The 243,793-nt window shown below is 46.0% G+C and overlaps 15 protein-coding genes and 1 long non-coding RNA gene across 24 annotated transcripts; 7 read left to right on the top strand and 9 right to left on the bottom strand.

Annotated features, from left to right (window-relative positions):
* Window positions 1-579: 579 nt before the first annotated feature.
* On the top strand, window positions 580-3,762 carry LOC135399767 (uncharacterized). The gene is made up of 3 exons (XM_064631501.1): window positions 580-794; window positions 1,422-1,823; window positions 3,530-3,762. Exons 1-3 carry the CDS (start codon window positions 755-757, stop codon window positions 3,739-3,741), a joined length of 654 nt encoding a protein of 217 aa, XP_064487571.1. The 5' UTR covers window positions 580-754; the 3' UTR covers window positions 3,742-3,762.
* Window positions 3,763-5,665: 1,903 nt separating this feature from the next.
* Window positions 5,666-8,609, bottom strand: LOC135399766 (uncharacterized). Its single transcript, XM_064631500.1, has 3 exons — window positions 8,502-8,609; window positions 7,026-7,409; window positions 5,666-5,908 (listed from the first exon to the last, which is right to left on the bottom strand). Exons 1-3 carry the CDS (start codon window positions 8,539-8,541, stop codon window positions 5,691-5,693), a joined length of 642 nt encoding a protein of 213 aa, XP_064487570.1. The 5' UTR covers window positions 8,542-8,609; the 3' UTR covers window positions 5,666-5,690.
* Window positions 8,610-14,619: 6,010 nt separating this feature from the next.
* Window positions 14,620-18,579, bottom strand: LOC135399765 (uncharacterized). The gene is made up of 3 exons (XM_064631499.1): window positions 18,470-18,579; window positions 16,468-16,848; window positions 14,620-14,871 (listed from the first exon to the last, which is right to left on the bottom strand). The coding sequence occupies exons 1-3, from the start codon at window positions 18,504-18,506 to the stop codon at window positions 14,654-14,656; spliced, it is 636 nt and encodes a 211-aa protein (XP_064487569.1). The 5' UTR covers window positions 18,507-18,579; the 3' UTR covers window positions 14,620-14,653.
* A 989-nt stretch (window positions 18,580-19,568) lies between these two features.
* On the bottom strand, window positions 19,569-23,631 carry LOC135399764 (uncharacterized). The gene is made up of 3 exons (XM_064631498.1): window positions 23,512-23,631; window positions 20,467-20,868; window positions 19,569-19,886 (listed from the first exon to the last, which is right to left on the bottom strand). The coding sequence occupies exons 1-3, from the start codon at window positions 23,558-23,560 to the stop codon at window positions 19,678-19,680; spliced, it is 660 nt and encodes a 219-aa protein (XP_064487568.1). The 5' UTR covers window positions 23,561-23,631; the 3' UTR covers window positions 19,569-19,677.
* Window positions 23,632-25,477: 1,846 nt separating this feature from the next.
* On the top strand, window positions 25,478-38,659 carry LOC135400760 (uncharacterized). Of its 2 annotated transcripts, none has more exons than XM_064632658.1 (6): window positions 25,478-25,631; window positions 32,579-32,816; window positions 32,923-33,177; window positions 35,692-35,780; window positions 37,942-38,161; window positions 38,513-38,659. In XM_064632658.1, the coding sequence occupies exons 2-6, from the start codon at window positions 32,678-32,680 to the stop codon at window positions 38,653-38,655; spliced, it is 846 nt and encodes a 281-aa protein (XP_064488728.1). In that variant the 5' UTR covers window positions 25,478-25,631; window positions 32,579-32,677; the 3' UTR covers window positions 38,656-38,659. The 2 variants fall into 2 exon arrangements, with proteins under 2 accessions (XP_064488728.1, XP_064488727.1); XM_064632657.1 differs by lacking the exon at window positions 25,478-25,631 and adding an exon at window positions 31,439-32,332.
* A 3,642-nt stretch (window positions 38,660-42,301) lies between these two features.
* Window positions 42,302-46,188, bottom strand: LOC135400757 (small ribosomal subunit protein eS4). The gene is made up of 6 exons (XM_064632654.1): window positions 46,166-46,188; window positions 45,757-45,834; window positions 45,516-45,696; window positions 44,141-44,410; window positions 43,073-43,202; window positions 42,302-42,466 (listed from the first exon to the last, which is right to left on the bottom strand). Exons 1-6 carry the CDS (start codon window positions 46,166-46,168, stop codon window positions 42,340-42,342), a joined length of 789 nt encoding a protein of 262 aa, XP_064488724.1. The 5' UTR covers window positions 46,169-46,188; the 3' UTR covers window positions 42,302-42,339.
* Window positions 46,189-46,437: 249 nt separating this feature from the next.
* Window positions 46,438-47,151, top strand: LOC135400758 (large ribosomal subunit protein uL23-like). The gene has a single exon (XM_064632655.1). It carries the CDS (start codon window positions 46,505-46,507, stop codon window positions 47,105-47,107), a length of 603 nt encoding a protein of 200 aa, XP_064488725.1. The 5' UTR covers window positions 46,438-46,504; the 3' UTR covers window positions 47,108-47,151.
* A 3,469-nt stretch (window positions 47,152-50,620) lies between these two features.
* LOC135400756 (alpha-taxilin-like) lies at window positions 50,621-61,190 on the bottom strand. Of its 2 annotated transcripts, none has more exons than XM_064632653.1 (11): window positions 60,759-61,190; window positions 59,916-60,239; window positions 58,406-58,657; window positions 57,847-57,961; window positions 56,629-56,879; window positions 54,548-54,742; window positions 54,348-54,467; window positions 52,885-53,052; window positions 52,671-52,766; window positions 51,447-51,597; window positions 50,621-51,106 (listed from the first exon to the last, which is right to left on the bottom strand). In XM_064632653.1, the coding sequence occupies exons 1-11, from the start codon at window positions 60,837-60,839 to the stop codon at window positions 51,066-51,068; spliced, it is 1,794 nt and encodes a 597-aa protein (XP_064488723.1). In that variant the 5' UTR covers window positions 60,840-61,190; the 3' UTR covers window positions 50,621-51,065. The 2 variants fall into 2 exon arrangements, with proteins under 2 accessions (XP_064488723.1, XP_064488722.1); XM_064632652.1 differs by having other exon boundaries at window positions 57,847-57,964; window positions 60,759-61,189.
* A 371-nt stretch (window positions 61,191-61,561) lies between these two features.
* Window positions 61,562-66,469, top strand: LOC135400759 (histone deacetylase complex subunit SAP18-like). The gene is made up of 3 exons (XM_064632656.1): window positions 61,562-61,664; window positions 61,798-61,904; window positions 66,089-66,469. Exons 1-3 carry the CDS (start codon window positions 61,608-61,610, stop codon window positions 66,378-66,380), a joined length of 456 nt encoding a protein of 151 aa, XP_064488726.1. The 5' UTR covers window positions 61,562-61,607; the 3' UTR covers window positions 66,381-66,469.
* A 5,011-nt stretch (window positions 66,470-71,480) lies between these two features.
* On the bottom strand, window positions 71,481-88,765 carry LOC135400754 (uncharacterized). The gene is made up of 4 exons (XM_064632650.1): window positions 88,733-88,765; window positions 78,340-78,447; window positions 73,411-73,695; window positions 71,481-72,941 (listed from the first exon to the last, which is right to left on the bottom strand). Exons 2-4 carry the CDS (start codon window positions 78,392-78,394, stop codon window positions 72,790-72,792), a joined length of 492 nt encoding a protein of 163 aa, XP_064488720.1. The 5' UTR covers window positions 78,395-78,447; window positions 88,733-88,765; the 3' UTR covers window positions 71,481-72,789.
* Window positions 73,286-92,344, top strand: LOC135400752 (uncharacterized). The gene is made up of 3 exons (XM_064632647.1): window positions 73,286-73,669; window positions 89,123-89,761; window positions 90,077-92,344. The coding sequence occupies exons 2-3, from the start codon at window positions 89,128-89,130 to the stop codon at window positions 92,146-92,148; spliced, it is 2,706 nt and encodes a 901-aa protein (XP_064488717.1). The 5' UTR covers window positions 73,286-73,669; window positions 89,123-89,127; the 3' UTR covers window positions 92,149-92,344.
* Window positions 92,345-94,707: 2,363 nt separating this feature from the next.
* LOC135399762 (sodium- and chloride-dependent glycine transporter 2-like) lies at window positions 94,708-96,825 on the top strand. Its single transcript, XM_064631495.1, has one exon. It carries the CDS (start codon window positions 94,844-94,846, stop codon window positions 96,776-96,778), a length of 1,935 nt encoding a protein of 644 aa, XP_064487565.1. The 5' UTR covers window positions 94,708-94,843; the 3' UTR covers window positions 96,779-96,825.
* A 3,643-nt stretch (window positions 96,826-100,468) lies between these two features.
* LOC135400753 (guided entry of tail-anchored proteins factor 1-like) lies at window positions 100,469-104,631 on the bottom strand. 2 transcript variants are annotated; one of them, XM_064632649.1, is made up of 5 exons: window positions 104,350-104,631; window positions 103,242-103,407; window positions 103,112-103,179; window positions 101,282-101,396; window positions 100,469-100,654 (listed from the first exon to the last, which is right to left on the bottom strand). In XM_064632649.1, the coding sequence occupies exons 1-5, from the start codon at window positions 104,446-104,448 to the stop codon at window positions 100,584-100,586; spliced, it is 519 nt and encodes a 172-aa protein (XP_064488719.1). In that variant the 5' UTR covers window positions 104,449-104,631; the 3' UTR covers window positions 100,469-100,583. The 2 variants fall into 2 exon arrangements, with proteins under 2 accessions (XP_064488719.1, XP_064488718.1); XM_064632648.1 differs by lacking the exon at window positions 104,350-104,631 and adding an exon at window positions 103,880-104,241.
* Window positions 104,632-104,763: 132 nt separating this feature from the next.
* On the top strand, window positions 104,764-169,859 carry LOC135400751 (brefeldin A-inhibited guanine nucleotide-exchange protein 3-like). Of its 5 annotated transcripts, XM_064632644.1 has the most exons (38): window positions 104,764-104,902; window positions 104,959-105,018; window positions 105,073-105,190; window positions 105,266-105,317; window positions 105,562-105,643; window positions 107,675-107,809; window positions 108,484-108,678; window positions 109,479-109,515; window positions 112,250-112,331; window positions 112,416-112,523; window positions 113,058-113,219; window positions 113,935-114,067; window positions 115,562-115,659; window positions 115,738-115,922; window positions 116,717-117,135; window positions 119,313-119,574; window positions 119,728-119,903; window positions 121,201-121,363; window positions 123,226-123,378; window positions 123,573-123,791; window positions 124,726-124,975; window positions 125,040-125,207; window positions 125,274-125,438; window positions 129,831-130,071; window positions 131,426-131,605; window positions 131,689-131,962; window positions 132,976-133,138; window positions 133,300-133,444; window positions 133,686-133,890; window positions 136,088-136,258; window positions 136,339-136,462; window positions 156,208-156,436; window positions 157,049-157,191; window positions 162,759-162,925; window positions 163,721-164,005; window positions 164,684-165,089; window positions 165,654-165,993; window positions 166,603-169,859. In XM_064632644.1, the coding sequence occupies exons 3-38, from the start codon at window positions 105,106-105,108 to the stop codon at window positions 166,855-166,857; spliced, it is 6,657 nt and encodes a 2,218-aa protein (XP_064488714.1). In that variant the 5' UTR covers window positions 104,764-104,902; window positions 104,959-105,018; window positions 105,073-105,105; the 3' UTR covers window positions 166,858-169,859. The 5 variants fall into 5 exon arrangements, with proteins under 5 accessions (XP_064488714.1, XP_064488712.1, XP_064488715.1 ...); XM_064632642.1 differs by having other exon boundaries at window positions 104,983-105,190; XM_064632645.1 differs by having other exon boundaries at window positions 104,959-105,190; window positions 109,482-109,515.
* LOC135400755 (uncharacterized) lies at window positions 153,187-155,604 on the bottom strand. The gene is made up of 2 exons (XR_010424641.1): window positions 155,358-155,604; window positions 153,187-154,376 (listed from the first exon to the last, which is right to left on the bottom strand). It is a non-coding gene; the product is annotated as an uncharacterized LOC135400755 (long non-coding RNA).
* Window positions 169,860-179,799: 9,940 nt separating the features above from the next.
* LOC135399761 (runt-related transcription factor 1-like) lies at window positions 179,800-197,789 on the bottom strand. 2 transcript variants are annotated; one of them, XM_064631493.1, is made up of 5 exons: window positions 197,383-197,789; window positions 186,815-186,928; window positions 186,023-186,184; window positions 181,712-181,894; window positions 179,800-180,605 (listed from the first exon to the last, which is right to left on the bottom strand). In XM_064631493.1, exons 1-5 carry the CDS (start codon window positions 197,771-197,773, stop codon window positions 179,884-179,886), a joined length of 1,572 nt encoding a protein of 523 aa, XP_064487563.1. In that variant the 5' UTR covers window positions 197,774-197,789; the 3' UTR covers window positions 179,800-179,883. The 2 variants fall into 2 exon arrangements, with proteins under 2 accessions (XP_064487563.1, XP_064487564.1); XM_064631494.1 differs by having other exon boundaries at window positions 179,802-180,605; window positions 186,824-186,928.
* Window positions 197,790-243,793: the final 46,004 nt, after the last annotated feature.

The raw sequence follows: 243,793 nt of genomic DNA, 5'->3' as shown, positions 1-243,793 counted from the left end.
GTTGGACTGCCGCGTACACCGTTTTTGTGTTGTATACAAAGCAAAAAGGGCAAAGGTGCAATAGGGTAGAGTTTCGCCTCTGGCGATGAAGCTCCCCAGTCATCTTCTCGCAATAAATTTGTTGTTCTTGTTGGGGCAGAGATGTGAATACAAGAACACTTAGCGCGACAACGAAACAGCACAGCTAGAAGAAGTGCGCCGAACATGTGTACTTGTGGCTCGCCTAGCACTCTACGCTACTAAACAATCCAACCCATTATGTCACGAAGAACGTCCCGAAGCCGGCACTAACACAATCTGCCAAGAGCGCAGCCCGAGCGGCTCCTTGAAAATAGTCCTAGATAATATTCGTTGGTTATCACTTTTGACATCGAGAGCAAACGTGACTGGTTCTCCTTTGTGTAGCACCGATGTGTAATCAAAATCTCTCTTTAACAACGAACTCCGCAACTAGGACATGAGTCATAAGCGCAGTGTATACGCTTTGTAAGAATATAGCCTATAAACATGTCATGTCGGTTTCCCGCACTACTCGTCTGCTGTCGCTCTTGCACAAGGAAAGGCAAGTGCTGCGTCAGCGTCTAGGCCAGTGTTTCACTCGCATTGCGTTTTTCTTATCCTTTTGATGTTAGCTGCAAAATCACGTATCGTCTGACAAAGCAGCTCTATATTTACGGATAGCGCGCTATCGCTTTGAAGAGCGTATACAGACCCCTCGGACCGACTTCTCTGCAGTGCCTCAAGGAGAATAGCCATGGCGATATTCTATGTCCTTCTAGGCTTCCTCGCAACAGGTGAGTGCCGTCACGAGTGAATTTTCCTACCTATAAATTGGAGTGCGTTTCTGATGTCGGTTGTCGTTTGTCTCCCCTACACAAAATTATATTCCGCAAGATATGGATAATCCTAGAAAATTAGTGAAATTCGGCACTGAAAGGAGTTTACAGGTAATACGAGCCTGAACTGCGAAACATACTCGTGCCAAATGTTCCTACGAAAACGTTCACACCGTTTAGAACACGCAGAATGGTAAACAGATCGGGGAATATATGTTTTGTCTCTGCATTGTCGGTCTTGTTGAGCAGGAGAGAGAAAGCGTCAGTTGCTGTTTTCTTTTCTCGTTTATTTTCTTTTTCTATCGATCATAAATCACAAACCACGCAACCGATGAATCCCTTTTCCTTTTGTGCTGAGGTCAAGGTAACGGTGCCTTTCAAAACAAGCAGGATCAAACGTACGTGTATCTCTTCATCTTGGCGCACACGTGTTTCCATGTTCAGCATGACGCAGTTCCTGAAATATTGTTGAAGCGTGACTCACCTTATTTTTAAAACTTGTCCTGTTTTATTGTGTAAGCCGTCAGTTAACCTCTTCAACCAATTTTCTTCGTGCTCAGTAGAAATGAATCTATCCAACCGCAGGCGTCCTGGCTGGCAGCAAATATGAGTCCAACAGCTACTTTGACACCGTCCTGCGCAACTACCTGCCCCACAACATCCGAGCGAGAAGACTGGACCCCCTAACCGTGAGGGACATGGACGTCACAGTACCAGGAAGCCTGCTTAGGCATGACTTCAAGGCGAAGTTCACGAACGGCAGCATGTTCGGTCTCTCGACCGTTGTCAGACGTCTCGGCGATTGCAGTGCACCAGGCTGGATGGCAGGGAATATCACTGTCGGTTGTTACATGAGCGTGAATGGACTCAATGTCCATTATAACGTCTCTTCTAAGGGGGACACGATCAGTAACGAAAAGAAGAAGTATACAGCGGACATCACGACGAAGAACACAACGGTCTTCGTCGAGGTCACACAGAGAAAACGTATGTGGAGTTACCGGTCGTTGTTTTGTAATCATACCGTTACCGTTAGAGTGCCACTCCAGACTCGAAAAACAGCGTTTATTTAGTCCATGAAACGAAGGTGCCTCAGGGATTCTATACGCGAAATTTCAATCATTCTTTGTTCACGAACGCTGTGCATTTCTGTCAATTTTTGAAGATTTGCTGAGCCTCCACAAGTTTCGATGACGCGAGGAGCGGGTGACGTAATCATAAGCCCACAAATTGCAATGATGTCATGTCCTGGAGGGGCCACTCGTCTCCTAGCAACGACGCCGGCATCCGGGGAGCGTCACGTGATGGACAAGCCACGTGACGCTGATGAGAAAGAGGGGAAGTGGGAGAGATGTTTTCTCCCTCCTTGTGTTTTCTCGAAGGTCGGAGCCGTCGGAGGATATGGCACGTGGGGCTCCGCTAACGGAGTGCAAAATGTGAGCCCCCCGGAGGACGCGAAGGGCAACAACGTTGTCAGATGAGAGTCGGGTGGTTTGTCGGAACCTAACATGACGTCACAGTTTTCAAAAATAATAATTAATTTTCTCTAGCTTTTGGGTCACGTAGAGCCAAAATATTTTGCATTGCAGGAATGTAAAGTGAGACAATAAGATTTCAGTAACATAACTGTGGTAGGATTTGGTAGGCACTTCAAAGGGTGTGGAAGACACCTCGGACATATATTTATTTTTTACTGTGTGAACGTGAACATACTTCCTTCAGGAACTTTCGCGCGAAGCATTTCATTCAAGAAGCGCGCCTTTCTTGAGCGCGAATTAGTTTGCAATTGCACGCACCTGCGGCGATCTCTCCCAGCTCCTTCCAGCGTGTTATGACGTCAGATCATCCGAGCACTTTTATTGGTTGCCGAGAGCAAGGCAACCAGTTGACCCCTCTGTGTCAGACGCGGGACGCGCGGCACCAAAGACGGGTGCAACCGCAAAGAGAAAGAAGGAAAAAGAAGGAACGACCTCATTATTAATAATAATTCCTGACTCTACGTCGTGGGACAACGGTAAGCGTGTGCGACGCCACAGTTTGCGGATCCACATTCTGTGGATTATGCCCACCTGGAGTTTTTTAACGTGCGCCAAAATCTCAACACACGGCACACCGTATTTAACGTCCATCGCGGAAGACGGCGTGTCAAAGCAACTTGTACCCTGCCACCAAGTTGTTGACGTCCTCGGCCGGGTTCGAACACGCAACCTTGAAATCAGTAGGCGAACATGCTACCAACTGCAACCGAAGGCTGGTACCTCACATGATGTTGCGGAGTGCCAGGCAGCTTATCCGGCTCGCCAGATTGTAAGCTGTCTTGCACTACCCGCTGCACTCGCCTTCTTCGTCTTCTTTTTTTCTTTCTTTTCCTAGTATTTATCGCAGGGCTTGTAATCCTAATCCTGAAGGGAGATCAAAATAGAAAAAAAGGAACTGCGCGGAGACGGGTGCCCTATGTGAGCTATGTCTTAGCACTGGCTTAGTACACGAGGGAAAGATTTATAGGAGAACCAGAACAAGCTAGTATAAAACTTACCAAGCTTTGGCCGCACTGCAGGTAAAAACGTACTGAAAGTAAACTGCATGCGCGCGGGGTGCCTAATGAGGAATCCTTTGTCTGCTTTACTGTCCTTTATCTGCTCTACTGCCTTACTGTGTGACTTGACTCACTGGCATGTACTACTCTTCCACAGCGAGAGCTGCGTCCCTGAAGACCTTCAGCGTGAGAAAGATGGCGCTTGATGTTGCTCTTTCAAAACGGCTGGATCTGAATCACAACAGGATGCAGGACTTTGTGACCACAATCAACAGGACCGTGCAGAGAACTGTCAGCGATGTCCTGTACGACTCTTTGAAGAATGCCCTGGATGTATCGGTCAGAGCTCTCCATCTTCCTGAACCGTAAATAAATGTACTCAACAACGTATAGTATATGTGTTTGTTGCTTGTTTGTTACGAAAAGTAAAATGTAGTCGATGTGATCATTGGCAACAGTTTCGCAGAGCGAAGAGCAGATGACGATATTTCGTTCGCAAGTATGCAGCAGGTGAGACTGTGGAAGAGTTATAATACTGTTGTCCAACTAGCTCTTCGAATATGCAGAGTGTGGATTGTCTTCGCCAAAAAGACAGACTCTCTCGATCCATGACTTTCGAATGGAGATCGGTCAGAATCGGGTTAAAGCCGGCTCTTCCCCTAATTACCCGTTGGCTTTACAACTCTGGCGAATAAAAAAAGCACAAACCGAACATCACACACGATATCCACAAAAATGTACGCTAATTGCATGTTGGCACGATGGTATTTACGAGAGAGCGCGTCCTCATGGAAAATGGCAGGCAACGAGTACATGAGCGTCTTGTTCGACATCGCAGAAAGTTATCGCGCCATGATCCAACCCCGTACAAGTTCTGCAGGGTTTCCTGAGTTCCTGTCCCGCACTGGTCTACTGGATTAGCTCTAACGGGATACTCCTAGTCATCCTCACTCATCCTTTCCACAAAAGCCATGGGGCAGTGAACCGCCATTGCGGCGGTGAATGTCCAATTACGGTGAATTACCTCATCACCCTTCGTGTATGTGAGAGGGAAACACCACTGTGGAACGTTTCTCGTCTGGTTGATTTATGATTTTGTGATCTCTGTCTCTGAACTGATGTGGTCTTCTTTCGACACGGTTGTCTGGAATCGCCTGTCAGTAGTTGTGCAACACGTATTTCCTTGGTTGTCATCGGAAATGTTGTTCCAACATTGTATCTATAGGAAGACCATATGCTGTTCGTGTTTATTACTCAATATAAATGGTCTTGCAACACGCGGAGATTTGAGATCGGATAAACCACAGGGTGCTGATTTCAGACAAGCGTCTCGCAAGCAGTACATGGGGAGACACATCTACTACATATCTAGACGCCATCATCGACATCCTGATGAGGCGGCTCTCATATCCCGACCCTGTTCCTATACGTGCAGGGACATTCCGCCCTTTTGTGCCCTTTGGTTTTTAATTCAATGTTTATTTTTATGGTGTCTGTAAACAACCATAGTCTGAATAACGGTGCATCGTGCATAAACGGAACGGAACGTTTAGACGTAAGAAGACGACCAAAAATACCAAACACGTGTGCCTCTATCATATAACTCGGCTGGCTTATAACCCTCGTCATCCAGGTGTCCAAGTGCACGTACCTGATTAACCACACCATGTGATATCTTGTATACTTGAGAAAAAGAAAACGGAAAAGCGTGTCTCCTGTTCCGAGACCTAAACACAGGCGTAAAAGTTACAAAGACCCTGTCTCTATCAGATAGAATAGACCTCTACCCGAGAAATGTCATCATGACGTTGGTAGACAGGCTGAAACCGAAACAAATCGAAGTGGAGAGCTGGGTTCCACGAATGGGCACTTGTTCGATATGTATTGATGCCTCGTTGCCTTGTTGCCTCGTATTGATAGAAAAGTAGGACCGAAGGTCGCGTCCCTTTCAGGGACCATCGTAATCCCCTCAAGACCGTGGCTTTCGACCTTGGTGACCTTGTTTTCGACCTTGAGTTTCGGCGTGGCGAACTTGTTGCCCCCTAGCTTCGAGCGTAGTTCAACTCTACCAAATTGGTGGCGACGTTGAACATTATGGCGTCATATGTTTACAAAGAGGGAGAGGTCCATTGAACATTGAGACCCAGACACACAACCCACAAGCAAATATTATCCCACCATCTAACATAGAGGAGCGATAGCAAGAGGCTTCTATTTTGCTTTAACCCGACGCTAACAATAAAACAATTTCCTATAGTTCCCTATAGCGCGAGAAAGCAGAAGAGATGTGATGCACGTTAGCAGTGACGTTTATTTGTTCAACGTAACGAAGGGAGTGGTATCGGCAATGTCTTGACTGACTCTTCCAGCGCCGTTCTAAAGGGACCAGTTAGCAAGTCGGTGATCCTTCCCTCTACACTGAAGTCCACTGCATTTATGAACCACTTCAGCTTATCCTTGTCCAGCTTCGGTTCGTGGGAGAGGTGCACGGTGAGGTCCAGGTGATGCATGTGCACTTTTACGAACACTGGTCTCGCTACCGAAAGAAAAGAAACGTAAGTGTTACTTAACCAGATTCACACCGGGGTACAATGTTGGGGGAACTCGTTCCAAGTAGCTCGTTGCCGTAACGAAGCTACTTTTCTCGGTAACTTTTAACTGGACTCGATGCTTTTGAGTTCCAGTAGCTTCTGGAGGAACTCGTTCATTTTTAGGTAACTTTGTCAAAGTAACTTAGCGAAAGTTCTAAGTTTATTTTGTTCGATTCTCGTCTACAAACATCACGACCTGCGTCCTCCATCCTCCTGCGCCTGCACACCGACGATACGTGCACGGGGGGAATCCGTTGTTTTTACGCGGTGAACATTACAAATTCTGTTGTTGTTTTTTTTTCGTACATTAGGAGGCTCGGGTGTTGCTCATCTTAGCGACAAGTAGTGTATTTATAATGACAGAGGGCATTGTTTAGTAGGGTTAAAACTTGGGGAAGTTCTTCGATATGTGCGTAGAGGACAACTCATAGAACATAAAGTTGCTTTGTGCTCCTTTCAAGAACCTTCATACGAGATCACAGTCATCAAATTCGTCCCTAAAGCGTGTCACATAAATGTAGGCTTCTTTCGTCTTATCAGATGTTGCCATTTTTACATATCAAAACTATTTTGAAACTTCTTGCACGGCGCCCGTTGTGTGATCAAGGTCTGAATTAACTATAGAAAGGTCAAGAAATAAAAAGTATATATTGGGTAGCAAATAACTTGGTAGTTGGTTACTTTTCTAAAGTAGCTTAGGAACTTCCAGTTCATTTTCATTACCTGTAGCTTCGTGAGTAACATTTCTTGCACAGTAATGTAACTGGTAACGAATTCCTTTGTCGAGTAACTTCCCCATCCGTGCCCGGGTATCACCACTGATGTGCATAGGAAGGAGATCTGCGCCATTTCGTGATTTCCTTTTCGAACTAGTTCTGCCGCCTACTGCAGGTATCAAGCCACAACAGGTATCAAGCCACATGCAAGTAACCATATCAGACGCCATATATTCCCGCCATTTTGCTGCACAACTCGAAATAACATTCCTGGTGGTATAACGTGAAACGATAAACAGTCTGTGTATACCTCCTAGGTTGGTCCCCCCTGAGAAATTGCACGTACGTTTCCTTTGGGTGAGTAGCACCCACATTTTGGTGTTTTCCGCCAGAAGGTCAGCCGTGAAATTCCTCTTGTCCTCATCCCTTTCGGAAGACACGTCGTAGTGAGCCCTAAGGTCGTCAATGCCTAGGTAGCAGCCGAAGGTTACGTTTGCTCTGAACCACTTTGGGGGCACACAGTCCCCACTACGCCGTAGCCCTTGCATGAGGCCAAAAAGGATGCCTTTGTGGAATGCGATAGGCTGCTTGTCGTCTTCGTGCAACATAACGTCGAATGGAGGCAGCACGGGGTATTGCAAGTGATCACGCTTCATAATTTCGGGCAGGTAGTTACTCAACACATTGTCCATGTACCTGTCCGCATCGCCATCGTCACTTGCGAAAGCGCCTGCAACAAACACACAAACAGCATTTCCTAATCAAACAGACCACCACAAAGCACAACCACAAGATGTATAGGAACGGGAAACGGGCAGTATCGGGAAACGGGCGGGTAACGGGATGTATAGGAACGGGCAGTTTCGCGTTTGGTATAGTCACGTATCGACTTTTGAAATAAAAGTACCGCGTATAACACGCACAAGCTCAGCTCTGTAGTCTATGCTTGTGCTCAGGAAACTATGAGCGACGACATAGTTTTATCCAGCGCCCGAAATCTCACCACAGGGAACACCGTCCGCATTCCCATTCGAAGCATAAGTATAGCTTCGTGGAAGACTTGCGTGTCTAACCAACTTGTGCGTACCTTGTCCACAAGTTACCGGCGTCTTCGCGTTGCGTTGTTATCTGGTATGTAAGATAGAGTTTCCGTCGGTGTAAATCTCGCAATACGAGAAAGTAAGAAAGAAACGAAGGAACAAAAGAGACAATATCAGCCAGGCTGATGCCGGCTTGCTGTTCTACAAAAAAAAAAAAGAAGAAGAAGAAAGAAACTCAAAATAAACATTGAAAATAAAGAAAAAAGATTGGAAAAGAAAGAGAGAGAGACGGTCAGTACAGCACCGGCACGACATGGCGTGAGAAAGACCGGTCAGAGGGCAGGGCATTATTAGCAGCAGTAGCAGCAAGGACCGAGTCTTGCAGGAAGCGGAGCAGGGCTGTGGTGACGGCCCACAGGCCGAGGGACTGGACCAAGGAGGCTGGCCATGGACATCGTGCTGCATCGGGCTGTTGCAGCAAAGTGTGCGCAGCTCCATTTCGGGCCCAAGCCGTCACCAATGCAACAATAGCTAGTTTCATTAGCAGGTTTCGCATGGTGTTTCAACCGGTATTGCGCCAAGGAAAGCTACGAAACCTGGTGGAAATCCACAGAAAAAGCGGAACATCTTGCCAAGCGCGAACAAGTGCGCCAAGTGCGACCTGTTTCTGCCCGCAGAAACAGGCCTATATGTGACGGAAATTACGGTATTGTCGTTCATTGAGTTAAACAGACACAATTCACACAAGATGGGAAGTACACCGAAAACATTTGCTGTCTCACCCGTTGCTAGGACACAGAGCAGAAGATACTGGAGCATCATGTTCCCGTTCTGCTGCAGCTTCGCTGAAGAGCCTCGTTTACTGCAGCCGGCAAAAGTGTCTGAGATTACCTTAGAAGAGCAGGTATTTTTATATCGTACCCTTTGTCCAGGAAAGCGATAAACTGTCAGATATATGACGTAATTGGAAAAACTGCCGAGTTGTGATGCCTCAAGCGTGAGTGAATTATTACGCGTGGGGGCATGCCGTTCCTCATAAAATTCTGCGAAGTATACACGTATCGTTGTGTGGTGAATCAGGCCAATATTTCAAATACGATATACCCAAGAAATGCTGAAAATTCGTTAATATCTGTTAAGGAAATGATCTCACTGTTGCAACTGCTGTTATTCAAGATACGCGTTTCAAACTGCTGAATCTGCACCCGAAATTACCTACACACTTTTGCCTGCAGGAACGTATGAATGCGGTAGCCAGTCCACGGAGCTGCGACAAACCTCTCCACGTATATCTATGCGTGGTGAAGTTGGTCACAGCCACGTGGACTGGCTACTCCGCATTCGTGCGCTCCTGTAAGTAAGGATGTGCGAAGCCTAATTGTGAAGAAAGTACTGTTGGGGACACGGTTAGCTAAAATCGCCTGTCAGTACTTCGCTGTCCCATATTACATCGGTTGCGCTTGAAAGTGTTGTGCCAATATTGTATTTGAAAGTGGACCATGTGCTGCACATGTGTATTACTTGCAAGAAATATTCGCAATGCGATGAAAAGACGCGGGGCGACGCGTGGTGGGAAACAACCGCCGATTCGTCGAGCAACAGTGTTACATGTTCCCAACCATCTATCGGCTAAGTCTTAGGCTAAGTAGCCGGATTCTTGGACTTTAAGGTTTATTCAAACGAGATAGTTCCTGACATATATTATCTCAAAATGCAAAAAACGTTGTTACATAGTCGAAATTAGTAACAGAACTGTCAGCGGAGTCACGATGAGAGTCACCTATACGCAGAAATGCACCACATCCGGTAGTAAGCTGGGGTGGTGCTGGTAGCGCTCCACAGATGTCGCTGTACGCTCCCATTGTTATTCGGATGTTTACGTTCGCCGCCCTACGTGGCATGAACTGCTGAGTTTGTGTCGGGTCTTAGACATAGGGTCACCCGGAATATTAAATTTGAATTTTCTAAAAAAAATTAGGTTAAATTCTATTAGGTTGATTTGAACGAAATTTGTGGCGTTTCTATACTGAGCACCGAGGCTGTCAAATGAGCCACCAGTATATAATTGTATGCCACCTGTTTTACAGTAGCTTTAATACGTTGCAAATTTTCCGTATTGTGCTTAAGCACATACAAAACACTGCAACGTTACAAGGGGGCGTCGGAAGGTGGACGTAAAGGGGCAGCTGCACCCACTGAAATAGGCGTGCGGAAGCCTGTCCTTCTTTTCTTTTTCTTTCTTGCGTTCTTTTTATTTTTATTTTTATTTTTCATCGAGATTGGGCAAGATGTCTTGCGTTCTTGTACCCAGGGTTTTGCCGAACTCACATGTACATGTATGAGGTAAAATTTGTTAGACCGAGGAACGGGCTAAGTAGCTACTCCACTCGAAAAGCGTTTCGAGTCATGATCGACTTATGAAGCAGAAAATCGACCTCCAGGAGCAGCTCGAGTCGCCTTACGAGACGAGGCTCGTACATGAATTCGGCTGTTAGTGTGCTCCGTACTTCACCTCCCCCGCTGACGATGAACTTCCGTCGCTCCTGACTGTTACCGTTATCGCGTTCTGTCAATCAAGGCTCGGGGGTAGATACAGAGATCGGTTTGCCTCTGGTGCACACAGGACAGAGCTTCAGAGGGCGACTCTGAATGGTCCGGATTAGAGCCCTGCATGGGTCCGGGCCCCCGACCCGGCCCGCGGGCCGGGCCGGGCTTGTTATTGGCTGCGTGCTCCGGGCCGAGCCCGGGCCGACAAAATACGCCAACCACCGCGGGCCGGGCCGGGCCCGGGCCGACTCGGCCGGGCCACGCAGCTAATTCCACACAATGGAGATGCATTAGTTCATATCATCATGCGCTTGCGTCATTCCTGTGCATATTTTGCAAAGACAAGCAAAGGATACTGCATTATGCATATGATTCGACCCTCTAGAACATTCTCAGAGCAACTTTACATTGCTCCTCACTCCTCACATATTTCTCAATCACTTTGGCAAAGCTTGGTGAGAGGGGTAGGGACTGGGAGAAGCAGTTTGTCGACAGCATGCTCTACCTCCGCAAAATCTTGACAGTGTAACGATAACGCCCATGCCCGCGTGCGTTCTGGATTTAATTTGGTCTCGTGCGGTTACGGTGTTAAACTGCCATCACTTGAATGTTTGTCTTCCCTCCTTATCAATTTACATATAAATTTGTTTGATCATCGCCGGAAACGCGTACGTCGCGGCTGGAAATACTAGGCCGGGATCTACTCGCCGGGTCACCGGGCCGGGCCGGGCCGGGCTCTAGTCACTGGGTCACCGGGCCGGGCCGCATAAAAATATGAAGGTCCGGGCCCGGGTCGGGCCATTTTTCGATGCGCCCGGGCCGGGTCGGGCCCGGAAAAGTCGGCCCGCGCAGGGCTCCAGTCCGGATAGTATTTCCCGGATGTTATCTCCCACACCATAAAGTCGGAGCTCCAACGCATAGCACGCTCCTACACTGTTAAACCAGAACTTCACCGCATAGCACGCTCCTAGCCAACTATCATTCCGAAAGATATCATTCTGTGCAATGATTTGTTGAAAATGAGAGGAGGCGCCTATCTGGGACAGATTATCTTGTCCCGGATAGGCGCCTCCCCCCTGTTTTGAACAAATCATGACACAGAATGATATCATTCAGTATGATGGTTGGTTAGGAGCGTGCTATGCGGTGAAGTTCTGTTTTAACCGTGTAGCTTGCTATCATCCTGAACGATAACGTTATCTCCCTGTATTCCCTGAAAGCGGGGGGCGTGCGCCATTTTTGTGGCATTGTGCACTCTAAAAACTGAACTTCACCGCACAGCACGCTCTGCGCCAACCATAGCCATGAATGATAGGGTTATCGCTTCTGATTCGAACAGAGATGGAGGCGTACGCCCTTTTGTGTCAATTAACATGTATCCAAACTGACACAAAAGAGCGTACGCCTCCATCTCTCTTCGAATCAGAAGCGATAACTCTATCATTCGTGGCTATAGTTGGCGCAGAGCGTGCTGTGCGGTGAAGTTGAGTTTTTAGAGTGTGCAGTTCACAATTGCCACAAAAATGGCATACGCCTCGCGTTTTCAGGAAATCAAGGGATAGAACGCTGTCATCCGGGATGCTGGTTGGCTAGGAGCGCGCTATGCGGTGAAGCTCTGTCAACTCCCCTTTCTCCCACCTTCGTTTCCTTTTTTTTTTGGCTATAGTCGTGACGATGCCCACTTGAGTGCGGCCAACAACGGCAAGCTACCTCGACACCCCCCCCCCCCCCCTCTGTCTTTAGAGTGCACCTGTCTCCTCAACTCTCTTTGCAACATTTCCCTCCTTTTTGTGTCAAAGGAGCAATGACGTGACACTTAACATAGCTCGAAACCCTGTCTCATTCGGCGAGCTGTCCGTAAGGAGTCACCACACAAAATACTTTCACTGTGCGAGGCATCGGCACTGCGCAATAACAATCGGAGAAAGCAGCCTCGGACGGCCAGTACAAGTGACTCTAGCCGGCATGATCCTCGTGTGACGCCGGCAGGTCCCCGTGCTTCTTTTCTTTTTTTCTTCTTTTTTCTCAGCTCACTGCGCCAATCTACGTCACGAGTCACGTGTCAGAGGAATAGGCTACGTCACGTCGTACCCTGCTCCTTCCCTCATTCTCCGATACGGTCTTTCCAAGAGGGGAGGTTATGTGCGACACCTATAGTTCCAAGGGCGAACAGGAGCGTCATCTTGTTTCCTCACCACACAGCGCCATCGCCAGTTGAGGATCAAAGACAGCCAACGTAATGCTCCCCGTGGGATAGGGAAGCGTGTGTGACTGTTGTGCGATAATCCACGTAGTGTGCACGAGAGCGTCCCGAGGATGTCAAGGTATCTACCTTGATGATCTGCTCGCAACAAAAACGGCAACATTTATGTTTAGGCTTGCATACTCCCCTTTTGAGTCAGGGTATCTCGCTCCTTTGCAGGTATCTCAGGATACCACAGGCTGGGTCCGGACCACGGTCCAGACAGGAGTCAAGGTTGCCTCTGTAGTGTTTCGGGGCTCTCCAGAGTTCGGGATCGGGGATCGTCTAGCCGTGTAGGAGGCTTGCTGCCTTGGGTTCTTTATATTCGATCGATTCGATTGCTGCTCTCGCAGGGCGCTCCTTGTCTGCTTTACCCAGTTGGCTAGATGGCGCTTCCATCTTTCGGCAGTCTTGGCGATGTCACTGGCTGTGCCTGCGTTCGGTAGGGTAGGACCTTTAGTCCAGGTGCTGTCGGCGTATCTATAGGCCTAGGCGGGTTTATAGTGTAGCTGGGCGTCTTTGCATTACATGTTCGCCATCCTTGCACTCTTCCTCACATAGGAACATGTGTCTTCGTTGAGGTCAAATAATTTCGATAGACGTGAGCGGGATAAGAGAGCGCCATTTCGAACCTGAAACAGTAGGCCACTTTGATGATCGTCTCTCTACTGTCTATATGCGGTTTGTTCTTCCTTCTACCTGCTGTATAGGTCCATACTTTTCTTCTTCTGGGTTTGTCGTTTCCAGCGTTCTCGTTTTGTTTTCCACGCTTCTTCGTTTACTTGTCTAAGCCATGTCCTGATGGTATTGGATTCGGAACGCGCTCGACAGATGGCATCGTGACGCTAGCGTGGCGCGGAAACAAGAGTGCTCTTCTGCTCGCCCCTGTAAGTTGTAAGTGTAAGTGAAGCTTATCTAGTGACAGTATGTGAAATGCGTGTGGAAATCGACCTATTGGGGGTACTGAGCTACCAAGGAGTACGCTTATGGGAACAGAGCCTTGCGCGTGCTCTGTAGGGCACGTGCGTTCATCGTTCTTTCGCAGGGGTTCATTTTATTTGTTGCAGAGGGCGTCGCAGTAAAAAACAAGAATTATTTTGGGGGTCACTTCCATGCTCCTAGCCGGCTTTCTAGATGCTTTCTAGCCTGCGCAGTGCAAATCTGTGCTTCCAGAAGAGCACGTGGTCGGCTCGAAACAGAATAGTGTTTGTGAGCCACACAGGAATGTGCCTTCCCGCTTGGCGAGCTGCGAGCCACTGCGCAAAAGTAGGTACCCGGGTTCGAATCCCGGTGCCACGTCTGTCGTGTCTGTGGTTTGTCCTGGGTTTTCCTCAGACGCTTTCAGATATATGTCGACACAGTTCCCTTAGAAGTCGGCCCAGGACGCACATTCCCCCAGGGCGTCTGTCGTGATGTTGCCCACCTCTGTGAGACCGACAACAGCGAGTCCTTTCACAACCACCACCACCACGTGGAATTCGCTGCCATCTTGTCCACGGCCGTGACCACGCGCTCCCCATAGAATAGGCGCCCGGCACACCAGTCATTCTAACCCGCCATAAGTCACCTGTGCCCTTCGTTCTTTCGCAGGAGCTCAAGAATGGGATGTGATATTCGGTATCCCTGACTAAAAAAACTCTGTTTGTCCCATCCTACAGTAGGCAATACGAAAAAAACTCTGAAAACTCTAAAAAAAAAACTGATGCCGCTCCGATGCCAATACATAAAAGAACTCTGAGATGTGGGCCGTAGCGTATGATCAGAGCGAGCCTTTCTTCTCCTCCGTAGCTAAGCGTAGCTCCGTAGCGTAGTTCTTTCCGTCCTCGGTAGCTCAGTCGGTAACGTGCTGGCTTGCTGAGCTCACGATTGCGGGTTCGGTCTTGGCCAAGAGCGGTAGCTATGTGGGGAGGTAAACATTGCTTCCAGCACCGCGTGTCGGAGATTTCCGGCGCACGTCAAAAGAACTCCTGGTGGTCCAAATTATCCGCAGTCCTACCTTGCTTCACGTGCAACATGTCGCAATACTGCGCAGACAAACCGTACGTGTAACATAACGGTACCATTGAGCCTTTCATCATATGTTACCCACAAGAGCAAGAAAGCAGCAGATATGTGATTGTACGTTATCAGTAAAGTTTATTTTTTTCAGCGTAATGAAGGGAGTGGTATCGGCAAAGTCTCGACTGACTGTTCCAGCGCCGTCCTAAAGGGACCGGTTAGCACGTCGGTGATCCTTTGCTTTACAGCGCTCTTCACAGTATTTATGAACCACTTCAACTTTTCCTCGTCCAGGTCCGGCTTCTTGGAGAGGTGGAGGGTGACTCCAAGACGGTGCACGTCCACGTTCACGTGCACTGGTTTCGCTACAGGAAGAACAGAAACATGGTGACACGAAAGACACGTACGCCACACCATTTTATGTTAGATGGTGTGAAAATGGAAAGGTGCCCGGCAAATGTATCCTGCACTCTTAAAAATGAACTTCACCACATAGCACGCTCCTAGCCACCATCATCCCGGGTGATACCGTTCCCGTTCTTGATTTGTTGAAACCGGGAGGCGTACGCCTTTTTGTGACACTTATGCAGAAATGTTAATTGTCACAAAAAGGCGTACGCCTCCCGTTTTCCACAAATCATGTAAGAGAAGGATGTCACTCGGGATGATGCTTGGCTTGGGGCGTGCTATGTGGTGAAGTTCATTTCTAAGAGTGTGTGTGCCAACGGGATAGTCACGGCAGGATAAAAAAAGCCTCGTCCACGGTGACTGTAAGGAAGGCTATGAGAGAGAAAGAAATGTGCAAGAGCAAGGGATCTGTAAGGAGGCGATGCCGCCTCCCAACGTCCAAGACCTGGAGCCGCCATGACACCTACAGCCACGGTCTTTCAAAGTATGAACACGACTCCGCCTCAAAATTTCGGGTACCCAATCTAATACAAATAATGGTTTTCCGCTGGGCTAAATGTGTGAGGCGCGTTTGTCTTGGGTCTCCTGCCAACATGTGTGCTTGGATGGCTGCCTATTGCGCAATAAACTTTCTACTGCGACATGTGAGAACGGCGGATGGAGCTTCTACGAGATAGTTCAATAACGTCCGTAACACGTTAAGGCAGCCGTATCTATCACGGTGGCTGAGTTGTAGAGATGCCACACTTTGCCGCCTTGGCTTAGGTATTATGTGAGTCACTAATACAGGACGTTGCCGCATAGCACGATCCCAGCCAACCGTCATCCCCAATGACACAAGTGACATAAGTATCACAAAAAGACGTATACACCCCGTACTTTCCATAAAGGCGGAGTATCATTCTGTGCCATGATTGGCCTTCAGCGTGCTATGTGATGAAGCGAGTGCTCATTGAACTCTTCATCTGATAGGGGTTTCGAACAACCTCTACAGAATTCCAATATATCCCTGAAAAAAAAGCTGGGACACGTGACTAATATTGGTGTTTTTAGAACAGATTTCGATGTAAGAGCCTTGTACAAGAAAACCATGTCGCAGTTTACAGCCGTACAAAACACTGCAGTGCCACCTCTACCGCACAGCTCGTAATCGACATGCATGCCACTACACACTCTTAAAAATGAGCTTCACCGCATGTACGTATATCATTTGGTCCCCTAATTTGTTGAAAAGGGGAGGCGAACGCCTTTTTTGTGGCAGTTATGAATGACATGATTGTCACAAAAAAGGTTTACGCCTCCCAATATGTTGTCTGGTTTTTCCAGAGACTGTATTCCGACCCTCAATACCCGTCGTCTCCTCGGAGTCACGTATCCCGTCGAATAGCAGTCAAACTATGGCACTATTTCGCGTGTTTTTCTTTTTTTTTTTTTCTACCGTGGTCAGTCATCCAGAAGGAATAAAATGACACTATACAGTTTCTAAAACGACTGGAACGGATACGACCGTGCCTTTAACGCAGCTTGCCCCCCCTTGGAGAAGCTGCACGTACGTTTCCTTTGGGTGACCACGACCCATATGGTGGTGTTCTCCGTCAGCAAGTCAGCCGAGAAAAGTTTCTTGTCCTCCTCCTTTTCAGAAGACACGTCGTAGTGAGCACGGAGGTCATCAGTGGCCAGGTAGCAGCCGAAGGTCACATTCGCTAAGTACCACTGTGAAGGGCTACAGTTCCCGTCGCGCTGCAATCGCCCCATGAGGTCAAAAAGGAGGCCTTTGCCGAATACGAAAGGCTCCGCGTCTTCCCCCATCCTGACGTTGAATGGGGGCAACCGGGCGTATTCCAGCTGATTGCGTTTCATATTTTCGGGCAGGTAGTTCTTCAATACATTATCCATGTACCTGGTTGTATCATCGTCGTCACCTGCGAAAGCGGCTGCAACATACGGAAACAAACATCATTTCTTGATTAAATAGACTTTAAACGGCAACAGAGAGTTTCAGTATATTGTACGCTATCGCCTTTGCGTGCGTAAGCGATAGTGTCGGTGGTTATGCGCATGCGCTGAGCATAAAGAGAACTTTGCGCATTAGGCTGAACCACCACGCTATCCCTTATACCTGCGCACAGGCGATAGTGTACGTTATATTAAAACTCGGCAATAAAAGAAAATGCGGACTAGCAAAGCGGCGGTACGTATCCGCTATGCGTAGAATACGTCTGTTCCGTTTGTGTGCGCCGACGTTGACGCCGCGCGCTGTATATAGCTTTGCAACACTTTCTTCGGCACCGCTCAACGCCTCCATATTGTGAACGGCATTTTGTGTTGTTTCTTCTAGCACCCGTGAGTTTTGTATCGTTTTACGTGCTTTCTTTACAAGCGATGCGATGTTTCGACGTTAGGTCGATATCGTATGTCGAAATTCTCGCCGCTTTTCCCAATTTTGCACTGTGTTACTTTTATCAGTTTACCGTTTTTACACTTCATGGTTGTAGAGCTCGTTATTGTGAATCGTTCGAGCGGTCAAAGACGAGCGTAGCCCCTACGATTTCTGAGCTATGACTTGGCACAGAAGCGCGCCTCCGTCTCAAAGTCAAGGTCCCGATAAGTCACCCTAATGGCATCTTGAACTGGCTGCCACCGATCGCTCTAGAGCGCTCAGACAACACCTTCGGCAGTTGTTTCTTACTTCCACCATCCCGAAGCGCTCTGGCTTAGAGCATTGGTACCAGTGGTACCAGTCGGAGATACCATAAAAGTATCACGCGTACGTCGTTGATCTATCACGTGATGCTGTTGTCGCGTGCATCAAGCTATTCTACCCCTGTAACAGTAAGCGCGTTAGAGATCATTCTACTTCGTTACGTTCGATTTCCCAGAACGCCCTCCCTCCCCCCCCTCCCCCACCTATCTACTACCTACGAACAAAGACATCAAAAGTAAGCGCGCGAAGTGGATACTGTCATTCGTGCACGGAAACCCGTACGCTCTAAGAAAAAAAGGAGTAAAACTGGGAGTAATTGCAGCTTCTACTCCCCTAGTCTGCAATTACTCCCCATTTTAGTCCCCTAATCCGACATTTGGTCCCGACATTTACTCCCCAGGACTGCAAATTGTCACTAAACTTCGCGAATGGTCTCCTGAATGCAACAGTCTACGTAAATATGTGCCATTGGTCAATTTGAACGACATAAGGCTGTATAACTCAGACAACGTAGCAATTTTCCTCCCACACAGAGTAAGAAACAATTAGCGCATCTTTCTTCGCAAATTGTGCCCTAGTATGGCGCAAGATTTTATATCACTCGATATATCACGGTTGACGGTTTGCTTCGAAGTATTTTCATGCATGCACACCAATTATGTACCTGGGACTCCTACAACAGCGCGTGAAATGCAGTCTCCACTTTGTGACATTCATTTACTCCCGTGCATTTACTCCTGAAATGGACTATTTTTTGTGGCAATGCATTTAGTCCCCAAAAGGAGTAAAAGTACTCCTTTTTTTCTTAGAGTGTAGGGTTCATACGGGGAAATGAACTGCTCCTGGCTTACCTGTTGCTAGGACGCTAAGCAGAAGATACTGGAACATCACGCTGTCGTTCCTTTTGCAGCTTGGCTGAAGAGCTTGGCAGCGGCCGCGAGAGTATCTCAGACTCTTTCAGAAAGACGCCTGTTTTTATACCGTTCCTTCCGTTCAGAAAATGGCTGACTGTCAGACAGAGTTATTATTAAAAAATGCCGAGCTATCATGCTGACGGCGTCAAGTGCGAGTGAATTATTACGCGCGAGAGCAGCAGTTCATCTCGGAACTCTGCAAAGCACATACTATATCTCTGTGTGGTGAATCATGCAAGTATTTCTAACGCGATACAGTTTCACTTTGGAATAAAGCAACTCACGACCAATAAATGCTGAAACTGCTTTTGCGAATGCAAGCTCTATGCAGAACCTCAGTGCTGCAACTGCTGCTGTATTTAAAATGTGTGCTTAAAACTGTTGAATCTGCAGCAGGAATGACCTCTACGCAGCAACACGCGAATGCGATTCGTACCCCTTTACATATATGTTAAAGGGAGGCTATATCTTCCACTTTCCCGCTTGCTGTCGTTGATTGATTGACAAAGCAGCGCCAGACTGATTAACGAAGTACGATTTTTGATCGCTGATGAACTGATGACAAAGAAATGTGCAACTGGTTGATTAAATTATTTCTTTTGTCTTCAGTCTGAGTCTTTCAATAAAGAATATCAATGCAAGGGACGCACGTTGCAAAAGTGAAAAGGTGCGTTCGTGACTGGTTCGTGCATGATGCATGCTGAGCACCATCATCTGTTTTCATCATTCATCACCTCAGCAAAATGCATGCTTAAATGCAAACATCAGAAACGTCAGTGGTTAACATGTTAGCAGCAATGTCGGGTTCCTGTTTTGTGCACCTTGTGTACTTGTAAATTGTGTTATAGTGCGAAGTATCGGATAGAGTATTGAAAAACATGAACTCTTTCGGCAGGAGTCATAAGGAGACACGAGGGCCCGATATTCTGCCGTTGGTCAATTCTGTAAGCGCGGCTTACAGAATCGGCACCGGCGGCTGCCTTTTCAGTTAGCCGTATACTTCTAGATACGTGTGTTCAAACATCCAATCTACGTGTTTTCATACTTTGCAAATTTTCTTTATTGTATTTAAACACTCACGGGACACCGCAACATTACCGTTCAGTATATCCCGTTTCAACTAAGATTCGGACCGTAAATGCACATTAGTTGTTCAGCGGTACAGACTGAGCGGAGAGCTGGAGGGCCACTCTGAACGATCCGGATAGCAATTCCCGGATGTTGTTTTGCACCTGTTGCTTCGCCTTTGCGTGGTACATTTCCGTCCTTCCCTGGTTAAGCTGCAGAACCTTGGAAGTAACGAAACTCAGCTCCATGCTTTGGATTTCGAAGGTCCTCACGTATGCAGGTTTGTCTAAAAATAATAATACATCAACAAACAGAAATCAAAACAGCTCCAGTGTACCGTTTAGACAGTTTAATCACAGGCTTCTTATTCACTTTTTAATATAGACTTTTTAACCACATTGCCATCCGTCGTTTAGCATACGGTGTGCACGTGCACGCAACTGTGGAATCCCGATATCCCATTACAGAAAATATTTGTGCAATCATTGTTGTATATCAGCCTTATCTCCCCAAGGTGCACCTTATATCCCGGTGGTTCCGTAAGTGGATTTGTTATGTTTGTTGAAAGCCGGTGCGGTTCAAACTAGTAAAGATGTCTACTCCCGGCAATTGGACTATATTCAGGTTCCGTAAGCCGCGCCATTAGCAAGTCATGTGCATGTATGTTTACTTCCCGCCAATGGTTCAAAGAATCGATTATGGGAAATTGGGAAATAAACATACATGCATGTGGCTTGTGGGCATTGCTTCTATTCATATGTAATTTGGTTTCTTTCTAAGTTCTAACTGACTAAAAAAGCACGTGCTTATGGAACCACCTGAATCAAGGTGTACCTGTGACTTGTATGTAGCTCTACAACTCTTACTTGAGTGTTTCGTAATTTCCAGCGACACCTTGATCTTGGTTACCTCCAGGACGGCCGTGTACTCCTTTGTTGAGCCAAAAAGTTCATCCCCTTTAGAAGTGACCTGGTACTCAGCCTTGATACCACCCAAGAGAATGTGACATCCGACTGTGACATTGTCACTCTTCCAGCTGCTACAATCGCCGTCACGGGAGACCACGTTCGACAATCCGTTCAAGGTTCCCTCCCTAAGCTTGGCATGGAACTCTCTGCTGTACGGAAAGGAGGTTCCCTCGATTTTAACGTCGAAGTCGTCCAACTTGTGAGGGTCCAGGCTCATGGATTTGACGCTGCTAGGAAGGAAGTCGTGAGCGACTCTGTCCATGTACGAGTTGGCGTCGTCTTTATTATCAGCCATGCATCCTGCAACGGTGAGCATATGGCCAATGATGTGACCATCTCGATTGCAACACGCATTTCGGTGTCACTTGTCTCATTGCATAATTACAATTCAGGTTTGTACCGCACTTCGGGCTATTATTGCGCGGCACGATCTTGCGCGGTTTGAATCCAGATGCTATTGCACTTTAATCAGCAGTCCTCTTGATATACCGGGTGTTTCACGCAGGCTGAATAATTCGTAAACAGGTGGCGCCATTGAAGAACTTTCTTTTCAGTAAAGATCCTTGGGAGATCAGCCATGACCTGAGTAGTCAGCGGCTCATTTGCATACGCGCGCTGATTAAATAAACATCCTACCTTTTAAATTTTACTTCGCACGCTTACGGAGCCTCTTTTCGACGTATTGGGACCTTCAGCAAAAAATACTCAAAGGAAAAAAAAAAACGCGCCGACAGTGACTTTTTCGAGTAATTAATCGGCGTCTGTTTATATATTTCTTGTGTGAAGCAGTGCAGCAATGCGCTCTTTGGATAAGCTATCCGGCTTTCAATTTCGTGTTCATCCGCCTTGTTTACGGACGGGTCCGACGGAAGATTAGGAACAAGATTAAGAAGGGCGCCGAGAAGGGGCCCTGTCGAGATGGCGGCTGGTGAAGGGTCATCCAGAAGGGCGGGCTTGACACGTTAATGGGGACGACTTCCAGACGGCCAGGGAGTTTGAGAGAGATCGTCTTGTTTTGGCGGGAGGGGACTGGAAAGGGACCGTCGTAGGGAGGTTAGAGGGGCCGTCGAGTGGCGTCATGCCGAAGGATGACATAGGAGGCGGTTCATGCACCCGGCTCTGCGTGCATCAACAGACGTCGGGAGGAATGGCGCGGGGGGGGGGGGGGGGGGGGTCTGAGCTTGGCGCAGCAAACCTGGAGGCGCGTTGCGAATTGTAGAGGGTCAGACGCAGGTGGTGCAACGAGCTAAGGGTCGAGGAATTGTCCGGGCAGGCGCAAGGGCACGAGAGTCTGGTCGCGCGGATGGAGAGACGGAGAGGTCTGCTGTTGTGGCCGTACGAACGCCAAGAAGAAGAGCAGTAAACGCTCCACCCAATGCGTGGGATCCACGGTGACGCGTCAGGCGGTCTTCAGCGTGCGATGGAGGCGTTGTACGATTCCATTGGCGCTGGAATGGTACGCGGTGGTCAGATGATGACGAACACCAAAGAAACCGTAAAGGAATTGCAAAGAGGCGGGATGTGAATTGCCGCACGCGGTCGGTGGTGATGATAGCCGGTGCACAGAAGCGCGGCGCCCACGTTGAGAGGAAATCGGTGACGACGGTTTCGGCTGTTATATCATTTACCCTTCATTCTTCTTGGCGTTCGTGCAGCCCCAGAGTATACCTATCCGTGTCACCATCTGACCTGACTCGACCTTTCTTCGACTTTTCGTCCGTTGCACCGCCTGCGCCAGACGCTCTACAATTCGCAAGGCGCCTCCAGGCTTACTGCGCCGAGCTCAGGCCATGACGTGCACTCGCTGACCCCTTCAACCTCCCTACTATATGGTCTTTTTCCGGTTCACTCCTGCCAGAACAGGACGATAACTCTTAAACTCCCTGGCCGTCTGGAGGTCGTCTTCATCGACCGTGTCAATCCCACCTTCATGGAAGACCCTTCACCAGCCACCATCTTGACAGGGCCCTCTTCTCGGAGCCCTCCTTCACATGCGGTCGTACCAGCTCGCACCGTTCGTTGGGCCCTTGGTCCTCCGGCCATTCGACTCCTTCCACCAACTCAGCCATCCCTGCTCTACAGCCCTCTTCACTCGCCTCAGTGGCATCCGTGTTGGCCAACTGCGGTCTAGGCAGGGGCACTTGTATGGGCAGCGACTTGTGGACGCGCAGACTCATTCCTAATTGCGCCCACGAAAAGTAAGGGCCTCTTATCTACCATCTAGCACTTGTTGTCTTTAATCCGCTACCCCCCGCGACAATCTAATACCATTTAAAGCACCCGGTGACGTCAGAAATTAGGGACATCAGGACATCCGAACCCCCACTAGATGCCCACTAGATTCTCGTAATATGATACGCTGCATAACTTGAAAATCCACAGTAACTCATGGTGACCAATACCTTGCTGAGCCAGATATGACCCCAATAATACCGTGCGAATTACCAGGATGGGGGGGGGGGGTATGTTTATTAAGAAAAAAAAAGAAAGAAAAAGTCAGCCAGACAGAGGTCGGCTTGCTATTCCACGAAGCTAAGCTGATATGCTGCAACCAGTACGAAAAAGTCCACGGATACAAACGCGACTACGGTTGCCACGACTCTGCGACTGCGGTTGCCACGCTCACAGAATGAGTTGCTAAGCATGAGCGTTCCCAGAATTTTTCTCAAGGGGGAGGCAAAAAGTGCTCCCAAGGGGCAGAGGGCAACCCCCTCACCTCTTCTCCTGGAGATGAATGCTGCCGACTGTGCAAACTGGGTAGTCAGAGGTTCATATGGATGTGACCTAATAATAAGTCACCCAGACATAAATGACGACCGGTGAATAAAGAATGCGCATTTTTCATAAGTGGCCTTAGGTCGGCAGGAAGGGATGGGCACGTCCCCCTTGCCCACCTGTCGCTACGCCCTTGTAGATAAGAAGAAAAAAAAAAACGCGTCTTACCCACTACCAGGAGGCTGCAGAGAAGAGCGGTCTTGCCCATGAGCATCATGATGGCTCTCTGGAGGTGGTGACAGTCACTGGAAAGACGGGGCCTCCGTGTGAAAATGTTCAGCTCAGAAGCTGCTTATAAGGTTTTTTCCTTTGTTATGAACGCGTGAAGTTAGCGTACGTAAAAAAATGCGCGCGTAGGCAAACAGTCCCACTGCCGGAACTTTAACGCACATACAACCGAACGTCACCGGACTCTATTAGCGTCACTGCAGGAAATGTGCAAGTCTAAACATAACGAAGCCCAACACGTATGCAGGCTCAGCGAGAGCAACTTCGGGTCTGTTGCGAAACCATGCATTCGGAATGATATCACACGGCTACAAAGAGGAATGTTTTAACCATACATGGGCATTGGCAGCCTGCTCCAGGCACGTTCATTTCCAGAGCACGGAACGATTGTGTCAGCGTATTCAAATATTCAGCTTTGATTAAAGGCTAGTAAACGTAGACTTATGTGTGTACATGAGCTCCTCACATCTTCTTCCACTGGAGACCCCTCCCCCCCCCCCCCTCACGCTCATTTTCCGCACCTCCGCATAATGCGTAGTGTTCTATGGTTAATGGTAGATGCGTGGTGGCGAAATGCTACGTGACAACCGATTAGAGAAAAACCCAAGACAACAAGAACTACAGATCGAGAGCCATCGTCTATATTTCGTCATTGGTTATTCTTAAAGGAACTATAAAGTGAAATTTGACCCCGCTGTTTCTGTGTACGAGCTGGTAGTGTTTGCCTGTGTGATGCTGCGCACAGAGCCTAAGCACTCAAAGCGCGTTAATTATTATTACAACATAGATTAGAAAAAATAAGCTATGATTGGAGTACTCACGTCACGTGATACCTAAGCAATACACGATGAACTAATGACCGGCTACTAATTACCAATAAACCCTACTTTAAGAATCACAAGAATTACTGGGACAATTCTTCAAAATATCGAAGAAACAGTATCCCAAAAATACCTGTCAGAGCCCTCTGTTTGCTCTCTCCCCAACCATATCGTACGGCGTGAATTGCGTCTGGCGAGGTTTGTGTATGCAAAAAGTTCATTTTCTGCCGAAATTGAACAGAACTTCACATGACAGCGATGCCATATATCTATACTGTAATGTTCGGGGATACACCAAGTGTGCTCTTTCGACAAGGGACGTTGTGTACCACAAGATTCCAAAGGGTAATGCGCGGAAACGAAAGTGGTTGCAAGCGCTTGCTCAAGACATTTATGATCCACGCCGTATTTGCTCAACCCATTTCTCTGACGAGTCGTAAGAAGTGGTAGCAGTGGACGGTCGAAAGCATCTCAAACGTACCGCAGTCCCGACACCCTTTTCTTTTGTGGTCCCTGCTTTTGTACTGTTCGCTAAATTCTGTACCCACGTTAAGCATTTTTAAACGCCGGCATTGCGGAGGCAGTACGGAGCCGTGTAGTATATGCTCAACGCTACGGGATGTTCCGCAGCGCGGTTAGCCTCGTGTTCTGCTCTAGCGTTTTGCGCAGGGTGGGGTACCGCGAGTACGTACGCTATGTACGTGGTTGTGGTCGTGTAGTAGGTCCCTGTCGCCAGAGCGTTTTACGGTGGCCAATGGTGACGGAAGCTGATTAGCTACCACCAACGAGCAGATGCCTTTACCCGCTCGCCCATGCCGCTGGCGCCGGATTTAATTATTGTGATGTTACTGGAGCACCCAGAAACGTCCTGATTTTTCAGTCAAAGGCATGCCGATAAACACAGCCAACGCCTATCACGATGAATCACACCCGTGATTATGTGAGCGCGACCTCTTCGCAGGTTTGCAGCTTGCGCTTCTTTGATACCTCAAGATAAGGGGAAGTCATGGCCAGAGACAAGGTTAACCACATTATCTTATCTGATATTGCTTCACGTTTGGTTTACATCTCGCTCAGCATTTTCAGGTTGATTCTTGACAGAGTCTGATGTACAACTGTTGTGACGACACTGGCGCATGTGTGTGTGTCCGATACGTGAGCAAGCGAGCCCTCGTCGGACGTGTCTGCAGCCGGTGGTGAACAGCACGCCCTGCGTAGACCTGTTCGCATAGCTGGCGGGTAAGAGCAGCAATCTTCGTTTTCACACTATTTTGAAATGCGATGTGGGTAAGCATTGCGTCTTGTCCCATCCTACAGTTAGCAATATAAATACAAAATGCACAGGAATCCTCCTTCGGGTGGAGTTGTTGTCCAGAACACACGCTAGAGTGATAATGATACCTATGAATTGGTCTAACCTCCATAGGTAGGTTCCCTACTTGATGATAATATGCACTATGGGCTGGCCACTGTTGAGCACACTGCTTCGTTGGGTTTAATACCGCAACCTGACACATTGCCTTTTTGCGTCTTGTCTCAAACTACAGTTGGCAATTTAAACTGGTCTGGAATGGCGCATGAAGGTCCTAGAGTTAAGCACAGGAGCAGGTATCCGCCTGCTTCGTGGTTTTTCCCAGGATTTTCATCTTGGGAGGGGGAGGGGGGGGAGGGCCATGTTTGGCCTTTTTGGCCTTTCTGGCAAGTTTTCTTTTCCTTTTTTTTTTTTTTTTTTGAAGGGGGAGGGCGTTGGGAGGCTTTTGGTGTGCATTAGTGGGTGTAGGGATGCCGAAAACATACCTGTTCTTCACTGCTATCGCGATTGTGGAAGCTGCGCGATTCAGGGATTTCCCTGCACTCCCCAGTTTCTTTTTTTTTTTTTTTTGAGCCCATGTTCCTGTTGGAAAATCCCATAAGACTCCATGTCGGATTATGGTACCGGATCTTGTATGATATCGAATACCATAGGATAATAGCATCTTATATGACCCCATATGAAAATGGAACCTCATATGATATAGGTAAATGGGACCTGTTCAGAATATCTCACCCGTGCACATGGTCACGGGGCATGTGTTTCATCGCTTGTAGTGGCGGGTGCATTCACAGGTATGTGGGAGCTACCACAAGTGTATTTATACACCATATATACGTACAATCAGAAACAAAAACGAGCAAGACAAAAAGACCTTAGTGCTTCTTTTTATTTCAACCATGTATTTGGCACACGTGTTTTTTTAATTGGCTGGTCCTTCCCTGCATCTTCGCTTTTCTTTTTTCTGCGTCAGGCAGCCTTTCTCCACGCTATATTCCACATGTTTGTGGAAGGCATCTGAAATGACGCAAGATATTGCAGATTTATTCTAGTGATTTGAATCACATGCTTTGTACGGCATATACAGGGTGTTTCACCTAAAGTGATAAAAAATCCTAACTGGCGCCGTGCTCGCCGGAGGATTGTTGGACTCTCGGCAATTACCTTCTGGAAACATTTGCCACCATTGAAGGAGGCTATGGAGAGTTTTTAATTGCGGGAAATTTATTTTTTCAATTGAACTTTGAAAATTGCCAAGTGAACCTTACGTTTGTTTACAGAAATATGAAGTCCTTCACAGATAACCGCAGACCCGACAAAAACTATGCACAGTGTCGCAATAGACATAGTCGGAAAATGCTTTACGCTTTAAAAAATACACTTTAGTCCCGCCTGCTTGATTTTCGCAAAGAAGCGTGCGCGAAATGCCCGTCAAGAGGAGGAAGTGTCCCCGCCTTCATTTGTTTTGCCTTCTTTGTGATAAGACGGTTGTCACCAGGATCAAAGTCACAGCGGGGGAAAGCAACGTAAGACAGGAGGCGGGAACACTTCCTCCTCTCCCCGCACCTTCCGTGCGCTTTTCTTTGCCGCAATCAAGCAGGCGGGGCTAAAGCGGAATTTTTACAAATTTTTTAGACTATTTCTGTTGCGATACTATGCATAGTTTTTGTTGGGCCTGGGGTTATCCGTGGAGGACTTCATATTTCTGTAAAAAAAAGTAAGGTTCGCTTGGCAATTTTCGAAGTTCAATTGAAAAAAAAATTTCCATCAATTAAAAATTGTCCAAAGCCTTGCACTTTTGACTAACAAGAAGAAGAGCAGCTGCGGCGCGTGTACATAGCTTGGTGACTTCGTCATGCGTCCACGGGCCTCCACAAAATCATCGTCGGCGAGTCAGAAGACCATCATGGGATATCCCATGGTATATACACTTCTGTGCTTTTGTGGTGCCAGGAACAACAACCATTTGTCTACCTTGTGGATGCTTCCCTTTTTGAAAGAAGGCATGGAAAGGTGAGCTATCTTGTGTGAGCGCCAAGCTGTATTTCCGTCCTATCGTTATTGTCATCATTATGCAGCGGCGCCATCCACAATGTTTAACCACGCACCCCTGGGTTTTTTTTACCCGATTGTTCTGTCTTAGCTTACTCGGCCTCCTTTAACCCCTAAGCGTTAGGCAATAATCACTTGTAAATAACATCGTTTCATTGTAACCAAGCCTCCTGTTGCTCTTCCTAAGCCGCCTACAAAGGAGCGAGCTTTACGTCGTTTTCCTTTCAATAAGTACGCGGCAAACAAACAGAAACGGTAACATGTTTAACAGGTTTGAGAGTGACGAAGAAGACTTCCCGCCGGATTCTCGCTTCGCCCCCGAAGGGGCCCTTCCGTCCATACTTCGTGAATGGACGGTAGGGTCCCCGCGCGTGCGCTTTACACTCAGGGCAGAGCGACAATCCGGCAGTTCATCTTCATTACTGGAGCATTATGTCCTGGCCTAACGTGCACAGAGACATGCAGGTGTGTGCAGACACACGGGTTATTGCATTGGTTCAGAATATTGTTTTAGCATATTCAGGAGAGGTACTATAGAAACTCCTTCGTAGAGAGCTTCTTTACGACCGCGGCGACGACAGGTATTGACCGCTGCGTGTGATGTCTAATCACAGTGCAACGCAGTGAGCTGCTACTAGGCTTTCATTGTTAACCTGCAGTACTCATATGTTAGTTGGTGATGGTGATGCTGCTGCTGCTCACAGGACCTCCACGTTGAAGAATGAACTGCGATAACAGTTCAGAGGGCACTCCGGGCAAACTTCCAGTCGCGAGGCAACTTTTCTTGCGGTCTTGAGTCGCTGATGAATCCAGGTCCGCTTCGACGTTGGTGGTCTTGGTTCTTCAGGTTCGGGTCTTGAGTTGTTGATTCCCGCTTCTCCAGCACATGATGCTTGATGTTCAACAAGAAAAAGCAAAGAATGAAAAAAACATGAGATGGCACTCGCATGCCCGCTAACGAGGCCTGGTATACGATCACATGGAGTGTAACAGTGGAGTGTAAGTTGGTCAAAACCAGAAAATGCTATGTCCGCAACTCGCGAGACACGGTGCGATGACAGGGCGTGTTACGCTGACTCGCAGAAGCAAAACAAAGCGCGGATCGTCGGAATAGTTACGAGAGGAATTGTTTTGTCCTGGTAGAGCGACTGATTTCTCCGAGAGACGTCATTGGTAAAGTATTCCACCGTAACTGCGTACAACTAATGTGGAAATGAAATAGAACGTCACGCTAACACTATTCTAGTGATCGAACCCATGAAATGACGTAAATGCTAAACGTTCAACTCGGAAGAATCGTTAATCAGCCACAGAGAGCGCTCTGCAGCGACGAAGAAAAAGTACAAGATAAGGAACGTTGCTCTCCTCCAAGAGGTTACAGCTTCAAAGACAATTTCGAAAAAGTCCTATCATGCTCCGAAAAGTGGCAGTGATGATGCTGCTGCTCACAGGAGACATGGTTGAATGGTGTGGGGGAAAGAAACCGGAGACACCGAAAACGACCCGTCAGCTGAGTATACCAATTTCGTTTTAATCTCAAACCGAAAGAAGAAACGGAACGAGCGCCTCGCATAAGGCCCGCTTCTTGGCCTCAAGGTACCTCCTTGCGCAGAATACGTTCTCACACGTAGGGGAATCGTGCATGAAAAGACAATGCCTTACTCTCCAGCACGGAACGGCATAGCCGAACGCACAAACCGCCCGCCCGGGTCGAAACTGCCCGCGTGCTACTCGCAGAGGCAGAATTGCATGAGGTCTTCTGGGCTGAAGCGGTAAATACAGCAGCTTACATCAGGAACAGGTGCAGCAAAAGGATATTGCAAGGACGTACTCCAGAGGAGATTTATACCAATCGCAAACAAACGGTTGCCTACCTGAACGTTTTTGGGTGTCTTGCATATACATGGATTCCAACACATCGCAGGTCCAAACTTGAAGACAGGAGCATACACAGCATTTTGGGGGGGGGGGGGGGATATTGCGATGACCGCAAGGGATATGGGTTGTTTAACCCTCAACGTAAACAAGTCTTCGTCAGGCGGGACGTTCGCTGCCTAGAACAGCGCAGTGGTTCGGAGCTTCTGCACGGTTCCAACCAACACAAAACCGAGCAGATACTCAATGTTCCTTTCTACGAGCCCACCATCGTCTCTCTTCACGATGACTCCACATCAAATACCACAACGTCGCACACGCGTCGTGACACGCAAACGTCAGACAACTCTGCCATGCGGAACAGTTCTTCTATAGATACTTCCGACGATTCCACCGAAGACGATGGTCTTGGATTACGTCGCTCTACTAGACTTTCGCATACTCCTCAGAGATTACCGGTGGACACGAAGAAGTGTTATACTGGTTATACTGATCATGAGATTATACAGGAAGTAAAAGAACGACCGGCCGAAGCCGTTGAACCACGCGAGCCCTCCCGTTTTCAACAAATCAGGCCAGATAACGAAATCATTCGACAGGATGGTTGGCTAGGAGCGTGCTATGCGGTGAAGTTCATTTCTAAGAGTGCAGAGCGTCCCGAGGATGTCAGTCAGCTCAAAGCCGTCAACCTTGATGACATGTCGATAAGATGACCTTGATGAGCTGCTTGCTTGAGCTTCCCGCGAAGCCGATCGAAACACGGAACGCGCGCGGGCTATCCGCGCGCCGTGGCTGCGCCAGCGGCGGCGTCAGCGCGCAGAGAAAAGGCGGCGGCGCACAGGTCTACTTTATGGCCAGTTCTCACTTGGCGACGCCCGGCGCGGCGTCGTGAGCGGGCGGCGGAAGTAGAGGCGCATTTCCTCCGCCCCGTCAGCGCGCACAATTTTCATGTTCCCACCACAGTGGCCTTCCGTCGTCCAAAGCAGACGAAAAATCAGGGGGCGTGGCCTTTCTGTGTCACCTAGTTGGTCGCCGACGTCGTGAAAGAAGTTCAACATGGCAGTTTCTTTTGGCTCGACGTCTCTCCTCTCCCGACTCCGGAAATGCGCGTCTATTTCCGCCGCCCGCTCACGACGCCGCGCCGTGCGTCGCCAAGTGAGAACTGGCCCTTAGTGCTTCATCAGTGGCTCGAGCGGGTCATGTGGTGATCAGGCTTTATTATTGCAATTAGAATATGCTCAGTAACGTCAAAAATTAATAAGCTGATAGTATCTAATTGATTGATAGTAATTGAAAGTATATCTATTAGTCACTTGATTGTTTGAATACGGTTTTTTGGTAGCAGCCCAGTCGAGTAATCCAATGACAAAAGTAAGAATGTCCTAAGACAACTCCCCTTTTTATGAATACTTGTTGCAGATAGAAATAAACACCCTGTATATTGCAGGTTGCCCACCGACGAGGCGATCAGAACTACGTCGTCAGTTAATGCAAGCGCTGTCATTTTTGTTTCGACTTCCTGTCTGCTAGACTGCATAAGATTGTATTTACCCGGATGATAGACTGTTTCACATTTTTCATACAGTTTTTTCGACATTGATATTTCGTCCTGCCGTAATCCCGATCTTCCTAACTTGTCAGATATGATTTTACAGTCGACTGCATTGTGCCATTTCGGGATCGACGAAGGCGAGAAGCAATTTCTCGTTTCGTTATCTTAATTGTTAGTTGTACGAGTTACATCAAAATAAAAATGTTGTCACTGGCTCCTCTACTTCTCCTGAGGCCGTTTGGTACTTCGCTGAATATATCGCGATGTTTTCAGCAGCTCTGGAATCAGGTATCTAGGATTGAGGGGAAAAGTTTGCAAAGAGTCCCATTAGGGGGCACCACGCCCTATCCATTCATCCCTATAATCCAAATCCAATACAATCCAAATACATCCATCCATCCATCCGTATCCGTTTGTCCTTAGCTGACGCGCCGTTCAAATCGCAGTGCTACGTTGTTAGAAATCATGCCTAGTTCTCTGCCGAAAAAGCGTAGGAAAATTTATTTGGAGCCAGGTACGCCGTTTATCGTCCCGAGGTCCACTCGTCTACGAAGGGAGCGAGCGCTCAGAGAGACAAGCGAGCAGGGCCGAAGGCAAACCGATCGTGGTGCACAAGAAACCAAAGAAACTGGATCTGTGGTGTGCACTACATCCTCCGCCGCAGAGGCAATACGTGACTCACGTGCAAGGCCGACAACAGGAATAGCTCACAATCCTCAAACTCCTGCTGTGCAAGGAAATTCTTCGCAAGATAATGTGAATGAGACTACTGTGCCTGGCCAACGAGTTGACCCAAGCGTGGAAGATGGCGGCTATGTAGACGACGTGCTTTTGTCCAGAGCGGAGGATAATGATCCTGATATATCCCGTGGTTGGACTGCGGTATTTTCCGAAGCGGAAATTTTGCAGCTTGCGGGCAACCTGGAGGAGTTTCAGCGTACGACATTACCGTCGTCTTCGACCACGGTAGCTGAGGCAGTGACAAGGATTTTGACATTCGTTAAGTCACATGGTCTTTCCTGGACTGCCTTTAACGATCTTCTTCGGTTGCTGAACTCTTTCTATGGGGGGTCAAGAAATCTGCTGCCATCAAGCAAGTACATCTTCACGAAGCTCTGGACAAATAATGACAAGAAACCTTTCGCAAATGTATGTTTATTCACAATCCTGGAACAAAATGTGTCTCATATGATATACTTGCATCTTACATGCTCAATTAGTCGAGTGTGAGTGCCTAGTAATTCTCTGGAAATGCAGCTAAACATACTTAACACATCAAGTGCGGTGTATAGGTATTTGGTTATTAGTTCAATACTTGTGTTTTTCCACAACGTTACCATGGTTATTTGTAAATAGTGCCAGTGAGGTGGTGTGCTCACTTATGGAACTGTGCAGTTGCAGACAGCTGCTGACCCCAAGACGGAGAACACTGCTAAAAGGGAGCTATTTAAAAGTACTGCCTCTGTCAAGACATCACCTGGCTCAGAAAATGATATGGTACCAAAAAAACTTTTGAAAGAGCAGCAATCAAATGTAAAAAAGGTACAGAAAGAGTGTGAGGAAATCGAACGACAGCTGCTGGAAGAAAGAGTTCGTTGCCGAAGACTTCAAGATGCGCTGCTGAACAAGATTGGTGAGCACAATTTTATGCATTCATTTTAGTTTTGCACTCCGTTATGCTAGAAATTTGTAATAAAGTTGTTGGCAGCTGCTAATATTTTTTTGTATAAACATTACAGAAGCGCTCGCAAGCCAATCACCTGGTATACCACTCCCCGACAAAGAAAATGCAGATAGCTCTGCCGCATTGCCAGCCACACTTCCGGATGTTTCAACGGTGTCCAAAAAAGCGGGATTCCCAAGGAACACAGTGAGCTCTGCACCTGCAGCTGCTACAGCTAGTCAGCAGACTGCAGAAGACAGCAGTAAAGCGGCACTTGTGTCCATTCAAGCTGCCTTGTGCATCAGTAGGAACCTACCAGCACCTCCTGATGGTATTTGAATGTAGCATTAAGCATTTAGGCATCCCAAACTTAAAACTATTCTACCTTGTGTCTGGAGATACACGCATAGTTAGAATGGTAAACTCCCAATTTAGCATTGCTAAAGTACCGTAATTTTCAATGTATGACACGTGTGTTATGCACGAAAAAAGTTGAAAAAATAGCCAGTGCGTGTTACCTATAAGTGCATGCTATACATCGATACATTTCCGCACAAGATTATATAACATGCAGGACGACATCGGCGCTCCCGATGCCATGCAACTGTCCTTAACGGGACTATCGGGTCTATCCCGGTTGATTCCAAAACTATAGAGGCGTTTTACTCGACATTCATCACTGATTATAACGCCGAAAATTCAATGCGAATTGGTGGCGTTGTTCCTGTGCAGCTTGATGTAACACAGCAGACGACGCATATTGAGAGCATTCCGAGATTCCCTCTCTGAAAACGTCACCTGGACAAGGCCAATCAGGGAGCGGCTGGAAGGATCTTGGTAGCCTTGGCAACCGACCAACAGGCGGACGGGGGACAGCATCTGCTGGTCGCGAAGAGTCTGTGATTGGTTTGCGGAATGTCGTGTCTGGTTTGTGTCAGACATGTTAGAGAAACCAGGAGCGTAGCACCATGTTCCACACATGTGGAACGTCACGTCACGTCATAACCGGCAAAGGGCAGATCCCATAACACGCTACAAGCGGCAAATTCGATGGCGGCGCCACCACTCGAGCGACACGGAAGCTCTGTCGCAGCTACAAAATCTCGCATCTACTCCCCATAGATATTTATGGCTTGTTGGCAGAGTCCATTGCCCAGCACGTGCCCAAATCTGCTAGATTTGTCAGCGTCTAAGTGGAGCGAATTATAAAGCATAGAGAAGTGGGTGCAATGACGCAGCGTGGGTGGCAAGTCGACTTTATTCCAATGAAATTTCGAGCTTGTAGGTGGAAAGTAGCCACTTGAATCGATGGTTATCGCGTGTGACCAAAATCTATTGCACATTGTGTGGAAGCAGGTAGAAATGCAGTGCCACCACAGACAAATGTATTGTAACAAACTTTCTGTAGTGTAAATTGCTCTCTTAAATTGAAATCTGATGGCGCCCGAACGTGTTCTTCACGCTCCAACTCGTGACAGCATTCCAGTTCTGCAGTTCATACACTGTTCATGGGATAATAGTTGTGTCCAGAAAGAGCACAACACACGCAGAATCACTTTGTCGCACGAATAAACGCGTCAGCATATTGGTACAAACTATACTGTCGATTGACACCAGCAGAACATGGAACACAGGAGTACGCCACGCTATTTCGAAACTATGCTGAAACCGCTGATACGGCCAGGGCACATGGCACAGGGTATCCACATATGCGGATACAAAATGCGATTTCAAAACTTTGTTGACCAATCAGAGTGTCTGGGCGCAGTGGTGCATATTCTACAGCCGGAAGGACGGGTAGCTGAGGAGGATTGGCCTCGCTTTCATGCCTGCTTTCACTGGTGCACAAAGACGTCCAGCATCGCGACGAGGGAAACCAGGGGGATTGCGACGAGGTCGTCTATAATTTTATGGGCCATGCTCCCATTTACGTGCCTGGCTTACATCATGGTGTTAGCTGTAGAGGGAGCGCGAATCTTTGAAACTCGTTTATTTATTATGTGAGCTGTTCCTGGAACAGAAACTTTCCCAAGTTGACTGTAGTGCAGTGACGAACACTACCCTATAGGTCTCGTACATGGAAGATGTTTCATTCTAAAGTTGATTATCATCATCATTCCACGCGTTTTCATAGAAGCTATTGCCGTCTGTTACGGTAGTCATGTGCACACTTCTGCGCGTTCAAAATTCAAATTTCCATTGTCCAATCATGATGTAGGTCTCGTGGGCCAATGAGTTGCGCCCCTAGCGGATCGTGCGGACTAGCTCCTCATTGGGGTTGCCAAGTATGACATGGTCGTTATAATCTAGTAGGTCATGGTCCAAATAAGCTTCATAGTTGTCTTGGCTTGTGATACTGGGCGTCGTCCAAAATACAGTGATTTTGTGAAATAATCTAATGTTTCGCTAGTTTCGAGAAAAGAAATGAAAACACATCGAATGTACCTGTATGCAGCTTCATATGTTCGTTCTTGCTGTCCTAATCATCGACAGTGACATTCGTTTCCTTCATGTAGTTCGATGCAATGCAAGCAAATTACATTCGCACCGAATGTCATTCACTGGGAATGCCATTCAGTTTGCCATGTGACAGGGGTATTATGTACACCGAAACATTTTCCTCGAAGACGAAAATCAACGGGTGGGCGTCATACACCAATAATTATGGTATGTGCCCGTGCTCGTATGACTTTGCACACAATATATATTTAAAGGTAATTTTAAAAGTATAAGTTAAGTTGTTGCATGTATTTGGCATTGCATGGCATTTGGTACGTCAGATGAAGTAAAGGTGTGCACGTGTTTATTTCTTTAATCTTACCGTGCCCTGTTGTTCATTGTGCAGGGGTGCTGCCCCACACAAGTGGTTCTACAGAGGTTCAGGAAGGTATGATGATCACAGATGCTTCCCTTTTTGAAACACAGAATGGAAAGGTGAGTGATCCCATGACCTTGTGAGACACGGATAGAATGGCTGAAAAGCAAATGAACTGGTGACCACAATAAATGGCAAAACTCCTAAGGCTAGACAACAGGCGCACACAAATAAAGCCGCAACCACTGGCAACAGTGTATTACGCAACAAACACCTTTAATGAGCCCACAAGCCCCCAGATCACCTTTAAGTTTTTGTCCTACGCAACAGGAACCACATGCGAACGGCATCTCACGCACAGGGCCAGAAGTTTTCGAGTTTAACCTGATTACTTCCCGAATTTACCCTCTGAATGCACCTTTGGCCACTCTGAGTTAGACTCTTTATCTACCCCCTGAACGACGTCGTAAGCTTTCAGGAAGGAAATTTCGAATTTGACCTGCAAGACGAAACTGGTGATGATCGGTCATGCACCACATGCAGTTGGATGGGGGCCACAGACCACAATACTGTATCTCACATTCAAGTTGAACAAAGTAGAGTTGATTGCACCTAATCCCTTTTAATGCATGGCAGAGTCAATCTGCACCGCATGGGGGCTACAGACAGGGTTGAAAAAAATCTGGATGTTTTTAAAAAGATCCCCTCCAGTGAGCTTATGTTGGATAAAACCTGGATATTTTTGGAGAATATAGACAAGCCTAGAAATGTGACACAGAGTAAAACCAAATGTGTTTTGCTGTTCTTCTTGATTTCAGGTGACCTGTCATAGTTCCGGTTTATGGAGCATTAAATGAGTTTTCATTGTTTTCCGAAAGGTGGAGTCCCATCGCGTGGGTAGAACGTTGTAGACACTACACGCCTGGGTTAGCTATCGTACTTCAGTTACAATGCCTCCAGGAAGCAGAACAATGCCTCTCCCTGAATGGGCAGTAGAAGAAAATGGAAAAAAAAGTTAAATCTGAAAAGTTAGAAGAGTCCAGTTAAAAAGTTACAAAGTTAAAAAGACTTAGAAGCTAGGTAATGTTGCACGTACTTGGGCTTTTGTAAATGGCCAACACTACAATAAAACAAAGCGGGAGTTTTCCTTGTGACATTGGATTAAGATTGCCTTTCACATCGCATCTGGACAAAATCTCTAAACAATCTGGATTAAATTGTGCGGATAAAATTTTTTAAAAAATCCACTGGATAAAATCCATGTGGATTAAATCCAAACAACCCTGGCCACAGACCTCCATTCTGGCCATACCGCGTCTTGCACTCGGGCCACGCCAACCCAATCAGCATTTTGTGTTCTGAAAGTTGTGGAGACCGCGCACTGCACACATTTTTTCAAACGCAGTTAGACGCAAGAAAATGGCGGACAGCTGGACTAAGGAATTTCCCGACCTGCAGGTGCTTCGAAGGAGATGTGTTGTTGTGTGCGCGATCGGGTGGATGCTGCCAGTGGATCAGAATGGAGCTTAGTGTGCCAATACTGCTGTATTGCACATTCACCCGACCTTGCAAAGAAAGCATATGATTGCATCAAGAAACACATGTCATCTCAGCGCCATGCCAAAATGAAAGCTATCAGTGAAAAAGCAGCGATCGAAAAAGCGAGTCAACGAACAATCTGTCACATTACTATGCATCAGAGGGAAAAGAAGGAGGTAGCGGAAGGTGCACTACGTGACTTCGTATGTTTTTCGGGCATTAGTTTGGAACATGTGAACCGGGAACCCGCCTGCGTCATGAAAATGTACCGCCCCGCTACAAAGATGATGCCGTCGGCAGGGCAGCTGAAGTGAAAACATCTATCGGATCACTATTGCGCAGTCCCTGTGTATGCTCTCATGAGATACCTGTAGCTTATAAATATTTTTGTGAAATTCTGAAGCCCTGGTCATAAGCTGTGTTCTACATCCCGGTGCCTGACTAATGTTTCCTCTCTATATTTTTTTCAATGAACATGTCCCCCCCTCCCATAGAAAAATATGATGGCTGATTCTTATAAGGTCCTTCAAAAATCCCTGAATTTTTGTTCCAAAATCAAAATTTGCATAAAATGTTCAGCCATGTTTGGGACTTTGTCTGTGCGTGCCAGTTGTCGTAGCCTTCCTAGATTTTGGGTTTTTGTCATGTACTTTCTGGTATCTGCCGTAACTATAAGTGAAGCTGTTTTAGAAGTGTATGTGCTTTTGGAGCCATTCTCCATTACTTTCTTTGTGTCTGTAGGTGAACTTTGGTGCTGGGCTCTTCATCGATGAAGCAGAGTTCCTTCGCATACGCAAGGCCCGGACAGACTCTATTTTCTGCAGGGAGCTCATTCGGGCCTTTTGGAAGCCCAGTGAACTCTTTGGAAGGAGTGCCACTGGGCAACCGCCCAGAAGATTCGCGAAAGAAGGTAGGCCAGCGAAGCCCTGCCTTACACCGCAAAAGCTGGAGGCCGTAAAAAGTAAGTGAATTGCTGTTAATAGAGCTACAGGGTCTGCGATACCAATACTGTACACGTACATAAAGTAATCATTCATTATCTCGATATATTACAGATGCAATATTCTGTGTAGTAAGCAAATGGTTTTACGAGATACACGAAGCATACAATAAATCTGTGATGACATATCATTAATTTAAAAATGCAAACAGTGCTGTTATCTGTTGCAGGGAGAATGTTATTGCAGTACGGAGCTGGTGATTTACAGCACCAGAATGCAACAACCTTATTTGAATGATGATGAGTGGGGAGTTTCATCACAAGGGGCGATACAGCGCTAGAATAAATGCGCAACATCTTGCTTCATTCCAGATGCATTCCACAAGTATGTTGAAGATACCACGGAGAAAGGGCTGCCTGATGCAGAAAAAAAAGCAAAGGTGCAGAGAAGGACTAGCCAATTCAGAAAGCATTTGTGCTACATGCTCAATGATTTAAATAAAAAGAAGCAGTAATATCGTTTTGTCTTACTCTTTTTTGTTTCCACTTGTACACATATATGACACGTAATACATGTATGGTAGCTCCCACATACATGTGAGTGCACCCACTACTGCAAGCAATGAAACACATGCCCCATGAGCATGTGCACAGGTCAGATATCCTAACCAGATCCCATTTAGCTATATCACATGAGATATTATTTACATATGGGGGTCCTATTCATATAACATCGTATTATCTTATGGGATCCAATACCATACAAGATCCAGTACTATAATCCTATACGGATTCTTATGGGATTTTCCAACAGGGCCATCAGCTGAAATTTCTGAGATTGCTCAATAATATCTGCTACCAATGCATACATACATACATTACATTATGTATGTATTACCGATTACAATTATATATACCCGATTGTATCACCCAGGCCATAGTGATTGCCCGTTTGTCTTGTAGGCAGATGCTAACAATAAGCCTCGATGCAGATCTGTTGCATTGCAAGGGAACCAAGGTGAACTCTGGCAGTATGGTGTAAATGCAGGCCTGCTGCTGGACAAACTCCACAGTGCAAAAGCCTCAGTCTAGGCACAAACAGAAGGACAACACAAACACAAGGCTTGTTAACTCTGGCCTATGCTTTTTGCAAGTCACACACTCAAGTCTCCAGAATGGAGTTGCTGTTATCTTGGCCTGGGTGGTACAGGTGCGTTGGTCCCAGAACCCAATGGGGGAGTGGGGCCACTGGCCTACATGTAACAACGCATCAATATCATACATATTGTCATTTTCATTTGTTTTTACAGTATTTTATTTCATATTCACGAAAAAGGGAATTGGACGCAAACGCATTAGCCTGACAATTCGCCTTGACTAGTGGGGGGTTGTTCACGATTAATTCATTCACAATGAACGAATCATGAGTGAACCGGTTCTTTGTGCACGCAAATGGTCGTTCATGGTTCCCTTCGTAGTCTACGGGAAAACGCAAGACTCATTGAGACCTGTTAGTAAGAATCCAAAACTGGCCAGCGATGATCCAGCAGATAACCAAAAATATCCATTTTTGTGGTTCCCGCTGTAGTTTCCACCGTTCCCTTGGCCCCTGCGACTGAGTGAATCAACACTAAGACTCAACTATTTGGGTGCAGGTGCCATCTGTCGACATTACTCCCAAGCTTGAATGCGACATAGGACCTCTCTCCACGGGCTGACCCATTTGTGATTTGTCAAGCCCCACGATTCAATATGAATCGGAGAGCTAAACCAACTGAGTCGGTTGAAGAGCCAGAGATTGAAGAACCATAGAGAACCCTTTTTCACATACTGAACTGAAGGTGTCTGAGAACAGCTCACTCACCGAGTGAATCGAAAAGCAGCAGAACCGTTTGCTCCCAAACGGCTCACTGGTGCATGGGTTCTTTGGTTCTCAGCAACGCCCAGCGTAGAATCGCATTGTTCTCGTTTGGAATCTTAGCATTCGTTTACCTTGGTGCGTTGATGTCAAGCTTTGTGGCGCACATCGTATGGGTGGAAGTCTTCGGAATCGGGAATGCGTTTCCTGAGTATTGGTTTACATTTATTTATATTTATATCGCTGGCAGTACTCTGCACTGGATAATTACAAGTTGCTTGTTAGGTGTACCGGAAAAGCGATTTTGTTGGCTAATATGTGGGCTGGCGGACGTGTTTCCCAGGTATTCCATTATAATACTCCGCAGCCTGCAGCTTAGAAATTTGTTTTTGAATCTCTAATGCTGCCATCTTCTGGTGACATTATGTTTTTCCTGCACTTACCGCGTATACATGCTGTACACACATGTACAGCATGTATAGCCGATATATTCATACGGGTCAAAATATGCTGTACATGTGTGCAGTCGTGCCTCGTTAATATGGACCCCGTAAGTATGGACAACTCGAATTGTGGACGATTTTTGTGGGAACCGAAAATTCATAATGAATTTTTGTCTCGTTACTATGGAAGCTCGCTATTTGGACAGTGGACAGTAAAACAAGCTATAAAGCCGAAGTTTTTTTGTCTCATTATTATGGACATTATCAGCATGGAGGTCAAGTCACTCCCCACATTCCCCACGGGCGCTTCCAAATTCCCAGAGCTCACAGCGCTATCTTGTACAAAGGGAAGCTGACCCTCTTCTCTGCCACTTTTTTTTTTTTTCTTGGGGGGGGGGGGGGGGGGGGATACCATGGCCATACAAACACTGAGGGAACCAGATCACTAACTGTATGTTAAAAGTGCCACCTAGGATGACAATAACACTGCAATGTAATTTGAAATTGCACTAACTATTGTTATAGTGACTCGTGCTTATCGGCGTCAGATTAAAAAGGTGCTGAACACAAACATCGTGGAAACAATCACACGTGATGAGCACAGCCATACAACATAGTCGAGGATAAGGTTTTACTGCGCTAACGAATGAGGCCGTTCCAAACTATGCATTACTGTCAGGAATAATGGTCTCACGCGTTTCTCGCCTACACGACAAATGTGGAAGGCATTCTCAGTGCAACAAGAGAGCATTTGCCACCTTCATCTTCCTTCTGATATGTGCTCATCACTAAACCATCCCACATTCTGAACGTCTCATTGCCATTCCACTTCCATTCTGTACGTTCCTCCAACACTTACAATGCCAACATGAGTGCTCACTGTTCATGAAAGATTTTTGAAGTGAAGTTGTTTTTACGGTTTTCAGCTTGCCTCATGAGAACAGCACGTTTCATCGTAAAAATAATTTTACTGTACAGTTGCATATAGGCATGTATGCCCTACGCTAAGTCAAATACATTAATACATATTCCTTATGAGCACTTCGGGCATTCTTCTAAGGACCAGCAGGACACAGCTCTGACCCTACTTGTTTTGGGGTCTTAATCCTTTATCCCGTGATGTGATATTCAAAGGATAATTTTGCAAATATTCGTATTCAAAAATTTCAATATTTCCACACACCTACGACCACTGAAAACACAGTTGTGATTCACTCATGACTACATCACACTGTTTAAAGTGCCACTACTCTTGTTTCACTTCACATTCCTGAAAAATATTGTGGCTCTACGTGACAGAAGGGCTAGAACAAAAAATGATTTTTACTCTTGAGAACTGCGAGGTCATGTTAGGCACAGACGGAGCACCCAGCTCTCATCTGGCAACACTGTTGCCCTTCGCGTCTTCCCGGGGGCTCACTTTTTGCACTGCATCAGCAGAGTCCCACATGACATATCCTCCGACCTTCGAGAAAACACAAAGGAGGGAGAAGACATCTCTCCCATTTCCCCCTCTTTCGGTCAGCGTCACGTGACTTCACCACATTACCCTCCCCGGACGCCGGCAGCGTTGCTAGGAGAAAAGTGCCCTCTTCAGAACATGGCATCATTGCAATTTGTGGGCTTATGATTACGTCGTCCCCTCCTGGCGTCATCGAAACAGCATTGAAATTTCGCATATCCTTGAGGCACCTTCTTTTCATGGACTAAATAGAATAAACTCTCGGAGAGTGGAGTGGCACTTTAAGCAACCAGGCTCATCAGGAGGCGTTGGCACCACAAGGCCCACTGCATTCCAGTACTGAGTAAATGGGTACCAGTACACAGAAAAGAGCAAATGTGAAAAAATATGCAAGCATAAAAGTTTATGCTCCAGAACAGCCCGTTTATTAGCCACTTCAGTGCTGCGCCTTAATCTGCAGCCGACGATCCCTTTCTTCTGCAACGGAGAGCTTCACTCCTTTGCCACGTGGCAGAGAAATGTATGGCTTAGTACCCTTGCCGATGATGAAGATATAGCTCAACCTGAAAACAAACCACAACGTGATCATCAGTCCGCTGTCGCTCTATGCAAAAACAATTGGAACCATAAGTTGGTCGCAAAAGAATGGCTACTCAGAAAGACTAATCGTTTGCACATGGCAGTTCACTGGTGCATTTAGTTCATCATGCCATCCCCCATTGGCGTGCTCCAAAGCTCCTGTAAAGCACTATAAACAGGGTCTGACCTTCTCGGGTTAAATGCCTTTCCTAGGTCGGTACCAGGGAGTCTGATAATGCTTTTACATATGCAGTTTGGGGTTAAATTTGGTGCCATTGATTCAATTGAGTATTCATTTCTTTTTTTCCCCCTCTCTATCCAGCAAGTAGCCTGCAGTTATTGTAGCACATATATTTGGTCAACATTCATTACTTGCAAGATATAGTTATAAGCAGTACATGTTTTAACACGAAATGTGCTTTGTACAGTTCACTGTTGGAGTCAGAGTACACACAACTCGCACATTACACAGAGCCCAGAGAAAACTGGTTACTGGAGCTCAGAAAAAAAAAAAAATCTGGCTTAACCCGAAAAGGTCACACCCCAATTATAAACCACGTTATTCAATGCACACTCAAACAACAAATTACCTGGTAGCAAAGGTGTGTCCCTGGGAATCCTTGACATGGACAATATCGAAGGATCCTGGATGTCTCTCTCGAGACATGATAGTGCCGACACGACCCAAGTTGTGACCACCGGTCACCATGCATACATTTCCTGCGTGTATAAGTAGAAAAGTATGAGAATATGTTTCCCCAAATAGGCACGTACCTGCCAAGACAGGGAAGAAAAAATACATGTATATATGTATCTGTCTTTTGGTAATGCCCCAACCACAATGTCACAATGGAAGTGGCGACCGTTAAGAAGATCGATAATGTTGGCCACATTATGACCGTGGGCCTAAAAAGTCCAGGCTCCATGGCTTCGATAGTGACCGGAGAATCGTGACTGAGGAACGGGACTCGATAGAGACTAAATTAAACGCAAGAAGTCAGACTAAAAAAAAAAACAGATTTTGCTCAGAACTTTCACAGTAAATTTTCTTACCAGAATGAACAGACCTGCACCACAACATATAGTATTGTGGTCATTCCCAAATCGAACATAAGCCTCGACTTCACTTTTCAATGCAGTACAGCTGAGGTTTGCTCAATATTTGACCCAACATATCAATTGTCAGACAAACAAAAAAAGAAAAAAAAAAGAGAAGGTATTCCCTGATTACAAACGTGCTGTCAACACGTCACACACTCCATTCCAAGCAAAACGTACCACAGGGAGTGTGGGATATGTGATGTTCTCAATCAAAGCTATTTTTGCTAAATCAATTACTCTTAGCGACTACTACAGTGACTTTGACAGTGTGTAGCATAACACTGGAGTTAGACATTTACAGTTAGCTTTGTCTCATGTTCACATACTGCAAAGATGACTCTTGTCAATAGCTATTTGGAGCCACTGATTATTTTGGGAAAAAGCATTATAGAAACAAATTGAAGGGATGGCTACACAATTGTAACACACGATCTCTGGCAGCTCTGCCCTTAACAGCTGATGCTGTAAAAGTTGTACTTTTGCTATTTCGATGTCCCATGAAAAAGTAAGGCTCTCTCGAAGGCTATTTTTCTTTGCGAGACAAAATAAAAGCTTACCAGAGTCGAACTTAATGTAGTCGTCAATCTTGCCAGTAGCCAGATCAACCTTGACGGTGTCGTTGACCTTGATGAGGGGGTCGGGGTAACGGATGGTGCGTGCATCGTGGGTGACCAAGAAAGGAACCCCCTTGGGGCCCACTTGCACCCTCTTCACCCTGCACAGCTTGTATTTGGCCTCTTCCGGGGTGATGCGGTGCAGAACAAAGCGGCCCTTCACGTCATACAACAAGCGGAAGAACTCCCCAGTCTTTTCTATCGTGATGACGTCTGAAAAAAAAGAAAAAGATGCTGTTAGGTGTGCCCATTTCATACAGAAACCAGGAAAACCTTTTGTCTACGAGGTAGCTAATAATTCCAGCCTGAAGTTTTAGGGTTTAACCCGACACTTCTCCGAACTGAAGGTTGCCTCTTTAGGGTGAAACTTGATTTTTACCCAGCAAATTGCCCTCACTGAGACGTATGTAGGACGTCTTGTTTGGCAGTAAACACAATTACATCACCATATGTGCCGAACCAGTTCAGTTAGTTTGAATAACTGAGCCCGATTTCTCCTCGAATTTAGCATACTGGAAGTTTTTCCACCCAAATTTGGATGAATTTAGAGCGCATGTTTGTTTACCCAATTTTTACTCGCCAAATTTAAGAAAAATATTCAATAAAACTTCAGGCTCTACTTATAATTAGTGTAACCGGACATCCCGGCTTGGCTGGGACTATCACGTTCTAGCACGTAGACCCTGCAATGGAGTCTCTTCTGGCTCAATGAAACAATAGCTCCCGTTTCTGCAGGATACAATTTCTTTCAAAATCGAAACATGAAACCACTTTATCACACACACATGCCACAGCACCTTCGTTTAGGATTGTACTGTGGTTTTATAACATAATTCACTACTTATTGTTTGCAGAGTATTGTCTCTATCGCCCCCAACTCTTATGCGCAGTTTTTTACCTTCATAAGTATGGCTGTCCTACTTAATAGCGACGAATGTGCTAGAAAGCCTTATCGGCTACAGCTATCTTTGTCTCCCTACTAGAACCCCTGGGAAAATCAATAAGACTGCCACTAGAGATAGATCATGCCAGAAACTACACACAAGTCTATCCAGCTACATAAATTTCAAGACAAACTCAACATGCAATGTTTAACAGTGGGCCCAAATTCACAGGCATCAACTGGAAACGTTCAAAACCGACCCAATCGACAACATTTTCTATAGACATTGTCACCAGCAACTCCCAAAACAGCCCCAGAGAAGCACTGTCGACTGAAGTTGTGGAAGTAATTTCACCCCCATCTGAACCTGGCTTCACTATTCTATGTAGCCAGGACTTTCGCAAGGGGGCTGCCATAATGTTCGCGAATGCTTACCCATGAAACCAGCAGGGTAGTTTGTGTCGGTGCGCACTTTGTGGTCTACCTTGATAAGGCGTTGCTTTACGATCTTCTTTACTTCAGCCCCCGTCAAAGCATACTTCAGACGGTTACGCAGCATGATGATCAGAGGAAGTGACTCCCTCAACTTGTGAGGCCCGGTGCTCGGCCGTGGAGCCTACGAGAAAGTTAATGTTCTTAGCACAAATACCAAACTGATAGAGCATATTGTACTTACAAATACTCCACCGAGCTTGTCGAGCATCCATGATTTCGGAGCGTGCAATCGCTTCAAATGTTTCTTTGGTCCTCTGGCCTGTGGACACAACAAACCGTGTTACCACAGTGACACCTAACAACAACCAAGTGACGAAGGCAGGTGCTGTGTTGTCCGATTCTATTTTATGTGATCTTGGTGCTTAAATAATGAGCATCTAACCGTTGTGCACAGACAGCGTTAATTTGGCAATCATGCCAGTAACTTTGTGAAAACAAATAGCACTAATGCAGTTGTAATGCATCGAAAATCGTTATTCTCATCATTCAAATTTGTTCCATTGCTTATCATACATTTTTACTTGATACGAATTCACAGAAAATGCAACTAATTATTACCGATTAATCAAGATTTAAACGTCGATACCTACCATGTCAGAAGGATGCCATGAAAAGGGTACTTCCCAGCATGCAACGCAAAGTCAAATCCGACAGACTGTAGTCTTGTTACATGATTGGCTGAAATAATAAAACATCTATGATTGACGAGTTGACAACCAACTTGAAATGATAACTAAATAGTGTTTTTGTTTGACTTATATAATAGACATTTAAACCGCTTAAAGTCTGAGAAGAAAATATTATGTGTCACAAAGTTGCGAGCCTGTTGCGTTCCGCCCGCCACCTATCTTTCGTTTTCGACAGGCTTAGCCTTTTTCGTACTTTACACGTGTGGAGCAAGATCGCTACCTCCACGTGTCTAACAAATTATGCCTGCAAAGGGAAAGAAACCCCCACCATCGACCGGAAAGGCTGAGAAAGCCGAGAAGAAAGATAAGCCCGCGGCTTCAGCTCTATTTGAGAAGAAGGAGCAATCCCCCGGTGCATCCAAAGCAGCAGACAAGAAGCAGTCAGTAAAGAAGGGTAAGGATGCTCCGGCTCAAGCTAAAGCTCGAGCAAAGGCACTCGCCACACGCAAGAAGGTTGTTAAGGGAACCCACGGCACCCGTGTGAAGAAGATTCATACTTCGGTTCAGTTCCGTCGTCCCAAGACCCTGTCTCTGCCTCGTACCCCGAAGTACCCAAGAAAGAGTGTGCCTAGGAGAACACGCTTGGACCAGTTCTCCATCATAAAGCATCCGCTTACGACCGAGTCGGCGATGAAGAAGATTGAAGACAACAACACTTTAGTCTTCGTCGTGCACCTTAGGTCAAACAAGAACCAGATCAAGACTGCAGTGAAGAAGCTGTACGACATCGACGTTGCAAAGGTGAACACGCTGGTGAGGCCCGACGGGCAGAAGAAAGCTTATGTCCGGCTTGCATCAGACTATGACGCTTTGGATGTGGCCAACAAGATCGGCATCATCTAAACTTGTCATCTGTCATGGGTAATAAATGCTCTTTCACAAATGTTGCCATTACTGTTTGACGTTTATGACACTGCTTTGCATGTAGGCATATATTCCTCTTATAAGTTATTGGTGGATTCCGTACCTTAGAGAGAATGGAAGATCTAAGGTGTTTCATTGCATGTTAGGGGAGGGTGCGCGCAAGGATAACCCACATTTCACAAACAAGCCGAAACGTGGTTTGGCAGATGTTTGGCACATTGAAACTGGCATAACTTAATTATGTATCACATGTGTTCTTCAATTCCCTGAAAACACAAAGTAGTGGTTATATTTTGGAAGGCATAGAAATATGCTTTGGTGTACGTCAAACACCTATGGTGCGAGTCCAACGTGCTAAACGTGGTTTTGCATACAGGTGTCATTAGGTCACGGATAAATTGCTTCAAACTGGGAATGGCACCATGACTGCAGCAGGGACGGTTTGCAATAGTGTTTCTTGCCAAGTCTCGCCACCTCTGAAGTGTGTAACATGAATGAAATATGCTCAAAAGTTCCCTTCCATGCATAATTCTTCAGGAGTCAAGGCATACAAAGGACATGTGATCACAAAAGCAAGGTTCACCATGTCTGCTAATTTACTTCAGGGAGCAACTAAAAAAAAACCAGAGGCTGGGGGACAAAAACTGGCACCACAGACGAGGTGTCTTGTCAAGACCTTGGTCTCTGGTTTTTAAGTTATGGATCTATACCAGCAGCTCGCTTGCTACCTCTCTATCCTCTCGTGAACATGATGTATTTGCGAGACAAAACGTAGAACAGGTCAGAAATAAGCGAGATACCTTTTATTGGCCAAAACACAATGCATGAAAGGTGCGCACTTGGTCCTTTGGTGGCTGCTTTGCTGAAAGGTGGAAGATCCAGTGATTCGGTGAAGGCATTTAATGCAAAAGTCTTGGCATGAAGTCTTACGGAAAGTAGGTCGAAGCAAAAGCAGATATTCAAGCGCAGAAGAGCCTCTGTTAGAAATATCAGCAACTCCCAGCCCAAAGCTCTTCCTTCAACCTGCTTTCCCCAAGCCATTTGTGCCAAGGCTGAATCATGCATGTGAACCAAGAAGGATGGCTCATAATTGGTACTCTGATGTACTTCACGAGAAGTTTACTTTATAGTTTTAAAGTGGGATTTGGCCACAAAATCACCAGAAAGGTTATGGTGTATCCGTAACCTATGGGATGTCAGGCACATGTACGAAATATCTCGTTCCAAAGCTGCACAGATTTTATTCAAACAAATTTCTTAATAAGCGAAAGCTTGGCGTGATGTGAAGCGAGAGGGCACTGAAAGCAACAACACTCTACTGACATCATCTGGCAGCTTCATTTGCTCGTGTTTTGGAAGGACTGAGAGATGGATAGAATAGCCAGTCACCAGGGTTTTCGCTCCAGCCATTGGATACAGATTTTGTTATCGGACTCCACTGTAGTTTACTCCGGTATTTTAATGTGTCCTCACTTCCTCGCTATTCTTATGACCTGTGCACTTTAACAATGGTGCTGTTAGTCTGCCAGGGTATTTTATTAAACAAGTACAAACGGACTATGGTAGCCTCTCCATGTTTCGTAACTCCTCAAACTACAGATGCTACCATAGTAGCAGTTACACTAGCTAGCTTACATGCAGTTACTATTATGTTGTAGTGGATGAGTGACAAACACAACAAAAGCCTCACAATGCCCAGTTGCATACTTCAGTTGAATGATGGCACGTGAAGAAAGGACTCCAGCAGTGGGATTCCAACCCACACCCTCTGACTGCCGGTGAGAGATGCCGGTCAAAATGTAACTGACGGAGTCTCTGACCGGCAATCAGATGGGGTGGGTTCGAGTCCCACTTCTGGTGCCTTTTCTTCAACTGCCATCACCCAATGTTACGCCTGGTGATATTCTGTTATCACATGACAAACATATCACATCCCCTCATGATTCAGCTAAAGGTCTCATGTGAAGGCCGTTCACAGCATTTACTTACAATCTCGACCCACCAGAGTAAGCTGATACGAAAGCATGCGGTTGTTATGTAGCAAAATAACTACATCATGTGTTAGGCGCAAGCATGCTTATTACGCACAAATTGGGTATATATTTAGACCCTGAAGTTTTAGTGTTTTACCCGATTCTTCCCCAAATTTGCACCCTGAATAGAAGGTTACCTCTTCAGGGCGAAACCCGGTTTTTACCCGACAAATTGCTCCCACTGAGACGTCTGTAGGAATGCACACTGACTTGTTTGTGAGTTACATCACCGTTTGTACCGAACCAGTACAGTTAATTTGAGTAACTGAGCCAGATTTCTTCCCAAGTTTACCATACTGGATGTTTTTAGCGTGAATTTAGAGTACAATGTTTATTTACCCGATTTTTACCCTCCAAATTTAGAAAAAATATTTCCTGAAAACTTGAGGCTCTACTCATGATTCAACTAAAGGTCCCATGTGAAGGCCAATCACAGTGCTTACTTACAATCCCGACCCACTGGGATTGCCTTGACATGCAGTGACAAGCTGATAAGATGGCATACAGTACTATGCAGAAAAGTCACTATTGTTAGGCAGAAACAGGATGGGCTGACAGTGCAGTTTAATGGTTTCAGGACATGGAGAGCATGAGCTCGCGAGCGAAGGTGATCCAGCAGCTCAACCTGATGACGATGATGCAGATGTCCAATTATCTTGTGTATGTCTCGCACGATATCATGTTACGCAAAAGCATGTTTATTACGCACAAATTGGGCTTATATTTAGAGACCCTTGCGTTCTTGTTTTAGTCTTTTTTTTTTCTTTTTTTTTCAAGACCAGTGTGCGTGCATGCAGGAAGGAGGTGGTGAGGTATTTCCAGAATGTGAGGTATCCCTGAGTAAAATCAGATGATATTGTAAGCCGAGTGTGATGTCTTTGCCATCCCCCAGTGCCCATATGGCCATCCAAACCAGTGTTTCGTCCAAAACGACACCGTTGCAAACTGCAGGGTTAAAATGTTTGAGGCTCTAATTGAATTGGGGACATAATAACAAGGGCCTAACTTTTTTCGGGTTATATTTTCCAGCAAAATCGGGAGGTAAATATCGGGCTATATTTTGCTTCAATAATTCAGGTGTAATCAGGTTGAATTGAACCTGATTCAACCTAATTCTGGTTGAATCTGGTTGGATCAGGCGTAAATCTTTGGTTTACTCGGATATATAACATACGTGACACACCAGTAGACACAGAGTATCAATATTTAGTCCATGCATCTAAGAGGCAGCAAGGTCTTTGTTTTGACAGTTTGTATTAACATATTTATGCAGTTACAACACAGTTTTCAAAGTTGTGTGTTAGTTGTGATGACTTCAGATTCCCCTGGTCCAGCAGTTTTCGTGGAAATACCGGTTTAAACCCCGTTTTTCCTGATTTGAGTCGGAAGGCAAATATCGGGCATAACCGGGTATAACCCTAAAAAGTCAGGCCCTAATAATAACTTGCGTCCACAGCACTTTCGATGTTAAAATCTTTTATTTGCATCTTATTTATAAATACGACACATCAACAAACAGCTGTAAAGTATGGTACACCTGGCATATACACCAGCCAAACTACAATAGATATGCACTAGAATGTACTTCATTATCATATATCTATGACTACATTGGTAAGTGTAAAGCGCAGGCAACACAAGAAAACTACTCCCCAAGGTCAGAACCCAAAAGCTGGGGCACCAAACAATACAAGCTGTGGTTCCTGGGGGGGGGGGGGTTGTGTATTGAGGCTTTGTACTGAGATGCGTCGTATCCCTTTCTCTTTTATTCCCTAAGGTTGGCAGTTCTCACAACAGAAAACACTAACCGCAGCTAAAACACACGCCCTGCACTGAGGAGCACGAACTGAAAACACACGCAAAAAAAGCCTGAAGTGCATGCACTACAGATTGTTATTTTGCCTTCAACTTGCTTCACTCTCCACGACATTTGTACCTGAAATACCTGAAATAAAAAATTTTACAACCTCGTAAAATGGCTACAGGCTGAGACGCATGAACTGCTACAACAATTTTACACATTCCCAGAGCAAAACTTTGACCCTGCTCTGCCAATGGAATTTGCTATTAAGTTGTTCTTCGCAGCTTCAAAAGTGCATATTACTAAAACCCCCGAGACTAGCGACTACAAAAACAGACACACACTAGGTACTAGGTAATCCCTAGTCTCAGAGGTTTTAGTTTGAATTCGAATTACCAGCTCGCCTGTTCTTTAGCAATTATTTAAAAGCTCAGTTCGCTTGACAAAAAAATGACAGGTGTGAATCAACACCCCTTGTACCTACCCCTGACTTCACCTATACCTTGCAGGGTGGTAGCTGTGTCTCCTAGCTTCTTGTTGAGCTCATTCCTCTCTAGCTGCAGAGCACGGCAGAGCTTTTCCAAGGTGATCACCCTCTGCTGGGCAGCCACCAGCTCCTGGTCACGCTTATCTTTCTGCAGAAACAGTTGCGTGACTATGCTTCATCTCAGTGCGATACAAAGTAAATTTAAGATCTCGTAAAAGTAAAATTGGCTGTATCTCTGCCAAAGGTGCTTATATGCAGCTAACAACAACATCGGTCTCTTAAAGGGTCGGTCGCACTCGGAAACCCCATCGATGAAACAGACACCGCTATGTTCGGCATCGGCCGACAATGTACGTGACTAATTTTTTTCATCCGAAAAGTGCTTAGATATTAAATAAACAAATATTAAATAAATAAATAAATAAACATAAATAAATATTACATAAAAATTCAAGGGGTCGATGCTGCTTCCGCAGCTGCGGAGGCTCTGGCGGCGTGACGTCACTCTCTAAGCGGGGGAGCGAGCGGGTGGTGCTCAGAGCAGAGAGGCACCGCCCAGACGCCCCGTGACCCTGCGAGACGCCCGCACAGCCGCACCATTCCTTTTCTCAAGGTCACACCCTCATTGGTTCTTAGGGAATGACGTTTTCTCGCTTTTCCCGATAGAGGGAATTCCGGCATACTCTCAACATCTGGCGTCTGCTCTTGCCATGTATCCCGTCGAATAACAGTCAAACTACGCCACTATTTCGTGCGGGATTTTTCGATACCGTGGTCAGTGGTCCACGAGGAATAAATTGACACTATAGTGTCGATATCGATTGTAATGGATGCGACAGTCCCTTTAAGTGAGCAATGAAGAGGCACTCTCTTAACGTGGCTCGAAACCCTGTTTCATTCGTCAAGTTTTCCAAAATAGGGTTCCCATGCGGAATGTCACCAGTGGAATATGAGATTTACAAAAACACACGGAGGAAGCAGCCGTGGACAGCCAAACGCGATCCTCTCACATGACGTCGTCAAATCCCTGTGCCCTAGAGTATAGCCCCATAGTAGTTTCGATATCGATTGGAACAGACGCAACCGTCCCTTAAAACTAAACCTTACCTTAAAAGTTAAACTATGCAACGCAATTGCAAATTAAATTATGTTCTTGGTGCGGACAGATAAGCTAGTTCTTTCAAGTTCCCTGTGTTGACTGATACAATGTGCTGTACGTACATCTGCAGCCATCTCGGCCAAGGCTTTATTGCTGCTCTCCCAACGATTCTTCCACTGCAAAGTCTCCTTTTCTAACTTCTTGATCTTCTTCGACATCTGGGGATCACAAAAAACATTGCAAAGTCAGTACTGTGTGTTAATACGTAGAGGGTACTTATGACTGGCACGTATGAATGACAGCATTTGATATTTTGTAAACCCGTCTCTGTTATACCTGTTCCATATCTGCCTTGAAGGTACGGAAGACATGGTTGCTTTGTGACAGGGCACCTTGGAACTCTTGATACTTGCTGGTGTAGAGGGCCAGCTCGGCGCGTAGTTGAGCTTCGTTTGCTGCCAGTTGCTCTGTGTGCCTTTGTGTGTCTGACACTCGCTGCAAAACCTAACACGAGAAAGTGAAACGCAAATTCAGGAGGGCAACGTCACCGAGTAAAGCTCAACGCTTGTGATTTTCGCAATCAGGAAAATCTAATTTTAGTTCTCATAATTTCCGAGTTTTGTTGGGATTTACTCCAACCAACAAAGATGCAGATGTGATGATTGGGGGGAGGAACAGTTTTCGCCTGGTTTAACTAGACCAGGGGTCGGGAACCTTTACAATCCCAAAGGCCATATTTCACCCCACCCTCGTTGAGTTTTTGCCAGGGGCCGCAGAATAAGTCAAAATTAGCCTGGCAAAACTATTAATCGCTGCTGAATAACAAGCTGAACGTTTCTGGGGGTTAACATTTGGGGGGGTTCATTTTTGGGGGTGTTCAGCCTTTACCCTAAATGATGGTGATGCAAACTGGGGGAGGTAAAAATGAGCTTTACCCCAAGGCATGTGGCTCCATGTATACCGTTCCCATGTTACACTTACAAAAAGAAGTTACATACTGTTCAAGAAAAGACAAACAGCATGCATGTTGGGACAGCTCATACACACTGCATTGATGCTATGCAGGCATTAACACTTGCTGCAAATGCCATAATTGCTCATATGTATATGTAATATATAAATGCCGCAATTGCTAATAGTATTTTTTTTTTAATAAGACAGCAGTCTTTCTTTCAGAATACGAGACAAGAAGGTTGTATAACCCTGTGCAATTGTGAAACAGGACTGTCTCCAGCAACCTTGTACATATACAGGCCTCAACCACACTTTCCCCAGCTCAATTTTTGCCACTCATATGCTATCATGCACTGCTGCAAGTGCAAGGCTAACTCCAGCCGTCTTGCCTGTCACACTTACCACCACTGCATGTTTACTGTGTATTATGTAGTGTAGGTGCCGGTGTTACATAAACAATGAGGATGGGAAGATGAGAAGAGAAAGAGAGAAAAAGGACAAAATATACTATTCTTCACTTTTGGAGCATTGGAGTGGCAGGATTCACAACTAAATTAATCTTCCGATAACTATTACCTGCATTTGTTCAACGAATGAGGAACCTACGACACTCAATTCCATTCTGACAAGGGATCTGACCAGATCTTTCCATAACCCTATGTAGCAAAGAGGTCAAGAACGGCAACAACATTTTCATTCAACTTCATTCAACTCTAACTCTGCTTCTGGCTGCACAAAGCTTTTGAGTCAAGACCCTTTGCAGCTCTTAAATGCAAGTATAAAGAGGTTTAAAAGATTATCGACACTACTGACCAACCAACAACGAGAAAAGCCTATATACGCACTTGTTGCTTCTCTTGTAGAAAGGCCTGCCTCTCCTGATGCAGCTGTGCTTCAGTGCGCACTTGTTTCGCACGTGCCACTTGAGCTTGCAATTCCTTCTGTTCCAGCATTGTTCCCATGTGCTGCACAAGGAAGTGAATGCACGTGAAGAATGCACGTTCCTTATGTACAGCGATGCATCGCCGATAAGAATGTACTTCACCTTTTCCCACATCTCGTAATGATCAACCAGCGTTTTGAGCTTCTGCACAAGTTCCGTATTTTCTTTCCTAAGCTGCATACTACGAGCCTGGTTGTCCTGCAGCAGGGCTGTTATATCCTGCAGGGCTACCTGAAACTTCCCTGCCACTTCCTTGCGCTTCTCTTCTTCTTCGCGAATCCTCAAGGCACTCTCTTCCTAACAATGCAGGATAGAAAACAAAAAGAGAACATTCGCATTATGATTTCAACTTAAGGCAACTGTCAAGATCATAACTAACAAAACCAAGCATCAAATGTAGTCTGAGAACCGTAAGTCTATTTCTGAAATGCAGAAACCACTTTTCTTTTCATTGTTTGTTTGTTTCTTTCCACATAGTATGACAACAACAACTTCATTTGGTGACAGTGCTGCCACTTCCCACGGTTCTAAATTTTGAAAAGGACATAGAAGAACCAGTGAAGGAGGGAAAACGAATCAGACTATACTGGTTTCAATGATATTGAATGGTTCCAGGCTTGCTATGTTATTATGATACGTAAAAAGTAGGGGTGTGCGAATCTGAATATTTGAAGTCGAACCAAATATCGAAACAAATGGGAGAAAATATGCCAAATACCGAATGAAATATTTGTGCAAATTTTACAATATGTGCCTTTTCCTATAAAAGTTTGCAAATTGTAGCTCATGGCATTAGTGTAATTGTTTATCAACATCAACAGGTCACTTGTGAGACTTGTGAGAGATGGTGTCCTGCCTTTGCCATGAACGTCCTTTAAGCTTTTTTGCTGGTGTGTGTACGTCTCGGAAGGTGCGTTGCTGAAATTTTAAACGTAAGGGACGTCTTTTAGACATACTTTTTGTTCCTGGGCTGTAGGAATTGTTTAAGAGTCTTCACTTACTTGAAGACCACCTCCCAGACACCAAATCAAAATCCCCAGCCAGCACCGCTGAAGTACACGTGGGAGGGACACCAGCCTTTCCTCAGGCGAAGTACACACAATTAGCTAGGGATAACACTGTCTTAAGCTAAACAACAACAGCCTTTTTTTTCGTGTCCCTCGTCTCAGGGTTCTTCAGTATGGAACAACGGTCTGCCTGCGTTGATCTGCACAGGCAATTTTGTAAAGCAGGCTTCACCTCATGCAGGGAGTCATCACGTGAAGCTCACTTTCGGGGGGTGGTGTCGTTCATATTCAGGAAATAGTCGAATATGCGGAAAACCGAATATACGATATTCGGTTCGCGAATCGAATACTTCGAGTGATTGGTATTTGATTCCATTTCCAGAACTCCAACATTCACACACCCCTAGTAAAAAGGTTTCATGTTTCTTCCTAATTTCATGCTCATGACACTCCGACGTGCTCCTCCAAGCTTGTGATCTTAGTTTGAGTTGCTGCAGGGTCATTCAAAGTTGAGCTCAAAGATAGACATCTCTCTAACCACAACTTGGACCTGCTGACGTGCGTGAGCGAAAAGAAGCGCTCGCATGCACATGTGCAGCCTAACATCAAGACCATTACACTGCTCAAGCATTAAAAAATTGCACGTAAAATCTGGTTTCCTCGCTAATCCCTCATTGACATCCTTCTTCTGTTCAGTGGTCAAAGGCACTCAGGCCGCAGAATATCTGATTACAGTCCGCATTCCCAGGCATACTGTATGAATAGAGCCTGAAGTTTTCGGGAAATATTTTTTTCTAAATTCGGGGGGTAAAAATCGGGTAAATAAACATGTGCTATAAATTCATGTGAATTCCGGTGGAAAAACGTCCAGTATGCCAAATACGGTGAGAAATCGGGCTCAGTTACTCAAACTAACTGTACTGGCTTGGGTCAAACAGTGATGTAACTGCATTTGCTGCCAAACCAGTATGTTAGTGCATTCCTACAGACATCCCAGTGAGGGGAATTTGCCGGGTAAAAATCGGGTTTCACCCTAAAGAGTGAACCTTCAATTCGGGGTGCAAATTTGGGGAAGAATCGGGTAAAACCCAAAAAACTTCAGGCTCTACGTATGAACTGTATGGCGCAAATGACGCGCTGCACGCACCAAGGGTTGCATATATGCATGCTGCCTACCTTAATAACTCTACCCTGTCTTTGTAACTCCCTGCAGAGCCCTTCAAGGCGGCTTCTAGCCAGAAGAGCTCGGTTGCACTCCCCCTGCAGCTGCTCCTTCTCTCGTACCGCCTGCGCCGCTGTCCGATCGGCCTGCTGCACTCGTAGCTGCAGGAGACGCATGGCTTCTAGCGCACCTAAGTGCTGCTGACACAGAGCCTCTAACTTGGCCTCTGGAGTCATATGGGCCGCCAAACCACGCATTATGCTTTCTGTCGGAAAGAAGTAACACGTGGCCTTATGAACTGTTTTAAATTTCAGACGCGCTTTTACACCAATGATTTATTACACCAAGTATTTTGTATTTATGCAATTTTCGTTTGAGCGTTATGTACAAGTACACGTGAAAGAGGTCATTTGAAATAGGTCAGGCGAATGGAAAGAGCCTCCCCCCCCATCAAATGAGTTAGTTGAAGAAATACGCTCTTATTTTGTATGTGTGTTAATTCGATCCTGCTACGACAACGGAATTACCTCAAGTTACGGGAAAAAGAAAAAAGGAATGGCAGGATAAATCGTTCAGCTCGGAGTTGCTTTTATTTTATTTTATTTTGCCAATGTAGTATATACAGTCGATGCTGTCAGATGCCATTAAAAATCATACTCAAGAGGGGTTTTGTTTAATTGCAGCTGTGAGTAAAACACATCCTTCCCTGATCCCTTTGTTATGGATACTTATTTTTTCACACAGCCACCTAAGCCACCTGGCACGCTGCACTATCGTATTCCTTCGTACCTGCATTGTCCTTGAGTGGAACTTCACTCGCCCTGTCAAACATGGACGTAAACATGACGAGATGTAGATGCAGATTAACCTTTTTAGAATGAGAATGGTTCGACCATAAAAATATGCTTTCTGTGATATGCGAAGACATATCAGCTTCTTCTTTCTTTTTCTTTTCTGCGTTGCTGCTGCGATATGCATATAAAGAGCTTGTAATCATACTGATCTGGTGCTCAAAACGCATTTAAGATTACGGTTAAATAACGGGTCATTTGGCAGTTGAATGCATAATACAAGGTAATTCTGACAGCTGCTAGAGTAAAACAAGCTGTGACGTAACTGTTCGGGTCACGAGCCACATGTTCCCTGTGTACATGCTTAAAGGCACATGTTGTGCCCAAATGAAACACCACAAAAACTGTACCAGAATTTCAGCATTCAAGCTTATAACATACCTACAGTTTTCTCTCCCTTGCGTTTGCTAGTGGCAGAGGTGTGCTTGGCCGGCATCTTCCTCAATGGCGATTCTCTCCTTTCACAAGGAGGAACGGAAGTTGCCTTTGGTTGTGCCTGCTAAAAAAATGTAAATGTTGCGGGGCTGAGCATGCATCTTTCTAGTATTCCATGGCATATTAGAACAGATGGAACTAAAAACGTAAAAATGTATATATCTGCACTCGTCACACGTGGCTAAAAGTTAATTTGCATAAACAAAGTGGTTACATTGGTGAACAATCCACTTTTCAACATTTCCTTGAGTCTGGGTAGACACAAAAAGGCAGACAATGCTCCATCCACTTTTGCATTTTCTTTTTTTGCCTTCCAGTGTCTGTTCAAACTCAAGGGAATGTTGCCCTTGTCACAGGGCAATCCTACTTAGCTAACACGCCAGGTACCAGGGTTTGTTTCTATAAGACTAACGAATACAGCAGATATGTATGCAAAATTGCAAACAAATAAGTTACATCCACTGCTCCCTATAATGTATTCTCCGAAAAATTGATTTCCACTCACCGGACCTTTCACAGCAGCTTCTTCGTGCGGTCCCTGGGGCTTCTCCGCTGCACAGCACTCAGCTACGGATGTGGACTTCTCCTTATGACCCTTCTCTGCTGACGCTGATGTTCGCTGAGGCGTGCTGCACTTCGGAGACGGTTCTCGTGCCGCTCTGTCCACAGCAGCGGCCGAGAGATTATCCGAATTATCACCACTGCTCGGGTGCTTTGGATGGGATGAAGTGTCCTCGCCGACATTCTTCTGGATCACCTATTGAATCATCAATCAGCTGGGAGTGTGAGTGTGTGTGAGTACACTTCCAAGTAAAGCTGTATTAACTTCAGTCAACATTTGCACATTGTCGCTTTCAAAAGGATTTGAGATGTACCGAAATTGCTACCATAATACAGATTTTAAAAAATTAGCAGATAATATATTTCATTTCCACGTAGAGACTATTCACCAGTCACTTCCATTTTGAACTTCCATGTGTTTTTTATTTAATTTTCTGAGAACAATCTGTGCAAAATTGTGCAAGATACCCGAATGTATGTAAAATGTGTGATAGATGAGGAAACATGACATGGTTTTTTGCCTTGAGGAACCCCCTTCACAAGAATCTCATTCAATACATGCCTAAAAGAAACTATGCTGTCTCAATTGTGGCACAAGAGCGTATAACTGGCAAGTAACAGCTATTGTGTAACAGGTCTGACTACTATAAAGTTTATAAGAACCACGAAGCTGCACCTAACACTTGATAAAAACCTGAAGAACCTGAAGAAGTGCAGCCTACTGCACGAAAGTCTTTTTTTTAATGTATATAGTAAACAGTTGATGCTCTTCACCATCTTTGTTATTTTTATGACTTTTATTTTGAGTTTATTAAGTAAGCTCAACTATACATCACTTTGCGCCTCACAGTTTTCTTGTAACTCCTGAGGCACCATGTACAGCTTGAAGCAGAGTTAACCGGAACGTGTTTCCGACCTGCGTAGTCCGTAGACAGCCACCCTAGAGGCGCTGAGGAGAAATGAAGGGAAAGAGTGTTTCGACTGTCCCACTTGTGCTGTGGGGGGGCGTCCGCCTTACCATGCGACGATTATGTAAACGTGTATGCTCGCAGATATCGCATGGATGCGATGCCGTTATCTCAATGATAATACATGCGAAGGTGGTCGTGATCGCTGAGTTCATCCTCATTTGTTTAATCACAATGCCGAAAATGCCCCACTCAGTAAACGCGACCACCTTCGCGCGTACCACTGAGATAACGGCATCGCATCCGTGCGATCTCGGCCAGCATACACCTTCACGCCTCACCTCTCTTTCCTGCCTCCGCAGGTCTGAGACGCGTTCAAGTTAACTCTGCTCCTAGCTGTACAACAGTGCAACAACGCTTCATCATCCCCTCGGTTCCCTTACACAAGGGATCAGCTACGCATTGACTAAATGTGACCGCGAGTACTCGCAGACAAGTATGGAAACACTGCGTGCTTTGCTTCATGAATATCCTTGGAAACCTCACTTGTCTTAGATGCACCAGCCGCTTGATAAGGTCTTCTTCGGGTGATTCCTCTTGTGCAGCTGCTTCACCCATTTCTAGGCGAGCCTTGAGCACTTCGTGAATGGTGTGCTTCATCTGCTGGGCAGCGCTGTTGCATTCGGATATAATTCGTTCGAGGGAGCCATCTTGCGGGATGCCTGATGCAAGCTTTTCCAGCTGTTTTTCAGCAATTGCACCTTGAGTCATAATGGCAGCCACATTTTCTATCTTTTCTTCCTTACAGTGGTCAGCAGCAACACAGACCTCCAAGGGACCTGCTAAACCCTCTGAGTTCTCGTTGATCTCCTGCAATGCAATGGCAATAGATAAACACACAGACACACACACACACAAACAAAACATAGTAAATACAGAAAATTATAGAAGTAGCGTCCCAATCATTAGCATCACCGAGTTATCTCTTCTAAAAGCTTTGTGTGTCAAAGAAACTTAGTTAATTTGTGTAAAACTTGCTGCGCAAAAAACAGAATTTTACAAGTTATAAAATGGTGAAGCTGCATGGGGTTCAGTGCACACAAGCTTTGGTATAAGGACTCCAAGCTTCCTGCAAATAATGGCGCTCAAAAGAAGTCGAAACGAATACTGAGTTTCTGGATAGAAATACACCTGAATTGAAGAACATGCACTCTATTGCAGACCACAAAATTTAGTCGTTTGCCACCTCACAAACTGCTCACGAATGTACTGCATATTGGTGGTATTTCTGACAATGAAGTACAGCAAAACTATTCAGCGGCTTCAGGTATTTTTCCTGAGTATCAATCGTCGCTTTTCTGGCACTCACACGCAAGGAAACTAACTTACCGCATTTTCCATTCCGGAAATTTCGCCGTTGTGCTGCTCAGAGAGGAGATTCTCTAAGCCGTTTTGTATTTGACTTTCCATACCTTCAGTAGAGTATTTCTGCACGATCGGCAAGTTCAAAAGCAGTGCGCACGTGTTTTGAACTCTCAAGATGGTAATACCTCGTTGTGGTGCTTCACTTCGACCAGTCGCGAAACGATATGCAGTTAAAAATCAATACAACTTCCCGGAAACATGAAGGGTTTCGCAAATAGACTACCCGTTGGGCACTGTGCGACTATATAAATATTTGAGCAACTTAGCAACTGTGCTAAGTAATACAGAAAAGTCTCAGGTAACTATTATTTTTCTTGCAGCAACCGGCTGCGACAAAGGTAGGTTGCCCAAAAGGCCCAAAATAGCTACAGCGCCATGCCTTTGAAAGCACATGAACTACTGGTGTTGTTGCCAGCAAAATTTCCGATTTCTGCAACTTTTTTGTAAAGTTGAGATCGCGGCAAAACCTCGTGTTTTGTGGCTCGCTTCCTGTGTATGCGAGGCAAAGAACGACTAGAAAATTGGAATGCCTGGAGCCTTGGCTTTTTACGACATGCAGGATAAGAAAAGATCTACTGTCTACAGGTCGAACGTCAAGTGGATAACACGAGCACAGCTCGCAAAGGCGATTAAACTGAAAACAACGCAAAGGCCACCCGTTTTTGAACATAGGTTTCGTCGTTTCGTCCTTAGGTTCGTCAGGTCCAGCTAGTTCCAATATAGTTCCATCATGGATGGCATATACCCTCCTGCGCCGGGCAGCAACACTGGTAAGTCATCATGATCATCATCATCATTATTATCGTTTAAAACATGGAGTCGGTCGTGGAAGAGAAGAACGAGGTCGAAAAACCAATCGACAGAGAAAAGGTATACCAAATGCTTTCTGAATTGTTTTAATGCAGCTCGTTTACGTTATGTGACATGATATCAAGAACGATGTCAACAGTGCTTCTGAGAGGTCCGCTCCGCTAGCTCTGTACACTTCACTTGTTCATTGCAGACATGTCCATTACTGCTGCGAGTGTTCCTCAACAACTCCAGACATCATTCACTAAGTGAATATTCAAGAGGAAGCGTGCCGTCAAATGAACTTCAAATTTACACGTGGTAAGTATTGCTCTTCAGCAGTGTGCGCAGTTATCACTGCCCAGTCCCGTATCTTGGAACGTTTACACGCGGAGTTTGCTACAGCGCACAGACTTCCGCCGCGTCAGAGTAAATAATTTATGCCACAGAAACCTAGGAAAAAAATAGTGGTTACCAAGCACTCTAACAAAATATATACGACCACGCAAACTTCCATCTTCATGCACTATGCGCTATATATGCAGGGTCTTACCCTATCAAAGTCTACCCGTGCCGGCATGCCGTGCCCACCAATTACTCAATGCAGGTGGCACATTGTGCTGCCTACGTATAAAACTCATAAGGACATTCAATCATGGTAAATATCGAGGTGATTGAGCACCGCAACGCAAAGTTATAGCGCAAAATGTGCGATTCCCATGGTCAAAACAGCCAAGATTGCGGTGTTGCGAAGCGCAGTTGTGACGCAGCTCCCCAGACGGCGACGTATCGCTTTGGCAGGCAGAGACGTCTCCGCGTAATGCTATTTCACTGCCTTTCAGTATAAGCCGACGATGACCCTTTTAGTTGTCGTCTGCAATTTCGTTCCTCGCGTTGCTCACTTCGGGAGCAAAATACGACAGTTACACGAAAGCGAAATGAAAACCGCAGTTCCACGCGACTGGCAGGATATGCGACACGTCGCCGCCTGGGGAGCAGCATGTCAACGCAGCTCATTGAGATACGGAACAGAAATAAAGAGACAACACTCCTTGCATTCCTCGACCTCGAGAAAGCGTATGACGCTGTGGACCACATGATTATGTCTGCGAAACTGACTGAAACAGGCCTTTCGAAAGACGAAATATTACTGCTCGAGAAACTATATGACGATACAGAAACAATATACCAGCTGGGCAAACACAAATGAAATTCAGTACCAGTCAAGGTGGGGCTAAGGCAGGGTTGCCCCCTTTCCCCAACCTTGTTCAACATGTATATAAACAACCTACTGCTGCGCTTGCAAAGCGAGTCAAAGGGGATCACCGTGAGAACTTTGACAACAACTGGACAACCAATAGATACAGCGCTGGCCTTCGCAGATGATATCGTTCTAGTTGCGCCATCGGAAGAAAGCCTGCAACATATGCTGAACATATGCACCGAAGAAGCTGAGAATGATGGGCTAAAGTTCAACGTATTAAAAACACAATGGATGGCTTTCAATAGCGAGGACCCAAGCAATTTGCATTTCACACTCCAAGATCGTCCTATAACCCGCACCCAAGAATACAAGTACCTGGGAATCACTTTCACTAGTGACGAACACTACCTGAGTAAGCACGAACAGAACGTAGTCAAAAAGTCTAACCAATTGAAAGGGCATATCTGGAACTCTGCAAGACATTCCTATAACCGATATACCCTAGGAAGGCTACTTTGGAAATCTACAGCGGTCCCTGCCCTTACTTTCGACCTTGCCCGACAACCGCATCGCCAATGATGCGGTTGTCTTCTCGCCAGCTACAATCAGGACCCTGGATCAACATCAGAGGCACGAGGCGCCACAAAGCCCGCAACGAGAGAGAGTGGTCAAAAATCACGGCCGAAGAAATCAAAACGACGTAGACTGAAGAATGGAAAAACAGTGTAAAGAAAAAGCAAAGCCTCGAATGGTACGGTAACCACAAGTTGAAACCCGAAGTTTGCACCCAATATACAGGAGACAGAGCCAGCGCGCTGCTTTTCCAAGCACGTACGGGGTGTCTGCTAACAAATGTCAGGAGGAGTGAACTTTTTGAAGAAGTGGATCCCACTTGTCAGCTATGCGGCAAAGGGATGGAGAGTCTATATCATATATTGACAGAATGTGACGCGCTTCAACCAGAGAGCCACGAAACAACAGAAAACCACCAAGACCTCGTCGCCTGCCTATTCTGGGAAACCGAAACCACATCGACAGAACGGCTCAACCATGCGCAGCGCCGCCTTGTGAAGTGGGAGCAACTAAAAAAACAAAAATCGACAACATCTGGACAGACATAAGTGACAATGTGTATTTTTTTGTGTGTGTGCACGTTTTTATCTAATTAGTTTTATCTTTGTCTACTTTTTTGCAACTGTGAACCTATTTTTGGGATCTGCCCTGTATCAAAAGGGATTAGGTGCACGGTACTCTACTCTAACTGCTCTTCACAACACCACTATCTCGATTGTTTTGACTATGGGAATTGCACGTTTTCCGTTATAACTTCGCGCTGTGGTGCTCAATCACTTCGAGATTTACCATGATTGAATGTCCTTATGAGCTTTATATCTAGAACACACAATGTGCCCCCTGCATTGAGTAATTGCTGAGCACGGCATGCCAGCGCAGGTAGATTTTTAGAGGGTAAGACCCTGTATATACAGGGTGGGTGCAGATGAAGTAGCCCCACATTTATGCACGTATGGTGTTCACTGCTTACTGCATGAATTTCCGGTGGCACCGGATGACGCATTTATACGATGAAAACTAACAAAAAAATCGTGGCAATGAAACTCTATGCAATAACAAAGTTATCCACGAAAACTTGGCTCTCTGAGCATCCCAAATTGCCTGCACCAATGTCAATATGGCAGTCTTTCTGAGGTTGTGCCCATCCACTGCTAGGGGTGCCACCAGTGTCCTTGGAGAAATCGGCGGTGGCTAAACGCAACTGTGCTGAGACCGCCATGCCACATTGGAAATGTATGGAGAACAAAGGACTATCCTTGTGTTTGCTGACCAAGAGCGAGGGAGGCTCCGCCTCCTCGATGCCGGCCAATAGGAGGACGTGGAGGCCAGGCACTTCCCAAGCCTCTGCTCTCGCCTAAGAGATGGCGTAACGTTACCGTTGTTTTACGTACCGCAAGGCTTCTGCCACGACCATGCAGACCAGGACCGTGCTTCTGCCATGGCACACCAATCTAACCGACGGCTTCGCCGTCTGTTACCCAGCGTACGCGCGACTCCCGCTTGGCCTCGTTCCCATGTTGACGGATGGTTAGATTGGTGCGCCATGGCAGAAGCCTTGCGGCGGGCGAAATAACGGTAGCTACACTCCTGTCTAAGCCTCGTTCAGCAGTTGGTTAGATTGGTGCACCATGGCAGAAGCCTTGCGACACGCGAAACAACAGTAACGCTGAGACATCTCTTAGGCGAGAGCAGAGGCTTGGGAAGTGCCTGCCCTCCACGCCCTCCTATTGGCCGTCATCCAGGAGGCGGAGTCTCCCTCGCTCTTGGTCAGCAAACGGTAGAATAGTCCGTGAATGCACCATTGTGCGCCGCCGGAAGTTCGTATGGTATGCAGGGAATGCGCTATGTGCGAAAATGTGGGGCTACGTTATCTGCACCCATCCCGTATGTCCCATGCGCTATACCGATGTAAACACGGTGGTCTGCCAATGGTGGTTCAGGTTCAGGTATGCCTAGACCCTTTCACATTAGGGCGGGCTCCACAAATGGTGCCTCAGGCGAGCAAAAACAATATTAGAGAAATATGAATGCGCTTTTGCTATACGTTGTGACGTGTTCTGGTTCGAGGGATGAAGTGGAGACTCGCGCAGATTATGCCCTTTGAATGTCATTGTTTTGTGGTAAAGACAGTTGCTCGACGTAAACGTATTCCATATTTAGATATCATAAGCCACGTTTTTTCGTGGGCCCTAATAATTGGAGAACGTTCGTCGACCTGTTTAGTGCCCCTTTAATCAGTCGTGAGCAGAGCGTCGAACCGACACCGGAATTTTTAGTTGGAACTGAACCGTAATTAATAGCGCCATCTTGGCAATGAACCGACCTAAAAACTTCGGTTACAGGTTCGGGTTGGTGTGTGGTGGGGGGTGATTTGGGGAATGGGGCAGTCTGCCTGCATACATTGGTGCCACGTTGCTCGGGGAGGGGGGTCCTGTTGGTCGAAAAACAGAAATAAATGTGTAAAAAACTTAACCAAGCGAGCTTGTATCATTTTTAGTGACTACCTATAATTTTGTAGCATATTAGAACCTCAAACTGGTTCCGAACCGGTTTACAGCCTCTGAAGCAGTTCATCGTACCGATATATGTGAACTCCGGAGCTGAACCGAACCTTGATGGCTGAACCTGAAACAAACTGAAAAACGTTTCGGTTTGACGCTCTGGTCGTGAGCCTCCGTGTGCGGTCTCATGTTTACGTGTCACTAATACCTGACACCCTGTTCTTCAGGATGGATGCTACTTTGAAGGAATTAACTAGCCTCGTAAAAGAAGTAAACCGGGATGCACGTCGAAAAGGCACCTACTTTGACTTTGCCCTTGTGTTCCCTGATGTCCGGGGGCCGGGCTACCGAATGCGGGATATTGGAACGACATGCTCAGGGCAGAAGGGGGCAGACGACAACAAAACCCTGAATGCCGCCAGATTTCAGATCGGGGATTACCTTGACATTGCCATCTCCTCCCCACCTCTTCGTGGTGGTCCCGTTGCATCCAGAAGAGGAAGGCAATCTGGATTCTAATGTACACACAAGTCGCACATTCCCACAGTTGTCATTTCATCGCCTAACTTGTAAAGCTGTCATTTAATAAAAATGAATGATACATCCCACTACTTGGTGTTATTTTCACATGCTGCCTGACAATAGGTATCCAGTGCTGTACCGTCATGTTCAGCCCAAGAACAGCACTTTTGGTGGTTCCATATTCCATTTCGGTAATGCTTCTCAGGTGTGTGTCATGAGCAAATGCTACTGACCACATATCATTCAGCATAAATCCTTGTAAAACCCCGGCAAACCTGCTTGTAGCTACAACTATAGATATCTACAAACTTTAACTTAATAATACCATATAACTTCTAAAGAACCAGTACACTTTCAGCCACATAGGAACACAGGCTTCAAGGGATGGTACTGATTACTTCTGTTGTTTTGTTTGTCTTTTCAAAAGCCACTGCGTTTTGTTGTGCCTGTTTTCTAATGTTTTATGTAGACATACTATAGGCTTGAACACAGGTGGAATTCATAACTAGAAGGCCAAAGAACAGAAAAACAAGTATATATGGACATGTTCAGCACACGTTCTCACACAGATATTCAATAACAAAGTACGTTAGTTTACCTTCTAATTGACTGACCTGTAAAAAGTTATGCTAATTAAAGAGGGAATGCTGCCACATATGCAGGATATATGCTGCTGAAAAACTGAGATTAGGTCAGGGTGTCGGACAGTATCAGAACCGTTATTTTTGTAGGAACCGAGCCCGAACCGAAATCTACATGACACTGTTGAACCTGAACCGGAGCAGAACCGGAAAAAATAATAGCGGACTCCCGCGGTAACCGCTAATAGCGGTAACCGATAATAGCGGTAACCGATTCGCAACAAAACGGTTCGGACATAAGAGTTCAAGTGCCTCTCAATCCCTGGACGAGGACACATTGGTCTCGATATCATGAATTTCGCACATTTTCACGTAGCAGTCAAACGAAGACGTACAGTAGGTCTTTCAGCGTCTTTTTTAAGGCGTTGACGTGCAGTTTTCCTCGTGAGCGCCGCGACTAGCGCATGACGCACGCGCTGTGGCGTCTGTTCTTCAAAGAGGAGGCGCCACGCGGACGAATGAAGCAGGAATGGAGCAGGTTGCGTAGGAGCGTTGTGTAGCTCTATAGGATAAATATGTGAACTAAACAAGCGCCCAACATTTCTCTTTACACGTGAGCAGTAAAAAATAAACAAGTCAGAAACATCAGAAGTGGCGAAGGAGCGTACGCAGAACGGTGCCTGTTTGATTGGTCGTGGTTCGAAAAGTAAATGTAGTTCTGCTTACTGGTAGGGCAGTCGTGTCGTGACACATTGCCTTTGTGTTGTGAATTAACTGGTACACTGCTGGTGAGCTGGGACAATGCAAGGCTGGCAGACACGCTGGCAGACACGACATGCTTCAGTACGGTTTCAGATCGATTCGCCCTGCGAATGCATGTGCCGGCAAGTACCGTAACCGTCGTCTATGTAAAATGCTGTCCATCTTATTAGGTTTCCTTTGAGTGTATCTTGCTGGCACTGTGCATGTGAAAATAGAGATTTTGGGAGCAGAAAGTAGCAGGACTACACCGTTTCATCAGCGTGGACGCTATTTGCAATTGTTCGTCCATTTCTCCTTTCTCTCGCTAAAGGTAGTACCTTGCCACTGAAAACGTCAATGCAGACGGCTATAACAGCAGTAAGCTATTACCCACGCATTTCCTGATAAAAGCAGTATTGTGGGAGAAAAAAATAAAAGCGTTGAACCGGTTCGATTTTTGGCGTGGCCGAACCGAAACTGAACCGGAATGAAATCAACCCGTACCCGAACCCGTGTTTTTTGCGGTTCGACACCCTGGATTAGGTGTTTCCGTGTTCTGGGGTAGAAGTAGAACACTCCCTGTAGCTCTAAGGGGCTAAATGCGCCGGGAAGAGGCGGGAAAGAGATGCCATCCGCGAATATGCCGTTAGGAGATGGACACACGCACACAGACGTCCGCAAAGAGTACCGTAATTTCACGCGTATAAGCCGCACCGCAGATAAGCCGCAGGACGCGCTTTTTGGGACGTTTTGAAAATTTTCTGGCAGATAAGCCGCACCCGCAGATAAGCCGCGGGCAATACGAGACGACTGATTTGTGCGACAAAGGAGACCATAGAGAAGGCCATAAACCCTGTGGTCCATACTCCGGGATCGGCACAGTGTACAACAGAGGAGGTCAGTTCTGGAGTTCTACCAAGATCGGATTGTGCCCTTGTGGGGGGGTTTTCGTGGACTGATGGGTCAGTGATCTTCCAGAAGACGTGAATCACTGTCACCACTTTCCTTAAAGCTGCTTGCGGGAATGCACTAGGAAGATCAACTTACTCGAATGTGGACCCGTCCCTGTTACGCACTGTTCGTGCATCTGCAGGGCAGTGCTGTTCCAGAGGCACTGCCGGCCCTTTCGTTAAAATCGGCGTATGGGGAAAATACCAGGAAAAAATAGTCATCAGATAAGCCGCACCGGTGGATAAGCCGCAGGGCGCCCGTGAGAAAAAAAAATCGCGCATAAGCCGCGGCTAATACGCGTGAAAATACGGTAACTTCTTTCAAGTCTAACTTTCAAGTTCACGGAAAAGGGAAGGAACAGGGTATGACACCAACACGAGGTATAATCCGACACCATGCGTTGGAGCGGCACAGAAATAGGAAGGCAGCGACAGTTTCATTAACGGGTGCGTGTCCCACGTGACAAACGGCCCGTAAGCATATCTACATAGACAAAAAAGTAACGTTAGGAATGTGTACCAGGCACGTTAGAATAACAGAAGAAGAAAACGAAAGTGTTTTTTCTCGAACACCCCCTTTTTGTGGGGCTTCTGGAATTAGTTGTCACATTTTTCATATTTAGTCTTCCATGACTGTATTCTCAATGACGGGTAGCAAGAACACGCATCTTCTATTGCGCTACGACCTTGTGGTACAATCCATAACATACGAGGGTGGTTCCATAAGTTTCCGGCCCGGCCAACTTTTAATAGTCATAAAGATGAAACAAGTGTATCACTTTTCGACATAGTCACCCTTAACTTCGATGCACTTTTGACGCCTTTCAACCTGCATTCTTATACCCTTGAAAAAATAGTCCGAAGTTTTGTCCGCAGAATGCTGGAAAACTGCCTCTTGAACCTCACTATCGTTTTGAAATCTCCGTCCTCTGAGATCCCTCTTCAAGTTTGAGAACAGGAAGTAGTCACTCCGTGCGGTGGGTGGTGGATTTCTTCGAAGTCGCACTCCTTCAGTGCAGCCTTGGCAACAGAAGCCGTGTGGACAGGGGCATTGTGCTGGAGCAACCGGACACCTCGACTCAACCTGCCGCGCCTCTTTTCCTTGATGGCGTCTCGCAGTCGGTGCAGGAGTGAAGCATAATAAGTCGCATTCACTGTGGTGTTCCTCTCTTTGAAGTCGATGAGGAGGACCCCGTGACCATCCCAAAATATTGTTCCCATGATCTTCTTTGTGGATTGTGTGACCTTGGCTTTTCTTGGGGGTGCTTCTCCTGGTTTGCGCCATTCCATCGACTCCTTTTTCGAAAGGGGATCAGAGCAGAGCACCATAGTCTCATCCCCTGTGACAATTGACTTCAATATTTCGTTCTCTTGACAGAGCTCCAAAAACTCTTTGGCACAGACGACGCGCTGTTGCTTTTGAACTGACGAGAGAAGTCGTGGCACCCATCTCGCACTGACCTTTTTCATGTGAAGGCCCTCGCCGATGATGCGAAAAACGGCTGTTTTGGAAAGCCCCAGCCTTTCTGAGATTTCCTTCACCTTCAGACGCCTGTCGCTCAGCACTTCCTCCTCGACAAGAGACAAATTTTCTTGTGTCACCACTTCCACTGGACGACCATCGCGTGGATCATCTTCAATGGACTCTCGCCCCAGTCGAAACTGCTTAGCCCAGTCTTTTACCGTTGTGTACGACGGAGAGGCTTTCCTGTACACGTTGTCCAGTCGCGCTTTAATTTCTTTACACGAAAGTCCCTCTTTTGTCAAGAATTTTATCACAGCGCGGTACTCGATTTTTTTCCGTCTCAAATGAATAGTGCACCCTGGCTGTTTGAAATGCCGCTCTCCAACCGACAAAAGCATGGAGAGGGTTGACGGTGGTGCTCCGGCCCTCCAACAGATGGCGCCACGCGTCCTTAATCGCATTTTCAAATTCGCGCGCATTTTCTACCTCGGGCCGGAAACTTATTTAACCACCCTCGTATATATCGCACGGAATATTTTCACCGAGGTCAGGCATCTCAATGACCATAATTTATCCCTATGAAGCACCTTGAAAAGTACTGACCAGGCAGAAGGGCCTCTACATTCCATCTACGGGCCCCCACCACTGCAAATCCGGCACTGGCGTCGGCATACCGAAAGTTACCGGCGGCGCACACTTCAACTCCTGCGTGGATGCGGTGGAGCGATGAACGCCCCCGAAACGTACGCGAGGTGCCTGCAGTGCCGTTCGGAAGTCCCGGTTCTGTTTCGGTTGCGCTCACATGTCGTTATACGTTGGTAATTTGTTTACGCTCTAATTTTAGCCGCCTGAGGTAAACACGAGGTAAACATCGGCGTTTTTCGTTGACAGGGTACTTTTCTATAGCTGCACCAGATTCTAAAATAAAAGATTTGTTTTTCTTCTCTCCAAAACAATATACAACTACCACACGATTAAATACGAAGAACTCATTAGTTAGATCCGTAATCGGGGCGTTCGGTAAAATTGTGGGTACTGCGTCTGGCTTAAGCGTGAGCTTTCCTCGTCGTAGTCGACCTTCCTCTCCGTTGATGAGATGCATGTATCCCACACGACAAAGTGTGGCTCAAAATGCAGTTCGCAAACTGCACAATCTTCGGTTTGTCCGCTCTGCGAAAATTTCGCTCCCAGACGCTCCGTCGTGGGGGGGGTCTTGAACAGTGACTGCTGTTTCTTGTCCTTATTTCGGTCGTACACACCATGGAGCCTAACAATGGTTTGATCGTTGCCTGTCCATCGCTCGTACCTAGCTGTACATCCCATATCCGGTTAGTGGGGTCGAGTAAAGAGGCGTACCATGGACTTTCAATGGAACAGTGTTTGTTTATTTCGTTTAAGCACTGCGAAGCAAACGTGGCTATAAGCGGTGTACAGAAGTGAACAAGATGAGAAAGGACTGCAGGCAGGGGTGACGGGGTTAGTATACGTGGCTTACATCATGGGGGAACTGTGCCGACACTCGTCTGGAATTATCTGCCAGAAAACCTGGGAGCACAGCAGGTGAGACACGGTTTCGAACCCATTACCTTCCAGTCCTCAGCGTGACCTTGGAGCAGGGGCGGATCCACGACTTTTCTGGAAGGGGGCGATAGTCCGGTCCAGGACAGTGTGCTACATACAGTAAAATCAGTCGAGGGGCACTCACACGGCGCCGGGATATATCTGAAATGACATGATGACATGCTGCCTGCATAGCAGACGACATTATCGGCACTGTCGTCTGCTACGTGCGCAAGGCATTCTCTGCTGTTCCGCTGGAGTATCCTAGGGGATTCTGCTCTTGTGAACTTGAACACACGGGTACCCTTGTGTAACGTGAATTTCAGATGAAGCTGAATGAACAATTAAGACGACACGGCGTTTATACCTCACCCCGCTGCTGAATATCCAACGATGCTCTATGCACTGTAGTGCCACGCCGCTGGTGATATACTGAACAGCATGGTTAATAATACGGATCGAGGGCGTGCTGCTGCAGTACATGTTTAAAAAATGGTTCGTGCTTGAAGCTTTAATTCAACTCAAAAACACATCCCTCTGAAGAAAAAATGATAAAATCCAAATCGTTCTGTACAAGAACTCCTTCAATCCTCCTCCGTCGTCCTCAGCTTCCTCTTGCTGTCCCCTCTACATCTGTCCACGACTGTACGCCGCTCATAGCCATGGTTGCTTCGCTAACACGAAGAAGAAAAAACAAAATATTCCGCTGAAGAAATCAATCAAAATAAATCCTACCCACTAGTTACCTATCAACTCGTTTAAACTCAAAACTACAATACTGAACGCTACATCTCAACACCTTACATCTCAACATCTATGTTCATCTATCCATTACCATTACATTACATTCAACATCCTAAAACTCTGTCAACTTTCATTTTGTCGCAAAAGTAGTATGCAGTCCTCATCACACACTTATTGATCCTGTGCGTAAAGGAAACCAACCTACGAAGTATCATGCAGTATAATGCAATATATCAACAGCAGTAACACGTACTGCGAACTCAGCATTATCTCTGTCATAGAAGCTAGGCTGTGTAAAATCATATGCATATATAAATTATTGCGTATCAAATCATATCATAAAGAGTAGCGTTGCCGCAATGAGTTTAACGACACGTATCGTTGCTATTGACCATCACGTTGCCTTCCATCGGTGCTATGGGCTTCGTCGACGTAAATGAAAGTCTCATGTAAACTTCAGTCTCTGAATGCTGGGGTATCCCAATCGACGTCTCCGTGGTCTTCACCTCCAGAGTACCTGCGGTAATCGAATACAAAGAGGACTGTTCTGTAACCACAATGCTGAATCGCTACTATCTTTCCTACGTTCGCCGCAAGCGAGAATGGCGAACAATGGCTCCGATCTTGGAAGGCATACTATACATCCACTGTGCAAGATCGATTAAAGCACAAGCTGAAATTGAAAGCAGAAATCAGGGGTGTTAAGAATATCCAGAGCCCCAACTTCACGCCTACGTGATGTCAGTGACGTCACGTTTGGTCACATGACTCGATAAAACGATAAAACCCGGTCATACCAGGAGGGCATGCCGTTAGTTGTCGCGGTGTCCCAGCGATAACAGGGGGATATTGTAAGAACACGCTGTTATCTCATTCGGCCTTCGGTATCGGCTATCGGCCTGTGACACATCCCCATTTTTTCCCGAGTCACGTGGCTGCACGTGACGTCATGTGCACGAGCCTGTAGCCTTGAGATGGGTGCTTACATTTGACATGTGCTCCGTCACTGCTGGATGGCGCTCGCCGTAGAAAATTGAGTTCTTTTATCAACGTTAAAAGAGGACAGAACGTTCCCCCGCCGTTATCATAGCATTGGTGGTTTTCTCTGGCATTGCTGAAGCCACCGTCCCCTCTGTAATGAAGGAACAGAGCCGCTCCAACGAGGGCGGCCAAAATGAGGCAAACAGCGAAGGCGGCGTGATGTACTTGGTTGAGAGACCACCGTGCTTCCACTTCTTCTCGAAGGTAATTGTGGATCCACTGGTTTTCACCTGCATCGAAGAACATGACGTAAAGCTTGTTGACTTGGATTATTTTTAGGACTCGGGATCTAACACGTTTTTCCGATTTTCGTTTAGAACATTTCCGTTTAAACGTTTTATACGCCGTTTAGATTAATGTATTAGTCTGGAAAACGTTTCCTTATGAAACGTTTAAACGTTTTGTTAATGCGAAACGTTTTGTTAATGCGAAACGTTTAAAGGTGTCGTTAATGTGAAACGTTTAAGCGTTTTGTTAAAATGAAGCGGTTGAACGTTATGTCGAAGTCGTTTAAACATCTTGTTAATACGAAACGGATAGCTATTTAAGCAACTTCTTATCTTTATTAATGGGAAACATGGACGCCCCAGATATTACGGGGACAGAGACAGAAGTTGTCCCCGTTTTGCCTGGCGCGCCCATGGTTCCCATCAGTAATTACCAACTACGCCAGTTTCTCACTGTCTTATAAGTAGCTTATTACTTCAGTTCATATTTTGCTTTTAAGCAACCCCCTATATGTGTTCATTTCCGTCGTACATTTCATTATGAACCGACGTGTCGAGCTCGTAATGGCGGTGATGACGTTTGAATCTTTTGGGTAGTTTATACTAAAAATTCCGTATTTATCTTCTTTACGCGAATAGTATTTCGGTAAAAAGACCAACGCGGAAGACTGTCACCTTGGGCGACTACTTGCTCGGGGATAAAGCTCCGTTTTTGGAGTGTCAGCGGTCCCAATGCCATGAGTGCACGCGGAGCGGAGTTCGGTGTACGCTGCGAACGGGGTCGTGGCAACGAAATTAACCACCACGAAACGGAATAAAATGCGTCCTGCGCTGTGACTGTTCTTTATTAAAGGTACTGTAAAGCAGTAGACAAGCATGATATGCCGGAGATGTGACTAGAGACTTTGTTGCTTCTAAATACCGTATGCGGAACCATACGACCGACAAAGCGCTATAAATATTTTTAATTTGCCATGAAAGATGCGGCGTAGTGGAGCGGTGCGACGCCTGGTGTCAAACAACCCCCTGTACAGCGGGCAACACTGTAAATTGGTATTACACACTATCACATCGGAACTCCGTTATTTTAGTAACCATATTATTCGTTTTCCTGTTTACCTATGCATTTTGAAAGCCCTGTTAACAGTGTTTTTTGCGAAGGAACCCACCGCTGTTCGATGGAGGCTCTCTCTACTTCTACTCTGCGACGCCTGCACGCTCCTTCTGTTCGCGGCCTCTTTCAAACGAACAAACTCTGTCTGTGAACAATGAAGTCCCAACGCTGTCCGGCTTCTTTAACGTCTGACACATTTTTTTCAACAGCTCAGCTTTTCATTTCAGTTCGCTTACGTATCCGTTTATCCTCAGATGTGGATCGTTGTGTGGATTGCAGGGGCGGATTCTATGGTGGATTGTTATGTTGGGCCCAGTGTTATACGCATGCAATGTGGTTGCAGCCGTGTGTGTCAGGGGTACGGATTCATTTCGAATACCTAGTACAGTGTTGCCCGTAATCTTTAATTGTAATTTTCTAATTAATTGTACCGTCGATTGGAATGAAACTTGGGCAGTTTTTGTCCTGGTGGCTTGGATTATCGAATAGCCACACTAAATGACATTTGATCGGTGCTGCCTTACGGTACCTTTAAACATAAGACGGTCACAAATGAGCGGGACAAAGTAACATGCCACTTTAACGATACCCTGCACTGTCCTTCAAAGAAAGTGAGCTGTAGTGTGTAGAGGAGGAAAGAAAACGATTATGTAAAAGAAAACGATTAAACGTCTCATAGGAAAACGTTTAAACGTCTCATAGGAAAACGTTTATATACGTATACGTGCCGCTGTACGTTTATGCAAACGAAAACGTTTAAACGTATCCTGGGAAAACGTTTAAGTACGTATACGTGCTGTTGAACGTATATCTAACAGAACACGTTTAATCTGAAACGTGTTACAAAACGCGTTTCTTAAGAAAACGTTTTGACGTTTAAAGGTTTAACATAGAGCTCTAATTATTTGTAGTGTGATTTTTATAACAACCGACGTGAAGGTACTGGAAGTAATCGACCTGACATCACATGACATGGGCGCGTACCCAGGATTCCCCCCCCCCCCAGCGGATGGCAGAAAAGCTTCCAGGGTGGGGGTGGGCGGCACACCCATCAATACACTGCGCAAGTTATTAGGTCAGCTGTTTGCGCAGCTCCCCTGTGTCCCTCTCTCCCATGTTATCCTTGGAGCAACCTCATTGGTCCCTCTCGCAAATAAGGTGGTAACATTTCTACGGTGGTGCGCATGTCGCGTGATTTCCTCTGTGGGCACACGCATATGGCTGTCTATCCCCTTTACCCCCTTGCTGCCTTATGAGTGTTTTACAATAGCGTTTGTTGGAAATGCAAAACGTGAGCGTTATATCAACACAAAGGGCCTGTTCGCACACGGTGCTTGTAGAACAGCGTTTCCGTGGCGCAAGGTTGCTCACTTGCGTCCTTCGCCTGCAGCGCCGTTACGGCTAGAAATGGAGACTTAAAAAAAAAAAAAAGAATAGATAAGCAAAAACACAGAGGAATCACTTTTTCTGCATGCTTTCTTCTTCATAACAAAAAATATGCTATCGCAAGACATTGTTTTCTTGTGAATTACTTTGTGACATTTAACAGACGACAGAATGCTCACGCATTTTCTCGTCGGCCGCGAGAGCAAAGCCGAGCCGCAAAACCAGCTTTGCGTGGCCCCGCAATTTCCAATAAACAGCGAGCTCGCGGAAAACACCAAAGCTTAGTTTATGCTCTGAGCATGCGCAGTTGTGATAACGCTATTTCTCGCGCACGCAAAGCTCCCGAGTCCACTATTCTAAAACTCCCTGTTTTGTCAACGGGGTTTCGCCAAACATGACCCTCTTCCTTGATACACAGCACGCAGGGGGCGTATCCAGACCTTCACTTTGGAAGGGGTGGTTTCTTCACGAAGGAGGAGTAGGGGAAACCTAAAGTTTAACCCGATGATTTGGAAGGGCGATCGCAAACTCTCTCCCCCTCCCTTGGATGCGCCACTGACTCGATAGAATAACGACAGTCGAAGCATCTGTTACGACATCTGAGTTTGTTTTCATGACGACTTGCCAGTAAAGAGGGGGCAATGTCCACAAGTGGCCTTTAGAGCTCCAGGAGGGGGACCGGGACAGAGCACCACCTTGCCCTCTTACGCATCACACCGTGCCGTGTACACAACCCACACGGAAAGCATAATTGCCCTTGCTTCTTCTAACTTATTCAGAACGAAAAGCACAATGAAAATCATGTGTAAACACGTCATAGCGTTAACAACAGACGAAGAAAATGATAGTTATTTTATTTCGTGCTGTAAATGAAGTTCGCTCAAGGACCCATATATGTCTGCCATCAGCAAACATTACGCGATTCCGCGAAATTCCGAAGGAAGCCGCACAACTTCATAGTTTCGGATTCTCCAAGAGCGTCCGGCGACGTCACCTACTCTTGAGCAATCCGAAACTATGAAGCTTTTCGCGTTCGTTCGATGATTCGTGAAAGCAGCATTTCATACCACTTTAAAATCGATGTCAAGGTGTCAATTGCACTTGCCGATGTCGGATATCGAAATTCCTCGGTACCACGGCCCCTTTCATTTTGTTTTCTTCATAAGGTTTGCGGAATTACACATTGGGTGGAGTCACCCTTTGTAGAAGCGAATACCGCGAAGCCGCCATGTTGACTCTCACGCTTCCCCTGCATGAATGTTATGTACAGATTTCACCCACTTTTTTAAACCTCCTCTGCTATGTATTTACTCAACTCCAAAATGTAGTGTGTCGTTAAGCGTATAGCTATACTTTTGCGAGCGGATCGCGAGCTGCGCGTAGGCGTCAAGATGGCGGAAATTCGTAGCAGACGGCGCGGTTGTCTTCATCCTATATGCAGCTATTACACGCGAAACATTCCACCATTTGGTTACTCTCGCCTCTTTTCGCATTCCAACGGTCTTTGGAACGGAAGTGCTGTGGGAACCCCACCCCCACTATGAACGGAAGTATGACTGGATACGACACAGATATACGAAGCTCAACTTACCCGTGTGAACTAACAGAGCACACAGAATCTCTTTATGTGTTGTGTTCTCACACCAAACTGCTTTGTGTGGACGCATGACAGGCATGTACTTTTATTTGGGTATAGGTATAGGGCCTTGATGCGCGCTTGGTATTCGAAATCACACACACAAAAAAAACTTGAAACGACAAAAAAAAAGACCTTCACTGTACACAATAAGAAGATAAGATTAATTTTAGTTCGTTTCGGGACAATAAATGTATTGTTACAATCATTAGCGAGGAACACGATGTGTTGCATATTGTTACGTCAGTATCCTATTTAAGGATAATGGCAAATCACATCATCATTAAATATACACAGTACCTCAATGGTTTCTTCTTTTTTTTTTTTTTAGGATCGCAAACACAGGGACGGAGATTGCAAAAGATTGGGAAGGGGTCATAACAGCTTAACGCATCATTACCGGCATGAATCTGTCGCGAAACATTTGGGGGGTGATCGGCGGTACACGGGGGGGGGGGGGGGTCTGGATAAGTCACTGCAGTACCCGTACACAGTTCCCAATGCGACTTACCAACATCACGCCAGCCCGCTTCAAAGCCTTCCCGTTTCGTGTCGCCCGTCGACATTCTTGCTTGATTGTGCTCACCAGCTGCGTGAACGTCTGCTTGTGTTTCTGCTGCTGTGCTGACGGATGTAAAGAGTTGCTCGTAAAAGTAAAAGCAGATTGGCGCGCCGCGGTCCAATCCGTGCGCAGCTTTCTATCGCGATTGCTCCAAGCAGCTGGCCGGTATATGACTCAGTGTGGTGCGGGCACTGCTTCACGATCATCAGGCCTTCGCAGTTGGCGGGCTCTTCGGTGGCTTTAATGGCGGATAGGTCATTGTATACTTGATTGCCGCATGGCAAGGCAACGAATTCAGAGTCCTAATTTTTCCTCCCCTTCCACATGGACACAAAAAATGACATTAATTGCTTTCATTCATTTACGTCATTCGTGCGGTGCCACAGGGTGAGATTTTATGACATTTGTTTCAATGGCAGTTTCTGCGTAATGGGATTTCTGCGTAACGCGACAACTCATTCGCCGGTGAGATGCCCACTGTCGCTCCCTCCCATGGTCTGCGCAAAGTACCCTAACAGTTTTATAATTGCACAAAAACCACTTTGTACCTGTGCAGCAGAACTGTGGAGTAACGCATTACAAAGTAGTGCATTGCAGGTGTGCGCATTACATATGGGGAGGAGTAATGAGTAACGTAACGTCATTACATTTTTACCAAGTACAACGCCTTGTGGCAGTACGCATCACTCCGGATTCGGGAAAAACATTCCTTGACTGTCTATACACCAAATAATTGTGAGAATTGTGCCGTGTAGAAGCTAGGAGAATCCCCCCTTTTTTTTTTCTTTCTTTATCACATCACATCACCATCAGAATTTTGATGGTGAACACTGTCATCTGCTCCACGGCAGTGCAAGCCTGTACTGCTGTGCCCCTAGATGTAAGAAAAAAAAAGGTGAATGATTTTAATAAGCAATCTGCAGGGAAGTTGAACTTATTTTATTGTACTAATTTTGTATAATTTTTGTACATTGCATGTGCACGCATGTATCACCACAGCCAAATTCCGTGCCGTGTTCCCATACGCGCACTCTACAGGTAATATAGGAGATACACGTCCTACATCTCCTATAATTCCTATATTGCCCCTATAAAACCTATAGCTCCTGTAATACCTATATCACTTATAGTTCCTATATCCAATCATATAATCCCATCCATATGTATAGGACCTGTATATCCCATCATACCATCCCATACCATATATCCCATCACATGTGTAGGACCTATACATATAGTATTTTTTTCAATAGGGAGTCCCGCAATTTTTTTATTCATCTTCAGCAACGACAAGAAGGCCACACTTGAGATGCCACGTATAGTTTTTCCATCACCTTTTTCTTTTTTCATTCTTTCTTTCTTTCTTTTTTTTCTTCTGGCACTTTTGGGTCGAAGGAGGGCGAAAGTAACAGAAAATAGCCTCTTGAACTTGCACTGTGTAAAAGATAAAAGGTAACCGACAAGAATACCAGTGAAGAATACGAGAGACTTGCGCCGCCACAGTCCCACATGGATCACGTGTCCGATGAGGAGTCCTCAGATGATGCCTTCTTCAAAGTGAAGAGGCGGCGTCTCATCCCTTCTGACGAGATGGAACGTTGGAAATCCGAAGCATGAACCCCTAGGCAGGCATCGGAACCGTAATTTTTTTCGGTTCGGGTTGGGGTTCAGGCATATTCTACCACACAAAAGTAATGAGTAACGTAACGCTTTTCCTCTTGAAAAAGTTATGAGTAACGGTACTGCATTACAAACTAAAAGTAACTTCCCCACCTCTGCTGTGCAGCACGAGGTCATTTCATAATTTGAGGGTACACGAGTATTCTTTGACGAGTATGCTGACGATATAGGCTCTATGCAACAGATACCATATTGGTTGATTTGAATTGGGTGTCAGTTGGCAAATAGCTTTTACGTGACCACGTTAGTACGACATCTTATACAGACTATCCGCTATTGTTAAATTTCAGAACATTACATGCACTTGCGACTTATTTCATAAATTTAGTTGACTATTGAGCGGGCAACCTCGACATCGTAGGGTTTAATGTTCAAACTGACGTGCAGCACGACCTTCGTGGATAATGCCATTTAGGACTCGAATGGCATTAGGTCACAATGTCATTTGTTCTGCCCGTGTGTCATAGGTCCCGCAGAGTGCTTAAAAAAGAAACAGATGGTGCAATTTGTTATATATACCAGCAATAATGTCTGGTGCCGTGTCAGTGAAAATGATTTGATGTTCATTGTTACACTAATCATGAATGTAGACTACAAGTGATGTTCGCGGTTGTTCTACCACATTTTCACCAACTGTATATACCAAGCGTGAAATAGCGGAAGTTAGAAGGCTCTGCACTGATTGGCTGCTCTTGCTTCCGAGCTTTTATTTACTGCCGTTTATTTAGCGCAGCCGGTTCACGGTAATATATCACTTTTGGTGCCAATAATGCAAGGCGTGGTACTGGAGTAAAAACCAGAAGTTTTATACAAGGCTTCTATAGCCACTTTGTGTTAGAACCCAGCGATTTGTGTTTTGACGCGCGGGTTTCAGTATATGAGTCCGGCACCGACTAAAGTATACTCTTAAAAATGAACTTCACCACATAGCACGCTCCTAGCCAACCATCATCCCGAATGACAACGTTCTCGCCCCTGATTTGTTGAAAACGGGAGGCGGAGCCTATTCTGTGCCGTGCATAATGCACAAAATAGGCTCCGCCTCCCGTTTTCAACAAATCAAGGGCGAGAACGTTGTCATTCGGGATGATGGTTGGCTAGGAGCGTGCTGTGTGGTGAAGTTCATTTTTAAGAGTGTATTCTAAGGAATTTTAAGCACTGCTTACCTTTACATGAAAGCTTAAATTCCTTCATACCTCTGGTGCAAAATACTTTTAACATACGTTTCAAAATTGCGTACTTGAGAGGACAAAATTAACATTATAGGGTAATTGGAGTAGATTTACACATAACGAATATTATACACTGTTAAAACAGAACTTCACCACATAGCACGCTCCTAGCCAACCGTCATTCCGAATGATATCATTCTGTGTCGTTATTTGCTGAAAATGGGAGGAGGCGCCTATCTGGGACACATTATGCTTGCCCCAGATAGGCTCCTCCCCCTGTTTTGAACGAATCATGACACAGAATGATATCATTCGGTATGGTGGTTGGCTAGGAGCGTGCTATGTGGTGAAGTTCTGCTTTAACAGTGTAGGGTGTACGTGGTGGTGGTGCACAGTCCTAGAAGTGAATTTCACCGCATAGCGCGCTCCTAGCCAACCATCATCTCGAATGATATACAGGGTGTCCACGCTAAGTGTGAACAGGTTTTTTAAAAATATATAACACTTTTTCCAAGATGAAATCAATTGCAATATAGTATATGCTGAAGGGCACTCCCTAGCAGGGCATTAGCAAAGTCCAATGGCAATGTCTTAATTAACTTTCATTAATTTTTTAATTATAAAAGCTACAAAGTTGTCCCAATGAGAACATCTGTTCCTTTCGGTCACCTGATATCGTAGCCGTTTTCAGAACAAAAATCCGTTCGATAGATCGCCCGCAAAAAAATTCGTGAAGGAACGCCATTTTTTTCTTTATTTTGTTCATTGTGCTTCTTAGAAGACGCGTATTTCCTTCATCCCCAACGGGAGAGGGGGAAGGAGCACAGTGCCGCCTCATGCGTCGAAGATGAGCTTTAACTTGCGAAAACAAAAGAAAAGCAAATGTATCGGGTGACTCTATCGGAACTGGCCTTATCTTGGGTTGCATTTTCTGTTTCCTTTTAATCTTTTTCCAGGACGCGAGAGGCGATAGTGTGCTCTTTCTCCCTCTCACATTGGGGGTACATGTCAGCTTTTACACTACGCAGCCTTTTCTCTTCACGGCTGCGCAGTAACCTTCTCAAGTACTTACTTCTTTGCTTTCGCAAGAGACGTTACATACAGTGTGCTGTGCGTTGAGATTTCAACGCGCCCTCAGGTGCGCAAGAGTTCCACGTACCAATCACTGTGTGATCATAGTTGTCTCGAAACGTAAAACTAAACTACGAATTACTATTACTTACTTCTTTGTAATACAATGTAATACAGCTGAGCCTCCAGAAAGCCAGTCCAGCGGTATGCGTCATAACGGGAAAGGGTAACTAATATCCGTCCCCTATAGAAAACAGCGGAACCGGCGCTATCCTGGGGTCGAGTCGAGCATGACGGATAATGCTCGTTTCGGGGGAGGTAGGGGAGGTGCGCGGCTATGCGAAGTGTCTCACATGGCTGATAAGGTAGTTGTCCTGATACCTACGGACACTAAATTTCATTACATTGTGTTGCCTGGGTGTAACAGCTCCCCGACAGAAGACCTTTATCGATGCTGCGGTCTGAGTCACCTCATTTGATGTACGCCGTGTCAACGCCACCTATACTCTAAAAGCAGAAGTTCACCACATAGCACGGTTGCACGGTGAAGGCCAACGCACTGCACAGAATGATACATTTATCACTCTCGATTTGTGGAAAGCGTGGGGTGCATGCCTTCATTATTATTTTTTTTTGTACGGACATAAGTGTTCCAAAAAGGCGTACGCCTCCCGTTTTTAACCAATGAGGGGGCAGATCGATGTCATTCGGGATGGTAATTGGTTAAGAGCGTGATATGTGATGTGACGTTCGCACTCACGCACCGTCTGCGCATCTCCACCCTTCATCCTCCATCCGTCTTTTTTCTTTTTCTTTTTGCTATAGTCGTGACGACGCCCACTTCTGTGTGGCCAATAAATCCCCGCCATCCAGCCATACCCCCCCCCACACACACACACACACATCGCATGACTTAGTGGTTAGCGTGCTGGCCATGCCACGTCGAGACTGGGGTGTACCCGGATTCGAATCCCGGTGCCGGCTGTGCTGTCTGGTGTTTTCATGGGTTTCCCTCAGACGCTGTCAGACATATGTCGACACAGTACCATTAGAAGTCGGCCCAGGACGCACATTCCCCCAGAGCGTTAGCCGCGACGTTGTCCACGTCTGTGAGGCCGCCAACGGCGGAGCTCTTTTCGCACTGCCACGACCGCCACCATCTCTGGCGAGCTCTTTGAGCAGTACCACCACTACCATCTGTTTTTAGAGTGTAGCTAAGGGAAGCCTGCTGAATGCCCCTTCTTCCTCCATGGCTACGGTGGTGGTGGTGTATGGAACTGCTTGCTGTAAACGGCCACGCTCGGGCGAGCAACGTCACGACTATCGCAAGGGGGAGGGGGGATCGTGCGTCCTGGGTCGACATCACAGGGGACTATACCGACATTTGTCTTAAAGCGTCTGAGGAAAACCCAGGGAAAACACCCAGACAACACTGCCGGCTATGTGGACATAGAGTCGGGATACAGCCAATCGCAGCGGACGATTTCAAACACAGGCTTACTGTGGCTACAAGTGGCTTCCCATGCGGCTCGTGGCGGCTCGTCTCCATAGCCGTAAGCACGGTCGTGATTGCTAGACTCTTAATTGTTATGCCACGTCGTTAGAGCGATGGGCTTTGTTCCTAGGTACCAGCTCCCAGGTACCAGGCTATACGATGATTGCATTCCACGCCGAGACTGGGAGGTGACCCGGGTTCAAATCCGGGTCCGACTGTGCTGTCTGAGTGTTTTCCCTGGGTTTTCCTCAGACGCTTTAAGACAAATGTTGGCACAGTTCCCTATGAAGTCGGCCCATGACGCACGGTCCCCCTTACCCATTGCCCGCCTAAGCGTACTGGCCAACTACGTCCTGCAGTTTCACCACCACCACCACCCTTCCTAGGTGATGTTGGCCGTGTCAACGCCATCTAGAGACATAACCTGATCGCCTGAGAAACTTAGCAATTCAGAGTCCGTCGATCACGGCATTGCTTTCTGCAGCCATCAGCCGCACGGGAAGTCTCGCGTTGCATAGCGAAAAAGGCAGTTTTAGGTAACATCACCTTGGAAGATGAAAGCCACTGAAAAGGTTAGCCAGCTGTAGGGATCGAACCCACATCTTCTGGATTACCGGTCCAGGGCTCTACCAATTGAGCTAAGCTAACACGCCTCTCCAACGACTTTCGGGGTGCATCATCTGAAGGGACGACAAACCAGCCACTCACTCTCACTCACCCTCCTTTCACTCTTACACTTTTTGCTCACTCATAAACACATTCATACGACGCAAATTGACGCAAGCGGCACCTGTTGAATAAGAGAGAAACTGATGTTCTGAGGCTGGAACAACATAGAAGGGACAGATAGGTGTGTTAGCTTAGCTCAATTGATAGAGCCCTGGACCGGTAATCCAGAAGATGTGAGTTCGATCCCTACAGCTGGCTAACCTTTTCAGTGACTTTCGTCTTTCATCGTTGATTTCTTAGACAATTTGAGGCTTTGTTTGTATCTGTCCCTTCTACGTTGTTCCAGCCTCAGAACCTCAGTTTCTCTCTTGATCACCTTGGAGTTATGGTGCCCACTGGAACCAACTCCAGCGGGCGTGCCTCAGAATCTTGTTCACTGATTGGGTAAGGCATAGACTCGGCACTTCGAAGGCCGCGTTATCAACGGTCTACTACTCTCTCTAGCGATAAGAGTCCCACTCCTGACCGCAGAGCGATATAGCGACGGTACAACCCAGTGCATGATATGCTATTGCCTTTACGTACGTAAGGAATAACGTTCTCGAATCTCTTTGTGTTTTGCGCGTGCGCAGAACCGTCAACGCTATCCTAGCAGCTATCCCTTACGTAGGCAAAGCCGATAGCGTACGCTGCACTAAAACTAACTATTGAAATGTCCCTCGCTAGAGTATATCGTAACGGGACCTCACCGGCATTTCGCCGTCAAGGTGGAGAGCCTGGCTAGTTGGTTAGACATGGCGAGAAACGGCGAGCGAGATACACAGAGACAACACCGGACAGGCTCAGGCACCTTTTTCGCCTTTGACGTTCCCTGCAGGCTTTTCCGCAACGAGACTGGAAAGCTACTGGTTTCGAAGCCCGGCACCGGCTGTCCTGTCTGAATATTGTCCCTTGGTTTCCGTGAGAAGCTTTCACACAAATGTTATATAAAATGTATATATTTTTTAAATTCCGTGTTAGGGCCGCGATGCAACCATGGCTATAAGCGGCGTACAGATGTGGATAGAGGAGTGGGGGTTAGTATGCGCCCTGGGCCGACTTCAGGGGGAACTGTGGAAAGTCAGGGAAAACCTCAGACAGCACTGCCGGTGGTAGGATTTGAACCCACCGCCTCCCAATGTGCTGGAGGCCTTAACCCACTCGGCCATGCCGCTGGTACACTATATATATAAAATATGGTGGTCTTGCTTGTGCGATCGGAGAATTTATTTATTTATTTATTTATTCAAACTACCCTACTTCTCCACTTACTGTGGAATTGCGTAGGGGAGAGGGAAATACAGCTGATACAAAAATGTCAATCACTATATCTAGCTAACAGAAGCTCAGTGCTTTCTAAGTATCAGGAAGATTCAGACATAAATAAACAAAGCTCCATTGAGAACCTGTTTCTACTGTTGGTGGCAACTAGGTCCCGTGGAAGGCCATTCCATTCTGATATAGTTCGCACGAAAAATGAATCCTTAAAGACCGACGACCGGTGGCGATACGGCTCGACCTTGCATGCGTGATCCAGCCGTTCCGATATAAAATGGGGACTTCGCAAATAATCGTATCGGCTAACACCCGTGTATCCATAGTATATGTCGAAAAAAAGTTTCAAACGAGACGCCTTGCGGCGATTTTCCAGTGATGTCCAGCCCAAGGCTGCTTTTAAATCTGCTGATCTGACATACTGAGAGTAATTGTTCATGACAAACCTTGCAGCTTGATTTTGTACCCTTTCTATTTTCTTCCGAAGACCAATACCAGATGGGTCCCATACTGCGCTAGAATATTCCAAGATCGGGCGAACATACGACTCGTAAACTATTATCTTGATCTCTTTAGGAGCTGATCTAAAATTTCGTCGCAGGAATCCAAGTGTTTTAGTAGCTTTACTAACAGCCCGTTCGATATGTTTATCCCACTTTAAATTCCTGCTCAGCGTGATGCCTAAATACTTGTAGTCTTCTACAGTTTGAAGGACTGTGTTGTTTAGATTATATGTTAAAGTGTGTATATTCGAAGAAAACGCGATAGACTGACATTTAGAGATGTTTAGTGCCATGCCCCATTCTCTGCACCAGGTCTCGATTTTGACCAGGTCTCTCTGTAGGATATTAATGTCATCTGCTGAGTGGATTGCCCGATATACTACACAATCGTCAGCAAATAACCTGATGCAAGAATCCACGACTTTGGGAAGGTCATTTATATATATCAGGAACATTAGTGGGCCCAATACTGATCCCTGTGGGACACCAGATGTTACATCAACTACTTTTGAAACTGCACCATTTATCACCACAGATTGCTTCCTATCTTTAAAATAGTCATTGAGCCAATTCAATACCACAGGGTCCAATTTCAAGAACTGTAACTTGTGAAGCATTAAGTTATGATTGACAGTGTCAAATGCCTTTCTGAAGTCGAGGAAAATGCAGTCAGTTCGGATCTGATTATCGAAATTACGTGCAAGATCATGATAAAAGCAGACAAGCTGAGTTGTACATGACAAGTTTTTCCGAAATCCGTGCTGTGATGGAAAGAAAAAATTATTTAGAGATAAGTGAGACACTATATTTGAACAAACAACGTGCTCTAAGATTTTGCCACAAATGCATAGGAGTGAAACAGGTCTGTAGTTTTCAACGTGAGTTTTATCACCTGCCTTAAAGATCGGAACGACGTTCGCAAACTTCCATTCCTTCGGGACCTTAGCCGTCTCCAACGAGCGTTTGTAGATCACATAAAGATATTCCACAATAACACTGGAGCATGCCTTTAACACAATAGAAGATATACCATCAGGTCCCGGACTTTTTTGGGTGTTTAGATTTCGAATCTGAATTAATATCCCATTTTTTGATAAGCTAAGGCTGTCCATGTAGTAGTCTAACGGCACAACATACATTGGTTTGCGTGTAGCAGCATGACACGAAAACACAGATTTAAAATAATTATTTAAAACGTCACACTTGTCCACATCATTTGTTACAAATTCACTAGCAACCTTAATTGCTGGGATACCTGTAGGGACCTTATTCATCGACTTCACATATTTCCAAAGTTCCTTTGTATTGCCGCGAAGTCTGAGCTTTAGTTTGGAAAAATATGCTCGCTTTTCTAACCTGATAGACTGTCGAATGAGTCTTGATAATAGCTCTATTCTATCGTACCTTGACGGGGTTTTATTCTTGACATAAGCGGAAAAGGCCCTCGCTTTCTGCCTAATTAGTTTCTTTATGTGCCTCGTAAAGTAAGGTTTGTCACATTTTGCTTTATGTTTGATTGTAATCAAAGGGACATAGGTACGAACTAAATTCATCAAGTTATTTTTAAACGCATTCCACAGATCATCAATATCTAAATGTTCTCCAAGAGCCTGGAAATCAGGAAGACTAACTACGAGCTCTCTACTTATAGCCTCGAAGTCTCCATTTCTATACGAGAAGACTTTCCTCTGGTTGCGATAATTTCTGACACTGTGTGGGGTCCTCATTTTAAATACTACACAGTCATGATCTGATATGCCGGGTATAACTGACGTATTACAAAGGATGTCCCTTTGGTTACACAACACTAGATCTAAAATGTTTGAAGCGCGAGTAGGAACGAGGACACTTTGTTGGAAAGAATGTGCTGTCAACAAATCTTCAAAGGCTCGGTACACTGGTGAGTTATTTAGTCTAACATATGCCGTCTCACCCCAGTTGTAATCTGGGAGATTAAAATCTCCTGCAATTATCACCACGCTGTCAGAAATTAAACAAACCTGTTCATGCAATTTCATTATTGGATCGTCACCACTGTTTGGTGGTCGATAAAAGGAGCAAATCGCAACAGTTAAGCCTTTGAGTAATAGGCGGCACCATACTGACTCGCAACAGTCAGCATGAATCGGGACATGAACAGGTCGTAAATGACTACGCACACAAATAAATACACCTCCTCCGTGGCTGCCTCTATCATTTCTAAACACAGTATATTCTGTTGGGAACACTTCAGAGTCACCCACCGAACAATCAAGCCACGATTCAGTTCCTATCACAATGTCAGGGTTTATCGCAGACAAGAGCATGCAGAAGTCGTCCGCCTTATTTTTTAAGCTTCTAACATTCAGAGATAAGACAGTGAGGTCAGGTGGTGTACCGGGGGTTGAATTGCGCATACGATCTACGACCGTTGTACTTGCCGGTTATCAGGCTCATACCTTTGCGTTCATTTTTGTGCAGAGTTCTTTCGATAGACCATACTATAGACCAATTATCCATTCTTTTGCCCGCGCACCGCTCGTGAATACCATGACTATACGTATTGAAGTTGTCGCTAAAGTCACGAAGTTGTCGGCAACCATAGACCAGGTTAGATTAAATTAGAGGGGGAAAGAAGCAAGAAGTTAGGGTTCCACGCGCTGTTCGTTCTGCTGTAACTCTACTATATGGTAACTCACATCCTCATTTCTTTCCTTATCACATCACCATCGTTCCGCTGAACGTCATCACGAGAAGATGATGAAGTACACGTACACCGTGCGCAATGCAGCTCGTGACTGATACTCCGATAGTTCATTTCGGATAGCTGAGTCTTGATCATATTACAGCTATAATGGACGAAAAGAAGGCGAAGCCTCCTCTGGAGTCGACTACTAAGAAGCTGAAGGAAAAGAAGAAATCTTCTGCTCCACAGAAACTTCTTTCAGCGGCACCCGACTCAAGAACAGCAACGACAGCAGGCAACAAAAACCTTACCTCGAAACCATCTAAGGAAGCAAGGAAAGGTTCGCCTAAGCGGAAGCCGAAGAAGGCGACTTCTGCCCAAGCAGATCCACTCCGAACCATACGCAAAAGCACCTTGTCATCGTCTGAGCTTGACACGATCATTCGACAGGTACGCAACCCACCAACACTAGCACAACGCAAGGAGAAGCACAAGGAGCCTCCCAGAACCATCACGTCAGGAAGGAAGAGTCCTACGAAGGCTAAACTTGCAACTGTTGACAAGAACGCAAACAAAGCGAATTTAATTGAACCAACGGGAACGAATGTCGGAGCCCCATCTGCTCTAGTAGCACGACCCAAGGAAATATCGCCGCAAACGAAACAGGTAGATGCAGTTCCTGCTGGGAAAATTGGAAAGGACTTTCTGGACGGGGAGGGTGCAGACAAACAGCCGAGACTGGGAAAGACCGCAATGCCCCGAGCCCACGTTGTGCCTGAAAGGAAGATACCACCGGAGAAAGGTATGATGTTCATGTGTTAATATCTGGTCCGAATTGTGCTCTATGTAATACGCTACGACGGTTAGTAATAGCACATATACCACCGGGGGAAAGTACGTGTATGGTGTGATGGAATGAGCGAGTCAACAGTAGTAGTAGCAAGTAGTTATACAATGAGTAAAGCTGTTGATGTGTTACGGCCCCAGCATGCTTGAACAACAGTTCCCGATAGTCAGAGATTGTATGTACTTGGGCTTGATGGTGATGAAGCAAGGCTTTTCGTGGAGTTTTCTTTTGTTTTACTCACTTTTGACATTGTCGATGTCTTGCTCACAGGAAAAACACGATCAGCCCAATCACAAGGCCGCAACGAGCTCAGCATAAAAAAGACACTCAACAGGAAAACTGCTGCCTGTATCTTGCTACCCGTACTTGCGGTGCTTGTGGCAGGCGTGCTTTCATACTTTTTAAGAGCGGACTTTTCCAGTCGTCGCGCTCTGATCGGCTGCACAACGTCAGAATGCATTACCATCGACGAGGATATATCCAACCTCCTAAACAACCGCACGCATCCTTGCGACGACTTTTACAGCTTTGTCTGTGACCGATGGATACGTAGCAAAGAGTTGGACTTCCCAGAAAGCTCGGCTGCAGCCTTCTACGCCACCATCACAGCGGACCTACATGCTCGTCCCACGGCCGCGTCAAGCCGTTACGGAATGCACGTCTTCGTTCAGCTTCACAGCGCATGCACCTCGTTTATGTCCAGCAGAACCACCAGCCTGAAGAAAGTAGTCGCGGATGCTTACGTTGCCCTCAATATCCCTGCTGTAATTAAGGCGGACTTCTTTCCGGAGCTTGTCAAAGAACTGATAAGGATATCCTTCACAACAGACATCCAGTCAATGTTTGTCTTCAGATTCGAGCGTACCGGAAAAAGCGTACACTTGCATATCTCCGTCGGTATGTCCGTTCAAGGCAAGATGCGCCAAGCACATAGCGAGATGAGGCGCATAACTCCCAGCGATATTGTGTCGTACGTTCGCGAAGTGTTGCCAGTCATCTACAAAGCGCGAGACTCACAAAATATGGTGAGCGCGTTTATCGGCCTCGACAACGTTATATACAACGAAGACGTGCCTAAGACATCACGGTACATGGCCTTCGGGGGCCTGTCGTCGGTACTAGGCGAATTCCCTCTCGGCGATTTACTACAAATCATGAACGAATTTGCTCCAGCTCACTATCGGCTGACGACGGACACCACAATCTACGTCACGGCTGCAGACTTGATTAACAAGACCCGTGACGCCATGCTGTACACCAACACCACGTTGAGGGCTGTATACACAGCGGTCAACGTCGTCACAGACGTGGCTCGGTACGCTTTGCTAAAAGGTGTGATACGAGAAAATATCAGTTTCTTTTGCTTGAGGCTGGCGCAGAGTTCCATGACCCACACTGGTGCTTACCTGGTCAGCCAACTTGCAAGTTACCACGAAAGAACAGAGCAAGTCAAAGCGTTCGCGGAGGACATAAGAGACAGCGTCATGTACAGCGAAAAACTGCTTCCGATAGACGCCTACGGCATCCAAAGACTCAGAGAAGTGTTGAAGGAGCTCCTCTTTCAGGTTTACGACCAACCCTTTCTTCAAAACATCTTACCCGACGTGACGTACGCCACGCTTTCGCTGAGTGAGACGAATTTCGTGTCGGCGTTTTTCACGTTGAGGCGGTTCGAAACTGAACTGCGCATGCGCATGCCACCGGCTCGAGAAAACATACTGCTGGCCGAGTACCAACTCGCCTCATCTCCCGTAGCCGTCATACCTCGGAACTGGATCATCATTCCGTCGGCCACACAAGGCCCGCCGATGTTTTATTTCGAAAAGCGCCACAAGGTACCTTTCTATTACAACTACGCCACCCTTGGAGTGAAAGTTGCAAACGAAATCGTGAAGACCCTCCGGATAAGCCTCGAATGGAAGGTTGGAATCAAGACGAAGTTCAGGAAGCTGATGAGCTGCCTTCGCGACCTGCGTGAGTCGCTGATGTTGGATGGTACTTTTCGAGGCAACGTGACCGGAAATGACACAGAAAGTTGGGACGCGAACGCGTTTGATCTATCGTACGCAAGTCGTATTACGTTCGAAGGAATGCGGAGTATCATTCAGAATTCTAGAGAATCCTCGTCGACGTGGAGGAACGCGCAACGGATATTCTTCATCCGGACGTGCATGTTGCACTGTTCTCGGCATTCCGAGCAGTCCCTCTTACCGAAAGAAAGGTGTCTGCTCTCTGTTCTGAGCAACGAAAATTTTTTTGACCTGTACGAGTGTACGAAGAGACCGAACACTCAGTACAAGCCGCCTGCCTGTGTGCATACCCTCTTCGGTGCAGGCCAATAAGGCGCGGTTACTTCAGTGATAATTCGTACCATAATTAAGACATGATCCTAGTCATGTGTATCATTATAAGTGCTTTACAGTTCCATCAGGGGAAACTCTGAATATAGATCGTATTCAAATCCATATTCAATCACGTTCATTTAAAAAAAAGGACAGGACGACCTGCACAAAATAAAACCGTATTACTGCAGAACGACTGCTTTCGAGTATTCTTTTTTTTCCTCAAACGGAGACCAGAACAATACCCCCAGTCAAATTCCCACTATTCCAGCCTATACTGATTTGTGCTGACAGCCTCACCTCAATTTGCCTTGAATATTGATTATCCTCCGGATACTACCCTTGAGCTGTTTGCTCCTAAATATGCGTTTCGTCTGCTTTTCTGTTCTAGTCAGTAAAAAGTTTGTATTAGTTATATTTTTGTGTTTTTATGTAATCTAATCATTTGTGTCAGTGCTGTTAGACGGAAAATCGGAGTCTGCGCCGCTTTGAACTGCGTCGACTTGTGCTATCGGAAAGGTGGTTTCGATTCCCCATCACTCGACGCGTCAAGGTCATCCCCATGGCAGTAAGCACCCAGTATGCAATGCGTGCGCAAGGAGCACTAGGATCCCCCGAAACCGTCTAGAGCCTATTCTCTGTGCACATACTTTGCCTACCCTAATGACGGTTTGGTTTGTTTCGTCTTCTAAATATGTGATTTGATGTTCGAATATGCTACGCGCTCTAATCGAGATACTTTTGTAGGGCTAGAATACTACACTAGCGCAAGGCGTCGCGAGCTCAGGAACAAAGACCGTTGCACTTCAGAGGGCCTTGAAGGCTTTGACTTTGACTCGAGGGACTGGAGTGACCCTCTGGCCAGGTGAATCATCATGGGGTCCAGATAGGCCACCAGTGCCGAAAGTAGTCTCTCTTTCCTGTGCTCTTGACGCGCTGGTTTCGGTTACGGCTCATTTGCATGGCAGGATTTCGCGAAGGATAGATATCTCAAAGGAACGTGCTCATTTAAGGATAAAAAAGAAAAGAAATCCGGGCTCAGAAAACAGCGTTTATTTTATTTAGTCCATGAAAAGAAGGTGCCTCAAGGATTCTATGCGCGAAATTTCAATCGTGTTGATGAACGCTGTGCATTTCTGTCAATTTTTGAAGATCTGCGGAGCCTCCACAAGTTTCGATGACGTAAGGAGCGGGTTACGTAATCATAAGCCCACAAATTACAATGATGTCATGTTCTGGAGAGGGCACTCGTCTCCTAGCAACGACGCCGGCGTCCGGGGGAGCGTCACGTGGTGGAGAAGTCACGTGACGCTGATTGAAAGAGGGGAAAATGGGAGAGATGTCTTCTCGCTTCTTGTTTTTCTCGAAGGTCGGAGGGTTCGGAAGATACGTCACGTGGGGCTCCGCAACAAGTGAGCCCCCCGGAAGACGCGAATGGCAGCAACGCTGCCAGATGAGAGCTGGGCGCTCCGTCGGAGTCTAACATGACGTCACATTTCTCAAAAATAAAAATAATTGCCTCTAGCTTTCGTGTCACGTAGAGCCAAAATATTTTGCAGGAATGTTAATTGAGACAAGAAGATTTCGGTAACATAACTTTGGTACGATTCTGAAGACACGAGATTTAGTCCGTAGCGACTTGCTTCAATTCTGCTATCGCACATGTCCTCAAGCACCTCTAATTAGAAAGGTAATCATGAATGTTAGGTAATTAGTCATCAAGTAGTTATACCGGCTGACTTGGTACACACAGGATCGACGAAGGCATACCTTGAGCTTGAGGGAACGATAACACACGAAGAAGTAGACAAGACTTCTTCGTGTGTTATCGTTCCCTCAAGCTCAAGGTATGCCTTCGTCGAACCTTCACCACCTCGCTTGCCTGCTCACCCTTATTTCATCACACACACAGGATGTCCGCCTTGCCGTATAACCGCCCTGCAAAAACTGCACATGTGCTGTGCTCTCACAGTTTTACCTTCTACGTAGAATTTACGTTTTTTCTATCGCCTACGTTGCCGACACTAAAGGAATTTCATGTAACGCTTTTTTTTTACGTTCTACAGTTTGGTGTAGGACTTAATTAATTAATAACGCCATTAATAGAATGTAAAACGTTAACTCGATTAATAACATGAAATAAATCGAATGGATTAGAAGTCACCCCAATTCCACGCCCAAAACCTTGAGGGCCTCTCCAACTGAGAGAACACTTCCCTAAACGTTTATGTGAAAACCTATGCATCTATAATGTATTCTCACGCTGATATGGAAATGAGAGACTGAAGGAAACAGTGACCCTCACATCAGAGCGTCACACGTAGAAACCACTTCTTCGCTATTATGCGGAAGCTAATGTGTCCACATGTGTCCAGATATGCTTCCAAAGCGAATGTGTGGAATAAATGTGTCCAATAATGATAATAACAAAAAGACGCTGTATAGTAATTTGTTGACCATGCACGCTATATCGAACGTCACCATCGCCTTGTAGTCGAACCCGGTTGCCATTGTCTCGTTGTTTCCCGCCTGCACGATGGGCTTCAACATCATCATGATCATCATCACGCTCTCGTCATCATCGTTAGCTCGCGCTGGGCCCCACCTAGAATGAGGCTGTAACGAGTGTCAGCATACATTCATTCGTCTATGCACCTCGTCCCATCTCACCACCAGTCAAACCGTAATCCTGATCATGGAGGACAAGACAGAGCCAGCCATAGCTGAATACAGAAGAGATTTTCGCCACGAATTGCTTGCGCTGAAAAGCAAGAACGACGTTCAACCGTGGCAGCATTGGGCGTTCATTCTTTCCTGCCTCGGAACATCTGTAGGCTTCGGCAGCTTCTGGCGGTTCCCTGCACTGGCGCACGAACATGGCAGTGGGACCTTCATCATATGCTACATCATCATGGTGGTCGTCGTGGCAATGCCAATCTACAAGCTCGAGCTAGGATTGGCTCAATTCAGCGGCCGCAATATCATATCAATTTGGAAATGCTTTCCGCTAGGAAAAGGTATAGGCATGTCATTCTGCTACGCTGCCGTCATCGTCAGCGTTTACATGTCCGTTATCCTCGCGTACTTGATTTCGTACTTGTTCTATAGCATGACGGGCAAGAAGCTCGAGTGGGCAGAATGCAACCCTAGCTGGAGAAACGATACCGGTTGCTATAGCACTAGAGACGCACCGAGGCTATGTACGGCAAAGCGCGCCCTTGCCGAAGGTGCAGACAAACTCAATCTCTCGGTACCGACGGTCCTTTCTATCATGTCGAATGTCTCTTGCATCAATGCTACACAGAGTGCTGCAGAAATTTACTTCTACAAAAGGATTCTGGGACTGAGCAAGTCCATCACTACGTTGGGAGAGTTCAGGATTGAGCTAGCGGTGGCCGTTGCAGTCGTGTGGATACTGACGTATGTCTGCGTTACCAGGAGAGACCCACGATTCGGATACATCGTTTTCATCACGGTGCCTATTCCCATCGCCATCAACGAGATCTTTCTCGGGAGCGCTTTCACGCTAACGGGAGCTTCTCTGGGAGTCGACTATCTTACCAAACTCGACCTGCATACTTTTCTCGATCCACTCGTTTGGGTCAGGGCTTGCCAGCAGGCGCTGTTTTCGTTTGGACTTGGAATGGGCACTGCAGCGTATCTCGGCAGTCGAAACAGCTTTTTTGATCGCTCATATTCAGCTGATAGATTTGTGGCCGCGAACACGGTTATTGCCAGCATAACCAGTACGCTCATCGCCTTCTGTACCCTGGGGCACTTCGCGGGCACGAAAGGCACTTCGGTGCCGGACATGCGAAGACCTAGCCAGGCAGTCCCATTCATAACGTCCTCCGCTATGCTCACGACACTCGGATTTCCCAAAATTGCAGCCGCTGTATTCTTCGGAACACTTGCGTTGTTCATGTTCATTGCCCAACTGTGCTTGGTCGCGTCCCTGTTACATTCTTTTCGGGAGCTTACCGCGATCTCGCACGATCGTTTCCCGTTCTTTGCAATGGCCTACTGCATGTTGGCTTTCGTGTTCACGTTGCCGTTAACGATGCAGAACGGGTTTTATGTCATCAACCTGTTGGACACCTATGTGGGCGGGAATATGCTTCCGATCATCACGACGTACGAAGTGGTCGCACTGTGCTGGGTATACGGGAGCCACAACGTATGCAGGGACTTCGAGTTCCTCACAGGACGGCGTCCAGGAGGCCTGATGGTGTTCTGCTGGAAGTTCGTCTCTCCTATCGTACTCCTGGCGGTCTCGTCTTACTCTGCATTCGCAAAGACAAGTAGCCTTCGCATGGCTCTCTACGAGTACCCTTTATGGGCGAGCGTCATTGGATGGCTTATGGTGGGCGTCGGCATAGCCATAATTGGTGCAACTTACTGGACGGTTTACACCGAGAACGGGAAACTCGTGAGGAACACAGTGAGCCCCCGCGAAGACTGGGGACCCAAAGACACACATTTGCTAAGCGTGTACAAGAAATATGTGGTCACTGTGCGACATTCGCTGATTGTGCGCGGTGGTCCCGCGAGAGCAACCATGGAGAAGACAACAGCTGGAGGAAAACATTCAGAAGTTACAGGAAGTGGGGATGGGTCCTTAGCGAAGTGAAGACATTTCGCGTAAATCACGACGATGATTAAAATGAAAATTCTATACGAATAAGACTTCTGTTCGGGTGCCTGGCGTTGCACGACGCCAATAAACAATGATTCATAGCATTCTTTATTTTATCTTATGGAGGCGTGGTGAGAAGAGGTGATGTCATGGAAGCATAGGGACATGAAAAAAACTGAATGGCACCTGCCGGAAAAGCTTCCGACCTATCGTAGACATTGCATGCACCATTTTGGGCATCAGAGTTACGGAACGAATACTTTCCCACAATCAGGTCACTACAATCATTGTCAGTACGGCCCCAGGAGGCCCATTATCGCATAATGCAAGAATGCATAACTGGCCGCAAATTAACTCTGATAATCCACAGCAGCTCGCAGATGCTGCATTGAATATAGTCTGGAACCCATTGTTGTACCCAAGACGGACGCTGCAGGCGACAGTGCGATTTTTTAAATAGGAACAACCTTATTTTAATGATTGGTACTCCTTGCCTTTTAATAGGAGTGAAACACAGCACTGCGGTAAAATCTATTTTGCGCGAATGCACCATTGTCATGTTCATTTATGACGTTAAACATGCACTTGCCATTCAAGTGGGGCAACACTGAAATCGTGGGCAGGTTCGTAGAAACAAAAGGACAAAACAACACTTAGGGCTAAAGAGAAAGGAAGTCGCTTTCCACATTCCCGCTTTTGAAAACGAGCCACAGCGAACAGGGGCAGGCTGTACCATATGGTTAATAGAAAACAGAACATAAGCATTTTACGTGTGCTAATCTTGCTTTATACTGTTAGACTTTTAGCTCGTTGTTGTTATTATTATTTGACTGCTGCAACTTATACCTCAGTTCGTGCTTCCAATAAGACTTGGCGATGTTCACCTAGTGCTGAAAACATTTCCACAGTAGTGCGCTATTGCATAACCTTCAATAGCATATATGTACGCGTTTACTCGGACGAGATGGTGCACGAGTCCTCTTGACAACCGGTATAGGATATGGACTTTGAATGTATTCTCGCTTAGCCCTGAGAGATCCCTGCGCTTCGGGGGACCCTTCCAGTAGCTGTGGCAATGCAATGTGCACGAGCACGCACCCAGTGCATTGCCAGAGCCAAGTACAGTGTACTGGATGGGTCCCTCGAAGCGCAGGGATTCCTCAGGGCTGACCGAGAATACGGCGGTAAGTCACGTGTTTTCTTTCCGCGAGTATTTAATGCGGTTTTTACATAAACACGCACTCCTTTTCCATATACTCGTACGTCGTCAGCGACACTTCATTTCGAAACGTGATCAGTGTGCAACCGAAAGTGTAATGGGAGCAGGCATAATATATTTTTTAGATTTGTGATTGTGGGTGGGTTTGGCCGGCGACTTTTTAACTTGTCTCTAATTGACATTGTTGTTCTAAACAACAACGTGTGCCACTTCTTAGAATGTGCGTCTTTCGCCTGATAACTGAAAAAAATGTACGAGAGTTCCCGCGGGCCCCAGTCACTTCTGAAAGTCGTCTGCTCGCCGGTACACTAGCACGCGTGAAACCAGACAATTTCTACATCCAATCACGACCCTTCCCGCAGGGCGACGTAGCCGTTCATATTATTGCCAACACAGATCGCGGTATGCTCTGCAATCTTTATCAATTTCATTCGGTTATTTAATAACTGTGATGTGCTTTGTCGGGTAAATTCGCACTATTCCATCTTCAACAAAGGACAATCGAATGGTACACTTTATGAGAGGGGAAGGGGTACGAGACCGTCCCTTTAAACATGGCATCGTTCACCGTAGATTCTATTCTGAGTTCGCCGGCAACTGGTCGCTTCAGAAAAGTCACAAGCCTGTCCGAATTGTGAGTTTTTATTAATGTGATAGCATTATTGGGCCACCTTCTCGAAAAGTATTGTGATCTGCGCAGAAAACTCAGTTCGGACGATAGATGGCGCCACGGGAACCGTGGGCGCTGGAAAGCTTATGGTAGGGTATTCAACGTGTCTCCTCCCCTTTTCGCGTATACGCTCTGCAAGTAACCGAGCGTTCTGCGCATATCTTCTCTCGCGGTTACTCCACTCGGGAAGCCCAATTGGCTACGGCGGCGCCCTCCATCTTCCCTCTCACTGCCTCCTCTCATGCGCAGAGACGCACTTGCACAGCGTATGCAGGGTTCCTTCCGCACGCGGCTAGGGGTGCTTATAGTAAAGCCGGTGAAGCATAGCACCGGGTGTGTTTGCTAGGAAGTGAGGTTATCGCGGGGCAGCTACGGATATTGGAATGCTACATTATATTACATCTTGCAAGCGAGAAAGCCTGGAGAGCGACATCCTGCTTCGGCGTCTGCTGCGGCTACTGCTGACATGACATCAGACAGTCTTTTCTTGGAATTCCCATGTTGGTTGCCGTTGTGTATGCATTGCAGTAAATTCAGTTAGGCGTGTCCTCATCCCCACAGGTTTCATGTGAACGCTTGAGATCATTAAAATCAATGGCTCTCGAAATACGCATTTAAGCTGTCATCAGCTGTTTCTATGCGTATGCTAAACCATGTACACAACGAAGAAGAGACAAACAAACAAACTTATCATCTTCGGGTTACACTGTAATTCTCTTCGAATCCTATAACTATTACTTTTTAAAGGGGCAATAAACAGGTATACGAGTTGCACTTTTTTTAAATGCATTGTGATACTTTGCCGACAGTGAACGTTTCGAAAAAATAGTTGTCGCAAAAAGGTAAATAATGGCTCCAATCTGACTGAATATTCACTGCACTCTTTCGCCCTCATGCCCCGCCCTGCGATGTCCTGGTGACAATGGCGACGCATCATTTTGACGGTGCGCATCATCAGCCTGTTAGAATGCGGGACGCTTATACATTAATTTTTTTTGTAATATTGAGAAGTGAGGTCAATTCTAAATGTATTCCAGCTGTCAAATCCAAGATAGCTAGTTCAAACCATACCAAAAACCCTCAATATTTTATTTCACATGTGCACTATGCTTTCAGTGCTATATAGCTCCGCGATGTTCCTGTAACTGGTTCCCTCACGAGCTGCAGTCAGTGGGATCCGTCATTGGCTAGGAGAACGAAATCTCTCCCACCTCCAGCGCCTAGAATTCGGTGTTGCTATACGTTGAAACATGGTGACGTGACTCCGTTCCAAGGATAAGGAGAGACTTGCGTGGGTTATGCTCTGTGAATGGCATTGTTTCAAGTTAAAGACGCTCCCTAGAAGCAAAAGAATTTCATATTTGGATATCGTGAGCTATGTTCTTTCACTGAGCATAATAACTGGAGAATGTTTGACCTGTTTTGTGTCCCTTTAAGCGTAATGTACTGAAATCTCGCATTTCTCATGACTTGTTCCATTCACAGAGTTATGGTAAGAGAGTACAACAAGCACCTTTTGTTAACTGCTTTGCCTCTGCCAAGCCCATCTAGTCTTGAATAACCTCTCTTCATGTCCATAACCAACAACTCCTAAGCACTGGAATTTTTGTCGCATGCTTGGTCTGCGCTAGGCCACAACAACAGCACAACTGGGCTTCAAGCGGCCTGCAAGCTGCGGGTTCCTGACTCCTGACCCAAATGAACTTCAGCAGTGAAAGTGTTGAAAACGTTTTTTCTGTCACTAGGTGACAAACGCTTGCGTATTTCGGTCCATAGAGAATTAAAAAAGACTGCATCGGAGACATAGTTATATTTGTGGCACACGTGCAATAGACATATCTTGCATTACAAAATTGTACACAAATTGCACAGGGAAAGAATGTACAAACTAGCATCTCTTCAATGCTGAGCTACAAATTCTTCACCATGAGTCTTCCTACTGAAGCAGAGATGAGCAGCCATGGTGTCAATCCAATGCCCCCTGGATCAAGAAACGAAAATTCATACCTTGAGACGTGCACGTGCAGTAAGCAGGGGCTGTAGATGTCACAAGCAATGGGGGTCCTCACAAGTGAGAAATAGTACAGCTACCATCACAAAATCGGGTTTTCGATTGCCCTTAACTGAGCTACACTGGGGCATAGGAACATATATGTATACTTCATTTCAGAATTTATTTTTATTACCCATACTTTGGTATGTCGTGCTGGTGCTTGTACTTTTTATCCCCCATGATTAAGTGCCATGGACAAGATGAGCTTGTTGGTGGTTACCAGACTAAAAAACGCCACGATTATTTGATTTTAGCCAATTTGAGTACTGGAGCTCTCTGCATCCAGTAGAAGTTTTCCTCGGTTTCTGGTTCTTATATTGACTCGCACCCTCAATATCCTAAGGAAACGCTGAAAACATCTCCGCCGAGCTTTTCACGGTGCTGTTGATGCCAGTAATCATAACTGTCTGACAACTAACAGTGCAGTGTACACTCCAGGGCTGGACCATGATGTTACAATAACTCAGAAGACCGGAGAGATTCTCAACCTCCACTCCGATAATGGAGGCGACCAATTTTACGCGTACTCCACAAGATGGTGTGGCAAAGCCGAACCTGGATAATCTGCTGAAGGGGCAAGCCAGGACGACAATGGTGAGAGCCAGCCTTCAGGAAGGACCACGATTGGTTGACTCCGGTAATTCCAGAGGAGGTACACCACTGTCATGGCCTAAAATAGAAACAGTAATACGAATGAGACACAACAGAAACAAAACAGAATAACCTCTGTCACACAAAACAATACTGTGTACCCCTAGAACATCCGATAGTGAGCACAGAAGCATTGTACAATGCAGGTCTCACTCTGTCTGCGTTCTCCCAGTGTGGAGCAGTGACTGTTGTTTATCTTAGTAGCAGATTTACAACTGTACTTACAGTTCAGAAACATAAGCCAGCTACATCCAGTAAAATATTCACATACTACCCATTCCATTACCAAGCATAAGAATGATGGACAATTATACAGACGTAACAGTGAGACAACATCACGGTTGGTTATACGGTCTAAATCGGGTTAACTTTGATCCTTGCTCGAGCAGAAGCCTTCCACAAATATTAAAACCAACTGAACATGTGGAACTTAGGAACTCCCATTGGGTCCATTTCAGGGGTGTCTCATCTGGTAGTGATTTTGGTGGTCTGAAACCTCAAGGCTTGTGTGTCAAGACGGAATCTGTGTATCCACTAACATGCATTCAGAACCCACTGAAGGTGAGTCTCCAGCGCACGACTATTGACCTGACGTCATGATCCCATTGTGCCCTGCCCTGGAAGATGTAGGTCTGACCTTTATTGCGTTCTGTAACTGCAAGCTACAATGTTGAGAGGACACACCGTCAGAGAGATGTGTGTGAAGACCTGACATGCAGGATGTGTATGCATTTGCTTCAAATGTAGGACGACTATGTACGTATGTATTTGAAACACACACAAAAAAGAGGCAATATATAATGTTTACATATCTGAGTTCAAACTTTCTTCATTTAGTTTTTATTTCATTAAACAACCATGAATAAGGCCCAAGGGACTGCAAAATAGCAGCTGCAGTGCTGCTTGATGAGGGCACGTCCCCACGCTTTTACAGCGACAATCACAACACTATATAAATCAACTATCGGAGGCCACACATTACATGCAAATAAAAATTACATTATATTGGTAAAAAAAAAATCAAAAGAGAGAAAGGCAGAAACACATCCCTTAAAATACATGTCATGACCCAAACATTGCTCTTAACGATCTTATTGAAATACAGGTGAGGTCGATACCCCTTCTAATGTAGCTATTTAAACTCGCACAGATGTTGTGGTAAATTGACTGCTGCCCATAATTTGTGCGTGAGCGAGGCATATTCCAATAAACAGCCCGACATGTTCTTTGCGTTGTATGAGAGTGCAGTTTGAATAAGGATAATGTTATTAGGTTTGTTTGTTTGTTTGCTTATATATATGCCCTAAGACAAATGTATTAGTAGTACTGATAAATATTCATAACCTTTAGTTCTAAAAATAAATGTGCAGTGTTATCCCTAAAGAGTACGGCAGCGATCAGCCTAACAACACATTTTTGCAGCATGAACAGGCAATTTAAATTTTTTATCTTTAATACATCCTGCACAACCATATCAAGGAAGCAAAATGGCTACAAAAGCTCTACATGCAAAGTACGTGGTAAAATGCGAATGGAAATGCCTGTGGAAATGTGCCAAATTTGGACCCGTATTAGATAATTGCACAAATATTACAGAAAGCACTTTGATAGCAGCTAGACATTTTATCACATATTCTCTAAAGTGCTCCGCATAATTGAGAACGGAAGACAGATTTCTTATGTGCCTCACTGCCCCACCGGGGTATTCCACACTACAAATAATCATTCACTTACAACGAGAGCATAGAGAGCTGCTGTGGCTGCCAGTCGGACCTTGAATGTGTAAGTTGTTTTGAGTTGTGCTGAAATGAAACAAACATATTCAGTGGTCACACTGAAGCATGCAAAGCTGTTGTACACCCACCTTGATGAGTAATTTCTTCTGACATCTTATTTATTTTGCGCTGAATTTTGGCATATTTGGCAAATTCATCCACAATGCTTATTCCACCCAGTTCTGCCTTCAAGTCACAGACCTGTCTTCGCAAGTTTGACTCCATTTCAGATTCTTGAGATATGATCTGCAAAACCTGCAACCAAGCAAAGACATAGTGGATATGCTATTCAACATCACAGATACGACAGAGCAAGGCAACTAGGCTGAAACACTGGCTCTAAACCGGTGATGTAAAAATGTTATTGAGGCACCAGAATGTCTGATGCATAGTAGCTACAGCAAGAATTGTAATGAAATATCATGTAATTATCATGTAACCGCCTAGCTAAAGGCTTTGCTGAAAGCTTGCTGTGGCATTCAGGCTCTACATCTCTACGTGCTTTCCCCACAGTTGAGGCACATGAACGACTGATGGATGTTTGGAGTGGTGTTAAGAGGAGAGAATCATTTGGAGGGCATTATCTAGTGTCCACATGAAATTCATGGAAGTCGGTACTGGCCAACAGTGCAACAGCAGCACACAGGACTAATCCGACATGGCACAGCAACCTATCCAGTGTCACTATAATCCTGCAGCAAACCTTCATCTTGAATGGTATAGATACCAGATAATGGGATAGGCGACCAAACATGAAGGAATCCCTGTTGAGAAGTGTTGGTGATCCAAACACGGCGTGCGAAGAGTAGACTGTCTGCAAAGCGCTGTATGATCTGAGAAAGTGATGTATCCGCTGTTGATGCATTGTAAGCATACGCCCTTCATTATGTGCACCGGTGCCGTTCCAGAACTGCTACAGTAAATGCGCTAATGCAATATGTAGCGCGTGAACGCTCTGTGAAACGTCAATGAAATTACAGAAGCAAAAGGAGCAGCTCAGTTTGCAATGCGGCGACGCTAAATGAAACGTGAACTAAACGCCAAACTTCCGCTCAGCGAGTTGGCGTTCCGCGAGGGCTGCAGGTGAGTGACGCTGCTGAGAAGCCGCAGAAACAACAACGATGAAGACAATTTCATTTTCATGCAAGTATTACGAAGCCAGTTTCGCAAAACCAACGATTTCAAGAAGAAACTTACCACTCTCACGACTAGTGGTATGAAGGCTGTAAACATGCCGCAAAACGTAACAAACCAAAAAAAGAGGTAGCTCTCTTCTTGGTCGACATCTGGTTCCATTTTAGCAGGCGGTTACACATTAACCATGTCATACACACAACCACAGATCAAAGGTAGAATACAGCTTTCCCGACGCTAGCTAGAGCGTCTCCGTTGCTCCGCGTTGCTAACGGCGACGATGATGACCGTGATGACGGTGATGACGACGACAAGAAAGGGATAAAATACAATTCTAAGTTCGTAATTCATGTGATTCATCCCGTGTGGTGTGGAATTCGGACTTGAGTTATTTTCTGACCCAAACGATTTAACTTGCACCATAATTCATATTGTCGTACCTACCCACCTGCCCACCTACAATTTGAGGCGCCACAAGTTTCCTGTTTCGGTTCGCGAGCTCCTACAGCTGTTGTCTGCTATGTTGCGCCTATGTAGTCCATATTTTGATGACTAGTCAAGTAAATACACCTTTTGCGGAGGGCACGTTGATCTAAGCAGAGGATAAGCGGTGCAGGTAAGACACCCCCCACAACTTTACACGTCACTTGGTCGATTTTTCGCCTATAACAGGTGTTTTTCTGTAACCGACGCAAGCTCGGATCAAATTTTCAGAAGGTTTGGTACGCCATGGTACGTGGTTTTTCATTCCCGTACACGAAGGTTAAAAGTATTGCGGTATCGCAGCACATAGTTCATTAGCTACCATACAAACTCGACATGGAAGACATCCTAAATAAAATCCTAAAAGAGTCGTCCACGAATAAGCAACCGGCGCTTCGACAGGCATGTCAGGATGCGCAAGGTATATATCTTCTTTCACCAGTGTTTTGCAACAAGAAGTTCACCTTGTTCTAAACATTCCGTTTGACCCTCACAGAGATACTGGCCAGCCAACATGCTCTCATACGAAATCCACCGTATGAAGTGAGGTAATAAATTTCTTTTTTTCCCCTTTCGACAAGTGCAGCGCAGTTCATGATGAGGCAAAATGGAAAACAGGCTCGACTATAGAGGGTGGTGGGGGGGTCCGGATTTCCTGCCCCCCCCCCCCTTCTCAATTTCTGTTGTCTGCTTCAATTGGTCCTAGCTATAGTCATGCACTGTGCTGTCCAAGGCCTGGATCTGCCCTGGTGGAAAGAGCACCGTTTTAATACTGCTGCTTCTCTATTGCAGGCAAAAATGCTTTGATGCACTGCAATTAGCATTGGAATCAAAAGAAAAGAAATTAGTTTCATTGTCCTTATGTGGAATACAGGTAAGCAACTATTACCGTAGGATCAGAAACACTAGAGAAATCATGTATATTGTTTCAAGTATGTGCACAGAAATGGATAACCATTACGGCACAAGGTCGTGCTAGGTAGCAGCACGACGTAACCCTCAGAGAGCGTGTGTTGATGGCTTGTTGGTGGCGCGTTAGTGCTTGTGTGATGCTGAAATTGCTGGAAAAAGTGCAGATATAAAATTTCGGGGAACCCTCTTTCCGTCGTAGGTGTGCACGAGGTTTTGGGTGCAGAATTTGGTGGCTTAATTTGGTTGATTAATCTTATTATCCCAATTACACTGATTATTCAAGTCGTTCGATTAATTAAAAATGAAATGAAACATGAATTTGACCCTACACCATATATCGTAATGCCAAAACGTTACATGAAATTTCTTAAAGAGGTTGTGACACTTTGATGGATGTGGTTTACATCATCCACATATTGCATTGCACACAAGAATATTGAGGAAAAAATAATTGTTTTTCTATGCGTCGCACTTAGCCAGATATGACCAACCCTTGAGCACACTTAGTCGCCAAGCTCTGACATCAGAGCTCCAGCTATTTCCATGGGTAGTCGCAAACACGTGACCTCTCTCGCGCTTCGTTACTGACGGAGACGCCTTTTGTGATGTCAGAGTCGCATGAGCTTTCATATTCGCAGTGCTGGTTTTCTATGCGGCTATGGTTTTCTTTGCCGTAAAACTTGCAATGCGGGTTAACATCGATTCAAATAATTGCATTTTACATTTATCCAGAATAACTTGAGACGGTGTGTCATAACCTCTTTAAGCGTTAACCAAATTCGGTGTCAGAAAGAAACAATTATGTGTAGATGGCTGGAATCCTCAGTATCTTGCCGTAAACTAAATTTTTGCCTCCAGTGGGTCCAGTTGGTCCAGTGGGTTTACAGGCAGGTGCTGGCATGTTCCGAAAAGGGGTTGGTAACTCCTCAGGAAGAACTGATCACGAAACTTAATTAATTGATCTTCCCTAATTAATTAGTTTTGCACAATGAAAAAAATATGGAAACTATGATACCGTAATTTCACGCGTATTAGCTGCGGCTTATGCGCAATTCTTTTTTCTCAAGGGCGCTCTCCGGCTTATCCACCGGTGCGGCTTATCTGATGACTATTTTTTCCCGGTATTTTCTCCATACTCCGGTTTTAATGAAAGGGCCAACAGTGTCTCTGGAACAGCACTGCCCTGCCGATGCACGAACAGTGCGTAACAGGGACGGGTCCACATTAGAGTATATTGATTTTCCTGGTGCGTTCCCCCAAGCAGCTTTAACGGAAGTGGTGACAGTGATTCATGTCTTCTGGAAGATGACCCATCAGTCCATGAAAAACGCCCAACAAGGGCACAATCCGATCTCGGTAGAACTCTGGAGCTGACCTCCTTTGTTGTACACTATGCCGACCCCATGGTATGGACCACAGGGTTTATGGCCTTCTCTATGGTCTCCTTTGTCGCAGAAATCAGTCGTCCCGTATTGCCCGCGGCTTATCTGCCAGAAAATTTTGAAAATGTTCCTAAAAATGCGTCCTGCGGCTTATACGGATGAAATTACGGTACATGACCGCTAACAACATTCAGTCGGTTTCAGTCATGTGGAGCACTCAGACTTTTCCAATATCTTGGTGGACGTTAGTGAGAAAACCCTGTACAGCACATACTGGGATTGACCCGCTCTCTCAGCTGTTACCTGTGACAAACTGGAAGATTCATTGTTAGCCAGATGCAGTTTGATGTTGCCACAGCATCAGTATTGAACGGGGCAATAATGTAGAAAACTACATCCATTGTATACACTTCACCAATCAGACTTCCCTTTAGCTTGTAGTTTTTTATTTTCATTTTTTCCTTCAGTCTAGAAAACCTGCAACCCTACTAATTGTAACTTGGGGAAGACTTGGTGCTTCGTGCATTGATGCGATTTTTTTGCCACTATCCTCTCGTTTCATTCTGTTTAGTGCGAGCTATCACAACCAGTTTAATTGTTTCTCTACACAGCAACTTCTCAAGGAGAAGCTTTTCAATCCAAATTTTGAATCTGAAAATGAAGAACTCTGGCTTCCGAATCAACTAACAAGGAGCATTGCATCTATTGTTTCTCAACATGAAGATGTTCAACTGGAAGGCCTTAAGGTCAGTTCCAAGTTATAACTTGCATGAGCACTTGGTACGGGACGGTATATGATATCAAACACAAAATGCTTGCATCTGCACTTCTGTCTCCGCCTCTTCAGCTATTGCCAACCATGTGCCTTCCCAGCTATGAGGGACACGTACGTATGCCCATGAAAATCAACATGGTTTTGACAAAATGTACTCTTCCAAACGTAGAGCGGCAATTCCAGGTATTTTGGTGAAGCATTCAGCCGACTGAGAGAAACGTGCAAAATGCGCGTAAACCTCGAAATAGCTTTGGTTCATAATGAAACACTTGCGGCAAACAAAAAACATATGAACAGGGTATCAAAAATAATGTGTCGATGTCAACGCGTATATTTCTTAGCCATTTCTTAGAATGCCAGTGGCCACAGCTCTAGAGGCAGAGTCTGATGAGAGCACTAAAAGCCTTAAAAGCACTTCTAAAATTTTTGGACACCATAGGACTTCGGCACTCACTGTGAGGCGACTCGTTATTCCGTTTCACTAAATTACCGCCAGCAGTGGGGCAGAGTATCGCGCCTGACGATGAAGCTCCCCGATCGTCATCATTCAAATAAAGTTGTTGTCAGTCTCCTTAAAAATTTCCAAATACTGTTTTTTTTGCGTGTATTTTACATATTCTGATTATTTTCAAAATGTGATTTCAGCTAATCCTGCAGTGCACGTGCTCAAATGGCTGGTATCTCTCTCAAAATGGTGTGCAAGGAATCCTGCTACTGTGTATAGGTATCTACGGAGCAACAACATCTGTGCCAGTGCGCACGGCGGCTCTCGCAACTGCTGGGCAGACTGTACAGTCGTATGTGTCATTCATTATGGAAGCCAGTGAAGATGCAGAGGAGGTATGTTGAAAGACGTCCAAAACGGCAGCTTTGCTAAAAGGTTCAGCTACGCTGAACAGGGTAATTCCATAATGCATTTCAAGCTTTGATAGTTACAATGAATACATTTGGGACAAATATTGTATATTGGACTGTTCGCTCGCAGAAAGACAGTGATGGTGATGGAAAATTGAGATGAACAAAGTCACAGATAAAATGTGTTGTTGCTTGGTGCGTATATGTATGTATCAAATAGTTGCAAAGTCTGACACATTCTTTTATTACTGCAGCGTAGTTTATTACGTCTTGTAGCCAGACCGATATTTCTGCCTTGAAAAAGGGCAGCTGGAGAACATTCCTATGCATACGCACCTATAAAATATGCATTATCAACAGACTTGATGGTCAGGTCTGTGGTTGCTTCTCATGAACTAACATAATATCGATGAACATAGCAGGAGCAGGCAAGCTAGCTGGTTCTGTTCATCTCGTCCTGCATTTGTGCTGTGTTTCCCCTCAAACTCAAGGCAATGTTAATAACATGATATATTTTATTACAACAGAGGTTACCAATGCCTGCACTCAACTTCACTAATCATCCAAATTTCTTTTAAATTTGTAAACTGAGCTTTACATAAAAATTGTGTCGACTTGATGGGAGAATGCATCAAGTTGAGTACTACATTTGCTATTGCTTCTCCTCCTTTTTTAACCGTTGTTAATTGCCAGAGGAACACTACCTCTCTGTACCTATTCTACATATCTGTACCTGATGTCTTCACATGTATTTAAACTAACATGATTAACACTGTTATGGGCAGCAGGGCACAGAGGATGGACAACAGCATTACAGTGAAGGTTCGTCGAGCACTTTGGTCAAATACATGTTTCTGCACATGATTGTGTTTGTTTGTTTGCACACAGCATGAGCACTGTGACAGTTGCATGAACCGTAATTATGCTAATCATGTTGATTTGAATGTGGTATGGGTGCATGTTGAATGTTTAGCAACACTGTGTCCCAGTGGTGGTGGTGGCCGTGTGGACACTTTTTTCCTGAGATCCAACATTTTTGCCACTCACATAACAATCTAGGAAAAGAAAGAAGGGAAATGCAGCTGAAAGCATAATGTTTTTCACCTAGCAGGCCCGTGGTAATAGATACAAATTTATAATGCTGTGAAAAAAAGAGAAAAGCACAAAAATGGGACTTTGATGCTGTGGCATTCCAGTTTTTGTGTTTTGGGCCATGGTACACAGATTGCCAATGTACTATGTATTACTTTCTGCATTCATCCTGGCCACTTGTGGGTGGGGAGGGAACATGATGTATGATTAATAGATGACTTCAGAAAATCGCGGAAAGCATATCACCGCTTTCAACTTTGGGGATATTGTTATCAGAAAAGAGCCTCCAAGCTGTTTCAGTTTCTCCTCTCTCTGTCAGCCAATAGCCCATGAAGTATAACGGTCAGCAAAAATGAAAGTGAAGAGCTAGCTGTTCTCTCTTGCCAGAGACAATAAATTCCCAGGATACAAATCATGGGCAAGGAGCACTGGAATCGCTCGAAATTGTTTATTCTTGCATACTTTGTGCAAAATTGTCTGATCTCCGTGTGCTAAGTTTTCACGATTCATATGTATAGACTCTTGGTAAGAGCATGATGTGGTTGTTCTTGATACAGAAAGAGCTTCACTGAAATGCATTTTATCAGCTCTGGCTCCTCTCAGAGGTTCCTACCTGCTCTGTCTTGCAAAGCTAGTAGCCTAGCAACTTCTGTGAGACTAGCTGTTTGTCACCAGAATGAAATGGCATTTGTCTCGGTGAAAGTCTCGTATTTTGACAATGACAGCACAGCTAGCTATACAATTGTTCAAACAGTTAATAGCGATTCTCAACCTGACAAAGTGCTGAATAATGTGCTGGAGATTATACTGGAGCTAAGAGCTGTGGAAACTTGAAGAGACACAGAACGAAAATTGATAGGGAACCTCTCAGTTGGAGAGGTCTGCAAGGCTTAGGGTATCTAATTTATTTTGGTGTACTATGTATCTATTTACTTTTTAATGTAATAAAATTCAGTTTATTAATTTAATTAAATATATAGGATAGGATGAACTACAACTTGCTTACTATATTATTAAATTGATAATACACAGTTATATTAATTTAATACATTACATTTAATTAACATAAATTTCATTAATTAATGTAATTAATGCTGCCCCGCACGAAACTGTAGCACCAAAATCCTGCATAAAATTTCCTAAGAATCAGCCACATCCCAGTAAATCAGAAATATCCCAGGGACGTCCCGGAAAAGTTGCACACGTCACATATGTCCAAGACGTCTACCGGACGTTACCTGTATGTCCACAATGTGACGTTGAAAATTGTCTGACATTGTATATCCCAGGGACATCTGCAGGATGTAAAAAGAATTGACCCAGCGAGTGATATCTTGTGCATATATCTGGGACACTTGTTTACTGGAATGATGTAAGCAAACTAAGAAACATATTGGTTTTAAAACTTTATTTGCGGAGTAATCACATGATAGAAGATAGTTTGAATCAAAAACACAATATTTGTGAGGAAGGGACGTCAGAAGTATCAGCGGTTATACTCCGGTGTTGTTGGCAGACGAATGGGTTAATTGCAAAGACGTCATCACCATTACAAGCATAGTACACCCCACTGTACACTTGATGCACATACTCCAACAACTTGCATTTCAGTATATGCTCCATCTAGTACGCCAAATAGAGGCTACCTCCATAGGTAGTTCTCTTACTTGATGGTGGCATATGCGTGTGTGCGTGTCCAAAATGTCTCCCCCCACACTCAATGGGATCGCAGGTCACGCAGTGTTGCCGATAAGTATTGTATACAGCGGTCGCACACTGTTCACCTAATAAAAGGTGTAGATTACTTATTCAAAACTGTGACTAAAATGTGGACAGATAACCAGAAACTGAATAATAATGCATAATGGCTGAGTATACAACGTTCCCTGGATTGGAAAATGAGGAAGAAAGTGTGTTCCCCTGGACGTCTCACGGACATAAACGGGACGTTCACAAACATCCCTTTGACATCGAAATGTCACGTTCAGTACTTACCCAGGATATCTTTGGGACGTATTTGGTTTACTGGGATATTGGTTTACTGGTTGGACTGGGTTTTACTGGTTGGATATTGGTTCACTGGGTTTACTGGTTGGACTGGGTTTACTGGTGATTGCACCATTTCTTGACACCACTGTGTTGCAGTAAGAAACTAGTCACAATATCAGAATTCTCAATGTATATACTATTACTTGGGGACACTGCAAATATTGCATGTAGAATCGAAGCTGTGGTATACGAAAGCTTATCATGAACGCAACGGGAATATTGCATGGAGCGACAACTATACCGATGATGTACTGTCCGGCTGGTCTCTTGAATTGACATTCATACTTCATGTCGGGTTTAAGGTTTACCTGATGCCTTGCTCGCGTTAAAGGAGAGGAGTATGGAGAGGCAACAAACAAAATAAAGCAAATGCAAATTATGCATCAGCATGGCTCAGTTTATTTTGGCATTGCAGATGCCGTTGGCCAGCTTTCACCATACGATGAAGTCGTCCCCGTGTTGGCATTTATTTGTGAGAAATTAAAGGAAGATAATCGGTAAATTCTCTGCATTTCTTTTCACGGATTAGGTGCTAAAGTGACATTCATGCAGAAATTATTAGAATTAATCTCTTGTTGCAGGAGTACTTCAGACTCTATATCACCATTACTGCTCCAATGCATCAAAACCAGTTTCTCTTGCTTCAGAGGTGACGTTAAGAAAAGTTCTGGATTCTTAGATTTTGTGTGGTAAGTACAGTTTCTTATAACATGTATAAGGGCAATGTCAAATGTATGGTACAAGCAGCACCTAACATCAGCACCTAACACAGCACCTAACATAAAAAAATGGTAAAGCGAAACAAATTACTTCACATGTTAACGTGACGTCGATGGCATTTTATCTCATGTGTTTGGTGTTATCTCATCTCTTGCATGGAAAATGTATGATAAAGTGATAACACTTTATCGTACATTTTCCATGCAAGTTTTGTGTAACAGCTTTCTATAAGTGAATGCAAGAATCCCTCCAGTCAAGGTAATGTTTTCTGTGAGAAATGAGTAGCATAACCTACACTTTTTATTTTTAAGTGTATGTACATGGCTTATCCAGAAACAAAACACAAACGCACGTCCAGTGTACTTGGTTTAATAAAGACATAGCTGATGGCACATACATAGGTTGATGGGACGTTTTTCGGACGTTTACGAGTTATGAGTTACTTCGGCATGAAAGTCAGATGTTTGTCATGCATTGATGCCTGATTGGGACCTCTTCTTCAGGCAGCAATTATGCCCAAGACTGGTGGCTTGCCTGGGTTCGCCACGAAAGGACAAAAATATTGTGTCTGCTCAAAGGTTTGAGAAGGGGGAGATGGGCCGCGGATCTGGCTGCTTAGCAGCAGCTCCGTCCTGCCACGGTGAAGAGGCAAAGCTAGTGTACAGGTAACAAAGGACAATACGCCCTGGCACGCTAACATGCTCCTTTTCAGCAGGAAGGGAACTTTGCATGACACCTCACTAAGGGTTATGGCTACATGAAAAATATATATGCAAAGGCTTGCTGTAGCATACATAGGGATCTTCGTTTTCGGGTTAAACCCAATTTTTCACGATAGTTCCCCCCGAACAAGTTTTCAAGAGTTCGGGTAAAACCCGATATCTACCCGAAATCCTTGCGGTCCTTCTCAACTTGTCGTTCGAAAAGTGAATGATAATATCAGCAAAGAGAGCTATTTGTGACAACCTATATGTCCTCCTTTTATGATCCCCTCCTGCAGGAGTCAAAGACGAGCTTTTGTGGAGCTCGGACAAGTGTTTGAATACTGCGGCCATTCACTGCCCCGGTTCCGAGCTGAAATATAAAGATTCCTGTTTCTCGTCCCAGTGTTACAGCAGTGGCTTGTTTCATATGCCTTTCGTTTCACCCAAAAATTCCCCGGTGACATGTTAAGCAGAGATCATAGTGCCCGATTTCTCCCCGAATTTGAAAAATCATGAAACTCGAAAACTAAGAACTAAGCATACAGAATGAGTCAACCATTAGCACTGGGAGCAAATGAAGAAATTTCAAGTTAAAGAACTTAGCAGACTTGGGTCATAGCCTGCCATCTTTGCATTGTTGGTACTCAAGTTCTAATGTGATTCAATGCTCTTACAGCATTGCTTTAGAACTCGTGCGAGTGGTTGGAGAAGTCGGGACGTTGCGACCTGTCCTGGGATCTCTGTTCCACCGCATGCTACTTTATCCTCCGCCACAACATTGCCTGGAGGCACTAAAGTTTGTCAAAGAGGTGGGTTTATAGCTTTATTTGAATTCGCATTGCTTGTCATTGCTCATTTCAGTGCAGATAAATTGATGATTTTCATGATTATCTTTGGATTTGACACAAAGTTTAATTGGGTCACTTGTTGATGCACACGGTGACAGCAACTCTTTTCTTTCTTTTTGTTGCACATCCATCACAAGCATTTCGAAAAGCAGCACTGCCTCTCGGCGTTTTTGGCTCCGTTGAAAGAAGCTGTTCACATAAAATTTGAGCCGCCTCAGTGCCGACGCCTTTCTGCAGAATTGTTCTGGTAGTTTGTAGAACTCAGAAGCTGCAGAAGGAAGCACATACAAAAAAAAAAAAAAAAAAAAGAAGAGAGTGACATGAATGCTTTGTTGAAGATGTGAGTTCTGGTACATATGCTCCTTAGTGCCAAGCTGATCTACCATACCTTCACTGTTGGTTCATCTGTTGGTAGCATCTTACTGCCTAGTGATCTGCTTGTTGGCATGCTTCTCGGGGTATCATATGTCCTGGGCCAACTTCACAGGCAACTACTATGTGGACGTTTGCCCAATGTCTTGAGCAACTCCAGAGAAAACCAGACAACACAGCCGGTGCTGGTGCGTCTACCTTTTCGCCTCCGGGGGAGCAACTGGGAAATTTGTAGCCCCCTCCCCCCTCGCATTCTTGCTACCCGATCTGTGTCTTTTTTGTGCCCCTCTGGGCCAGCTCCGAAAGGGGGGGGGGGGGGCAATTGCCCCCCTGCCCTCCCCATAGGCGCCAGCTCTGGTTGCTGGGATTTCAACCTGGGTCACCTCCCAGTCACAGCATGGAAAGCGGTCATCGTAGCCAACGACAACAACTTTATTGTGAGATGATACTACTAAGCCATGGTGGCTGGTCATTCCAGGACTAGGAGGCTGTGGCAGTCTGCACGAAACTCAGTTTTTCCTACGCCAAACTCTGCACCAGACTCATCGAGACACTTGCAGTACTGGGGTTTGAGCCCGGGTCACCTCTCGGTCTGGGAGGGGAAGACAATCATGTTAACCAAAGCCACAGGAGCTCATGTTCATTCCTGGATGTTAGGCTCATGCAAAATGACCGTAGTTGCTCAAGTTGCTTGGGTTGAGCCTCAAGTAACCAGACTGTAAGTCCGCAAATGTGCCACATGGTCACGCATGCCTTGCTTGTTGTTATATGGGACACTTGGAGGGGGAAGGAACTCCTGGATGCCTGCTGGTCAAGGGTTCTGCAGAATGCTACAGATTCGCTATGATGGTTGCCGTTGGGTAGAAATGTGTGATAGATGTAAAATTTGTTCATGGGCGTCACGCTTTACTGTAAATTAAGGAGACATAAGAATTATGTAAAGTGGTGTGCTGATTGAGGAAGGCGGAATATTGCCAAATGCTGGCTACTTTTTGGCACAGAGATGATAATTTGAAAATAGTGACAAGTATAGGATACTCAGGTGGCTACTGTTGTTTTAAATTGCATAATCTCTCCTTTCAGATGTTGAAGAGCTCAGAACAGTTGCTTCAGTTCGCAGGTCCGCCGTTGTGGGATGACGTCAAGAACAGCCGGATTAGTGACTTGGATCTCTTGAAGATGTAGGTTATCTTCTGGGCTTCACGGTGCTCTTTTATATGGGTCCTGAGTGATGTACTTTTTGTTTATGAACGTTGCAGTGTAGTTGACGCACTGGGTGAATGTTGCCACAGCAATGATGCTGCTGTTTGCTACGTGAGCGTTGCGTGTGTTTCATTGCTTTTAATGACCTTGGAGAAGCTTGTATCTGGAGATGGCATACCGGACAAAATGGCAGAACGCATCAACAGTTTGTATCCCTCGTTGGAGAGCGCAGACTACGTAGGTAGGACACAAGCAGTTATTATGAATTTCCCCCCATTTTGCCAGTCCTGTTGTGAAGTTTAAAGTTAATACCAGCTCTTATTAAGTATGCGAAGAATGCTGACTACTAAAAATATGGAATGTTCATGATAAAGGTAGTGTGTGCCAGTGCTAGGATTGCACACTTGAAGCAACATTTGATTTGAAGGGTTGATGGGCATTTGAAGTGCTCAATCTGTACCCATGTCTTCAAATGAACACTTTCAGCTGGTACATGTGATGATGTCGTCTACTTTGTGTTGTCTCAATAATTAGAGCTGCTTAGAGCTGTCAAGAATGCAACACAACTTTGTGTTAAGCTGTACTGACCACACCATAGTGTCCCTGTCCGGTCAGTGGCAAAAGTGCACATATTATTTCTTTCCGAGCTTTCTGAACTTGCTCCTTCCGATTGTTCATCTGACTGACACTTAAGAAATTTCATGTAACGTTTTTGTGTATTATGGCACGGTGCAGAGTGAAACTAATTAAATTTTGGTTAATTAGTTGATTGATTATTCATTGATTGTTTGGAACATTATATCCGAAGTCGCTTTTGTGCCAGAAAACCTCAGTCATCATCATCATCATCATTATTCATTAATTGAATTACATTAAAAGTTGAATGCCCAACACCTCTCAGACCCCTTAAGTTGTGACAGCACCCTGGCTGAAGACGCCAGTCTTAGAGCCTCAACATATGTTACTTCAAAATTTGTTGCTTCTACATGTTCCTTGCATCATCAGAAAAAAAATCTGTGTGCATTACATTTGCAGAGGCTTTCCGGGGTCAAGCCAACTCACCAAAGGAAACAGCATTGATGAGCCACGCAAAAGTTGAACATGCAGTAAACGGCTGTTGTCGTTCTGATTGCCATGCGACGTCAAGGGAGTGTACAGAGCAAATCCATACCCAGAGCAGCAACAATGGGACTGGGAGGGAAGATGGTATAGACAACGATGGGACAGCACAGATTAAGGACGTAACTGAGTCAGTGGAAGACAGTGAGCTGGTAGACAAGCCTGGTGACAGAGCTAACTTAGAAATAAAGGGATCCGATGAGCGGGATGCTCAAGTGGTTGCCGAATGTGAGAGGGATTCCCTTGATGTGGAAAGAGAAGATTTCAATGATGCTGCATCCGATGCAAGTTTTGACGCAAGTTCAGAGAGCAGCGATGCACCCGAAATAGATATGGTAGTTGGTTGCTTTTTCATCTTTGTATCAACGTATACATAAGAAATATGTTTTGCAGAACTTACCACCCAGTAAAACCCATTTTTACATCCTGATTCACCACGTAGGGTAAAACCCGAAGAATGCTAAAGTACTGCATATTCAGAATGTCCACCCTTGTGTGAATCCGAAATGCAACAAGCACATTTTTGTATTTTCCACCTGTCATTGCCAGATTTTACCCTGTTTTAGGTACATATCTTTCAACAAAACCTGATTTTTGCCCCCCGTTAAACAACAGCCCTAGTAGCACAGTTTGTTGCCGGAACATTGTGGTAATGTTTTACTCCAACATTGCAGAAACGTGGCTAATGTCCTCTTAAAAATCTGTTGCAGCTACGTTGCTAGAAAACATTTCTGCAACATTGTGACAGCACTAGAACCATGTTTCCCGAACACAAATACAATATTGAGGCAATATTTCCGTCATGTTTCTACAGTATTGTGACACCATTACAGCAATATTCTTCAATGCATGCATAATATTGTGGCAACATTTGGGTAATGTTTTCACTACATTATGACAGTGTTACAGCCATGTTTCTTTAATACAACACAGCATTTAGGCAACAATTATGTAACGTTCCTATACAATATTGTAAAGCGTTACATCCATATTTGTTGAACATACCCCAGGTAGCACCAAATGGTATGGCAATATTTCATCGATGTCAAACTACAACGTTGCCCAAACGTCGCTAATGTCCACGACTTTAACATCATTCGCAACATGCATTTGTAACACTCGAGCAACGTATAGACAACACTGCAACAACATTGCAGCATCGTAAGTACACATTTTTCAATGCATGTCTACATAAGTGTCATGCCCCTCTTGCAAAACTAGGGGTGGGGGAGACCGGTATTATCATCAAGCAGGAGAGCTACCTATGGAGGTAGACTCCGCTGTGGAAGCCGCTTGGGCGTCCCACTGGATGGAGCATATAATGAAATACAAACTGTTGGGGGACATTCATTAAGGGTAGTGGGGCGTGAAACATTTGTAATGGTGATGATGATGATGCACATTTGCAATTAACCCATGTCTCCGTAAGAGTCAAGTATACCCAACAACATTCCTGACATCTCTTCCTGTCAAGTACCATGTTTTTAAGTCACGCTTGTGCTATATGGGATATTAACTGAGAGAAATGCACGAGACCCCTCACGAAACCTGGATAAATTACGAATATGTTGCCTAAAATGTTGTATTGCTTTTCCAAGCAACATCACGGGAACGCTGTCTAAATGTCACAAAAATCCAACACAAATGTTGCCTCCACATTGTATTTTTGTTGGAAAACTATGGCTGTAAGCTGTCTCAATGTTGCAGCAACATAACACAAACGTTGCCTCAGTATCGTATTTGTGTTGGAAAAATATGTCTGTAATGCTGTCTCAATGTTGCCGAGGCATAACACAAATGTTGCATCCATCTTTTATTCGCGTTCATGGAATATGGCTGTGACTGTCTTAATGTTGCAGCAACATAACACAAACGTTTCCTCCATGTCTTCTTTGTGTTGAAGGAATGTGGCTGTGACGTTGTCTCAATGTCGCTGAAATGTTCTCCAGCATTGTTGCTGGCAAAATTTTTTTAAGGGGTCATTACTCAAGTTCGCGCAATGTTTGAGGTAACATTTTCACAGCTGTCTTGCAAAATATTGCGCGACTATGGAATACGATCAGGTGCTTGGATAAGTAAAGCTGCTTGAAGGTGTCTGTTGAATGTTAGGACACTGTTCCCTAGCGACATTGGAGAAACATTGCACTCCCACGTTGCAGGAACATCGTAACATGGATAGGAACGTTGACCCACTTTTGGTAATATTATAATAATGTTAATGAATGTTGCAGAACGTTGCTCCACCTTGGACAACATTTGCAATGTTGCTTCAACGTCACGGCAACAATATGTGCTACTGGGGAGTCATACAACCTGAAAAACAGAAGGGGCTACTTGTAGTGTAGCCGATAATACGTTAATGATAGTGATGATATACCGTTGATCTCTACAGCTAGTGTAACGTGCTTCCTCGTACCATGTCCAGTGGAGAAAAAAGGCACATACCAATACACTGCTTTATACCGTGAGATGTTCTTGCTAGTGCACTGAATGCAACGCTTTCGTCTTTTAGCTGGACAAAGACGCTGGCATAGGGTATCCATCAGGGCCAGACATGGAGAACATACAACCACTATTGACAGAGACAAACCAATGTGAGCGAGATCGACTTGAACGGCTGTTCGAGTCACACAACGAGTTTGCCGAGCAAGAGAGAAAGATGGCCCGAGAGTTTACTGTTCGCTTGTCACAGTTCCTCCCTAATCTGCTGCAAGTTCGCAGCTGCATCGAGGCTGACCAGGAGATGCAACAGTTTTCCAGTGACTATGCTGATGGCGAGTAACTTTTTAAAATGTTATTTTATTGGTTTGAAGGTGTATCAGTGTTAATAGTGCTTGGTTGATGTAAAGAATAAGGCTAAAATAAGATGCAAAAAGGGTTGACAGGACTCACAGGACAGGACACATCTGTTGCATTTGTCTTTACAGCATTATGGCAACAGCAGCACCCATCTGTTCTTGCAAGGAGCTTTCCTCAACATATTACCATAGTGAATGCAGATGGTATCTACTTGGCAACCTACTATGGCCTCCTGTTCAACCTCAAACTTATCAGAAGTGGTTACTATAATAACCCAACGACTTCAGTGCTCCCACTTAAGGAGGTAATTCCTATAATGGTGTAATATCATGTATTCCTCAAAAGGAGGACTGTGGACCACATAATAACCTGCTCCGTGGTTCGGTATTACATCATGACTAAGCATGTGATCTTGCAACTTTGTGTAAGCTACATAACAAAGGTGCACGCCAAGGAGAGAAATGTCTGTCATCTGTTGAATGTTTATGCTACACACGGTGTAAAAGAAGGCACATTAAAAATAACTGGTGGGTTACTGTGGGAAGGAATTACGTTGCCGTAAATTGTGCACAGCAATATCAGTGCAATCCCGTTAAGTCGAACTCGAAGATGTGTTCGAATAAAGTGGAGTTCGGAAGAGAGTCGACCAGAATGAGGGCATGATGCTCTGGCAGTGCATACTATAGCTTCATCGAAGACATGTTATGGCTTGCTAGGCCTTGCCGCACGTTCATGGGTAAGCATCAAAACATCTCGGGTCAGAAAACGATGTGTTATTTGCGTTTGAATTTGTCCCTTCAGCCGCAACACGAACAACATAATGTGCGACACTAAACCCAACCCCATGAACGCGAATTCCGCGGACCCAATTTAAACAAATATCGGCTGTCACCTACGGCTTTTTATTGGCTGTGTAGTGAACATGAACGGTTACGCGCTTACTACGTGTAAGTGGCATCGTTCCGTGCCGGTCACGTTTGCGCGCACCGTTATGGTGATTCGTTCGTTTCCCACCTTTTTCACAAGTATCATCTTAAAAAGTATTGGTCTTATAAGGAAGCTTAACACTCAAAAAGTAGAGGTGTCTCTGACACGCACACGTCGGCGCGCTGCTGATTGCTGCCTGACCGAGGCGTCATTGGGCGCGACCGGCCAATCCCGTTTGAATAACTGTTGTGCATGTTAGTCCGTTCGAATTACGACTTTGACGGGACCCGTGTGTCAGTTGGAATTATCCGTGAGTTCGAATTAATCGAGGTTGAATTAACGGGTTTCACTAATAGTATTTAATACAAATACCTGATGCTGTGTGACCATAAAATAATGTTATTTAACTTCCATTATTGTGCTGCTTTAGACAAGAACATTTCTGTTCGAAGTATCGGCAGATTCAAAACTGAACTTCACCTTACTTACAAACATCACGCACGGTTTGCGCTGATGTGTGCGTGGGTTTGCACGTTTCCATGGCATGATTTGCAGAGAGGAACAAACTCCTATGTGGTTTTGTTCACATTAGCTTTTCACGTCCGTGCAAACAAAATAGACTGTGTCAGTGTCATTTGCTTGAATTACCTTTGCATCCAAACGTTTTTGTCTAGTCACAGTTCATCGAAGAAGTCCATGGAAGCGGTGTACTGGTTTACGTCTCGTCGTCTTGGCTCTCTGAATTGTACCGGCAGGTCATGGTGCACAACTTCCTTAGCGACGCTGGCTATGAACTGGACACCAAGTGCAATTCTGCTCTCATCAACCTCCTCAGTGGTGAGCCTCCCTTGGTTGCCTTGTGTGAACAGGAATCACTAGCACAGCTGTTAACATGCAACATGCTGCGTGATACACAAAAGTGGTGGTTGAATACTCCGCCCTTCTTCGTGTAATGAACTACCACCTTGAATCAGTGCATTGTGCTCTTCCTTTCCATCTAACTCGACAGCACTTTGGCCCTTCTTCTTCGTTGTTGCGCTAAGTCTTCTTGTCTATTCTTCTAGTTCATTACACTTACTGAAAGTAAGCATAGCACAGCACGTTACTTGATGTACAGTCGCCGACCGATTTTTCGGACATGCTCGATTATTCGGACGCGTTCGCGGAACGGCCCCATATAGAGTTAATGTATAACAACGTCCAAAATTTCGGACGCCGTACAGCCCTGTCGCTTGATATTTCGGACCCGGTTTGCCCAGCTAGGGAGCGTCACGAACGGTCGCCAGCTCACCACATATGTATGACGCAATGCGAAGGTCAAGGAACTGCGCATTAGTCATTTCTTCCTTGTAACCCACTTTAAATGCCTCTATAGTAAGGAGTGAAACAGGCCAGAAGGGGACCAGGTCCCCCTTCCCACATCGCGTAACGTGCAACCGCTGCACCAATAGCGTCATCAGTAGAATCTCGATCGTATGAATCTCTCGGGACGCCGGAAAATATTCATATATAATTCGAAATTAGTATGAAAAGAATTAAACGAAATATAGAAATGAAGGCAAGAAAATAGGCAATGACTATTCATTTTCTATTACTCTGAGTGAAGGAAGCCTGTCGTAGCGCTTTTGCGCCTTCTTTTTGGCCCACGCTGCCGAAATTCACGAAGGCCAGCACGTGCTGTTCAGCCGCGAGTCGCGCGACAGTGCTTAAAGCGAGCTTCACCTAAAGCACGCAGGCGTTAGGTGAAGCCGACTTGCGGAATGGTGACATCTAATGTTGCCAGAAGTATATTTCCTCGTGTTCGGGATATCGACGACGCCCAGCGCAGCCATCAAACTCGGAACTAATGAAGGCGATTGCGATGCTTTCGTCCATATGCAGTGACGAAATATCGCTTCAGGAAATAGAGGCCGATGTTATGAGGCACAGATGGAAGACTGTTCATCAAGACAGCATCAACAACGCTATCCGGCCTACTAGTGCTTAAAAAAGTCGACTTTTGAAGCGAAATTCGTTTTTTTTTTCGGACTGCGCTATTATTCGGACTTTTGCGCGATTCCCGCAGAGTCCGAAAAATCGGAGGGCAATTTATTCTACATTTGTTAGCAGTGCCCTGGAAAGGCGCTGTTCCTGGAAAGGTGAAGTAGGATTCCTAGCACTAATCCTTCGGATGTTCCTTCGGATGTGCTTCTGAAGCTTGTTATGTTGACAGAACTCATGGAGTTAGCAAACTCACAAAGAAATTTATTGATCATGCTGTATTCCTATGGTATTCTTTTGATGGTGATGTTCTTGGACGGTGAATTGCAGTCGAGTAGTAATGAGGTGCACATACCTCAGAACAATGAAACACAAAAGGGTGACCCCAAGTATCCAGGAAATACCATTGAGCGCTGATTCTAAGTTGCAATTCTCCAGCCTGGGCGATTGTTCTTGTGTGGCTCTGTAAGATTGGTGTGCACTGACCTGACCTGTGGCTCTCGTGCGACTTGCTCATAAAGTAGATCGGCCATGATTCAGCCAATTCTTACCTTGCAGCCTTATTTTGAACACTGCCTAAGTAGAAGTAGTGCAGCAACCCTTCCACTTGAGCCCTTATTTCTGTTTGTTTTTTTGCTTTTTGTGTTTTTCCCTTCTCACACTTCCTCCCTCTCCTTGGTGCCTGCTTTCTTTCTTTGCCCTTGGGATTGCACGCACAGACCTTGGACCCACAACTGAAACCCTGGAAGGGGCGCCTGTTTCAGATGTGGATGGCCTGGGAAGCACCAGACAAGGTGCTCAGCAGCTTTCAGACTACCGCCGTCTAGAACGGGCCACAACGCATCTTGAGATGACCTCTGTGATGGCTGCGGGTAAGCTTAATGGCAGTGCTAGCACTGCGATGGCCACTCAGCTATGTTGTTCGTTTATTACTTCGTGAGCCCAAGTTATTGCAAATGAAGTGCCTGGTAGGTTTTCTTGGCACTGTAAGAAGTAATAACTAGGCTGTATTAAGAAATTAGGAATTGTACTAGAAAAATGTCGTTCTTCCACTTTTTCTTCTCAGGAATGAAATTTTCTCGCCGTGTTCTGACAGCCTGCTGGGACACCATGTTGGAAGTGCTGTCTGTGCTTTTGAACGGGACCAACTCATGTGGTGTGAGTAGCTCGCTGGGCTTTCTTCTGGGTACAGATAGCGCAAAAGAGGAGCATCGCAGAGCCAGGGACGCAGTGGCTGACAGTCTTGATGGCCTCCAGCGTGCTGCAAAGCTTTGCAATACCCTCGGTAAGGGATTGTCACATTTCCTTGTGGAGCAACTTGTGTAGACCTGGCAAAGAGGATGCCATTTTGACAAGCCCAGTTCGTTTAGCAAACTTTATTACACGTTTACAGCTTCCATCATACTTAACCGTAACACGGGAGCGCGTGACTTGCGCAGATGCGAGCGCTGTGGAGCGTTGGCCGCTGGGTTCGAGACGACGTCGCAGCGCGCATGCTGCACAGCTGGCACAGCCAACGCCACCTAGACACAAAAGGCCTGCTTATATCCTTCTCCCTCCTCCACTACGTGGACATATAAAGTCAGAATTCGTTCGCTACTGCGATTCACCATTCTGCGAATTCAAGAAATCGCAAGTGATTGCAGCTAACTTGGAACCTGTAGACCTGAACCTGTAGACAAAAAGTGCAACGCATTTTCCAGAAAATCAGTCTTGAGAAAGATATGGGACCGTTTTGTGCTTTATTTTAAAGTTTTCCCATTTAGTAGCAGTGACGTTCAGTCACTACTCGCAGACAACGGCGGTTCGTCTCCATGGCTACGACCGCTGAAAGCACATTCGTGATTGGCTACCGCCGTTGAAAACACGATCCTGATTGGCTGACTCTTAGTTGTTACGTCACGCTGACAAGTAAGCAGGCTTGCTCTATCTGGGTGGTGTTTGCACAGCACAGGGAGCATAATTTCGAAGCAGCGACTGATTGTAGATGCGATAGCCGCAACCGAACATGCCGGGCAAATCTCATGAGGAGCCACAGGGGATTTCCTCCGCTTGTGAGGCATTTCGATGGGAGGTCGCTATATGAAGCATAGAACCGGCCTCGAAAAGCAGCTCAAGTAGAGGGTTGAGTCGAGGATCATTTGAGAATACGACTGTAGAAGTAGTCTTAAAAGGGAATTGCACTTCGCATGTCTGCCAAACACGTGGTGCTCTCTCAGGTTTGCAGTCACGGTGTGGAGCTATATTTGCTCTGCTCGCTGGGGCGTCCTGTCCACTTTCAAGTACACCGTCGATGATCCAAAGCCGTACAGCCTTATCCAAGAAAGCGAGGATAAAGAAAAGCGTGTTGCCTGGACGAAGCAAGTCACTTCGGCTCCACACGTCCCACGTGCTTAGTATGGAGGTTCTTCTCAGCAGGGGCCTTGAACTGGGCAGCCACAGTTCCAGCTGCTGGCAACATGTTTTCAGGTTTGGAAGCGTCGATATTGCTTTGTGCGGTCTAGTAATTTGTTTCCGTTGTCATTCTTTCCAGGTGTTGCTGTTATGTGCTAGAATTGGAGTGGAATTATTTTCAAGGAAAATCGGCGGCAGCGTGTACTCACCTGCAAACGCAAACGTCTTCGCATGGACAGGGTGGAAAACAACAGTCGATATCGCACCCGGACAGCCTTGTTTTACCCCCTGTACCAGGAAGCTATGGGTAATGCTGTGCGAGCTAAGAGGGAGTTCATTAATTTATTTCTTCCTCCCGTTTTGCTTCACCCAGGGAAGAGGAACCAGGGCCTGTCATGATGCCTGGATCCCCGATTTTACAAACAATCAATGTAGCAGACATGGTGAAAAATCTATCCACAACTGCGACAGGGTCATGCATACTGAATGCAAAGCAGCTGAAACCTATAGTCGAAGCACTTTCACAGTTAGTTGATAGGTATGTGATTTCATGGGACAGTGCCATACCATAATGCGAGACTGTGCAAAACTAGAGAGCTTCTGTATTGCATTCGAATCTCTTGTGTTACGCCGCCTGCTGTCTGACGCCTGCTGTCTGCTGTCAGAGGTTTAGCAATTCACGTAACGCGAACGATAACTGCACCATCTGGCAAAGACAAGGCCACTGGTACTTCCGGGCTGAACCAGTAGCGCGTGCAAACCATGCGAGGCACTTGCTGAAAGAGTGGGGGCATGCATGTCGTAAGATGACTCTGGGTTCGGTGCACGCACAATGTGCACCCGCTGTTTCCTTGACTCGACTTTGCGCGATACTAAAACTCTCTGTTATCTTTGAAATCCAGGACAATAGCGAACAGAGTGTGGAAGGCGCTTTATTAGCGATGTGTAACTCCTGGATATCTTCGTTTGTCGAGCTTATTCACAAGTCATATGTTGCGAGTAATCACAGTTATAGTTAGCACGTCCTGCTTCTTCTGGATGCCGATTGCTGTTACAAGTGTAAAAGGAATATACCTCTACCCAAGAAACCTCATCATGACGTTGGTAGGCAGACTGAAACCGAATCAAATCAGAACAGTCGGTCTGGGTTCCACGAATGGGCAGTTGTTTGCTGCCTCCTATAAACCTCTACCCGAGAAACGTCATCATGACGTTGGTAGACATACTGTAACCGAAACAAATCGGAAGGGGAGGGCTGGGTTCCACGAATAGACACTTGTTCGCGGCCTCCTATTGAAAGAAAAGTAGGACCGAAGGTCGCGTCCCTTTCAGGGACCATCGTAATCCCCTCAAGACCGTAGCTTTCGGGCGCGACCTTGATCGCCTCTAACTTCGAGCGTAGTTCAACTCTACCAAATTGGTGGCGCTGTCGAACAGTATGACGTCATTTGCTAACAAACAGTGAGAAGTATATTACGTAGCAAGCGACCGCTACGGTAGCAATAGTAGTTTCCGGACCGTCGTGCAGCGGATACACAGGGTATTTCACCTAAAGTAGTAAAAAAGTTCCAACTGGCTATATACTCGCCGGAGGATTGTGGGACTTTCGGCAATTACCTTCGGGAAACATTAGCTGCCATTTAGAAAGGTTTTTGACAATTTTTAATTGGGGGACATTTATTTTTTCAATCAAACTTTGAAAATTGCCAAGCCAACCTCACTTGTTTTTACAGAAATATGACTTCCTTCATGGATAACTGCAGACCCAACAAAAACTATGCACAGTATAGCAACAGAAATAGTCGAAAAAAATTAGTGAAAGTTCATGCTTTAGCCCCGCCTGCGTGATTGTCGCAAAGAAGCGCGCGCGAAGGTGCGGCGACAGGAGGAAGTGTCCCCACCTCTTGTTTTACCTTTATTTCCCCCGCTTTGACCTTGATGCTGGTGACGACAGTCTTATCACAAAGAACTCATGAGATAGGTCCCTGTTTCATTCACATTTGTCAGTCACAAACAAAAAAGTGATTTATTATCTGGGAAACTCCTTCCGATAATAGTGCTGCCCGCGGGACCAAGGTCAAAGCACTAAAATCAGCAAAACAAAAGAAGGCGGAGACACTTCCTCCTATTGCTGCACCTTTCGCGCGCGCTTTTTTGCGACAATCAAGCACGCAGGGCTAAAGCAGCACTCTTACTGATTCTTTCCGACGATTTCTGTTGCTATACTGTGCATAGTTTCTGTTGGGTTAGCGGTTGTCCGGGGAGGTCTTCATATTTCTGTAAAAAAGAAAGAAAGAAAAAAGTGAGGTTGGCTTGGTAATTTTCAAAGTTCGATTGAAAAAATAAATTTCCCTCAATTAAAAATTGTCCAAACATTATTAAATGGCGTCAAAAGTTAACAGGAGGTAATTGCCGAAAGTCCCACAATCCTCCTGCGAGTACGTCGCCAGTTAGACTTCTTTATCACTTTAGTTGATACACCCTGTATATTTCTTCCACGGCAAAAAACTTGCGTCCTATGTCTCCGTGGTTCAGCTCTTGAAGTATGTTGTGGGACTGTAGGAGAAACTCTGGAAGGACCAACCTCACTACCTTGAGGTGTCGCAACGTAAGAGCTATGCCTCTGTCCATTTCCCCCCAAACGGAACAAAACTTCCCGTGGTGCTCCTGGGGATATCCTTTCCCGGCAATTCGGATCTCTTCGGTGCTGGTGACTTACCCTCCTCATTCGAGCTACGCATCAGGCAGAGCATGGTACTATTCGATTCACATACGACACGCCAGCGAGCAGTGCATTTAAAGGAGCACAGAAAACGCTTCAATCATTACCATTTTTTTCAGACCAGACCGGTAACCTGACTGCTAAAACGCACAATGCGAAGTGATTCACTCGACAGATGCATACATATCGCGGAATTCAATTTTGAAAATCGCGACCGCGCGCAACGGTGGCAATGCCCGCAACTAGCCGCCAGAGTCGCTTTGACGTCATCGCGGTACAACCCGCTAACTGGTTTGCTTGTTTGGAGAAGCGTCGTCTGCTACACAGAGAGGACTGGGAGTAGAAACGAAAAAAAAAAAAAAAAAAGTGCGAAAAGCGGCGGCCCCAATTGGAGCGTGGACTCTCTTGTAACCGTGATGACGTCGCAATCCTCCTCCTCCTCGAGAGAGAGAGAGAGAGAGAGTCGAGCGGGAACGCGCGCATCGATGTTCGGGGGCGTTTTATTTCAAGAAAAATACTGCGTACAGAGATTTTTTTTGTGTTAGTTGTCAAGTCAGGTTACGTCCTTTCGTAATTCGCCAGAAACAGAAAATATCTTGGATGGCTTTCAGGGCTCCTTTAATGAATTCAGAAAATCGTAAACACACCCCGAATCCCACTCCCTACACGTTTCGCGAACGGGATACGGTCCGCATCCTGTTCCCTGTCAGAGGTCCTTCCGACGTGTCGGCGGGTTCACACCAGGGACAAGACCGGGGAGAAATCCGCCTTGGCGCGGTGACGTCTCGTGGACCGAGGTGTCCCCATCTTCACCGTGCATTAACACGGGACGAGGGATGGCAGCGGATAGGTCCGTCTCCAACAACACTTATCACAACACATATCACCAACACTTATCACGAGTTTTCTCACTTTTCTGCACTGTGGTTGAACAGAAACAATGACATTTTGTACGTTGGGGTACATTTCATCTCAAACATTCCACAGTGCAGGAAACCACTGCACCAGTGAAATAAAAAAGAAACTGCTATTATCGATGACAACACATGTTTCTCGGTCGACGCCTTTGCGTAGGAGCAGTGTTGCCGTGCCGCGGAATCATAAAATGTCTACTTCGTTGAAAACAAAGAACTTAAACTGCATTGAATTTTCAGTAAGGGAACCAGGCAACTGTCAGTTCTCGAGTCTGGACACGTACTAAGAGCTGTTACGGGACAAAGATGCATATGCAAAACCTGTCATAATCATAATTTATCTGTTGTTGTTGTATCGTGCAGTAAGGTCACATTTCCACGCCGTGCTATAGTGGGTATCGTATTTGGGGCTGTAAGGCATTTCGGTACACGGACGTTTCGGTACAGGGCACTCGGTACACTGACATTTCAGTACACAGTCATTTTGGTACAGGGTGCTCGGTACACTAACATTTCAGTAAACGGACATTTCGGTGCACGGACGTTTTGGTGCACGGACATTTCGGCGCACGGACGTTTCGGCGCACGGACGTTTCGGCGCACGGACGTTTCGGCGCACGGACGTTTCGGCGCACGGACGTTTCGGCGCACGGACATTTCGGCGCACGGACATTTCGGCGCACGGACATTTCGGCGCACGGACATCTGGATACACGGGCATCTCGGTACAAGAATTTCGCGTAGGAAAAATGTTTGCATGCCAGTTCGTCGTTATTAGAAGTTCCAGCTTTCGTGATGAATTAACGGAATGCCCAGCTGGAAAAGGGGATATACATTGGAATTTTTTCGACAATATAGATTCGTTACTGAGGCAACAGAGCTATAGAAAGCAGCGACACCCAATTTTCAAAGGTATAATGTTGTCTCTGCTCAACTTTCGTGTCGATCGGGATCGCCGCTGAGGTTCAGGCAAGCTCCAAGTGAATTAATGTTATATTTCTGACACTACGAGCACAATTCTTTTTTCTTTTTTTTTAGTTTTCGGGCTTATAAGCGCAGCTTCTGAACTATTCGGAAAAATTCAGTTTCGAACAGCGATGGTCAGGCCTTATCGTCTCGACTTCGCGAGACAAACCCGGAAAGGGGCTCAAAAGTCATCTGCCGCTGATTCTACGGGCCGCCCTCTCATTGGCGGTACGGAGTCGGAAGGCGCTTACGGTTCTCGGAAACTTTCGAATATCTGTGCATTCCTCATATTGACCATATTTGTTTTCTTCTTGTTGACCCGTTCCAGGTTGTTTGACGAAGCTGCTGGTAAGCTAAACCTATGTGCCTTGGTAGGATTCCTATCGGAATTGTGCGCTGCAAGTCGAGTGCAGCTCTTCAGCAAAGGTTACGGGCAGTCACTTTGTGTTCAGTACCCATTGTTGCTGCTTAATCGGCTCGGCGAAGTCATGCTGCGGTGCGCCCGTGGTGGGAGACCACTCATACACGTCATGAAAGCGTGGAGCATCGTGGCACCGCATTTTGTTGAGGTAAGATCACGACCTACTAGATTATAACGACCATGTCATAATCGGCAACCCCTATGAGGAGCCCGTCCGCACGATCCGCTAAGGGCGCCACTCATCGGCCCGCGAGATCTACATCATGATTGGACAATGGGAATTTGAACTTTGAACGCGCAGAAGCGGACGTACGACTACCGTAGCAGACGACAGCAACAGCTCCTATGAAAATGCGTAGAATGATGATGATAATCAACTTTAGAATGAAACATCTTCCGTGGGACATCCACCGCTTGTACAAAAATACTAAGGTAAGCTGAAGTACAAAGTATTGTAGAAAGTAATAACTGGGACGATGAGGAGCGCCACCGCGAGCTTCCAAATGCGGCGCTGGGAAGGGGTTCCTATGACATGTTGGTTATAATCTAGTAGTTCGTGGGTAAGATAACTAGTGGCGCTGCCAGGGGGGAAGGGGTTCAACCCTCCGAACTCGTACCTTTGGTAGTGTATCTGAGGAAGGGAAACGAATGCGAATACAACATTTTCACATTGAATTTTTACCTGAATTTATACGTTGGATTAAATGACTGTTATCGTTGGAAAAGCTTCATTCATATTCTGTGACAAGAATATTCGCATACATGTGATATGCTGCGCAGTTTTAAATTCATGTATGTTTCCAGGCTTCATTGTAGTAGGTGCTAGTCGGTAGACAAAAAGGTGCTATATCTAATATGCATGAGAGATCATTGATGAGTTTGCCATCTAGACGCCCGTCACCCTCCTTTCGAGAACCATATCCGAATTACTCTGGTTGAAGTCACTCCGTGACGACCGTACGAGTGCCAATCGGATCATTCGTGTGTGCCGAAGCGGCGCGCCGTGCCAATGTCACACAGATACAGAAGACCTGCTTAGTGCCTCTTCCTCTCGGTCTTTCGCACGTAGATATGTAAAGACAGAATGTCAGCCAATCGCTGCAGACTACTTCAAACGCAGGCCTTTCTCTGGCTACCATGGCTGCCCATGGGGCTCATAGTGGGTAGTTTGCATACCTGCTGCCGCTGATAGCACGGTTGCGATTGGCAGAGTCTTAATTGTTGCGTGACTTCGTTTGAGCAGCCAAGATTTCTTTCTATGTGGTGTTGGCCATGACCGTAGCAGACGATATTTCAGTGGCAAATGGGAGCTCATCTCCTTCGACGTCACAGCAGCAGGATTGGGCCGCGCTCCCAAGGTTTAGCCACTTCGCGCGTTCAGCGACTTTTCAGGACGCCTTTGTAAAGTGAACAGTGCAGTGATAAGGCATCGTGCAGTGAAAATACTTTACGCGGTCAATGCTGATAGACTGCCTGATGAATCACCCCGAGCACACTTTCAGGTTGCGTGCCATAAGGATCCAGACATTGCAAAGCGGGCAGTGGGGTCGATTCACGACATTGTTGGCGCTCTTCTCTCTGCCCACACTGAGCTACCTCACTTTCATCTGAACGAGGCTTTGTTCAAACCCTTTGAAAACATCCTTTGCCTAGAACTGTGCGACGTAGACGTTCAAGAGCAGGTACGTCGACGCTATACGGCAGGTGCAGTTTCTGGTATGGTGCGGCGCCCTATTGTTGTCAATCATCTTCGATCTCCCTTTAGATCGTGAGTTGCATCTGCGAGTTTGTCGAAGGTTCAACCGCGGAAATTCATTCTGGTTGGAGGCCTTTGTTCGGAGCCCTGCGCGCAGTCCGCATGCCTGAACCCAACGTGGCTCTGCGGAATTCGTCGCCGGAAAGCGAACGCGAGCGCACGCATCATCTGAGGGTGGTACTCGATGTCTTCGACGCCTTCCTTGGTACAGATAACCCTCACGTTTTCGCCAACGCTGCTGTTGACTGTCTGCTGTGCCTTCTGAAGCACGTACGCGGACCAGGTGAGACCTTCCGCTCAGTATCGGGAATAGAGCAGTTGAGTTTAACGCAGAGTCGTCGGAGACCATTAGTACGCATTTTATAACTTCATAGTTTGCAACATGTCGAGAACATCGCAAATAGCCTAACATTATGACTAGGGTAGTAATGTACTGCCTGTTGTCACGGTAGTACAGGTTGGGACAAAAGTTTACGGAACACGCAAGCGACGTACGTTTTCTTCGGTGCGACACCCTAGCGGCCGCCGGAAGCGGATGAGTTCACTGTTTCGGAGGGGTGGAAGGGTGCGCTGTTAGCGACACGAAGTTCCGGTGTCGCTGGGATGTGCCTGGGAAGTGGAAGCTACCGCTGTGTGCCCCTTCCACCCCTCCGAAACAGTGAACTCACCCGCTTCCGGCGGCCGCTAGGGTGTCGCACTGAAGAAAAAGTACGCCGCTCGCGTGTTCCGTAAGGGCCAGTCCTCACTTGGCGACGCCCGACGCGGCGTCGTGAGCGGGCGGCGGAAGTAGAGGCGTATTTCCGCCGCCCGGTCAGCGCGCACGATTTTCATGTTCCCACCACAGTGGCATTCCGTCGTCCAAAGCAGACGAAAAATCAGGAGGCGTGGCCTTTTTGTATCACCTAATTGGTTGCCAGCTGTCGTTCTCGGCAGCTCTCGCCGACGTCGTGAAAGAAGGTCGGCATGGCAGTTTTTTTGGCTCGACGTCTCTCCTCTCCCGACTCCAGAAATGCGCGTCTATTTCCGCCGCCCGCTCACGACGCCGCGTCGGGCGTCGCCAAGTGAGAACTGCCCCTAAACTTTTGTCCCACCCTGTACTAAATGGTCGTCATTGGTGGATTGTCACTAAACTGAAAAACATCAGTTGACGAGCAGCAGTGGTGGCTGGAATCGAACCCTGTACTTCTCTGATCAATAATCGATGAGTGAATTAGGATTAGGATGAGCGCTCGTGCATTTCACCGTGGCTTTTATCAACGGAATACATCACTATGCTGTTCTTTGTGGTTGTTGCAGCCGAGCTTGAGGGTCTTTGCACGGAGAACAGTCTTCTCGCCGACAGTGACGACATCCCTTTGGACATGTGCCAGGCAGCGCTGAAATACTTGGAGAAATCGGCGGGCATCTTGTCATCTCTGTACCTGATGCCTGCGTGTCCCATATTTCATTCTGCGTTGAGGTTAGAGCATTTATGAGCATTGGTAGGCTCATGTTTCATATTTACAAACTCGCTGTGTCACATGACATGAGGGCAAACTAATCAAGGTGCAAAAGGCTGATCAAGACGAGCAGATAATGTCTTCGAGCAATAATAAGTGACAACGTTATTTTGTTTCATAGGATCAAGTACAAATCGGAACCCAACTGCGTAGATGATTCTGTTTCCGGAATGGAATTGATCATCTTCAAAGATCCAGAGTCTGCTTCGCGCGCTTCAACCGATGGTGACCAGGCGAACGAGAGCGACAAGGAGTGGTATATTCAGGTGTGCAAATGTGATTTTAGAAAAGTTGAGGCAGCCACTGTAGAAAGGCACGACTGATTGGCATTTTAGAATGCTAAAGGGGCAGTAGTATTTTCTGCAAACATGGATGGGGACAAAATAGCACCTTGCTGGAGGTATGAATAGTGCTGTTATAGGCAGTGCCGATATAACTGATATCTGATTATCTGATATCTGATCTATAATACTGATATCTCAGCAATGAACCGTTGCTTCCCTATAGGACTTGTTGGATAACTCTATGCCTCCTACGTCTGATTTCACAATGGTATCTCTTGATGAACTTGACCGACCTACTGGAGTCCTGCACGTCTGGTTTCTACTGCTAGAGGGCTTGGCGGGAGCTGTTTCAACATGCCCTCGCAAGTACCAGTCTATCACCACAGATACGCTGTTTCAGCTGTTCAAGAGTCTACGTTCAGTACCAGGTGGGTTAATTTTCCTACAGCAATATGTCCGTGAACCGTGACACGGTACGATATGCCGTAGTTCGATCCGCGAAAACCGCAGGCACGCTTTGAAGAAAGAAGGGTGTATTCCTGACTTATTTGAGGGAATAAGTTTGTCCCATATTTGTGAATAAACACTGTAGTGATGCCCTAGTATGGCCAACTTTCCAAGGTCGCGAGACCCTTCCACGGGAGTCTGTAGGCCCTCTTCTGGGTGTCCAGAGGCTCTGTCGTAGGAAGTCCTCTGTCCTGTTTCGGAGTTCATGGGTTCAGACTTGGAGGGCTCTACTGATGCTATTTGGGCGTGTCAATGAACCACACATAAAGCGTACAAGGAGCCAATGGATGCATATTCTAGCGGTCTAATGTGTTTGAGAACAATCGGGCGCGCGCACGCGCAACGGGGAACGGTGGATGGATTTTCCGAAGAGCGTCCACCCTGCTCTCGAAATATCTTAATGTTCACGGACGAGACTTCACGACTACCTTTGCGAAGGTGCGGCGACGCGTTTAACGGCACCGGAAAACGGCCAAGCGGTGGCCTTTAATCGACGTTTCTGCCGTTACGGGCGTCCGGCCGGTAGTGGGAACTCGCCTAAACACTGATTTTACGCTTCCCGTTACTTTTTAAAGGGCGGTCTCATTCGGAAAGCCATCTATTAAACCGTTACCACCATGTTCGGCATCGGCTAATCTCTTCGTCTGAAAAGCGCTTGGATATTATATGAACGAGGTTTAAAGATCAGCGCTGCCTCCGGCCGCAGAAGCTCCAGTGGCGTGACGTCACTCCGTAAGCGGGGGAGTGAGAGAGTGGCGCACAGAGAAGGAAAGGCGCCGTCAAGACGCCCCGTAACTCCATGAGATGCCCGCACGGCAGCGGCATTCTTTTTCTCAAAGGCGTGCCATCATTGGCCTGTTACAGAATGTAGTTTTCTCTTTTTTCAGAGATGGAATTGCGGCATACCCTCAACATCCGGCATCTGCTCTTGTCGTGTATTCCGTCGAATAAAAGTGAAACTACACCGGAATTTCGCGCGGGACTTTCGATACCGTGGTCAGTGGTACGCGAAGAATTAAATGACACTATAGTTTCGAAATCGACTGCAACGGATGCGACCGTCGCTTTAAAGGGGCAGTGAGGTGGCGCCTTCCATTATTTATTTTTTTGTTTTGTTTTTGGCTGTGGTGTGTTCTCCAACAAATAAACGGGTTCCTACGAAAGAACGACGAGCACATGTGACCAGAAAGCGCGCGGGAGAACACTAAAAAATTTCGACTGTCTGAAAGAGCGAGTACGAGAACGAGGGGAGGGGGTACCTCGTGACGTCAGCAATTCCCCCGGATGGGTCCGATCATGTGACTAGTGATGTAGACTGGCGCAACGAAAGCGGGTCTACGCGCGTGAGCTGAGAAGAAAGAAAGAAAAAAAGAGAGCGGAAGAAGAAAAGGGCAAGGGGAGCTGCCGACGTCACGCGTGGAGATCGGGCCGTCCGTCCGAGGCTGCTTTCTTTCAGTGCTTTTTGTAAATTTGATTGCGCGGTGGCAATGTACCACACAGGGAAAATATTTTACATGATCGCTCCTGATGGACAGCTTGACGAATGAAGCAGGGTTTCGAGCCACGTTAACTGTCAAGTCGTTAATTGTCGTTTATTTTGTTTTGTAGTAACCGGGTTCTGTGAAATACGATAGCCTTCTGAACAGAAAAGTCAAAAGGAGGGGTACACAATGAACAAGCAACACAGTAAACAACGAGAATTAGGCGAGGCAGGCTAATAAATATGGACGGCCCTGGTGTCAGCACGTTTTCCCTGAGTTGCTTAATTCAATGAGCGACACAACATTTCTTCAGTTTTGCTGCGTGTCCTTTGTGTAACGTACCCCCCTCGCTTTCTCTCCCTCTTCTTTCGTTTCTTTTTCAATATGTCACCAGCATTCCTGCACGCTTTTTACTTTCGCTGTTAACCGAGTCAGGGTACGTTAATACCTTTCTTTATCTCACTATACCCTCTGAGCCCACAAGAACGGACGTTCGCACGATTTGCAAACAGACGGCCTTGTTCGATTGCGATGCCTGCAAATGAGCGATAGTTTGTAGTACACTATTTTGGCGCAACATAACCTTGTGTATGAGTGATAGCATAGTTTTTGAGTGCCATCTCACACCCTATAACAGGCCCGGAATTCGGAGTGTACGCAGTGAACCACGTACTACTGCCTATGATGCAAGGCTGGCTCCGGAGGACTTCGAAACTTGACCAAGGGTGGGACGACTTCGCTCCGATGTTCAAGCAGTGTTGTGGGTTGGCTACGGAACTTGTTGTTGACTACATAGTCGAGCTGTCAGGTAAGTTATTCGGTACTAATGCATATCGCTGTACTGCTTTGCCTTGGGTGATAGATTGCGCGAAGACATTACTATTACAGCATCTGGAGTTCTGCAAGATACGAGAGGTGCTACTTTTATGGTGTACCAGTTGGTGCTAGTCCTCACGGAGTGCGTCGCCCAACCTGCAGAATCTATATCCAGATTAGGGTGCGCATGCATTCGGTGAGTCATACCCCATTTGCATTAATAGCCCTAGCAGTATGGTTGGTTGGTTGGTTGGTGGGCTAGTAGCGTGCTATCGCCTAGCGGTCTGTCTGCCGACGTGGTGGCATGTTGCTCGTGGGAGATCGTGCGTCCTGGGGCGACTTCACAGAGAAGTGCGTCCGCCCTTGCCCTTGCGTGTCCATCTTGGCTTGATAGGCCCTTGGGCCTAAGGAAGACGGAGACAAAACACCCACCCAGCACACACGTTCGGTCACCTCTCAGTCTCGGCTTGGAAGCAAGGAGAATAAGAACTGTGTTTACCGCGGTTCCCACAACCGAAGGTCATCATTTTCTCAGGCTTCAGTCGAAATAACTATTCTCCTGTGGCAAACATATTTGGGGCCCGACACCCTTTAAAGGGACGGTCGCGTCCAGAGACCCACCTATGAAACCAAAACCACTGTGTTTGACAATTTGTCCGGCTAACAGACCTCTACCCAAGAAATGTCACCGTGAAGTAATTATGACGTTGGTAGACACAGTGAAACAGAAACAACGCGGACGGAGAACGCCGCCGTTTCACAAAGCCGTATTCATTCACGAAGGTCACGACTCCCGAGTCGCTTCTTTGTATTAAGGTGCCACTACGGACTAAATCTGGTGTCTTCAGAATCACTACCAAAGTTATGTTACTGAAATCTTCTGGTCTCACTTTACATTCCTGCAAATATTTTGGTTCTACGTGACGCGAAAGCTAGAGTAAATTGTTTTTATTTTTGAGAACTGTAACGTCATGTTAGGCTCCGTCGGAGCGCCCGGCTCTCACCTGGCAACGTTGTTGCCCTTCGCGTCTTTCGAGGGGGTTCACTTTTTGTACTCCGTTAGCGGAGCCCCACGTGCCATATCCTCCGACCACTCCGACCTTCGAGAAAACACAAATGAGGGAGAGGACATCTCTCCCATTGTGCCCCCTTTGGATCAGCGTCACGTGACTTCTCCACCACGCGATCCTCCCCGGACGCCGGCGTCATTGCTAGGAGACGAGTGCCCTCTCCAGAACATGACATCATTGCAATTTGTTTGCTTATGATTACATCACCCGCTCCCCGCGTCATCGAAACTTGTGGAGGCTCAAAAATTAACAGAAATGCGCAGCGTTCGTAAACAGGAAAGCCTGCTCTCCCACACTTCCTCATCACATCACGTCTATTATTCCCAGCGCGACGCTAAGAATTCTGCGGCAGGAACTGCCCCAGCGAGTCATTAGGGAATTTTAGGGAACCAGAGACGCTTTCCGACTCAGACTCCCTATCACAACCAGCCAATCACAGCGCAGGGGGTTTAGTCGTAGAGCGGACGGGCGACCCACGGTTGGCTGAAACGGGTTCCTTTCCGCGACTCCTACTCCGAGTGTAATGAGGGTGGTCAACAATGAGAGGCCGTTTCGGAAATGAGCGGTACAATGCGCGACCGATTCACGGTCGACGACGACTTATACCTTCTGCTTGATGTACTGTGTGAAAATACTCTTGAAAACGCTGCTAAATAGTCGTCGATCACGGGATCTGCAAATCCGAAATAGTAGTTGTTTCTGCTACCAGATGGCGGTGCCGTTCATTATCTGGCATCTGGAGTCGTAGCGCGTAAGGGGAACGTGGTTCTCCTGAAACTCTTTTTCGGTCGTCACGTTACGGAATCCGGAATCGTAAAAGGAAAGGGAAACGTAGTTCAACCCTTATCTGCCAGGTAGCTCCGTGGCGCGTAGTTCAGCCGTTCAGCCGTGACATCGCATGACGCAATTTGAGTTAGGCTCCTCCTAATTGCCAAACTCTCTCTATAAATGGCTCTGAAGTGCGCCTGACTAGCGTGGCGCGGAAACAAAATGGCGCATGCTCGCCGTTGGAACTCAGTGTCGATACTCTGAACCGCAAATTATTTAGTGACTCCCGTTACAAAAATGAAAATTTACTTCTGACAATCCACTTCCTTTTTATTGACCGTATTGACTTCCTACTTTCTTTTACTTAGTCAATCAAAAGCCAATTGACAAATAGTTGACACGAATTGACGGCATTTTAATTGCCATGAGTCAACTTACGTTGACAGTTTCCTAAAGCTCTCTATTAACTGCGTTGGAAGCCCTAGTAGACTAAATTGTCACGGTAGAAGGATGGGGGTTTTCTTACAGGCATTCAGACAGTCAAGATAGCAGACTACTCGTCTGGATCTTCGGAGAAGCTGCAGGATAGGTGTCCTGACTCGTTTTAGTCGACAGCTGTCGTCTAAACTACCTCATCCTAGCATCTTGTTTACGCTGCGTCGACCTCTCTTTTAAGGTTATATACGTCGGCTTACATGCAGAAGAGAAATCGATTTGTCTCGTCCAGCCGACTTTTACCGCCTTCATGTAAACGCGACTATTCACACCGTTGAGGTCACGTAAAAATGGCGCAAACGGAAAGCCCCCGTATCGTGACAGTGACGTCACACGTCTCCCCGCTCGGGATATCCAAACTGTGTGGACTTCAATGATTTGTAGTGCCCATAATAAATTTTATTTTATTTATTTTTATTTATACATCACTCCCAGGGCCCTTACGCAGGGCACGGAGGGGCTGGGCATTGGTACATATGAAATACACAATACATAATAACATAACACAGTATGTAATACATAATATATGCAGAAATATTATAGGCAAACGTGTACAATCTAGAAGATGTTAGAATATGATAATAATAAGGCACGAACGCAATAAAATCAAAAAGAAAGGAGAGCCAGATACAGAGGAAAAAAGAGAGAAAAGAACAAAAACCCTTATGAGGTAGTTAGTAACGGCTGTCCTGAACGTTGACATTATTACTGAAATTATACTGCTCAAGCCTGCGAAAAAAAAAAATGAAGCGAGGATTTGGGAAATTATGAGATACGCTGCTCGTGGTATCAAAAACCTACGAATTCATGCTTGGAGAGCGAAGTACCCCTTCGAAGTGCACTCATCTAGAAGCAAAGCTGTAGCAGTCGTATGCATGTACGTATTGTCCTTATGTATTTATACGCAAAATTTACATATTTTGTAGCGAATTTTACCAAATAGAATCAGGGACTGGCACGGGTTCGTTTGTGGCTTATCACGTTCCGAAACGCCGACTTTAATTCTCTTTCTTTCTTTGTTTTTTACTCCCCCTATTCTTCCTTTTTTTACCCTCTTATCCCTCCTCTGCGCCTCTTAGTAAGATGAACGGAGCAGTAAAAGAATATATGCAAACATTTGAAAGTGTTACTCTGTGTGAAAGAAAGAAAAAAAGGTGGGAGGTGGCTGGAAAGTGTTTTTCTCTCAAGCGTTGGATAGATTGGAAAATAAATCACCGGATTTCGGGACGGGGGTTTGGGGGTATGCCGGAGAGGGAATCTCTTCGGTCAGGTATCGGTTTGGGCGGCACAAAAAGGAAGTGGGACTGTTCTCGTTACGTGTTTCTTCCGAGCATAGACGGGGAAGAAGTTTCAGTAGTAGAAGTGTCTTCGAATAAATGGTTAAATTAATAAGAGAGCGTCGCGTCATTTAACGAATTTAGGGAATGGGGAAGTAAGGAACCCACATTTGTACCGCGATTTTTTAGGAAGAAAAACAGCCAGCGTTATTTAGGTGCATTATTCCAAGATCATCCGCGTTATTGCAACGCTTCGTGAATGATTGAAGAGTAGAGTGCTCTGCTTGTTAGTGTTCCACTGTCCGCTTGTTGGTGTTCCACTGTCCAAAAGCGCTCCTGTGTCTTTCTCCGTGTGTCCGTGTGTGGTTGCGCTTTTGAATCTACAATCTACTCTGTGAATGAGTAGTTACGCGTAGTTACAATTGTTGTGCAGTCGTTATCGAGTGGCTTTAGGTAGTGAGAAAAAACGCAGTAAATATGCTATTCGCGTTCAATTTCTGACCTATATTTCAAAGTGGGTCTCGCAGGCTCCATTAGTGAAGTTAACGCCCCTTTGTTGATGTATCGGACACAGCAGCCCTAGTAGAAATATTGTCGCAAACAAAAGAAAATCAGAAGGGAAAACAGATGTACAGGTCCCGACAAAAGTTTACGGAACACTGGAGTGGTGTATAGTCATCTGAGCGACACGGTTGCTGTAAAAGGAGCATATAGACTTACAAACAGGTGACCGGGTACTCGACGCACCTCTCAGTAAGTGTGTCCACTCACGTTCGCCGCTAGGGTGTCGCTGAGATCAACAAATACGTCGCCCTGGTGTTCCGTAAACTTTTGTCGGGATCTGTACATGTATGTGTCACTCTTAAAAGATAACATCACCACATAACACATTAAGATCCAACAATTGCTCAGAATGATACCATAATCATTCCTCATCTGTGGAAAGCGCCGGGCGCACGCCTTTTTGTGACAGTTAATGTAACTGCATAAGTGTCACAAATCAGGGAAAGAGAACGATGACATTATGGGGGGATTATGGTTGGCTAGAAGCGTGCTGTGCGCTGGAGTTCCGTTTTAAAGGCGTAGAGGTCTTTGGATCGTTTGCCCACGCAGAATGTATTTTAGCATAGTCGACGCGCGATTCGGTCGCCAAAGACAAAGCCAGTAGTGTGCATAAAACTGGAGACCTGGTGTATGGTCACTTCTCCTGCATACACAGCGCCCATGCAGTGAAAGCACGCTTTACAGGAGACCTGTCACGCACGCATTTCGTGGCTTCACTCCACGACTGTATTCAACTTCATTCCCTATCTGTTAGAACAAAAGTGAATGAAAAATCGAACGAAAAGGCATGCAGGCATGGAACAGTTTAATCTTACAGTATACGCCGTGGCTGCACCCGACCAGCATTGCGTGTCGTTTGTATTGAACAAAAATGAACAGGCAAAAATGGGAAAAGTCTAACACTCGCAAATGAATAAGATAAGTATTCAAAGAGATATAAATAGTAAAATAAAACATAGTACAATAAATCATTTGAGTGTTTCAGTCTCTTTAAATACTTACCTGAACAAAAACTGACTGACAATAAATCATTGACAATTCGCTGCAACATGCTTTGATGACATCTGCTGAATAGGACTTAAACGAAACCTTGTGCGGAAGCGAGGACAGGGGATGACGAGTGAGAGAAAGAAAACAATCGAAAAGAAAAACATAGTCAATTGTTTCTTGCTTCCTGTGCATACCAGCTAGATAGCTTGTGCCTTTCAGCATGTGCACACCGTCAAAAGCCGATGGTTCCAAATAGTAGGTGCTTTTTGTTCTAAGTAGTGTCATACCTTGATTCTCGCAACCCTTTAGCATGCGACTACACGCCAAGGTCTCGCACTGGAGGTGTTTGAAATGAATGCCCTCAGGGCTTGTTAAAGGCGAGAACTCAGCGTTAGGAAGTTAGGAAGTTAACCGAGTCTTGCGGCTCGAGAACTGAATTATGTACAACTCCGACGACGCACGACAAAGTTCCATATTCCTAAACTGAAACATAAAATGTATACTTTGCAAAAGAGGGCTGAGAGAGAGACTGCTAAAAGTTGGAGGGAGGAGGAGTTGGCAGTTTGGAGGAGCCGCATCGGGGATAACCTGGCTGGAGGGGTCGTGTTTGCTAAATAATTGAGCAGAAGTAAACAACGGGGAATCAGGGTTGGGGGAGAGGATTGATGCCCTTAAGGGGCTAATGCTCATGATCGGGTGGTACTGCAGGTAAACGAAAGGGGGTAAAGGTAGATCATCGGGACGAGCACTGTTCACCAAGGAGCTCTGAACTACGTGGACGGTATAGCAGTTTCGTGATTTGTTATCAAAAAAGTTCTGAATTACTTTATGTCTCGTTCATCTTTTGTTCACGTTTTGTCACATATTTTATCAACTTCTTCACAAATTGACACCCAGAGCAAAAAGTGTCGAGGTATTAAAGTGCGGTTTAATAGGCGTGTGGCTGGGAAGTGCATGGTACCGCATGGGATACTACCAGTTGTAAAGAGAAGTTGTCCCTCCCAGTCTGTATTAGGCGGTGTTCAGATGTCTGCTATTACTTTCCGCAAGTATTTATACTTTGTGTCTTGCGTCTGCTGGTGATATAATTAATGTGAAGTTCAATTCAAATAAGATAATGAATCAATTGTGAAAAATTATGGAGTGGCCTTCGTTCGTTCTTCTTCGTTCGTGGCGTTCCTTCGGTTCCTTTAGGCTCCTCCTTGCCTTCCAAAATGATGGCTCTGCACTGCTGACAGGCATTGCGAATGAAAGCCTGAAATGCTCATGTAGTTGATTACACTACACTTTCCATTCGAAATCCGGTTTCAGTTGCGTGTGTTGCATTTATATGCGGTTACTTACGAAGAACACCTCGCATATTACAGCATTCCTCTCTAGGCATTAGTGACATGAGGTTACAATCTTAGTACCGCAGTGACACACGCTTTTCTGTGCTCTAGTGTTATGTTGTAGTCTTCATTCGAGGCGTTAGGTATTGCATCACTGTTGTGGTATTAGTTCTTGCAAGCAGGGTTATTTTGTGTTCATTCGATTTATATTTATTTTATTGCACGAACAAATGAGGGTCAAACACAAACGGGAAGAATTCCTAAGGAGTCATCCGACCTTATACAACAGTCTTGTCGGTAAATACAAGAACAGCGTGGCAATGCGAGCGACAAGGGACCAATGAGTATGGAGCAACAGTTCCAATAAATAATTTTTGTACATGTGAAATGTTAAAAGCTGTAAAAATGTTAAAATATTTCAAACACAACCAAATTCTGGGTAACCTTCACAGCGTAATTAGCGGAGGTGAACGGAAGCGTCGGGGAATTAGAGGTTGGCAGTCAAAAATATCTGTCGAGTTTGTCCAAAGGGACAGTATCCGAATATATGTGCGCTATAAAAGGTCAATCCCATTTTCGCTCGTGACGCGATAACTACTTGACGGACAGACTTCCGCTGCGACACAGTAAATAATTTATGCCAGAGAAACCTACGAGCAATATTCTTCACTGTGTGGCAGCGGAAATCTGTCCGTCAAGTAGTTATCGCGTCAAGAGCAAAAATGGGACTGACCTTATATAGCACACACACCCTGTACACATCCCTATTCTTTAATGGAAATAGTTGACGGATATGTATAGTATTAGTAATTTTTATTTATTTAAATGTTTATTTTTCACGTATTTCGCAACCTATGCAGACAGACACACGGAGATGCGTAAAAACGTGCGAGACGAATAAAGTGAGCTTTATCCGAAGGTGCCTCTCACGCATTTTTAATGTGTTCCCGAGAGACCGCATAATCACTTTCTGTGCACTGTTTGTTCAAGCATGCATTGAAGGAGACCGATCTTAGCTTCCTAACGAGCCGTGACTGCTTCTCATTTATTAATTTTTTTCTGAGTCGCGCATTAATTACTATATACTTCTTCCTCACCAAGCGTGAAGTGTATGTTTCCTTTTTCTTCGTTTTGTTCTTTCTGTTGAAGCTCGGTGTTTTAGAGTAAGTTTTGTACGACAAGTAATGAAATAAACGATGGGTATTTACGGTAAATATTGTTCTCTCCATTAGGTCGCTTGCTGTCCTTGAACGTGACAGTGGGAGTGATGGTTTACACTTACAAAAACACCACAACGCGTAACAACGCGCAACAACGCGCGCATTATCACCGGCTATTTTTTCTTAATTCCACGAGCTTTCTGTTTAGGGAAAACACACACGCACACACAAAGTATACCTCTTTGGAACCACCTCGGCCGGGTGTTTCTCATAGCGTTCTAGACCTTTTTGAGTGACACCACCTCGGGCCATAAGTCAATATTTCAAAAGATAGCGAAGTAGTTTTACCGAAGTTATTTATTAGGCAAAATGAAAAAAAAGGAGAAAAACTACTGGCGAATACGATACACGACTGCTGACTGCATTCGGCTGATGTCGTTCGCTTCGTGTTCTTTTTTTAAACTCTGGATCAGGTTAGTTTGGAAAACCGTATATATATATATATATATATATATACGGTAAATAATGTAAATAAATGTGAATGTAAGCAAATGTAAATAACTTCTCCCCCTTTGAAACACAGGTTACGAAGGTACAGGAAGTAAGAAAAAAAAAGGGCTAATTTGTTTAGATTTAAGATACTTGGAATGCTAAAAGGGTTGTCTAGGTTACGGCGGAAGCTCCGCCTTCGTCAGGACAAAAATATGTGAGTGGTACACCGAGCTTATAAAGGCTTGTATCGTGACGTCATCGGGAAAGAGATGACGTCACTATGACGTCATCCGAACCCCATTCACCTAGTATATATATATATATATTGCTCGTGCATATCACTTGTCATAACAAAGACATAACTGCTTAAGGATCCGCCTTTCGATAACCGAGCGCGCTGTGTATAAATATCGAGCGCTGTATAGTTTCCAATGAATGCACGAACTGGCGACGGTCCTCCACCATGAGTCTCAATTACTCTGACTGTGAACAGTTCTCATTCCCTTCTTGGTCGTCTCGCTATCGACGCTCATTAAGGCCGAAAACAAAACCGAGTCCCCGTCCCTCCCTGGCGGGGTCCCCCTCCACACAGCGCGTCGTCCAAGTGCCATGAATCACTGCGCCGTTTAAAATTGAAAACGGCCGACTCCCTTCGATTGGCAGCTTCCCATTTTGTTCCCCGCGCTCTTTCTCCGTTATATATAACGTCAAAAGCGATTTCCCCCATCAAAGAGGATACAGCAAAACTTGAATGAGATGTGCGTGCCCTTTGGAATGTTCGAGTCCAACTTTTACCACTTTAATTACGTCCTTAGCCCGTATAAATGGCTTTAATTACCACCTTTTTCTTCTCGTTGCTTTTGCGACGAAAAGTGGCGCCCTCTGCCCTGGCGAGCAAAGGGGTGACGCAGGTCATTAGATGGGAATCGACTGTGAGGCCTAATAGCCGCCGCAGCAAATGACCAAAAATGCAACGGCGGAATGCTCGGCATCGTTTGACTGTGGGTTGGGACGTATTATTTATTTCGCAGCGTCGAAGATGCGTTAAAGAATGAGGGGGGTAAATCATAGAGTTGGTCGCCCGATTGACAAATGAGATTGTTGTGCGAGGCCCTGCAACTTTGAATGGGAAATATAGCTCGGGGAGTGAGAGTCCGACACTTTGGTCTTTCAATGACATGCCTGCGTCGGATATGTGTGTGTAACTAAAAAAACTTTGAAAAGAAAGACATCGACAAAATGAATAAACCAACGTAATACCATTACAAATACGTTCACATTCTAAGAAGAAGAAAAAAATAACTTAGGGAGCAGGTACAGGAAATGATCCCTAAACTTTCGGGCCTTTTGTTCGGAAACGGATTAATGGCTGTGGCAATGCGTCCAGTTCCGCAAAGAACTAAAGTTAGCGGAATGCACTGAAATTGCATCACGAATGATCAAAGCCGAAAAGTAATGCGTTACGTTATAAATTATCAGTAAATGTAATTTATTACATTCATTTCATTACTGCAGTGTTATCAGGACTTAGCTCGTTAATGCCTGTCAGCTCTCGCCTCAACTTGACGAATATCCTGCGGCTCAGCCACAAGATACCCCGTAGCAGACGACAGGTCATGATGTCGTCTGCTACGTCGTCTGCTATGTGCGAATGGTGCCGCGCCATAAGACCAGGCGGAACTTTCACCCCGTGAGCAGTTTTCTCGCTTTTTCTTCCGCTAGAATGTTCCGTGGGGGATGCCGCACGTGTGAATACACGGGAAGTGCAACATTCCGTAGGTACTCAATATAAAGTGCGCTTCTGAAATAAGAACTTGATATGAGAACACACGAGCCGCGGCAGTGCGCGCGTATCTTCAACCCTTTCTCAGCACCGGCCGCTTCGGAACGGGTTAGGGCCGACAAGCTTATTAACGTGCCATTAGCCTGGCTTCTTCCGGGCCGTTTACTTTTATCCCAAAGCTCCGCTACACAATCCATTTGGCGCGCAAGCTGCATTCATTCAACGCCCCTCGCTTATGCAACTGCGATTACCTTATTGGCCGAGTTATTAAAAATTAGGCCGGACTGCGCCTGACCGGGGTCCAGCTGGACCCCTTCTACTAATAAAGCATTTCCCTGCCCGCCAGCTAGCCGGAAGGTCATATTTTACACTTAGTTCTCTAGGGGCATTGCAGTATTGTCGGAGTTGCACGAGCTCAACTTCTTGGCGTGCTCCAATATTTGTCCAGTTCTTGCGCGTCTCGGGGAATGAGCTCGAGTGATGTGTCACATTTTGGGACAGAACAGGCATCGTGATTAATGCTCCGAGTAATTATTTCTGAAAGTAACTGCACTAGTACGAGTTAAGTAGTGCATAACAGGTTGAGGCTTCGTTTTGATTTGGGGAGCAGTTCTCGGAAGTTTTGCGTTTGTGACGAGAATCTAATCGACCGACTAGACGAGTTAATCCCTCTCCAGAGGGTGGGCGCTGATTGAGGTGCACGACCATGTAATATATCTATTAGCTATTGAAACTAAAGATGGTGTGCGGTGTTTCTTTGTAAACTGAAAATTGCAAGTGGTACGCTTGTGTGTCTGCAGATCTATTCTTAGAACATTCATATGACTATGGTCGACAACAGAGCCTTTTTTATCATTAATTTGCCGCTCACTCTCAGAGTGCTGGCTTTTGTTACTTTTGTTACGTGGTACATATTCTAAAAACATAACTCGCTTAAAGTCAACCGGAAAGATATCGCATTGCCTTCCGATTTGCTGAGGATTGGGCGTACGTCATACGTTTTTCCTATATGTGATCCGTTACAGACAGAGCACACATCTCCGTTTTGAACAGTCACAAGACGGAAAACTCTTACTCTGGATTGATAAAATGACATAAACGCAAGATAGCTGGTGTATGAACTCTCCACTCCACGCTTAGGCCTTTTTTTTTAATAATATGGAGTCACTCTGGATTCTTGCGAGCGTGTCATGTGGTCAGTTTGTGTTGTTACAGTGTACAGTAAATATGGTTATGGCTTCTTTCTTTGCGGCCGACCTTCCTCAGTGAAAATGGACATTCGTATTCTCAGCGATGTTTGTACATAAGATTTTCCAGTCTAACTGTTGATGTTCACAGTTGTCCACAAGCATTCTAAAAATGGCGCCTGTCTTTCACCTTCTTCGACCCGTTCACCCTACACTATAATAGAAGCCCGCTTGGCTTGCATTGTTCGCCAGCGTACACAATCCTTACCACCAGCGGCATTGCCGTGCGGGTTCAGGCGCCCAGCTCGTTGCTGGTAGCCAAGGTCGAGCTGAAGACTGGGAGGTGGTGGGTTCGAATCCTACCACCGGCTGTGCTGTCTCAGGTTTTCCACGGGTTTTCCGAAGACATTCCAGACGAATGTCGGCACAGTTCCCCCTGAAGTCAGCCCAGGGCACATACTAACACCCCTGTCCCCCAGTCCTTCCTGCTGTCTTCTCTCCATCTGTCCACGTCTGTACGCCGCTCATAGACACAGTTGCTTCGCGGCGCTAACACGGAATAAAAAACAAACATACGCGGTATTACATGACGAACAAACTATGCAACTGTTAACACTCGCAACCCTTGCAAGCTCTGCCGATGTCTTCTTCAACCGTGTGGACACGGTCGAATAATAGTCACAGCGGCCCCGTCCCCTCATTCGACTCCCTCATTCGAAGACGAATATTCGTCGAGATACTTCAACTGCGATACATTTTAATTACCGCACAGCCTCTTTTTCGTTCTCCACTTTTCTATGCCCAGAGCTACGGGGAGCCCTCTGATAGCCCCGTCCGAATCTCTTCTGATCGGGTGAGGTCTCTCGGACAGACCCATCAATTTCTGTCCTCGCACTGGAATTTTTCTCGCTTAGTTTGCCGTTTGTCGAGAGGAAACCCCATCCGATGGCAAGCCGACCTGCTCTACGGTGGCCTGGCGGTTTTTACCGCGAATCTCTTTTCTATTTCACTCTTACTTTTTTATTTTGTATGTTACTTTTATTTGCATTCCTGGGTTAGGAATCTCTGCTTTCGATTATAGAGGAAGTTGTGATTTGCAGAGCGTGAAGCGCGTGCTTAGGGTGCTGTAATGCCGTGTCTTTCTCCATGCTGTATTGAGAGACTATAATCCTCTCGTGGCACTAAGAATTGTCCCCAATGTAAGCTACGTGCGCAAAAACGTTGTTTCAGTTTTTTTTTTTCATCTCCCTGTCCACACTGCATCATATTTGGTCTCTCCACGAGCTCTCGTGCGTAGTAAATTAGTAAGAGTAGTATAATAAAGTTTGTACCGTTTGATGGGTGTGATGTATTGTAGTGGCCCTGGAGATATTACATCCCCCCTTTTATGATTTCTTCTCCAGCGCAGTCATGAAGTAACAAGTGCCAAATTCACGCCAAATTCGGCGACAAAACAGTATCCACTTCCCTCCATTTGCGTGATGCGATGGCTTTGCCATCATGTGTTAGCCAAGCACTGAAATTCGGTTCCTGTGCTCCAATACGTGAAAAAACAAACAAACAAACGAAAAACAAGCCTGTTCTCGTCGTCCTTGCTGCCATCTGCCGTTTAGCCCCATTAAAGAAATCTCTTGTGCGAGTGATCTGCCGCAGACGGCTGCGTGTGACTGTCTCATCGTTTTGTCTCGTTGATAATAATAGCGCAGTAACTCAAATCGTGGTGGACACAGTGATTGTCAGGGCACGTAACCTATAAGCCAATTACCAGCACCCGCATATTGGCAATATCATTTCACGGTTACATAAAGAGACTGGTATTTCAGCCTCTCAAATATAGAATAAGCCTCCTGATAATCCTTTTGCTCAAAGGGCATTGCTGAATGCAATAGTCTGGCATTCAGACATTACACTTCTTCTCTCTCTCTCTCTCTTTTATAACTTTGTATCCTGCTGCACGTGGTTTCAGTGAAATAAAGAGTAGCGGCGGAAGCGGTTATAATTGGTCGACGTGAAGTTCACCGTCCGTATATTCCTACGTGCGATTTCTTAGTTTTACTTCTTCTGGTCCCGTTGCTCAGCCAGCGTCTCAATATCTGTGGAAATCCGATTAAAACGACGACTTCTCAGTAATTTGGGATCCGGAGCGAGTATACTATATTCTGGTTGTACCTCTCTCCAAAAAATAAAAAAAAAAGAAAGAAAGGAAAAAGAAAGAACAGAAGGAAGAAGCAGAGCAGTGAATTCTTCTCTGCCTAATTTCACGGCTTGTGGACGTGCACGGTGCAGTTTCGCAATGGATACGCGGTTAGCGTGTGGAGTTTTCTACGCGGGTAACCACGGCAAGTGGCTTTCGCTGCGACGCGTGGTGGTTGCATCGAGGGAAAGAATAGGATGAGGCGTACAGGTTGGGACAAAAGTTTACGGAACACGCGAGCGACGTACTTTTTCTTCGGTGCGACACCCTAGCGGCAGCCGGAAGCGGGTGAGTTCACCGTTTCGGTAGGATGGAAGGGTGCGCTGTGAGCGACACACAGCGGTAACTCGTACTTCCCAGGCACACCCAAGCGACCCTGGAGCGACCACTGCGTGTCGCTAACAGCGCATCGCGCATCCGTCCACCCCTCCGAAACAGTGAACTCACCCGCTTCCGGCAGCCGCTAGGGTGTCGCACCGAAGAAAAAGTACGTCGCTTCGCGTGTTCCGCAAACTTTTGTCCCAACCTGTACCATCGTTACGTACTCCAACTGTACTAAGATCTCCCCACACTTGTTAGAGTGTCCACCAGGGTTGCGGAATGGAGTCTCCCATTCCGTTCCAATTCCACTCCTTTCAATTCCTCGGAATGAAAGGGTATGGTCAATTCCCAATCCTGGAATGGCTTCGCAACCCAATTCCATTCCGTTAAATTCCCTCAAGAAAAGAAAAGGACCGGTAACCGTACAGGCAAGTCCAGCAGTGCTAGAGGAGATTGACATTACCAAGCACGGAAAAATCACAAAGACAAGGTTATTTCACTCTTGATCGTGTGCAGGTGCGGTGCAAAAGGCGCGACGGCAGAAACCAGCACGTTGGAACCAAAGCTGCGCCATTCCATTACAATTCCATTCCGGGCTCTGCTAAATCTGGAATGAATCCGGAATCATTCCAACTCCGGAGTGCCAACTCCGAAACCCTGGTGTCCACTATACCAGTTAGCGTTCATTAAGGGCAACCTCCATGGAGCGAATGTACAGCGAAAAAGCTGCGAACTTCGCTCAGCGTCGGACGCCCTGCGCGAGGCGTCAAAAATGTGAGCGTCCGCCGCCGATCTGCCCATGCCAGATATTTTCGCCCAGCGTCCGCGATTCCGGAAGCGTCAACTGCAGATGAACCAATCAAAGTGCACTTCCGCTACGAATCTACGCCAGATCGCCTGCACGTGGTCGTCTGCTCTCGTGAATCATCGTCGTCGTCCTCTTCTTGCAACTGGATGCTGTCGTCTGCTCGCTGTTTCGCCAACTGCATCGTTAGAACGTGAGGCAGTCTCTGCCAAGAAGCATGTGTGTTTTTCGCAGTAGTGAATATGCTTTTCGGTACGTTACTGGGCGCATCTTTTCAGACAGATGCTGGATTTAGTTGCAAAATTTGTGACATTAAATGCACTTTTTCGAGCAATTGATTTCACTAAGCTTTCACCTTATACCCTGGCAACAGTGACATCACAGCATGACTTCCCGACGCCGTCCGCTGGTTTTTCGCTCCATGGAGCTGGTGCCGGCGAACAACTGGCGGCGGAACACGCGTGGCAGTCTGCCGCGCGAACTTCGTTGCAAAAATTCGCTCCATGGAGGTTGCCCTTAAACTCGTTGGCGTGACGTCAGTGTACAGTAGTTAGTTATGCTTTAAAACCGATAAAAAAGCCCATGCCGGGAAACAAACAAAAGGACGTCACAACACACAGCAGAGACTGACGACCTCTTGAAGGTTACTCTTTTACACCGTCAAGCCTACCTAATGCATCTATGTTTTCGAATGCACAGGACTTATCAAGAGTGCCTCCTGTTAGCAACTTCCAAAAATTCCTCGACTGGATCGGTCAGCGGCAGTTTTAAGTCCTGTGCTTTCGAAAAGACAAAGGCACCATCATGCAGGTTTGAGGGTGTAAAAGGATGACCTTGGAGTACAGGGCGTTGCTGACTCAGGGTATTTAAGAAGCAGGTCTGTCAATAAAAATATTGTTCGCCAGTCCGTGCTACGTGTTGTGTCGTCCTTTTGTTTGTTTCCCGAAATGTCTTTTTTATCGGTTTGATAGTATGAAATACCGAGCAGCCCAATTTTTAACCATTTTAATTAGTTACGCCACTGAGCCATTCTTATGTCACATTATCACACTTATTTTCTCTTTTTCAATAAACTGTCTTCGCTGTATTTTTCAGTTGTCATGATGCACAATGTTTGGTTTGTACCTCGTGACAATTTTGGCAGCGCCGTTTCTCAAAACACTATTACGTTTTTATATTGTTACCGTATCGTCTTTCGTAACACACAGAGCATAGTTGGATATATCCGTCATTGCGTTGTCCTCGTGGAAGTCGGGCCACAGCAACAGCGTTTACTGATTTCCTATCTAGTATCGAACTTTGCTTCGATAAATGTTTTGCTTATACACAGGTTAGTGCCTCCGACTGTTACAATTTGTTTTCACCCATATACTCGTATCGTCTTCGAGTTAAAAGTTCGAGTGTACCTTTTGTGCAACACTACGTATACCATGTCTGCAAACGTCACAAAATTTAACGCGCATGTTACGCTTCCGCGTAACATGCGCGCCACTAGTCGATCCGTTTGAACCCGCTACGTTGCTACAAAATCTGTCTTGAAGGGACACAATACGAATCCAGCAGCGAAAAACAATCGTGCCCCGATCTGTGGGCATCGCGGAGTGACCACCTTGGTGAACATCATCAACACCATGGGCAGCCGAGACCACCGAGAGGGTGGACTCCTCGCCTTTCTGCGGAGCACCCCAGGGCTACAGGCACGCTTCTAACCTACCTACGACCCAACAGTCTTCCTTGTTTGCAACTGTGTCCTGCGGCACTTTGGAGGATGCATGCCATGCGTCCTCCAAAGTGCCGCAGGACACAGCACGAATTCTCCGTACTTTGACATGTGTCCTCTTCTGTTGCCACTGTCCTGACTAGTGTTGCATACCAAGTGATCGTAGTCATTTGCATGCCGCGGAACAGGACCTGCTTGCCCTCCAGACTAGTTACTAAATAAGGTAGCTTATTTAGTGACTACTCCAGACTGGGTCTTCGTGTGACTAGGAGCGCGTTTTTTTTTTCTGTTTCTTTTGAGCAACTTGCTGTCGTTACGGCATGCAGACCGCTCAACATCAATGTCACTCCACTCCAGGCGAGAGCTTGGCGTCGGAAGGCATTGCGCACATCCCGCAAACTCAGCGGGTTGGTGCTGGCGCTGTCCCTCACGATACGGAAGTGACGACAGTACTTTGCTAGAGTTCGGGTCGAATCCAGGCTTTCTCTGCGGAGAAAGAACGAGCGCTTCGTCGCCATAAGCTATCGCATACATAAACTCAATGCCACCTAGATGAACAAAGCCTGATCTCTTAAACGACGTCACGTAGGCTGCCAATCGCGGCCATCTTTTGTGGCCGTTACTGTGGAGACAAGCCACCATTAGCCGTAGGGGCGGTAACTGGAAACCACAAAAAGCCAGTCCTAGAAATCATCTGCAGTGACTATGCAGCGATATATATACGAAAACAACCACTGTTGTATACACGCGAAATGCTGACACATTTCTCCTTAATATCAGCATTATATTAATATAAAGAATCACACGTGTTTTTCTTTTCCTCTAAAATAAGACAGTCACGCACGCCTCGAGCGTCCTGCAGAATACACAGCGTCACGTTGCGTTGTTGATGGTAGATGGCAAATCAACGGTGTCTACACACATGCTGCGTATCACAAAAGTACCGTCATGCTTCAGCGCTATGGGGTACACGGATTATCTCTCTGAAATAGAGATGGTAAAGGAGACAGCTCAATGTCGCCGTTCGCGGAACACAACTGCGTCATCCGTTGCCGCGTAGAAGGCCTACACGGAGAAACCCGGTGAACTTCTGCAACCTGCGTAGCCAATCCTTTGGCGCCATTTCTGTCGATCTTACCGGATTCTCGTATCGACTCAATATCGTCCTCGCTACTGCTAGAGCCCAGCGAAGATAACGTCGCAAGCTCTAGATCTCTCAAGTCTATCACCGTGTCCGGCGTCTTAGGCGTGGGAGAACCGAGGAACGTTAAGTAGGTGTCATAAACCTGCGCCGGCTTCGAACCAATGTCCCCTACACCATGATGTACGTTTGGGGCATCGCCGAGGTGTTCGTTGGAAATCAGTTTAGAGTGTGTGAGCTCATAATCCGGGTTGTCCCCCAGCGGTGACGCGGCCGTCCTCTGCTCCGGTGACAGGCATCTCTCCGGACCGTTCGATGACGAGGCGGCAGAAGGATCGGCCAGCCTGTGTGGTGCAAGAAGGGTGCAGGGACGGTACAGGAAGCAGGAAAGCGAATCGCACGGAGTGTAGAGAGGAGTCTCTGGTCGAGAAGACTGCTTGGGGGGAGACGGGATCTTTGAGGGGACGCAGGTCTCGCAGCTCGTCAGCGAGTCCTCGCTGTCTTCGGAGCTGAGGAAGTCTTCGGGTTGTGTGTCTTCGGACGGAGGGAAAAGGATGGACACGAGGGATGCCAAAGCGATGGCGATTAGGATGACGAACATGACAATTGATTCTGCCTTGAAGCTGAGGACAGCCACGGCAGCGAGAGATACGTAGACACAGCAGACCAGGGTTATGGTCCAGAATCGGGATTTCCCTTTCGGAGACATGAGGGCCGGACTTCGATGTCGAGAGGGACAACTTTCGTGAAGGATTCGAGCGTAAAAGAACGTCGTTCCGATGTGTGGCCTCTGATTTTGCTGAAGGCTCTACCTAGGTGAGGGCAAAGAGCAAATAAGAGTAACCACATGTTATCGAACAAGAATTCACACATATTAACGAACAAGATCAAATAAGTGTTGACCGCGACGTAACAATATGTAGTTGCTCCGTGCGGCTGTACCATGTTGGATTAACGCGTTTTAGGAGAGCGACCCTCCTCGGTATAGGCTCAGTCGGCAACGTATTGGCTTGCTGAGCTCAAGATCGCGGGTTGAAACCCGACCGAAGACAGTTGCTGGGGAGCTAAACATTGCTTCCAGCTCCGTGTGTCGGTGATTTCCGGCGCACGTCAAAAGAACCACAGGTTGTGGAAATTATCCGCTGTCCAATACTTTGCTGCACGTGCAACATGTCGCCGTACGAGGCAGGCAAACCTAACGTGTAACACCGCGGCACCATTATTATTATTATTATTATTATTATTATTATTATTATTATTATTATTATTATTATTATTATTATTATTACTAATTTATTATTATAAATTATATATTATATTATTATTAACGTAGAACTTTCACGATAACGTTTCCGAAAGCATAAGCCAATCGCCTGATTACTTTGGAGAGCTGACGTCACGTTGCTGATATTTGATTGACTGACAGAGATACGGAGTCGCAATCGGAGGGCGCTTACGATTCTCTATATCTCAAATAACCAGGTACTCGAGTGCTTCGGAGTCTTAAAAACCACCCAGATGAAGCAAAGTCTTTGCACAATAACCTTCCCGATTGCACTGAAAATCGTGCACTGAAGTAATATTTACTTGATTTCAATTACTTTTAATTTATCCTAATGAAATGCTAAAGAACGAAAATATCGAAAAAGTAAAAAGAGAAAAGCACCGCGATTGTTCTTGTCCGGACGTTAGCTCTGTTTTTGTTCTTCGACGTTCCTTAAACTAAAGTTTCGCAAAAAAGCCAGGTTGTAGAAATCAAACTCACTGTTACAACTATATTCGTGAATACTCACGTATTTGAGAATCGGCTATGAGATGCAGCAGTCGAAATCCGAGCATGGGGATGTATTTTTCACGAGCAGCACAGAAGTGTCCGTACTCTGGAACAGTCGTAGAACAGCGCCCTGCACCAGCCTGATCATCCGATGCTCTTCAGATGCGGGCGAATGGAACGCTGTTGAGCGCTTCTTCATGCGGAGATTTGAAATTTTGCCCGTCGTACTGGTCCAGCATTCGATCTTCTTCTTCTTCAATGATAGGTTGACAGCGTCACTGCTCATAACCGTAGTCTGCGGGAGCTCACATTCTGTGTTAAGCCTGGTCCGCACTGTTGCGTCACACGTACATTGAACACGGCTTTTGTCAACGTAATTTTCGTTTCAAATGTTTCATGAATGTATTGCTACTGAGGCTTCTAGAAATACACGCTTGATACGCGTAGTTTTGAGGATGATGTATCTCCACTTGTCTTGTCCCCCTGTCCCCCACTCCTTCCTGCTGTCCTCTCTCCATCTCTCCACGTGTGTATGTCGCTCATAGCCACAGTTGCTTCGCAGCGCCAACATGAAAAAATAAAATAAAAAAAACCTCCGCTTGTCACTCTATGCCAAAGTAATCCTGAGCAAAGGTGCAAAATTTCTCTCGCAGAATAGCCCACAAAACATATTTATAAGAACAAACGGATAATAAGCCGTGCAGTAAGCTTAGCGACGAACACGTCCGACGTGGTACTTCCTTAGAGCGCAAACTTTCGCGTATTTGTGGACGACACTGCTGAGAACTGATGCCTTTCAACTCCGTGCGCACAGTTCTGAACATATTACCATAGCGCAAATTAATGGTGCGGTGTTCGCTTCCCCTAAGGCATCTCCTAGTATGTGGTGGACCCTCCATGGACAGCAACTTGTGGCGTGTGGCGTCCGGTTGCCTGCGCCGCGCGTCAATGATCACGCTACATGCTCTGCAGCAGTTAATGGTGAGCTTCCACGCCGACTCCCACAACTTCTACGGCGACGTGGGCCAGGTCAAAGTGGCCGTCAGGAAGGATTGTACCTTGCAAGAGGCTGAGCGCTTGCGTCAACTTTCGCAACAGGTTTGTCCGCTTTGCTTTGTGTGTTACAGAATATGGCTATGTTACAGAGATAGTTGTTACCATGTTGACTTTCGGTTTGTGAAACAATCTTAACAGCGTTTTCTAGCACTTTTCAAACAACGTAGGAGTGAAAAAACGCTGAAAATGCTCCACTGTGCAAGGAGAGAGTCCTTCAGGTCAATCCCTATAAAGCTTCTCAAGAAAGCTGCCCATCCAGAAATACCTTGCAGACTATGTTCATAGATTCATGTGTCGAGTTTTGCGTGCTTACTTTAGTTTTGATCGGAATGTTAAGACATGGTATGACATGGTATCCACTGCCTTACGAAGACGCTTGGGTGACTTTGAAGGTCTCATTACGACAGAACGTCAGACGCATGCCTCTTGACACGTAAATTATCAAGCACGGCGATGAGTCGTGGCTGTTCGCTTTCTCATGGTCGCAGAAGAGACGTTTTAGCTCTTATTCGACGTTTGTATGGCACTTTGGTGCAATAGTAAACACATTGAAACTGATCAGGGTCAGACTACGAGCTAGGGTTTCCATTATTGTCGTAACCATTCGTCTGAAGCGCGTCACTGTACTGTTGCAGCACTATAAGCATGTTTCAGGTGTTCCTGTTGGACGTGCAGCGTGTGACCAGTGCCACAAAGAAAGCGGAAGTTGCGTCAGGTATTGAAGACGACCGATCCTACATATTCCTCCTCCACCCGCCTGAGGCCGCCACCAGCGACACTGATGGATGTACGATACGGTACGTTGCCTTGTGAAGATAGTACACAGTGTGATGTGAAATGAAATTTCACAGTGCGTCACGCACCTATACGCGCGGGCTATAAAACGGTCGTCGGGGCAGTATCCGTTTGCGGAGCTGTTCGCGGGAAGATTTTTTCTAAAATATTTTACGTGATTTTATGATCGGTCATAGATCGAACGTTGCTGTCCTGTTAGTGATGTAGTGCTGAAGGGGCATACTTTTGTCGTGGCTTGAACAGGCCGAAACTTTGGGTTGCGTGTCTTTATACGGGCTCTGTGGTCGGGACACGAGAATGAAGAAGGCATCGTGCGCTTCTAACGCTACCTGGTCTCTGATGGCCAGTCATGCGAACATGGCCTCCCACTGGAATATAACACGTTTGTCCTTATTGCGCACGTCCTTGTAAATGTTCTGGTGAGACTTATGTGTGCCCATGATAGCCAGGCGCATAAGTGTGATTTGTAGTCTGTGAACAGACCATGCAGAGACTACAAATGGTCGCAGCCACTGCGGGAATTCTGGGGAGGTGTCGTTCTAATTCCAGCTGACTAGTATGTACGCAGTAAACGATTCCAGCGGTAGTAGCTGAGGTAGCGTTAAACGCTTGCGGAGACAACCGAGAGCACGTCCGGTTACGTTGCGGTTCCCTGAAGAGACGTCCGTATAGCTCCGATATCTCTGCGACTGCAGAACCCTTCGAAGCATCTTTGAGTGCACAAGAGTGCATTGAACTCGGGAGGACAGTAGCTACCCTTATTGAGAATTAATTTAGAATGCAGTATGAAGACGAGTAGCAGAGTGCTGTGCAAAGACATCTGGCATGACCGAAGTTCCGTAAATCGACTTTACATGCACAGGGCTGCCATCCCTTGTGTTGCTAGTGTAAGAAGGGGGTGTAAGAGCTTAGGGGAGTAGTAGTGCTAGTGAATGAATTTAATCGGCCGATGCTTCCTCGAATGTCAGCGCAAGCTGTGCTGGACGATGCTAATGATACTACGCTGATGAAGAAGAAGGTATTTTGTCTCCTCCTTCTTCCTCACCCAGTAGTAGTGTTCAACATAAGAATTGCATTTTGAAACCTCGCCCTAAAGTTTTTCCCATTGGCTGAAATAATTAGCTGCTCCACTCTACGTGGCGACAAGTAGTGCACAGACACCAAAACTACGCCTGGTAGTCAAATTTTTCCGCTGGAGTTACTCTGTTAGAGGGACTACATCTCATGCTGTTCTTACTTTGAACACGGGTATATTCATGACTGAAACTTTGCTACTTGTCTACTAACACAGAAAAAAAAACGGTTGTATAGAGTGTCATTTTCTAAAACTGAGTGTATTATTTCCTTTCAAAACCACGTAGCGCACGACAAGCGACTTTGGCTCCGGCCCCCTGCTCTATGGGTGAAAGTACTTAGAAATACAAATGAAAATGAATAGCAAAGTCTACTCACGTGCGTACTCAAGTTCTGTGCTGTCCTCAAAGCCCGCTTAATAGTGCAAAAAGACACACACGACTCAGAATCAGAGGCGAACTTCAGCGTTGGCTGATTACGTTTTTCACGCCATAGCTCTTATCTCTTCCTTTCTTAACTCGCATTTTACATCTCTCTCTTTTCTAACGCGCCTGTTCTCCTCTAATGCGACTTTGATGGCATGTCCCAACATCCTGCCTTCAGGAATCTTCCCATAGGAGTGCTGGACGGCTGTTTGGCTGCGTAAGGTACACGTGTAAAATTTTTCCCCCTCTTGCGTTTTTCGAGGAGCGTGACGGCCCCGCGTCATTTATGCGTCGTTTCATTAATGACCACCAGGGGGTTTGTCCTTCAGTAATTAGCGTCAGGTAATGACGTGTCGAGCAATTCTTTTTCGTCCGCTGACTTTTTTATGAGGACGCGCCTGCTATGGAATACAGGGTTGCGACTTTTTTTCAGCATCAATAACGGAGGTCTCTTCAGTCCTATCAGTTTCGTTGGCCATGCAGGTTGTTCATTGGCCTCACGACGTTATGGTTTCTGTTGACTTTCTTCTTCCATTCGTCGATGAACTTTTGACAACCTGTTACTGCCTGCTGGATTTCGCTCGCAGTATGTCTTTGGGCAGACCACAACGGCTGCAACCCCGCGTTGTCCTACTCGGTTTAACGATCCCGACGAGTGCCACTTGAAATACGACGACGATGACAATGACGATGATGATGACGGAATACAAGGGGACGTATAGGCCAACTTAGCGCGGGACCGAGTACTCCAGCACGGTTATCTAAGAGCACATGACTAGTAACAATTACTGAACGCGACGTCCTCTTGTGAATGGCCTTAAAGGAGCAATCTAGAGGCCCACAACTTTGTTTCTGTTTTTGGTCAGTATGGAATCTTAGACGGCCGAAAAACAGTTTTCCCACAATTAGTGCAACCGTAGAGAAATTGGGACGCCTGCAATAGCTCCCCGAACCTCCCGTGCGCGAAACACCCTCCTTCGCCTTCACGATAGGCACGTGATGAGCGCCACCACGCGCGTCACTATGTGACGCAAGTGGTGAGGACGCTCCTCATTGGACCTGGGATCACATGATCGAGGTGAGCAACACAGCGCAGGCCGAAGCGTCTGCTAGCGCTTCGGAGACGCCATGCGTTCTCCGGCTACGTGATGTCCGAAACGGAGGGTTTGAAGGCTGTCCACGACACAACCACGATTTTTTGGGACCGCGGACACCACGGGAAGAACGAGTGGTGCAGCCCGAAATTAAATGCGCTTGTACAGCGAAAACCCCGTGCTCCCCGACAGTGTGCAGCCTGTCCGACCGTTTTCACCGCGCAGTTGGTTCAGTGGCTAACAGGTGGCGCCACAATACCGCCATCGCTTGGTTTCTGCTACTCTGAATTCTGAGATTCCACAGAAGCCACGGATATATTACTCTTGTGATCGTAACCTTATTTTCTCCGGGTGCATATATGCTTTGTTTTTTTTTGTTAGAAAACGTGATATAAATCATATAAAGAATAGAAGTCAACAAGAAACAGCTCGCAATGTTCGTAGCAGACGGTTTTTCCTACGAACGAATGAGGGGCTCTCTACCACAAACGTCACAGTAGAGTGGGTGTGGTCTGCAGTTGGAGCGCTCGGGCCTGTCACCGCGGCAGCGATTTTCCAAATTAATTGCGCTGTGGTGAAACAACTTTGGACAGAAATATTTTGTGGGGATGCTTTTCACATACTTCTTTACAAGATGACAGCAGTTTTTGGCCATGTTAGATACCACTTCAATGCTCCTTTAAGAAGAGATTAGTGAAGTGTGCTATCTGACGACGGCGAGTAGGCCCGCTCGCGACACCTTAACGACGGCAACAGGGTCTGCTGTAGATGATTCTGTCCAGGATGAGCACCAGCCGGCTTGCAATGACAGCGATCACAATCTGCCAAAATATAGTGCGCACCCTCTTTCACGCCGCTGGCTGAGCGTATCTCTGGCCGGCCTCGATGGCTCGGTAACGTGTTGGCTTGCTGGGCTCAAGATCGCGGGTTCAATCCCGCGGCCGAGGACGGCAGCAATGTAGGGGAGGTAAACATTGCTTCCAGCACCGTGTGTCGGAGATTTCCGCCGCACGTCAAAAGAACCAGGGTGTCGGAGCGAACCGAAAACCGGAACCGAAAACCGAAAAAAAAAACCGCTATTTTGGTGCGAACCGGAACGGAATCGAAACCGTATACATTTTTTTCGCTCAGGAGGGAAACCGAAAAATAATTTAACGGTTTTCGGTCCAAGAAAAAACTTCGCCGGTTTGGACTACGGATAGGCGAATGAGACGTCATGTGCTCTGAAGTCTTGTCATGGATACTATACGAGGGTTACGGTTACGATGGAATGTATGTCCGTATAGTATGACCCTTAGGCTCCCTTTGTAATGGTTTATCGTTCGCGCACGCACACAGACTTCGAGGTACATGTGACTCTCTAGCAATGTGCCGTAGTGTTCGTTTTAATTTGATCCCCCCAAACTCTCCTCAACTAAACAACAAGGGGGCTGCATAACAGCTTCTTTATCGGTAATGTCGCGCAACGCGTCCCTTGTTTGAGAGCAGCTAAGTTGAATACATTTACGTATACGCGAGGGCAAGCCCGTGCAAAGTGGCAACTCTTTTGTGGACAGGACACCAAGAAAATAAAACGGAGCCGTCGAGGCGTTTGTGAGTGAAGGTGTTCCTCGATTTGCGTCGTACTCGTGCGGTGGTGCTTGCTGGCTAGACAGTAGCAACAGACATTCGGATGGGACGCAATTGCTCCAACCCAGCAAGAAAGTACTTTATGTATGACATCACGACAAACAAGTCAGTTTGTAGCATGCGCTTCAAGAAATGAGAAAGCCCATTTGAACAGACAGTAACCTACAGGAACCAGGAGCTACTAATTTCACAGCTGTCTATTAATATTAAATACCATGTATGCTGAATAAACGGGTTTACATTTTGCAACATTGATTTTTTCTGTGGGGATGAGTATTCCCAGCAGAAGCGGAACCGGTTAAAAACCGGTATGAACCGTTATTTTTTTGCTCCGGAGCAGAACCGGTACCGCATCGTTTACGATGTAACCGGAACGAAAACCGGAACGAAAAACGTTTCGGTTCGACACCCTCAAAAGAACCCCAGGTGGTCGGAATTATCAGCAGTCCTACCCTACGGTACGTGCAACATGTCGCCACACATACAAGCAGGCAAACATTGCGTGTAATACACGCTACCAATACCAGATATTGGCATATCTGTGTGGCAGCAGCACCTGTCTTATGCAGAAACGCATTTGCGAATGGGACATGCAACCGGAGCCGACGATGCACCTGACAGCTTTCGGCCACGTTGTACTGCCATGCATCCATCGCTTTGAAAAGAGGGCAGTTTACGACAGGTAGTCAGCGAACTCACACCTCTCTGATTACTTGTCAGGTGCCCTACCTATTACATTAAGGTGGCAGTTTGTCTTTACATCGCATTTTTCGCAATTTTCTTTGATCCACTTTAAAGGGCAAGCTCACTCCCTACCATAATGAAAACAGATATTTGTGGTAGAAGCACTTGACTCCAAGAGAACTCACCTACTAGTCGTTTCGCTCGAAATTGACACATTTCCGGAGTTATCCGTATTTTGTTGTGAGAGCCGGCAGCGGGCCCGATCTCGCGAGGTGGATCCCGAGAGGTGGACCAATAAGGCGAATCTCCTCATCAGATCGCGTGATTTTTCCTGTGACGTTCCGCCAGGATGGTCACGTGCGAGCGTCCTCCCCCGCGCCTTCTCATGATTTTTCCGCAACGGGGGAAGAATTGCGCGACAGGAACTACCATAGGGAACCGTTTACAGAGTTGAGGTCACGTGGTCCACTGGTAAGCCATGTCGTCATAAGAACGCCCTCATATGTCGTCACAATGTCGTCACACTGACATCGCGCGTGCCTCTCGCTCGGAATTTCAGCGAATTCCCGCGAACTCTCGTTACTTGGAATGGATAGTTACTTGACTCTCCTGTCTAACAAATTTGTAAGTGAATCCACGCATCCCTTCTTGTTACCTTTACAGCGTTCCTTTCCGTACTCTGGTGGTGAGCTTGCTTTCGCATCAAATCCTACTCCAGACGCTCGCTACTGTACTTCTAGAAGGAACGCGCTTCAAGCTGCCGACTTTAGCAATTGTGCTAAGCTTTGGTGACACTGCGCCAAAGGACAGCTCCGAGTTCAGGTTGGCAGGTCAGTCATTGTCTCTGCTTTACCCTTTTTTGGATCAATGTCCTCCGCATCCCAATCTCCCCTCAAATTCGGTTTCTGAGCACGAAGTCACAAGTGGTTTTGCCTAAAGTCAGAAACGCTGAACATATGGGACGAGAAGGCAAGCTAGCTGGTGTGAACTTGAAGAGGGAAGCATATCGTCGAGACTGAGGAACTGGGAAGAGGAATGGGGAAGACAAGAGCGGTGTCGAAGAAGGCAGGACGTCTTGTCTTGGCCCGTCTTGTCTTCCCCTTCCTCTTTCTAGTTTCGCAGACTTTTCTTCATACAAATTTTTATCACCCCATTGACTGCAACTTGTCTCCCTTTCCGGCAGGCAGACCGCCTTTTTCGTAAACGCCACGCCATTGACGGAAGTTACGACGCCCGCCATACCAGTGCTGTTTGTTTGTTTGTTTGGGTGTGTGTTTGTTGTCTGCTATGTTCCTACCAGTGCTATTTTGAACAGAGCGGAAGAGATACAGTACATTAACTTGGGGGAACACTATGCGTCCGCTGCATGTTCCAGGTTTTATATGGATGATGGGTGGTGGTGGTGATAGAACTGCTTGCCGTAGTCGACCGCGCTCAGGCGGGCAACGTCACGACTATCGCAACGGGGGGATCGTGCGTCCTGGGCCGACTTCACTGGGAACTGTGCGGATATTTGTCTGTCTATATTGATATTCATGAGACGGCCGCGATGTCCTCCTATCATAGCCGCCTTTTGAACTCGTCGCTTAGGTCGTCGTAGCTCACTCAGAAAACATTCTTTCCAGGACAGTTAAAGGCTATTCCGGAACCACAACTGCGGTCCATCCTCGAATGCTTGGACGAGTCTTTTGCAGCAGCATCAGAATTCGACAAACGTCCGGGCCTCAAGTTCCTTGTGCAAAAAGTGGCAAAAGCCCAAGTGGCTGCAAACCTATTCAAACAAGCCGCAGTTAGCTGGGCGATTCACGCAATTGTGCTCCTTGAACTGTGCCTGCGAGCTGAAACCCTCGCAGACTTATCTATAAAGAGGGTCAACGTCCTGGCCGCCTGCAACGGTTTACCCGATCCAGGTAAGGCTAGCGTCGTCATTGATATCCAGGATTCCTATTGGGCTATTTTAGGCAGTCGAGAAATATCTGCAGGCCTGGAAACAAACTGCTAACTAATGTGGCTTGAAGTAACAGTCTCAGGTCATTCACTGACATTTCGAACAGAGCCTGTTCTTGTACGGGGCCCTGTCCCAAAAAACAGTCTATGTTCGAAATATCGGCGTCTCCCAACCCGAGGTTTTTGCTTTAATCTGCCTTCACCGGATCGTCGGGTTTTCCAAATTTCGACAATTCTAACTAACGCAGTCATGAAACATGAAAACGATTAGGAGCAACTGAGGTTTATTTGATTTTATCCCCTCACCGCGGGCTCCTTGACAGTGTTTCTTCTATTTTTTTTGTTTCCCAATTTCGACGTATCTAACGCAGTCAATCGAGAATTTTGTATTTTGGTATCAGAGGCAGCAGGGGCTGGAACGTGAAGTCTCCAACGATACATCTCCCTCAAACGAAAAAAAAAAAAAAAAAAGAAAAGAAAAAGAACATGAGAAAGAAATAAGTTCTTCTAAAGAAGTTGCAAAGTTTCACCAAAATTAGCTAAAAAGCCTTTCTCGATCTTGTTACCCCAACTAAAAGACCCTCAAAGACTTTGCTTCTCTTCTAAATAACTACAGCATTATGCGTTATATGGTTACGTAGACCACGCACCGGTCAAGAGCCCTCAAGATACTGCGAAGAGGAACAGTACTTCTCCAGGAGCCGATGATGTCGAGACTGGAGCTCACGTGAAGGGTCACAGTGAGGATTGTCAAGCGGAACTGTCTGCTCTCTCTGAGGGATCGTCGAGCTGCAAACATGCTACGGGCGTTGTGTCGCATACAGTTGCTCACAGTGATGAGAAAGTGCCCTTGAACCCGTACCGCCGCCTCAAGTGTTTGTTCGAAGACTTGTGCTCTCATTATGTGCAGCTCGCCGCGTCAGAGGATAATGCCGTGCCGTGTGGCACGTCCATCGTAGACGAAGTAGGGGACCAGCCTATATTTTTTCTTATCGCACAACCTGACATCCTGCCGGAGATCTTGCCACCGAAGAAGGACCAGATGAGGTACGTTAAAAGATGCTGACCAGTCTTGACGAGTGATGATAAATAACAACTTTATTGTGAGGTGGTGAATGGGTAGTTTATCGCCAGGGGCGATACTGTACCCAGTTGTTGGTGGTGATGTGGGGACAACAACAACATAGATGAATGGATGATGATGTGGGATGTTTCCCTGCGTTGAGTGCAGGACCCTACCCCATGCGGGGAATGAAATAAAGAGCCCCTTCACAATAAGGATCGAAGTCCTATGGCGAGTGATGATACGATGTACGCCCCAGCTTAAAATCCTGTGTAGTATAATGAATCAATTTATCAATAGTATCAACTCATAATTTATCAATCTAATGATAAATGAATCCAGAGAGAGTATACCATTTAGCCCATTGCTCCGTGCGTTTGGGTGGACTTTGCAGAATGGCGGACACCTGTATAGGCGCAGCGCCACAAGAACGATGTAGATGAATGAGCGAATGTTTAAGAATAAAGAGAGCGAGAGTGAAAGAAAGAAAAATAATAGAATCAGAAATGAATGAAACTTACGGTCAACGTGCAACTGGGATCTTGCAGAAGTGACAGCGTTGCGAGTGGGCCACCCGCGAGCGAAGGTGGTGTTCTGTGTGGTAGGACAGACAGTTCCGATTCGTCGGATGAGGAGGATGAAGCTGCAGACGAAGGGGACAAGGTGTACTCCGTTGTGACGCAACGTGCTATCGACTCTATGGTCTCGGAGTACAAGAAGCGCAAGACGCAGCATGTCATGCCGCCCCCAACAGCATCACTTTCCGGGCACCACGATCCGAAGACTCGAAGGAAGAAATCAAGTTCCGCGAGTCTCAGGGAAGGACCGCCAGGGTCGCCGCCTTTGCCGAAGGAGGTAGAATCACAACGCAGGAATTCGATCATGAAAGTAAGTTTAGTTTTGGGTGAAAAAAAACTAAACAAAAACAATCATCTGTTATAGCTGTGCAGGATTGGAACCCGATTTCGTCGCTTGTCTGTAGGAGGTTGCATTGCTGTAGACAGCATATACTCTTTTATTCAGCTGCCTTGTGCTGTACAATCATGCATGTCTGTGATTACATGCGCTTGTGCCCTTTGAAATGATTTGCTTTCCACTCCCTCTTTATGTAGGTCATAAACTCATAATGTTACCCTAGAAGCTTTTGTGCGTTTTTGCGACATGGCCGAAAGAGAGAGAGAGAGAGAGAGAGCGAGAGGTCAAAATACATTTGTCGCAGCTGAGACTCGTTTACGTTCAGAATATATTTAATAACCAGTTCGAAGAATTCAAATACAGTTAAAAAAAAAAAAACACACAGTCGTGCAATAAAAAACACAAAGCATTACATGCCCAAAACGTAGCTCAGAGCTCTGCGCAAAGTAGACGCAAAGGTATGTGGGGCTCAACTCAAGGGAGCCATTTACACGAGAGGGACACTGGGCCACGAGTCACTTGTACCATTGTTTACGCTCACTCCTCACAAGTTCTCTTGTAACTCTCTCCCATTTGCCGCAGGACGCAGAAGCACATATTCAGGTCTGGTCTCAACTCACCAGAGCAGTGCTGGAGCTTCACTTGTCCCTTCCGGAATCAGAGTTCCTGTCCATGGTACCAGTCTTCTATTCTGGCGTGGAGACGCTAATCGCTGGACACTGCTCCGACATGGACCTTCGCCTTATCACGGCCGACTGGTTTCGCAGGGTAGCGCTTGCCTTGGGCTTCTCCGGTTCGGGAGGAACCGCAGCAGAAGCACGACACCTAAGCGCATGATGCAGTTCCCGAGAACTATACAGCGTTGTCTTTGGTCGTTCGCAGGGACCCATATAGTTCCCTATCCATTGTTCGGTATTCTACGTGTGTGCCTTTTTGAGGCGTTACAGGGCCGATTTCTTTTTACCTGCCCTTATTTTTTGACTATATCCTGCCCATGTATTGAACATTACGAGATCCAGTACTTCAGCGCCCGCGCACGTACATGGAGCTACCGAAATGACTTGGACCACATGAACGTGATGTTTGTGCATAATGTCTGGGCCGTGCCTGTGTACAGGATTTAGATTGTAAACTCAGCCCTCGGTTCTGGCATTTTCTGTTTTCTATAAATGCACCTGTATATCTGTGTTTCGCTATTAGTGTACCCCTCATGCTTCCACTGGTCTATGACTTGCAGGTGGCGCCGTGCGTTGTAGCACTCTGCCGGGGTATGGTAGCTGGTGGGTACTCGGAACTAGTACCGTCATGTTAAGAATAAAGTGGTACTCTCTAGAGTCCTCAGTAGAGGTAGCTCCAAGAAAGGCTGAGGTCATTTATGTACATCGTAATTTATGAAGCACTGGGATTGTGAAATGTCAGAAACTACATTGCACCACTCTGGAAGCGGGACACTTTTTACACTGTCGGCATCATTTTTCATTTACGAACACTTTGCGCCCTTCAGTTGCGCTTATAAAGATGGGCCACCACGTAAAACATCATCGACAAAACGTTCTGCTCTCCCTAACCATCATTATCGGGCACAAACACAACGACTCAAATAGGCGACGAAACTGATAAAAAGAATGCAGTGCTCCTTTGATGCCTGAAGAAACATCTCCCATGCATAACGTATTCTATGGATATGTGTTAGGCCTGCTTGGCTTTTCGGGACTTTCTACGAAGAATCTCTGTGTTGCCATCTGTATAGAAGCGTCCTTTCTGCGTTGCCGACGACCGCGCTCCGCCTCAGCCCTATTAGCTATAATTGAATCTGATTTTCGGAAACGGGCGAACCACACGCCCCAGACTAGTCCCAGAATGAAAGCAAGCGCGCACCAAGTCAGCTCTCCGTAGATGTGCATCCCAGGAGCTTTGACGTCACCGGACCTTTAGCTAATGACATTGGGATCCGTACGAGAGAGGGAGCAACGGGGAGTGGGAATCAAGAGAGCAACGGGGGAGAGGCGAAGCCGATGCTGGAATACGTGCGCTGTGGGAGAGGACACTGCCTGTGGTTTGATGTAAGGGATGGTGGCCTCGCCACGTCACGCGAAAGCACTCGAACTCCAAAGTCACTCGTATCGTTAGAATGCATTCTGCACTTAAAACACGAGAGGTATATAAAAAAATAGCGGTCTCCCTGCTGATGCAACCAGGACTAAAGCGATAGCAATCGTTGAACTGCCAAGAAAATCCGGGGATAATTTTCTATTGCGCGTAATGGTTTGCAGATATTGGTCAAATGTATTGAGCAGAACTGCAATGAGTTATGTTTTAATGCTAGAGAGGATAACGGCGACCTTGGGTTTGGTGCAAAAAAATAAGATCCACTGACCCGAATTAGAGGATAACTTTTTTATTCAGGCCGATCTTGTTTGTTTGTCTGTTCGTTGTGTACACGCGGGTTTAGCATATTCATAGTAATGGGTTATTGTGCTGAAATACGTTATATAATCCGTGCACTTCAGCGTGGTCAGTCCTCTGCAAACAGTATCAGTGTGTGTCAAGCTCACAATCGAACTCAAAGTCGATTGTCGTGCCGTTGCCGGTGGTAGGCACCTCGAGTGAATGGTGCATAAATCACAGTACATTATTATTATTTTTTTGTCGTGTATTTCGAGAGCCATTGATTTTAATGATCTGAAACAGTCATGAAACCTGTACGACAGGCCTGTCTGGATTTATTGCAACGCGTAGACAACGGCCACCAACATGGGAAGTCCGAGAACGACCCCTGCCATAAACGCTTCTGCGCCTACAGTCCCCGTGATGCCAAGAATCGTTCGGGTTGGGTTTTCGGCGCAGACCACAGTAATTTCTGAGGAGGCAGCACAATAATGCTATCGCGTTAAAAGCCGACTTCGTTGTGGTCGCCTGCTAAGTATTCTCAGAAAAAAAAAGAAAAGAAAAGAACGACAGATGGCGTAGTTGAGATTTTACGGGATTCGTACCATCGAAATTGGGCATTTGATAGGAGTAAGAAGTAGCGGGATGAGCCAATTTGTTCCTTCGTTCTTTCGTGCGTTTTTTTAAATTTTTATGGTAAAATATTAAACTTTGTCTGAGAGGAACGTAAAAAGGACACCGGTTCGAGTGCAACAAAAAATAGACAATCTGGGACGCAAGAAGCGCTTTGTGAGCATTACCCAAGGCAGCACATGTAGTAGAGATCTCGCACATGTAGTAGAGATACGTTGCATTGCCTTATTATAGGCAGCATTTATTGTGACCGGGGCCACCTTAGAAGTAGCATTTAGCTTCTACTTGATGCGCAAGGCACGACAATCGCGAATCCCTTCTTCTTGCAGGTAACCCAGACCAACGGTGAAACCTTTTTAGTGCGCTTAGTGTTGCCTTGTATTTAATCGAAGGCTTCACTCACGTGAACATCCAGGGATGGTGCTGGGACGATGTTTACATGACTATCTGACCTAATCTTCTCATGCATATACCAGCAATTATTTGCAGAGTGCTGTTCCTTGTAGAACGTAACTCATGGTCTAACTTACTGTGCTATGCAGTACGATAACGTGTGCATCATGCATTTCGTGCCATACTACTGTGCTAAACAGTTACTAATTCTGCGCCTCTACAGTTATGACGCTGAAATGATCATTGTCCTGACGGCTTTCCTTGTGTTCCATGCCGTTTGTGTTCAATCCAGATTACAGTACCTAACACGGATGTATATTAACTGCAGCACCAGTGGTAGGCTACATTGTCGCTCTTGATGAATATTGTACTTTATGAGCATGGGTGTTGGTATTATTATGGTGGTGATAAATTGTTGTTTACAATATTGTGCCTATGACGCTGCTTTCATCACGTTATCACACCATAAGGATTGAGTTAGGACAGTTAAAGCAGTGACGTGGGTAAGTTGATACATTTTGAACAGGGGGGAAAAAGCGCGAAACACTGGACAGAGAGAAGATACACGTACACACGAGTGCTGTGTGTGTACGTGTCTCTAGTCCTTGTACTGTTTTTTGTTTTTTTTTCATCTCCTGTGTAAGAGCTAGGACAACATGCAGTAGACCTCCGATACAACTAAATCTCTCTCTCTCTCTCTTTTATGTAAGCGCGTGAACTAAGAAGAAAGAAAGAAAAGTAAGACACGGGGAGCTGCCGACGTCACACGACGAGATCTGGACATCCGTCCCTGCTATTGTCAAGGAGCATTGAGGTGGCATTTAACATGGCTCGTAAACCTCTTTAAAGCTGGTCATCAGCCGTCATCTGTATATTCGCTGTTCGGTGTGTTGTCACTATCACTTTCACTATCTGTCACTATCGCGATATGTTGTCACTAGTCAAGTTTACGAAGACTCTCGGAAACAGCAGCCTCGGACGGACGTCCAGACTTCCTCGCGTGACGTCTGCAGCTCCCCTAGCCTTTCATTACTTTCCTTTGTTCTCAGCTCACGCGTTGCTTATACTGGCTTCATTTGCGCCGGTCTACGTCAGGTGCCTCATGATTGCCCATCCCAGCGGGATAACTGACGTCACTATATACGTTCTCCTACCCTCGTTCTCTTACACACTCTTTCAAAGAGAGGAGGATTCTTGAAAGGCCGATTAACCGGTTAAGTTATACAATCATGAAACAGAACTTGACTGCAATAACGCACTCCAGACGGGTCATCATGACTTGGTTCTCAGGTTTGTTGAAAACTGGAGACGTACGTCTTTGTATTGTATCGCCTACTGTAGGGGTCGTACGCCTCTGTGTGAAACTTGAGCTGTTGCGTTAATTGTCACAAAAAGGCATGCGTCCCGCGCTTTCTTACAAATCAGATGTGATAACGACTTCGTTCTGTGCAACGATTGGCCTTCAGAGTGTGACGTGGTAAAGTTCTGTGTTAAAATGACCCGGGTTCGAATCCGGGAGCCGGCTGTGCTGCCTGGGTGTTTTCCCTGGTTTTTCCTCAGACGCTTTAAAACAAATGTCGGCACAGTTCCCTGTAAAGTCTGCCCAGGACGCACGGTCCCCCCTTGCGATGGTCGTGACGTTGCCCGCCTGAGCGTGACCGAGTACGGCAAGCAGTCCCACCACCATCTTTGTTAAGAGACATACCAAGTAAACCTTTTTGTTTTTGTTTTTACTTCCTCTCCACTCGTCAGCAATTCTTCTCATTTTCTCTGGGATCTTGTTTGTTCTACGGCCTTCGTTAGTGGACGCTAAAATAAATGGCTGTACCGGAATTCCGAGCGTGACTAGACCCATAGTCGAGAGAGCATCTTCTGTTTTTTACTCCCTTATTTTCGTATACGTTGGTGTTTGGGGGGGGGGGCACCAAAGGCAATCGCAAGAATGAAGTGTGGGAAAGGATGACATGACGGGGGCGAGGTAATCGAAAGCAGGCTACCCGATTTAATTATTCGTGTCGCTACAGGGAAAGTGCCTTGATTAACAGTGCTTCTTGTTGCATCATGTATGGTTCTTGCAGGTTCGGGAATGCAGGAGAAAACGAACATGGGACCTCGTTCTTTTTTTTCGTTTTTTTTTTCCTTCTTTTTTTTTTCTTCCAGAGATAGCGGTGAGGTATCACGGTGCGATAAGCGTGTTGACGATTTTGTAACACGGGCGACGGCTTGTGTCACGGGCTTTCTGATTTTTATGATTTTATAAATTAATTCGATCATTTACTTTTTTTTTTAAACCAATGGCATACGCAAGCAGTGCCCCTGCGGAACTATAGCCAGATTCACACTGCTGCGTTTACGGTTGCGCTTACGTGTTACGTCCGCTGACAGCGAATGATTGCAACGGAACATCTTTCGGGATGGAACGAAGGTACACGTAAGACGCCGTACGCAACGCTAAACGCTGTAATGTGAATCATTGGCCCGGATTGTTGGACAGCTCCGTATTGAGCACTCGACTTTGTGCAGGAGAGCTGAAAGTGTGTTGAGCTGACCGTTTTCGTCACTGCTTTCTTTCCTCAATAGCGAAAAAGAAATAGGAAATAGTTGTTTGTGTACCCCGATGATGATGACGATATCGAGGATGATGTGATCAAGAACCGAGAACATTCTGGGCAAATTTTTCCAGAAAGAGGCATAGAAAAGAGCCAGTGAATGACAATTTGCATCCATGTTTCGTTGCGTACAGCTTCGTGGCCAGATGGGAGTTTGGGGTGTTCAAACGCCCCCCCCCCCCCGAAACCGTACCTTTGTGGAGAGGGAAACGAGGGTGAAATCCTCCTTCCCCATGTAAAGTTCCCATAGAATCCCCTCCTGAAATATTTTTCTGGCCATACGCTACTTATGCGCCAAGAGAACCTGAATCATCATCATCATTATCATCACCACCACCACCATACGCTACTGGTTACGTATTAAGAACGCTGCCATTGGGTACAACAAACTTTCCAGCAGGGATGGGCATAAATACATTTTTTGAGTATTTAAATATAAATACAAAATACTTTGTTGAAAGGGGTATATAAATACTCTTCATAAATGCTTTTCAACATGAGTATTTAAATACAAAATATAAGTACAGTGTTTAAATACCGTAACTACTACCATAAATACTGTGGGGAGAATGTCATCTGGAATTACAGAAGTATAACGATGATCACAACAACGAATCAGCAACGAACAATAACATTTATTTGTTAAATAATCCTGGCGGTTTTAGTATTAGAAGTTTCTCGAAGACTGCATCATTTAGGCATCTTCTGTTCGGCCGTACAATGGGATTCGCAAAGGAGAACAGCATCTCCACAGGTGCCGATGAACAAATGCTTGTATTAAATTTGACGAGGATGCTTTGTACAACAAGGTAATTGGGTAGTCGCGACCGTTGTCCGCAACAACAATGAGAAACTTGCCCCTAAAATGGTTTCTCACATGCGCATGCTAGCGCAAACACGGCATAAATGCGCCCCAAACTCACGCTTCTTAACGAAAAGTCACATGCAAGGCAACTTTAAGATACGAGGCAGTATATACTGTATTTAGGAGTATATATAAAGTATTTACAAGAATAAATACCGGAAAATTGGTATTTAAGTATAATTATAAATACATTTTTCGAGTCTGAATTTAAATAAAAAATACATGTCTTTATATTTTAAATCGTATTTTAGTTACAATGTATTTAAATACTGCCCATCCCTGCTTTCCAGGTACATAACCGATAAGGGATGGCCTTCAAAAGTATACTCACAGCCCACGCCTCTGTTTGTTGTTGTTGCGTGTGACTGGTCGGGTACTGATAGGATTTCGAAAAAAAAAAAAAAAATAACGAACAGAAATGTGTGTGTTGCACACGGACTAAGTGTTCTGGCGCCACAACTGGTCGCTGGTGCGTATGAAACGCTCTAATGAATACGTCGTTACATCTAACAACTTACCGCAGAGGATATACATGGTCGGCACCAGTAAACATCTCGCAGTCCCTCTGCAGCTTCACTATGCGCTATTTAACTGTAAACAGCCGCCATCTTGCTTCGCGATGTCAATCGGTCGCGCTCGCCGAATAAAACGAAACGACTCAGCGCGAGTGGGTCGTTCGTACCAAACCGCGCGCCGAACGACTCGCGCGCAGATTCGTAATGCGCATGCGCGACACTTGAAACGGTCGTTTCGTTCATGCGAAAGCGACTCGTTCACGACGGGTCTCAAAACAATACGCTAGGAGTCCTTCTTCTGAAGTCCACTGAAGCCCTACGGTTCCTGCCACGCTCGGCTCGGCTACCCGATCCTATACCTGCTGTCAGCAGGCCACTGCTGCTGGAAATGTTCCCGGTGTTCCTGCCTTGCCCGTTGTGCTCTTGGCACGTGCCTTTTTTTCCCTTGTCGTCATCGTCGTCTTCCCACATAAATAACACCACATCGTCACACAGTCAATCAGATATCAGTAACGTGATGTTAGCCACTGCAAAGGAATCCGGCGACTGGCTTATCATGTTTTCGTAAACGTTATCAAACTCCCGTCCCGACATCCGTCTGAGAAACCGTTCCGCCACAATCTCTCCTTCCACCGCGGGTGTGACGCCGTAACTTGCTATCTCTTCGTGCTTGCTGATAAGAACGCATGCTCAGTGCAGCCATGAATGACTCTCCGCATTTGAACAACATCCAGGAACGGGACAGAACCAGCGGAGGAAAACGACATTGCAAGACGCTGTGATTCGGCGTGTCTCCTCCACTCTGTTTCGGTTAGTGTGGTACTAAGGCTATAGTCGTGAAGCAAACTGGAGTTGACAGTGACCTTTGTACTTATGAGGTGTACGGTTTGAGTTTCACGACGTGTCCTGCAATAGAGTGCGCATGTGAAATGGATTCAGTGTGCTGTTTTGAAGAAAGTGAGAGATGCCGTAGTTGCATCGGAAATTTGAATGCCCGACGAGAGCTGGCATGCAGAAGAGCATCTAATAACAGCTACCTTTGCGGAGTGCATAAAGTGTAGTGAACGCCATGCCGGTGAGTACAGGAGCGAGAATTTCGGTAATAGTTTCTGTCGCAACGTAAAAGCCATAGTCATAGCCAAAAAGCCGTAGCCATAGCCACCAAATACGTCTCACCAGTGGCATATGGCCGAGTGGACAAAACCATCCGCTCGTTGGCGGTTACATCAGGGCTGCGCTGCGGACTGGAAAGGTGGTGGGTTCAGGTCTCAACAACCCTGCGGCGTCTCTCATTTTCAGACTCAGTTGTCCCGCGGCGTAAGGTAACGATATACCGTTATTTGTTTGTTGCTCGTATTTCCCACAACGTTTCCTGAGGAAAAACAGATACTATACATAACTTGTCTCGCGAGCTTCCGCAAATTCGAGAGACCTGTTCGCGTGTGTGTCAGTATGAAGGGTGAGGCGTGTCTAAGTTTAATTTGGCGCGTACACAAACGACACTGAAATGATGAATTGCTTGTTGTATTAACTCGCCATGAAGGTAATGCTTCTGTTTCTTACTGCTTTAGTTTTGAGTAATTCCCTTGGTCCATCGAGAGTCGAACTTATGCAGCGCTAGACCATTCTACGTTTCCCTCTCCCCCAGGCGAGATTAATCAAAGCTTTGGCAAGTGCTTGGCCAACGAGCTCGTTTCTTGATACGGATCTGTACCCTGGCCGACGGCTTTCCAATCCCCGCTCTGCCTATCACTATGCAACGCTGCGCCAACGTTGGATGGCCGAAAGAGTCGTTGGCCAACTGTCATCCGACCTTTTGTCAACCATCGGCCATTGCTTGCTTGGGATATCCTTCCTGCTGTCTTTTCTTCGTCTGTATGTCGCTCATAGCCACAGTAGTTTCTTGGCGCTTCGAGGCGTACTGTTTTCTGCTTCGCAGATCACCATCGTCCGCAGGTACAGCTGGAAGCACAGTTAAGTTGAACGCACCTCCGACCTGTGGAGCATGAAGAGAGCCACCCTAGCGGCACTTAGGCGAAATGAAGGGAACGAGTGTTTCGACTGGACCACTTGTGCTGTGGGAGTGTCCGCCTTGCCATGAGCTGTTGACTTGGCATTGCATTACCATTGCATCCTTGCGATATCGGCCAGCATATACCTCTACATAATTGCCGCAAAACCAAACAAACGTCGCGATGATAACAATAGCTGACGGTAACGCGATGCCGAGTCAACAGCTCATGGCAAGGCGGACACCCTCGCAGTACAACTGGGACAGTCGAAACACTCTTTTCCTTTATTTCTCGTAAGCGCTGCTAGGATGGCACTCAAGGGTGGCGTTCAAGTTAACTCTGCTTGGAGCTGTACTAAGTGCCACGATGAAGCGTAAAGTGCATTACTCCCCCTACGGCTTTTATTTGACACATAACGTGGGGCTCGGCAGCATAAACAGCCTGCGCATGCTTTAGATTTTCTAATTCCTATGAAACAACAACAACCTTATTTTAAGATGCTGAATGGGGAGTTTCATCGTCAGGCGACATTCTACCCCAATGCTGGTGGTGATGTGGGGAATGAAATAATGAGCCCCTTCAATAAAGGATCGATGTCCTGTTGTGTCTAAAAAGGTCAAAAGGGCTTTGAGCGCAGAGCGTTGGTGGGCTGGATTCGGCAAGGCTAAGCTAAATGAAATCCTACATATATTTTGCACCCTGGAAAAGACGAAGTGCTAGGGTACTATGGTCGGCTGATTTGGGATGGGCAACCGAGATGTGTCCCATGAACCTGCTTCTACCGGTATGCTACTTCTTCCTTCTGCGTATACATATTCCAGTTCTATCACGAAACAATTAAACTGCGTCAAAGTGCACGCTACAAAAGTTCCCCGACTCCATTTTTGTTCTTCGGATTATGTTGGTGTTGTTCCGCTGCAAGGAACGCGCAACGAACGCGCGTCAGTTTGCTATCACTGTGAAAACGACGGTGTGACGATGGTGGTTACGATTCCGGCTTGCCGTTGTTGGCCTCACCCAAGGAAGTTATATGCCATATCTTCTGGAGTGGCGATCCTTCATACGAGCCATTGCGAGCAGGTGAAGCCGGCGGCCATATTGGAACGGGCAAAAACTGACACCGCCAGTATATGGTTGCGCGCAAAGTTTACCTTTTTTGTAGCAGCTGCGTCTTGGGGGAAAACCGATAAAAATAATCAGTTCGTCTGACGTATGTCTTTATGAGATCTGAATCTTAGATTTGTTAGGTGATGATCGCACTTGCCAGGGGATTATGAGTGTTTTATTCAGCGACTTCCAATTGTATTTCACGCTCCATTTCAATGGGACACATGGTCCGAACGCCCTTTTTCATAAATTATTTTGCATCTTAGCACAGAAGCACACATTCTAGAGTTACCTTTGTCAGTAAGTGTTTATTGATTGGCTTTTTTTTTCCTGCCCCTGCTAAGATGGCGACGCGCCGGCGTCACCGCTCGGACGCCTCTTCCACTCCAAAAGTTTTCGTATATAACCTCCTTGGCCTCACCAACACCACCAAGGTAGCGAAAGCCTGCTTACTCGTCGCCATGACGTAACAATTAAGAGTCAGCCAATGAGGATCGTGTTTTCAACGGCAGTAGCCAATCACGAACGTTCTTTCGGCGATCGTGGCCATGAAGACGAACCACCGTCGTCTGCGAGTTGTGATTGAACGTCCCCGCGTACCTAATGGGAAAATAAAGCGCAAAAAAAGGTTTCAATCTTTCTCAAAAGTGATTTTCTGGAAAGCGTCTTGCACTTCTTGTCTACATATTTAGGTCTGCAGGTTCCAGGTGAGCTGCAATCATTTGCGGGTTCTTGAATTCGCAGAGCGGTGAATCGCAGTGGCAGACGCATTCTGACTCTTAATTGAAGGAGGGGGAGGAGGCAACGAGCAGGCTTTCTGTATCTATAGTTGGCGTTGGCCTCACCCATGGGGGCAACGCCACGACTGCAGCCAGGATGAGGTTCGATTATACGATACGAGATATTGACATGATGATGGTCGAATGTTAAGTTGCATACCGATCACTGGTGAGAGGGAGTCCCGTGAGCAAGTGTACTGAGTCATCGTCTTCGGGAAGACCTGTTTCCTGGAGGAAGCAGATTAGGCTATGAGTCTTGGGGTATCTTTCAGTGAAACCATAGATCGAGAAGTTACCCGCCAAAAAGAACTCGTTAAGAGTTAAGTTACCGTGTGAAAAATGTAACTAAGTTAATAACGAAATTCTTCACCCTGAAATGTAACTCGCAGTTTCGGAGTTACTTAAAAAAAAAGAAAAAGAACGAGTTACTTCCAAGTTACTTCGGACACAAAATAGCACTACACAGGTGCAGCACGCGTGAGCAGTTGTGTTCTGACCACTCCCTGCGTGGACGCCACCTCCTGTTCATTAAACATATATACCCCCCCAGTTGTGTTCGACCTTGAGTTGCCTGCGGAAGAGTGCAACACGCGTAGACCGTTTTCGTTTATATACAAGAATTCGAACGCTTTGCGCCTTACTCCCTGTGGGCGCATACTGGTTCAGCTATATTTCCATGGCAGCGGTTCTTACTTCCTGAATAGAATACTGTCATTGATTGAATATCACGCTTTATGGCATAAAATGCCATGAAAGAACCGGAGAGGAAGCAAGAAAATAAGTGGATGTGAGTGAAAAGCGAATTAAAAGTAACTTGGAGCTTAGCTTAAGTTACTTTGGCAAAGTTACCTGAAAAAGAAACGAGTTCCTCTGAAAATTACCACGGCGCAAAAGTACCGAGTTAAGTTACAAGTTACAAAAAAAGAAAAAGAAAAAGGAACTTAGTTACAGTAACGAGTTACCTCGAACTCTGAGTGGAACAGCCTCTGGGACGTAGGACACCATCCTTAAGGTGGTGGTGGTGGTGAGGACTTCACCGCATAACATGATCCTAGCATTCAAAATGATAGCACTCTGTCTCTTGATTCGCTGAGGACGAACGGCGTTCGCCATCTTCACATCGCGTGTTTGTAAAAGTGTTACACAAAATGCGTATGTCTTACGTGTTCAGCATTCAGAAGAATGAACATTCAACGATGTCATCCCGAGTACTGCTTGACCACGAGCATATTGTGCAGTGAAGTTCTGTCGTTGTCGAAGTGCAGAAGGCAACAGCCGCGTTGGGTATAGTTTGGTATATACGAGCATTTGGTACAGCTTGGGACAAAAGTTTACGGAACACCGGGGTGTCGCATTTCTCCATTGGGGTGACACCCTATCAGCAAACAGGAGTGGACACACATACTAGGAGATTGATGGAATAGCCGGTCACCCGTTTTGTATTTGAACTCGTCCTGATAGCTAGCACGAGACCGCTCCGATGAAGGAATACTCAAGTGCCGTGTTTCCGTAAACTTTTGTCCCAAGCTGTACTCGAACTATTGCTGAGCAACTGCGGGAACGGCGGAATGTATGCGAAAAAAATAACGCCCACAATATTTGATGAACGACATTTTATTTCGTATCTTTTCTCCTATAATTTCACCATAGTCATATTGTTCTTTGCAATATATTACATCGTGCGGAGAGTCTGAATACTCCTCGTCATCATCGATGATTATCTCACAATGCATTGCGTTGTATGTACATATACTCAATGTAATGAACAAAAAAATTATATACATGACATAGAGCTTGCACGGTGTAGGCTTGTCTCTGTACAGTGTGCCGGATCAGGCAAAAGGTACACCCTAGAATACTCGTCATCGCGACGCTGGCATGCAGAGAGCACCATGTGTTTGGCTTCCCGAGAAAGCTTGTTGGTATCACTCGTTCAAAATGGATCGGTTGTTCAAGTCAGGAGTTCCAGAAAGTCAAACTCATCACAACTTCTTTAACCTGTGATCCCCCTCCACCCCCAGCTCTTTAGATGCACTGACAACAACGAGGACGGTGCCCAGTAGTCTCTGTTCGCAATGTCGGCGGCTGCCGACTTGAGGCTCTTACTTCAATTTGTCATGTTTGTTGAGTCTTTCTTCGTGGTTACGCTGTCACGCTGCCAGTCTTAATGCTCATTGAAGCCATGGCACATGCGCGAAGCGCCACCTAGCGCGAAATGAGTCAATCTCTCACGGAGCATAGGATCTAATGTTCCGTGAGCGGTTGACACGTTCCACGCTGGGTGGCGCTACACGACTGTTCAATGGTTTTCATTGTGTTGTCCAACGGGCATTGGTTTGAATAGTTCTATACGTCGAACACAGTCGTCGGTGCCGTGCTATCAAACTCTTATTTTATGTACAATAAACAAGTCAGACATCTGCTAGGATGATCACGCAAGTACAGACAGTCATCAATGATATTTTAGAGTTCAACACTGGATCTGCCTGCTTCTCTTCGTGCTCTCAACTTGATTCATGTCAATAAATAACAAACACATTTACATTAAATCACGACAGTTTTTCAATATGGGCGCCAGACCCCATGATCTCCATGCGTGCTCACATTCGTTCCTGGCAGTCTTAAGGAATCTAAAACTGATGAGACATTTCCGCCAAGATGCGAAGCCTGGTTCGAGTCCTCTGGTGCCTGCACGTCCGGCACTAGCCCTGGCACATCACTGCTCGACCCGACTTGCTGAGAAGCTTGAGTTCCGAAGTTGGCCGCGTCCATAACGGACCTCAACTCGTTGCCCAGGAGCTGCAGTGAAGGGTGCGACATGGACGAGTAAAGTTGAGGGTAGAGTAGCGACGGTGGCACCACAGGCGGGCTCAAGTACATGCCGGTGGTGGGGACAGTACTCGCTGAGCCACTGTTAGTGTAGTAGGTGTGCGATGATAGGAGACCGTAGTTTGCACTAGAGAAGTACGGCGCGCTCGATCCGAAGCCAGTAGTTGGGGGGAGAGGGAAGTCGATACTGGACGTCGGTGAAGAACTGGAGGAACTTCCGGCAGATTGATGGTGGAGCACGGAAGATGATGTGGTCTTCGTGGTAGGAAGCAGGTTTACGTCGTGACTTGTCAGACCTGACAGCGTGGGTGAAACACTTTGAGTGCCGGTGGGGTCGAGAGCCAGTGAGCGTGGACTGGAAGCTGTCGTTGCAATGCCAGGGACGGTAGCGGGAGGGTCCAGACCGAGGGAGCAGGACATGCTGTTGTTCGTTGGTGAATTGGAGTCAGGCAGTGCTGCAGGATGAAAACAAGTGATTAGAACAATTTTAGTGAACTGCGGGGGCATTAAACACTACTGGTTCTTCGGCGTATATGGACAGTGTGTGGTTCCTGTACTAGAAGAATCCGTTTCTATGTACCCGGTGCACGTAATATTCTCTACGGTAACGTAGACGAAAATTCCGTCGATCGTAGACACACTAATCTTGGATTATACAGGGTGTGTGCAGAAAAACATGACACGCATTTAGGCACATAGCTTGTTGCCTACCTAACTAACGAACTTCCGGTGGCGCACGATGGCGCATTTATGCGTGCGAAATCTGTAGAAAAATTGTGGAAGCCATACCCAGCTTAAAAAATAAACGGAACAACGAAAACGTTGGCTTCCATGCATCAGAATAGGGCAACATGGTGGACAACAGGGTGTATGTGAAAGGGCAACATGGTACACGTAGGAGAGTTGTGTTCAAGTCCCGCTAGGGGAGCTATCGGTGCATAAATCGAAACGATGTCCCACATGGATGCTCATCGGCAGTACCCCTAGCGGTGCCTGCACATAACTCTCATGACGGAAATGCACTACAATGCACTGTCATGACCGCCCTATTCTAATGCATGGAAGCCCATGTTTTCGCGCTCTGTTTATTTTTTTACACTGAGTATGGCTTCCAGGATTTTTTTGTAGCTTTCGCACGCATAAATACGCCGTCGTGCGCCACCGGAAGTTCCTCGGCTAAGTAGACAACGAGTTACATGTAAAAATGCGGGTCATGTTTTTCTGCACACACCCTGTATACGTCTATCAATGACGCAGGCTTTCGTTCAAGTTGAGCTTGGGCGAAAGAAGCAGAAGTAAGAAAGAACTATTTGATGATTACAGTGGTAACTTCTCAAATCACAAACGATACAAAAGAATAAAAAACCGGCGGTATATTACTCTGGTCTGTGGGAAGCAATGGCGTGAAAACATAGATAAAAGTGGGCGGGGTAAAAGGTGAGGAAGACGTGCGTCGGTCGGGACCTGGTAAGGCCTAGCTGACTTAACTTTGCGCACCGCCATTTTTGCACACAGCGACAGCATGGAACATATGAAAGTGGTATATTGACGAAATACTCACAGCTGTGTAATCCCATGCCCGTGGAGTCCGCCAGCGAAGTGACGTTAGCGGCAAAAGTGCTATCCAGGGCATAAGTTACTGATGATGTTCCGAAGCCTCCAGTGCCCGCAGTGAGGTAGGGGTTGTAGTGTGGGTATGCTCCCCAATGGGCGTCAGCGCTCAGCTGCAGGGCTTGCGTTAGATCTGCAAAAAGAAAAAAAAAGACTTTGTAGAAAACCTTTCAGCCTTCATGGGACATGCAACTTCTAGGTCAACGTTACTAACATTTTGCTGGATGCGAGAAAGTTATGGTGTAGCGAATTCATAGTAGTTGAAGTTCGAAGGGTTTTAGAGGCGAGCCTGTCTCGTGTGTGTCTGTGTGCGGGGGCAGGGGGGGGGGGGGGGGGGCTCCCGAGCCTTCGGCATCGCGAAACTGTTAGGTCCTCAATCGTCCGTCAAGGCGCTGAGGGCACTTGAAGGTCTTCTACGTGCAACTGGGCTTATATGACATATTCTATGACTTGCTGAGTGTGCGCTTTGTGTGCCCACAGCGATTCCGACGTTTTTTACACTGACTCGGTTGAAACTTTTGAGCTACATGTTGAGCTACATCACCCTAATATAACCAAATCCATCACTTTAACCCGTTCATCTGTTTGTATTTTCTGTGTGGAAGCGTCCTGTGGCAGCAAGTTCGACTACGTCGCGATTCACCCTCCCCCTTTTTTTCTTCTTTATCACAACCCCATCACCACTGGTTCAAGTAGGGTAACGTCCCAAACAGCAGCGCACTACGTACAAAGCTTCGGTTACGCGCGCAAGATAACGTAGAATTATGCGTAAATAAACGCATTTCACCGAAAGGGGTCCTTTGTTCGTGTGATTCTTCGTTGTTACATAAGAGCAGCTTCGCTGACATTACTTCTCGTTACACTACTGAAGTATGCCTATAAGTAGCGGTGTGCAAATATTCGAGTTCTCCAATTCGAATCGAATATCAATCAGTCGAAATATTCGATTCGCGAATCGAATATCTAATATTCTGTTTTCCAAATATTCCACTAGTATTCCCCAAATATGAGCAACAACACCCCGAAAGTGGGCTTCACCTGATGCTTCCTCACATGAGGTGAAGCCTGCTTTATGAATTTGCCGGTGCTGTAGGATAACGTTGTCCCAAGTTAATTACGCTAGAGCCATGGGCTACAAATTGCAAACTTTTAGTGCAAAAGGCACGTACTGTAAAGGTTACACAAATACTCGATATTCGATTCGGTATTCGGCATTCTTTTCACCCATTCGATTCGATATTCGGTTCGACTTCAAATATTCGGACTCGCACACCCCTACCTATAAGGTATGTTGATTTGCATTGGCTGCGTGGTGGACCTCTTGACGCGACGCGGCTGAATTAACAAGATGTGCGTGTCGCCCGCGTGCGCCTACGCGGTCTGTACAATGTAGGATACTTTGAATAAAACATGAACCGGTGGTTATCTGGCGCACCGCAACAGAACATATGGTCAGGTGGTTGTCAACGCCGCAAAAACGTTTTGAGGAAAGGCGATAGCTCGCTTGGGTCTCCATAACGAGGCAAAGCTATCGTCATTGGGAAGGCGATTCGTATGGATCGCACATTTTCGTTAGAAGGAAAGAAAACCTGATGCATGTATACAGCGTTATAAAGAAAGATGTAATTGTAGTCTTTTTTTTTTTTTGGGGGGGGGGGAGTAGACGCATTTCGGAAGTAAAGTATTTAATCCTTTAACTTTAAAGTTTAAAGGCTGTTTGCAGTGCTGGGGAAATTGCAGTGTCACGAGACATCGGGAGCAATTGCAATCCAGGGGACTAGAAGTTGTAATTGTCGCCCAATTTACTCATCTATGGTAGAAGAGCAAGGGTGCAGGCGAGCTGGTACATTGTAAAACGACGATAAAACCAGAGACACGGAACAGAAAAAGACAACACGACACGTCGTGTTGTCTTTTTCTGTTCCGTGTCTCTGGTTTTATCGTCGTTTTACTCATCTATTTACTCGGGCTATTGGCGCCGTACCTTCAATTACTTTCAATGCAACTGATTTCAGTTTTAGTACCGAAACACTGCCTGCAACGTTATGATGGATTGCGTCATCTACAAAGACTTTCAGCGACTCAAGTGAGCTTCTCTCCGGATGTCATTGTGCTCCTGCACATTGCAATGAAAACAGTCATTAACATTGTAATAGTAAAAAAAAAGTAAAGCGAACAGAGAAGGAGGGCAAACAATTACGTCGACTTCCCTGATGGCATAGCGAAGAGTTTGCACAGTTTCCTAGTCACCGGACCCCCTTTGTGACACAATTTTGATTTGTAGCGTCCCGTTCTTTGCTTTTATCGGCCTTCTGCAACTAAGGTGTCCGCTCATTCATATTCATGCTTTTGGTTCACAGTGCCCACTTAGCACACTTCTTATACTGAGTGCCCTTCTTCTTCTTCTTCTTCATCGGTCAACTCGGTGGGGTTAATTAGCATTGAAATGAGATTTCGAAGCACCCCTTTGCACTTGCGCCACATCCACGGGCCTTTTTTTTGCTTTCTCCCTTTCTCTCTCTTTGTTCTGTGATATGGGACTTTCCTCGCGCGCCAGAGCTTTTTGTATATTGCAGCTCTTTTTTCTTCAATTCGTTATTTCGTATCCACGAATCGACTTGGCTTAGTTCTCTAGGTGAGCTAGTAATTCAAAGACAGAATAATAGTGTTTGCTATTTTGCTTTCCAAAATTATTTCCCAATCGAATCCAAATCTTTACTATAAGAGCACGCAGTACATTTGATCTTGAAGCTGTGCGCTTACGAAGGCAGATTGATACTTCGCATGTAACAGACGTGACAGAAAAAGAAGAAGAAAAAAGGGGGGATTTAAGTCACGACAAAGTCAGACTGGCTACCCCAGGTCACCTAGCCGCAGTTGGTTCAAATACAAAAAAAGAGGGGGGGAACCCAGTAGTTGGGGGGTGGGAGACAAACATCCCGAACACGGGGTTAGTTCGCTCGCTATCACATGCGTCAGACTGATTCAGGCGGAAGGACGTGGTCCGCGCAAGGGATATAGGCTAGGGTTGGTTCGTTATGTTATGACATGCTGCCGACTGATACAGACGGGTTGCTTATAAGGTATTCTATAATTTGAGACGGTAGTTGTGACGATTGCTGCTTGCCAAAGTTTTCAATAAACGCATAACCAATAACGCAGGTTCCGTTATATCTGCTTTCTAAAATATATTTTTATTTAGTACATGAATTTCCAATACCTGTCCTGAACTCAACTTTGTGGAACTACTTTATGTAGAAGTTGTAACGTTTCGAATATACTTTCCATTTCTTGGTGGCTCCTGATATCTAATTCGGCCTTTCGATAGTTCGATCTTCCAAATTTTCATCACCTCATCGTCAGGACACATCTCATCCTGCCCCATTGTGCCTTGGGGTAGTGGGCCGCACCTTACGCGGCGAATTTCCCCATTCATTATCATGAACTTATTTGTTGTTGTGGTTCCAAATTTTCGGCCTTCTGAGTGTTCGGTGTTTCGATTTTTCAGCCTTTTGAGAAGCTTCCACCAGAGCAGCGTTCTGAAGCTATGCCATCGCAAACGGGGTTCGGTATTTGAAATACCTTCGGGGTCTGTTGTCGCAACATCGCGTTATGTGCAGGCAGCCACTTGGCCACTGCATACGTGAGAGCCATAGGAAGAACGAACACTCACAGCAAAACACAAATCAGCTAAAGTGAGAGCTCACTCTGGTTCTGTGGCACTTCTTTCCCGTATTTTCGCGCCTTACTTGGAAAAAGTCAGACACGTCCCCAAGCGTTTCGACGACCTTGGCTCAAAATGAATGTTGCGTTCTTCTTTTCGGTACGGTCAGACCATGAGGAGTCCCAGCGGAACACAAAAGAACCGTACCACGGCTTCGGCGACTCGGGAGGGTTTGCCTTCGTGTCTTCCCCCAATCGGCTTTGTGTTCGGTTGTTAGTTTTCGTTTTCTGGACACGTCGTGTCCCCGTCCGTCGAGGGGTGGGTGGGAGAGTTTCCCGGCTTCCCCACTAGGGCTTCGCACATATACCGCTTGTTGCACGGTTTCTAGGCTGCGATTCTAAAGAGGACGGCCAGATTGTGTAAAGCGCAGTTCTGGGAAGGACTCTTAATGAACACGTGCAGGAGTTAAGTTCCTTGAGTCCATGGGCGTGCGTGGGCTACGTGGATGGAGAGATCTGATGTGTGTTTACGAACTCGGAAGTCATTATAGAGCCGTTGAGGCTCTTTAATGCAGCTTTGAGAGGAAGTGCAACCCACCCTGGTGTGCTCCGGCTCCTGGAAGTCTTCTAGGGATGTCGAGAGCCCACTGTTCTGCAGATTTCCGCCGGAAGTGGTGGTCCCATTCTCGTAAGGGGTCTAGGAATGGTGGTGGACGCTGGCCAAAAGCGCTAGCGAAGGCGCGGAACTGCTGCTGTTGCCCTGTGAACAGGATGAACGTGAGGAACGACGCTTCCGTGCCGTTGCAGAGCAACGGTACGCTTCCAGAAACATTGGTTACTGGCGAAACGTACTCTATTCAACGACGTTCAACGACGTTTGCCAGTTATCTTTTAGTTTGCTTAACCATGTTCTTCTGTCGCTATATCGAATTCCTATCACGTCCGTGCAGTATCGTCATGTTTCAGCGCGACTTGTCGCCTCATTAAAAGCTTTGCAATTCTAGATCCTGGGCGCTTTGATGGGCGGACATAGCACTTACTATTAAGAATTAATAAGGAGCACATACAGGGCTTATTAATTCTGTATGCCTTCTTCCCTCTGCTCGGGAAGCTCCCATTTACCGTAACGCCGCCAGTCGGAGATCGAGATAAGCGGCCTCTTGCTCCTCGTGTTTCTTCGACCTCGATAAGCAAGTTAGAGTGTTTTCGTGGTTTCGCGCCTATATCGTCGGGCATTATATTCTCGAGATCGACAGTGTGCCATCTTATACGAGCAGGTTGTTCATCTTTGGAAAGTACTGAATACGAGCCTACATTGGCGGTTAACGCGCTGTCGTGTATGCACACCCCACTGAAGAAGGGAATGGGGCTGGGGACATAGAGTACGTACGGGTCTTACTGCGTGGTTCCCGGGGTCCGTCGACGGTCACCTTGATCGCCTTGCTGTAGGTTGCAACCTGGGGTGGGTTCGTGCTCACCGTGATGGTGATGGTGAAGCTTTTGCCTGCAAAAGGGCGAAAAAAAAATTGTGAACCAGATTTTCCTTATTTGATTTTGCTTTTCTTCTTTTCAGTACGTGAGGGGATCACGCCGCGTTTGGCAGTGTGAGGCATGTACCTGTACTTTTAAAATACCTTCACTAATTGATACATTTGCAAATTCTACTTAAAAAACATCACCAACAAGAACAAAACACACGTAATGAGAATGAGTGTGGAGATTTGTCACTTCATTTGTGGTTCGCTATGTCGGGGCACACTGGTTAGTATGTGACATGAAATTCAATTCAATTCATTTTATTTCACCAATCAGGTGTGGAGGCCCGGACAAAAAGCTGTAAAGTACAGCTTGACGATGGTCCGGCCCCCGTACAGCATGCAATCAGCATAACATAAAAACAAACTAAATCTCTAGAATTAACAATGCACGTCCGAATAACACATATTGAGCACATGTGCTAAGTAAACTAATGCATTAAATAAAACTAACGAATGCTAGTACTACATAAACTAAACTTAAACACAAATACTGGCATGAATTACATAGTTGTTAGAAAAAAAGGAAAACATACGCAATATATAGTTAGAATAGCGTGCATTCTACCATCTCAATTTTTTTCTTTTAAAATCAATCAATCAATAGCGTGCATTGTAGCAAAAATAATTGGGAAATAGTACAACCGCTATCCACTAAATGAAAGGTTGTTTGAGTGCGCGAGGGTGCGTGGTCTCGGGGTTGATATTTCTGTGTAAGAGTGTGTTTAGTAGCACTGGAAGCCGGTATGCAAGCATTTGATTACCGCAATTAGAAATGATGAGGAGATAGGTGAGTAATGAGGACAAGGACGAAAGGACTTGTGATTTCGGCACCGCCTGGTCTTTATAAACTAATCTCGTGCAGTTGTTCATTGGTCGCGCAAAATCATGTGACGTGGTGAATGCAGATGACATGACAGCAGTCTGTTCTGTTGCCACCGTACCGAAACCCAGCCCAACCTAATCACGTGCATCAGTTTGCGCTCCTGAAAATGTACTTCGAAAGAAAATAATGTCCCCTAATGCTCTTCTTGTTTTTCCGGACCACGTACGTACGAGCACCGCCATACTGCCTGCCGTTCCCTGCCAGTACCGTCACTTCTTGGAGTTCCCCAGAACTTTGCGTTCCTGTCATAATGACACACTCTCCTGGCGGCACTAACTGAATCACTTCGCCCGTAATAATGCCGACGTAATAAAACGTCCCTCCAGAAAAGGGGCAAAAAAATAAAGCGACCAAAACATAAAAGGAACATATCGCGGAGAAGCTTGTTAAAAAGGAGAAGAAAAAGCAACAGCACAAGCTTTTTTCTGCTTTATTTTCCCGATGTTCCAGGTGCCTTTTCTCTTCCTCTCGGATTCCATGTACTTTAAAAGGCGACCCACGAAAGTGTACATAGATTCTGCATTAAAAAGAGTATGGAGGAATCGCGCAAGTATTAAGCGTTACTTTTTTTTTTTTCTTAGCTGCGGAAGCCACCGACTTTGTCTCAAATTAAGACCCCCACCGTTTGCTGCAATTCCGACTCCACTGGCCTGGCGCGTGGAAGCTTCTCTTTATTTTATTTTGTGCTCCGGCGTTTGCCTTTATTTATTTTCTTTTGAAGGTTATTATTTATGTTCCGCTAATGCGAGGCTAAGAGCTGCTGGCAACGTCGCTAAAAAATAAAAATAAAAAATTGCGGAGCTCTTACGGACTTTAAGAGCAATGTTTTTGTTGCGCAAACTCATTTTATCACACTGTCTGCGTGTCATGTTTCGAAGTTGTTCTTTTCTCAAGACTTACATGACCAACAGCCGGGCTATTCAGCGAGAGCCAGCAACACCAACCAATAGGTGATGTCCATGACATGGAGTGTTTCATCGCTGGAGTGTAATCTACAACACCTCCTAGATGGCAGAAGGCCTGCGCCCTACGTCACGCACACGTCACGCACGGAGACGTGCGTGCGCTTTGCGAGCTGATTCGAGCTTTTCTCTTGTTCGCTTCTTCATTGACGTCGTAGCAGCATCAGCAGTTGTAACAGCAGGTCTCCCTGTGCGACGTAGTGCGCAGGCCTTCTAATATCTATAGGAGGTGTTGAATCTACCCATTACATGAAAGACAGATGGTTGATATGAGGATGATGTGAAATGAATGTCGTACGAGTCGTTCACAGAACAACTGACGTGTCCTCTGTGTATCCTAGCCACAAGCTTGCGACTAGCAAACACAGAATCGTCTCGGTTTATCTTGTAGCTTGTTTTTCAATGCACTCGTAAATCTTACACCAGATAAACAGCACGCTACCCAATCACAATATTTTGTGTCACATGCCCGAGACGGCGGTCTTTCGGTTGCACTGTTTTGAAGGCGAACGCTTCCGCCGAACATTGTCCGGGGCCGGACCGGTCAACTCGCGACAGCCAGTCGCGTAAGTCCCCCATCGATATTTCTATTTACTGTGATCTATTGATGTTCTGCACCTCATAGCGCGAGCGCCTTGGAGACCCAGTGCCCAGTTTAGGAAAACTCAAAAGCCACAGCACACCTTTTGTCATTGACCCCACTATTGAAGTTCTATTGCTCCTGTCTGCTATTACCCGCACTCACCGCGTGGGGAAAGATTCTTTGTGATAAACCTAGCCTCGGTTTCTGATCTTTCAAAGGCAATTCCTCGCTGCTTTCTTGGGGTTGCAGTGGGGAATAATGGGAGGGGAGGGGGAGGAAGGTGATATTATCAGGCCGTTGCGTTCCCTACATTATGCCTCATTGGGCAGAGAAAGTAATTTATGTGGTGACTGGCCTTCCGGTTGAGATGTAGAGCTCGAACCACGATACTTGCAGACTGACGAAAAATTGGACAGCAACCAAATGTTGTTATTCTCGTTTGGGAACAAGAACGTTGAATTATTCAAAATGACCTTACATCTTCGCTGACGTCGACACAGCATTCAATATAAGTTGCATACGACCTCAATAAGTGAAAGCTCAAAACTGTAGCGTCCAATCCGTAAAGAGCCGTAGTTCGCAAACAGGAAGACGGCACCGGGGCAATAATAGCGATCCATAACCAACCATGTTTGATCCTTCTTGCAACTCATTACTGGTTATCAGTGTTTTGCAGCGTAGATTTTCCAGTCTTGTCATATTATGCTGCCTTGTAATGTTTTCCACCTCGAACTATCTTTTTAGCTGCAGTCAAATGCTTAACCTTCATTGTCCGTACACTTGCTTAAACTTCTCAAGTAGCACAATATATTGGCCCAATATTAGCTGGATATCGGCATTGCGGCATATCAACATCGGGAGTACTGCCCATATCCCACCAACATTGGGCCAAAATGTCGTATTGCTTGGGATATTAGGTAAAAATGAATTTTGTCGTACCGACTAATACTCCCTAACCCCACCTAAAAAGAAAGAAAAACTCAACTATTTCGATAAAGCTCGGGAAACTCTAATCATCAGCCCCCAGTGCAACCGGAAGGAAATAGAACAGGATGCTTCGCAAAAGTGCGTGTAATTTACAGTGCCATCCCTGTCGTATTTCGCGCTCGTATTTGTTGAAGCTTAACTCAACCTGTTTTAACGAGAAGACACCCCCGCCTTCGTTCAAGAGACCTCCGAGGGGATTTCTAGAGCTTATGTACTTGGACACTGCCGGACAGGGAAAGGACACAATCTGTTTGTCGCTCTCAGCGAGCGTTTCTGCAGCAGCGCAAGTCTCGTATTAGAAGGGTTTTGATCCTTCACCACGCGCGCGTCTCTCAGTGCATACAACGGGCAGGGACATTGGGGACCAAAGGGAGAAAAAGTTTACAGTGCTGCGCCTCACGGATTTCGCGACAGGATGAGGGCTGGGAATCTAGAACTTTGTTGCGTCGAGTTAATTGGACCAACTGTAGAACGTGCTGTGAACGTTTGTGTTGAAAGTGTTATAATTGGAAGTGCGTCAGCGAGGGCTCAATGTATAGTGGAGATAGGTGTATATGCGGGGTAGAAAGTTTTGTATGCCGCGAGAAACTTGTACTGCGCGTCATTCTTTACATCTTTCGTTAGGAGTCTTGTATTCTTAAGGATGCGCCTTTAAACTTTTCCATGTGAGGCATTACGGTAAATTTCTGGCGTGTGACTGAATACATCCATGGGACGTTAGACGAGGAAAGCTTCCGTCAATGACGTTTGATGTAAATTGTTTGTTTTTAAAGATATTTTATTGTTTTAAGACTAACTCCTGCACGGTAAAAAGAAAACACAAATCGCGCCTATGCGCTATCTATGGCAAGGTCTGTCGTTGCCTTTGAATGTCAAAGAGGGTGCTATGCTCGGACAGTGTAGAGCAGTGACAAAGTCGACATTACGACGGTGGTACGAAATGAAAAGGCGCCCCCCCCCCCCCGCACCAGTTTTAGCATGTGGTATAGGTCATCTGGAAGGAACAACAGTTCCTGAATTTGTATAATTTATCCAGTTCAAATAATACTGATAATAGTAAGCTATGTGCATTCGAACCTACCCCCATCCCCATGTCAGCTTTCATTCCCAGGGTGTTAATTAATCTTACGCTGTATCAGCGGTTTAACATAGATGGGGCAATTAAACATAGGAGGATGAACCCTTTTCTTCAACTAACATTATTCAATTAAACTCAAACATTTGTGAGAATTGCTCCTCCGAGTAGCTTTTCCCCCTATGTGGGCCAGTTCCCGCGGAAGCCTGCCCAGGACGCAAACTAACTCCCTCCCTCACGCTCCTATATGCTGTCTTCTCTTCATCCGTCCACGTCTTTGTAACGCCGCGCAACGCAACTGGGGATGTTAGTAACAGCCCCAGTTGCTTCGCTGTGGTGACACGGAATTTCAAGGGGCTTCGACACCACGGGTCGGAGCCCTGGCCCATGCCCTTGTTACGCACTGGGCCACCGGTACCATCACGGCTGTCCTTATACACTCTCACGTATTTATCTGATAACATGACGACTGCAGTCCAAAAACAGCAGTTTCACCACACAACACATTCCTAAGTTCTAACGAATCGCCACGATGACATCATTCTCTGACTTATTAAAGTGTGTGTGTGTGTGGGGGGGGGGTGCCTCTTTGCGACACTTTGCATTCATGGCCACAAGAAGGTTCCGCCCGTTCACACACGTTCCGCCCGCTGTTCAAATGAACATCGAAAACGGTATCATTATGATAAGAACATAATAGAGTAAACACGCGCCATAAGGTAGCCAGTTCGACTTCGTCGAAACTCACATCCCCCTTTTTTTTTTCTTTATCACATCGCCATCACCATAAGGTTTTACCAGAATCACGCAACCCGATACGCTCATTGATTTGATTTTAAAAGAAAAAAATGGAGATGGTAGTCTCGAGCCACTCGGGACTGGCTACTCCAGGACGCGTTATTAATAAAAGAAAGGGAAACTACACGATACGCTCATTGCTCGTAACTATTAGTTAACTAATTATCCAATTAACCTCGGCATTCACTGAGCCTAAATAAAGTCACAAAATCGCAACACCTTAAGGCCCCCGATTACTACCTAGTCGTGCTCATTAGAACTTTTAATAACCAGTATTTCTACTGTATATAGACGCAACTTTGATCATCGCACGCGCGCAACACCATCACTCAAACACATCAACGGGCTGAAATCTATCCGAATCGTCCGTCGTCCATCATGTGGCGGTCCAACTGGCACGCACACTGGCAATCATCATCCCGCTCTTGAGAAAAATCCTAACCTTCCTTGTGTAACAAGGGAGGTGAGGAGAGGTGGAACCGATAAATCGACTATTTATAGCGTCGTAGAACCTTGATCTGGATCTTCGACTAAGGTGGGTCGGCGGGCGAGCCATTTGTTACGGGGAAATCGGTGTATTTAGAGAGGTCGTTGGTTGTTAGCCGTTTCTCTTAATGGTTTTGGTGGTCAGTGAATCGGCAGCGATGACCCCGGCCACCGCCGGCCTTCGGTTGGTCAGCATCTTGCTTGCTTTGGAGGCGTTTTCTTTTTTTTCTTTTCTACTTTTTTTGGTGGATTCTGTATCGGGGCAATCATGGTTTTCAGATGATATAGGAAATCAGTAACACACAAATATCGAAGTTGCTTCGCTGCTCTGCATTAAGTTTTTTTTTTTTTGTATGGATACTCTTGATTGATGGAGGAGAGATTCACGTGGTGGGTTTTGTGATATTACACTGTGTACGTTTCAACAATGGCGTTAGTTAGCATGGCTCGTGGAAAACGGTTATCATGGAGGCATAGCGATTGCCATATTGTCCGGTTTGGTTTGGTGAAAAAAAAAAAAAGAAATATGAAAACGAAATTAAACAATGAAAATTACGAAAATTAAAATGGAGAGTGAAGCGCTCGAAAAGAGGGCCGACTAATCTGGATCTCCTAACTGGAAATAAAATAAATCAGAGAACGACAAAACACACACACACACGGTGGGCAGGGTATACGGACCCGAGAAATGACACTTATGGTCAAAGTTGCCGTGTGATTGGCACGTGAATACCGTGACCCTCAGTTCACATAACAACGCACAAATGTATTCTCTGTACGGTATGCATATCATGGTCGTTATTGTTGGATATCTTCGCGACTGTACCGCTTCGTTTGTATTATCATTTGCTTATTATTATCGTTTGGATTCTGAGCTGCCGATTTAATATAACAATGTTGAACCATCGTGTGGTTGTAGTAAGTTACCAAATCTTTGTGTCTTTTTTATGTTTTATGCGTAAACGTAATACACATATAGTACCTTATGCAGCGTAAAACATGCCGTGTGTATAAAATCGCACAGTATACACTCTAAAAACAGAACTTCACCGCATAGCATGCTGTGCACCAACCATTGCCACGAATGATAGGGTTATCGCTTTTGATTCGAGGAGAGAGGGAGGCGTACGCCTTTTTGTGGCAATTACCATATATCCAAATTGCCACAAAAAGGCGTACCTCTCTCCTCGAATCAGAGGCGATAACCCTATCATTCGTGGCAATGGTAGGCGCACAGCATGCCATGCGGTGAAGCTCTGTTTTTAGAGTGTAGGGCATAAAACGAGGCGTCGTAGGCAACATGTTTCGTTCCTGATGCTAACATATGAATGATGACGTTGACAACTTCTATGCAGCGTTTAACCGGGGAAATATCCGTGTATTCATACAAAGGACATCCCCCAGAATACAGCGGAAAATGCAAAAAATGTCATAGCTTTTTTCTGTCACGTAAGCGCGAGCACTCAACGTCGTGTCTTCACGCACACTGCTAACCGTGAGGAATATGAATATCCTGCGACACAGCCACAAGATAGCAGACGAGAGGAAAGAACGCTGACGGTGTCGTCTGCTATGAATGGCGCCGTGTGAATGCTGGACATATGGGATGGGACGGAACTTCCGATCTCTGAGCAGTGTTTTCGCTTTTCCTTCCACTAGAATCTTCCGTGAGGATATTCTCCGTACGGAATATACGGTATACGGTCTCAGGAATATACGGTATATGTAACATAAGAAACGCATTTCATTCAGTCCTGATATGTGTTTACTGTATGTCAACTCGCAACGGTTGTGCCAGGTGCATCCAAATACCGCGAACATTGATTGAGAGAGGCATAATCTATGTTCCTGAAAAACACGCCGAACATATTTTCAACGTCAATGTCCGCACGTTGCTATAGCAGGGAAACAGCAGGGTGACCAGTGCTGGAAGATGGTCATTCATTTAGACGCGAGTGGTCAAAATGTGTTGACCAGACAGTTAGGGGTGAATTGATGAGCGGGCACATTAGGAACCGCGGTTCCCCACTGGTGGTCATTTGACAGTGGACACTGACCACTTCACGGAAGGATCTCCAGTAAGCGATTTCTGAGTAGCGGGAAGCTTTTAAAAGCTGGTAAACCATTCCACAGGACCATATGCCACAGGAGGCTGATCGCTTGCGTTGTTAGGATGGCGAAGACTTTTGCAGCCGTTTCTGCTTAGAAATGCACGGACGCGGTAATGGTCCTACAAGAATTTCTTGGATTTATAACATTTGACTTCCAAAGTAGCGATTCATTTCTACAGTTTGAAATTGTATGCCGTTAGCAGCGGAAAAGGAAACTAAGGATTTTGTTGTTGTTGTTTTTAAGCCAACAACAATAAAATTTATTTATTTATTTGCCGGTTTATTAATGAGTGCCCAACAACAGCCGAAGCCAGATGTAATATCGTAAAGCCTCATATATTGTAATATGTAAAGACTGGTACTGTAATATTGATGATGCTGATTGGGGTGTTTGTGCAGAGTAATTTGTTGAAGATATAATAATGAGCGTCACACTAAGGACCGAAGTCCCACGTTGTCCAGAATGATTAGTAGTGCTTTTAGGGCAAAGTTCTGGTGGGCTGGGTTTGACGGTGGATCAAGTAAGCTCGTCAGGTGAACTCTCGTCCGAGAGTTGATTCCGAGTCACCGCGCGAGCGTGGCACTTTTTTAATCCACAAATCGTTCTATCTAGGGTAAAATAAATAACCAATCACGTCATTCTTTGGTCCGTACTTCCTGGCGTATCTAGAATCTGCAGTGCATATAGGAATCACATTACTTTGATATGGAATATCAGCAAAGGAAGACGCGTTGGTGCAGGTGCTGAATTTCATTTCGAGGTAAGGGATAAGACATGTTGGATACTGTGCTTCGGGGACTGAGTCTCATTCAAATGCAATGTCACCTAGCGAAGCGGTCATGAGGGGATATGTGTGTATTGACATGTTTCTGAGACATGAAAATGCGCGGCATTCGTTCCCTTTTCATATTACCTGTAAGTACGTGCAAATCCACGCAACCTGAAAACGTGGTAGCGGTGGTGATGTTGTGTTCGCTATGCGAAGTTTGCCTCACGACTTAATTCACCGCATGACGTGCTCATGACTTATAGCACCATGCAGAATGACGTCATTACATGTTCTGGCCTGTTGAGAACGTGGGGCATCTCTGTGTCGCGTATTTTAACTCTACAGATCCCTCCTCCCCCGCGCTCTGTACGCTAATCGTTGCAGAAAATCATACAAAAACGCGCACCCAAAGCAGCTCCCTAGAACTGGCTAACCTCACCGACAAGCCGTAGTGAACAAGAACAAGATTACCCGCACGAGACTTTAGTGAGATTTAGTAGGCCGAAAGTACTCTACGGAAACGATACGATAACGGAAGCTGTCAAATCGAAGCGTAGCAACGTGGGTGTCAGCCACTCCAAAGGAATGAGGCAATTGATGTTTCCGTGTTGTTGTTGTTAGAACCGTCGTCGTGAACACCTTGCAATTTACACTAAAACGCGCTAGTATACCGCTGCCGCCTTTACCAGTCAACGCCACTGTACAGCATGACCAAGGCACTTCGAACGCAAATTCCTCGTCTATTGTGCCACATGCCACACATGTGAGCAGCACACTGGAAAGACGTTTTTTCTGCTCCCTGTTTTCTGTTTTGAATGGTGAACGGATTCTCGTGAAAGCGTGAGAACTCTGAAGCTTGCTGGAGTTGGTCTTAGTTCCCGGAACGTTATTCTTTTCGGCATTAAAAATGTTAATGTACAGAGCGAGGCTTTAACCAGGGTCGTCCCATAGTGTGGCGCATGGGCACTCAGTATCTCTGGTGTGTGCCTGGAGGAGGACTACGTGAGGACTGTGGGCGATGAAGTGGGCCACGGCGGTGCAGAAATGTTTTGCAGCACCCCGCCCCTACACCCCCTAAGAACCCCCAAAATCTTGCAACACTCCCCCCCCCCCAATTGCCTGCAGAAAGAAGAAAAAATGCCTGAAAAGCTGCAAATATGGGTGTCACCCCCCTGCCCCCGAGACGAAAATCCTGGAAATATCCCTGCATGCAAGCCGTATGTTGCGTATTTTCAATTACAGTAATCCCCTAGTGTTATAAAAAGTGCGACTGAGGCTAGGGCGGTGGATACTGGGCCACTCGAGACTGACGACAACATGAACGTAGACTGTATTCAATGTAGATGTTCCGCCTCATGTAATGTGTTCCTTGACGAATATCTTCGAGGTAAATAAAATACAATGAAATGAAACTTAATGACAGTATGTAACACGTGGCGTATAGTACAGTAATTCCATAGCAGTGACAGCGAAATAGATTCCACATACGAGTATAGTTTTATCCCCAAGACCAAAGGATATCCCGCAAATTTATGCTTGACTTTTTCGTGCCTTGCTATAACTTAAGTTGCAGTCAAAGCGCAAGTCGCTTTTCACAAAGTTTACGAAGACAAACTGTCGATTGCCGGAATGGAACAGAGGGAATAGGTCATGCACACAACTTCAACCAAGTTTTTCGCGAGCGCAATTTGAGTGACAGTATCAGCACGTCATGCAACGAACCAACACAGACATCCTCGAACAAACACAGATGGCAGACACTCACCTCTTCCACTCCTGCCAACGAAGCGCAGGTCGTTAAACTTGGCCACTTGATTCTTGATGACAGCCGAGGCGTTTCGCAGTTCACCGCAGTAGTTCTCGTCGTTGCCCGCACGCAAAGTGACCAGGGTTCCGTCACAGACGTCACCACCGAGAGCCAGCACACGGAACGACATAGGCAACGTCTTGTTGGAGCGCCAGTGCGTTGGCAACACCGAGCAAAGCACGTTGGGGCTGCCAGTCCGCATGAGTTCCCCGGGATGCTCGGCCAGGACCTGGGCGAGCGCTCGCTCACCGGGCAGCATCATGTTCTCGCTGCTCATCACGTCACCAGTGTGGCTTACCGTGCTGGACACAGCGTCCAGTCCGAGCACGTCGCATGCCGGGAGGTGCATGACACACGCACAAAAGCAAAAAACTCAAGAGGGAGGGCAAAGAGTTGATGCGCGGAGCGCGCGAGACCGAGTGCAGGTGGTGAGAGCGGGCGCGTGCACTTTACGCGGTTTGGGCGACCCGCGGCGGGCGGCCGCCTGCGGACACCGCCCCGGCCACGAGCCCCGCGAACGGGAGCGCCGCCGATTGGCGGTCTGGTGAGCTGACGTCGGGTATCCGCCGGCCAATGAGGCGAGCCCCGGGCTTGCGGTTTCTTCTGCGCCCCCGGTACCTCTGCTTGGGTAAAGTGTTCTTACTTCTTTCGCTTGCCGGCTTTTCCGCTGCCGAATCGAGGGGAAAGAGGGAGACGAAAAAAGAAGAAAAAAAAAAAGGTCATGGGGAAGTAGTGAGCCGGAATTTTTGGGAAGTTTTGAGAAGTTTTGAGGGTCCAGAAATGGTAGGGTAACGTTACGTGGGTGTACCGATCGCTAAAGATGATTATCTTTCTAATTTGCACTAGCGAATGTGTCAAGTGTCTATCATCAATGTCCTGTTCCAGAGTTGAGTCATATTTCAACTGCGTAAAGAGTGTGCGCAACATAAGTGCCGAGAAACATATTTAGCTTCCGCAGAATACAGATCTTACATGCTGATTAGAAAAGTTTTGAACCGTAGTTTCGCCACTTTTTTTTCTCTCTTTTTCATTTAGAACGGCATGGTCAAAGTGTGCACAAAAAAGTGGTCTGTGCTATTTACTTCTGAAAGCGATGAAACACGTTTAAAGCAACAGTCTCGAAGTGTCGACTAATTTTTTTCCGATAAAAATTGTTGTCGACTGCGATTTGCGTGTATAGATGACAAATGCAAGATTTCATCCAACAGGGCGCCGTAGCTTTTTATTTATTTTTATTTTTTTGATGAACAAGAACAACGAACATGTCCACATTCAGTTTCGATTTGACGGTGCGAAAGCGCTGGCAATCAAATTCAATTATAAATAATTGGCTTTGAATTTAGTCGCAACACGGTGACTCTGGGCACAACAAGAGAACATATAACAGTATGAACGAAAGTGCCTCAGGACGAGAGGTGCCGATATTTCGAACAGAGACTATTCTTCCCTTCATACTTCCTGACCGATTCGCTGGATTTCTACCAGTCAACATATAACAGCGCTTGTTTATCTTTGGTTCGGGTCGGAACTTTCGCTTATAAGTTGCGAAATTCTATTGAACTCGAGTCTACCCAATCATCAAGGTATACAGAGCTCGGGATCACAAAGCGGGACCATTGGCTCTCTTCTGGGGCACAAGTGCGCTGACCTATAACGCAGAGACTGGGGGGAGGTTGACCCGCGTACGAATCCGGGCGCCGGCTGTTTTTCCTGGGTTTTCCTCGGATGCTATAAGACAAATGTCGGCAGAGTTAATTCCCTATGAAGTCGGCTCAGGGAACACTATTCCCCACTGCGATAGGCGTGACGTTGCCCGCCTAAGCGTGGCCGACTGCGACAAGCAGTTTCATCTATTACCAGGGATGTGTTTTTTTTATTCACTGTTAGCGCCGCGAAGCAACTGTGGCTATGAGCGGCGTACAGACGTCGACAGATGGAGAGAGGACAGCAGGAAGGAGTGGGGGACAGGGGGGTTAGTATGCGTCCTGGGCCGACTTCAGGGGGAACTGTGCCGATATTCGTCTGGAAAGTCTTCGGGAAACCCAGGGAAAACCTCAGACAGCACAGCCGGTGACAGGATTCGAACCCGTGTCACCTCCCAGTCTCGGCGTGGAAAGCGATCATCCTAACCACTGTGCCACGGGAGCTGGTCCCAGGGATGTTCCCAGGACTTTCATCTAGGTGAGTGGGATGACACTCATTTCTGCTGTTCTGGGGGCTGTTTTGAAATTTATGGCAGGGGTTTTTTGGGGTGGTGTTGCATGATTTTAGGACGTGTTATTTGATATATTTATTCATTGTTTTTCACAGATATCTGCGATGGGGCTGTGACAAAACAACAACAACAACAACAACAACAAAACAAAAAACGCAGACACGATTATGGGGTAGGGGTGGTGTGAAGATCCCTGAACCACCACCATAATGCAGAGTTCTTCCTTTTTTTTGCTGGAAGAGGAGCTGGACTCTCTTGCCTAGCATTTTTGACTTCTCCTTTCGAGGTAAGATGGTCCTTTCAGCTGTATGCATGCAGTGTCAGAGTCATTCCAACATGCCTGGCAACATGTTTCATGAGCCCGAATGGAGCACCCTCGAAAAGACTAGACTACTCACTCCGTGGACGTCTTTTCGTTTCTCCACCAAGGAACGGAATCGGGGACGGATTTGGTTCGCCATAAACGCATTACATTTATTTTTTTCTCGAATTCCTGCCGCACATTTTTAAAAGAAGATAGGCCGTAACGCTTTTAATTACAGTTGGCCGCATAGCGGTGCGCCCAGTGGAACATTACTTTGTCAGACGACTAATTAATTCCGTTTCGTCTGCTCACCGAGTGCGTCCCAGAAACGAGATCTCGTCCAGGCGGCGTGAAGAGAAAAAGGATTACATCATTCGTACGAGTATTACCTTCTTCTTCTTTTTTTTCCTTTTTATTTTTTGCTGAACAGTATGGTCTTTGACGACACCGTATACGTGCGGTACCGCACCGAATCAGAAACGAAAGGTTAAAGGATATCTTCCTAGCAGACGAACACACGAGCGACAAACAAACGAGCGAAGAAACAAACAAACCAAAAAGAGTTGGAATTTAAATTTTACAGTTTCTGGAAGGGCTGACCAACGGGTGCCAACATGTCCTCTGTATATATCTGGTAGTAAGAGGGGCGCTGTACTTGTTTAATAGTTACAGACAACAACTTATTATTGTCCAATACAATACTAGAGCAGGACTATCACTGCTTAGTAATGCCATATACTTGGGCATTGTTAAAGAGGTAACACTCCGTGTAGGATAGCACTTGGGAACCTGTATGGGAAACTTGGGGGAGACAGACTGCGCATGTACCCCTTCTCCCCAATCACACCCTCGCACCGACGCTGACCTTCGTCTTCTAAGGTTCTTATTTTTCGTGTTATCTTCTCCAAGCTACTGTGGCTATGAGCGGCGTACAGATGTGGACAGATGGAGAGAGGACAGCAGGAAGGTTGTTGTGGGTTAGTATGCGTCCTGGGCCGACTTCAGGGGTAATTTGCCGACATTCGTCTGGATAGGTCTTCGGAAAACCCAGGGGAAACCTCAGACATCACAGCAGGTGGTAGGACTCGAACCCACCACCTGCCGTCTTCAGCACGACCTTGGCACATCGACGGATATACTATGACATTTTGCGGAGATATTCTTGGATGGTGTTACCATTGATATAAGGTGCTGGCTATAGGAGCTCTGCGAGCGTTCGGGCTCTGCAAACCACTCGCTCGTTGGTGGTATAGCTTCAATGTGATGCTGAACACTGGGAGGTGCTGTGTTCGAATCTTACTACCGACTGTGCTGTCTCAGTTTTTTTCCTCGCAGCGATTCCCCGGCATGCAGCAGCACCTGCCAATAAATGCACGATAGACTAGCGGCATGTTCGAGCGGGTTAAGGCGTCCCGCTTGTTGGTGGAGCCACGGTCGTGCTGAAGACTGGGAGGTGGTGGGTTCGAACGCTACCACCAGCTGTGCTGTCTGACGTTTTCCTTGGGTTTTCCGGCAGACTTATTTCGAGACGAATGTCGGCACAGTTCCCCCTCAAGTCAAGCTCAGGACACACACTAAACCTCCTGCTTCCCCATTCTTCCTGTTGTCCTCTCTCCATCTGTCCACGTCAGTTTCGTAAAACATAAGTTTTTTCCCAGCCACGCGGGAACGAAAAATGGCATTGTGGTCTAAAGGCATTCGGGCCTCGGAATCATATTTAAGAAGCTCGTGCAGCACGTCTTTTTCTAGTGGCGTTAAACGCCATGATATCGATGCGGCGTATTCACTAAACAAAATATAAGTAGATGGTGTGGCATCTTCGGGTGAAATGCCTTTCCCGTATATTGGGAGTGAGGGGTGGGAAATCGGGTTGTACTGAAATATTCGAGTGTTTCGGGTTATTTTCTCTTTCTGTCGAGCATGCCGTCTGCAGTCTAAAGTGCACATATTGGTCAAACATACCTCGCATATTATAACGACGAGCACCACGTGTATTGACATCATGTATTAACATGAAATGTGCCTCGCATAGTTTGTTGTTACACACAAATAATCTTTACGTCAGGCATGCGTACAAATCGCCATTAAATAGTGCGCGTGACACGTCATTCAACGTGATGCGTGATTGCAATTCGGGGAGAAATTGTATTGACATCATGGTATTAACATGAAATGTGCCTCGCATAATTTATTGTTACACACAAATAATCTTTACGTCAGACATGCGTACAAATCGCCATTAAATAGTGCGCGTGACACATCATTCAACGTGATGCGTGATTGCAATTCGGGGAGAAATTGTATTGACATCATGTATTAACATGGAATGTGCCTCGCATAGTTTATTGTTACACACAAATAATCTTTACGTCAGCCATGCGTACAAATCGGCATTAAATAGTGCGCGTGACACGTCCTTCGACGTGATTGAAATTCGGGGAGAAATCGGGTTTAGCCCGACCTGGTCCTATAAACTGACTCTGCAGGGAATAGTCCGGAGGAATCGGAATCCTGATGTCGGCCCAAGACGCATACTAACCCCCCTGTCCCCCGCTCCTTCCTGCTGTCCTCTCGCCAACTGTCCACATCTGTACGTCGTTCATTGCCACAGTTGCTTCGCGGTGCTAACACAGAACACACACACACACACACACACACACACACACACACACACACACACACACACACACACACACACACACACACACACACACACACAATGTATGATTGGTGTACAGAGACTCTGTGCCTCATCCAGTTGACTCATTAATTTACACTTCACATAGGTTAGCAGCCAGACAGTAAGAAAACGCAACGGTGTATATCGTGCAGGCATCCATATAGTGTCTTTACCATATTTATCCTCGCGTGTCATTTTCGTAACGGCATGGTACATACTTCGCGTACGTGTTACATAGAGCCTCTATCCGCGCGCGCGGAAATTTTACTTCCGAAGGGAGGCGCGTCATAAAGTGTACTCCCTTTATGACGAGGACGAAATGTTGTTGCGTCTCAGTTTTTGTACGGCTGTATACATTGCTCACTTTTGGCACTGGAATGTATTTACTACTGCCGTGCTCCGACATTTGTTCTTTTACGTTCCATGTTTTCGCTGCCATGTGTACCGACCTTGTTGGGCTTCGTGTATTATGAAGGGACATAGAAGTATCACAAACTTTTTTGGGATGTGTAAAAGGGAGTCACGCGCTATTGATACTGGAAGTCCTCTTCTTTTTCCGTGACTGCGTTGCGAACCTTGTTCTGCACCAATAGTGTGGAAACAGCGATACGTAATTGAGAGTAACTGTTCTGAGGAACACACAAGTAGACGAACAGGACGCATGGGGCTTGACCGGCAATCAAGAGGTGTGTGTTGCATTACTGCCGCTGTCCGGCTTTTTGGAGGACTAACATATATTTCAATCTTAGTGATGCGTTTTCGTGTGTCGTACCTGGGTACGTATACGCTCATTGGATGTGGTACCGACCGACACAACTCCCTGTATAAAGTCGACGAGCAGCCACTCGGTAAATGACGACACTGCATGCCACCACCGCATACCATTATTACCACTGCCCCTGGCGCCTGTTACGCAATACACCGTGTATTCACACGGACGACATTCCCCGGAATAATCCAGTGGAAGATGCGAAAAACGTCATAACTTTCTGCTGCCACGTGAGCGCGAGCTCTCAACGTCGTGTGCTCACGGACACTGCTAACCGTGGGGAATATCCTGCGAGACAGCCACAAGATATTCCGTAGCAGACGACAGGAAAAGACACGATGTCGTCTGCTAAGTGTCATCTGCTAAGTCTCGTCTTCGTCGCCTTTACGCGAAAAAACAAACAAAAAAACAATCAATCTAAGTCTCGTCTGCTAAATGTCGTCTGCTAGGTGCGCAGTACGCCACTGCCGATATTGCAGCACCGTGTGAATGTTCAACATAACACGGGGCGGAACTCCGTGAGCAGTGTTTTAGCTTTTTATTTCTCTAAAATCTTCCGTGAGGATGTCGCCCGTGTGAAAACACGGACAGTGTAAGAGGAACCAGCGGAATAATAATAGCTCTCTTCGATAGGGATGCACTTTCTGAACTAGTGCAAACGGTGCAAGTTCCCGCATTCGATTCAGCGGAGGTGCAGCGTTCGCATTACATTCGACCATTCGATTAGTAAAAGTGCACCGGTAGTGCAGCACGAACTCACGAAAACACTGCACGGTCTCCGACGTCCGTGCAACGTTTCGTGCACCGTGGAGCAGACGACGTGGATATAGGGTAACCGTCGTTATTGGTGATGTTTTATGATCGATACGGAGCATGCTGGCAATCGGTTTTTGTTAACATGTACCTGTTTTTCTACCTCGAGTCAATTTATGTAGACAATAATTGCCCCGAAAATGAAGTTGCGATGCAGCGCAAAGGTCTGTGAGAGACTATCTGAGGCTTACACTTTTCTATTCGATTGGGCTAGGTGTACTTTACACGAGAGTACCTGTCGCGCACTTCGTTGGCATTCGATGGTGGTGGTGATGGATAGAAGAAAAAAATAGGGAGGTGAGTCACCACTAAATCGTACTGGCTACCCCAGTACACCTCTATACATACACACACTATACGTACCTACACTGCTTCTTGCACTTTTTCGCGAATCGAAGGCAGCTAATAATAATAATTCACATAATAACTGAGTGGATAAACGCAACCAAAGCTACAAAAACGCTGTTACATTGTTTGCATGATGAATCCCCGTCAGCGATGGGGATTTGTGTAGTGTTTGTGTGGTGGTGGTGGGGGTGCAAACGGCTTACCGTTGCCCACTCTCAGGCTCCCCTATATCATGGAGTTTATCCACCAGCTAGCTTGCATCTACGCCATCTTATGTATTACATGGCTTCCTGTGACCCGCAGAGGCACTGCGCAAAATATCTGAATTAAATTCGCAGTCATTTATTTGTGGTCGAATTTTATAGTCGGGGCTTTGGTTGATTGGCAACGTCAGTGTCAGTCACTTTCGGGTTTTGTTCTGTGCTAGCAATTCGAAATAAAATTTGCTGACTCCGTCATATCATATCTCGAAGCAGTGAACAATCACCTTTATCTCGGTGACGTCCACCAACGTGAGGAGAGCCCATGTTGACGTCATCGAAACCGAAACCAAACATGCTGCGTGTTTTACTTGTTTTTCTCCAAAACTACGACGCCCTGCCTGCTGGATGAGCTTTTGTCTTTGACATCTACATGTCACCTACGGTGTTAGGGTCGAATACAAGTGTAATCTCAAAATCCCAAGTTTTTCGTCCAATATCTTGGAGGGTATCCCGAAATGCCACCGTTAAGAACCCACCGTTTAGAATCCCATATGTTCAAAATCCCAAACGGCGCTATCGTTGCGTGCGTACCCAACTGTGGGGAGCCCCCCAACGGCGTGGTCAACTGTCACAAAGCACCTAAACTAAAAACTAACATAACCTAACCAAATTCTAACAATTTTTGCTGCTCTGATGTGGCCGCCATGCTAAGCCTAACGGTCGCCAAAAACCTGGTTTTTATTCGCGACAATTACTTCTACTAACGTCAAAATAACGCAATACTGCGAGGTTTGTCAGTAATATGTATTACTCAAAACTATCATTCCGCCATTCTTCATATTAAATCTTTAATTTAGAAATCTGGGATTTTGAACGTCTGGGATTTTCAACGGTGGATTCTTAACGGTGGAATATCGTGGCGTCCCTATATCTTGTGCGTCACTAAATTTTCGCCAAACTGAAGCGGAGAAGCCACAGTTTCTGTCCGGCACACTCCGACGAGTGGCAATTGCTGCTTGTCTTCTCGCCACACTGCACAGCCCCGAAAGCACTGGCCGTGGTTCCTGCAGCCGGCCGCAGCGGTGACAGCCATAAACCCGCACTAGCGAGCCACCATCAGAGGGAACCGCTCTTTTCCGCCGCCGCCCGTACATTGTTTTTAAGCACGCATCTCTTTTGTTTACCACTGAAGCACGAGACCGTTTTTGCCCCCATCTCGTTCGGTCGTAAACCCGCTCCCGACTAAATAACACAGCTCCCTCCCTTGCTGCCACTATAGCACTGAGAGTTGTAAAACGCTCCAGAATGTCTGCGAACACACACAAAAAAATAATAAATTTATAAAATAAGAAACAAGAACTGAAGAATAAGCCGGGGTGGGCTTTGAAGAGTGGCTGTTGCATGTGTACGAGAAACCGTATAACACTTTCATCTCGTGCTACGCAAAGTGCTAACAGAAAAAATAAAGGAAAACGCATATTAACAAACGGGTAAGGCGGTTTAGTGTTCGTTAATCGGTCTCTTCCGAGACATTAGGCACCGTTTCAATGTATTTAAATTATCCTGTTTGTTGATGGAACAAAGAAGGAGGAGGATGTTGTGTTGTGTTGCACTCTAAGGGGAAAAGGAGTAAATAAGGGAGCAGTTACAGCAGGCAAGAGCGGAGAGCAGACTCAACGTACTGAGATATCTATGCGGCTCTCGATGGGGTAGCTCGACGAAAGCAATGCTCGGTGTTCACTGCTCCCTCATAAGCCAGTTGTTAGCGTACCACATACCGGTGCTTCACAACCTCCCTCTTACGACAGAGCAAGCCCTACAAACCAATCTTGCAAAGAGTAGTAAGCTATGTCTTATTGGCATTCCTCGAGCAACCTCCAACACGGTAGCCATGGCAGAGGCACGGGAACCACCTGTACCTGTTCTCGGGATGCAAGAGTCGTTTTGACACTTCTCTCGACTGGCAGCACGTCATCAACGCCATCCTGTGCTTCGAGCCTTATTGCGGCGTTCCAGCTCTGCGTTCACGCAGGCTATCCAGGCACAATTGATTCTCACTAAGCACACGCAGCACGTGTACCCAGCTGTTCCAACATGGGCCCTGCAACCACCTGAAGTGAGGGTCAATATCCCGGGCCTACCACGCCGGAAAGATGTATCGACTCAAGTCCTCCGGCAGCCTGGTCTAGACCTAATGGAGATGTCCGCGGGTAGAGTTCAACTTTTCACCGATGCATCTACAACGACATCTGGCTCGTCATGTGCATTCGTCATTCCTGAGATGAGTGTCTAAAGATCAGTGCGGCTGTCACCCATCACCTCGGCTTCAGTAGCTGGGCTCCACGGGATCCATCTGGCACTAAGCTTCATCATTTCTCAACCCACGTACTCTCAGTGGTCTGTGTACAGTGACTCAAGATGTGGCCTAGAGTCATTGGCCTCTATGCATTGGCCTCTATGCTTACCACAGGATGTCTGGCCCTAATTGTTCATGATGTGCTGCACCCATGTGATGCCGCGGTCTCACAGGGGCATGATATCGTGTTACAGTGGATTCCTGGTCACTGCGGCAGAGCCGGTAACGAGACTGCGGCTGCTGCTGCGCGCCGAGCACTTCAACACAGTCACGTACAAACAAAGGCCATATATATCACCATACGGGACGCAAAGAGGATGATGACACGTGAACTGAGACAACAAATGTGCAACCCTTCTTGGCTGACAGGATCTGCTCGATCTCCGCTGTTGTACAGGGTCGACCCCGAGCTACGCTTCCGGGTACCTCCGTCGCTTCCTCGGCAAGCAGCGTGTCTCCTGCACAGGCACCGGCTGAATTTCCCGTACAGTGGCCGGTTGCTCTACAAGCTGGCCAAGTCACCATCTCCAAACTGCAGTGAGTGCGATGTTATTGAGGACACAGAGCACATCCTCCTCAGGTGCTCCAAGTATGCCGACAGTCGCAGGACACTAGAAGCAAGTCCGGCTCGCCTGGACGCCCGGCCATTTGACCTTGTAAAGCTCCTGGGTCCTCAGCCATTCAATCATCAAGCGGCTGCATTGACAGCGCTCCTACGTTTCCTTGTAGAAGCGTATCCGATTGACATTTTGTGACACTTTCTGGTCCCTCGTTTGTGACAAGTGTTCTCACCAGTTCGGGATGTTTGTCTCCCGCCCCCCCAACTACTGGGTTTTCTACCTTTTTTTGTTTATTTCAACTAACTGCGGTGGTCTGGGGTAGTCAGTCTGACTTTGTCGTGACTTAATCCCCCCTTTTTTTCTTTTTCTGTCACGTCACAGCAAATCACATCACAGCTTATAGTCCCCTAGACAACAATTGCTCCCCATTTTAGTCCCCAGCACTGAAAATAATCCCTAAAATTCATGTAAACTTCCATGTATTTAGTCCCGAAATGGATGAACTGCTGTGGCATTGCACCTACTAGTCCCCAACCAAACGGCCAAAAATTACTTGTGGAACTTTGTGGACCTACTATATCCTTGCGAGGCCTGCAGATAAAGGAACCGGTGAATGAGAGCCAAGTGAGTTTACGGACGATTCGTCACAGGACGTTCTGGTACAGATATTTCGATACACGGACGTTTCGGTGCACAGACATCTCGGTACATGGACATCTTGGTACGTGGACGTTTCGTTACACGGGCATCCCGGTACATGAACATATCGGTACAAGTCGTACTTTATCGTATCGTATCGGTACTTTATCGGTCGTAACTCGAAACAGTGACTATTAGAGTGCGAATTTTCGCGTCATTTTTGTATTGTTGACATGGTCTTGTACTTGAACGCTTAAAACGAGGTTCTGGTCCAAACCTATGGGCCTGATTAGAAGAGTTCCGCAGAGATGTAGCAGGTGGTTGAAGAAGAAAGAGAGAGAGAGAGAGAGAGAAAAAGAGCAGCGTGGGGAACTTTCAGCTACCGAGCAATGAAAGAGGGAAATGTATTGTAACGACGACTACTTCGGCACCCAGGAACTCGACACCATGCATATTTTCAGGATTCAGATTTAAAAGTGCATTTTTAACTTTTGGTTTTTCGATGTATTATTTTTAAACTTTTTATTTCAGCGTTATCTCTCGTATCGGACGTATGTTCGCTTCCGGCTGTTAGCTCCGTCCGCTGAACCAGATCCCAACGGCCAGGACATTGCCCTGTCAGGTGTGTTGGCCATTGCCACAGAGAGCATCATGAGTCATCCTGAAATTAGTGGACCAGTTTTGACGTGCGTCATCCGAAACCTATGAGCAGGCCATGTTATCGAGGGCAGAATATACATCTTCTTCCTGTGTTTGTATGAATAGCGTGTCCGGCCATTTCATCTAACGCCTTTTCATTGACGCCTGACCACGGTTAGGTCAGGAGAGCCTTTTACGTATTTCACACATTGCCGCAAGAAAAAGCGGAGGCCACCGATTCGATAAAACGGCGTTCGATGAATCGCCGTAGGGGACCTTTCCCTAGAGGAAGGAACCAAATGCACTATCAATTATGTAACTCAATCCAATCAATTCTGTAACGCAATCATATTTATAAACTAATACGGCTAATTTTCCCGACGCTGTCGTCCTTTTGAAACACTCTGCACATCTTGGAATAAATGTGCCTAATAGGGCTGTGCGAACATTAACATTTTGTTTTTCGAGTACTGAAGCGAATACTTGTGTATTCGATTCGAAATTTCGAATCGATTGTGGAACACTACAAGGGGTGTTCAAGTCAAACCGGGACTTTTCATTTTTCGCAAAGGTAAAATGAACATACAGGCGAGAAATTATTTTTATTTTTCAACGTAATCTCCAGCTGCACTAATGCACTTGTCCCAGCGTTTCACGAGGGCTTGGATGCCAGCAGCGGAGAAATCCTTACCGGCGCGTAGCAGCCATGATCGGACCGCATTCTTGACCTCGTCGTCGCAGCTGAAGTGGCGGCCCCGAGGGAACGCCTTCAGTGGCCTGAAGAGATGGAAATCGCTGGGGGCGAGGTCTGGACTGTAAGAGGGATGTAGCAGCAAGTTCCTGTAAGGTTCCAGCCAAGTTCCTGTAAGGTGCGTGTCGTGAGATGCGCGGTACGCGGGCGTACATTGTCCTGTAGGAGGAGGACTCCTTTGGTGATGAGGCCCGGTCGCTTTTGCTTCAGCGCCTTATGCACATCCCTGAGAACCTGGAAGTAATATGTACTATTGATGGTGGTACCACTTGGCAGAAAATCAACACGGACAGCGCCAGTCTTGTTCCAGAAAACCGTGGCCATGACCTCACCCGCAGATGGGGTGCTTCGGAACTTCTTGGGAGCTGGCGAGCCCGGATGCTTCCACTGTTTTGAGGCGCGTTTAGACGCAGGAGTGAAATCCTGAGTGCACCCACGTTTCATCGCACGTGATGATCCGATCAAGGAACGGCTGTCCTTCAGTGTCGAAACGGTACCTTAGCTCTTGGGAGATTTCCAGTCTTCTCTGCCGGTCAAACACGGAGAGCTGCCTCGGGACCCAACGGGCACTGACTTTCCGAAACTGGAGGTGTTCATGAATGATAGTGTTCAACGTTCCCACAGAAAAATCCGTCGTTCGAGCCAGTTTGAGACATGTTATCCGTCGGTCCTTGAGAATGAGGCGCTCCACAAGTTGAATGTTCTCAGGAAATCTGACGCTGGGCTTTGAGCCGCCCGGGCCGGGATCGTCCTGCACTGATGTACGGCCGTCTCAGAACCGTTTGCCCCACTCAAACGCTTTGCTGCGGCTACGTGTATCGTGGCCATAGTGAGCCTGAAGTCTTCTGTGAATTTCAGATGACTTTACGCCTTCATTCACGAGAAACTTCGTGACAATTCGCTGTTCGATGTGCGCGCTCACCTCATTATCGGCCATCTTGTCCAGCACGTGTCTTCTGTTTCGCGCAAACTTTGGACCACCACGTGGTGAACGCGGAGGCCTGTCACGTGTGAAAATGACGAAAAAGAAGTAGCGCGAGGCATTTGTGCACTCAGGAGACAAAGTACCGGTTTGACTTGAACACCCTTCGTACATTGAAATTTCGTCGTGGACCCCGTCGTTGACCCTGTCCCCCAGATCTGAGAGATCTTCATCACGCCGCGGCGCTCTTGCAGATTAAATTGTGCTGTTCATGATAGGCCACCCTAAAAGTATGTTTCGCATTTTTTGCTCCTGACACGCCGCCTAACGGACTAAATGCGGTCCTAAATGATCAATTAACGAAGGAAGGTGTGTTTCAGCTACAGTTCTGTACGGAACTCAATAACAATGACAATCAAAGTAACACCAATATTTGCATCATAAACTTTTTACGTATATCCCTCCCAGATTCATACAGCATCATGAGTGGTGACCACTTGAAATCAACGAAACGGTATGGGGTTTGGCGTGATTTCCCATGGTCTTCCATGTCCACGACTCAAGTAATACATATGTTGTGTCGCTTCGGCAGCATAAAAATTTATAACACCCCCAGCCACGCGCACCCATACAAAAGCGTCACCAATCTGCGACAAGTCAGCGAGTCTGTGTTTCTCCTTCTCGTATATACTCTGTGCGGAATTGGTTTCTTTGTGGAGATCACCCACCAGCCCACCGCCTGGGCCATAAAATAATGCCAGAGAGGAGGCCTTGCAGGTTGCTGCTGGCGTTTACAACAGGCACGAACAACAGGCGTAAAAAAACGAATAGTATATAGTGGCGTGTGCCATGGCCGCGTCCACTTTCCTCCACAAATGGTGCCTGGGGCAGCTCGCGAAACTCGTGGTAACATCATAAACAGAGCCCGACCACCTGCAAGCCGCGGTGCAGCCATACGACGGCCCTTCAAGTGCGCTCGCAGAGAACACGACGGTCTCTGGATTTTGTGTTCTGGTGAACTTTAATTTAACCTTAATGTTAACCATTTTTTGTCATTCTTTTGTTAACATTTAGTCCTACACTACACACGCCATCTCTCCGTCTTGTGCCATGACAGTCGCTCGCCGATCAGGGAACACTGTGCAGAAATCACCATATTGTGCAACAAAGATAAGAGAATACCAGGTATAGCAATAGGCATCTTTTCTGTCAGAGCTTCAATGTTCTCAGTCCGGTTCGGTTCTCTATACGCATATTATAAAAATATATTAACATAATAGCTCATGCGGTTTGGTTTCGATGCTGAGCTGCAGAGCGGAATGTATCTGGCGATGGAATTTGTGGAACCGTCATCGTGGACCTAGCGGATATGACGTAAAAAAGAACGAAATTCCTCGCAAAATGTGTTCAGTAGAACTAACCGGAGGAACAAAAATGACAGTTGCTTCTCGGTACCTTTTAAAACCTCATTTATTTCTGATACAACGCCACTTGAATTTGCACTTACATGCAACAGTCCCCAAGAAGACACATTTCAAATAACGTTCACATTCGACGCGCATAGCCACAGCTGCTATTGCGGCGCTAGCACAAAATAAAAAGAAATAAATTGGCGTTCCCGTATGGACCGCAGTTTCGGCAATTAATGTAATTCGTGCCAGTTATACTAGTGTTTTGTGTGTGAGCTTATTAAAATAACTTGCCCAATTAAGGGAACACCGTATTAACTTTGACGGGAATATAAGCATCCCTGGGGCTGATTTTAATGGGTACCTTCTGAAAATATGCTTGCGCTTTGCGCAAAGCTGAAGGGTTTTTTGTGTCGCAAAACGCACGTCGGTGAAACCACGTGACACACAGCCCACATGTGGCAGCACATTACTACACCGAAGAATGCGGGACTCGAAAACGGGAAAACAGGAGAGGCGAGGAGGATTTACGCGCGCGCTCGGGTCTCCTATATGGTCGCACGCGCCCTGAAGGTGTTTGGGGAAACGCTGACGCTGAAATGACAACAGTCGCTCAAGAAGAAACACGTGTGGGGTAGGATGGGAGGGGGGGGGAGGGGGGGGGGGCTCTTGTCTCAGATTGGCATCACCCGCCTGTTCCTTGGGCGCCTCTCTTCAAAGGAGAATCTTTTAAGGGAGAAAGATTGGAGTCATACTCCTGCAGGCGACGGCGCTCGAGTCATGTGCGTGCTTCACGCTGCACGTTTGGGCTGGTGGTGGGGAATCGGGAAGACATGGGGCTTTGGTTGGTTGGTTAAAAAAAAATAAGAAAAAGAAACAGGAATAATAAAAAATTAAAAAGAGGCTTTGAGGCGTGTCAATCAAGAAGTTTTATTGCTTTTGGAAGCCACGTTGCGCACAATGAGACATATGAACCCAGTTTTATTCTCGGTGGAGTTGCTGCTATCTATACTGTCCGGTGCCAGGTTGGTTGGCAGTTTCTTGTCAAGTGTCAAGTGTCCTTGGTGTGGATTGGTGTCCTTTCTTGAAGACCGCAGGAATGGGGGAGGGGGTGCATGAAAGCTGCAATCTTAATCCTAATACGGTCGTAATCCTAACTTACAACCCTAATAGGTCACGTTATGCTGACAGGGTGTTTTTTTCTTCTTTTTTTTTACGGCCGATACACCCCCTTAGGGAACCGGAGAAAAGATCCCCGGAAAAAGGTCCCCGGAGAAAAGGACCCCGCAAAAGGGCATTCCACGGAGTTATACTTTCGCGTTCGTAACTAATAACTTAATGTTAAAGCGCGATTTTTTTATCTTCCTCTTTTTTTTTGTGTTATTGTGGACATGATCTTGTACTTAAGCGCTTAAAATACGATTCTGGTTCAGACCTGTGGGTCTGGTTAGAAGAATGTTGTAGAAATGCAGTAACTAGGCTGAAGAAGCAGAACCCAGCATGGAAAGGACATTCAGCATTTTCATTCGTACAGCAGGACATTCGTAATTTCATTTTGAAATTCCTACACCCACTTCCTTATGAGCTCGTTAGTGTTACTTGTTCGAAAAAGCAAACACGCGTCATGGAAGGTACAATAACAATAAATTACAATCACTTTGGCTTACAAACTCGCGAAAGTTACCCCAACATTGTGGAGGTTAACTGATGGTGAGCAGGCTAAACCACGTGTATTATACCCCCGTCACAACGCAAATTCAATGTCATTACCAGCGAATGATATGACGTTCGTTCCGCATCACACGGTAGAGCCAATATGGCAATACATGCGAATGGCATTCGCCCAGCGAATGAGTTCGCGGAACTCATTCGCTTTTCCCTCTCGCACCGACTGCGTAGCCTCGTCAGGAGAGTGGTAGCAAAAACAACGACGATAAACCGTTAGGATGAAATAAACATGAATTAAAAGTTGTACTCCAATATTTTTATCACGAATTAATAGCTTTTGACATCAACCAAGGAAGGCCCAACACTCTTTTTCGGAGAACTACCCTCATTCCCAATTGCCACGTTGCTAAGTGTGGTACAGATAGGCTACTTACATGTGTTGCTTGTGATAATTGGCAAGGTGAGCGTCGTCCAAAACGCAACGATTTTGCGAAATTATATAATGTTTCGCTAGTTTCGAGAAAAAGGAATTAAAATACATCGAATGTACCGGTATATAGCTCCAAATCATCGACAGTGACGTCATTCGCGTATGAGGTTCTTTGTATTCTTCATGTAGCTCGATGCAACACGAAGCCAATAACATTCGGAGCGAATGCCATTCGATGGGAATGCCATTTGATTGGCTGTGTGACACGGGGTATTACACACATCAATAAACTCGCATAATTTGTAAATGCATAATCTTCTTATACGCAATTTAAGCGCACTTTTAAAAGCGCGCGTAGGACTACAACGGTATCGGTATATAAAAGCTTGAGAGAACTGATGTTCTGAGGCTGGAACAACATAGGAGGGACAAATACATACAAAGCCTCAAATTACCTAAGAAATTAACGAAGAAAGATGAAAGTCACTGAAAAGGTTAGCCAGCTGTAGGGTTTTGTAGGTTAAGGTACAGGTAGGGTGATATGTGGGTTCAAGTTCTACAGCTGGCTAACCTTTTCAGTGACTTTCATCCTTCATCATAGAAGAGCTCTCTGTAATAGTGCGCGAGACATGTCTGGTCGTCCAATAGTCCTAACTGGTGCACCATGGACTGGACCGTGACTGGTGGACCAATACAATTTCCTAATGGACCGCTAGCACCTTCTGGTGCACAGCTAGACCCTTCTGGTGGTCCATCATCATAAATTCTTAATGGACCACGAGAAAATCCTGATGGAATTTTCCATGTCCGACCTTATGTACAAGCGCTCTTAATAGCACGTAAACCATCTTTGTGTAAAGGATCTCTTTCACATAGTGAATGTGAATAGTAACATCTAGACTGCTGGACACCACCGGCTGCTTCTGGTCCAGGTACCTTGTCTGGCTATGCCTTTCATACCGGCACCGCAGATACAGCAATAAAGCAAATGACATGTGTGTGCATCACCGTATCCAACCCAACAACCGACCTAAGCCAGTCCCAATAAGCCGGAAAGTGTTCCGTTCTTCATGTTGTGGGTTCGCGTACCGTGTACTTGCCAACACGGCTTGCCACTTTTACAAACTGTAAAACTCACCCTTTAGCGCCGTTAAAAGAGAAGGCGAGCCTTCTTTCCCATCCCTGAACAAGGCAAACGAATGGGGCCTAATTTGTAACAAATATTGCTTTGGAGAAAAACAAAACGTCACTCGTATAACGACACTTTTATGAGCGTCGGTTAGAAAAGCGTTGGCAAACGCCGCAGCCCAACCATAACGATCCCTCCTATACAGCAGAAGCAAAAGAACGTGGAAATGCCTTGTTTGAACGACCTATAACGCCATTTGCTCTACCAAAAATGAGAAGGAGGCTAAATTGTACGCCAAAACAGGCGTGGGGATATAACATGCTCGATGGCGCATACTGTTGGGCATTTATTGTCTTTGTTCGCGTACAGGGGCCGCAGAGAACGGGGGACAATGTGATATATGCGGCTGTCTCTTTCCCTCGGTTCCTCAAACTATCAGGGCGACTTGTGTTTGTTCACGAAGAGCTCGACCGAGGACGTGGTTTCTTGGTTTTACGTCCGGGGTTTTGAGGAGGAGGACGACGACTGAATGTGATTTTCATGCGCGCTATTTGGAAGATTGTTTTCCTGCATGCGTGTTTACGCTGTTGGATGGCAACGTTGCACGATGTTCGTGGGCAGCGTGCGGAGTTAAAGGCGTATAGAATTGGTTTAGATTCTACGTTCTTTTTCGCATGTTCCATTCTGCTTGACGTTTGAATAATGGTGGGGAGACGAGTATTGTGTCTGGTGGATAATGGAGGTAACGCGTGTTTGCGCCTATACCGGCATTGGTGGATCGGTTGGGAACGTGTCCGTTTGCCCGTACCCGAGTTCTAATCCCGGTGCTGGCTGTGCGGTCTGGGGTTATTCCTGGGTTTTCGTCAGACGCTGTCAGACATATGCCTGCACAGTTCCCTTAGAAGTCGGCCCAGGACGCACATTCCCCCAGAGCGTTAGTCGTGACGTTTGCCCACTTCCGTGAGGCCGACAACTGCGAGCTCTTTGCACCACCACCACTACCTACATACGACTAAGGTAGCGGGTGCGATCCCGGCTGACGACTCCAGAAACATGGTGGGATAGCACAGGTTGCTTGGACACCTCGTCCTCCGCACGTCAATGAAGCTTCACGTGAGGAAAACCGACTGATGATTGTGGCGTCGCTCATTGTTCGTAACGCGACGTAAAATTCTGGACTACCCTCTGGCCTGGACACTCTGTGGGCTTTGTGCATTGTAGTCACTATTTTGTGGCGATGAGTCAAACAATGGCGGCGTCTGAGTTATCCATTATGCTGCTTGACACACGTTCGCTTCAGTAGCGGTTATCTCGCACAGGACGCTCGCCTTGACATTGCCAGCGGGAACTTACAGTATAGCGATGTGCTCAACATAAGGCTCCTGCCTTCTTCAGGTACTCGCTGTATAAAGTTGATGCTACCAATTGTAATTTGTACAGCAGCATTGCATAGGACTCGTGGGCTCCTCAATACACAAGTTCCGCTATCGTGCCATTTTTATACGCTGCAAAGCACATGCGTTTCGACTGGCATATTCTAGAAATTTAATTTATCTATTAGCTCTGATTCAGCGTTTGTTTTTGATATTACTACACAGCGTCCAACAACGGCCTACGCTGTTTGCGTGACAGATCTGGACAGGTCCATCGGCGTTTCCAAAGTGTCTTTGGCCAACGGGGCTATACTTAACAACAACAACAATAAATGAAGAAGTGATGATGACATGGGATGATGCTATACTTAAACTTACGCAAAAAGTATGGCATTACTATTTACGTTCCGTTCTTCTTCCTGCAAGGTCTTACGAATGCAGTACATTTATGGCCTTTAACTGCTTCGTGATGCGACTTTGGCCAAAGAGGGGGAAAGAGGGAGAGAGAGAGAGAGAGAGAGGCGAAATTGAACGCGTCACCCGACGAATTCTACCACTTCTGAGCCCCCCTCTGACTGAGCCCCCCTCATGAAGTTATGGGCATCACAACACGGTATAGCAACCTCCATTTCCATTTTCCCATGTATGTGTTTTAGGTTTAGAAAGTTCTTTATTTCTTCCATAGAGGAATGTGCACCAAAGTGTAGTTTCTGAAGGGCAAAATATGTTTCTCATTGTTTGGTCATCGTCGTCCAAGACGTCCCCTCTCTGCTTTAAAATCAGATTTTCTTCGGAGTAACCCACGGCATCTGCAGCCGATGTATTCTTCAACTTTTCAGCGCGTTAAAGCACCGTTTACTAAGTTTTTTCCAGTGAAAGCAGTATAAAAGTACTCGAAAAATTTTAGTGTCTCGAAAGTCACATATAGATGAAATCCACTGTTTGTATAGAGGGAGAAGGGTCCGCTTCCATCTGTCATGACAAAATGGACAAACTATGGCCTTTCGGAGGCAGCTCGGAGCTCGGACCCCTCTGGTGGCAAGCGCGTGGAACTCTACAGGGAAGAACATTAATACGTCGATGCGAACTTATGATGTGTAGGGGAAACCTGTATTAAAACGTGATTGAGCTGAAAAGCGAAAACGGTGTTACGAGTTTTGGAAAAAGCACAGTGCGCGAATGCACAGTAACAATTCAATATAGTTGTAAGTCAACTTTAGCAGCGCCACTGGCATGATAAAATTACTTACACACTTCGGAACCGGAACTTCCCATTGATGCTTTTACGACATTAAACTCCAACACATCACCACCACCACCATCCTCATCATCGTCGTCATCGTCATCATCATAGTGAAAAACTTCACAGTCTGAACTTCACCACATAAGACATTCCAGGCTTTGAAGGGTACCGTTACCAGTCACGAGTTGATGATGATGATTGGAAGGAAAAAATGGGGATAGTCACGAGTTGAAGAGAGCACTGGGTCTATGCCTTTTTTTTGAACCTAATGTAAGCGCATTGAGGTCAATGTGGAATGTCCCAAGAAAGGGCACAGCTTCCATTTTCGGCAAATCAGGACAGAGAAGGACATTGTAAACGCGTCGTAATCTCGCTCTAACAAGCATAAACTTTTTACTTATGTTTCGTACTTCCATTTTTCTAATTTTTCATTTGCCACCGACTGGGCAAGCAGACAGCTCTGTATCAAAGCTATTTTAGTCTACATCTAGAACGACTACAGACGCAGTGATGGTGAGAGTGTGGTGTAAGCTGCTTCCTTTTTAATTTTCTCTAGTGCATCGTCAACTAATTATCCCTTTAATTCATCGCGAGTATTGCAGCGGTGCTTCTATTGCGGTGTCAGTACAAGCTTCTCCCCAAATCCACAGTGCAAAAGCCTACGTTTGGGCACAAACAGAACGACGACACCAGCAGAAGACTGTGTCCACCAGCTGGCCTGCATCTATACGTCATGTTGCCAATTGCTTCCCTCCAATAAGTCATTTCGCGGAGTCATCGCCGCTTTAATCTCTCCTCCGTCCCTTCAATATTTGACAGTCCGTCTTTTTTTCGGTGACATCTTTAATGTCACATGATGATGGTATCTGTTTCGATAACCGAAATACCCGCGCGTGTCCTTGCCGCCCCCCCCCCCTCCCCCCTCGAACCCGCATACGCATTTACAGCACTGCCGCCAATAACAATGCAATAACGATGAGTTCTGATGCGTTACTTTCGTTTTCCCGCTTTTGTTCCCTCCCAAAAATGGCGTACTGGACCTCCGTCCACTCTGCTTCTTACGTCCAGTGTTCAGTGCTGGTAGTTGCTACATGCAGGAAAAAATCAACAAATGGGACGTCAGCCTTGGGTGGCAAAGTGCCTCCGCACTCTTGTTGATGATCTATCTTCGCCATTACGAGCTAATGCATGTGGCACAATGTGTTGAAAGGTCTTCCGGGACGCGTTAAAAAGAGTGTATTAGTGCCTGCCCGACTTTTGTTTCCTACATGTATGTATCACATTTTACGGTTTCTTTCGATTGTTGTGAGCGCCCACTTTCTCCTTTGTATTGGCCTTTTTCTTTCGTGCGAATTTCGTTTTCCATGCTGTGATAGGAAGTAAACACTGCAAAATCCACGTGTAACAAAATTGAAGGAGTTGAGAAACGATGCTTCCACTTTTGAAGGAATCATGTTCATCGTGCGAAGGCATGTCCCCCGTATTTACTCAGGCTATACAATTGAGTCAGTTACATGACTCTGAAAGTATTTCAGTTACAGGAAAAGTTACTGAAACTAAAATGTAACTTGGTTACAGTTATAGTCACTTGTCAAATGTAATTAAGTTACTCTTGAGTTACTTCAGGCCGTGTGCGTTGAAAGCGGCCACACGTTACAAACTCTCCCACAAAATAATGAGAAGTAGTTTTTCACGGTATCACTATACCATGAGCATGAGGTGGTGGTGGTAGGGACAGGAACACAAAACACAAGTAGACAGGACTAGTCTAGTCCTAGTCCAGTCCTGTACACTTGTGTTTTGTGCTCCTGTCCCTACCACTACCTCAAGCTCAAGGAAATGATACCGATTGATTGATTGATTTAAAGAAAAAGAAAATGGAGATTTTGGCTTCACTAGTTTGTTAAGGCCAGCAACTCCACATTACTTACACCAGATACACTGGTGGAAAACTCCTGGAATAATGCTACTACTGATGATACCATCAACTTTGTTACACCAGCTAGCTTCCATTGTAATGCTTTATTCATAGTTTTTCGTACCCGACGTTCAGAATCGACATATATAACAGACTAAACAACAAAAATGTTTATGTGAACACAGAAAGCACAGCACATAAAGAACATTTGACACTTCAATTAAATTAGCAATTTTATAGTACTAGACATGCTTCTCAACGCTAAGCTGTTACAGATTTCAAATTCAATTTATTGAGAGAGTAGTTACAAGTCGACATGGTTGACTAGGTGAGATGGGTGTTCACATGTGGTTCAGACCTTGTTGGAGCATATCGTATTCTAAATTAACGCTAAAATATGTGCATCATGAGCAACTATAAGAAAAATAGAAAACTTGAACCGAGTAGGAAGCCGCACGCTTTCAAAAGAGGAATATATAGTGCTGTAGAAAAAAATTTAAACGTAACTCATGCGAACATCGTGAAAAGTCACTGTCCCCTGAGTGCAATTTAAGAGCAAAATGTAATTAAATTACAGTCTACAGTTACTCATTTCTGAAAGTATCTAGGTATAGTAATGCACTGCTCGAAAAGTAAGTAATTACTTTATTACTTGTAATCGATTACTTCACAGCTCTGGTGTCAAGCATAGACCTATGGCAGTGCGATCTCATCGTTCAGTAGCCACAGCACACCGAAAGTCTGCTACTCTGAAAGAGGCACCTTATTTCTCCCCCTCAGTTCTTAGAAATGTGATATGTATTATCGTCGAAAACGACACGCGCACCTCTTCATGTGAAAGCGCGAAGCGTACCAATAACTGTCTGCTCTTCCACAGAAAAATTCCCCGCCCGTTGGACGTCGGTCCCTGCCTTGATCGAGCTTCGCATTTTTTTGTGAATGTTATTAGAAAAGCAGCGTGCTCGGGACACAGGTATGGCTGTGTGCATTGAATACATGGGCTGCGAAGTTACCAACAGTGCATCAAACACATGTGACTAGAGTTAGTTTCTTTTCTTTTTTCGATTCTGTGTTAGCGCCGCGAAGCAACTGTGACTATAGGTGGCGTACACATGTGGACAGATGGAGAGAGGACAGCAGGAAGGAGCGGTTGACAGGGGGGGTTAGTATGCGTCCTGGGCCGACTTCAGGGGGAACTGTGCCAACATTCGTCCGAAAAATCTTCGGAAAACCCAGGGAAAACCTCAGACAGTACAGCCGGTGGTAGGATTCGAACCCACCACCTCCCAGTCTTCAGCACGAGCGAGATGGATAGTTTCTCAACCCTTCTAAAACGAAGTAACGAAAATTTCTTTTCTTTTATTTCTCCCCCCCCCCCCCCCATTATTTTCATCCTTGTTATGCCTGAGTTCAGCGTTATAAATAAGAGTCATACATCCAAATTCGACGGAGAGTTCTTGTCCAGAGGAAGATGTTCTCACGGTGCTTGTCAGGGATGACGACAAAACGGTGCAAGAGCACGATGGACCTTTTATAGAATGACATTTCAGACGCGTCGTCGAGGCAGCTTTCGTACCCAGGAAGTTAACGAGACTAAACTTAAACATTGCTCATAACGATCGGCGACATGAAAGGAAATGATTGCTCCGGTCCCACGCGCAGTCATCACGACGCACAAAAATGGAAAGAAGATTCGCAGACGCTGCGCTGGTGCGTTGAGCTATCCAAGTACACTTTTCCTCTTCAACGTTGCTTCTTGTTCTCGTTGCCCTGAAAAGCAAGACCTGTGAAACATTTCCGCCGTAAGACATAAAACACGTGTAGCACTGAAGAAGCGCAATTGCAATCGGAGCTGTCGAGGTGACAGGCCTAAAAAATTGAGAAAACCAAAGGTTTCTGTCTGTTTTTTTTTGTCGTTGTCGGGAAAATTATTTCAAAATTCCAATTCCGAAATTTATTTATATGGTGAATCCTCGTCACTGAACAATAAAAAGTTGGCTGATCACGTTAAAAAAAATTCATTAAAAAATCCGACAAAACGATTCTTCTGTTACAGCCAGTCAAGATTACCAGAAATTTTGCATCTCTACATAACAATTTTATTCAGCTTAGATGTGAAGTAATTCAGAACAAGAAAAAAAAAAGGAAAACGTGGAAAAGATTTGTTTTATAGTATCCGGAAATTTCACTCTACGTTAGTAGCTGCCGACGGAAGTGGTACGAGGGAAATGTTGGCTGATCGCCATGCACTTTCCTACTTCTTTTAACAAAAATAAATTGATTAGTTCATCAGAAACAGCCGGCCGGTGCTGTCGTCGTTTTTGGAAGTACGTATATTCGAAAAAAAAAGTGTTCCTATCACACAAAACGTTGCACTGCTAAAATACCAGCTTCTTTGCTAAACTGCGCCTCTGCTTCGCTAAATGAAGAAATTAAACGCAGTGAAACGAAAGAGGTGGGAAAGGAGGTAGAAAGGAGAAATTTTCCTCAAAATATCCGCTTTCTCCAGTAGCAAAAGTGGCTTCACGCAAGGTCATCGGCTTCTGGGAAACCACACCCGAAACAAAGTAACAATTCAAGCCTTTCTCATCCCTTTGCTACCAGAACAGTTTTTTTATGGTTGGGGGTCGACATATGTTTTTATGGCCTTTCCAACAAATATGCGGCGAAGGTCGTTACTCGGGGGTGTTTCTTTACCACTTTATCTGCTTCTTTGCTACCGGAAACAGCTTTTTTCTCCCCTAAAAGGGTTGTTCGCTTTAAGGCCTGCGGCAGCAGGCGAAGAACAAAACACAGTAGCCAGGGTGCGCCGAGTTGAAAGAAACATTTTTATGCATTTCCATTGATGACAATATCTTGTTCGGGGTTTTTAAGTGCGTTTTTTTGCCCCCCTGTCGCGTTTTCCAGTTTTTGGGGAGGACGGTCTGTACATTCCTGCTGCGCACATACGTCTTAGTGTGAAAAAAAAATGGTGAGAAAAGGGTGAAAAAGGGTGGACCGCCTCTCTCGCTTCTAGGACGAAGGGTACCTCTGCAGGAGATACGTGATTTCTCTGTGAAAGTTTCTCCTGTCTCGTACAGACTGTGCAACAAACTCCCTTTATATCCGTGTCTCAGAGATTCTAATTACAAGATGAACTGATTACTGTGGTCTTATTTGCTTAAAATCAAAAGCATGTCCCGGCTCAGTTGAGAGTAATTATCAGACGTGCATTATGTTCTTGTTTGAATAAGTATAAGTGCCTTGTATTACCAGTCAGTACGTATTGTTTGCGGGACGTATCGTGAGCGTTGTGATCCAACGCATGGAATGTTGACACGTATTACGACATGTATTACTACGTAGCTCGCTTTAAGCACTATTGTACTTAAGCGTTGTGTATACAGAACATATCACCTTCCTTGCGGCTCATCATAGCTTACATCTCATCATTCGTAATTTACATCTGCGTTGAAGATTCTGATCATTAAACTAGAGCGCTGAACAAAAAGAAAAAAGAAAGAAAAGAGAAAGGAAAACCGAGACAGCACCAGCAATCGCATTCGAAACATTACCGGCTTCGGTAGTCAATAACTAATCCACAGCCCCACTTCTTCTCTCAGGCAAAGACGACAAGAAAGACGCTCGCGCTGGTGCCAGGTGAGGGGGATATCAACTCTCAATGACATCACTTATGCTTTTGGAGAATCCGAGACTATTCTTGACGACATTTTTTATTTTGCGCACAGATTCTTTGAGCTATAGGTTGATATATAATAGGAAACAAAATAAACTTGTATTCGTTTTAGAAAGACCGAAGTGGCACTTTCGTTGTGTGTTGTGTGCTAGTACCGCCGGGGTTTTTGGATGCCATTGTGACCGCATATTGCTAGGGAAGGATTGTGAGTCCTGGGCCGACTTCACAGAGAACTGTGCCGACATTTGGCTTACAGCATTAGAAAACCCAGGGAAAACACTCAGACAGCGTAGATGTGATTCGAACCGAGGTCACGTCTCTGTCACGGCGTGGACGCAGGTGATATGCTAGCCACTATGCCACTGGAGTGTTGCTTTTTACAACACTGTGATTTAGTAAACGCAATAATGAAAACCAAAAGTCAATTTCAAATGAAGATAGGATTGCTAATGCGGTGTACAATACATGTTCTAGTATGTGCAGGTATGTACACGATGCTTAAATACATTCAGTGCTTAAAATGCTACAATGCGATATGTGTGTATTGTCATCAAGCAAGAGAACTACCTATGGAGGTAGCCCCTTTTAAACAGACATATGCACAGACAGCGACTCCATGTGCTACGCATAGGGTCACCACACTCACAATTGTGTCGTAGTACATACTAACTAGTGACATACAGTATTGATTTTTGCATATGACACTACACTACAGCTCCATAGTCCGTCCGGTAATAGCGACCGAAAGTTGAGTCACGGCAGCCTATAAGGGTCAACGTATGGGTCAACGTATCCTGCGCTTCAAAAGTGCCGCGCAGCAGAAACCGCAACCCCGACCACGAGCGTAAACGGTAGGACCTTCACCCTTTAACACCCCTTTTACGCTCAATGATGCATTGTGTGAAAGCGGTTTCCTAAACGATTCCCACATCGAGTTGGTGGCGGCATCCTTTTGATCCGTTCGGCCTTTCCCATTGACGTCTCCGCTGCCACCGGGAAGGGTTATCTTGGCGTCTGGAGGCCGTACTACACAAACTATCGTTGTTTTGAAAGAAACAAACATGCCGCCATCTTCCCTGCCTTATTTGACGAAATGTGCCAGCGGCGTCAATTTGAGGACGGCGCTTAGTCGGATGACTGGATGCGTTCATTGAGCAGTTCGTTAATTTTTTCGGGAAGGGTTCCTTAATTGTCCTAAAATCCGCGTAGAATTACATGCGCACATATGAAAAAATCTGAAAAAATAAAAATAAAAAATAAATAAAGCGCGGAATTGATGTAAAAATGTTCCAAATCCATTTTGAATCCTAATATGTTTTTCAAAAAGATTCCGTCTACCAGAACCAGACATTGCTCCATTGCCTTTATTCACCCCTTCTCTTTATTATAGTGCTTTGCCTTCGCTAATGTAATGTATTCTACGACGTAACCTAATATAAATTAACTAATGGGAAAATCCACTGGTCGATCTGAAGCTGATTTTTTAGTTTAATTTTTTACCTCGCGGAGAATGCGTGTTCGCAGGTCAATCTGGAGCGGATTCGCGTGTTCTGCTGATCATTTCAGATGAATTCGCTGCATGTCCGGAGCGTGATGACTTCCGTAAAGCTTTTAGCTGGACTATCATTATCTAGAGAGAATTGATGTTCTGAGGCTGGAACAACATAGAAAGGACAAACACATACAAGGCCTCAAATTGCCTAAGAAATGAACGATGAAAGATGAAAGTCACTGAAAAGATTAGCCAGCTGTAGGACTCAAACCCACATCATCTGGATTGCCGGTCCAGGGCTCTACCAATTGAGCTAAGCTAACACGCCTTCTCAGCGACTTCCAGGGTTCCTTACTTCCACCCTGGAAGTCGCTGGGGAGGTGTGTTAGCTTAGCTCAATTGGTAGAGCCCTGGACCGGCAATCCAGAAGATGTGTTTTCGAGTCCTACAGCTGGCTAACCCTTTCAGTGACTTTTATCTTTTATCATTATCTTTCTGTATTGAATTCGGAATGACTCTCTCCGTGCCGGATTTTTTAGGTCTGCAACGAATTCAATTGCTCGCTCCAGATCGAAACACGCGAACTATACAAAACTGCAACTATACAAAAAGCTATAAACGTTTCGGTAAACATTGTTTTGGTTCCCTCGCAGTCTCATTGGCTCGCAAAAAATAAAAAAGAATAAAAATAAATGCTTGGACGTCTCGCTTTTAATGATCCATAATCACCGGAGAGACGGAAATGCGCACCCCTATCGGAAGTGACGTCTGCAATACAGTCTTTCCGCTCCGCTCGTTGCCGTCACAAACTTCCTACAACTTGAATAATTATTTCCGCTCCGAACACTTCTTTCTCGTCAACAAAAGCGTGTCGTACTATTTGCGTGTACCTTATGGGACGAAGTTCACGACGCGGTTAATCGGAGATAATCCCGAGGGCGCTAATCCGGAAACTCGACCGTGCCCAAAACGACCTCTTCCCACAGAAGCCGGAATGCGCGTGCCTTTCTCTCGGGTTCCGCCCGAAGAACCTAATCGTGGGCTTTATGCTTTTCCTTCCGCGGGACATCGAGCAGAAGAAAGCGAGAGGTTGCCGTAGGAGACACAACAGAGTCGTCATCCATCATTCATTCGACGTCTTTATTTTCCACCGTAAGGGAGATGTTGCAGAGAGGGAGCATCCGATTTAGGCGTGTGACGTCTCCAGAGGACACAAAAACTGCTCTTATCTCATAAGTTAGTATACGTTTAGATAGCGTTTTTATACGTTTATTTATTTAATTCCGCGTTAACGCCCCGAAGCAACTGTGGCTATGAGCGGCGTACAGACGTGGACAGACGGAGAGAGGACAGCAGGAAGGAGGGGGGGATAGGAGGGTTAGCATGCGTCTTGGGCCGACTTCAGGGGGAACTGTGCCGACATTCGCCTGGAAAGTCTTCGGCCGGTTTTGATAGCCGAATATAACTTACTGATGAGAGTGGCTGCTCTGACCCGCTCTCATCGTCATCATTTATTGTTGTTGTTCTTCTGAGTCTGAAGCATGCAAACAGACGAACACAACACAAGCCAGCAATCGATCGGCAATCGAGACGTGCGTGGTCCGAGTCCCGCCGCTGTCTGGCCTTTTCGACGACTGCCATATTTCCATCTGAGGAGTTTTCCGTGGAACATGCTAGCGGTACCTTCCCCAGTGTCGAGTACTGTGGTGGCCCTTTCTGTCCCTAACGGAACCTCCATCTTAGACCACTCGTCGAGTTCTTGATGGGTGAATAGGACTCGTTTCGCTTCGTGATTTGGGCGGTCAGCTCCGTCTGCTTGCGCTTTGCTCCAGGTAATTGTCGACGTACCTGTCCCATATGGATGCAGCAGGTTAGTATGACAAGGCGACCAAGGGCACTGCTCTTTCAAGAATATTCGCTTTTGCCCCATAGAGCATCATGACTCATGCTGAAACCGCGCGTGCGGCTCCGAGAAGCTTCATCGGAATCCACTGGGCACTTGTATAGACCGTTTACAGCAGAGTAATCTGGGCGCCGCCATCTTAGCGCACGTGACCTTGCGCGCCATTGCTTGCCCTGCCTTGCTTGATTTAGAGTGATATTTCTGCCCTCTTGCGTCGCACATGATCGGCCCCTCTATGCTTGAGTTACTATGCATTTCGGCGTCTTTCTTTTTTTTTTTTGTTGTTGTTGTTGTTGCTGCCGTCTTCCGCGAGGGACGTTAAATACGGGGAGCTGTGTGATGAGCTTTCATCGCACGTTAAAGAACCCTCAGGTGGGCAAAAGCAATCCACAGACCAACCACTGTGGCGTCGCTCATGATCTCAGTTGTCCCGCAACGTAAACCCCCACTTATTATGTTTTTGTTGCCCAAACGTGACGTTATGGATACGTTCATAATGTAATATCGTAAGATCGTGATTTCTTGCTTTTTGTCGCAAGAGCTGTGGTACAGCTACCTGAGGAAGATATGCATATATAAGGGCTGTTACGTTTTCGTTATGAAGTTGCATACTTTTGTTGTTGATTTCAAATGTATACAACTACATGATGAACGAGATAGAGGGAGACGGAAAGTCTGCGCTGAACTGTGGTTTACAAAGGGAACGAACGTGTTTGACAGTGCAGATGTCTGTGTAGCACTATGCCAGTGCAACGATGGTGTATGCATTTTAAAGGCTTACATCAAGTCTACACAAACAGCGAGCAGAACGTATAGTACAGAGATTCGCTTCGGGCCCACTTTGGCGGCAACATGCACCTGTAAAGCGGGTTTGAGCAGCAGGTGCAGTCATATATATGCACTGCCCATCAAGGTTGAAGAGGCGACAAACAAGGGGCTCACGAGTGCTTCGTGCACTGACAAGGCATGTACATGGAACCGTTCTACTGCAAGGAACGTGACCCCTGCTACTATGGAGGACGTTTATTCTCACAAGCAGGCAGCCAACGCCTATACAGCAGAGTTTGGGGCTCACACAGAAATGCTGCGCCACTTTGAGTGCTGCATTACTCGCCCTCGCTGACTTTCTTGGTTTGAAATCCTTTATCTGAAGATTGGATACCCACCGTTGTCGGATCAGCTTGTTTTTCTCTGCTTGTGGGAACACGTGCATTGCAAAAGGCCTCGAACACGGGCAGTCTCTGTGTAGCGACGGCTCGTGAATTTGACAAACTGCTTCGTCCCACACGATCAAATCTCTGTCACAGTTTCTACACTCAATCACGGAACAAGTCTTCCCTATGCTTTTCCAGATTTTGCACAGAACTGTAGCACAGCAGCTAAAGATCTCCGAAGCACTCACATAGGGAAAGGCACACAGACACTCGCAAAAGGCAAGCAATGGCGGTGCTAGTGTGGCGCCAGCTATTAGCGCCTGAAAAAACTGGCTGCTGTCAGCGGTCTATAGGTTGGAGGACCTGATTTGGGCCCCGTGGATTGCACCATGTTATATTTGACTGCAAATTACGTTTACACACACACACACGCACACACGCACGCACACGCACACGCACACGCGCGCACACACACACACACACACACACGCACACGCACACGCACACACACACACACACACACACAATCATCCAGGAGTGCGTCATGGTTGTTAAGGTGAACAAGAAAAGCAAACGGCAAGTTCACATCCCGTTTCATGGTGACGTCAGCACTAGCTACCGCACGACTTCACAAGTGTATCTAGACGATCTGAGCCTCTACGTCATTGATTACGTAACGCCGCGGCGCAAAGCATGCTGGTAGGCAATATCAGCTTTATCAGCCTATCAGTCGACGGAAAATGTGGCTAGAATACTGCTTGGCAGAACGGTGAACCGGAAGTTACTAACACTGACGTCACAACAGCTAAAGCGCTGGCTATAAAATTTTATTGTAAATAATTAGGCGCGAGTTCAATTGAGATGTTTTGAACGGTGACTCTAACCATCACCGAATTCACCTACCTGTTCATGAGCACAGTAATATAAAGTTTGATTTGATTTTATTAGATCATAACACAGCGTTTGAGAGCGAATTTTTAAAGTCGGGTTTGGGTCTGAACTGTCGCTTTAATGATAAGCGTTCGGTAAATGCATATGTACTACCTATTTTTTACACCGTTGTTAGCACCACGAAGCAACTATAGCTCTGAGCGGCCCACAGACGTGGATGAGTGAAGAGAAGGCAGCTGGAAGGGAGGGAGGAACGACATCGTTGGGAACTGTGACAACAACCGCCTGAAAAGTCTGTCAGGAAAACAGTGAGAAAACAGGAGAACCAAATGGTGTTCGAACAGCGAGTCTTCGTAACAGTTGCGCTCGTAGTTTTGTTGTAGTGCTTTGGCATGTCTTCAACTACTGTGCAAAGGTAAAAAAGTTTGCCGTATATACAAAAGAAGCAAACATATATTCGTTGATTCGTCTTAACAGCACAGTGTTTCCGTACGAAGAAATAGAGCCAGAACGCTTCTTTACGCACTGGAGAACCTCTGTAGAACATTTTCATTCTCTCGGGTAGCGTGCTTGGATAGCACGTTCCATTCATTCGTTTTTTTTTTGTTTTTTTGTGTGTGTGTGTGCAGCTATCGAATTTGTTTGAATTTTTTGTTTTATTTACACAGATGAAGCGAATGAAATGGAAGCAAAGGAAAAGGGGAGCGGGTATTCGGCATGATTTGTACACGGCACTAAAGGGGAAGTAAAGAAACGTGCGGGCCCACCTGCTCCGTGCGGAAGAGACACCTCTTTTGTGTAGCCTTTACAGATGTGTCATGCATATGCATTAGAGCGACGAAGTTTTTGGTGTTCACATTCCCTTCTTCATGGGCTGGAATACATAGACTTAGGTATCTACGAGTGTATTAGCCGAAAGTTTGTATCGTAGAATGAAACTGATGTTCCAGTTTCTTTTGTCGCGCGATATTCATGTTTAGCGCAGATACAAAAAATAGTGATTCTACAAAATGACAGTAACCTGAGCTTAGGTCCTTCCATCGCGACGCAAGCTGCACTACAAATACGTTTGGGAAAGTTCGAAACTGAAACTATTAACCAAACCTTAACCCCTCACCACTACCACCACCACTAAAACATGACACCTCGCCTTCGCGTTGTGCCGGATAAATATAAAAGGCGTTGTCTTTCATGTTTTCACGTTTTGCACGCATAAGGCAACATAGTTTTTTTTTTTTTTTTTGTAGCATAAAATTGGAGTTCTGCTTTATATTCATGTAAGGATTAGGAGAGTATTACCGGATAAGAGCAAATTCGCATCAACAGCATGATGTATTTAACTATATTTGAACTTTTGAAGGGCTGAGAGGGGTCAGTGATGCATAGGGAGAGACAAACTATCACAGAGGGCTGGGAAAAAAAAGAAGAAGAAGAAACGATGGCGTACACATTGGGCGATTGCGAAACGTTATTATATTCACACGTACGTTAAGGTTCCATCTCTAGAGATTAACAAAAATATGTACCGTAATAGCAGATGCCAAATGTTGAGAGCGGCGAATTCACCTCACTCTACAAAAAATCGAGGCAAGCGTCACGCTGTCGTTTGCGTGATGAGGCCGATGGGTCAGTGGACGGGCAAAACAGCTGTCGCAGTGAGGTTCACGCTTACGTTATCCTAGATATTGCGTGTGTATCGATTCATTTCAAATTTTGGACCAGTAATTCTTCCCCTTTGCCTTTGAAGTGAGGAGGATTCGAAGACGTGCTTCGTTCTTTTTTTTCTTTTTTTGTCGACACTCAAGTGATTATTCGGGGTGATGTAGCGGATGATGTTGTTGCCACCCAGGCCATAGTCATGATTTATTTGTTGTTGTTGTTGTTGCCAACCGAAGTAGGAGGAAGCTATGCAGCCCTTGTTAATTTAATTTGTTTATTCAATGACTATGGCCTTTTGGTGCGAGAGAATCGCGTTCGGAGCAGATCAGGGTGTATGAGGCCTCTCCCCTTACATGCAGCATCTGAACTTGAACCAGTTTATATTCCAGCGCAAAGGGTACTTACATAGCCGTTTCACGATGGGTGACCCTGAGTTGAGTTGAGCTGAGTTGCTAAGAAAAAAATGGAGAAATAGGCACTCATTACGAGATTCGGCTACTCCAGATCACTTAGAAAAACAAAAATGGCTAACTACAATAAGAATAACGAGTGACAAAGACACTCAGTCAGTCACTCACACACACTGTTCAGACACACTGTCACACACACCGTGTCCACCAACTTAGAGTCTGCGCAAAATCGCACAAATGCCTGCATGTCGTAGAACATGTCGTAGAACATGGCGTAGAGCATGGCGTAGAATGGCCTGATGGTCGGGTGTCCAAGGGGCCAGAACCTTAACAACATCGAAGGATCTGCCTTCCAGCCGAGCTAAAGAAACTTGTAGGTATAGTCTGTGCTGCTGATACCGTGGACAGATGGGTGACCCTAATACTTATTGGGACATAAGTTGTGAAATTAAAGTAATGTGACATTATTGTGACTGTGCACCATTTTTACCATATTTGTATGCTGGTTGCTGCTCCACCTCCTTGCTAGATTATTCGGCACTGGAAAAATTGTACGCGAAAAAGTCATCACTTTACTTCTGTATCTGGAGCAGCATTCCATAATACTGTTGAACAGTAGTGCTGCTTATATAGTCTCGTGTGAGTCTGCACTTCCGAAGAAGCACTCAACGCAGAAGGTCCAAGCGCAACGCAAGCTGGCTGAGGAATTTTGCCGCCTTTACGCAAACAGTAAACGTCCGCGCGTTGTCTTGTTGACCATCGCTAAGTGAAGAGCGTTGTTCTTTCAGGACGATAGCTGAATCTAGTTCTAGCTGAATAATTCATCAGCGAGCGCTCAGCATAGAGCAGCGTCAGCCCACTTTGCTTCTGGTTTGTTTGCCCTGAGAGACCCTCGGTCAGGTTTGCTGTCGGCCCCAAACCCTCGGGGATTGCCTGCCACTTGAGGTTGTCATTTGTGGCGTGCGTTCGGGGGCCATGACGTGCTTCCATCTTACACATCTGTGTATTGTTCATTTGTATCAAGTGGATGATGATAGTAATAAATAATGACAATTCGCTGCTTTGCGTCGCGGGAGAACTAAGACCATGAGCCACGCCACGGGATAATAGGTTGGCATATTGAATTTGCCCGGCTGAGAGCGCGGTGTGTGTAAGCAATTTGTACCCTGCCACCTTGGTGAAGTTTGCACCCGCAGCCTTGGATTCAGCAGGCGGACACGTCACGGCCATGTCCGCCTGTGGCAATTTATAGTTATACCACACAAAAGTTGTAGCGTAAAATAGTAGTCATGGAACATTTACCTGGGACATAGTCTCCTATACATATACTACGTGCCCGCTGAATGACGTAAGCTTAGCCGTTCCCTCTGCCGTGTGGGAGCGAAAGTTTCACAGAATCCACTGCATCGCTACATATTGGCGGACAGTTAGAGTGGTAACAACCTTTGCCTCACCTGTTATGGGCGTACTCTATCATAGTCTCTATGCAGATCGAGATGGCCTGGGCTGCAGCTCTCCTGCACTTACCGTGTGTCCTCGTGGGTTGTGTCTTTGGTGGATGTGCAGGCGACCGTCGTCAACTGATGCACCGGAGACTATCGAACGGACATCGCGCCAGTTTGCGTTAGTACATTTCATATACAGCCCAATATCACGTTGTTTCCGAGGTGCAGACATCGCTGCAGATGAGGTGAGCTCTTTGTGCGTCCCGACAACTGCTGCAACCGCGTTGAAATAACCATCGCGACACGATCCTGGGAAAGTGGCGCTGCCAAATTGTTCGGCCGGCGCCTGTGTGGGATCATTGGGCATGCATGTAGTACATAGTGTGATATGCCTTAAAAGGCCGGCACCGGGATTCGGACTGGGAGGTACCCGAGTTCGAATCCCGGGGGAACCGGAGAAAAGGTCCCCGGAGAAAAGGTTTCCTCGGGAGTCTCTCCCGTGGAGTTATACTTTATCGCTCGTAACTCGAATCAGTGATTATTAGAGCGCGAATTTTCACGTCATTTTTGTATTGTTGACATGGTCTTGTACTTGAACGCTTAAATCGAGATTCTGGTCCAAACCCATGGGACTGACTAGAAGAGTTCCGCAGAGATGTAGCAAGTGATTGAAGAAGAAAGAGAGAGAGAGAGAGTGCTGCCGGCTGTGCTGTCTGGAGTTTTGCCTGGGTTTTCCTCAGACGCTTTCAGACATATGTCGGCACAGTTTCCTTAGAAGTCGGACCAGGACGCAGATTTCCCCCAGTGCGTTAGTCGTGACGTTACCCACCTCTGTGAGGCCGACAACGGCGAGCTCTTTCAGCACAACCACCACCACCATCACCGCCATGCCTTAGAAGACGTGCAGGACCCAGGTCCTAGCCAATTGTGAGGACCAATAACGGCCATATAGTCCTCCTCCCAACACTGATTACCTCAGAAGCCGCACCGAATGCGATTCGCTTCTTCCAGGCAGCTGACATACTTAAAAAGAAAAGAAAAAGTACGCAGATGTCGACAATAAACGTTCTTCCCATCGTCTACAAAGGACGATGAAAAGACCCAATCGCTCGATACGCGCAACATTCCTGTGTGTCACACATTTTTAAATAAGTTTACAGAACGGAGCGCGTAATATTTGACGTTGCCATAAGATTTCATTTGCCGTTTACCCCCCACACTTTCATCTGTCACCGTTTTGTCTTACAACATGACCAGCCGGAGGGAACGTCACGACAGGCCGTTGTCGTCTTCTACCGAAGATTTATGACCATTTCGCCCTTTCCATTCTTGCACACTTCAAAGTGATGCACCGCGGTTCACCCCAGTGGCTGGTCCGCAAAACAACCTCCCGTCTCTCTCCCATAAAAAAAGGAAAACAGAAAAGTTCTTTTTAAGTTTGGCTCACGGAAAATGCCAATTGTACATTCTCCACATTGGTCCGCCGCTGAAAACGGTTGTAGCTGATAAAAAAGAAAGCGGCTTTCCCACTTAGTTGGTTCGTGAACAATGGAATATCTGAAAATATCCCTTGCAGCTTCGAGTGGTGGAATCCAATGTGGGACACGCCTGGGTGTGCCTGTATTACACGTAGAAGAAGAAGAAAAAAACATGTCGAGAAAAGACCTGCATTAAAAAAAAAAAAGAATGAAAACATACAGAGAAACTTATTTACAAAACATGCCCCGCTCTGTACAGTTGATGTCAATCGCGCGTTGGGTCTAGTAGACCGTAACCTGATGTTGACGGATGAGGACAAATTGAATTTCACATTTTCTGTATAGAAAAAAAAAAGTACTCATGGTACTTTGTCCCGCTCTTCATGGGTCTGTAAGATGCAGTGTTGGCCGCCAGATGGTGATTGATAATGGTATTGACGGCGTCTTTGCACAAAGGTTCACCGAGAAAGAAGAGGGAATTCATTTTATGCTTGCCATGCGCAACATTTTACCGCCATGAAAAATTCGCCTTACGTTTCTCTTAGCTTGGTTTTAGTCTGGCGCCAGTCATGTCAACTGTGTGGAAGATTGTGGGAAACGTGGATAGCATATACGGGATTTTCTACCCATCACCAGTTCCGGCATCAATTCTTGTGATAGAATCAGGCTTGCAGAAGATACTAAAAAAAAGAAAAAAAAACAAATTCAAGTTAAGTTACTGAGTACCATGCAAAAAAGTAACTGAGTAGAGTACTAAATGCTCAACATTGGAAGGTGTTCGAGTAGAATACTAAAGAGTCACCAACTCGTTACTTTGATTATACTATCAAGCTACAATTTGTGAAATTTACTTTCAAACAAATAAATGCGAAATGGAGATAGAAGGATATATGCTCGTATGGGCGCTCTTCTTTTCCTGCGATTCCTTCTTGGATGATGCTCTCCCCCTCCTCATTCCATATATATGCAAATGTAAGTGGCATATAGCAAGAAATTCACAAAGTTCATTGTTGTCTCATCCTTCCCGTCTCGAAAAAACAAAAACAAACAAACAAAAACAAAAAGTCAGGAAATAAAAGAAGCAAAAAGCACACAATAAATATTTTAGGAGTAAGGCACGAAAGGAGCACAAGTTACCTTCCAAAGGTATTTAACTTAGAATATCAAACTCACTTTTAAAAGTATTTGTAAGATTCCAAGTTACTCCCAAGGTATTTAAGCTATAGTAACTTGAGTAGAGTATTTATGTACGTACTTAAATAGTAGTAGTGTGTATACGCGAGGAAAGCAAAGAAACAACCCATGCGACAGACTCGATGCTTTTCGTAAAACTTTGTTTTCTTTTTTGAAACCCTCACAAACCATTGGCCCTTCGAGATCTGTTCATTCTCTTCATGCTACACACGCCGTTCATAGCCACAGTTGCTTCGCGGCGCTAACACGCAATTTAGATTTAGTCTTCGTGCCACACAACGCGATATTCTACAGAGCATGACCAATACTAGATTATACAGTAGGCACACCCGTGTTCATTCAATATGACGAATAGCTGTCACCTTTCTCGATCACCTCGAAGAAGTGAGTGACGACTAATCACTACAGCCACTATCAAGCCAGTGATTTGGGCGACTAACAATCATAGCTTTTCTACATATCCGTTGCAGTTCTCTTATACCACAGCCAGTCGAGCTTCACCCATCTACAGCGGACACTAATAAGCTTTATAAATCTCTACCCCGGCTCTCATCGAGCGTTCATCGTACATGCCACAGCTTACGAAACGCCATCAAAGCAATGGAATCAATTTATAGGCACGGTATTGAGCTTCATTACGATAACCAAGATTTTGATGGTGATCTCGAGGGGACAGTTTGCCGAACGAGCTGTCACCTTCTGCAAATAAACAACCAGCGCGGGAGAAAGAAAAGAGGCAGCTCTATTTGTGATGGCATCAGATGGTTTCGACAGCAACCTGATGGGCGAAAGGCAGTTTCTCAGTTTTGTTGGTTGATATAGTCGCATAAGTCGATAGCGAGAGATCGCGAGTAGAGCAGCAATAACTTCCTTTATAAAAGGGACGGAGGGGAGCCGCAAGATGTCGCTGTGCGGCGCAGACGTGACTGGCGTCTTTTGACAGCGGCAACAGTGCGGAGAAAGTTCATGAAGGCGAGTGATGAGACACATATTGGGCTTTGTATAGCTGGCGCTTGGGGGCGCCACCTGCTTGAGATTCAGGTGCAAGCGTTTTTCTCTTTGGGAGTTGTTGGCGGCAAGTAGGGGATTAATGGATATATGATGGCATTTTGGGGAAATTTTTCGCGAGAGTTCGAAAGTCCTCAAATTCGAGCAATTTACTTTTTCTTACGGAATAAGAGATGGCGTTACCTTAAACTCAACGCAAAAGGAACGGGAGTTGTCTGTTGCGTCGTTCGTGATTTATGAGCGAAAGGAACGGCAATGTACATATTCCTTCTCCCTCTCAAGGAGGCCGACAATGCGGAGCGCTCTCTCATTGGTCTCTGCAAACGACTTGTCCAATCATCGCGGGAGGCCGTTTGAGGAGGCCAATCAGAGGCTTCTAGGCGTAGTCGCGCTTCTTGAAAGCGGAAGGGAAAGCATGTACATTGCGTTTTCTCTATCGGTCATAAACCACGAATGTCGCTACGAATAACTCCCGTTACTTTTGTGTTGGGGTCAAGGTAATGACATCTTTCATTCAGCGAGGAGAGGTTTCGCACATTGTTGCTGCTTTTGAAAAAGAAACGAGAAAGAAAAATGGATCTCTCACGTACGTCACTGTTTTTGCACTAACTCATTTCACTCACTACTATGTTCTCTGTGGTTTCGAAGCGAGAGTCGGTTTCCCCAAGACCTTGGAAGTAGGAATATTCGTGTGGTGAAGCCAGCCACCCCTGAAACTGTAGCGGGGTCGGAGTAGGGATGGTACGCCAGAAGATGTGGAATTTTCTCACGATCCCGTTCTGTATTCGACATGGAACATGCTCAAGCTGAAATATGTAGGTATATTCGACGGGAAACCGCCATTCTGAAGCTGGAACACACACTTATAAACACAACAGAAGCCTCAAGGTGTCTAGGAGCATGAAATATCGAAATATGACAATCGTCGAAAAACCCAGACAGTGACATGGGGAGGGATTATTATTGTGTGAGAGGGAAAGGTCAGCCGGACTACGGTCGGCTTCTCACGCTTAAAAAAGAAAAAAGAGAAAGAGAGAGAGAGAGAGAGGGAGAGAAGAAAACAAAGAAAAACGGACGGTAACGGTCCAATTGTTTTGAGCTACGTCACCGTAGCGAAACATTGAGCGTATGGAATAACTTGTATAGTGCTTCCACAATCGTCCGTAGTTCAGTCTGTAACAGCTGTGGGAAGAAAAGAAGAGAAAAAGGAAGAAGACGCAACGAGTGGTCCTGCGGGGCTCGAAGTTCAGAATCGGTAGAAAATCCTATAAAGCTAACTTGCTCGGCACAACACCCAAAGATGCATCCACTTTTCTTCACGTATTCGATGCCTATCGTTCGTTACATACCAGAGACGTTTGAAGTTAGAAATCAAAATCGTGCCTCTCGGCATACTGTTAGTGACGTTCCGGGGCTAAGCATAGCATTCCTAAGTCAGTCTTCCATGCAGCGCAATATTTGGGGCAAGAAATTGATACTCCTCAAGCAATGAAAGCAAACTGTTGTGCTCGGCATTCGGGAAATAAAACTTTTTCTGGATCATTAGCAATCCCGGAGTTCGGCTGTCCGCCGGCGCTCCCAAGGCCCCCTCGCGGAGCAAAAAGGAACGTGCCGCGCAAATTGGCAAAATTTACCGTGGGGCACGGTTCTCTTCTTCTTCGCTTCGCACCCAGCGAAGCGGAAAAGCACTGTCAAAACAGGGGGGGGGGGGCAAAAATAAGTTGGCACAATGAAGGAAAGGACAAACGTTTTGTGCTGGTGTAGCTGCAGGGAGAAAACAGTGTGACGTTGCTGTGTGCACATCTGAGATGGATGAAGGCAGTATGATACACACTGTAATGTGAAATAGTATACTATATATAGTTGAGTAAGAAACGTACAAACAGACACAGCTATATAATTGCAGTGTACAGCTGTGGTGTAATATTAAAAAAAGAAAAGGCAGCGCTGCTGGTATTTCGAACACAACACTGCTGCAATTTAGTAATTACTTGTGTAAATGTGGTAATAATGCGGTGGTGTTATTGTTGCATCTACACAAGTCACTTGACTGCAGGTGTGTGAATTTAACGAGACAGTACAACAAACGCTATGAAGGTGCCGTTGAATAAAATTGAACGAAGAGAACACACGGAACAAATACGAGTCACACAGCATTCGAACTCGTGCTCTGTTCTGTGCCTGTTTTTTTATTTTTTATTTTTTCTATTCAACCATGGACTCCAACCAACTTGCTTGTACTTTGCACTAAATAATGAAGGAGCTATTGGAAAGAAATATTCATACAGACATTTTTGCACAGAAAATAAAATTGCAGAGAATGCATATGACAATTGAACTGGGAATATGAAGGACACGAACAGGCGCTTCTTCGCAACGAGGACAACACATGTTTCTTTAAATATCGTCATTACCGGTACATAGTACTCCACTAACGGCACCGCACTGAAAGTGGTTGCCCTTTTCGTACGCGCATTTGTACCCTTGTACCCGTTCTGTATCCCCCACTCCCTTTTCGTCTACTCTTTCTGTACAGGTATACTTTCGTACCCTTGTACGTACCTTGTCCGTGTGTGTATCAGGATTTTCTACATTACTTTATCCGGAACCACACGCAGCCAGTTTCGACGCGAAAGCGTGCGTAAGGAAGCTTTGCTGCAAAGCCTCAGTGCATGAGGGGAAGCCCGCATTTCTTTTTATCTCGACCTCTGTTTGCTGGTCTGAACTGAACGACCATTGTTCGCCTGTACACTAATGCCATAACTTCTTCGCAGAACACGAGCAGAACCAACTGCAACATGGAATGATATGTCTCTTTGCTGATTTGTTGAAAATGGGAGGCATACGTCTTTTTTTTTTGTCGCAATTCGGATAGGATGCGTTCGTTGCCACAAAAAGGCGTACGTCCTGCTGTCTCCCCAACTCAGAAACAATAACTGTATCATACAGCACAGTGGTTGTGCCACAAACAGGCGTACACTTCCCATGACAAGTGTCACAAAAAGTCATATGCCGAGTTTTCAACAAATCACGGGAGAGAACGTCGATATCATTCGATATGACGGTAGGTTAGGGACGTTTCATGCGGTGAAGCTATACATGTAATCGCGTAACTTGGTGATGACCTCCTGACATATACATGATATTATCGGGTAAACATAAACAGGCCTTCGCCACAACTTCCGGTACCACGAAGACTTCCGGTCCTTCCGCGACTAAGGACGCTCGGAACCAGTCGCCATGCAGAATTACATCTTTCTCTTTCCTGATTTGTCGAAAGACGGGAGGCGTACGCATTTTCGCGGCAATTTGAATTGCCACAAAAAGGCGTATACCACCTGCTCTCTCCCCAAATCAATAGCGATAACTATACGTATAACTGCACAGTGTTCGCTGTGAAATCGGGTGTCATTTTGGCACCAAACCGGAAGCGGTGAAAACAGCACGTATAGTGTACAAAAAGATAATATACCTCAAGTTTGGGCCCGTTCAGCCACAATACATTTGAAGACTCTCGCAGCCTTTCTTCCAGGATATCTCGCATCACCACAAGACACGCGCAAGTTATGCTTCCCAACTCACCATAACGTACGTGTATCAAAGTCAGCCATATATTTCACACGCGGGGGGGGGGGGAGGGAGGGGAAAGGGGACGAAACCATCGCTCGCGGAGCTCTACCGTAATCCCGCTGAAGGTAGATGTTGAGCGCAATCTTGGGTGACCAGACGCAGGCCGCGCTGGGGTCCCCCCCACCATAACGGCAACTCACCTTCGCAACGAGTCCGTCGAGTCAACAAGGGATATATAAGGTCACCGAATCGCCCAGGGCTAAAGCCTCGGGAAAAGTGTGTATATCAAATGCCCGCCCGTGTACGGTGTATTACGAGCTCAGACTGACGGCGTTCAGAAGACGAAGATAGCCGCTCTGTTTGCTCGCGAGCGTTGTAGGTATAGAGTAAAGGAGAAAGTCCGCGCTTGGTTTCCGTGTTTGTACTTGTCAGAAGCCACTTATTAGTAGTTTTTTCTTTTTTTTTTTCTGGCTCGATAAGACGGTGCTCCAGGTAGTAAATATATTGAAGGTCTGGTTGTTCCTTAGCTGCGTGAGATGGGAAACGATTTGAGCGGAAGGAAATTTGAGAGATGTTTAGTTACGGTAAGCGTCGAAGCAGACGACAAGGTCTTTGCTCCTGTCGTCTGTGTGTTATTGTCCTAAAAATGTTCGTTTAAAACCGCAAAAAGTACGGGTTCGGTTCGGGTTCGCGTTGCTTGGATTTCGTTCTGGTTCAGTTCCGGTTCGGCCACGCCAAAAGTCGATTCCGGTTCACAAACCGGTTCGCATCCCCGAACCGGTTCAACCCTACCATTTGATATCTCCCATAAAACTGCTTTTATGAAGAAATGCGTGGCTAATACCTTACTGCTCTTGTCTGCATTGACGTTTTTAGTAGTCGGTAGTCAGCGAGAGAAAGGAGGGTGGATGAATTAACTCGTGCAAACAGCGTCCACGCTGATGAAACGGTGAGGTTCTGCTACTTTCTGTTCCCAAAATCTTTTTTTCACGCGCACAGTGCCAGCAAGATACACTTAAGGAAGCTTAATAAGATGGACAGCATTTTACATAGACGACGGTACTTTTCGCCACACTGCATTCGCAGCGTGAATCGATAGAAACCGCGTACTGAAGCATATCAAAAATAAATCTGCCAGCGTTGCTGTGTCCGAGCTCACCAGCGGTGTACCAGTTAATCCACAACGCAAAGGCAATGTATCACAACACAATTGCACTATCAGCAGAAACTACATTTACTTTTCGAACCACGACCAATCAAACCGTTCTGCGTATACGCTCCTTCTCCATTTCTCATGTTTCTAATTTCTACTGCTCACGTGTAAAGGGAAATGCTGGGCTCTTGCTTAGTCACATGTTCGTCCTCTAGAGCTACACAACTGGCCCACTCCATTCCTGCTTCATTCGTCCACGTGGCGCCTCCTCTCTGAAGAGCAGACGCTGCAAAGTGCGCCCAGCCGCAGCCGCTGCGCTCACAAGGACAACTGCGCTTTAACGTGTTAAAAAAGTTCGTCCTCGTTTCACTGTTGGGTGACAATTTGATGATTTGAGATTTGATCTCCATGATATGGAGACCAATGTTCGGGGACTGAGAAGCACTTGAACTTGTTGACTTTTTTGTCCCAACCGTTTTGTTGCGAACCGGTTACCGCTACCATTTTTTTTGGGTTCTGCTCCGGTTCGGGTTCAACAGTGTCAAGGAAATTGCGGTTCGGGTTCCGGTTCGGTTTGACACCCTGGTTTGAAATACCGTTTTAGTTTACACAGAAGACGTGATACTGTTCGGTCGGATGGCTGTCAAACGTAGTTTGGAGACACGATTTATAAGTACGAGACAAAGGGAAAGGGAGAATAAAGAGTGTTGGTAAGAGGTATTTACAAGTTAGGATCACAGACGCTTTCTCTCACAGGAAAAAGAGTGGGCAAACGAAAGGAAAAGAAGAATGTTAAAAAAAAAGAAAAAACGCGAAGGAATGCGTAGCGCTCGTCCTGTGAACATAAAAGAGCTTTAATCTCGGGAGTCACTGTGTCCTCTTCACTGATTAACCTTAACGTTTTTCTTGTCTCGCAGGAGCGGAGAATGTGGGACGCCAGAGTAAAAAATGTGGGTTCCACGCAAATATTTCACGCGGACGGTCGAACCCCGGGCGGGCGACGAAAATGGTTTCCCGGAACTAATTGTCCCGTTTAATTTGACGCCCTCTGGAGCCTTAATTATCGGCATCTAATATCATAGAGGAATCCTCGATGTATCTTGAGAGGAAAGGAATTTTGAGTGGCTCGAAGACCCGTAGGATGGTTTGTCGGGAACAACCGCGCTACATGGGAAACAGGGAAGGGGGGGGGGGGGTAGAAATTGTTAAAAATCGCGCCGCGTTGCAGCGTTAGGAAAAAGGAAAAAGGGGGCACAAAAACTACGAAGTCTTTCGTACGCAGTTTACACCTTGATTTCACCTTTGTGATTTTTTAAAAAATTTCATGTTGGCGGCGCGAAGCAACTGTGGCTATGAGCGGCGTACAGACGTGGACAGATGGAGAGGGGACAGTAGGAAGGAGTGGGGGACAGGGGGTTAGTATGCGTCGTGGGCCGGCTTCAGTTGGAGCTGCGCCGACATTCGTCCGGAAAGTCTGCCGGAAAAACCCAGGGAAAACCTCCTACAGCACACCCGGTGCGGGGATTCGAACCCGCGTCATCTCAGTCTCGGCGTGGAAGGCGCTTACCCTAACCGCTACGTCACGCGAAACTTGATTTTTGGTATCTGTTTAGGTTAGGTTAGGATGGGTTAGGTTTTAGGTTATGCTAGGTTACCTGCAAAGCTGTTCCCAGTATCTCTCGACGGTATATATGGTGCGGTAGCGAAATGTAAATGTAACTCCACCTTGAAGTCTGCAACTTTACCGGCAACATTGTTCGTGTGTTGGAACCTGTAACCATATACCCCTATCCACAATGATTTCACTTTTCATTTATGTTATGAGGCGCGAGAGCCAGTTTCCTCCCTTCATTATAACGCTTTCAATTCCTTCTATTCTATTTATTGGAAACCTAGATTTACGAAACCCTCGATTTATGAACGATTTTCGAGAAATCTCGGTCGTTCAAATATCGAGGGCCCGCTGCTAACTTATGCTGCATAATGTAAAACCCCGAGACTAGGGAACACGAAAGGACAGACACAAACACGAAGTCTCAAGAGACTTTGTCTTTGTGTCTGTCCTTTCGTGTTCCCTAGTCTCGGGGTTTTACATTATGCATCGTCTTCACCAGCTGGCTTGCTTCATAGATATTTTTTCATTAACTTATGCTGTTCAGTAATACCTTAAAGAGCCGTGATTACCCGCTCAAACCACTTCACGCACTTCCCTCTCCGTGTCAAAGTTGGACTCCTCAACTTTCTGTAACGAACAACAACACAGCTCAACCGAATGAAACAAGGCGATAAATGGACACTAAAAATGTACGGCATTGTATTGAAAAAAAAAAAAAAAAAGAAACACACTTGGAGATGTAGGCTCTATCAACGTGGGTGACGGCTACTCCACAGCACTTACAACTTCGTGCAATAAGATGCGATGCTATAAGATACTCCGAAAGATGAATGTGACACTGGAGACAAACCGTCACTTAAAAAAGAGAAAATCTAAGAGCCTAGGAACCCAAAGGGGCAGAATAACTAAAGTGTTAAAAAACATGTAAGAGAATCACTAAAAATAGAGTGAGAAAAAAAAAACATACAAAAATCAGCGTGCATTCACCGCTACGACACCATAGCAATGACTTCCGAATTACGTTCGCTTCTACGACGTTCGCTACAGAAGCGAATCAAAGCACCGATAATAAAAAAGGTGGGCTCGGCAACGTGAGCACGCATAGAAAACGAGGCACAGCAAAGGTTAGCAATCGTTTCGATTGTAATGAGCTACGCGATGGAAGGTTACTTTGTTTCGAAAACGCCGGGCGTGATTTTTGCATAGTGGGGCTCATTTGTTCCGCGGCCGTGATGGATCAGTAGGCTCCCGGCTAAGTGGGGCTATTGCTAATGGGCTTCGTTGTCGTCAGTTGGGACACATGCAAGGAGTCACCGTTCCCCGGAGGTGGTCTTCGCTGTTGAACACGGGTG

The sequence above is a fragment of the Ornithodoros turicata genome, chromosome 7 (assembly GCF_037126465.1).
Source record: "Ornithodoros turicata isolate Travis chromosome 7, ASM3712646v1, whole genome shotgun sequence".
In the NCBI taxonomy this organism is placed as follows: domain Eukaryota; kingdom Metazoa; phylum Arthropoda; class Arachnida; order Ixodida; family Argasidae; genus Ornithodoros; species Ornithodoros turicata.
The sequence above is the reverse complement of the archived record's forward strand: the minus strand, read 5'-3'. Positions and strand labels throughout refer to the sequence as shown.

Bases quoted from the DNA above. Each gene is read 5' to 3' on its own strand.
- LOC135400758 (XM_064632655.1), top strand. From the start codon at position 46,505: ATGCCTGCAAAGGGAAAGAAACCCCCACCATCGACCGGAAAGGCTGAG.
- LOC135400759 (XM_064632656.1), top strand. From the start codon at position 61,608: ATGGAGTCGGTCGTGGAAGAGAAGAACGAGGTCGAAAAACCAATCGAC. The intron at 61,665-61,797 runs GTATACCAAATG...TGTTCATTGCAG, and splicing joins AACCAATCGACAGAGAAAAG to ACATGTCCATTACTGCTGCG. The intron at 61,905-66,088 runs GTAAGTATTGCT...CCTGTTCTTCAG, and splicing joins GAACTTCAAATTTACACGTG to GATGGATGCTACTTTGAAGG.
- LOC135399766 (XM_064631500.1), bottom strand. From the start codon at position 8,541: ATGATGCTCCAGTATCTTCTGCTCTGTGTCCTAGCAACGG. The intron at 7,410-8,501 runs GTGAGACAGCAA...TGTTTGTTGCAG, and splicing joins GCTCTGTGTCCTAGCAACGG to GCGCTTTCGCAAGTGACGAT. The intron at 5,909-7,025 runs GTACGTGCAATT...TTCTTTCGGTAG, and splicing joins GCTACTCACCCAAAGGAAAC to CGAGACCAGTGTTCGTAAAA.
- LOC135399767 (XM_064631501.1), top strand. From the start codon at position 755: ATGGCGATATTCTATGTCCTTCTAGGCTTCCTCGCAACAG. The intron at 795-1,421 runs GTGAGTGCCGTC...ATCCAACCGCAG, and splicing joins TCTAGGCTTCCTCGCAACAG to GCGTCCTGGCTGGCAGCAAA. The intron at 1,824-3,529 runs GTATGTGGAGTT...ACTCTTCCACAG, and splicing joins CGAGGTCACACAGAGAAAAC to CGAGAGCTGCGTCCCTGAAG.
- LOC135399764 (XM_064631498.1), bottom strand. From the start codon at position 23,560: ATGATGCTCATGGGCAAGACCGCTCTTCTCTGCAGCCTCCTGGTAGTG. The intron at 20,869-23,511 runs GTAAGACGCGTT...TCACCGTTGCAG, and splicing joins CTGCAGCCTCCTGGTAGTGG to GATGCATGGCTGATAATAAA. The intron at 19,887-20,466 runs GTAAGAGTTGTA...TATTATTTTTAG, and splicing joins GGAAATTACGAAACACTCAA to ACAAACCTGCATACGTGAGG.
- LOC135400752 (XM_064632647.1), top strand. From the start codon at position 89,128: ATGGACGAAAAGAAGGCGAAGCCTCCTCTGGAGTCGACTACTAAGAAG. The intron at 89,762-90,076 runs GTATGATGTTCA...TCTTGCTCACAG, and splicing joins GAAGATACCACCGGAGAAAG to GAAAAACACGATCAGCCCAA.
- LOC135399761 (XM_064631493.1), bottom strand. From the start codon at position 197,773: ATGCACCTCCCGGCATGCGACGTGCTCGGACTGGACGCTGTGTCCAGC. The intron at 186,929-197,382 runs GTGAGTGTCTGC...GCCCTTTTGCAG, and splicing joins CGTTGGCAGGAGTGGAAGAG to GCAAAAGCTTCACCATCACC. The intron at 180,606-181,711 runs GTGAGTATTTCG...TTCATCCTGCAG, and splicing joins GGGCATGGGATTACACAGCT to CACTGCCTGACTCCAATTCA.
- LOC135400757 (XM_064632654.1), bottom strand. The intron at 45,697-45,756 runs GTAAGTACAATA...ACTTTCTCGTAG, and splicing joins ACAAGCTCGGTGGAGTATTT to GCTCCACGGCCGAGCACCGG. The intron at 42,467-43,072 runs GTAATTTGTTGT...GTTTGTTTTCAG, and splicing joins GGACACACCTTTGCTACCAG to GTTGAGCTATATCTTCATCA.
- LOC135400760 (XM_064632657.1), top strand. From the start codon at position 31,649: ATGCCTAGTTCTCTGCCGAAAAAGCGTAGGAAAATTTATTTGGAGCCA. The intron at 32,333-32,578 runs GTATGTTTATTC...GGAACTGTGCAG, and splicing joins ACAAGAAACCTTTCGCAAAT to TTGCAGACAGCTGCTGACCC. The intron at 32,817-32,922 runs GTGAGCACAATT...TAAACATTACAG, and splicing joins TGCGCTGCTGAACAAGATTG to AAGCGCTCGCAAGCCAATCA.
- LOC135400756 (XM_064632652.1), bottom strand. From the start codon at position 60,839: ATGGAAAGTCAAATACAAAACGGCTTAGAGAATCTCCTCTCTGAGCAG. The intron at 58,658-59,915 runs GTGAGGTTTCCA...ATGATTCAATAG, and splicing joins GGCTGGTGCATCTAAGACAA to GTGATCCAGAAGAATGTCGG. The intron at 51,598-52,670 runs GTACGTACAGCA...CTGTTTCTGCAG, and splicing joins TGGCCGAGATGGCTGCAGAT to AAAGATAAGCGTGACCAGGA.
- LOC135400753 (XM_064632648.1), bottom strand. From the start codon at position 104,026: ATGCTTACAATGCATCAACAGCGGATACATCACTTTCTCAGATCATAC. The intron at 103,408-103,879 runs GTATCTATACCA...GCTTGGTTGCAG, and splicing joins GTCGCCTATCCCATTATCTG to GTTTTGCAGATCATATCTCA. The intron at 103,180-103,241 runs GTGGGTGTACAA...GTTTCATTTCAG, and splicing joins AGAAGAAATTACTCATCAAG to CACAACTCAAAACAACTTAC.
- LOC135400751 (XM_064632642.1), top strand. From the start codon at position 105,106: ATGGAAGACATCCTAAATAAAATCCTAAAAGAGTCGTCCACGAATAAG. The intron at 114,068-115,561 runs GTGGGTTTATAG...CTCTCCTTTCAG, and splicing joins CACTAAAGTTTGTCAAAGAG to ATGTTGAAGAGCTCAGAACA. The intron at 165,994-166,602 runs GTAAGTTTAGTT...CATTTGCCGCAG, and splicing joins GCAGGAATTCGATCATGAAA to GACGCAGAAGCACATATTCA.
- LOC135400754 (XM_064632650.1), bottom strand. From the start codon at position 78,394: ATGTCGACGGGCGACACGAAACGGGAAGGCTTTGAAGCGGGCTGGCGT. The intron at 73,696-78,339 runs GTAAGTCGCATT...TCTTCGATGCAG, and splicing joins AGCGGGCTGGCGTGATGTTG to GTGAAAACCAGTGGATCCAC. The intron at 72,942-73,410 runs GTAAGCACCCAT...CGATTACCGCAG, and splicing joins TGACGGAGCACATGTCAAAT to GTACTCTGGAGGTGAAGACC.
- LOC135399762 (XM_064631495.1), top strand. From the start codon at position 94,844: ATGGAGGACAAGACAGAGCCAGCCATAGCTGAATACAGAAGAGATTTT.
- LOC135399765 (XM_064631499.1), bottom strand. From the start codon at position 18,506: ATGTTCCAGTATCTTCTGCTTAGCGTCCTAGCAACAG. The intron at 16,849-18,469 runs GTAAGCCAGGAG...CGTATGTTGCAG, and splicing joins GCTTAGCGTCCTAGCAACAG to CCGCTTTCGCAGGTGACGAC. The intron at 14,872-16,467 runs GTACGTGCAGCT...TTCTTCCTGTAG, and splicing joins CGTGGTCACCCAAAGGAAAC to CGAAACCAGTGCACGTGAAC.